This window comes from Salvelinus fontinalis, unplaced genomic scaffold, assembly GCF_029448725.1.
Source record: "Salvelinus fontinalis isolate EN_2023a unplaced genomic scaffold, ASM2944872v1 scaffold_0249, whole genome shotgun sequence".
Classification (NCBI taxonomy): Eukaryota; Metazoa; Chordata; class Actinopteri; order Salmoniformes; family Salmonidae; genus Salvelinus; species Salvelinus fontinalis.
Genome location: NW_026600458.1, coordinates 1 through 253,636, shown reverse-complemented (window position 1 = coordinate 253,636; position 253,636 = coordinate 1). Strand labels below are relative to the sequence as shown.

Here is a 253,636-nt window from a genome sequence, read left to right as displayed (position 1 = left end):
ACAAAAATACAAGTGTTATACATTGGTTTAAAGATGAACTTCTTGTTAATCCAGCCGCTTTGTCAGATTTCAAAAAGGCTTACTGCGTAAGCATACCATACGATTATCTGAGGACAGCGCCCCGCTTACAAAAGCATACAAACATATTCCAACCAAGTAGAGGAGTCACGAAAGTCAGAAATAGCGATAAAATGAATCACTACCTTTGAAGATCTTCATCTGGTTGCAGTCACAAGAGTCCCAGTTATACAATAAATGTTTGTTTGTTCGATAAAGTCCCTCTTTATTTCCCCAAAACTCAGTTTTTGTTGGCCGCGTTGTGTTCAGTAATACACTGGCTCAAAGGAGGTCAAAACATGCAGACGAATACATCCTAAAAGTATCAGAAAGTTTGTCGAAACATGTCAAAAGATGTTTATAATTAATCCTCATGTTGTCAATTGTCTAAATATTTGATAATATTTCAACCTGACAATAGCTTATTCAATAGAAAGGAAAAACAACGAAGGGCGCGCACATCTGTCACGCGCTCAAACCAGCACTGCATGCTTCAAAAGGACTCTGTGAAGATTAGAATTCTGGGCAAAAGGATTATGTGAGGATTATAAACTGGTCCATCATGGGCATATATTGCCTAAGTACTAGATTGAGATTTCAAGTTAGGATTGTGCTCATGCTGTATTTGGCATTGTCCATTGTGAAAAAATTCTCTGAACATATTGATAATATCAGATAAAAATTAGAATGACATTTTATAGCCGATACTTGACTGCCACAGTGATAGGTCTGATACTGTCTGATCAGCAGTGCAACAATATGAGACATGCTGAAGGTTAAAGTCACGGAGAATAGCTTTTAAGAACAGTTCAGTCCTATTGTCAATTATTGTAGTCTAGTCTCGTTACAGCCTTAGTAGCTGGTTTAGTTCTTGGTGCTGAGATTGTAGTCACACACCTACTGTATTCCATGGAAGCCACACAAGTGAAGGTGTAGCCAGGACAAAAGCTCCAAGATGGAAAGACAACATACGGAACAGGGTTCTCGAAAACCCCTGGATCACCTTTGGGCTGCAGTCTCCAATCTCCGGGCTTTGGAGAGTCAATTCTTCCATATCTTTGCTGCCAATATCTACAGTGACACATTGCAGAGTTACAACATTCTTGTGTGTGTGTGTGTAGTGTGTGTGTGTGGTGTGTGTGTGTGTGTGTGTGTGTGTGGTGTGTGTGTGTGTGTGTGTGGTGTGTGTGTGTGTGGTGTGTGTGTGTGCGTGTGCGTGTGTGTGTGCGTGTGTGTGGAACGATCGAGGTTGGATGGTGTTTTCCGACAACAATTGAAACATAGCTTTATACAGGCTGATTGGTGTAACCAACCTTATATGGATGTTTACGACTGACCTTTTTTGACCGGGTCTGTTTCTATTGATGCAATATGCCACCATTTTTCCGAGCCGTAATGCAAAGTGCTCCATCCTAGCGTGACCTGATTGTAGGTAACGACATGAGATGCTGTGTTTCCATTGATAACATCTGGTGAAAACACTGTGGAAATAACCTCTCCAGCTGTGCAATTCTGTCTGTCGCACACTGCCAAAATGGTTCTGTCTCAAACAAATTGGCTGGAATTAAGTGACATTTACGGCCAGGGTAATAGCATCAATATTCATGGGCCAGGGCAATAGCATTAATATTCATTGGCCAGGGCAATAGCATTAATATTCATGGGCCAGGGTAATAGGATCAATATTCATGGGGCTAGGGTAATAGCATCAATATTCATGGGCCAGGGTAATAGCATCAATTATTCATGGGCCAGGGTAATAGCTATCATATTCATGGGCCAGGTAATAGCATCATATTCATGGCCAGGGTATAGCATTCAATATTCATGGGCAAGGGTAATAGCTTCAATGATTCTAGGTCCAGGGTAGTACCAATCAATAGTTCATGGTTTTATTAGAAGAGCGCTTATTGGGAGCAGCAATTGGTGAGCAGACTTGCATCTCGAGCTTCTGGCCCGCTCGGGCTGATCCCGCCTCTCTTCGCTCGCCGCTCTCTCTGACGTTCTCTCGCTCTCATCTCGGCGCTCTCTCTCAGTCTCGCTCTCGCTCTGTATCTCGCTCTCTCTCTCTCTCTCTCTCTGTAGCACTCCCATCGCTCTCGGTATCACTCTCTCCCTCTCTCTCTCTCTCTCTCTCTCTCTGTAGCCTCTCTCTCTCTCTCTCTCTCTCTCTCTCTCTCTCTCTCTCTCTCTCTCTCTCTCTCTCTCTATCTCTCTCTCTCTCTCTCCCTCTCTCTCTCTGTTTCTCTCTCTGTAGCTCAATTCAATTCCATTTAAGGGCTTTCTTGGCATGGGAAACATATATTTACATTGCCAAAGCAAGTGAAATCTTGCTGCTGTGATGGCACACTGTGGTATTTCACCTGTTAGATATGGGAGTTCATCAAAAATTTGATTTGTTTTCGAATTCTTTGTGGTCATACATTTGGCAGAAGGTTATGATGTGCAGGTTGTGCAGCTCAGTTTCCACCTCATTTTGTGGGCAGTGTGCACATTGCCTGTCTTCTCTTGAGAGCCAGGTCTGCCTTCGACGGCCTTTCTCAATAGCAAGACTATGCTCACTGAGTCTGTACATAGTCAAAGCTTTCCTTAAGTTTGGGTCAGTCACAGTGGTCAGGTATTCTGCCACTGTGTACTCTCTGTTTAGGGACAAATAGCATTCTAGTTTGCTCTGTTTTTTTGTTAATTATTTAATTGTGTCAAGTATTATGTTTTGTTTTCTCATGATTTATTTGCTTCTAATTGGGTTACTGTCCTGGGGCTCTGTGGGGTCTATTTGTGTTTGTGAACAGAGCCCCAGCACCAGCTTGCTTAGGGAACTTATCTCCAGGTTCATTTCTCTGTAGGTGATGCTTTTGTTATGGAAGGTTTGGGAATCGCTTCCTTTTAGGTGGGTTGTAGAATTGAACTGCTCTTTTCTAGATGTTGGTAATTAGCGGGTATCGGACTAATTCTGCTCTGCATGCATTATTTGGGTGTTTTACGTTGTACACAGAGGATATTTTTGAGGAATTCTGCATGCAGATTCTCAATTTGGTGTTTGTCCCATTTGTGAATTATTGGTTGGTGAGTGGACCCCAGACCTCACAACCATAAAGGGCAATGGGTTCTATAACTGATTCAAGTATTTTAAGCCAGATCCGAATTGGTATGTCAAATTTTATGTTCCTGATGGCGTAGAAGGCCCTTCTTGTCTTGTCTCTCAGATTGTTCACAAGCTTTGTGGTTGTTACCTGTGGCGCTGATTTTTAGGCCAAGGTATATATTGTTTTTTGTGTGTACTAGGGCAACGGTGTCTAGATGGAATTTTGTATTCGTGGTCCTAGTCCATTATTTTTGTCTTACTGAGATTTACTGTCAGGGCCCAGGTCTGATAGAATCTGTGCAGAAGATCTAGGTGCTGCTGTAGGCCCTCCTTGGTTGGGGACAGAAGCACCAGATCATCATCAAACAGAGACATTTTACTTCAGATTCTAGTAGGTGAGGCCGGGTGCTGCAAACTGTTCTAGCGCCCTCACCAATTCTTTGATATATATGTTGAAGAGGGTGGGGCTTAAGCTGCATCCCTGTCTCACCCCACCCCGACCATGTGGAAAGAAATGTGTGTGTTTTTTGCCAATTTTAACCACACACTTGTTGTTTGTGTACATGGATTTTATAATGTATTATGTTTTTCCCCCCAACACCACTTTCCATCAGTTTGTATAGCAGACCCTCAGTGGTTTATCCATACATCTCTGGTTTTGGATAGATAACTCTTCGTGTTGTTGTTTGTTTAGAGGTTTCCAATTTTCCCAGAAGTGGTTAGATTCTATGGATTCTTCAATTACATTGATCTGATTTCTGATGTGCTGTTCCTTCTTTTTCCATATTGTAATTTCTGTATTGTTTTAATGATTCACCATAGTGAAGGCGTAGGCTCAGGTTTTCTGGTTCTGGGTCTCTATATTTTTGGTTTGGATAGGGTTTCTCAATTCTTTCTTAGGTTTTTGCATTCTTCATCAAACCATTTGTCATTGTTATTAATTTTCTTATGTTGTCTGCTTGACATTTTTAGATTGATAGGGAATCTGGAGAGGTCAAATATACGTTTAGGTTTTCTTCTGCCAAGTTTGCACCTTCAGTATTACAGTGAACAGTCCTGCTCTCTATCGCCTCACCTGTCTCCTCTCTCTTTCCTCTTCTGGCCTCTCTCCCTCTCCTCCTCTCCTTTCTCTCTCGCTCTCTCTCTCCTCTCCCTCTCTCTCTCCTCTCTCTCCTACTCTCTCTCCTCTCTCTCTCTCTCTGCTCTCTCTCTGTCTCTCTCTCATCTCTCTCTGCTCTGTCTGTCTGTCTGTCTGTCTGTCTCTCTCTCTCTCTCTCCTCTCCAGTTTCCTGCTCTCTTTCTCCAGTGTCCCTCTCTCTCTCTCTCTCTCTCTCTCTCTCTCTCTCTCTCTCTCTCTCTCTCTCTCTCTCTCTCTCTCTCTCTCTCTCTCTCCAGTTTCCTGCTCTCTCTCCAGTTTCCTTCCTTCTCTCTCTCTCTTTCTCTCTCTCTCTTTCTCTCCAGTTTCCTGCTCTCTCGTTCTCTCTCTCTCCCGTTTCCTGTTCTCTCGTTCTCTCTCTCCTGTGTCCTGCTCTCTCTCTCTCTCTCTCGCTCTCCAGTTTCCTGCTCTCTCTCTCCCGTGTCCTGCTCTCTCTCTCTCTCTCCCATGTCCTGCTTTCGCTCTCTCTCTCTCCTGTGTCATGCTCTCGCTCTCTCTCTCTCTCTCGTGTCATGCTCTCGCTCTCTCTCACTCCCGTTTCCTGCTCTCTCTTTCTCTCTCTCCCGTTTCCTGCTCTCTCTTTCTCTCTCTCTCTCTCTCTCTCTCTCTCATCCTCTCTCTCTCTCTCTCTCTCTCTCTCTCTCTCTCTCTCTCTCTCTCTCTCTCTCTCTCTCACTCTCTCTCTCTCTCCTCTCTCTCTCTCTCCAGTGTCCGGCTCTCTCTCTCTCTCCAGTGTCCTTCTCTCTCTCTCTCTCTCTCTCTCTCTCTCTCCTCTCTCTCTCTCTCTCTCTCTCTTCTCTCTCTCTCTCTCTCTCTCTCTCTCTCTCTCTCTCTCTCTCTCTCTCTCTCTCTCTCTCTCTCTCTCTCTCTCTCTCTAGTGTCATGCTCTCTCTCTCTCTCTCTCCAGCGGTGCAGACTATGGAGCTATTACAGGAATCCACATCGGTGAGATGTTACGTTTTCCCCATCCCTAACCCTGGAAAAGGTATCAACTCCTTACTCTCAATAAGATCCAGACACGGAATGAAAAGACCATGAAGGGTCTGAACCAGAAACGAACTGGAACCAGAAATCGACCCGGACATTTCTAACACATCGGCCCATTTTTAGACAGGCCCAAATATGTACCAGCCCGTCTGGCATTTGCCCGAACTTCCATATGGCAGCTCTATTTACAAATCAGATTATTCAATCAGTATGTGGCCCAAAGAGCTATAGAGGAAGCTGAGGAAAGCCAACAAGGTTTGAACAGCCAGATATCGTTTATCCCATTTCTCAAGATCCCTTCGATGTGTTTGATGTCGGTGTGTGTGTGTGTGTGTGTGTGTGTGTGTGTGTGTGTGTGTGTGTGTGTGTGTGTGTGTGTGTGTGTGTGTGTGTGTGTGTGTGTGTGTGTGTGTGTGACATAGATAGTTAATCCAAACTTAAAATGCATTTCCCAGAAGGACTAGTAGAAACCATGGGTGTCTGATCATTGTTCAGGGTCACAGGTGCATTATTAGGTTTCAAGCAGCAAGATCACGAGTAGAATAGGTACCCACATATTTGAATAGATACCCAGATATTTGAATAGATACCCACATATTTGAATAGATACCCACATATTTGAATAGATTTTTGAGGTCACTTTTATTGTAAATAACAATATAATATGTTTCAAAACACTTCTAATGTGGATGCTACCATGACTACGAATAATCCTGAATGAATCGTGAATAATGATGAGTAAGAAAGTTACAGAGGGTTAAAGATTATACGCCCAAGAGGAGCCAACCAGACCCTGACTTACCTGGAGGTAGCTCCATAACGCAGGGACCCCAAAGAGGGCCATCGCTATTCCTGCTGGTTGAGGAGTACACAGATAATTGGCCAGTGTTAACTAGTATTGTTTTTTTTTCAGTGTTAAATTAACTCTGTAAGTGGCAAATTAACACTCAGTGGTGTAAAATAACCCCAGTGTTGGTGTTAATAACCAGAGTTGGACCAAAACCACGCCCATCATTATCATATTTCCCAGCATGCTCTAATGCAGGTTGGTTTTCTGAATGGTTTGTTTCCATATCTATGTTTTTGTATGTAAATTATTGATTAATCTTAAACTACTCAAATATAAATAACAGAAATGTTTCTAAACTAATCCAAACTGTTAGTTGGACTTATTGCACCTGTTACTGCGATGTTCCAGTTTAAATGGTTTAGTTAATCTCATATATTATTATTTCCAAAACTGGCAGTCATTCTGAATGCAGATTGTGGGTGAATAAAAATTTATAATGTTGGATATTCCCACTCTGGCTGGATTCCAATATTAATTATACATCACTTCTGGCTTGCAGACCTGTGCCATGCAGACCTGATGTTGCCTGCAAACCATGAGTTTCAGGCCAGTGTTTTAGGGTAAAACTAGACCCTTCAAAATAAGGCCTTTTGAAACATGTATTCTGTTGTCTGAAATAACACATTTTTTTATGATAACATATTCACTTGTGATGTCACTTAGTGAAGGCCACAGGACTGAAGATTTTTGAATGCGACAACGCTTTCAACCCTTTCTCGGTCACTAACAAATACAGCCGTGGGTGGTAACTCTACAATTCACTCGAAAGGCAATGCACCCTGGGAAATACACTATATATACAAAAGTATGTGAACACCCCTTCAAATTTGTGGATTTTGCTACGTCTAAGAGCAACAACGGCTCAGCCGCAAAGTGGTGGGTCACACAGAACGAGACCGCCGAGTACTGAAGCGCTAAGCCCGTAAAAATCGTTTGTCCTTGGTTGCAACACTCACTACCGAGTTCCAATCTGCCTGTGGAATCAACATCAGCACAATAACTGTTCGTTGGGAGCTTCATGAAATGGGTTTCCATGGCTGAACAGCCTCACATAAGCCTAAAATCATGTAAAGCCCCCCCCCCCCCCGCCCATTGGACTCTGGAGCAGTGGAATTACATTCTCTGGAGTGATGAATCCCGCTCTACCATATGCCAGATACCAGAAGAACTTTACTTGCTCGAATGCATAGTGCCAACTGTAAAGTTTGGTGAAGTAGGAATAATGGTCTGGGGCTGTTTTTCATGGCTCGGGCTAGGCCTTAGTTTCAGTTAAGGGAAATCTTAACACTACAGCTAGGGCTGGGTGGTATACAGTATTTGACGATATACCGGTATTGATGCACGGACCGGTTTGTTTTTTTACTTTACCTTCTATAATGCTATTTTAATGTTTGGTTTGTTAAATGTGATACTCCGTGTGTAACGTCCATTTTTATAGTTTACTCCGCTACTTGAGTCATCCCTCTCCGCTCTCTCTCTCTCCATGCCGCTTTCCACACAGACCTAGTCCCGCCCCCTGTCACTCAAGGAGCGCATGTTGTTGTTGCTTGACCACGAGACACTTCCGTTCAGTCTGCAGGGTCAATGCAGCACATGCAACAATGTTGATGACAACGATGTTGTTTCCACTTTGATCTTAATATAAATCCACAAGCGTTCTATAATTACAATATTAGTTTGTGTTTCTTACATCTGCAAACAGCTAGTTTGTATTTTCGTAGCACGTTAAGCTAAATCGTGTTAGCCACTAATGCTAATCGCTAGTTAGCTAGCTAAAATAAAAGAACTGAGTAAACGTAGCTAACTAATACAGCCTGATACCATTACTGGTGGAGGCTTAAATCAGCATGTTGTTTGTGCAACAGTATCTTCTAAATCAAAGAGGAATAGGCGAAGCATGAATATGTGTCACGCCCTGACCATAGAGAGCCATTGTTTCTCTATGGTATAGTAGGTCAGGGCGTGACTGGGGTGTGTTCTAGTCTATTATTTCTATGTGGTGTTCTAGTTTGTGCTTGATATGGTTCCCAATTAGAGGCAGCTGGTAATCATTGTCTCTAATTGGCGATCATATTTAGGTAGCCTTTTTTCCACCTGTTTTTTTGTGGGATATTGAATTTTGTATTTTGAGTTAGTGTATGTAGCACCTCTGTAGTCACGGTTGTTTGTTTCTCTGGTTCCTACCTCTGTAGTCACGGTTGTTTGTTTCTCTGGTTCCTACCTCTGTAGTCACGGTTGTTTGTTTCTCTGGTTCCTACCTCTGTAGTCACGGTTGTTTGTTTCTCTGGTTCCTACCTCTGTAGTCATGGTTGTTTGTTTCTCTGGTTCCTACCTCTGTAGTCACGGTTGTTTGTTTCTCTGGTTCCTACCTCTGTAGTCACGGTTGTTTGTTTCTCTGGTTCCTACCTCTGTAGTCACGGTTGTTTGTTTCTCTGGTTCCTACCTCTGTAGTCACGGTTGTTTGTTTCTCTGGTTCCTACCTCTGTAGTCACGGTTGTTTGTTTCTTGTTTTGTTTTATAGTTTCACTTTATTAAATTATGTGGAACTCAACATCCGCTGAGCCTTGGTCCGTTTCTACAAACGAACGTGACAATATGTTGGCTATATGAATAAAGATTTAATGTAGCCAAAGATTATAGGGTCCCCTAAGAAACACTGAACATCACTCTGGTTCCTACCCTGTCACAATAACTCGTCCATGGCATCTTCATTCGTTGTCATGTCAAACAACACTGTAATCAAAGTGCCCACTATTATATAAATTCTAACTATAGAATTGTAATAAACATTCTATTTCCATGACTCCAAAAGTTCACCCAAGGGGTTTGATTTGGTTAAAAATAAGGCCTAGTATTTTTGCCCATATCGTGGCAGTGTGGAAATGATCTCAAATGAGTGCAGGAAATGCAGAAATTGATGGAAATGCAGGAAATTATTTTAGGTTGAAGTTGAATTGAACAGTATAAAACAATCTGAATGGAGAAAGACCCATTGAAATAATTTTTAATGTATGTATTGCCACCCTAAGGTCACTACTCATAAAGCAAATGCAGAACTTTTATGAATCAAAAACATAAAATACGATATTTTGGCCATATCGCCCAGCCCTAGCTACTGCATACAATGACATTCTAAACAATTCTGTGCTTCCAACTTTGTGGCAACAGTTTTGAGAAGGCCCTTTCCTGTTTCAGCATGACAATTCCGCCATGCACAAAGCGAGGTCCACACAGAAATGGTTTTGTCGAGCTCAGTGTGGAAGAACTTGACTGGCCTGCACAGAGCTCTGGCCTCAACCCCATCTAACACCTTTGGGATGAATTGGAACGCCAACTGCGAGCCAGGCCTAATCACCCAACATCTAGTGGAAAGCCTTCCTAGAAGAGTGAAGGCTGTTATAGCAGCAAATGGGGGGACCAACTCCATATTTTATTTTTTGCCCTTTTTTCTCTCCAATTTCGTGGTATCCTGTAGTAGTTACAGTCTTGTCTCATCGCTGCAATTCCCATATGGACTCGGGAGAGGCGAAGGTCGAGAGCCATGCGTCCTCCGAAACACAACCCAACCAAGCCACACTGCTTCTTGACACAATGCACATCCAGCCCGGAAGCCAGCTGCAGCAATGTGTCGGAGGAAACACCGTACACCTGGTGACCTGGTCAGCGTGCACTGCACCCGGACCGCCACAGGAGTCACTAGTGCGCGATGAGACAAGGATATCACTGCCGCCCAAACCCTCCCTAACCCGGAAGATGCTGGGCCAATTCTGCGTCGCCCCACGGACCTCCCGGTCGCGGCCGGCTGCGACAGATCCTGGGCTCAAACCCAGAATCTTTGGTGGCACAGCTAGCACTGCGATGCAGAGCCTTAGACCACTGCGCCACCCGGGAGGCTCGACCAACTCCATATTAATGCCCATGGTTTTGGAATGAGATGTTCGATGGGCAGGTGTCCACATGCTTTTGGTCATGTAGTATATGTAAATAAGATATTATACTAAGCAAATTGTTAATTTAACTATGAAAAGTGTGGACCCGTATAGACACTGGAACAGTGTTAAATTTAACACTCATAGTGTCGATTCAACACTGGAGAATTTGCTATGTAGGAAACAACCATATACAAAGAAAACAACCAAGACAGCCATATTGAAGCTTGGGTAAGTTTAGTAGGTGTAGCATGTTCATGCTTGGGCATCGCAGGCACAAATGTTTACAAAATGAATGAAATTGCAACGTGCTCAGTCCAAAGTACTTTATTTCTAAATAATGAGTTGCTGAATCTGTGAAAACAAACAAACAATTGAACCCTCCAAATGTGATGGTGTAGTGATCCAGTACATGTAAAACTGTATGGTTGTGCAAATAAATGTTTAGGAACGTTACTTGATGATTTCACTTATTTAGAATGCTTCGACGGTCATCTTTGGTGTTAAATCTTATCTCATTGGTCTTGTCATACTTTAGATGTTGATCACCTTTTCCTGTCCGATCCATGGCTGCCATCGTTCTTACATTACACTCTGACGTACACCGGGTGGACAAAACATTAAGAACACCTGCTCTTTCCATGACATATTCTGACCAACTTCTTGCTCCCGAGTGGCGCAGTGGTCTAGGGCACCGCATCGCAGTGCTAGCTGCGCCACCAGAGTCTCTGGGGTTGTGCCCAGGCTGGGCTAAGTTCGCGCCCAGGCTCTCTCGCAGCCGGCCGCAACCGGGAGGTCCGTGGGGCGACGCACAATTGGCATAGCGTCGTCCGGGTTAGGGAGGGTTTGGCCGGTTGGGATATCCTTGTCTCAGTATGTAAAAATGTAATAAAATGTATGCACTCTACTGTAAGTCGCTCTGGATAAGAGCGTCCGCTAAATGACTAAAATGTAAATGTAAAAATCTCAGTGCAAGAGGTGTCACTATAGTTCCTGGTTTTAATCCAGGCTGAATCACATCCGGCCGTGATTGGGAGTCCCATAGGGTGGCACACAATTGGCCCAGCCGTCATTGTAAATAAGAATCTGTTCTTAACTGACTTGCCTAGTTAAATAAAGTTTAAATAAATATTTAAAAAACATGTAAATACACTGAGTGGACAAAACATTAAGGACAACCTGCTATTTCCATGATACGGACTGACCAGGTGAATCCAGGTGAAAGCTATTATCCCTTATTGATGTCACTTAATACATGTACTTCAATCAGTGTAGATAAAGGGGAGGATACAGGTTAAATAAGTATTTTTAAGCCTAGAAACAATTTAGATATGGATTGGGTATGTGTGCAATTCAGAGGGTGAATGTGCAAGACAAGATTTTAGTGCCTTTGAACAGGGTATGGTAGTAGGTGCCAGGCGCACCGGTTTAAGTGTGTCAAGAACTGCAACGCTGCTGGGTTTTTCACGCTCAGCAGTTTCCCGTGTGCATCGACAATGGTCTACCACCCAAAAGACATCCAGCGAACTTGACACAACTGTGGGAAGCATTGGAGTCATCATGGGCCAGCATCCCTGTGGAACGCTTTTGACACCTTGTAGAGTCCATGCATGCCACAAAGAATTCAGGCTGTCCTGAGGTCAAAGGGGCATGCAACTCAATACTAGGAAGGTGTTCCTAATGTTTTGCACACTAGGTGTTTAGTTTTAGCTCTGGTCAGATCCAGTCGTCTAGTTAATTAACGATTCAGTCAATAAAATCCAAATGCAGAAAGCACTCGCTTTCTCTCCTTTCATACTAATGTAAATATTCTCAGACAGATGACATACTGTACTGAGGAGACCACCTTCAGAGTTTTCCTACGGCCAGAAGCTATTCTGGTCGATGTATCTTTTACTATGTCTCTCCTTCTGCGGTTCAGGCAACGGCTTTGCTATGTCATCTTCATTGGCCACGCCCGGTCGTAACTGGATAGAGGACAGGCGGTCTTTTGTGTCACATACAGACAGAATAATTTACTTTTGAGCCTGTCTGGGGGGACGCTAGATGGGCGGTGTTTGCACTTTTGGGACTATCCCGTTGGTTCCATTGTGCCAGGCAAGCTCAATCAAGTGCAGTTTCTGTAAGAAAACAATTACTATTTGAACCCAGGTCTGGGCTGGACTGTGAATAAGATTACAGATAATGACAGGCGAGCTATTCATCCAGACATAAGGGATGAAAAAAGAAAAAAGTTTGAATCCAGACTTCACCCTGTAATTGAGTTGGACTCCACTCTATCCGATGGTTTCTGTTTGAAGTCATGTCATGTAGACTCCATCCATAGCCAGAAGTCGTCAGTGGGGAGGGAGATGTATGAGCCATGTTTATCTGCTAAGAGTTTCATTTAGATATTTATTAGCGGATACAGACACACACGCACACTCTTTTCTCTCACTCTCTCTTCCAAAGTAAATTCTTGGTGCTATAATTTTCCAGAACAGACAATATCATTTTACTATGAATCAGATAGGGGAGTGAAGTGTATCTCGCTCTCGCTCTCGCTCTCTCCTTTATGTTTGTCATAGACAAATGCGAGCTCCTAACGAGTTCAGGAAGCCAAGCTAGAGCTCTGTGAGACGTTCACAGATTAATATGAGATGAAAGGTGAGTTCCTAACGAAGTCAGGAAGCCAAGCTAGAGCTCTGTGAGACGTTCACAGCGATGGGGGCAGACATTTTGATCAAGAGAGACCTTTAGCAAACATACAAATATGTAGGTGCAATCTTAGAGTTAATCGTTTTAAAATGTGATTATACTATATTTAGAAAGCATATAAGTAACTTCAAGCCTTATTCATACAGTTTTGTTTCAGCAATTTATAACTAACTACCAGAAAGGTGGGATTTTAACCTTTCTTAGAGTATGCAGCATTACTAGTTATTGTTTATGGCCCTCTCATGATAAATAATTACTTCCTGGGATTACATATATTACATTTTCAATCACATTTAACTGGTTTAACCAACAATGCATAATTGTATGCTAGGTGCAATGCTACCACGTGAAGGGAAATATTATTTGTTCCATTTCACAAAATCCTTGGATAAGACACATTGGGGCCTCCAGTTATTTAAAATTAAAACACGCAGGTGGTTCCCATTTAAAGTGCAACATGGGAGATTAGACGAAACGCTACCAGTCCAATATGTTTGGAACAGTCAGGCCTCTGCTGTGTGTTAGTCAAAGAGGACCAGTGATCCTGATATTCCAATGTTTTCATGGCATTACTATCCCTAATCCAGAACCAGGACAGGAAATCAACAAAGGAGGCGGAATGTGGTGTTCCCTGGGAAGGATTCCCGTTTTCCCATCCTCTTTTAGTTACAACTGGCACTGTAGCACGCAAGTATAAGGGTTGATAGTTCATTAAAACCAAAACTGGTAGCAAGCGTCAGGAAGCAAGAGATTTTCCTAATCAGGAATGACATGTTATTAAAACCTTAAAAGGTACATTAGGAAGTTAAAGGAATAGTTCAGCGATTTGACATATTTTGTTTCTTTATCTCGTGAAGCAGTCTATGGACGAGGAGAGACTGCAATCCACAGTTTGGTTCCTTCAAACTAGCCTCTTTTGAACATTATCTTTTTTGTCAATCAAGTCAATCTCACCCATTTAGCATAAAAGTATCCCTTCTAAGTTGATATTTGTTTGTCTCGATTTGAAACAGTGTGTCACGTCCTGACCATAGAAAACCTGTATTTTCTATGGTAGAGTAGGTCAGGGCGTAACTAGGGGTTTTAGTCTAGTTTATTATTTCTATGTGTGGTTCTAGGTTTAATTTTCTACGTTGGGGTTTGCGTATGATTCCCAATTAGAGGCAGCTGGTAATCGTTGTCTCTAATTGGGGATCATACTTAAGTTGAAATCTTTCCACCTGTGGGTTATGGGATATTGTTAATGTTTAGTTGCCTGTTCGCACTGCATTGTCGTCACGGTTTGTTTGTTCTTTATTTGCTTAAGTTTCACTTTATTCATTAAAAGTATGTGGAACTCGAAGTACGCCGCGCCTTGGTCCGACCACCATTATTACAAACAGTGTGATATAGTGTCCCATATTTAATGTATGTAGTTCTGTCCTTGAGCTGTTCTTGTCTAATGATGTTCTGTGTTATGTCGTTCTGTTTTATGGTTCATGTTTTGTGTGGACCCCAGGAAGAGTAGCTGCTGCTTTTGGCTTTTGCAACAGCTAATGGGGATTCTAATAAAATACCAAAATACCTATATCTCATGTTTCTAGAGTGTGGAGCACAGAGGGAACTACTACTAGACAAGTCTGGAGTCGGTGCACAAGCTTGTGGTGGGCAAGGTGTGCTACCGGACGTGCAGCGCCATGTGAGTGACAGGCCAGCAGGCCAATCACAATCCGAGACCAGTAAATGACAGGTCAAGGAGCTAATTCATTTGATAGAGATTTATTGGTCTTCTACATTGTGACATCGGGCCAAATTTGTGTGCTTCTGGGGCTTTATTTCAGATCTCTCTATCTTGATCCCTCTCTCATAGTTTTCTATACCACAGACAGCATTCAAACCGTATGTGGTTTTTGTGACGCCACCATCGATCGGGGAGCTATGTTTGAGCCAAAGGAAAGCTACATTCTTCTCCACCGAAGAGGGGACAAAATTGACAGTTTCATCCAGAGGCTGAGTGAAACAGTTTTAATTAGTACATTTTTGGGGTAACACTTTATAATAACGTGCAGTAATAAACTATTATACTAAGTAAAGTATTTTTGCGGTCCCTGATCTAAAGAGACTAGATCAGGAACAATGTGGGAGTAATGATTAATACATGGTGCGCAAACCATTTGTAAATCCCTTAGAAATGTTGTATTAGTGAACGTAATTAGAAAGTGTTAAAACATTGTAACCTGTGTTTTGAATGGACTACTTTCTTTATGTTTTTGCTGCAATGAAGTTACCGTACATTTCATCATTGAGGTGGAGGGGAACACTGAAAAAAGTTACCTGTTCTCACTTGAGGGGCACACACACACACACACACACACACACACACACACACACACACACACACACACACACACACACACACACACACACACACACACACACACAATCAAACATGTTTGTGTCCCAGGTCTTGTAACATTGCAGCATGAGGTGGTGAGGTCACTCACACCTTGGTTTATACATGGTTGACCCTCTGACTTCAAGTAAAATGGCTGCTGGGTGTGCTGCATGTATGTTCCAGAAGAAAATCCCTCTCTGTGTGTGTGTGTGTGTATATGTGTGTGTGTGTGTGTTGCCAGGTCACTCTCATAACTCTCATCTGCATTCTCATTCAGTTTGTAACCAAACTGCCCCTATTAAAACATAGGGTCACATCTGGGTTGGACCGGGGTCTGAGGTTGCCCAATGTCAAGCATCAGGGCCGAACAACCTTTAACTACATATTATATGCCTCCATTCTTAACACTTATGTGATTCCGGTATTTATTGGCCACTGAAGTGTGATGTTTCAACAGTGGCGGGTTTATTTCCCATAAACCCCTTTGCAGCAAACGGAAGGCTCACCTGGCAGTGATAAAAGTACCGTTTTTGGTTGGAAAGAACCATACTACCATTCTCCAAAGCATGAGCTACAACTGTTCCACAGGTGAGAATTCAGCTGTACACTCAGAAAAAAAGGGTTCCAAAGGGGTTAGGGGCCAACCCTTTTTGGTTCCAGGTAGAACTATTTCGGGTTCCATGTAGAACCCTCTGTAGAAAGGGCTCTACTTGGACTCAAAAAGGGTATTCAAAGGGTTCTCCTATGGGAACAGCCGAAGAAACCTTATTGGTTCTAGGTAGCACCTTTTTTTCTGAGAGTATAATTTATGAATTCAGAATTTCACACATGTACTTGTGTGAATTCTGTTTCTCATAGAAAGAGGACTTTGCCTGCAGCATACCACCCTGCATCCCACTGCTGGCTTGAGGGCCAGTAAGAGGCACTCTTTCCTCTGGTCTAAAAACATATCCCAATGCCCCAGGGCAGTGATTGGGGACATTGCCCTGTGTAATGTGCTGTCTTTTGGATGGGATGTTAAACGGGTGTCCTGACTATTTGTGGTCACCATAGATCCCATGGCACTTATCGTAAGAGTAGGGGTGTTAACCCTGGTGTCCCGGCTAAATACCATCATGGCCAACTAATCCTCCCCACCTTCCAATTGGCTCATTCATCCCCCCTCCACTCCCCTGTAACTATTCCCCAGGTCGTTAATGTAAATGAGAATGTGTTCTCAGTCAACATACCTGGTAAAATAAGGGTTAATAATTTGAAGATATGATAGGCTCGGCAGAAGAAGAAACCAGATGATTGGCTCAGCAGAAGCCATGGACAGCCAGTAAGGCCACCTATTGGAGAAGGTTGTCAACGGCGAGGACGCCATGGCAATTCAAAGAGCTGAGGGAGGAGCTGGATAAGCTTGCAATTGAGGAGCCTCAGTGGACTCCTGTGGAATGGACCAGTCAGTCTGGACAGAACACAGAGAGCTTGTGCTGAACCTGGACATACATGCCTGATTCACAATCTAGGATGGACCTGAACCGTACTGCAGCTGGCTCTGATATTTTTTATTTTCTTTCCAGCATGGTTCCAGCTACTTTGATGGATGCCTAACCAGGCCAGGTCAGTACAGCTACTAGGCTTGGCTTGGCCCTATAGTGGGAATCAGCCAACAGAGACTGATGAAATACAGGGAGAGTGCAATCCATTCTATCCTTCATAAGTTAAAAAAAAAAAAAAAATACGACTGATAAATTGTAGATGGCCTCCAACTGTTGTCAACATTGAGAGTGGTTACATTTATCCAGCCCCATTCCTCAGCTGTTTACCCCCCAAAAAGTGGCTGGGTGACCACTTTGTTGCTGTTTGAATCGTAGATTGCACCTTTAAACTGGACTAAGACTCTCCTGCCAAAACGAAGGACATGTCATGGAACACGGTCACACCCATGGAAGGAGTACAGAACTGTAAATGGAAACAGTCAAAGCAAAACAAATAATGCAGTACATTCTCTGATTCATTAGGCTAAAATGTAAAATAATAGTATGGTTATGTACTGTATATGTGCAGTGTGAAATAACTAGTCCAGCTTCAGGTTAGTCACAGAGCACGGCTCTTAATGAACTATAGGAATGCAGATCCCTACGCCTCCTGTCTGAACATAGTACTTACATAGCCATAAACATTGATATCGCGTCGCTATCGCCTGTGTGCCAGATGTTCTTTTCTTGAAGTTGGCATTTCTACATTGGCAACAAGGGTCGAAACATTACACATCTCCAAAAAGCTTGTGGCCACACAGATCTTCTCCCTGCCAAGTTACAAACATGAGCGTGTAATTACTTTGACAGCTGCACTACCTCAATTAAACTCGCAATGTATCCCAGAGCAAATATTACACAGACCCTCACCACATATAAAACGAGAAAACAGTGCACAGAAGTGTAGTCAACACTTAGCAAAAAATACACGAAGAAAATGTAGGTGAAACTAAATGAATTGAAGACATTATTTCGACAGGGAAACGTTAGCAAGGAAACATGGACGGATATGCATGAAGCAAATTCTTTGCATCTGTTAGGGTTAGTGTCACATGTTGTAATAACAATTGAATTGTAAGGACGTTGTGGTAGGAGTGGTTGAGTGTGAAAGGATTACATTGTAAGATTGCTGTAATTAGAAGGTGTCTGTTCATGTGTAAAATGAAGCAACCATATGATGTAAACGTTGCAAAAGTGTGGATTAAAAAGGTCCACGATTACTAATGGATGCATTCCTTTTACAGGGGGAATTTCCTTCCTCTTCTGGATCACACTGTCAATTGGGTGTGAAAGAGCGTAAATGCGTCCATCATGTCTTCAAGAGGAAACCGGGCGTGATGAAAAGTAGTTACTGTTTCCCGGGGATTCAGGCTCTAGAGAGTTATTAGAGAAAACACTAAGAGACGAGATGGCATTAGTCCGAGAAGACCAAAATCACGGACGTTACTTTACAAGCAAGGCTATCATTGGTCATACTCACTTGGGAGTTAGTCATTTAGTCATTTAGTATTTGATTGTTTGATGAAAATATGTCTGAATTGTCCAAAAGCATTAAAATAAAAAATATTATAAAACATTGAGTCTGTTTTCCACACTTTCAGTAACAATCACAGTTAATAAGCATTTATGCAAAATAGCATGGTCCAAGTTGTTCAACAGTATGGGTGGGTTCATTTTGGAGATGACAGGTAAGGTCTAAGGGTGCATGAGGGGAGTGCCTCTGTGTAGGTATAGTCACACAATGGGGAGAATTTGGAGTATAATTTTCAAAGAGAAATTAGAAGAGGAAGGCTTCATTCAAAGGTTATATCAATCTTGGAGCTTTAGGAGGGAAACATGGCAACTATTTCCATGGGCAATGATGTGTTAGCGTAAACTAGGGAAAGTTGTTACAGGCTTACTGTTGGACGTTTTCAACGGCTAACTGATTTGATTATGGTTTATTGTTCATGTTCTTGTCGACCGTCCGATTGATGTAGACTTTAGGACACTGTCTGTGGCAGCCTTGCTGCAAGACACCAGCCGTGGATCCATTCAGCGTGGCAATATCATTTTATAATCGCACTGAGCATCCACAGGCACCCTCTGACATCATAACAATCCTATTAAAAAGAGTGCAACGATTCAATGAAAATCCTTCTATTCTGTGTTTACAGTGGCTGGAAGTTCACGTATGGTCCATTTTAAAGAAGTACGATGAAGGAATGTCCAGGGTAACACTTTATTTAAAGCATTCAGGTATAATGCTTTATAACTTGTTATAAGCATGTATGAGCCTTATAAAGTACACTGATTATAATGACCATCGATTTGCACAATAAAATCGATTCACAACTTAAGTTAAATATACAATGAAATATACACTGACATGATTGATTCCTAATTTGTAAACTAACAATATTTCCCAAGATAAAAGTATACGACGTCATGTGGTTGTCCCAACTAACTATCTTAAGATGAATACACTAACTGTAAGTAGCTCTGGATAAGAGTGTCTGCTAAATTACTGAAATGTTAAATGTAAAAATGTTATTTTAAGGATACAAATCCTAAATATAGCTTTGAGCAGCCATGAACGGGGTTCACAGGATGACAGAAAGGACACAAGATCAGTTGGATAACAAAGTAAGAACTTCATCATGTAGGAACTATCATCCTTTATGTTCAATCAGACCATGACCATGTTTATCTCTCAATAACACAAGGAAGTGAGGTTTAGTCTAGTGCTGTAACTTGATTATGTTTGGATGCAGCAGGTAATCATTCTTAAAGTCATTACTTAATGTATTGAGTTTATATACCAATTCTGGGGGTCAATTTGACCAATGGTTTATGGTAAGACTTGTAAAAAAAAAATAAAAAAAATCAGGATTAGTGTATTAGACTTTATTTTGTTTAAATCTGTTTGTTTAAATAAATCACAGTTGGTAACCTCCACATTCGAGTTCCAAAATATGTCAATACACTCTCACAGCTGACTGTGCAAGTCTTCCGTTTTTAAATTTTCCCAAATAAAATATACATTTTTCACTATGCTATGCCGACTTTGAATGCAGCAACTAATCATTCTCAAATTAGATTTTTAGAAATTTTTGTAAATGTATACAAAACTCCCCCTGGAAAAATCACATTTACAGAAATATTCAACCCCTTTCCTCAGTACTTTGTTGAAGCACCTTTGGCAGCGATTACAGCCTCGAGTCTTCTTGGGTATGATGCTACAAGCTTGGCACACCTGTATTTGGGGAGTTTCTCGCATTCTTTTCTGCAGATCCTCTCAAGCTCTGTCAGGTTGGATGTGGAGCGTCGCTGCACAACTATTTTCAGGTCTCTCCAGAGATGTTTGATCGGGTTCAAGTCCGGGTTCTGGCTGGGCCAATCAAGGACGTTCAAAGACTTGTCCCAAAGCCACACCTGCGTTGTCTTGGCTGTGTACTTAGTGTGATTTTCCTGTTGGAAGGTGAACCTTTGACCCAGTCTGAGGTCCTTAGTGCTCTGGAGCAGGTTTTCATCAAGGATCACTCTGTACATTGCTCTGTTCATTTTTCCCTCGATCCTGACTAGTATCCCAGTCCCTGCCAATGATAAACATCCCCACAGCATGATCCTGCCACCACCATGTATCACCGTAGGGATGGTGCCAGGTTTCCTCCAGATGTGACGCTTGGCTTTCAGGCCAAAGAGTACAATCTTGGTTTCCTCAGACCAGAAAATCTTGTTTCTCATGGTCTAAGAGTCTTTAGGTGCCTTTTGGCAAACTCCAAGCGGGCTGTCATGTGCCTTTTACTGAGGAGTGACTTCCGTCTGGCCACTTTACCATAATGGCCTGATTGGTGGAGTACTATAGGAGATGGTTGTCCTTCTGGAAGGTTCTCCCATCTCCACAGAGGAACACTAGAGCTTTGTCAGAGTGACCATTTGGGTACTTGGTCACCTCCCTGACCAAGGGCCTTCTCCTCCAATTGCTCAGTTTGGCCAGGCAGCCAGCTCTAGGAAGAGTCTTGGTAGTTCCAAACTTCTTCCATTTAAGAATGATGGAGTCCACTGAGTTCTTGGGGACCTTCAATGCTGCAGAAATGTTTTGGTACCCATCCCCAGATCTGTGCCTTTGACACAATCTTGTCTCAGAGCTCTACGGACAATTCCTTTGACCTCATGGCTTGGTTTTTGCTCTGACAAGCACTGTCAACTGTGGGACCTTATATAGACAGGGGTGTGCCTTTCCAAATTATGTGCAATCAATTGAATTTACCAAAGATGGACTCCAATCAAGTTGTAGAAACATCTCAAGGATGATCAATGGAAGCTGAGCTCAATTTCGAGTCTCATAGCAAAGGGTCTGAATTCTTATGTAAATAAGGAATTTCTGTTTTTTTATGTTTATTTAATGTGCAAAAATGTCAAAACTCCTGTTTTTGCTTTGTCATTATGGGGTATTGTGTGTAGATTGATTAAATATGTTTTTTTTCTCATCAATTTTAAAGTGAGGCTGTAACGTAACAAAATGTGGAAAAGTCAAGGGGTAAGAATACTTTCCGAATGCTCTGTATATACCAAATCTGGAGTCAATCTGATTCATGGTTCATGAGCAGAAGATTTTTGTAAGTATTTTTAGCACTAGCACATGTGCTAACGTGTATTTATGGGTATAGTGCGGCCATATTCTAACACAGCATTAATGTTGGAGTGGATTTACATGTAAATAGACATTTAAATTTGGACCTATGGTTCTTGAGAAGATTAGATAAGTATTTGTAGCAAATTTTAGCATATTAGCATGTGTGCTAATATGCATCTACTGGTATAGTGTGACTATCTTTGAATGCATCTACGTTATTTTCTCAAACTCATTAGGGACTATTGTGATGAGTCCAAAGACCAAATTTGGAGTGAATCTGACTCAAAAGTTTGGGGGTGAAAGATTTTTTATGATCATTTTAAGCATTAACATTACGTAGTCAAACAAGTGAATTATTAGTAGTTTACTTATTTTTTAAGATATCAATGCCAAACTTAACATCTTTCATCATAGTAATGTCTGTGATGACCCTAAAAAGTTTCAAGTTGATAGACAATTGTGAAGTGTATTTACAAAGGATTTAAATGGACAAGTAAAATCTGATTTCCTGGTTTATAATAACTCAGCCATTTCTTAAACAATTTCTCAAACTAAGTTAAGAGGTAACATGGGCCTACATCCCAAATTTGGTATCCTTTGGCCATATGGTTCATGAGATGTTTTTCAAAGATTTTCCAAAATTTCCAAGATGGAGGAAAATCTATCCTGACGGACCTTATGGGTCCTTGAAGCAAATTTGTTCACCCTGAGGAAAGACACCTACATACAATGCTTCAAGTCTCTAGGTCAAACATGGCGGCGGATATGAGGGTTTAAGTGAGACTGTTTATAACAGCGCCACCTATAGGCCAATTGGTGCCATTATTTTTACCAAGTTACCAAGTGTGCCAAATTAGAAAAAAAGTTAATCTATGCTTGAGTTATTTGACCATGTCGAGGGAAAAAAATTCTAAGAACAGCAAGCTGTAAAATCTGACAACACCTCATGGTCTGGACTGTGATGGGACACATACACTAACACACACACACACACACACACACACACACACACACACACACACACACACACACACACACACACACACACACACACACACACACACATATATATACACACACACACTAACACATGCACTTTACACACACTAACACATGCCCTCTACACACACACTAAATGATGTGGTATTGTGTTATTGTAACGCATGTTCTCCTCCTCGTCTAAGGAGGAGCAAGGATCGGACCAAAATGCAGCGGGTGATGAATACATGTTGATTTATTAAACAAGACGAACACAAAGCAAACTTGAATAACTACAAAACAACAAAACGACGTAGACAGACCTGAACATGAGAACTTACATAAAACGAAAAACGCACGAACAGGAACAGACTAGACAAAACGAAACAGTCCCGTGTGGTACATAAACTGACACGGAAGACAATCACCCACAAACAAACAGTGAGAACAGCCTACCTGTCATAGCTGTCGCTTTCCTCATCCTCAGATGAGGTGAGGAGAGAAGGATCTTCTGACCAAAATGCGGAGTCTGGGAAATATGCCATCTTTATTTTATAACGAACACCGATGACAACGAAAACAAACACTTTCAAAACTTACAAAATAACAAACGACGTAGAACGAAACCTGAACATAAACTCACATAACAAACGTAAACTCACGGACAGGAACGTTACATCGAAACACACGAACAGCCAAACAGTCCCGTAAGTGAAACACATCGACAACGACGAAGACATCACAGGAGACAATCACCCACAAACACACAGTGATAATGCCCTACCTAAATATGACTCTTGATTAGAGGAAAATGCAAACCACCTGCCTCTAATCAAGAGCCATACCAGGCAAACCGAAACCAACATAGAAACAGGTAACATAGACTGCCCACCCAAAACACATGCCCTGACCAAAAACACATAAAAACTAACATAAATAGGTCAGGACTGTTACAGTACCCCCCCCCCCAAGGTGTGAACGCCGGGCGCACCAGCACAAAGTCCAGGGGAGGGTCCGGGTGGGCAGTTGACCACGGTGGTGGTTCCGGTTCCGGACGCTGTCCCCATACCACCATAGTCACTCCCCTCTTCTGTCTACCCCTACCACTGACCACCCAAACATTACCTTCCCCTAAATAATCAGCTAGCACCGGAACAAGGGGCAGCACCGGGACAAGGGGTAGCACCGGGACAAGGGGCAGCACAAAAACAAGGGGCAGCACCAGGATAAGGACCATCACTGGAATAAGGGGCAGCACCGGGACAAGGGGCAGCACCGGGACAAGGGGCAGCACCGGGACAAGGGGCAGCACCGGGACAAGGGGCAGCACCGGGACAAGGGGCAGCACCGGGACAAGGGGCAGCACCGGGACAAGGGGCAGCACCGGGACAAGGGGCAGCACCGGGACAAGGGGCAGCACCGGGACAAGGGGCAGCACCAGGACAAGGGGCAGCACCGGGACAAGGGGCAACACCGGGACAAGGGGCAGATCCCGGCTGAAGGACTCTGGCAGGTCCTGTTTGGACGGCTCTGGCAGGTCCATGCTGGCTGACGGCTCTCGACGCTCATGGCAGACTGACGGCTCTCTACGCTCATGGCAGGCTGACGGCTCTCGACGCTCATGGCAGGCTGACGGCTCTCGACGCTCATGGCAGGCTGACGGCTCTCGACGCTCATGGCAGGCTGACGGCTCTCGACGCTCATGGCAGGCTGACGGCTCTCGACGCTCATGGCAGGCTGACGGCTCACGACGCTCATGGCGCTCTGACGGCTCTGGCTGCTCATGGCTCTCTGACGGCTCTGGCTGCTCATGGCTCACTGACGGCTCTGGCTGCTCATGGCTCTTTGACGGCTCTGGCTGCTCATGGCTCACTGACGGCTCTGGCTGCTCATGGCTCACTGACGGCTCTGGCTGCTCATGGCTCACTGACGGCTCTGGCAGATCCTGTCTGGTTAGCGGCTCTGGCAGATCCTGTCTGGTTGGCGGCTCTGGCAGATCCTGTCTGGTTGGCGGCTCTGGCAGATCCTGTCTGGTTGGCGGCTCTGGCAGATCCTGTCTGGTTGGCGGCTCTGGCAGATCCTGTCTGGCTGACGGCTCTAGCGGCTCCTGTCTGGCTGATGGCTCTAGCGGCTCCTGTCTGGCTGACGGCTCTGTAGGCTCATGGCAGACGGGCGGCTTTGCAGGCTCATGGCAGACGGGCGGCTTTGCAGGCTCCTGGCAGACGGATGGCTCAGATGGCGCTGGGAAGACGGATGGCTCAGATGGCGCTGGGGAGACGGATGGCTCAGATGGCGCTGGGGAGACGGATGGCTCTGGCCGGATATGGCGCACTGTAGACCTGGTGCGTGGTGCCGGAACTGGAGGCACCGTGCTAATGATAAGCACCTTCCTACTAGTGCGGGGAGCAGAGACAGGGCACACTGAACTCTCAAAGCGTACTCTATACCTGGTGCGTGGTACCGGCACTGGTGGCACCTGGCTGAGGGCACGCACCTCAGGACTAGTACGGGGAGAAGTGACAGTGTGTACAGGACTTGGGAGACGCACAGGTGGCTTAGTGCGTGGGGCCGGAACTGGAGGCACCGAACTGGATACACGCACTATAAGGAGAGTGCGTGGAGGAGGAACAGGGCTCTGGAAATGCACTGGTAGCCTAGTGCGTAATATAGGCACTGTAGGTACTAGGCTGGGGCGGGGAGGTGGCGCCGGAAATACCGGACCGTGCAGGCGTACTGGCTCTCTTGAGCATTGAGCCTGCCCAACCTTACCTGGTTGAATGCTCCCGGTTGCCCTGCCAGTGCGGCGAGGTGGAATAGCCCGCACTGGGCTATGCAGGCGAACCGGGGAAACCATGCGTAAGGCAGGTGCCATGTATGCCGGCCCGAGGAGACGCACTGGAGACCAGACGCGTTGAGCCGGCCTCATGACACCTGGCTCAATGCCCAATCTAGCCCTACCAGTGCGGGGAGGTGGAATAACCCGCACTGGGCTATGCACACGTACAGGAGACACCGTGCGCTCTACTGCGTAACACGGTGTCTGCCCGTACTCCCGCTCTCCACGGTTAGCCTGGGAAGTGGGCGCAGGTCTCCTACCTGCCCTTGGCCCACAACCCCTTAGCCCCCCCCCAAGAAATTTTTGGGAGTTACTCACGGGCTTTTCGGGCTTCCGTGCAAGACGTGTCCCCTCATAATTCCGGTTACGAGCTTGAATCTCCGGCTTCCATCCACGTCTCCTAGCTGCCTCCTCATACCAGCGCTCCTGGGCTGTGGCTGCCTCACTCTTCTCACGAGAGCAGCGATTTCCTCCAGTTTGCGCCCAGGGTCCTCTACCAGACAGGATCTCCTCCCAAGTCCAAAAGTCCTTGTTGCTCCGTCGAGCATTTTTCCCATACCGCTTGGTCTCTGTATTTAGGTGGGTGCTTCTGTCATAGCTGTCGCTTTCCTCATCCTCAGATGAGGTGAGGAGAGAAGGATCTTCTGACCAAAATGCGGAGTCTGGGAAATATGCCATCTTTATTTTATAACGAACACCGATGACAACGAAAACAAACACTTTCAAAACTTACAAAATAACAAACGACGTAGAACGAAACCTGAACATAAACTCACATAACAAACGTAAACTCACGGACAGGAACGTTACATCGAAACACACGAACAGCCAAACAGTCCCGTAAGTGAAACACATCGACAACGACGAAGACATCACAGGAGACAATCACCCACAAACACACAGTGATAATGCCCTACCTAAATATGACTCTTGATTAGAGGAAAATGCAAACCACCTGCCTCTAATCAAGAGCCATACCAGGCAAACCGAAACCAACATAGAAACAGGTAACATAGACTGCCCACCCAAAACACATGCCCTGACCAAAAACACATAAAAACTAACATAAATAGGTCAGGACTGTTACACTACCTTAATATGGTTCTCAATCAGAGGAAACGTAAAACACCTGCCCCTGATTGAGAACCATATCAGGCAAATACAATTAACCCAACATAGAAACACATAACATAGAATGCCCACCCAGCTCACGTCCTGACCACTTAAACACATACTAAACAAAGGAAATAAGGTCAGGAAAGTGACAGTTATTGTGGATTTTATATTGTTCATTTGTAATGAGAGAGTAATAATGTAATTATGTCTTGTTTGATGCATTGTGTTATTTATGATGTAGTCTTTGTTGTGTTTTATTGTGATGTAATTGTTTTAACCCTGTTTGGACCCCTGGGAATCTAATATACACATCCTAAAGCAATATATTTCACAGCAAGAAAAGAGGGCAATTGGACATGTTACATCTCAATTCATTTTTAGAATTCCCATTCGACGCACTCTGACCCTGTTGACACAACAATGGAACAGGATAGGTCTGAAACGCACTCAGAACGGCGGGTCGAGAAAGTAGAGGAACCAACCTGATCCGTTTTTTTTATTGTGGAAGATAACATCTCCAAGCTAGCTAAATGAGACAAAGTCAGTTCCCACTGTTTTTTATTCTACAGGTCCCCCAAGCTACTGAATGAAGAAAGAGCAGTCTAATGCGTCACTGAGACACATAACTTTATGAGCTGTGATACCATGTGCTGTAATATTCTCGCACCACCGCTAAGGAAGGCATTTGTGGAATTCATGGTACCTGTTGGGAAAAGCTGCATGTGTTTTTCAGCTTTGAGACGTTTAAACCAAACCTCTTCTGTTGCTGCTGAATGTTGTGTGTGGTTGAGCGTCACGGGAAGAGTACATTAGTGTACCTATATTATGATGTGTGTTACCAAGCTGCCGTATCATGTCAGGTGTGTAGGACAAGTAGTACAGAGACAGTGACGTTGTAGTGTTTTGGTAATAAGATTTGACTGAGTTACAGTTCACATAAGGAAATCAGTCAATTGAAATGAATTCATTAGGCCCTAATCTATGGATTTCACATGGCTCAGAATACAGATACTTAAAAAAAAAAATGGGCCTCGGGATCTCATCACGGTATTGCTGTGCATTCAAATTGCCATCGATAAAATGCAATTGTGTTCATTGTTTGTAGCTTATGCCTGCCCATACCATAACCCCACCACCACAATGGGGCACTCTGTTCACAACGTGGCACTCTGTTCAGCAAACCACTCGCCCACACGACACCATACGTCTGCGGTTGTCAGGCCGGTTGAGTGTACTGCCAAATTGTCTAAAACAATATTGGAGGTGACTTATGGTAGAGAAATTAACATTCAATTCTCTGGCAACAGCTCTTGTGGACATTCCTGTAGTCAGCATGCCAAATGCACGCTCCCTCAAAACCTGAGACAGTGTTGCATCGTGTTGTGTGACAAAACTGCACGTTTCAGAGTGGCCTTTTATTGTCTCCAGCACAAGGTGCACCTGTGTAATGATCATGCTGTTTAATCAGCTTCTTGATATGCCACAACCGAACATGGGATCAACACTTTACATGTTGCGTTTATTTTTTTCGGTGTATATTATCGAAGTAAAACTGCAGTGGAATGTATGCACTGTCTGCAATATAGACTCGAGATATTTATTAGCAGATACAGACACACACGCACACTCTTTTCTCTCTCTCTCTCTTCCAAAGTAAATTCTTGGTGCTATAATTTTCCAGAACAGACAAGATCATTTTACTATGAATCAGATAGGGGAGTGAAGTGTAAGTATATATATATATATCTCTCTCTCTCTCTCTCTCTCTCTCTGGAGAGAGAGAGGTTGGGGTGCACTGATATTGTAAAAGTAAATATTATTTTTCAAGTGTCTGGTAACACTTTACATTTGAAGTTACTCTTTCCTGTGTAGTAGCACCGCTGTTAAATAGTACTTTAGTTACAAGTTGGAATTAGGAACAATCGCCTATTAGTCTTACAACAACCGCTCATCTCTGTTGCTATGTAATTACTGTGGGACTATGTCACATGTTACATGTTACTGTTAAGTTGTTTCGAGTGCATTTTTTGTTTGTTTTCTACTGTGTTCCTTTTGAATCCCTAACCTAACTAACTCACTCTTAGAATGATCTACGTTGACCTCTAGTTACAGACCCAGTAAGAGGTCATATAAAACACAGCGGTTTCAGCGGGCGTTAGAAACCATGTCATTAAACCTATACATTTCCAGAATCCCTTCGTAAAACACCCCTATATTATCTGCTGACATGGCAGTTGTGGAAACCACACGGTTTCATGGTCCTCACGAAGTAAATATCGGGTGCATGTGTCAGACAACCAGAGGCATTCTTGAATTCATTAGAGGCTAATTCATTAGAGGCTAATTCATTAGAAGCTAATTCATTAACTCCATATACCAAATCCGGAGTCAATCGGACTTATGGTTCATGAGAATGTATTTTTAGCATTAGCTCTAACGTGCATCTATAGGTACAGTACCGCCATATTTAAATGCAGCAAAATATATATATATAAATATATATAAATATATATAAATACATGAATATATAAATATATATAAATAATTATAAATATATATAAATATATATTGGGTGCATGTGTCAGACAACTAAAGCATCAGAATATTGGGATATCGAATAGCCTACATTAACTCTTACAAACGTAAAGAAAAAGCTCAAGAGTAAAGTGCCTAAAATGTGCTGATCCCCGTCACGGTCCCCATCACAATACAGCTCTTGTTACATGGTATTATTATATTATTATCTCTAGTCTTGGTACTACTGGAATACAGCTCTTGTTACATGGTATTCATCACTAGTCTTGGTACTACTGGAATACAGCTCTTGTTACATGGTATTCATCACTAGTCTTGGTACTACTGGAATACAGCTCTTGTTACATGGTATTCATCACTAGTCTTAGTACTACTGGAATACAGCTCTTGTTACATGGTATTATTATATTATTATCTCTAGTCTTGGTACTACTGGAATACAGCTCTTGTTACATGGTATTCATCACTAGTCTTGGTACTACTGGAATACAGCTCTTGTTACATGGTATTCATCACTAGTCTTGGTACTACTGGAATACAGCTCTTGTTACATGGTATTCATCACTAGTCTTGGTACTACTGGAATACAGCTCTTGTTACATGGTATTCATCACTAGTCTTGGTACTACTGGAATACAGCTCTTGTTACATGGTATTCATCACTAGGCTTGGTACTACTGGAATACAGCTCTTGTTACATGGTATTCATCACTAGTCTTGGTACTACTGGAATACAGCTCTTGTTACATGGTATTCATCACTAGTCTTGGTACTACTGGAATACAGCTCTTGTTACATGGTATTCATCACTAGTCTTGGTACTACTGGAATACAGCTCTTGTTACATGGTATTCATCACTAGTCTTGGTACTACTGGAATACAGCTCTTGTTACATGGTATTCATCACTAGGCTTGGTACTACTGGAATACAGCTCTTGTTACATGGTATTCATCACTAGTCTTGGTACTACTGGAATACAGCTCTTGTTACATGGTATTCATCACTAGTCTTGGTACTACTGGAATACAGCTCTTGTTACATGGTATTCATCACTAGTCTTGGTACTACTGGAATACAGCTCTTGTTACATGGTATTCATCACTAGTCTTGGTACTACTGGAATACAGCTCTTGTTACATGGTATTCATCACTAGTCTTGGTACTACTGGAATACAGCTCTTGTTACATGGTATTCATTACTAGTCTTGGTACTACTGGAATAAAATGAACAGCTCCCTCCACCGAGATCTCTTGACTTGTAACTGGATGCTGAAAAGAGCGAGAGACAGCCAGTTAGACGCAAGAAAGCAGGTTACTTGAACTCCTCAAAGAAGCCTAAGCAGCTTCACATGTTCATCCATCCTCCACTCTACAGACAACACCCTCTCATTGGTAAAGTCAAGACTGGCATCAGTGACTGGTTCCTAAAGGGCTGGTTCCAATGGGCTCCTCCAGATGGGCTGTCGTTTGGCTCGATGGCTTAAGTTCTGAGCGCACCGAGACTCTGGGTTACTTCCTCTGCTCATATACATCACAGTGTGGATGGGAAGTTACTGCATCTATTCGCATTTGAACTTCTGCAGTTACGCCTGATGTTGTTTGGATAAAACGAGCAATTCGAAAGATGAACAAGATTGTTGTCAAGAGGTCAAATCAATACAAGATTCTGGAGGAACACAGGAGTGAGGAGGAGAGATGCAGTGTGGACTGTCTGGTAACAGATGAACAGCATACAGACTTACTGTGCCAAGATGCAATAGAAGACAACGCTGTTGTAGACAGGAGCTACGGGTAAGCACCTTTTCTCTTATTTTTGTCAAATACAGCACAACTTACTAAAGGTAAAAGTAAAACCCACATTGATGAGATGCATTTTCAAACATCTTCAATGCAGTTCTATATTTGCATTTTTTTTTATACAAAAGACAGTGTTGATATTTTATTAAATATATATAAAATTGCCTGTAATATGTAACAATGCAAAAATAGTCATATGTAAAAACAAACTAAGATATGTAATAACATGACTTATTCAGATGGAGGGGAAATAGATATCATGATCAAACGATTGAATTGATTGGGAGAACCAGGTTATATCTGCAGGACAAGAATACTTCTTTAATTATTAATAAACCTGACCCACATATTCCCATCACTGAGAGACAACTTTCGGTAGCTTCCACAGCCCAACAGTGACACCTACGGATCATGTTACCAACTATACATACTCGTGCATGATTTATTACTGAAAGTGAAAACATTAACGATGACTGTATTACAGTAAAAGTTGCTCATGGTTTTATTGGTATAAAAGACTAATTAGGATTTCTATCATTTTGATGCCAGATGGGCTGGTCAATGTTTTTCCCAGTTTGCCTGTCTACAGAACATTGGGGGTTTTGTACAAAGCAATCATTATTTGGCTAATAATGTGGACCTCAAGAAAAAAAACGGCCGGTGTGGAGACCTGTATGGAGATTTTTGGGTTTGTTGCCAGTGTTAAAAATGCCCAGGTTGCATTCTGGTCCTAGTCCGTTCCTGAACTATCAGGTATAGCAACCCTATCCTTGCAATATGACAACTCATCTCCCATCAGAGAATTATACATTTTTATATCATATATCACCTCAAAACAGGTCTAGTCTGGGTGGGGTCAAAGTTCGCTACAAGCGGCAGGCACTTCAGGACATGGCGAGGCCGCTGAAGCAGTGGCTGTACCAACACAGGGACAACCCCTACCCCACCAAGACAGAGAAGGCCCTGCTCGCCCTGGGGTCCCAGATGACTTTAGTACAGGTGAGCAGAGACGTGACTTTAGTACAGGGGAACTGAGATGTGACTTTAGTACAGGGGAACTGAGATGTGACTTTAGTACAGGGGAACTGAGACGTGACTTTAGTACAGGGGAACTGAGACGTGACTTTAGTACAGGGGAACTGAGACGTGACTTTAGTACAGGAGAACTGAGATGTGACTTTAGTACAGGGGAACTGAGACGTGACTTTAGTACAGGGGAACTGAGACGTGACTTTAGTACAGGGGAACTGAGACGTGACTTTAGTACAGGGGAACTGAGACGTGACTTTAGTACAGGGGAGCTGAGATGGGACTTTAGTACAGGGGAACTGAGACGTGACTTTAGTACAGGGGAACTGAGACGTGACTTTAGTACAGGGGAACTGAGATGGGACTTTAGTACAGGGGAACTGAGACGGGACTTTAGTACAGGGGAACTGAGACGTGACTTTAGTACAGGGGAACTGAGACGTGACTTTAGTACAGGGGAACTGAGACGTGACTTTAGTACAGGGGAACTGAGACGTGACTTTAGTACAGGGGAACTGAGACGTGACTTTAGTACAGGGGAGCTGAGACGTGACTAGTACAGGGGAGCTGAGACGTGACTTTAGTACAGGGGAGCTGAGACGTGACTTTAGTACAGGGGAACTGAGACGTGATTTTAGTACAGGGGAGCTGAGACGGGACTTTAGTACAGGGGAACTGAGATGGGACTTTAGTACAGGGGAACTGAGACGTGACTTTAGTACAGGGGAACTGAGACGTGACTTTAGTACAGGGGAGCTGAGACGTGACTTTAGTACAGGGGAACTGAGACGTGATTTTAGTACAGGGGAACTGAGACGTGACTTTAGTACAGGGGAGCTGAGACGTGACTTTAGTACAGGGGAGCTGAGACGGGACTTTAGTACAGGGGAACTGAGACGTGACTTTAGTACAGGGGAGCTGAGATGGGACTTTAGCACAGGGGAACTGAGACGTGACTTTAGTACAGGGGAACTGAGACGTGACTTTAGTACAGGGGAGCTGAGACGTGACTTTAGTACAGGGGAGCTGAGACGTGACTTTAGTACAGGGGAGCTGAGACGGGACTTTAGTACAGGGGAACTGAGACGTGACTTTAGTACAGGGGAACTGAGACGTGACTTTAGTACAGGGGAACTGAGACGTGACTTTAGTACAGGGGAACTGAGATGGGACTTTAGTACAGGGGAACTGAGATGGGACTTTAGTACAGGGGAACTGAGACGTGACTTTAGTACAGGGGAACTGAGACGTGACTTTAGTACAGGGGAACTGAGACGTGACTTTAGTACAGGGGAACTGAGACGTGACTTTAGTACAGGGGAACTGAGACGTGACTTTAGTACAGGGGAGCTGAGACGTGACTAGTACAGGGGAGCTGAGACGTGACTTTAGTACAGGGGAGCTGAGACGTGACTTTAGTACAGGGGAACTGAGACGTGATTTTAGTACAGGGGAGCTGAGACGGGACTTTAGTACAGGGGAACTGAGATGGGACTTTAGTACAGGGGAACTGAGACGTGACTTTAGTACAGGGGAACTGAGACGTGACTTTAGTACAGGGGAGCTGAGACGTGACTTTAGTACAGGGGAACTGAGACGTGACTTTAGTACAGGGGAACTGAGACGTGACTTTAGTACAGGGGAACTGAGACGTGACTTTAGTACAGGGGAGCTGAGACGTGACTTTAGTACAGGGGAACTGAGACGTGACTTTAGTACAGGGGAACTGAGACGTGACTTTAGTACAGGGGAGCTGAGACGTGACTAGTACAGGGGAGCTGAGATGGGACTTTAGTACAGCGGAACTGCGGTATGTTAGTCATTCATGGATCATGTGGATGAATTCCTTTTTCTCTTTATGTTGCAGGTCTCAAACTGGTTTGCCAATGCCCGGCGGAGGCTGAAGAACACAGTGAGGCAGCCAGACCTGAGTTGGGCTCTACGGATCAAACTCTACAACAAATACATTCAGGGCAACGCTGAGAGACTTAGTATCAGCAGTGATGACACCAACTCTGAGGGTAAGAGGGGCTGTGGGTAGACTAAGCGAAATTAGAGCTGGGGATGTAATTCCAACAAATATGCATTACACATATCAACACTGCAAGTGTGAAATCAACTCTAAAAGTGTTCGTTGTAACACTCATAAACAAATGTCCCGTACCACACAGAGTTAATGTTTTACTTTAGAAAGTGTTAGGGTTTTGACACTTTTAAAGAGTTTCTGTAACTCTGTAAAAAGTTGAAAATTAACACTGGCCAATACTGTTATACAAAACAACTGTCTCTGAGTAATTTTTTAAAGTAATAGAGTTGATTACCTTTTAACAAATCAAATGTTATTTGTCACATGCTTCGTAGACAACAGCTGTAGGCTAACAGTGAAATGCTTACGTACAGGTCCTTTTCCAACAATGCAGAGTTAAAGAAAATTTACAAACTAAAATAAATAAAGACCAGTTTCTTTGTGTCTGCAGAGAGTAAACTTAAAAAGTTATGTGAGACTGAAAAAATGGAAGAGGCAAGTGGAAGGGGGGAAAAGTAAGGAACCTGCTTATTGGCCCTGGTTTTAAAGCCCGAAATTGGTTAAAGAAAATTGTGATAAATAAAAAAGTATACCAGGTTAATTTAAGGACCAAAAACTGACAGCTGTACCATATAGATTGCAAAACAGTTGGGAAGAGATTTTTCAATGTACCGATTGAAAAGTCATAGTCAGTCGATCAATCATATAATAATACTTAAAAAAAAAAAATTGTGCAAGTAGGTGCACTGCCAGAGCCCTGCAAAATGACAGGAGGCCACAAATGTGCATGTGTCAGCATATGGTCTCACAAGGGGTCTGAGGATCTCATCTCAGTACCTAATGGCAGTCAGGCTACCTCTGGCGAGCACATGGAGGGCTGTGCGGCCCCACAAAGAAATGCCACCCCACACCATGACTGACCCATCGCCAAACCGGTCATGCTGGAGGATGTTGCAGGCAGCAGAACGTTCTCCACGGCGTCTCCAGACTCTGTCACGTCTGTCACATGTGCTCATGTGCTCAGTGGGAACCTGCTTTCATCTGTGAAGAGCACAGGGCGCCAGTGGCGAATTTGCCAATCTTGGTGTTCTCTGGCAAATGCCAAACGTCCTGCACGGTGTTGGGCTGTAAGCACAACCCCCACCTGTGGACGTCGGGCCCTCATACCACCCTCATGGAGTCTGTTTCTGACCGTTTGAGCAGACACATGCACATTTGTGGCCTGCTGGAGGTCATTTTGCAGGGCTCTGGCAGTGCACCTCCTTGCACTAAGGCGGAGGTAGCGGTCCTGCTGCTGGGTTGTTGCCCTCCTACGGCCTCCTCCACGTCTCCTGATGTACTGGCCTGTCTCCTGGTAGCGCCTGCATGCTCTAGACACTACGCTGACAGACACAGCAAACCTTTTTGCCACAGTTCGCATTGATGTGCCATCCTGGATGAACTGCACTACCTGAGCCACTTGTGTGGGTTGTAGACTCCGTCTCATGCTACCACTAGAGTGAGAGCACCGCCAGCATTCAAAAGTGACCAAAACATCAGCCAGGAAGCATAGGAACTGAGAAGTGGTCTGTGCTCACCACCTGCAGAATCACTCCTGTTTTGGGGGGTGTCTTGCTAATTGCCTATAATTTCCACCTTTTGTCTATTCCATTTGCACAACAGCATGTGAAATTTATTGTCAATCAGTGTTGCTTCCTAAGTGGACAGTTTGATTTCACAGAAGTGTGATTGACTTGGAGTTACATTGTGTTGTTTAAGTGTTCCCTTTATTTTTCTGAGCAGTGTATTTACCAAAAAATTGATAAGGGAATTGGAAATTATGCAGACAATTACATTGATGGAATCTACAATCTACCTACAATAATAAACCTGATTTACCCCCCAAAAAAGAAAAAGATATTCAGGCTCTTTTGGAGACCAGTTGATGGAGGCCAATGTTTTTTTTGTTTACCCCCATGTTTCAGATGACGAATGTCCCTTACAAACTCCAGCAAGTCAATCAGAGCTCTCCAGGCCCTCCCTCAAGAGTGTCATCAAACTGGAGAAAAGGACTGATCCCGCCTACAGTGACGACTACATCTCTCCACCGCCCAAGTACAAGAGCAGCTTGCTGAAACGGTACCTTAACGACACCCTACGACACGTAATGGCGACAACTGATGACGTCACAAAGTCCCGCCGCAGGAACCACTCAGGGTCGTTCAGCTCCAACGAGTGTGACGATGACCTTGTCTCGCCCTCTTCCTCCGAGGCAGAGACGCGCTTTGTCTACCCTATGTGTAAGAGATCAAACATTCCTCATTACATTGTGACACTTTACATGAAACTCTGACCATAAAGTCTACAAAATACTGCCATAAGCACGACCTAAGACATGGCATATGCAGACATACCAGCTAATGTACAGTGGCAAGAAAAAGCATGTGAACCCTTTGGAAATACCTGGATTTCTGCATAAATTGGTCATAAAATTTGAGGGCAGGGCAACTCTAACCAGCATCTCCAATCTCGTCTCATTGATTGGACTCCAGGTTAGCTGACTCCTGACTCCAATTAGCTTTTGGAGAGGTCATTAGCATAGGGGTTCACATACTTTTCCCAACCTGCACTGTTAATGTTTAAATTACATATTCAGTATAAACAAGAAAAATACAATAATTTATATGTTATTAGTTTAAGCACACTGTGTTTGCTATTGTTGTGACTTAGATTAAGATCAGATCAAATTGTATGACCAATTTATGCAGAAATCCAGGTAATTCCAAATGGTTCACATATATTTTCTTGCCACTGGTATGTTTATATCGACTGGACACGGTCGTGAGTTCACTTGCTTGGCATAACGCTAACCAACTAGTTTATTTCTAGTCAAAGTTTATTGGTTGGGTGCACAGATTTGCAGAGCGAAAATGCTTGTCGGGTTAGCGTTTGCCAATTTAGGTTGGCCAAACTTCTGTTCCTTGAGTTGGTCTTATCTGTCAATGTCGAAAGCTTTAAAACGACACAAATAGGCACCTGTTTTAACACCTGTGTGCCCTTCAGGACCTGAAGTTATGAGAACTGCCCTTAATCAGGTTGACCTGAAGTTATGAGAACTGCCCTTAAATCAGGTTGACCTGAAGTTATGAGAACTGCCCTTAATCAGGTTGACCTGAAGTTAAAAGAACTGTCCTTAAATCAGGTTGACCTGAAGTTATGAGAACTGCCCTTAAATCAGGTTGACCTGAAGTTATGAGAACTGTCCTTAATCAGGTTGACCTGAAGTTATGAGAACTGCCCTTAATCAGGTTGACCTGAAGTTATGAGAACTGCCCTTAATCAGGTTGACCTGAAGTCATGAGAACTGTCCTTAATCAGGTTGACCTGAAGTCATGAGAACTGCCCTTAATCAGGTTGACAACTCTAAACTCCACAAAAGGTCCTGGAGCCAAAGCAACAGCTAATAGGAACTTATGCTGACATTTAAATCCCTTACTTAAAAAATCCCGGACTTGTTTTGCAAAAGACAGAGTAGTAGACTATTTTGTCAGTGAATTCCATTATCCATATTCTAGAATGCGTAGTTTCCTTGCCATGGTGGAAATGTCAAGTCTCACGGTCAATTACAGAATGTCTGAGATTTTATTGTCCCCAAGGTGAGACGTGAGGACCTTTGCATAAGTTTCTGGTACAGATGCCGTTTCAGAGTGTTTCTGCTTGGTCCCTGTCACTAAATCACCACAGACTTCTCCATGGAAGTTGGAACCCCTGTATTCACACTCAGAGTTGACAGTATAGTTTCTAATTGCTTATCTCAGAATTGTCACTTTAAATTGTTCAATAAAAACATAACAGTTTATATCTGTCACGCCCTGACCTTAGAGAGCCTTTTTATTTCTCTATTTGGTTAGGTCTGGGTGTGATTTGGGTGGAAATCTATGTGTTCTATTTCTATGTTGGCCGGGTATGGTTCCCAATCAGAGGCAGCTGTCTATCGTTGTCTCTGATTGGGGATCATACTTGGGCAGCCTGTTTTTCCCACCTTAGTTTGTGGGATCTTGTTTTTGCATAGTTGCTGTCTAGCCCTGCAGAACGTTACTTTCGGTTTTGTATTTTGTTGTTTTGTCAGAGTTCAGTATTAAAAATCATGAACACTTTCCACGCTGCGCTTTGGTCTCATTCATCTAACGACGGACGTAACAATATCACAGGAAGTTTTTACTTAATTAAGTCACAAAATACTTTAGTTTTAGGTTAGGCTTCCAACAGAAAATATAAAATACAGATAACAAGAAAGATTTCAGATGTCACAGGCACACTGTAACTGTTTGTGTCCCTGTAGTATTTAGGGGCTGCTTGGCGTGGGAGTGGAACGAGTAAACTAGTCAATATGCCTATGCTAATTAGTGCTGTTTCTGGGTTGTCCAATATGACATCAGGTCATCAAATTTATTTGCACTACAAAATAGTCATAATAAAGGAAAATCCTGGAATGAGTAGGTGTGTCCAAACTTTTGACTGGTACTGTAAATACAATATTGTCGGCGTCTCAACTTACTGTTGAGGTGTTAGAATAATAGAATACATAAGGTGCAATTTAGAAATGTGGTTGTGCATCAGCAGTCACTCAATTAGCCCATGTCAGCAAAAACATTTTAGATGAGCAAGTTATCTAAACTTGTAGTAAACATGGTCGAATTACCGACCAGGGTGGGGCCCATTGATCGTCAGTTATCATATTAAAAACTGCAAACAGTTGCGTCCACTCTATGGCAAAATGTGTAGAGTTGTAGGAAATTAGCTGTAAAACTGCAAATCTTTCTCTCTGCCACATGGCAAAATGAGTAGAATTGCAGCAAACTTTCTTTAAAACATAAACATTTTCTCTACGCTCCATGTCAAAATAGGCAGAATTGCAGGAAAGTAACTTTTGTTCAAAAAGTTCTAAATCTCGGTGGCTTGGTTTCCATCTGTCTCTCAATCAGCCACTGATTTAGATTTTTAGAACCAGGTGATTTTAGAACCAGGTGATTTTAGAACCAGGTGATTTTAGAACCAGGTGATTTTAGAACCAGGTGATTTTTCTATCGCCAATCACTGTCTGACTAACTTTTGAGGGGATGTGAAAACTAGCAGCTCCTGCATCTCCTTGAAGCCCAGGATTGTGTAAAACGACTTTACGAGTTCATGAACTAAGTGGACTTCCATGATCAGAAGTGACATTTTATTTTCAGTCAGCCAAGGTATTTTGTATTTGTTGTAGTCAGTTTCCCAGATCAGAATTGGTCTGTGAGACGCTAACATGCTTTTTACAGGTCTTTTTTTTTTTAAACACACAATTTCAGGAAAACAAATCAAGAATTATTGTAAAATATAAAGGACGCAGAGACAAACAAAGCACAGTTCAATTTGCCCATAATGATTTTACAGTTGAAGTCGGAAGTTAACATACACCTTAGCCAAATACATACATTTAAACTCAGTTTTTCACAATTCCTGACATTTAATCCCAGTAAAAATTCTCTGGCTTAGGTCAGTTAGGATCACCACTTTATTTTAAGAATGTTAAATGTCAGAATAATAGTAGAGAATGATTTATTTCAGCTTTTATTTATTTCATCACATACCGAGTGGGTCAGAAGTTTACATACACTCAATTAGTATTTGGTAGCATTGCCTTTAAATTGTTTAACTTCGGTCAAACGTTTCGGGTAGCATTCCACAAGCTTCCCACAATAAGTTGGGGGAATTTGTGCCCATTCCTCCTGACAGAGCCGGTGTAACTGAGTCAGGTTTGTAGGCCTTCTTGCTCGCACATGCGTTTTCAGTTCTGCCCACAAATTTTCTATAGGATTGAGGGCTTTGTGATGGCCACTCCAATACCTTGACTTTTGTTGTCCTTAAGCCATTTTGTCACAACTTTGGAAGTATGCTTGGGGTCATTGTCCATTTGGAAGACCCGTTTGCGACCAAGCTTTAACTTCCTGACTGATGTCTTGAGATGTTGCTTCAATATATCCACATAATTTTCCACCCTCATGATGCAATCTATTTTGTGAAGTGCACCAGTCCCAACTGCAGCAAAGCACCAAAGCACCCCCACAACATGATGCTGCCACCCCCGTGCTTCACTGTTGGGATGGTGTTCTTCGGCTTGCAAGCCTCCCCCTTTTTCCTCCAAACATTACAATGGTCATTTTGGCCAAACACTTCTATTTATGTTTCATCAGACCAGAGAACATTTCTCCAAAAAGTACGATCTTTGTCCCCATGTGCAGTTTCAAACCGTAGTCTGGCTTTTTTGTGGCGGTTTTGGAGCAGTGGCTTCTTCCTTGCTGAACGGCCTTTCAGGTTATGTCGATATAGGACTCGTTTTACTGTAGATATAGATACTTTTGTACCTGTTTCCTCCAGCTTCTTCACAAGGTCCTTTGCTGTTGTTCTGGGATTGATTTGCACTTTTCGCACCAAAGTACGTTCATCTCTAGGAGACAGAACGCGTCTCCTTCCTGAGCGGTATGATGGCTGCGTGGTCCCATGATGTTTATACTTGCATACTATTGTTTGTACAGATGAACGTGGTACCTTCAGGCGTTTGGAAATTGCTCCCAAGGATGAACCAGACTTGTGGAGGTCCACAATTTTTTTCTGAGGTCTTGGCTGATTTTCTTTTGATTTTCCCTTGATGTCAAGCAAAGAGGCACTGAGTTTTAATAAGGTAGGACTTGAAATACATCCACAGGTACACCTCCAATTTACTGAAATTATGTCAATTAGCCTATCAGAAGCTTCTAAAGCCATGACATCATTTTCTGTAATTTTCCAAGCTGTTTAAAGGCACAGTCAACTTAGTGTATGTAAACTTCTGACCCACTGGAATTGTGATACAGGGAATTATAAGTGAAATAATCTGTTTTGTAAACAATTGTTGGATAAATTACTTGTGTCATGCACAAAGTAGATGTCCTAACCGACTTGCCAAAACTATAGTTTGTTAACAAGACATTTGTGGAGTGGTTGAAAAACTAGTTTTAATGACTCCAACCTATATGTATGTAAATTTCCGACTTCAACTGTACATGTACATTTTGATTTAGTGCTGAGTTTTCCAGAATAATTACTATTTTCCTTGGTAAAATGAAAATGTCAGAACCACCAAAAAAGATTAGAGACATTCAGTAGCAAAATGTCATCAAGAGGCCAAACGATTTATTGTCTAGCTGTAGTTGCTCTTGGCCCGGACCTTGCTATAGAAATCGGAGTCTGAGATGTTTCAGGCAGTGAATTTTGAAAGCGGCATTTTGTGTGTTCGCAAATGGCCTCTAATTTTCTTGCTCATAGCTCACTGAAGAAACATAGCTCTCGACCCGCCTGACTCGACTCAACATAACAGAGAGCCCGTTCTGCTGTGTTCACATGAAAAATGTGTGGGCAAACATGCAAATTACACACTATTTCGTACCCATTTATAAACTAAATCATCAAAATGTATGATAACACCCAAACAGTACACAAAGTGTGTTTGGTAGATTGGAAATCCAACATTTGAGCTCATATTTTCCGTAAGATTTAAGTTTCAACCTGGGACGTATTCATTACACCAATTCTGTTGCAAAACGGAAACAAATGGAACGGGGAGTGATCTATGTACCTGAATTTGTCCAATAGAAACTCTTGTTTTGCTCTGTTTGCTTCCGTTTGGTTCTTAAACTGTAAAAGTTTCGTAATGAATACACCGCTGGCAACGACAGCGTTCTATCTGTTCAACGACACCGTTCCAAAAGCACTTCAAATCCAAAGAACCCAAGGTAAGATAGCCATCAATATACTGACTTAAAGTGATTCAATCAGTTTTGGGCATGACAGGAACCAAACACACCCAGAAGGAGAGATACTGCCACTAAAGAGCCTAGAGGGAGTATTACAGTACATGTCGCTTATTCACACAATACTCTAATGCACATTTCTATGATCTTGGATGTACTGCAGTTCAAACATAAAGGCAGAGGAAGGAATAAAAAAAACAGCCAAATAACAGTCAAGCGAACTCTGGAGACCTGGAAACAGAGCGTCTGTGTTCATGACACCGCACAGATATCGTATTTTTCCGTCTCAAAGGCACAGGAGAAACATAATTGCATTTGTTTTGGCCGGAGTGCCTAAGAGCAGCTAGACTAGAGTACTTCAGTGAGTTAAGGCCCTCTGGGGCAGTTAAAGTGCACAAACACACACACATGCAAATACTGTAAAGCAAACACACATACACATACACACACACACACACACACACACACACACACACACACACACACACACACACACACACACACACACACACACACACACACACACACACACACACACACATGCAAATACTGTAAAGCAAACACACATACACACACACACACACACACACACACACACACACACACACACACACACACACACACACACACACACACACACACACACATGCAAATAATGTAATGCACACACACACACACACACACACACACGCACACACGCAAATACTCTAATGCATACAAAAAACACACACACACGTAATCGTATTGGAAAACACAACGTAAACAGTCACACAGATATGAAAATACATATATGTGAAGTACAGGTCATGGAAAAGTCCCATCTCCAGTTTCCATACTTTTCTGCACAATACATTTAATTTTGTATTTTTTTGTCTCTCTATGTTTTTCAGACATGGTGGACTATGCATCAACTAGATGTGACAGGTATGTTTATTTGTTTATGGAACCCTTCTACTTCTGCATGTCTTTAAAGTGAGTAAAAGACTTCTAGCTGCACAAGAATCAAATCAAATTCAAATCAAATGTATTTATATAGCCCTTCTTACATGAGCTGATATCTCAAAGTGCTGTACAGAAACCCAGCCTAAAACCCCAAACAGCAAGCAATGCGGGGTTAGAAGCACGGTGGCTAGTAAACACTCCCTAGAAAGGCCAAAACCTAGGAAGAAACCTAGAGAGGAACCAGGCTATGAGGGGTGGACAGTCCTCTTCTGGCTGTGCCGGGTGGAGATTATAACAGAACATGGCCAAGATGTTCAAATGTTCATAAATGACCAGCATGGTCAAATAATAATAATCACAGTAGTTGTCGAGGGTGCAGCAAGTCAGCACCTCAGGAGTAAATATCAGTTGGCTTTTCATAGCCGATCATTAAGAGTATCTCTACCGCTCCTGCTGCCTCTAGAGAGTTGAAAACAGCAGGTCTGGGACAGGTAGCACGTCCGGTGAACAGGTCAGGGTTCCATAGCCGCAGGCAGAACAGTTGAAACTGGAGCAGCAGCACGGTCAGGTGGACTGGGGACAGCAAGGAGTCATCATGCCAGGTAGTCCTGAGGCATGGTCCTAGGGCTCAGGTCCTCCAAGAGAGAGAAAGAAAGAGAGAAAGAGAGAATTAGAGAGAGCATACTTAAATTCACACAGGACACCGGATAAAACAGGAGAAGTACTCCAGATATAACAAACTGACCCTAGCCCCCCGATACATAAACTACTGCAGCATAAATACTGGAGGCTGAGACAGGAGGGGTCAGGAGACACTGTGGCCCCATCCGATGATACCCCCGGACAGGGCCAAACAGGCAGGATATAACCCCACCCACTTTGCCAAAGCACAGCCCCCACACCACTAGAGGGATATCTTCAACCACCAACTTACCATCCTGAGACAAGGCCGAGTATAGCCCACAAAGATCTCCGCCACGGCACAACCCAAGGGGGGGCGGACATATTCACTTTTCATATCATTCAGTAACATGTAATAATGTGGCTTTCTCTTCTGGCACACACACATTGGGAGGAGCAAAAAATGGCAGTCTAGGCAGATGCATTTCTGTTGTCTGTAGGTTGAAAGTCTCCCTGTTGTGTATGACGATTTCATTTTGGGGACTGTACCATACAGTCTTTAAATCTCCCCCTGGGCTCTCCTTTATGTCGTTTGCAGTGATGGGAAGAGTGAAAGAGGCCAGCGGAGGGAGGTGACAGAGTGGAGGGAGATCCACGCTGCCATGGCTCTGTCTAACTTGGCCCAGGGACAGAGCTGCGCCACAGGGCCCACCACCACCAGCTGCGCCACAGGGCCCTCCACCACCAGCTGCGCCACAGGGCCCTCCACCACCAGCTGCGCCACAGGGCCCACCACCAGTTGCATCATCCAGAAGTCTTCCCACATCTCCGAGATAAAGACTGTCAATGTGGTCTAGACACTGATCACTCAATGTCTAGACACGATTTCCCTCTAGGTGCAGATCTAGGATCAGCTTCCCCTCCTCCAATCCTATCCTTAATAATTAGTGGGGAAAATGCAAAACTGAACCAAGATCAGCGTCTAGAGGTAACTTCAACCTACACCGTCTGGACCAGGGCCAAACTGGTCACTTGAATCAATTTGAATTACAAAAGGCAACCTGTCATTTATAGTATACGTTTTTACAACCTACAATGTTAAATTGTGGTACAAATTTCTTTTTTTAATGCGATTTTCAAGACTTCAACACAAGTGTAGAGGGAATGCAGTAATAAACAGTGTTGACCAACTTTGCAAAGTTACATACTCTGTCAAAGTATTTTAACATTTTTGATTTTGATGTGAGAGAAATCTGAAAGGACAAATTGCTACCTTGATGTAAATGTAAATATTTTTTATTTAACCTTTATTTTACTTGGCATGTCAGTTAAAACCTGTTGGGGATGGGGGCGCTGTTTAGACTATTTATGCTAATGTGGCTAATTTTTTAAACGGCTTCCCACAAAATCCTTGATCGTACAATATGCATATTATTATTATTATTGGATAGAAAACAGTCTATAGTTTCTATAGGAGTTGAAATTTTGTCTCTAAGTGGAACAGAGCCCATTCTACAGCAATTTCCCTGACATGGAGTCAGATTTGAGAAACGTTGGCCACTTTTCTGAAGTCATTTAAACGGGCACTGTCGTTGCTATGACTATACGGACACTTCTTACGTCTTCCCCTGGATGCCTTTACGTGATGACGATTCCAACGGGCTCGATTGCTCGTTCACAGGCACTACAAATGAAAAAAACCTTTAGCTAGCAAGTCTTTTCTTGCTGCGTAACGCGCGTGGAAGACACCGACCCTCTCCTGTTCCAAGCATTAGTTTAGCCTGTTATATTTCTCCGGTCATCTTTTCACTCGTTATAGGAGTTACAAACATCACAAAGTAGTTAATTTAAAGCGTTTTATAGCAATTTATATCCGTTTAGTGCGATTTTGGGACATTTATTTTTGCAACGATGTGAAAAGTTGGGAACGCTTTTCAGTTCATCCCGAACGTAGTTGACATTTCCACATGGCAAGAGGACAGCTTTCCACCAAAAGACGATTTCTCCCAAGAAAGGATCCTTTGCCCAAGATACTGATGGAAGAACAGCTCAAGGTAGGACATTTTTATTATGATAAATCGTGTTTCTGTCGAAACATTTTAGTGGCTTAGGACGCCATGTTTTTTGACGTAGCTTCGCTTGGCGCAAACTGTATTGAAAAGTAAGGATAAATTAAAAAATGTAATAACGCAATTGTATTAAGAATTAAATTGTCTATCAATCCCTGTCCACCCTATATTTTTTAGTCACGTTTATGAGTATTTATGTATAAGAGTAGATCACTGTCTAAGTGGCGCAAGGACGTTTTCTTTACCAGCTTGTCTACATTTCACATTGTCTAACCATGATTTTGGTGGCTAAATATAAACATTTTCGATCAAACTGTATATGCATGTTGTAATGTGATGTTACAGGAGTGTCATCGGAAGAATTCTGAGAAGGTTAGTGAAAAAATTAATATCTTTTGGCGATGTTGACTTTTATCGCTCACTTTGGCTAGAATCAATGCTGGGCTGCTATGTGCTATGTGCTACGCTAATATAACGATTTATTGTGTTTTCGCTGTAAGACACTTAGAAAATCTGAAATATTGTCTGTATTCACAGGATCTGTGTCTTTCGATTCGTGTATGCTGTGTATTTTTACGAAATGTTTGATGATTAGTAGTTAGGTAAACACGTTGCTCATTGTAATTATTCTAGTCCATTTGTGATGGTGGGTGCAATTGTAAACTATGCCATATACCTGAAATATGCACTTTTTTCTAACAAAACCTATCCCATACCATAAATATGTTATCAGACTGTCATCTAATGAGTTTTTTTGTTGGTTAGGGGCTATAAATATCTTAGTTTAGCCGAATTGGTGATGGCTACTGGTGTTGGTGGACAAATAAAAGATGGTGGAATATGCTAATGTGTTTTTAGGTAATAGATGTACATCTTTACATATTGTGTCTTCCCTGTAAAACATTTTAAAAATCGGAAATGTTGACTGGATTCATAAGATCTGTGTCTTTCATTAGCTGTATTGGACTTTAATGTGTGAAAGTTAAATATTTTAAAAAAATATTTTTTTTGAATTTCGCGGCACTGGTTTTTCAGTGGGGGGGGGGGGGGTGTGCCGCTAGCGCCACGCTGATCCTAGACAGGTTAAGAACAAATTGTTATTTACAATGACGGCCTACCAGAAAACAGTGGGTAAACTGCCTTGTTCAAGGGTAGAATGACAGATTTATTTTACCTTGTCAACTCGGGGATCCAATCTAGCAACCTTTTGGTTCCTGGCCCAAACGTTCTAACCACTAGGCTACCTGACGCCCCAAACATTAGATAAATAGCGTCGTAGCAGTATTATATAATAATGTAGCATCGAAGTCATGATAGAATATAGCAGCACATTTCAGAGTAAAAATAGAACTGAGGATTTTACAATACTAAAGACCAGTTTTCATCAGTTTTCACCATGAGGTGAACCCCCCCTTTGGTAATCTCACCTCATGGTCTGGGTATGGAGTAAAGGCGTCCGCATGCTTCCCAGACTAAACATTTTGAAAGAGTTTGTGCATATATTATACACCATTTTGTGACGTTTTTGTTTGTGTTGAACTCCAGTAAGGTTTTTTTTTAGATTTTCGGGCACATTTTTTATTATAGAGGCCAACCGAAGTCTGGGACCCAAAGTTTTCACACCTTCTTCCATGATTGGTCAACTGTAGGGATTCTTTAATAAAGTCTTTGTTGTCATTCAACGAGAGAGACGACTTGTTTTCATTGAGAAATACCGCACCAAACATCTTAGTAATTGCGTGACTACGATCTCCACGGCAAAAACGGCAAAATCAATGACAGATTTCTTGAGTTACTGTATCTTAGATTCATTCTGACTCTTTTTAGGAAGTGTATATTGGCTACAGCTTCTCAAAATGGCCAAACAGTACTATTGTCGCCTTTTTCTATTTTTTCAAGCGAAGGTCTTAAGTGAGTTTACGAGCACACTCGTTTGGTCAGCCTAGCCGACTTTGGCTAGCCGCCAGTCGAACTGAAACATGTCCAAGTAACCACATTACTTTAAATATGCTTAAACGTGGCGCAGAGACAATGTTGTGCCAACCTGATTCTTGCTTCTTTGGAATGCTGCTGGCTTCTTCTTCCAAGACGGAAAGTTCCACCTACCAGATAACCTACAGTTCCTTCAGAAAGTATTCATACCCATTGACTTATTCTACATTTTGTTGTGTTACAGCCTGAATTCAAAACGGATTAAATATGTTTTTCTCTCTCACCCATCTACACACAATACCCCATAATGACAAAGATAAAATAATTGTTTTGAAATGTCTACAAATGAAACACAGAAATCTAATTTACACAAGTATTCACACCCTTTGCTATGACACTTCAAATTGAGCTCAGGTGCATCCAATTTCCTTTGATAATCCTTGAGATCTCATTACAACTTGGGAGTCTACCTGTGGCCAATTTAACTGGTTAGACATGATTTAGAAAGAAACACACCTGTATATATAAGGTCTCACAGTTGAAAGCAGAAACTATATCATGAAGTCCAAGGAACTGTCCATAAATCTCCAAGATAGAATTGTGATGAGGCATATACTGTATCTGGGGAAGGGGTATAAAACAATTTCTAGAATGTCGAAAGTTTCCAAGAGCACAGTGGTGTCTATCATTGGGAAATTAAAAAAAATATGAAAGAACCCAGAATCTGCCTAGAGCTGGCTGAACAACCAAGCAAGAAGGACCTTGGTCAGGGAGGTGACCAAGAACCCAATGACCACTCTGACAGAACTACGGAGTTCCTTGCCTGAGATGGGAGAACCTGCCAGAAGGACAACAGTCTCTACAACACTTCAACAATCTAGGCTTTATGGGAAAGTGGCCAGATGGAAGCCAATATTGAGAAAAAGGCACACGACAGCACGCCTGGAGTTTGCAAAAAAGGCATGTGAAAGACTGAGATCATATGACAAAAGATTCTCTGGCCTGAAAGCAAAGTGCTGTGTCTGGAAAAGAACAGGCACAGCTCATCACCCCATCTAACCTCATCCCTACTGTGAAGCATGGTGGTGGTAGCATTATGCTATGGGGATGCTTTTCAGTGGCAGGGACATGGGAGACTGGTAAGAATAAAAAAATATATAAATGAATAGTGCCAAATACAGGCAAATCCTTGATGAGAACCTGCTTCAGACTGCAAATGACCTTAGACTGGGGTGAAAATGTACGTTCCAACAGGACAATGACATCAAACATACAGCCAAAGCAATGAAGCAATGCTGGAATGACTTCAGAACAAGAATGTGAAAGTCCTTGAGTGACCCAGCCAAAGCCCAGACTTCAATCCCATTGAAAATCTGTGGAAAGATTTGAAGATTACTGTTCACTGACACTTCCCATCTAATTTAACAGAGCTTGAGAAAAATCTCCAAGGAAGAATGGGAGAAAATCCCCAAATTCAGATGTGCAAAGTTGATACAGACATACCCCAGACGACTCAAAGTTGATACAGACATACCCCAGATGACTCAAAGCAGTAATCATAGCCAAAGGTGCTTCTAAAAAGTATTGACTCAGGGGTGTGAATACTTATGTAAATGTCATATCTTTATTTACATTTTCAAACATTTCTAAAAACATGTTTTCACTTTGTCATTATTGGCTATTGTGTGTAGATGGGTGAGAGAGAATTATTTTTATTTAATATATTTTGAATTCAGGCTGTAACATGACAACATGTGGAATAAGTCAAAGGGGTATGAATCCTTTCTGAAGGAGCTGTGGTTAACAAGTCTCATTCATTCACCACTTCATGCCTTATAGTATTTCTATCGGATTGTAATGTTTGAGCGATAAAAAATTAAATTGGGGGGGTGTCAATGTGTGTATTTTTTTATTGGAACCGTGAGATATATTTGATTACATGAGAACTGTGTATTTGACTATGACTATTTAAGAAAAATTCTCAATGACATTAAAAGACTGGATTTGGAGCCTAGGTACAAATATTATCACAACATAGCAGTGGCAATACTTTTGAATTAATAAATGTGAAACGTGTTCAACTTCTCTTGCTAATCCTATCCCACTAGGCTATACCTTACTAAAAAATGATGCTTTTTTTTTCTTCTTTTTCTCAGAAACCACTTGCCTTGGTCTTATTGAATGAGTTTTAAGGCTGCACAACCATACATCTGCTAGTCAAACTGGTTTAAAAAATCACTGTATTGGCCATCTGACAGAGTGGACTTATCATGATGCATTTTGGGGACAGACTCCTGACACTGAACATACGCACATAATCATACATTGGGCTCTGAGACAATACCCTAAAACATAGCTTAGTAGCATTTTCCACTGGTCCCTTTCTCATGCTTTGGTGACATCGTGAGTAGTGTGTTCAAAGTCTTGCATGTTGAGCTAGATCAGTAGAAGTTTATCAGGAAAGGTTCTCACGTCTATCCAATGAGTGGACAAAACATTATGAACACCTGCTCTTTCCATGACAGACTGACCAGGTGAAAGCTATGATCCCTTATTGGTGTCACTTGTTAAATCCGTGTAGATGAAGATGAGACATGTTAAAAAAGGATTTTTAAGCCTGGAGACATGGATTGTGTATGTGTGCCATTCAGGGTGTGAATGGGCAAGACAAAATATTTAAGTGCCTTTGAACAGGGTATGGAAGTAGGTGCCAGGTGCACCGGTTTGTGCCAAGAACTGTAATGCTGCTGGGTTTCTTGCTCAACAGTTTCAAATCAAATAACATTCTTAATTTTCCCGTGTGAATCAAGATTGGTCCACCACCCAAAGGACATCCAGCCAACTTGACACAACTGTGGGAAGTATTGGAGTCAACATGGGCCAGCATCCCTGTGGAACACTTTTGACACCTTGTAGAGTCCATGCCCTGATGAATTCAGGCTGTTCTGAGGGTAAAAGGGGGGGAGGGGTGCAACTCAATATCAGGAAGGTGTTCTTAATTTTATTGTACTCAATATAGATACTGTAGATAGTTTGGTTAGGTATAGCTAACATTGACATTCAATACAGTTCAACAAATAAGGACCTTTGAACTGTATTAAAGATATGATTGCCTTAAGAAAACAAATAGTTAAAGAATACCGGTATGCGCATTCCCCACAACAAACATTCAGCTCGTAAAAATAGCCTATTGCAGTAAAGTAATAGTGCTCTCGAGGCTACTCGAACAACAAACTCAAAACCAGAACATTCCTCTTCTTCCCATTGTCTTTTATTTCAGTTTGAAATAATACAAAATGTCCTTGTCATGACCGAGCACAACACCACTTACAAGTGTCATTTGAATGTTATGGTATAGATATTCATAAGGTGATTCATGGATGGAAAACAAGCCCACTTTAAAAAAAAAAAAAGGTCAGACAAAAACTGAAGATACAACAAATAAACAGGATAATTATTTAAAATTAAAATAGCAAAACATGCAACCAACATACTGTATATCTTCCTACAGATATACAGACTCATATCTGTCTTGACAATGAGTTTTTGCATGTACGTGTGGTGTGACATGACTGTGTGTAATATGTTATGGAGTGGATCATTTAACTGGACAGGCATGAGAAACCTGTTGGGCTGATCCATGTAAATTCATCCCTTTTCCAGACCGCAGGATCCACTGAACATCCATAAGCATGCTTGAACTAACGACCATTATGTAATAAGAAGGCTTGCTTGATTGAAGGGCCAGCTAGGTCAGAATGAAACCAAGCTGGGATTTTTTTTTGAGAGAAAAAATATATATCTTTATTTTGCAATAGCATTAATAATAAACATGCACATTTTCTTTCAACATTTGAGCCAGTAACAGCTATGGATAGGCACATCACTAGGCTATATCAACGCCACATGGACTGTGCTTGCCAAGACGTAAAACATTGCATGGATGTTCCCACATCAGGAAATATAAAGTGGAAGAAAATATAAATATTTAACAGCTTGGAATAGAGAAATTACCAAGTAAATAAAATGGAAGGGGATAAAAAAAAAAATATATATATATAATTGTTGTCAACCAGTGGGATAAATCGGTAAAACCAACTGTGAAGCATACACACTACTTCCATGTTAAATGGATGTCTGTCTATGACTAGGCGCACAATGTGTGGTGATGAATGCCTATGTCAGCTGTTACAAAGTGCTTATGGGGGGGGGGGTTATAGGCCTACAAACACTAGCTAGGACAAAGTGAAGGCGCGTCAAAGGATATGATGAAGGCGCGCCTTCATCTATTGGTCCTACGGTAACCATAGTTAAGGCATGCAGATCTACTCATCAAGTAGAAAATTTGACATAAATAGCGAAGGTGTTTGCGGTATAACTTGGTAGGTATTTGACATGATGATCATATTGATCATATTCATAATGTATTGCATAAACGTGTAGCAGAAGGTATTAAATATGATTTTGTACAGAAGACATTCCCCGTTTCACCATGACGTGTTCGACAAGACGTATATGTGACTTGGTGTAGTTAACAACAAACTTGATAAAACAAATGTACCTCCTTTAGCGTGATATTTTATACATGATGAATATCAACTGTGTTTTCAACACGATGTAATGCACTGTTACAACTGACTGGAGGTACAGGAAGAGTGCAAACCGCAAAGTCCCTTTGTACCGAGACCTCGGAAGGTGCAGATGAACCCTTGCCGTGACTCAGTATATAACACACACAGTATATTAACGGACTCTTAATATCCTTCTCAGGTTCTGGTTTCCAGTATGCCGTTTGGGTTGGTTCCAGGTTTACAGTACGGAGCAATATCCTCCACAGCCTCCAGCCCCGCGCTGCTCCTGGTCCCCCAGCTGGACGCCCCGGGGCTGGGCGTTGCTTTCCCAAAGCCCTGGAGTCTGGAGAATCTTCTCCACCAGCTCCTCGAAGGCACACTGGACACCATCCCGCGTTTTAGCACTGGCCTCTGCCAAAGTGGAAGGGCACATTAGTGAGATATTAGTGTTAGAGTGATGCAACAACAAAAACTCACTTCAAAACTATTTTACGTCCGTTTCGAATAAAATGGGAGGAAAAGTGACAGCGGGTATACGTTTTCAGACTATTTCAGTTTAAGTCCCAGTAGCTGATTTTTAACACGACAAAATATGTGCATGACAAGTGCCAGACTGGGCTGGATTTCTTCACCCCCAGAGTGATGTCTGATTCACCTAGTCCATACATTAAGGTCATTTTCTAAGGAGATATCTTTACTCTGTTGATTTTCTGACATATGATGTCAATCTAAATTACCCAAATCAAGATCATCATGTGTAGACATACACATTCAGCGTTCATAAAATATGAATGTTCGCATCAAGAAGTATATATATATATACACACACACTGGGCACTGTGTAGCCTACACGGCACATAGAAACAAAAACATTACCCTTTTCCATAAACCTTTTTCAAAACCTTTAATTTAGTCATTCTAAAATGGAAAGTCTTCAGAAATGCTATAACCTAATTTCAGGAGGCGATTGGAGCTGGGAAATAGAAACATATGTAGACATGAGGTTTTGATAGATGATTGACTGCAGATTTGCGATCGTAATGCAATTCTCCTGGAAGGGGCTGCATCCTTCAGTGTTGTGCTGACAGTGGAGATTAGGAATGTCAAAAGGAGAGTTACAGGATGACATCTGTGCTCGAATTCAAGAGTCTGCACACTGTTGTAAAAGCTAGTCTCCAACTGGATATTTACTCACCAAACGGTAAAAGAGATCTTTATGTAGTAGACCCCATTAACTTGAGTATCCGGGTTATTTTACTCAGACGCCCAGCTATTTTACAAAGACCAAAGAACTTACCAATAAAAAGCATGGAGTGTTTCCTTGCAAACTTAAGGCCTTCGTTTCGGTCAACTACACGGTTTTCCTGAAACAAAAAAACTGAACTGTCAAATTCAACAATGGGTTCACATAACAGGTGTTCGCCTGTGGAATGTGTAACAGCATCAGGTACAATACCAGCGACACAAAACATTGCTAAGTGATACGACTTTATTTGTTGCATCCAACACTGGAGACAATGGCAGCTAGGTGACAATATAATAGAAGCACAGCTGAAAAGACAGATTCATGCCAGACAGGTAGTGACCCACGATGCACTGGGACACCCACCTCCTTATCAATCTTGTTCCCAACCAGCATTTTGACGAGGTCGTTCCGTGTGCAGTACGTCTCCAGTTCGTTCAGCCAGTTCTCCAGCCTCGTGAAAGTGTCCCGTTTAGTGACATCGTACACTAACAGCAAAAGAGTGGAGATTAACAGTGTCTGTACCTCATCAATATCTACAATTAAAATGTGTTATACAAGCGCGGGGGGGGGGTACTGAAATCATACTGTGGAGGTCCAAAGGACTAGAGGTTCAGAATTGAGAATGTGGGTAGAATGGAGTATTTGAAATAGGCACCTCAAATTTGGGAGACCAGGGACTTCTCAGAGTATGACTGCTTTGTCATTTTACCTCATCATGTATAAGATCGTATGGACAGAAGGATCCTGATCCTAGATCAGCATACTTGGTACATATGGTTCCAGACGTGATAATATATGTTCACCACTGTTGGTCATGAGACAAACACTCACCCAGTATGACTCCCTGTGCACCACGGTAGTAGCTGGGCGTCAGGGTCCGGAACCTCTCCTGTCCTGCTGTGTCCTAACAGGCCCAACAACAACAACCAGGCGTCAATGAGAGAAAGCAGTGTGTCATTCTTCAGCACTGAACACAGGAACTATTACCCGTGCCATGCCAGCGTCGAGAGGAATTCACTTGGTAGAAAGTATCAGCACGCTGCATTATGGATAGGTGTTATAACCACAACCAATTATTTTTTGGATGACTCACAATTATCACATTTTGATGAGACTTTGAAGTGCTTCACATTTAGTAAATACTAAAACAAGTCAATCTTCCCAGGTCCTGCTAGAGTCGTGGATTTCACTTTGGGAGGCCAACCTTCCACTGTCATAGCTTCTCTATGCGACACATTACACAATAGCGCCATCACATGGTGCAATCCCATGGTGCGTGCAACTCTATCCTTGAACAAGCTGTTCTACAGTGCTTTCAGAAAGGAGGAGTCACACCCTTCTTCCACATTTTGTTGTGTTACAAGGTGAGAAATGGTGTGGTCAAATATCTACACATACACACTATTTTGGTGAGATAAGTATTCAACCCCCTGAGTCAATACATGTTAGAATCACCTTTGGCTGTGATTACTGCTGTGAGTCTTTCTGGGTAAATCTCTAAGCGCTTTCCACACCTGGATTGTACAATATTTGCACATTATTTAAAAAAATTTGACTTCTTTGCTCTGTCAAGTTTGTTGATGATTGCTAGACAGCAATTTTCAAGTCTTGCCATAGATTTAAGCCAAAAAGTGTAACTAGGCCACTCGGCAACATTAAATGTCGTCTTGTTTTTAAAAAATGTAAAAAATAAAATAAAAAGTTAACTGACTTGCCTAGTTAAATAAAGGTTAAGAACAAATGACGGCCTACCCCGGCCAAACCCAGACGACGCTTTGCCAATTGTGCGCCGCCCTATGGGACTCCCAATCACGGCCGGATGTGACACAGCCTGGATTCGAACCAGGGACTGTTGTGACGCCTCTTGCACCGAGATGCAGTGCCTTAAACCTCTGCGCCACTCGGGAGCAACTCCAGTGTATCTTTGACCTTTGATTTTAGGTTATTGTCCTGCTGAAAGGTGAATGTTTTCCAGTGTCTGCTGGAAAGCAGACAACTAGGTTTTCCTCTAGGATTTTGCTTTGTGCGTCGCTCGATTCCGTTTCCTTTAATAAAAATTATTTTAAAACTCCATAGTCTTTGCGATGACAAGCATACCCATAACATGATGCAGCCACCACCATTCTTGAAATATGAAGATTGGGGCAAATACATCACTGAGTACCAAACATAAGACTTTCTATTCAGGACATGAAGTAGATTTCTTTATTGCCTTGTTGCAAACAGAATGCATGTTTTGGAATATTTGTATTCTGTACAGGCTTTCTTTTCACCCTGTCAATTAGGTAAGAAGTGGAATAACTACAATGTTGTTGATCCATCCTCAGTTCTCTCCTATCACAGCCATTAAACTCTAACAGTTTTAAAAATCACCATTGGCCTCATGGTAATGAACCCTGAGCTGTTTCTTTCCTCTCCGGCAACTGAGTTAAGGAGGACACCTGTATCCTTGAAGTGACTGGGTGTATTGATACACCATCCAAAAAGTAATTAATAACTTCACCATGTTCAATAGGATATTCAATGTCTGCTTTTTATTTATTTTTTACCAATAGGTGCCCTTCTTTGCGAGGCATCGGAAAACCACCCTGGACTTTGGGGTTGAATCTGTGAAATTCACTGCTCGAATGAAGGACCTTACAAATAATTGTATGTGTGGGGTACAGAGATGAGGGATTCACTCAAAAAATCATTTTAAACACTGTTATTGCACACAGAGTGAGTCCATGCAAATTATTATGGGACTTGTTAAGAAAATGTTTATTCCTGAGCTTATTTAGGCTTGCATTAACAAATGGGTTGAATACTTAATGACTCACATAATTCCACTTTGACATTATTGGGTAATTTTTTGTAGGCCAGTGACACAAAGTCTCAATTTAAAACTCAGGCTGTAACACAAAATGTGTAAAAAGTCAAGGGGTGTGAATACTTTCTGAAGGCCCTGTATGTAGTTCTTCTGAAATAGAACATCTTGGGATGTGTTCAGGAGGCAGGAAAGGAACAAACGTTCTGAAACCTAGGAGGTAACCTATCTGAATGCACAATAACATGGACCCAAGGACAGTCGCGTTTGCATAAAATAATCTGAAATGACCATTTGCATTTCAGGTAAAATAACAACCCAATATCCAACCCCCAGGTCAAACTAGCTAGCAACATGTAGTTAGCCAAATGTCCATTAATGTTTCATATGTATTTCAAACCTGCACCCAAAAGAAACGGGTCAGTATCATATTTTAACCAGCATGTACTGTTCGCGTCTGGTTTGGACAGACTAAATCAAAATGCGCGTATCGACTCATTTCCAAAACGTTTTTTTTGTGCCTGCTGAAAACAACCCTAATGTTGGAGCCAAACAAACATATGTTTTTCAGTGTCTTTTAAAACACCTGTACAAAGTGGATGTTGTTAAACAATATAATTGTAAACTAAAAACACTGTTTAGCCTCAAAACTAATTTTGATTTCATAGATGGTCAGTCCATAGCTATGTCTATGATGTTGAGAGTGGTTTCATTTCTCCATGCCTGAACAAGTATCTGTGTGTTATAAAACACCCAGAAAGCTCTGATTCAACAAACTTCAAAATTTATGTTTGTTTATCACCAAATATGGAGTTTCGTTGAGCAACTATCTACATTTACTCCCGTTACGACTGGTATGTACTTCCAACAAAAGGTCTATATAAAAAAAACATACTTGCACCCGGACAAATAAATAAATAAGCCTCTTTAGCACCTCCAATCACTCATTACTGCCACACACAGGTCAGAAGTCTACAACAGGCATTTTTCAGTTGGTTGTACATTTTTATTTTGACCTTTGTTGGAAGTACATACCAGCTGTAACGGCGTAAATGAAAATCGCTGCTCAGTAAAACTCCTCACTGCTCAGTGAAACTTATTTTTACATTATAATGCTTGCAGAGCCAGTGAATGAGAGTTTGAGTCAGCTTTCTGGGCATTAGAGGTCTAAAACACACAGATACTGGTTCATACTGGCTCACCATCAGTTATTTACCAAAACAGTGGCAACTTTGTTTTTGTTTGCACTGCAGATTGTCCTTTTAAGAATGTGAATTTCCTGATGTTCACTTCACAGAGTACGTTGGCCACACCTTAGAAAATCAACCTAATTACAGTGGAAGAGCTTAGATTTGAATGATAATACATGACATTTTCATACACTTACCCAAATAGCAAGCTTGGCACTATTCCCATCCACTGCAATTGTTTTTACTTTGAAATCCACACCTGCATCAAAAAGAGGGAGGCAGGAGCAGACTCAACCCATAAATATGAATATCCTAATGTGTGACATAACAATATTCCATTGTCACATTGGCCTAGCAACGGTGTCAAAGCTGCTGTTAGTGGGGATTCTGTGTTTCCCCCTTCCCATTAACAGTGCACTGGGGCACACTCCTTTGATGGTGGAGATCCTTTAGGACGTACCTATGGTTGCTGCTAGCTCTGGGTCAAAAGTATCGTCTGTGAACCTCAGGAGAAGACTGTTTGGGGACAGAAGGGCAACACCATGTCTGAGAGCAGGCATTTAACACTGACACACGAGATATAGCCTACCTAGCCCACAACCTAGGAAAACTATTTAGTTAGCTAACTAACAAGGGCTGGAGTGGGTTTGCCACACACCACCAGTTCCACATAGCTAGCTAGTAGATCAACCAGTATCTGGGCAAACGAGAAGGATGTGACAAGATCTCCCCTGTGCCCAGAAAGCTAACGTTACTCGTCATCTCGTTTGCCCAGATACTGGTTCTGCTAGACAAAGATAAATAACTAACACGTAGCTAGCAATTTACCAGGAAATATTTAAATAATCATCAAGTAAGATGATAAAAAGCAAGTGTAGGAATGTGATTTTTATTCCCAATTCAAAGGACAAACGGATGCAGCTGGTTTACAGCTAACGTTAGCTAGTGTGTTAGCTAAGAAAAGTTACATACTGTAGCTAACGAAAAGGCAAAATAGCCTTCCTGTAATGAACAAAACTTCAAAACAAAGACTATCTTACCTTGACTTTCCGACACCACTCTCACCAATTATTAATATTTTCAAAGTTGTCAACACGTCGTCGTCCATATTTCTTACGTTTTTCTAAACAGTTTTTTAATCCGTTTTTGGGGTGTTTGTCTGACGTTGACAGTGCGATTTTCGGCTTGGTGCTATGACCGCTACAACAATAACGAAGCACTTCCGGCTCGTGTTTTTTTCTTCCTTCAAAATAAGAGTACTATCCTGTAAAATGAACACTGTTCATTAATTGTGAAGGCAAACATGATCGAAAATATGGAAACGTTTCAACATATATTATAGTATATTAACTTGTCTCACACCTTGGTTCCTAGTGAATACGCCCCTGGATTTTTCTTATGGAAAATACATATTGCTATAACAGTTTAGGAACCATAGTTTAGGTCCATATTTACCAGGGGACACATCTGTTTAACCAGTCTGATGAATATGTTCAGTATTGCCAGTAAAAGGGTGAAGCTAAATCACATGTGCTTATCAGTCAAAGTCTCACTGATATGCATATGAAACATTCTCAGAGTAAATTCAGAAAACTGGGCAGCTGTTTAGGCAGCAGCCCCTAATATTTAACCCTATTATCATTATAAATGCCCATATACAAGTCTATAGTTTAGTCTAAACTCCTCTTGCTGTTGCTTGGTACTCAGCATTTAGGAGATAGAAGGGGGGGGATATGGCCCTGTGATAGACTAACTTCTGTCTCAGGGGTGTACATCAAGCTGCCTCACACTACAGAAATAAGAGATAGACTAGCGTCCTGTCTAGGGGGTGTACTTGTACATCAAGCTGCCTCACACTACGGAAACAAGAGATAGACTAGCGTCCTGTCTAAGGGGTGTACTTGTACATCAAGCTGCCTCACACTACGGAAACAAGAGATTGACTAGCGTCCTGTCTAGTGGGTGTACTTGTACATCAAGCTGCCTCACACCACAGAAACAGGAGATAGACTCCTGCTCCTATGAGTCGTTCCGACTAGCACAAGCTTAGGCTACCTACTTACCTGTTGCTGTGCTTGTAAGATAAAAAGCGAAAGTGGTTAGAGATAATCATTCACCTTAACAATGTAGATCATGATATTATTTTTAAGTGGGACTAAATATGTAGTGGGACTAATATAATTTCATCCTGACAAGAATACTGAAAGAACAAGACTGTTATTCAATAAAGACTTTGTTCTCCATAGAGTCAGCTGGGGATGGAGACAAAATAGAGTCGCAATTCAACGGCTCAGACACGAGAGGTATGTAGCAGGGTCTACAGTCAATCACGGACTACAAAAAGAAAACCAGCCCCATCTCGGACCACGATGTCTTGCTCCCAGACGAACTAAACAACTTCTTTGCTCGCTTTGAGGATAATACAGTGCCACCGACACGGCCCGCTACCAAAACCAGCCGGCTCTCCTTCACTGCAGCCAACGTGAGTAAAACATTTAAACCTGTTAACCCTCGCAAGGCTGCCGGCCCAGACGGCATCCCTAGCCGCGTTCTCAGAGAATGCGCAGACCAGCTGGCTGGTGTGTTTACGGACATATTCAATCAATCCTTATCCCAGTCTGCTGTTCCCACATGCTTCAAGAGGGCCACCATTGTTCCTGTTCCCAAAAAAGCTAAGGTAACTGAGCTAAATGACTATCGCCCCGTAGCACTCACTTCCGTCATCATGAAGTGCTTTGAGAGACTAGTCAAGGACCATATCACCTCCACCCTATCTGACACCCTAGACCCACTCCAATTTTCTTACCACCCCAATAGGTCCACAGACGATGCAATCGCAATCACACTGCCCTAACTCATCTGGACAAGAGGAATACCTATGTAAGAATGCTGTTCATCGACCACAGGTCAGCATTTAACACCATAGTACCCTCCAAACTCGTCATTAAGCTCGAGACCCTGGGTCTCGACCCCGCCCTGTGCAACTGGGTCCTAGACTTCCTGACGGACCGCCCCCCAGGTGGTGAGGGTAGGAAACAAGGTGGTGAGGGTAGGAAACTCCCTGTTCACCCATGACTGCGTGGCCATGCACACCTCCAACTCAATCATCAAGTTTGCAGACGACACTACAGTGGTAGGTTTGATTACCAACAATGACGAGATGGCCTACAGGGAGGAGGTGAGGGCCCTCGGAGTGTGGTGTCAGGAAAATAACCTCACACTCAACGTCAACAAAACAAAGGAGATGATCGTGGACTTCAGGAAACAGCAGAGGGAGCAGCACCCTAGCCACATCGACGGGACAGTAGTGGAGAAGGTGGAAAGTTTTAAGTTCCTCGGTGTACACATCACGGACAAACTGAAATGGTCCACCCACACAGATAGTGTGGTAAAGAAGGCGCAGCAGCGCCTTTTCAAACTCAGGAGGCTGAAGAAATTCGGCTTGTCACCAAAAACACTCACAAACCTTTACAGATGCACAATCGAGAGCAACCTGTCGGGTTGTATCACCGCCTGGTACGGTAACTGCTCCGCCCACAACCGTAAGGCTCTCCAGAGGGTAGTGAGGTCTGCACAACGCATCACCGGGGGCAAACTACCTGCCCTCCAGGACACCTACACCACCCAATGTCACAGGAAGGCCAAAAAGATCATCAAGGACAACAACCACCCGAGCCACTGCCTGTTCACCCCACTATCATCCAGAATGCGAGGTCAGTACAGGTGCATCAAAGCAGGGACTGAGAGACTGAAAAACAGCTTCTATCTCAAGGCCATCAGACTGTTAAACAGCCATCTCTAACATTGAGTGGCTGCTGCCAACATAGTGACTCAATCTCTAGCTACTTTAATAATAAAAAATTGGATGTAATAAATGTATCACTCGCCACTTTAAACAATGCCACTTTATATAATGTTTACATACCCTACATTACTCATCTCATATGTATATACTGTACTCTATACCATCTACTGCATCTTGCCTATGCCGTTCGGCCATCGCTCATTCATATATTTTTATGTACATATTCTTATTCATTCCTTTACACTTGTGTATATAAGGTAGTTGTTGTGAAATTGTTAGATTACTTGTTAGATATTACTGCATGGTTGGAACTAGAAGCACAAGCATTTCGCTACACTCACATTAACATCTGCTAACCATGTGTATGTGACAAATACATTTTGATTTGATTTGATTTGGATGAGTCAGCTGGGGATGAGTCAGCAGGAAGTCGAGCAGAGAATCCAGGAGAGAGAGAAGGAGCAGAAGGAACTCCAACAGGCTGTGGAGTCTGTCAATGTGAGGACAGTATTATGACCAGAGGAGACGCATCATTTCCTTTTCCTGTCAGCCAGGCCTGGCAGCAGAACAAACACACCAGCTAGGCATTTGATTGTCATGAGAGACATGTCAGTGTTTAGTATTGAGAATACATGTTGAGTGTTTAGGTATACGCTCTGTGATATTGTGGTATCATATTGCCGAGGTGCTAGATACAAACAGACGTCTGTAGGGGATTGTCCTCAATAAATAATATGTGCCAATTATGTTAATTGTCATATTTGTAAGAATACATGTTATGAGGATATGATGATATAACTACTAAACTATGAATTGAGTTATGTATTTTAATATTCACAAGTTACCAATTTCAGTGGCAGTAGAGAATAATGAATATCTACTATCAATATTCTCTGAAGATAACTCATTATTTGTCACGTCCTGACCTTAGTTCCATTTTTATGTCTCTATTTTAGTTTGGTCAGGGCGTGAGTTGGGGTGGGCATTCTATGTTTTGTTCTGTGTGTTTATATTCTATGTTGTAGGTCTAGGTTTTCTGTTTCTATGTGTTTGGCCTGGTATGGTTCTCAATCAGAGGCAGCTGTCTATCGTTGTCTCCGAGCCATACTTAGGTTGCCTGTTTTCCCACTATGATTTGTGGGTAGTTGTTTTCTGTCTTTCTATTAGTTACCAAACGGAACTGTTTCGGTTGTTCTTTGTTAATTTTGTATTTTAGTGTTCAGTGCATTTTAATAAAATGACGAACACTTACCACGCTGCACATTGGTCCGATCCTTCCTACTCCTCCTCAGACGAAGAGGAGATCCGTTACATTATTATTTTGAATAATCCAGCCCACATATTAGAATATTAAGACAATGTTATTCATCAATACAATCAACATTTTATAATACTAATCAAAATATTGACCTTATTTACAGCGATGGTGGTGAGAGAGTGAGCACACTCTCCTATCCCACCGAGCCCCACTTTGGGGAACAGGTAGCCTGGGTATTACAAAATGTTTGTGCTAACATTCCACTGCTTGCCACTCCTTGTCATGCGAAACATGAATGTTAGCACAAAACAGGTTGTGGATTTCAGGCTATGGGCTCCAACTTAGAGGGAATGAACTGCTTAACATGGAGCCTTTCTCTTCTCTATCTCTGTCCTGACAGCACTCTGCACAGGCAGCAGTGGAGGACAATGAGAGGATCTTTACTGAGCTGATCTGCTCCCTTGACAGAAGGCGCTCTGAGCTGAAGGAGCTGGTCAGAAACAAGGAGAAGGCTGATGAAGTGAGTTGGGCTGAAAGACTCCTGGAGTAGGAGATAGCTGAGCTAATGAGTAGGAGGAGTGCTGAGCTGGAGCAGCTCTCACACACACATGATCACATCCATTTCCTTCAGCTAACTATACTGCCTTGTTAGAGGTGCTAGTGATATGTGAAATAATTCAGAATTGAAAATAAATATTTATTCTCTCAATCTGTTCTGTCTGTCTGTGTTCATGTGTCTGTCTCGCTATTTCTCTCCCTCTCCCTTTCTCTCTGTCTCTCTCCCCTTCTCTCCAGGGTTATCAGTCTCTCTCCAGTCACAGTGCACCTTTAGATGTACCCAGCCTCATTGACTATCCTCATCAGTCCTTTGAAGATGCGAGTGAGGCTGTGTTTTAGCTGAGAGAGAAACTAGAAAACTTCCTTACAGAAGAATGGACAATAATCTCCACTACAGGTGGGTGGAAATGTTAAAATGTTAAATAATACTAAAATACAAAAAATACTAAGGGGTGATTTTATGGAGTTCTCTATGGAGTTCTCTATAGAGTTCTCTATGGAGTTCTCTATGGAGTTCTTTATGGAGTTCTCTATGGAGTTCTCTATAGAGTTCTCTATGGAGTTCTATATGGAGTTCTCTATAGAGTTCTCTATGGAGTTCTCTATGGAGTTCTTTATGGAGTTCTCTATGGAGTTCTCTATAGAGTTCTATATGGAGTTCTATATGGAGTTCTCTATGGAGTTCTCTATGGAGTTCTCTATAGAGTTCTGTATGGAGTTCTTTATGGAGTTCTCTATGGAGTTCTCTATGGAGTTCTTTATGGAGTTCTCTACGGAGTTCTTTATGGAGTTCTCTATGGAGTTCTCTACGGAGTTCTTTATGGAGTTCTTTACGGAGTTCTTTATGGAGGTGTTTATGGAGTTCTTTATGGAGTTCTCTATGGAGTTCTTTATGGAGTTCTTTATGGAGTTCTCTATGGAGTTCTCTATGGAGTTCTCTATGGAGTTCTTTATGGAGTTCTCTATGGAGTTCTCTATGGAGTTCTGTATGGAGTTCTTTATGGAGTTCTTTATGGAGTTCTCTATGGAGTTCTCTACGGAGTTCTTTATGGAGTTCTCTATGGAGTTCTTTATGAAGTTCTTTATGGAGTTCTCTACGGAGTTCTTTATGGAGTTCTCTATGGAGTTCTTTATGGAGTTCTCTATGGAGTTCTTTAGGCAGTTCTCTATGGAGTTCTCTACTGAGTTCTTTATGGAGTTCTTTATGGAGTTCTTTATGCAGTTCTCTATGGAGTTCTCTACGGAGTTCTTTATGGAGTTCTCTATGGAGTTCTCTATGGAGTTCTCTATGAAGTCCTTTATGGAGTTTTGGTTTCCATAGCTGGATATCCTGTACAGAAGTGCAGTTGCCTAGAAAATGTCCAAATACACTAATCTGAATGAAACCTATAGGCCTAATATATGTCCAGGAAACCATTCCTACAGATGCAGTCTTTCTTTGGCGTGCGTCACACCAGAGCATGCCACACTCACGTGGATCAAAATCTAGCTATGTGTATGTGACCAATAAAATTTGATTTGATCATATAAAGATATCGGAAGAACAGGAAGGGATTTTGCCTCCAGATTTGGACACAATGACAAGTCCTGGAGTTTACGGTGCTTTAGTGGTGGTTATTGTTTCATACACAATAATGTTGAGACTAAAGTATCGTGTCCTCACTCCTCCAGAGTAGGAGTGTACCTGGATCACAAGTCAGGTACTCTGGCCTTCTACAGTGTGAAGGATACAATGACCCTGTCACTCTGTGCCAGTTCGTCTTGTATGTCCAAGCCTACCAGTGGGTTTTCCCGGTTTTCCTGCATTGCCTTTTCTCCTTTTTATAGTCCTCCTGGTTTTGACCCTTGCCTGTTCTGGAATCTGTTACCGCCACCCTGACCATTCTGCCTGCTCTGCCTGCCTGGCCTGCCACTCTGTACCACCTGGACTCTGATCTGGTTATGACATTTTGCCTGTCCACGACCATTCTCTTGCCTATTCCCTTTGGATTTAATTAACTTCTTAAACTCCAACCATCTGCCTCCTGTGTCTGCATTTGGGTCTCGCCTTGTGTCACGATACTTTCCTGCCAACATTACCAAGATCAGGGTGCTGGTTTCTCTTTTCTTATATGTAATCAAATGAATCCCACACACCTGCAACTCAGATGTGCAAGTGATTTATTTTTATTTTTATTATGTTATATTGACTGTTTACGAATGAAATGTCAATGTTTGGTTGTCAATAAATCAGATTTTTTTAAACCATAAAATCATAAAAGGGGCTTATTTAGTGCACATACAGGCTTAGGGTACAGTGGTGTCCATTAAGCTCACTTCTGACTTTTCACATATTCCGTGATTCGACCTATTTGAGCGTCGAGAAGAAGGCTTTTAATGAATGAATTTAAAATACTCATAGTAATAATGGAGTATGTATCAAACATTTAATTTCAACCTAAGCCACTGCAGTATCTCAACATCTGTGGCATTATTGATATCAGAACTATTATTTTGTGTTTTATAATTTAATAATATAAAATATAATTTCTGCCACTGAAATTAACTTTGTTAGACTACATTTTTATTTGAATAAAAAATATAAGTCAATCCTGAATGGCTTGATTCAGTTTTAAATTTCAAATGTGGACAGTTCAGGAATAATATATTTTTCACTCTTGGGAAGAAATGACCATAGTCCTATTTCATTAAGCCAAGTTGTAATGAATGGATTACATAACCTAAAAACTAAACATTTGTAGGTGATCACTAATGAGTTTTCAATGTTTAAAATGTGTAAGGTAAATTGCCAGAGTAGATTTGTCATGGTAAACCAATAAATAATTTATTTTAGTTGCATGGAAGGATTGTCAAACAGATGAATCTGCAATAGTCTGCTCAACTAGCAGGCTTTAAGTTAACATGACCTTGCTTAAGCAGGAGCGGTAATATGGTGGCCAATAATGATTGCAACTGAGACCCGCTGCGAGTGTGATCTTAGCCTGTATTGACGGTTTAATGAGAGATCACCTGGCGGTAAAACAGTGACCAATAATTATTGCAATTGGCCTAAAAAGTAACTCGGTTTAGCATGGCATTTACTACTACACGTTTGGTATGCATTTCAAACATTTGTATCATTTTGTACCAGTTTCATCGCAGGTCTTTTATTTTGAAAGCGAATCGCAGCGATCACAACCTTATTCTTGCTAGTTCATGCTTTTACTTGCTAAACTCAGTCAACTTCTGTTATGTTCCCAGAATGCATTGTGAACATCAACGGTCCAAAATAAAGTTGCTTACAAAACTTCTGGGCAGACATTGTGCCCTGCTGAAGAAAAAACACAACAGTGCATTAATAACGTAGAAAACAGTCTCAATAGTTGTGTCATATGCAAAACGGAGGAGACCCAGTTCAACTATGAGCAGAGTCACTATCCTGGCCTCCACAGCGCTTGTTTTCTCATGAAAGTCCAGATGAAAGGACGGAGACAATGACCAGCAGAGTGGTAGAGACTGAGGCAAGCTGTCGGCCATTATGCCTATAGTCTTGTTCACTTCTTCCTGTTAAAAGAGACAAGGTGTTTGCTATGTCTTTCAGCCTGGTCTCATAGACTACACGTAACATAATAAATGGCCATCCGGGACACTCAAATTAGTATGTTATGTTACGTTTGGGATGGTTACATAACACAGAAGGTTACTTAAGGCAAAAACAAAAGAGGGTGGTTGGTCGGGGTGGATGGGTAGGTGTATAACGTGAACATTTAGCAACCCAAAAGGTTGCATGTTTGAATCTCATCACATACAACTTTAGCATTTCAGGTAATTAGCAACTTTTCGACTACTTACTACTTTTAGCTACTTTGCAACTACTTAGCATGTTAGCTAACCTTGAACTTTTTTGCTAAACCTTCCCCTAACATTATCCCTTTATCCTGACTCCTAACCTTAAGCCTAACACCTAGCCTAGCTAATGTTAGCCAGCTAGCTAATATTAGCATTAGCCACCTAGCTAAATTGGAATTTGTAACATATATGTTTAGCAAATTCTTAACATATTTTACGTTTTGCCAATCCGTAACATTTTGTACATCATATGAAATGGATGATGGACATCCACAAATTAATACATACCATAGGAAATGTAACATCTCATACTAAATGGACCCTCTCGGATTGACGTACAGAACAATACGAAATGCTCTGAGACCAGGTTGTGACTTTGGGTATGAATGTGATATTGTGTTGAAAATAAAAACATCTGTTCGCAAAATCCACATTTCTACAAATTCTGTCTTACAGTGAAACAAAGCATTTATTACAAGAATATTGTTGTTGTATATTTAACCATTGGTGGTATAGGTATAGTATTGCGTGATTAATCTGTAAGGATCCTATAGGGTCAGTTTAGATAAAATAGTACTTTAATAATCCCTCAAAGGGAAAATGTTGTTGCACCAGCTAATACATACAGTACAACACCAATAAATACACAAACAAGACATCATCAATGGATATTTAAAAAATATATATATATGTTAAAAAGGCTCTCATAGCATAAGGATCTGCGGAATCTGTCTGCCATTGCACTGCGTTGCTCCAAACAGATACCGTGGCTGGTGTTGGTCTCTATGCTATTGAGCATCTTGAAGATCTGCTTATCCAGAATGGGCTCTAGATTGTCCTGGTGGTTGCAGATGATAGAACCAGCTTTCTTTGTGATTTTGTTCAACTTGTTAGCATCATCCGTTGTGATGTTACCCCCAGCAGATCACACTGTAGAACAGGACACTAGCAAAAACACTGTTTTGTAACATACGGAGGATTTTTAGGCAGATATCAAAGGATCTTAGCTTCCTTGAAGATAATACGTTTTTAAATTTTTTTAAATACTCATTTTTCGTGATATCCATATGGTAGTTAAAGTCTTGTCCCATCGCTGCAACTCCCGTACGGACTCGGGAGAGGCGAAAGGTCGAGAGCCATGCGTCCTCCGAAACACGACCCCGCCAAGCCACACTGCTTCTTGATATACTGCTCACTTAACCTGGAAGGCAGCCACACCAATGTGTTGGAGAAAACACCATACAGCTGGCAACTGAAGTCAGCATGCATGCGCCCGGTCCGCCACAAGGAGTCGCTAGAGCGCGATGGGACAAGGACATCCAAAAGGAGGACGGTCAAGGACAGTCAAACCCTCCCCTTACCCAGACAATGCTGAGCCAATTGTGTGCCGCCTCATGGGTCTCCCAGTTGCAGCCAGCTGCGACGTACCTTGGGATCGAACCTGGGTCTGTAGTGACGCCTCTAGCGCTTTAGACTGCTGCGCCACACGGGAGTCCGGAAAAACAATAACCTTTTCTGAGCCTTTTCAAAAAGTATGGCGGTGTTCTCCAGAATATGGTATATTGTAAACTAGAAGCATATCTTCATGATGCTTGCAACACTGTGGGGTTAATTTATAATGCTAAACAAAACATCGTTATGATGACTAGGGTTGCAAAAATCCAGGAACTTTAAACACATGTCCTGGTTTTTCAGAAATCCTGGTTGGATGATACGGCATTTCCTGCTTATTCCCTCCTGATTCCATGAATCCTCCAACCGGGATTTCAGGAAAACCAGTGAATTTATTGTAAGTTCAAGGAATTTTGCAACCCTTACGATGATCAGAAATACTTATTTGATTTTGACAATCAAACCTTTCAAATGGCAACACATGGAGAATGATAGTTGAGCCAGAATCACCACTAGAGAGCAGCAAACGCTTGACTGTTGCTCTGCAGGTTGTGGAGACTGGTAAATACTATTTAAACCTGTATAGAACACTGGTAAATACTATTTAAACCTGTATAGGACACTGGTAAATACTATTTAAACCTGTATAGAACACTGGTAAATACTATTTAAACCTGTATAGAACACTGGTAAATACTATTTAAACCTGTATAGAACACTGGTAAATACTATTTAAACCTGTATAGAACACTGGTAAATACTATTTAAACCTGTATAGGACACTGGTAAATACTATTTAAACCTGTATAGAACACTGGTAAATACTATTTAAACCTGTATAGGACACTGGTAAATACTATTTAAACCTGTATAGAACACTGGTAAATACTATTGAAACCTGTATAGGATACTGGTAAATACTATTTAAACCTACATCATATCAAAACTAATGACAGAGAAAGAGCAAGTGCGTGTGTGTGTATAAGCCTTTTGTGTGTGTGTGTGTGTGTGGGGAGGGGGGGGGGGTGAAGGTAATCTGTCACAGCTGTGGAAGGGGGTGGGTTGTGATGTTGTGCTAGCACTTCCAAGTTCTCAGGAGGCCTTTTCTCCTTCAACAAACTGTGATTTTATACCTGTCTGTTCACACTTTAGTCGCGCCAGACTGCTCACGTCACTACTGCATCTCTCAACACTCCATCACGTCCATCTGTGGGAAGACTGGCCGCTATTTTCAACTGACCTGTATTCTTCCTCTCATACTCCTCACAAAAATTACACATTTCTTGAGTCATTTGATTGACAGTGATATGAAAGGGATTCATTAAGAAAGGTGTTCCTGGAACATGTGGACCGATGAGCTTCGGTGTTTGTGTGTTTGTATGTCTGTGTGAGTGTGAGTGTGTGTTTGTGTCTGTGTGTGAGTGTTTGTGTCTGTGTGTGTCTGTTTGTGTCTGTTTGTGTCTGTGTGTGTCTGTTTGTGTCTGTTTGTGTCTGTTTGTGTCTGTGTGTGTCTGTCTGTGTCTGTTTGTGTCTGTGTGTGTCTGTTTGTGTTTGTGTCTGTGTGTGAGTGTTTGTGTCTGTTTGTGTCTGTGTCTGTGTGTGAGTGTTTGTGTCTGTTTGTGTCTGTGTGTGTTTGTGTCTGTGTGAGTCTGTGTGAGTCTGTGTCTGTGTGTGTCTGTGTGTGTCTGTGTGTGTCTGTGTGTGTGTGTGTGTGTGTGTGTGTGTGTGTGTGTGTGTGTGTGTGTGTGTGTGTGTGTGTGTGTGTGTGTGTGTGTGTTTCAGTGTGTGTATATGTATGTTTGTGTGTGTGTGTATAGACCCACAAAATTATACAGGTCATGAACAGTTGCTGACCAGCGATAAATAATGTTACATTTAGGTAAACATTGTCATCACCTTGCTCCAATCTTTGGTAATGAGAAGACTCTCTAAAGATGTGTGAGTCATGTAACGAAACAGGACACTTCGGCTCAATGTCAGGTACAAGACCCTGATGGTAACAGATCATCTGAAATGTATAGCGATGGCGAGAAACAAATGTAAAAAAATATATATAAAAAAATAATGGGCCTTTTGCACATGAAGCCATTCCTCATGAAATAGACTACAGTTCTGCATTATTATTGAGGGCCTAATAAGATACTGTATAACTGTAGTGAAGACTATGTTGTTATTGAGGGCCTAATACGATACTGTATAACTGTAGTGAAGCCTACATTATGTACCTGAACATCTACTCTGTGAAAGTGGAGCCTCAATTTAGTCCGGTAGGGGAGGTAGTGGGACAGTGGGTACCGGCTAATCCACCAATAACTCTGGGAAATTCTACAAAATAATGTCCATTGAGGTTATAAACATTTGACAATGGATACCACTGTTGATTTGTATAGGTTGGGGTAAGTTTACCTGCAATGCCATAAAACCCCTCTGATGGTTTGGACAGGCAAGTGGCCAGGGAATACGATGAACACATTCAGCAGTCGCTTTAAAGCAAGGTACACCTTGGAGGATAGCGTGACAGACAGATGGTGTTCTTGCTAAGGTTTTCTGCATCTCTGATGGTGTGGAGGAATTTTCCACTTGCGAAGAAGAACAAAGCAAGGCAAAACAAGAAAATTATCAGAAAATGTCAGTACCAGTCAAAGGTTTAGATGCACCTACTCATTCAAGGGTTTTTCTTGATTTTTTAACTATTTTCTACATTGTAGAGTGATAGTGAAGAAAACAAAACTATGAAATAACACATATGGAATCATGTAGTAACCAAAAAAGTGTTAAACAATTTTTTTATTTTAGATTCTTCAAAGTAGCCACCCTTTGCCTTGATGACAGCTTTGCACACTCTTGGTATTCTCTCAACCAGCTTCATGAGGAATGCTTTTCTGTAATGATGGGGGGGGGGGGGGGTGAGTCGGAAGCAGGTGAAACGTTTTAATAAAACAACAAAACCAAGAACACGACACTAACATAAGGCAGTACGCCGATACACAAGAACAATACCAACTGGTGAGTGAACCTGGGAGAGTGACATATAAATGGGAGGAAATTAAGGTAATGGAGTCCAGGTGTGAATCATAATTTATTTATATTTTTTATTTCACCTTTATTTAACCAGGTAGGCTAGTTGAGAACAAGTTCTCATTTGCAACTGCGACCTGGCCAAGATAAAGCATAGCAGTGTGAACAGACAACAACACAGAGTTACACATGGAGTAAACAATAAACAAGTCAGTAACATGGTAGAAAAAAGAGAATCTATATACAACGTGTGCAAAAGGCATGAGGAGGTAGGCAAACAATCGAATAATTACAATTTAGCAGATTAACACTGGAGTGATAAATCATCAGATGATCATGTGTAAGTAGAGATACTGGTGTGCAAAAGAGCAGAAAAGTAAATAAATAAAAGCAGTATGGGGGTGAGGTAGGTAAATTGGGTGGGCTATATACCGATGGACTATGTACAGCTGCAGCGATCGGTTAGCTGCTCGGATAGCAGATGTTTAAAGTTGTTGAGGGAGATAAAAGTCTCCAACTTCAGAGATTTTTGCAATTCGTTCCAGTCGCAGGCAGCAGAGAACTGGAAGGAAAGGCGTCCAAATGAGGTTTTGGCTTTAGGGATGATCAGTGAGATACACCTGCTGGAGCGCGTGCTACGGGTGGGTGTAGCCATCGTGAGCAGTGAACTGAGATAAGGCGGCACTTTACCTAGCATAGCCTTGTAGATGACCTGGTGGGTCTGACGACGAACATGTAGCGAGGGCCAGCCGACTAGGGCATACAGGTCGCAGTGGTGGGTCGTATAAGGTGCTTTAGTAACAAAACGTGATGATCATAATGAATACCGGTCTTGGTATTCATCATGAATACCAGGACCGGTGGTTAGTATTCTGGCGACGTCATACGCCGGTGGGGAGGAGCAGGAGTAGACGTGACATTTTCCAACAGTCTTGAAGGAGTTCCAACATATGCTGTGCATTTGTTGGCTACTTTTCATTCACTCTGCGGTCCAACTCATCCCAAACCATCTCATTTGGGCTGAGGTCGGGTGATTGTGGAGGCCAGGTCATCTGATGCAGCCCTCCATTACTCTCCTTCTTGGTCAAATAGCCCTTTCACAGCCTGGAGGTGTGTTGGGTCATTGTTCTGTTGAAAAACAAATGATAGTCCCACTAAGCACAAACCAGATGGGATGGTGTACACTGCAGAATGCTGTGGAAGCCATGCTGGTTAAGTGTGCCTTGAATTCTAAATAAATCACAGACAGTATCACTAGCAAAGCACCATCACACCTCCTCCTCCGTGCGTCATGGTGGGAACTACACATGCGGAGATCATCCGTTCACCTACTCTGCGTCTCACAAAGACACGGCGGTTGGTTGGAAGCAAAAATCTCAAATTCTGACTCATCAGACCCAAAGGACAGATTTCCACCGGTCTAATGTCCATTGCTCGTGTTTCTTGGCCCAAGCAAGTCTCTTCTTCTGATTGGTGTCCTTTAGTAGTGGTTTCATAGTTTTGATGTCTTCACTATTGTGTCCAAACGTTTGACTGGTACATTATACATATACATTTTCAGGAAGAACAAATGCTTTCAGTGTAAACTTAAATGACTGAAACCATACATAAAGTAGGTAGAAAGATAATGGACCTATATAATTTATATATATACCGTTTGAATATATATAAACTTCCAACTTCAACTGTATATATATATATAAATATATATATATATACAGTTGAAGTCGGAAGTTTACATACACTTAGGTTGGAGTCATTAAAACTCGTTTTTCAACCAATCCACAAATTACTTGTTAACAAACTATAATTTTGGCAAGTCAGTTAGGACGTCTACTTTGTGCATGACACTTTGTCATTTTTCCAACAATTGTTTACAGACAGATTATTTCACTTATAACTCAATGTATCACAATTCCAGTGGGTCAGAAGTTTACATACACTAAGTTCACTGTGGCTTTTAACAGCTTGGGAAATTACAGAAAATTATGTCATGGCTTTAGAAGCTTCTGATGGGCTAATCGACATCATTTGAGTCAATTGGAGGTGTACCTGTGGATGTATTTCAAGGCCTACCTTCAAACTCAGTGCCACTTTGCTTGACATGGGACAATCAAAAGAAATCAGCCAAGACCGCAGAAAATATTGTAGACCTCCACATGTCTGGTTCATCCTTGGGAGTAATTTCCAAACGCCTGAAGGTACCACGTTCATCTGTACAAACAATAGTATGCAAGTATTAACACCATGGCGGTCATACCGCTCAGGAAGGAGACGCGTTCTGTCTCCTAGAGATGAACGTACTTCTGTGCAAAAAGTGAAAATCAATCCCAGAACAACAGCAAAGGACCTTGTGAAGATGCTGGAGGAAACAGGTACAAAAGTATATATATCCACAGTAAAACGAGTCCTATATCGACATAACCTGAAAGGCCGCTCAGCAAGGAAGAAGCCACTGCTCCAAAACTTCCATAAAAAAGCCAGACTACCATTTGCAACTGCACATGGGGACAAAGATCGTACTTTTTGGAGAAATGTCCTCTAGTCTGATGAAACAAAAATAGAACTGTTTGGCCAAAATGACCATCATTATGTTTGGAGGAAAAAGGGGGACGCTTGCAAGCCGAAAAGGGGGAGGCTTGCAAGCCACGAGGGTGGCAGCATCATGTTGTGGGGGTGCTTTGCTGCAGGAGGGACTGGTGCACTTCCCAAAATAGATGGCATCATGAGGGAGAAAAATGATGTGGATATATTGAAACAACATCTCAAGACATCAGTCAGGAAGTTAAAGCTTGGTCACAAATGGGTCTTCCAAATGGACAATGACCCCAAGCAACCTTCCAAAGTTGTGGCAAAATGGCTTAAGGACAACAAGGTCAAGGTATTGGAGTGGCCGTCACAAAGCCCTGACCTCAATCCCATAGAACATTTGTGGGCAGAACTGAATAGTGTGTGTGAACAAGGAAGCCTACAAACCCAACCTATTGTGGGAAGCTTGTGGAAGGCTATCCAAAATGTTTTACCCAAGTTAAACAATTTAAAGGCAATGCTACAAAATACTAATTGAGTGTATGTAAACTTCTGACCCACTCGGAATGTGATGAAAGAAATAAAAGCTGAAGTAAATCATTCTCTCTACTATTATTCTGACATTTAACATTCTTAAAATAATGTGGTGATCCTAACTGGCCTAAAACAGGGAATTTTTACTGGGATTAAATGTCAGGAATTGTGCAAAAACTGACTTTAAATGTATTTGGCTAAGGTATATGTAACCTTCCGACTTCAACTGTATATATATTTTTATAATAGAAAATTTGGAAACTATCTAGCTTCTAATTGGCTCATTCATCCCCTGTAACTATTTCCCGGTCGTTGCTGTAAATGAGAATATTTTCTCAGTCAATTTACCTGGTAAAATAAGGGTAAAATAAATAAATAACAATCACCAAAATAAAAGCTTGGCAGGGAGATTAGAACATTCCAGAAACAATGAATTTAGCAGTATTGATTTTGTTATTATATTTGAGCATTAAAACACAGCATTAGCCATGGCAAAATGCATAGAATTTGCTTTAAACTGCAACCTTTTGTCTCAGTTTTTTAAAAATATATATTTAGTCTCAGTTTTAAATCTAATTTCCTGCATTTCTATGCATTTTGCTATGTAGAATCGCATGAAATTAGCTTTAAAACCGCAACCTTTTCTCTCGGCTCCACGGCAAAATGTGTAGAATTTCAGGAAATTAGCTATCAAACTGCAAAAATGTCTATCCATGGAGAAAATTGTGAAATTGTCTTAAAAACGCAAATATTCTGCTTCGCTGACAGCCCGACCGGGCCCATGCCACACCCCAGGCCATGTTCATCACCTAAGCCCCCTTTTGATCAAGAAAAAACCTGAATATATTATCATATTCATTCATTCATATTCATCTAATACATTAAATTAGCATCTGCTTGATTCCTTGATAGCGTATGACTCAAGTAAAAATGAATTGGGATGTGCCTCCTCTTAAAACGACATGTACAATCTCAATGAGATTAATGAATGTAAATAAAAATATACATTATTGTGAAGTAAATGTTCAGAAGTCCTACAGAGCAATGCTCCAATTCTGATCAAAACTCCTCTTGCTCTCTTGTCTAAATAACAGATGGAAAGGATTGTTGATACCCTCTATAGACATTTCTGTCAGTAAATAACATCGGCACACACACTTCCCAGCTCTTTTAATCAAGCCCCTGCAGTTGGACTGGACATAGTGATTGATCACTGTTGGGGGCCTGCTTTGACCGTACCCACCAAAATGAATGTTTGAGAATGTTTACTACAATACTTTGAATTTTATATTCCTGGCTATCTGTGTATGTCCCTTCCTACTTCACAAATGTGATATAGAGTACTTATGTATTTTGGTCAACTGGACTGTTGATAAAATAAAATATATATGCATGTATATGCGCTAGATAAAAAATATTCCTAATAAGTAGACCATCTAGACCAGGAATCATCAACTAGATTCAGCCACAGATCAAATGTTTCTTGAGCGGATGGTCAGGGGGGCTGGAACATACAGGGCCTTCGGAAAGTATTCAGACCCCTTGACTTTTTCCACTTTGTTACGTTACAGCCTTGTTCTAAAATGTATTGAATAAAAACAATCCTCTACACACAATTCCCCATAATGACATCACAATTCCCCATAACGACATCACAATTCCTCATAAGGACATCACAATTCCCCATAATGACATCACAATTCCCCATAATGACATCACAATTCCCCATAATGACAAAACGAAAACACATTTTTGCAAATGTATTAAAAATAAAAAACTTAAATACCTAATTTACATAAGCAATAAGACCCTTTGCTATAAGTCTCGAAATTGAGCTCAAGTAAATCCTGTTTCCATGGATCATCCTTGAGATGTTTCTACAACTTGATTGGAGACCACCTGTGGTAAATTCAATTGATTGGACATGATTTGGAAAGGCCCACACCTGTCTATATAAGATCCCACAGTTGACTGTGAATGTCAGAGCAAAAACTAAGCATTGACGTCGAAGGAATTGTCTGTAGAGCCCCAAGACAGGATTGTGTCAAGGCACAAAATATTTCTGCAGCATTGAAGGTCCCCAAGAACCAGTGGCCTCCATCATTCTTAAATGGAAGAAGTTTGGAACCACCACTACTCTTCCTAGAGCTGGCCGCCCGGCCAAACTGAGCAATCGGGGGAGAAGGGCCTTTGTCAGGGAGGTGACCAAGAACCCGATGGTCACTCTGATAGAGCTCTAGAATTCCCCTGTGGAGATGGGAGAACCTTCCAGAAGCACAACCATCTCTGCAGCACCCCACCAATCAGGCCTCTATGGTAGAGGGGCCAGACGGAAGCCACTCCTCAGTAAAAGGCACATGACAGCCCGCTTGGAGTTTGCCAAAAGAAGACTAAAGACTCTCAGACCACGAGAAACAAGATTCTCTGGTCTGATGAAACCAATATTCAACTCTTTGGCCTGAATGTCAAGCATCACGTCTGGAGGAAACCTGGCACCATCCCTACAGTGAAGCATGGGGGTGCCAGCATCATGCTGTGTTTTTTTTTTTCAGCGGCAGGGACTGGGAGACTAGTCAGGCTCGAGGCAAAGATCAACAGAGCAAAGTACAGAGAGATCCTTGATGAAAACCTGCTCCAGAGCACTCAGGACCTCAGACTGGGAGGAAGGTTCATCTTCCAACAGGACAACGACCCTATGCACACAGCCAAGACAATGCAGGAGTGGCTTTGGGACAAGTCTCTGAATGTCCTTGAGTGGCTAAGCCAGAGCCCGGACTTGAACCCGATCGAACATCTCAGGAGAGACCTGAAAATAGCTGTGCAGCGATGCTCCCCATCCAACCTGACAGAGCTTGAGAGGATCTGCAGAGAAGAATGGGAGAAACTCCCCAAATACAGGTGTGCCAAGCTTGTAGCGTCATACCCAAGAAGACTCGAGGCTGTAATTGCTGCCGAAGGTGCTTCAATAAAGTACTGAGTAAAGGGTCTGAATACTTACGTAAATGTGACATTTCAGTTTATTTTTTATTTTTATAAACTAGCATACATTTCTAAAATGCTGTTTTTGCTTTGTCATTTTGGGGTTTTGTGTGCAGACTAATGACAATAAGGCTGTAACGTAACAAAATGTGGAAAAAAGGAAGGGGTCTGAATACTTTCCGAAGGCACTGTAGATGTGCGTCATGTAGATGTGCGTCATTCTCAGTATGACGTTTCCTTTGCTGTAAAAGCTAGCTGTGCAATGTGTTTACAGCTCTACACCTTATCAATTCGAGGTTTATAATTAAAACAGTGTCTGTCTTTGACACCCAGTTGCTGCGGTGACGGTAATCCCCTCAAGTTAAAGAGGAATATCTCTATCTGCATAACCTCAACATTTTCTTCTCATAAGATCAAGTGATCGGGGCATATTTCCACTACTGAAAAGACTGACTTACTGAAGCCGTTTAAAACTGCTTTTGAAATGGTGTTTGACTTGAATATTTCAATGACATATATTAATTACATTCAAACTTTGTTGAAAATGACCTTTCGTAGAATACAGGTCAGAGGCAGGTAGCTCCAGTAAGTCCTGTTCTTTCCAATGTTATTTCTATCATAAAAGGGAGTGTCTCTTTAGTCTGGTGGTTTAGGGCTGAGGTTTGTCTTTATTATTCTTTGACATCAACATTGCAAAAGTATGTATTATGATTTATGAACACAGAACAGATATTAATTTCATACATTATGTAAAGATCCCATCTTCAGAGTTGCTCAGTGTATAATCAGGAGCACCCACTCCTTGGAGCGTAGGATTGCCTCACACTGCGTTGTGTAACTCACCCCAAATACTGCAGACCTAGCTGCCGCAATTACTTCTTCTAAAAACCAGCCGGGTCACAATCAGATGAAATCTGTTGTGAAGTTGTTTTTTTTGGGGGGGGGGGGGTCTAAAGAATCCTTTGGGAACATAGCGTCCCAAATGGAACCCTATTCCCTATATAGTGCACGTTTAAAAATATATATATTTAAAAAATGGGTTGGGGGGGTCAAAAGAAGTGCACTTTGTAGGGAATAGGGTGCCATTTGGGACGTAAGCCAGAGAGTGAAGGTGAACGCTTTACTAGTAGCGCTGCTACTGCTGCTGTCAGGAAGGCCCCAGTCGTAAGGCATGTAGAAGAGGTACAAGACGGCCATGAAATATTCATCAGGCCATAAGAGGTTGTAGTGCTTACAGGAGAGGAAGATTAAATGGAGGGGGAGTTTGTATGCACTGAGAAATACTGTCAGTATAGAAATGAAATGGATAGATATGATATCACTAGGGTACAGCATGGCTACAGTAATCTGTGATTATAGGAGGATTTGGATAAAGGTGGTGAGAAACAAGAACGCTGACTTGTAGTCTGTACTGCAGTCAGCAGCATAGAAATGGAATGAATAGAACCAAACAATCCCGACAAATTGGATGCTTTCTTTCAACAGTAATCTGAAATGATTACTGAAGTGATTCATTTTCAGTCTTTTGAAGATTTTTCTTTGCTCTGTGCTAATCATAACCAATTACCTTTATTAGTACATTGTTTTGCATTTCACTATGTTCTCCATTCTATCTGTCTCGGTGGAGCTGAACCTGGGACGAGTGCATTTGGGGCCTTTGCGGTCGTAACCTCTGTCACCATGGTAACAGCACGTAACCCCAGGTGGCAGGCAGCTCTCCTGGAACTGGCTCTTGATAAAGCCCACCATACAACGAGGCACAGCTGTATTTAGAAATACAGGCACACCCGTAGGGTACAGAGAAAGCATGACACTATAACATTTCAGTCATTTAGCAGACGCTGTCATCCAGACCGATTTACAGAAGTGAACGCATACATTTTCATACTAGTGGCCGTGGGAATAGAACCCACAACCCTGGTGTTGCGTACACCATGCTCTACCAAATGAGCTACACGCTCATGCATTTTTCTCATTATTAACTAAAGATGTGGGCTATGTTAAAACTGTGGGACATTAGGCTACTGGACAGTGACCATGGCAAATACAAAAATAATAGAGATTATTCCATCACCTACAAAAGCCCAATTAAAACCCTGCACGTTTCACTTTAGCAGTCATGCATAAATCTGTCACTGTTCTTTCCCCTCCTCACGCGCTACTTTCAGAACCGGACAGCTCCCGGCAGCTCGCTCCACCCATATTATCCCACCTCTCAAAGACGATTGGCAGCAATAGCAGTCACACACGCCTGCCTACGGCTGCATTCACACAGGCAGCCCAAGTCTGATCTTTTTTTCACATCTAATTGGTATTTTGACCAATTTCATCAGAAATTTTCACAGCAGATCTTTTTCAGAGCTGATCTGATTGGTCAAATTACCAATTAGTGGGAAAAATATCAGAATTGGGCTGCCTGTCTAAACGAAGCCAAAGACACCTCAGGTGCCCTATGCGATATTGGGAGGGATGGGATTTTGAAAGCAATTTGCTCCAGCCTCCCCTCTGTTTTCACTCTAATTCTACAGCCTGCACCAGGAGGGTTGATACTGGCGGCTTGAGTGTTAATTCGCCCATGTAAAGCGACCACCGGAGCTCACCGCTGCAATAACTAAACCTGTCTTGGCAGTAAGAGGATTGGCTGACGCTCGGTTGCAGAGCGTGAACGGCTGTTGAGGAAGCGTCTCTCTATCACGGACGAGCATGTGAGCAAGTAGCCTACAGCTTTTGATAGTATCGTTTAATGGCACCTTACGGTATTGAATTGGGATCATACTAATTCATATCCTAGTAGGTGTCCATTAGGCTATCAATTTAGTCACTGCGCGCAAGTGGTTGGTTTCGGTTATGCTCAATGGAGAGCAAACTGATTCTTCACTCTGTCGGTAAAAGCAGTCAAGGTATGGCTTTTTTTCTTATTCACCTGCTTCTGCAAATGGGATTCGTCTTCGGATCTAATTATGGGTATGTGGAATGGTCGGATAACGATAAAGACGCTGAAATACGATCGAAGAACCCCACTATGTACAGCACTCAAAATATCAACAAGGAATCGATGCACCATCCAACTTATTACCCAGGACCCTTCACGGAGCGCACCATTGTGGCGCACAAAATCGAAGAGGACCTGCCTAGGGTGGTAACAGCTTTCCTGCACACGGGAGACTCGTCGGCTCTTGAACAAGTCAACTGTTCTAGGAGGTATGAGTTGAGTAGCCTCCGCGGTGGAACCAATGTGGCCTCATACTATTTTCTCCATAGCGTGCTGGACACCATGGCGCACGCAACCAACTTTCTGAACATGATTTTACAAGCCAACAGGTCAAGAGAGCACAGCCTTCGGAGGGATATTCACTGGTACCACGCACTGGTTCGGAGTATTCTCGAGGGGGACCCCAAAATTCACAGGGCAGTGGTTACATTCCATACTGATGCTCCGACGCCGGGTCCCCATCTTTTCCTTCAAGCAACAAGAACTGAAGGGGAAGTGGTTCTCCAGGACCTTTCCAACTCCGCTCACCACCATCTCAAGAACAGGAGCCCGGATTCTGAGTGGTTTAACGAGTTCAGGGACCGAAAAAAAACGTACATGCAGAGAAGGGCGTCGAGCCGAGACCCTGTAGCCACTCAAAATGGCTACATTCTCGACAAAAGTCAAATCAAGTGGTCTGCGCCTTACCTGGAATGCGAGCATGGTAATTTCGTACCGCACTGGCTACTCACCTTGTCTGCAGGGTTCTATGGGCTGAAGACAAATTCCGCGCCCGAGTTCAGGTGAGTAGGCTATAGACTAAGGGACCTGGCTTTGACTCATGACTGTTTGTTTGAAAGGAACACTTTTGGTTTACATTTGACACGTTTATCGAATCAAACATGTTATTGTAGACCTGTCTCAGTTGTTGAAGTCCTGACAGTGCGCTTCCCGCGCTTTGAATCAGGCCATGTGCATGGAAAAGGGCCCAAATAAATCCCGTCAACACAAACAGTAGGATAAAGCTGCTTCGCCACAGCAAAGTTGTGTAGTTTACCGTACTGTATTTTGATATACATAAGTGACTTTAGAGCTATCCTCTAATCGGATGCGTATGGATAGTTTCCACAGACCTAGCTGTCTAAACTCAACTCCATTGTGAAGGAAGTTTCTGATGAACTTCACCAACGGAGAAGAGCAGAGACCAGACTTTGAGGAATTCAGCTCTGACTACATCGATTCGCATAAGGTCAATACTTTATTATGAAATGTTTACCTTGTAGACTACCTATTTTTGTCCTCTATAGTTGCGTGCCTTTCTTTGTTTGCTGAAATACATTACTTTTTTAATAAACGTTAATTTAATAGGTTACAGCCACCGACTGTTTGCTCATTGACATTGTAGTTGCTCTGGCAACTCTGCGCAAATGCGCATGGAGCCCACCAACAATGAAACAGTCGATGGTTGTATTTGTTTATTATTAAAAATACTGTCCGTGATTAACCAACACTACTGTCCATCGAAAACAGCTCATGTCTATTGTATTCACACTGTAGGCCTCTACACTTCATTTTTTACCAATGTGTTTGCTGTAAAAAAATATATATAAAAAAATAAAACCTTTCCCTGCATGGTTCAAAAAAGCTGTATTTGCTGCGTGAGTAGATCGGTGCATTAGGAAATACAACAAATATGTCACATTTCAAGGTGCAAGTGTGTACAAACATCTAGTTAGTCATGAATGAATTATAAAAGACCACTTTGAATTTCAAGTCCACTTTACTCCCACTTAAATGGGAGTGCTGTGTCTACACAATAATTCCAGCATGTTAGTTTGTCCCTGAGCTTTATTCATTTAGGCAAAACTACGTACTGTAAGTTTAGTCCGTTTTAGTCATGCCTTCAGCACACATGCAAGATCATCTCAAAGCTGGTGCCTGAGCTGATCCAAAAACAATTCTCAAGCCCATATCACTAAGCCAGGAGCTCTATTGTGGAGTGCTGCAGGTACAGCAACGTTTAGTTCTAAACAGGTGTACCGGATGTGAAATGGCTAGCTAGTTAGCGGTGGTGCGCGCTAATAGCCTTTCAATCGGTGACGTCACTTGCTCTGAGACCTTGAAGTAGTGGTTCCCATTGCTCTGCAAGGGCCGCGGCCTTTGTGAATATCAGTGATTGGCTAAATTGCACATACCTCCTCTCCCAGGTATTCCATGTCCAGGGTTACCCACCCTTTGCTTTAGTCTCTTGTTGAAACCTCTTAACCGATCTGAAAGGTTTTGATAGGTCTCTGCAATGGGGTAAGATCTTCCATGGTGCTTGATCACACTTACCCAGTCAAGTTAAGATCTGCGACGGAAGGGGATCAAACAGAGGCCCATCTGTAGGTCATTGGATTAGGGTTCAGCCTGAAAATACAAAAAGACCCCTGCTGTTGCAGACAGCTACTGTACGGTTCCGGTTTAGCAAAAAATCACAGCTATCAACCTTTTCTTTCTACTTGCGATTGGTATTTGATGTGTGTATTTCTGTAATTGCTGTAATTCAGTGCTCATCTGTAAAACAGACCGTAGTCTCAGTATGACTCCCTAATAAAATAAAGGTTTAATCACAAATAATCAAATCCAGGTCATGAACAGAGGGAAGCATTATCGACCTTGGAGTTGCTTTTGAAGACATCGGATTTCAAGCCCAATATACTTTATTTTGTAAAGTTCACTTTGCTCTCTGACACCCGTTTAATAGAGGACATTGGTATTAAAAGCCATCAGTGAGATGACCTTTAATTGGCTGCAAAATTAACTGCTTCCACTGGTTTTTAAAGAGCTGGTTCCTGTTCAGAATTTCAGAATGTCCCGAGGGCGCATTAAAACTCATTTGACATTCCCACAAATGGATGTGGCATAGTTGTCTAGTGATTAGCAGCAGCATGACTTTTAGAATAGGCCTGTGGATTCAGTTTCACAACTATAGTTCAGACGTGTCAAAGATCTAAGAGAATCCCTCTGCACGGTCTCTCTCTCTTCCTTTTTAGGAGAGTTTTGTAGGCCAAATCTTTGGATGTACATCCCAAGCAATCTATTCACCCCAAAGATTAAATAAACCAAGAGAGACCAGGTTTTTTGTAAACCGAATCAAAATGTAAATGATTCCAGTGTGCTTTTGTGGAGGATATGCAGAATGAGAGCATTGGCTTTGAGCCCATTATCATAAACAGTCTGTTAAGCCTATGACATATTGGATGAGAGATCATCTAGTATAATGGCTGTTTGGTAATGGATTTGTTTGAATTAGACTGGTTACATGAATTTCATCTATTACTTGCTTGTAACAGATGACGTTCATATTCTGACTATCTCTGAAACTCACTTAGATAACACCTTTGATGATACAGTGGTAGCAATGCATGATTATAACATCTACCGAAAAGACAGAAATGCCAACAGAGGCGGTGTTGTGGTCTATATTCAGAACCACATTCCTGTAAAACTTAGAGACGATCTAATGTTAAATACTGTTGAGGTAATATGGCTACAGGTTCATCTGCTTCACCTAAAGCCCATTCTTGTGGGAAGCTGCTATAGACCACCATGTGCTGACAGTCAGTATCTGGATAATATGTGTGAAATGCTTGATAATGTATGTGATATAAACAGAGAAGTATATTTTCTGGGTGATTTAAATATTGACTGGCTATCATCAAGCTGCCCACTCAGGCAAAATCTTCAAACTGTAACCAGTGTCTGCAACCTGTATCAGGTTGTCAGTGAACCTACCAGGGTATTTACAAACAGCACAGGAATTAAATAATCAACATGTATTGATCACATCTTTACTAACGCTGCAGATATTTGCTTTAAAGCAGTATCCAAATCCATAGGATGTAGTGATCACAATATAATAGCCATATCAAGGAAAACCAAAGTTCCAAATGCTGGGCCTAATATAGTGTATAAGAGGTCATACGATACGTTTTGTAGTGATTCATATGTACAGCACTTTGTGACATCAGCTGATGTAAGAAGGACTTTATAAATACATTTGATTGATTGATGATGTAAAGAATATTTGCTGGTCTGTGGTGTGTAATGAGGAGCAACCAGACACTGCACTTGATGCATTTATGAAACTACTTATTCCAGTTACTAATATGCACGCACACATTAAGAAAATGACTGTAAAAACTGTTAAATCCCCTTGGATTGATGAGGAATTGACAATTTAAGCAAAAGATAAGATAAAGATAAAGATAAGCAAACTTAGGGATGACATGCCAGCCACAAACGCGGACACTACACATCCAAGTATATCGGATCAAATTATGGAAGACAAGAATTGTACTTTTATATTCCGTAAAGCCAGTGTGGAAGAGGTGAAAAAAGTATTGTTGTCTATCAACAATGACAAGCCACCAGAGTCTGGCAATCTAGATGAAAAATTACAGAGGATAATAGCAGACGTTATTGCCACTCCTATTTGCTACATCTTCAATTTAAGCCAACTAGAGAGCATGTGCCCTCAGGCCTGGAGGGAAGCTAAAGTCATTCCGCTACCCAAGAATAGAAAAGCCCCCTTTACTGGCTCAAATAGCCAACCAATCAGCCTGTTACCAACCCTTATTAAACTTCTGACCAGATACAATGCTATTTTACAATAAACAAATTGACAACAGAATTTCAGCACGCTTATAGGTAAGGACACTCAACAAGTACAGCACTTACACAAATGACTGATGATTGGCTGAGAGAAATTGATGATAAAATTGTGGGGGCTGTCTTGTTAGACTTCAATGCAGCATCTGACATTATTGATCATAGTCTGCTGCTGGAAAAATGTATGTGTTATGGCTTTACAGCCCCTGCTATAATGTGGATAAAGAGTTACTTGTCTAACAGAACACAGAGGGTGTTCTTTAATGGAAGCCTATCAAATATAATCCAGTTAGAATCAGGAATTCCACAGGGTAGCTGTTTAGGCCCTTTGCTTTTTTTCAATTTTTAATTACATACCACTGACTTTGAGTAAAGCCAGAGTTTCTATGTATGCGGATGACTCAACACTATACACGTCACCTACTACAGCGACTGAAATTACTGCAACACTCAAGAAAGAGCTACAGTTAGTTTCAGATTGGGTGGCAAGGAATAAGTTAGTTCTAAATATTTCTAAAACTAAAAGCATTGTATTTGGAACAAAACACTCACTAAACCCTAAACCTCAACTAAATCTTGTAATAAATAATGTGGAAATTGAGCAAGTTGAGATGACTAAACTGCTTGGAGTAACACTAGATTGTAAACTGTCATGGTAAAAACATATTGATGCAGTAGTATCTAAGATGGGGAGAAGTCTGTCTATAATAAAGCGATGCTCTGCCTTCTTAACAACACTATCAACAAGGCAGGTCCTACAGGCCCTAGTTTTGTCGCACCTTGACTACTGTTCAGTCGCGTGGTCAGGTGTCACAAATAAAGGACTTAGGAAAATTGCAATTGGCTCAGAACAGGGCAGCACGGCTGGCCCTTGGATGTACAGAGAGCTAATATTAATAATATGCATGTCAATCTCTCCTGGCTGAAAGTGGAGGAGAGATTGACTTCATCACTACTTTTATTTATGAGAGGTATTGACATGTTGAATGCACCTTGCTGTCTGTCTAAACTACTGGCACACAGCTCAGACACCCATGCATATCCCACAAGACATGCCACAAGAGGTCTCTTCACAGTCCCCAAGTCCATAACAGACTATGGGAGGCACACATTACTACATAGAGCGATGACTACAAGGAACTCTATTCCACATCAAGTAACTGACGCAAGCAGTAAAATTTGATTTAAAAAACAGATTAAAAAACACCTTATGGAACAGCGGGGACTGTGAAGCAACACAAACATTGGCATAGACACATGCATACACACACACACACACACACACACACACACACACACACACACACACACACACACACACACACACACACACACACACACACGATAACATACGCACTATACATACACATGGATTTAGTAATGTAGTGGTGTAGTAGGGGCCTGAGGGCACACAGTGTGTTGTGAAGTCTGTGGAATGTTTGTAATGTTTTAAAATTGTATAAACTGTCTTAATTTTGCTGGACCCCAAGAAGAGTAGCTGTAGCTATAATAAATACAAATACAATGCTTAAGCTATTACGTTACGGCCACACCCACACCCACACCCACACCCACACCCACACCCACACACACACCCACCCACACACACACCCACACACACACACACACACACACACACACACACACACACACACACACACACACACACACACACACACACACACACACACACACACACACACACACACACACACACACACAGAGAGAGATTATTTAGTTTATCAACACTTTCTCTTCTTGCTCCTGGGAAAAGATGGCATGAGCCTCAGCCTTTTCTCTTCACTGGTGTTTGTTTCAGTCACATGCAGCTAATGGGTGTTAGGCTCCTCTGGAGAAGCAGCCCTGGGCCTGGGCATTATGAGAGAGGGAGACAGAGTGATGGGGAGTGGGGCAGGCAGCCAGACAGACAGACAGGCCGACTGTGTGAAAGTGGGAGATAGTGTTTGATCATGTAAGAAAGAGTGAAAGGTTGCCAGACACAGAAAACACAGAGATCAGGAGGATTAACGGCAAACTGAAATACAGAGATCGGGAGGATTAATGGCAAACTGAAATACAGAGATCAGGAGGATTAATGGCAAACTGAAATACAGAGATCAGGAGGATTAATGGCAAACTGAAATACAGAGATCAGGAGGATTAATGGCAAACTGAAATACAGAGATCAGGAGGATTAATGGCAAACTGAAATACAGAGATCAGGAGGATTAATGGCAAACTGAAATACAGAGATCAGGAGGATTAATGGCAAACTGAAATACAGAGATCAGGAGGATTAATGGCAAACTGAAATACAGAGATCAGGAGGATTAATGGCAAACTGAAATACAGAGATCAGGAGGATTAATGGCAAACTGAAATACAGAGATCAGGAGGATTAATGGCAAACTGAAATACAGAGATCAGGAGGATTAAAGGCAAACTGAAATACAGAGATCAGGAGGATTAATGGCAAACTGAAATACAGAGATCAGGAGGATTAATGGCAAACTGAAATACAGAGATCAGGAGGATTAATGGCAAACTGAAATACAGAGATCAGGAGGATTAATGGCAAACTGAAATACAGAGATCAGGAGGATTAACGCCAAACTGAAAAAAAGGTAAAGAAAGAAAGAGACAGAAAAGGGAATAGAAAGATGGAAAGACACTAACAGACAGTCTGAATAAAGATAGAGACTGACCTAAGGCCCATGGGTAGACACTAACAGACAGTCTGAATAAAGATAGAGACTGACCTGGGGCCCATGGGTAGATACTAACAGACAGTCTGAATAAAGATAGAGACTGACCTGGGGCCCATGGGTAGATACTAACAGACAGTCTGAATAAAGATAGAGACTGACCTGGGGCCCATGGGTAGATACTAACAGACAGTCTGTATAAAGATAGAGACTGACCTAGGGCCCATGGGTAGATACTAATAGACAGACTGAATAAAGATAGAGACTGACCTGGGGCCCATGGGTAGACACTAATAGACAATCTGTATAAAGATAGAGACTGACCTAGGGCCCATGGGTAGATACTAACAGACAATCTGTATAAAGATAGAGACTGACCTAAGGCCCATGGGTAGAGAATACCTGATGTCAGCCACGGACATAGATCTACATACTGATACCTTAGTAGACAAGGGATTTCAGCTTTGTTGGCTTATCTGGCATTCTGTTTTACTATCGTTGCATTCCTGGGACCGTGTTCATGAAATGTAATAGTGAACTGTACAGATCTAGGATCTGCCAGTCCAACTCTCCAGCTGTCTGAATGCCAACTGTGGATATGTGAAAGGTTCTTTGGATGCATTGCAATGGCTATTTCTATAAGCACAAGCACTGTTCATGACACAAACTGTTCACACCCCTTTTATTGGTGGAGAGAATGTTGCAGGTTTAAAGCTTATTTCCTGCAATTCTACACATTTTGTCATGGTGGTGCAAAGAAAATGTTGTAGTTTTAAAGAAAATTTTATTGCAGTGCTATAAAAAAAAAAATCATGTGATATTTAAGTGACAAAAAATAAACCAATGCAGTAGGCTAATGAACCAATGCAGTAGCCTAATGAACCAATGCAGTAGCCTAATGAACCAATGTAGTAGCCTAATGAACCAATGCAGTTGCCTAATGAACCAATGCAGTAGCCTAATGAACCAATGCAGTAGCCGAATGAACCAATGCAGTAGCCTAATGAACCAATGCAGTAGCCTAATGAACCAATGCAGTAGCCGGACGAACCAATGCAGTAGCCTGATGAACCAATGCAGTAGCCGAATGAACCAATGCAGTAGCCTAATGAACCAATGCAGTAGCCTACTGCACCAATGCAGTAGCCTAATGAACCAATGCAGTAGCCGCATGAACCAATGCAGTAGCCTAATGAACCAATGCAGTAGCCTAATGAACCAATACAGTAGCCTAATGAACCAATGCAGTAGCCTAATGAACCAATGCAGTAGCCTGATGAACCAATACAGTAGCCTGATGAACCAACGTAGTAGCCTAATGAACCAATGCAGTAGCCTAATGAACCAATGCAGTAGCCTAATGAACCAATGCAGTAGTCTAATGAACCAATTCAGTAGCCGAATGAACCAATGCAGTAGCCTGATGAACCAATGCAGTAGCCTAATCCACCAATGCAGTAGCCTAATGCACCAATGCGGTAGCCTAATGAACCAATGCAGTAGCCTAATGAACCAATGCAGTAGCCTAATGAACCAATGCAGTAGCCTAATGAATCAATGCAGTAGCCTAATGAATCAATGCAGTAGCCTAATGATCCAATGCAGTAGCCTAATGAACCAATGCAGGAGTCTAATGAACCAATGCAGGAGTCTAATGAACCAATGCAGTAGTTTAATTGAACCATTGCAGTAGCCTAATGAACCAATGCAGTAGCCTAATGAACCAATGCAGTAGCCTAATGAACCAATGCAGTAGCCTAATGAACCAATTCAGTAGCCGAATGAACCAATGCAGTAGCCTGATGAACCAATGCAGTAGCCTAATCCACCAATGCAGTAGCCTAATGCACCAATGTGGTAGCCTAATGAACCAATGCAGTAGCCTAATGAACCAATGCAGTAGCCTAATGAACCAATGCAGTAGCCTAATGAATCAATGCAGTAGCCTAATGAACCAATGCAGGAGTCTAATGAACCAATGCAGGAGTCTAATGAACCAATGCAGTAGTTTAATTGAACCATTGCAGTAGCCTAATGAACCAATGCAGTAGCCTAATGAACCAATGCAGTAGCCTAATGAACCAATGCAGTAGCCTAATGAACCAATGCAGTAGCCTAATGAACCAATGCAGTAGCCTAATGAACCAATGCAGTAGCCTAATGAACCAATATAGTAGCCTAATGAACCAATGCAGTAGCCTAATGAACCAATGCAGTAGCCTCATGAACCAATGCAGTAGCCTCATGAACCAATGCAGTAGCCTAATGAACCAATGCAGTAGCCTGATGAACCAATGCAGTAGCCTAATGAACCAATGCAGTAGCCGAATTAACCGATGTAGTAGCCTAATTAACCAATGTAGTAGTCTAATGAACCAATGCAGTAGCCTAATGAACCAATGCAGTAGCCTAATGAACCAATGTAGTAGCCTAATGAACCGATGTAGTAGCCTAATTAACCAATGTAGTAGTCTAATGAACCAATGCAGTAGCCTAATGAACCAATGCAGTAGCCTAATGAACCAATGTAGTAGCCTAATGAACCGATGTAGTAGCCTAATTAACCAATGTAGTAGTCTAATGAACCAATGCAGTAGCCTAATGAACCAATGCAGTAGCCTAATGAACCAATGCAGTAGCCTCATGAACCAATGCAGTAGCCTAATGAACCAATGCAGTAGCCTGATGAACCAATGCAGTAGCCTAATGAACCAATGCAGTAGCCGAATTAACCGATATAGTAGCCTAATTAACCAATGTAGTAGTCTAATGAACCAATGCAGTAGCCTAATGAACCAATGCAGTAGCCTAATGAACCAATGTAGTAGCCTAATGAACCAATGCAGTAGCCTAATGAACCAATGCAGTAGCCTAATGAACCAATGTAGTAGCCTAATGAACCATGTGCCAGTAGAAGTGCTGCATGTGTACACTGCAGGAGACTCTCCCAGAGGTAAACAGCATCAAGCAGCCTTTGGTCTATTGATTTACTGTAAGCGGATAAGCTATTCATGTTTTGGTTACAGTAAACATGATGTTCAGAGCTACATTCAACATGATTCAATTGGGTTATTTAGGCTTGACTGCATCTCTCATCAGGGCACATTAAAAAAAAAAAAAAAAAAAATGGATTCAACATAGCATGAACATATTAACGTTATACACAGGACATTGTTTTTTTGTTGCAATTGACATTAAATTGGAAGATATACCCTCATTGAGTGGTTTTTGATGCTCATGCCAGTTTTTGCCTGGATAATAGTTCATCTGTAGGAATTGGACCAAAGTGAGACCCTGTTATGATGAGGTCACAATGGAACCTCTGCCCTTTTTTCATTCTCTATCTGACACTAAAAGAGATGTCTGAGTTGAAGCTAACTGCTCTCTCTGACCTCTCTCTGACCTCTCTCTGACCTCTCTCCACCCTCTCTCTCTCTCTATCTCTCTAACCTCTCTCTTTCTCTCTGACCTCTCTCCACCCTCTCTCTCTCTCTCTATCTCTCTAACCTCTCTCTCTCTCTCTCTCTCTGACCTCTCTCCACCCTTTCTCTCTCTCTCCCTCTCTTTAACCACTCTCTCTATCTCCACCCTCTCTCCACCCTCTCTCTCTCTCTCTAACCTCTCTCCACCCACCCTCTCTCTGTCTCTGTCTCTCTGTGTCTCTCTGTGTCTGTCTCTCTGTCTCTCTGTCACTCTCTCTCTCTAACCTCTCTCCACCCACCCTCTCTCTGTCTCTGTCTCTCTGTGTCTCTCTGTGTCTGTCTCTCTGTCTCTCTGTCACTCTCTCTCCCTCACCTCTCTCCAACCACCCACTCTCTTAATATCTCTCTCTGTCTCTGTCTCTGTCTCTCTTTCTCTGTCTCTCCTATTACAGGGGTGTGGTTCGAGTGGACGTCAACCTCCAGGATGTGGACATTGACCAGTGCTCCAGCAGTGGATGGTTTGCTGGAACTCACCGCTGTAATCTGACCAGCATGGATGTGAGTCTACTTCTCTGATCCTTAAGTTCGTCCATTAATCCTTCCAACTTTCCATCCATCTCTCCGTTCATCCATCCATCCATTCATCCATTCCTCCCTCCATCCCTTTGTCCAGACATCCATACATCCATACATCCATGCATCCATCCATTCCTCCTTCCATACATTCATCTGTCCATCCATTCCTCCATTTCTCCATCCAACCATACAAAACAATCATACAGGACATAAAGCCCTTAGTTAGAATACAGGACATAAAGCCCTTAACAAGAATACAGGACATAAAGCCCTTAGTAAGAATACAGGACATAAAGCCCTTAGTTAGAATACAGGACATAAAGCCCTTAGTAAGAATACAGGACATAAAGCCCTTAGTTAGAATACAGGACATAAAGCCCTTAGTTAGAATACAGGACATAAAGCCCTTAGTTAGAATACAGGACATAAAGCCCTTAGTTAGAATACAGGACATAAAGCCCTTAGTTAGAATACAGGACATAAAGCCCTTAGTTAGAATACAGGACATAAAGCCCTTAGTTAGAATACAGGACATAAAGCCCTTAGTAAGAATACAGGACATAAAGCCCTTAGTTAGAATACAGGACATAAAGCCCTTAGTTAGAATACAGGACGTAAAGCCCTTAGTTAGAATACAGGACATAAAGCCCTTAGTTAGAATACAGGACATAAAGCCCTTAGTTAGAATACAGGACATAAAGCCCTTAGTTAGAATACAGGACATAAAGCCCTTAGTTAGAATACAGGACATAAAGCCCTTAGTTAGAATACAGGACATAAAGCCCTTAGTAAGAATACAGGACATAAAGCCCTTAGTTAGAATACAGGACATAAAGCCCTTAGTTAGAATACAGGACATAAAGCCCTTAGTTAGAATACAGGACATAAAGCCCTTAGTTAGAATACAGGACATAAAGCCCTTAGTAAGAATACAGGACATAAAGCCCTTAGTTAGAATACAGGACATAAAGCCCTTAGTTAGAATACAGGACATAAAGCCCTTAGTAAGAATACTGGACATAAAGCCCTTAGTTAGAATACAGGACATAAAGCCCTTAGTTAGAATACAGGACATAAAGCCCTTAGTTAGAATACAGGACATAAAGCCCTTAGTTAGAATACAGGACATAAAGCCCTTAGTAAGAATACAGGACATAAAGCCCTTAGTTAGAATACGGGACATAAAGCCCTTAGTTAGAATACAGGACATAAAGCCCTTAGTAAGAATACAGGACATAAAACCCTTAGTTAGAATACAGGACATAAAGCCCTTAGTTAGAATACAGGACATAAAGCCCTTAGTTAGAATACAGGACATAAAGCCCTTAGTTAGAATACAGGACATAAAGCCCTTAGTAAGAATACAGGACATAAAGCCCTTAGTTAGAATACAGGACATAAAGCCCTTAGTTAGAATACAGGATAAAAAGCCCTTAGTTAGAATACAGGACATAAAGCCCTTAGTTAGAATACAGGACATAAAGCCCTTAGTTAGAATACAGGACATAAAGCCCTTAGTTAGAATACAGGACATAAAGCCCTTAGTTAGAATACAGGACATAAAGCCCTTAGTAAGAATACAGGACATAAAGCCCTTAGTTAGAATACAGGACATAAAGCCCTTAGTTAGAATACAGGACATAAAGCCCTTAGTTAGAATACAGGACATAAAGCCCTTAGTTAGAATACAGGACATAAAGCCCTTAGTAAGAATACAGGACATAAAGCCCTTAGTTAGAATACAGGACATAAAGCCCTTAGTTAGAATACAGGACATAAAGCCCTTAGTTAGAATACAGGACATAAAGCCCTTAGTTAGAATACAGGACATAAAGCCCTTAGTTAGAATACAGGACATAAAGCCCTTAGTTAGAATACAGGACATAAAGCCCTTAGTTAGAATACAGGACATAAAGCCCTTAGTTAGAATACAGGACATAAAGCCCTTAGTTAGAATACAGGACATAAAGCCCTTAGTTAGAATACAGGACATAAAGCCCTTAGTAAGAATACAGGACATAAAGCCCTTAGTAAGAATACAGGACATAAAGCCCTTAGTTAGAATACAGGACATAAAGCCCTTAGTTAGAATACAGGACATAAAGCCCTAAGTAAGAATACAGGACATAAAGCCCTTAGTTAGAATACAGGACATAAAGCCCTTAGTTAGAATACAGGACATAAAGCCCTTAGTTAGAATACAGGACATAAAGCCCTTAGTAAGAATACAGGACATAAAGCCCTAAGTAAGAATACAGGACATAAAGCCCTTAGTTAGAATACAGGACATAAAGCCCTTAGTTAGAATACAGGACATAAAGCTCTTAGTAAGAATACAGGACATAAAGCCCTAAGTAAGAATACAGGACATAAAGCCCTTAGTTAGAATACAGGACATAAAGCCCTTAGTTAGAATACAGGACATAAAGCCCTTAGTTAGAATACAGGACATAAAGCCCTTAGTTAGAATACAGGACATAAAGCCCTTAGTTAGAATACAGGACATAAAGCCCTTAGTTAGAATACAGGACATAAAGCTCTTAGTAAGAATACAGGACATAAAGCCCTTAGTTAGAATACAGGACATAAAGCCCTTAGTAAGAATACAGGACATAAAGCCCTTAGTTAGAATACAGGACATAAAGCCCTTAGTTAGAATACAGGACATAAAGCCCTTAGTTAGAATACAGGACATAAAGCTCTTAGTAAGAATACAGGACATAAAGCCCTAAGTAAGAATACAGGACATAAAGCCCTTAGTTAGAATACAGGACATAAAGCCCTTAGTTAGAATACAGGACATAAAGCCCTTAGTTAGAATACAGGACATAAAGCCCTTAGTTAGAATACAGGACATAAAGCCCTTAGTTAGAATACAGGACATAAAGCTCTTAGTAAGAATACAGGACATAGCTTCTTTGCAAGCAATATGTATGTCCCTCTGAATGTTATTGCATATAAAACTGCAGAGTACTTGGCAAGATAACACACATCCAAGATGTGTACTGCTACTGGGAGAATCAAAGAAGGCACGAGAGAAAAAAAACACCAGTCCTGTTCTTAATAATAATGCTCCCCAAACGGAATCTATTGTCTCGTTGTCGAAGTTAACGGATGACATTTGGTTTGTCTCCATGTAGACAGTCAATCACTCTGTTGGAGCAGAGGACGGGTTTCATCTTTGTTCTCATGTAAAGAATAGCAAGATTAACAGAATTCTGGAGCTATACTTGCATTGAATATGGGATGCTGCAAATAATAGACCATTGCTTGAAGGTGCCTGTTGACCACAGCTTAATACGGTGTAACATACTCTGCAAGTGGAACAGGGAGGTTTTAACCAGTGTTTCTGGGCGGGGGGGGGGGGGGGGGGGGGGGGCGTCATATTTGATCACCCTCAAAGTGCAGGAGTTTTTGATGAAGTGAAGTGTGTGTGTGTGTGTGTGTGTGTGTGTGTGTGTGTGTGTGTGTGTGTGTGTGTGTGTGTGTGTGTGTGTGTGTGTGTGTGTGTGTGTGTGTGTGTATTGTGTTTGAAGTGTGTGTCAAATAGGTGTTGTGTAATGTGTTGAAGAAAAATTCAGTGGTGGGGTCGGGCTTGTTGTTCAGGCTTGTTGTTCAGGCTTGCTGTTCAGGCTTGCTGTTCAGGCTTGCTGTTCAGGCTTGTTGTTCAGGCTTGTTGTTCAGGCTTGCTGTTCAGGCTTGTTGATCAGGCTTGTTGTTCAGGCTTGTTGATCAGGCTTGCTGTTCAGGCTTGTTGATCAGGCTTGTTGTTCAGGCTTGCTGTTCAGGCTTGCTGTTCAGGCTTGCTGTTCAGGCTTGTTGATCAGGTTTGTTGTTCAGGCTTGTTGTTCAGGCTTGCTGTTCAGGCTTGCTGATCAGGCTTGTTGTTCAGGCTTGTTGTTCAGGCTTGTTGTTCAGGCTTGTTGTTCAGGCTTGTTGTTCAGGCTTGTTGTTCAGGCTTGCGTGGCATGGCCTTGGCTATATGATGTATTATAAATGCAGTGTAATGGATTGCAGCAAGAACACTGAATTATTGACCATACTCGTGGTCTGGGTGCTCCCCCTCCTAGGCTTTTCCCTCTTCTGGGAGTCCTACTGAAGGAACATACCAAGGTTCCATGTATCCCTGTCCTACTGAAGGAACATACCAAGGTTCCATGTATCCCTGTTTTACTGAAGGAACATACCAAGGTTCCATGTATCCCTGTCCTACTGAAGGAACATACCGAGGTTCCATGTATCCTAGTAACCTGCCAGGATGTGTTATATTGTTAGATTATCACTTGTTCTGAGAGCTAAATTGTGTGTGATGTGTGTAATAAAGAGGTGTGTGTGTGTGAGTGTGTGAGCGAGCGAGCAATTCTAATCTTGTCATGTCAGATGAGTAGTACAAAAACACTGTGACAGGGGTTGATATTTTCTAAACAACATTTCAAAGCACATTGGACTTACATTTACATTTACATTTAAGTCATTTAGCAGACGCTCTTATCCAGAGCGACTTACAAATTGGTGCATTCACCTTATGACATCCAGTGGAACAGCCACTTTACAATAGTGCATCTAGATCTTTTAAGGGGGGGGGGGGGGGGGGGGGGGGGGGGGGCAGAAGGATTGCTTTATCCTAGGTATTCCTTGAAGAGGTGGGGTTTCAGGTGTCTCCGGAAGGTGGTGATTGACTCCGCTGTCCTGGCGTCGTGAGGGAGTTTGTTCCACCATTGGGGTGCCAGAGCAGCGAACAGTTTTGACTGGGCTGAGCGGGAACTGTACTTCCTCAGTGGTAGGGAGGCGAGCAGGCCAGAGGTGGATGAACGCAGTGCCCTTGTTTGGGTGTAGGGCCTGATCAGAGCCTGAAGGTACTGAGGTGCCGTTCCCCTCACAGCTCCGTAGGCAAGCACCATGGTCTTGTAGCGGATGCGAGCTTCAACTGGAAGCCAGTGGAGAGAGCGGAGGAGCGGGGTGACGTGAGAGAACTTGGGAAGGTTGAACACCAGCCGGGCTGCGGCGTTCTGGATGAGTTGTAGGGGTTTAATGGCACAGGCAGGGAGCCCAGCCAACAGCGAGTTGCAGTAATCCAGACGGGAGATGACAAGTGCCTGGATTAGGACCTGCGCCGCTTCCTGTGTGAGGCAGGGTCGTACTCTGCGGATGTTGTAGAGCATGAACCTACAGGAACGGGCCACCGCCTTGATGTTGGTGGAGAACGACAGGGTGTTGTCCAGGATCACGCCAAGGTTCTTAGCGCTCTGGGAGGAGGACACAATGGAGTTGTCAACCGTGATGGCGAGATCATGGAACGGACAGTCCTTCCCCGGGAGGAAGAGCAGCTCCGTCTTGCCGAGGTTCAGCTTGAGGTGGTGATCCGTCATCCACACTGATATGTCTGCCAGACATGCAGAGATGCGATTCGCCACCTGGTCATCAGAAGGGGGAAAGGAGAAGATTAATTGTGTGTCGTCTGCATAGCAATGATAGGAGAGACCATGTGAGGTTATGACAGAGCCAAGTGACTTGGTGTATAGCGAGAATAGGAGAGGGCCTAGAACAGAGCCCTGGGGGACACCAGTGGTGAGAGCGCGTGGTGAGGAGACAGATTCTCGCCACGCCACCTGGTAGGAGCGACCTGTCAGGTAGGACGCAATCCAAGCGTGGGCCGCGCCGGAGATGCCCAACTCGGAGAGGGTGGAGAGGAGGATCTGATGGTTCACAGTATCGAAGGCAGCCGATAGGTCTAGAAGGATGAGAGCAGAGGAGAGAGAGTTAGCTTTAGCAGTGCGGAGCGCCTCCGTGATACAGAGAAGAGCAGTCTCAGTTGAGTGACTAGTCTTGAAACCTGACTGATTTGGATCAAGAAGGTCATTCTGAGAGAGATAGCAGGAGAGCTGGCCAAGGACGGCACGTTCAAGAGTTTTGGAGAGAAAAGAAAGAAGGGATACTGGTCTGTAGTTGTTGACATCGGAGGGATCGAGTGTAGGTTTTTTCAGAAGGGGTGCAACTCTCGCTCTCTTGAAGACGGAAGGGACGTAGCCAGCGGTCAAGGATGAGTTGATGAGCGAGGTGAGGTAAGGTAGAAGGTCTCCGGAAATGGTCTGGAGGAGAGAGGAGGGGATAGGGTCAAGCGGGCAGGTTGTTGGGCGGCCGGCCGTCACAAGACGCGAGATTTCATCTGGAGAGAGAGGGGAGAAAGAGGTCAAAGCACAGGGTTGGGCAGTGTGAGCAGAACCAGCGGTGTCGTTTGACTTAGCAAACGAGGATCGGATGTCGTCGACCTTCTTTTCAAAATGGTTGACGAAGTCGTCTGCAGAGAGGGAGGAGGGGGGGGGAGGGGGAGGAGGATTCAGGAGGGAGGAGAAGGTGGCAAAGAGCTTCCTAGGGTTAGAGGCAGATGCTTGGAATTTAGAGTGGTAGAAAGTGGCTTTAGCAGCAGAGACAGAAGAGGAAAATGTAGAGAGGAGGGAGTGAAAGGATGCCAGGTCCGCAGGGAGGCGAGTTTTCCTCCATTTCCGCTCGGCTGCCCGGAGCCCTGTTCTGTGAGCTCGCAATGAGTCGTCGAGCCACGGAGCGGGAGGGGAGGACCGAGCCGGCCTGGAGGATAGGGGACATAGAGAGTCAAAGGATGCAGAAAGGGAGGAGAGGAGGGTTGAGGAGGCAGAATCAGGAGATAGGTTGGAGAAGGTTTGGGCAGAGGGAAGAGATGATAGGATGGAAGAGGAGAGAGTAGCGGGGGAGAGAGAGCGGAGGTTGGGACGGCGCGATACCATCCGAGTAGGGGCAGTGTGGGAAGTGTTGGATGAGAGCGAGAGGGAAAAGGATACAAGGTAGTGGTCGGAGACTTGGAGGGGAGTTGCAATGAGGTTAGTGGAAGAACAGCATCTAGTAAAGATGAGGTCAAGCGTATTGCCAGCCTTGTGAGTAGGGGGGGAAGGTGAGAGGGTGAGGTCAAAAGAGGAGAGGAGTGGGAAGAAGGAGGCAGAGAGGAATGAGTCAAAGGTAGACATGGGGAGGTTAAAGTCACCCAGAACTGTGAGAGGTGAGCCGTCCTCAGGAAAGGAGCTTATCAAGGCATCAAGCTCATTGATGAACTCTCCAAGGGAACCTGGAGGGCGATAAATGATAAGGATGTTAAGCTTGAAAGGGCTGGTAACTGTGACAGCATGGAATTCAAAGGAGGCGATAGACAGATGGGTAAGGGGAGAAAGAGAGAATGACCACTTGGGAGAGATGAGGATCCCGGTGCCACCACCCCGCTGACCAGAAGGTCTCGGGGTGTGCGAGAACACATGGGCAGACGAAGAGAGAGCAGTAGGAGTAGCAGTGTTATCTGTGGTGAGCCATGTTTCCGTCAGTGCCAGGAAGTCGAGGGACTGGAGGGACGCATAGGCTGAGATGAGCTCTGCCTTGTTGGCCGCAGATCGGCAGTTCCAGAGGCCACCGGAGACCTGGAACTCCACGTGGGTCGTGCGGGCTGGGACCACCAGGTTAGGGTGGGCGCGGCCACGCGGTGTGAAGCGTTTGTATGGTCTGTGCAGAGAGGAGAGAACAGGGATAGACAGACACATGGTTGACAGGCTACAGAAGAGGCTACGCTAATGCAATGGAGATTAGAATGACAAGTGGGCTACACGTCTCGAATGTTCAGAAAGTTAAGCTTACGTTGCAAAAAGATAAAAATAAAATACAAGATCTTATTGACTAAAATGATATAGTACTGCTGGCTGGTGAAGTAGCCTGGCTAGCAGTGGCTACGTTGTTGAAAGTGAAGCTGGCTAGGTAACCTCGACAATTTCACTAAATTTCTCTAAACTACACAATTATCATGGATACAAGGACAGCAAAGACAACTAGCTAACACTACGCTAATCAAGTCGTCCCGTTGTAGTGTAAGTTTCTACAGTGCTGCTATTCGGTAGAAGTTGGCTAGCTAGCAGTGTTGGCTAGGTAGGAGGACGGCAGCGCGGCAGGCGAAAAATAGCTGGCTAGCTAACCGATAATTACTCAAAGCTACACAATTATCTTAGATAAAAAGATAGCAAAGAAAACTATGTAGCTAGCTAACACTACACAAGTCAAGTCGTTCCGTTGTAATGTAATCGTTTCTACCGTGCTGCTAATCGGTGGCTAGCTGGCTAGTTAGCAGGGTTGACTACGTTACGTTACGTTAGGGCGAGAATACCTGGCTAGCGAACCTCAGCGAACCTTGATAACTACACAAGTATCACCGATACAAAGACGGCTATGGAGCCAGCTAAGTAGCTAGCTAAGATCGAACAAATACAAATCAAAGATAGCAAAGACAACTGTGTAGTCAGCCAACACTACACTGATCAAGTCGTTCCGTTGTAATGCACTCGTTTCTACAATGCTGCTATTCGGTGGCAAGCTGGCTAGCTAGCAGTGTTTGCTACGTTGCGTTACGTTAGGGCGAAAATAGCTGGCTGGCGAACCTCAATAACTACACAATTATGTTTGATGCAAAGACGGCTATGTAGCTAGCTAAGATCAAACAAATCAAACCGTTGTACTGTAGTGAAAATGAAAATCAGACCGTTGTACTATAATGAAATGTAATGAAAAGTTTATACTACTATTCGGTGGACGTTTGCTAGCTGCTGGGCAGATAAGTGTGGACTACGATAGACGACGGAATACGATAATTACGCAATTATCTTTTATACACAGACGGCTAAGTAGCTAGCTAAGAAGAAATTGCTAAGGTTAGACAAATTAAACCGTTGTACTATAATGAAATGTAATGAAATGTAATGAAAATGAAATGAAAAGTTATACTACCTGCAGTGCGAATGCAAATGCGACCGCTCGCTCCAAACCGAAACCGAATACAAGACTGATGATATTACAGTGTTAGGCATTCACAGGGCAATTCAGAGAAACAGATTGTAATTTTGGTGTATATAGAAAGTCATGGGTGCATTCAGGTCCGTGTTCCGCAGTGAATTTTCTTCACAATAGACAGACGTTCTGTTCCCGAAAAACCCAGGGTATGTAGTCCCAGATAGCCTTTAGTCCCAGATAGCCTTTAGTCCCAGATAGCCTTTAGTCCCAGATAGCCTTTAGTCCCACCTAGCCTTTAGTCCCAGATAGCCTTTAGTACCAGATAGCCTTTAGTCCCACATAGCCTTTAGTCCCAGATAGCCTTTAGTCCCACATAGCCTTTAGTCCCAGATAGCCTTTAGTACCAGATAGCTGGCTGCACAATATCCTGTGCAGATTGACTCTACCAATCATATCATGCTTCTTTAAGACTTGATCTTTAACCCTTACTAGAGTTGACTTGAGGGACTGTTGCATCACCTTTACCAAATCCTTTGCTCTGTATATTTGGATCGATCGATCAATAAACCAATCAATCAATCAATTAATCAAATGTAGTTAGTGTTTTTAATAGATAGCTACATGTCACAAAGTGCACATACAGTATAGACACAAAGTGGACATATGAGGAACATACATGCATAGCTACACATCACAGTAAATTGGCACCGGCGACCCATTTGTCATGCACAGACTTTCCCTTTGCGGAGCACTGAAAAATACCCATATTGTAGCTATTCTGAATGCTCTGCCTCCTTCTCTTTGAAGTACATCGATGACTCACCACAGCGCTTGTCTTCAGTGGGCTGGAATCCATGGTTACGGAGCTCCAGGTGATTGTCATCTCACATCGAGTCAAGTCTTAATCATGCCTGGCGATCTCTTATGAGCTCCTTTTGAAAGAGGGAACAGGCTTTATAGTAGCGATCGATAGGGAGCCGTATGAATCAGTCAGATACCTGTAATTATAAGTCACATTAGTGTTTCCCTTGGCATTGTCTTGGCGGGGAACCCTACAACAAGGCCTTGCTGTTGGCACCTTACAACAAGGCCTTGCTGTTGGCACCTTATAACAGGGCCTTGCTGTTGGCACCTTACAACAAGGCCTTGCTGTTGGCACCTTATAACAGGGCCTTGCTGTTGGCACCTTACAACAAGGCCTTGCTGTTGGCACCTTATAACAGGGCCTTGCTGTTGGCACCTTACAACAAGGCCTTGCTGTTGGCACATTATAACAGGGCCTTGCTATTGGCACCTTACAACAAGGCCTTGCTGTTGGCACCCTACTTCAAGGCCTTGCTGTTGGCACCTTATAACAGGGCGTTGCTATTGGCACCTTACAACAAGGCCTTGCTGTTGGCACCTTATAACAGGGCCTTGCTGTTGGCACCCTACTTCAAGGCCTTGCTGTTGGCACCTTATAACAGGGCCTTGCTATTGGCACCTTACAACAAGGCCTTGGTGTTGGCACCTTACAACAAGGCCTTTCTGTTGGCACCTTACAACAAGGCCTGGTGTTGGCACCCTACAACAGTGCCTTGGTGTTGGCACCATACAACAAGGCCTTGCTGTTGGCACCTTACAACAAGGCCTTGCTTTTGGCACCTTACAACAGGGCCTTGGTGTTGGCACCCTACCACAAGGCCTTGCTGTTGGCCCCTTACAACCCTACAACAAGGCCTTGGTGTTGGCACCTTACAACAAGGCCTTGGTGTTGGCACCCTACCACAGCGCCTTGCTGTTGGCACCATACCGCAGGGCCTTGGTGTTGGCACCCTACCACAGGGCCTTGCTGTTGGCACCCTACCACAGGGCCTTGGTATTGGCACCCTACCACAAGGCGTTGGTGTTGGCACCCTACAACAGGGCCTTGCTGTTGGCACCCTACCACAGGGCCTTGCTGTTGGCACCCTACCGCAGGGCCTTGGTGTTGGCACCCTACCACAGGGCCTTGCTGTTGGCACCCTACCACAAGGCCTTGCTGTTGGCACCTTACAACAAGGCCTAGCTGTTGGCACCTTACAACCATGCCTGGTGTTGGCACCTTACAACAGGGCGTTATTGTTGGCACCTTACAACAAGGCCTTGGTGTTGGCACCGTACCACAGGGCTTTGGTATTGGCACCCTACCCCAGGGTCTTGGTGTTGGCACCCTACCACAGGGCCTTGTTGTTGGCACCCTACCACAGGGCCTTGCTGTTGGCACCCTACCACAGGGCCTTGCTGTTGGCACCCTACCACAGGGCCTTGCTGTTGGCACCCTACCACAGGGCCTTGCTGTTGATTTGGGGGTGTTTGTGCTTTAGCTGGAAACACAATCACATAGGTGATATCAATAAGCCTATGGCAAGGCCAAAACCTGAACTGGTTTAAATGTATTTGTTTTAGCTTCCTCCTTCCCTGTCCGCTTCACTTACTTGTTCTATCTTCTTCTCTACTTCCTATTCAGCATCTTAAAGTGTCACTCCCTAATCATCTCTACTTATTGACTCATTGTCCCAATTCCCACTCTTGTCTCTATTACCCTAGTGGCAACATGTGTAATTATCTGTTTGCAAACGGGCTTTTTGATTGAGAAGACATTATATAACCAGATTACGACCAATTGGTCTCTGTTATAACCAGATTACAACCAACTCATCTCTGTAACAACCAGGTAAAGATATATTTGTCATGACAAATCAAGACATAACAAAGCGTCCCTATACAGCCAGTATACAGCCTGGCCTCATGACGTTGTTGCAACCAGTTTTGACAATAGAATATTATTATCACACCAGCATGTTTGTTGAAAAGCTATAGAAAGTTTATGCAGGGCTCATCAAGTCCGCGAAGACTACAAAGACCTCCCCAAGACACCTCCCTTAGAAGACCCCCTCAAGCTCTCCCCAAGGCACCCTTAGAAGACCCCCTCAAATACTCCCTAAGATACCTCCCTTAGAAGAGCAATGTGCTGCTCTGTCCCAACGCAGGGGATCTGTCGCCCATCATCCTGGCCCGACAATAAGCAAAATCATCCCTGCACACAAGATACAACTTTGTGGCAACTATTTAATATATTAATAGATTTAAAAAAGCGGGTTTTTATTCGCCCTTTGTCCTTTTACTATTCTTAAAATCATGTTTAAGCTTTTAATTAAGAGGCGAAAGAAACACACACCTATTTAGGCGAGGTGCTGGCTAGCGGAGTAGAACACTTGAAAAAGAAAAGGAGAGTCGCACACTCTAGGAGCTCAGATGCAAAAATATTTATGTCCAACGTTTCGACAGACAAGCTGTCATTTATATAGTGTCAAAAGACACACAGGTGTCTGTAATTATGGTCAGTTGTGGCCTGATATCATTGGTTAATTCTCATATTAAAATAGCATACAAAAAACCATAAATGAATAGCATACGATCATAGATACAATTTGGCTACATAAGCCTACAAACATTTACAATGAATAGCAAAAGCACAATAATCACAAGAATGGCTTCAGAGCCAAGTCTACGTTGAGAAATTAAAGATCCAGGCAGCCTCTCGTTTTAACAATAAATTGTCGAGGTCACCCCCTCTCCTAGGGAGGGTGAAGTGTTCGATGCCGATATAACGTAGGGACGAAATCAAGTGGTTCACTTCCAAAAAGTGGGCCTCAACTGGATACGTCGAGTTTTTGCACCTAATGGTGGTACGATGCTCCGAGATTCATACTTTAATTTGCGCTTCGTTTTACCCACATCATTTTTACCACAATAATTTAGTAGTTTAGTTGCCTCAACTTCTTCAACAGCCACACCATTCATTACCAGATTCAGCTGAGGTCTAGCAGTTAAGGAATGATTTGTACCAAATACAATGCTCTTAATTTTAGAGATGTTCAGGACCAGTTTATTACTGGCCACCCATTCCAAAACAGACTGAAACTCTTTTTTAATGGTTTCAGTGACTTCATTAGCTGTGGTTGCTGATGCATATATAGTTGAATCATCCGCATACATGGACAACATGCTTTGTTTAATGCCAGTGGCTGGTCATTGGTAAAAATAGAAAAGAGTAGTGGGCCTAGAGAGCTGCCGTGCGGTACACCACACTTTACTTGTTTGACATTAGAGACACTTCCATTAAAGAAAACCCTTTGAGTTCTATTAGATAGATCTGAATCCACGATATGGCAGAGGTTGAAAGCCATGGCACAGTTTTTTCAACAACAGGTTATGGTCAATAATATCTAAGGCTGCACTGAAAGCTAACATTACAGCTTCCTCAATCTTCTTACTATCAATTTATTTCAACCAATCATCAGTCATTCGTGTCAGTGCAGTACATGTTGAGTGCCCTTCTCTATAAGCATGCTGAAAGTCTGTTGTTAATTTGTTTACCGAGAAATAGCATTGTATTTGGTCAAACACATTTTTTTTCAACAGTTTGCTAAGAGCTGGCAGCAAGCTGATAGGTCTGCTGTTAGAACCAGTAAAGGCTGATTTACCACTCTTGGGTAGCGGAATGACTTTGGCTTCCCTTCAGGTCTGAGGACCAAGACGTTCCTCTAAACTCAGATTAAAGATATGACAGATTGGAGTGGCTATAGAGTCAGCTACCATCCTCAGTAGCTTTCCATCTAAGTTGTCAATGCCAGGAGGTTTGACATTATTGATCAGATATAATTAGCCCAGATATAAGAAGCCTGCATGGGAAGCAAGGGTAGGAACCGGTTCAGGGAACAGAACCAGAAACGTGAAAATAACTAAATGATTTGAGGAACAGAAACCAAACAGAAAAATAAAGTGATTTAAAGCATGGGAACCCATTAATAAAGTTATTTTACATTCCAGGCATTTATTTCCAGTCCCACAAAAATCACAATAAAGCGTCTATGCAAAGCCTTCACTTTGTTATTCAGAAACTTATTCCAGCGTCTGCCTAACTGCCCCTCCCCCTCTGAAGCATAGATTACTGTGGCCCCTCCCCCTCTGAAGCATAGATTACTGTGGCCCCTCCCCCTCTGAAGCATAGATTAATGTAGCCCCTCCCCCTCTGAAACATAGAATAATGTAGCCCCTCCCCCTCTGAAGCATATATTACTGTAGCCCCTCCCCCTCTGAAGCATATATTACTGTAGCCCCTCCCCCCCGAAGCATATATTACTGTAGCCCCTCCCCCTCTGAAGCATAGATTAATGTAGCCCCTCCCCCTCCGAAGCATATATTACTGTAGCCCCTCCCCCTCTGAAGCATAGATTACTGTATACCCTCCCCCTCTGAAGTATATATTACTGTAGCCCCTCCCTCTCTGAAGCATATATTACCGTAGCCCCTCCCCCTCTGAAGCATATATTACTGTAGCCCCTCCCCCTCTGAAGCATATATTACTGTATCCCCTCCCCCTCTGAAGCATAGATTACTGTAACCTACTGACAAGATTACAAGCATGATTCAGAAATTTGGTAGAGATGTTTAATTAGAGAAAAAAGCAATGACTTTTTTTCAATGCTAGTTAAGGATACTATAGTTATCACGTTTCATATTGGATTAGCAACAAAAAATGTAAGACGTGTTTTTCATTCTAGTGCTGCTCTGCACACACAAGCTTGTTGGCTCTGGTCCAGCGTTAAACCAACTTGGAAGTTCAAAGACATTGAAAGTTCCTCCATAGAAGCCGCTCCTCCCTAGGTATAATACTGTGGGCCTAATTCAGATAATGCACGTCATAACAAGATGCCCAGCGCTTCAAGGCAAGCTTCCTCTATACTCTCTCTCTCTCTGTCTCTCTCTCTGTCTCTCTCTCTCTGTCTCTCTCTGTCTCTCTCTCTCTGTCTCTCTCTCTCTGTCTCTCTCTCTCTGTCTCTCTCTCTCTCTCTGTCTCTCTCTCTCTCCCCTCACCCTCAAAATGTCAGTTGTATCTTATGCCCCAAACACTGTGACTGGCAGCACAGTGTGTGTGTGTTTGTCTTTCATTATGATTAAACCATGCTGTTAACGGCAAAATTAAATGTGCCCCTAACGACTTTCCTATAGATTAAAAAGCTCCACAGCAAGCTGCTCTATCCGCACTGATTGGTGAGTCATTTAATGTTGAGCTAAATGTCAAATATATATATATTTCAGAGGTTAAAAAAGGAACTAAAAGGAGCGATATAAATCGGGGTTTGAACCAGTTCAGAACTTTATTTTGCTCGTCGGAACAGTGGAACGGAACCCCCCAAAAATGATAGTTCTGTTCAGAACGAAAACGATTAGAAAATCATTTAGGTTCCAACCCCTGATAGGAAGGGCCTGTGGTGAAATCACAGTGAATCAAAAACAAGCCTTCATGCATTATGGATCCTCCGCAGTACAGCGAGTATGTTACATAAGGACTGTAGCTTATGGAATTAGGGGGAGTGAGTCTGTATTAGGTGTGTGTGTGTGTGCACGTGCGTGTGTTGTAATTTCCCTGCCCATCCTCTGAAACGTGGCGATAGAGATAATCAGCTTCAAAGGGGGGTACTTTGCTAATGAGTGTTAGCTGCTGTGACAGCCAAGGAGGTTTGTCCTCCCTCGCCTCTCCTCCGTTCCTCCCTCCTTCCATTCATCTGCTCTTCCTTCTCTCCCTGTCTCTATCTTCACGGAGGCACTTTACACTTCAGAGAAGCCCAGAGACGGAACCTTCAAATCATTTCCACATCCACCAATACCTAATTATCTTATCTTCTCTCTTCCTCCTCCTTCTCCCGAGAGTCTCCCTCATTTAAAAATGCAAGCTGCAGACAAGCGCATAAAGTGGTCACGTCAGATGCCATGCCCATCATGACGTATAGCACTATGCATGAACTCAATATATCTCTATTTTCCTCCACTGTTTCCACTGAAATCAAGTCTTTGGTTAACTCAATTTACTATGTAACTTTGAGTACTGCGTGCCGTCTTTAGAATACACGTGGTATACACATGGTAGGCCTCATCTTAAGATCAGCTTTCACGTTTATTTGGGCATCGTCCAATGAACACCCATACACACTCCATCTCTGTAAGTACATGTATCTGCATACAGTACTATACCATTAACGATACACAGTGCATATGGCATATCTTTTGCATAAGCAAAACATACCAATAAAATATTTGCACAATGTAAAGGCCTACTTACATATTGAACTGTGTTATGTGGGCCGGTATCAGTTATTTTAGGCTTGAAGTCGATAGTGTGGCAGTGGCACATACACAGTAATGATCAGGCTGGTCCCTCCCATCTGAAAAAAAATCAACCTCATCTCAACCTCGGCTCAACCTCATCTCAACCTCGGCTCAGCCTCATCTCAACCTCGGCTCAACCTCATCTCAACCTCGGCTCATCCTCATCTCAACCTTGTCTCAACCTCATCTCAACCTCGGCTCATCCTCATCTCAACCTCGGCTCATCCTCATCTCAACCTCGTCTCATCCTCGGCTCAACCTCATCCCAACCTCGTCTCAACCTCATCTCAACCTCATCTCAACCTCGGCTCATCCTAATCTCAACCTCGGCTCAACCTCATCTCAACCTCGGCTCAACCTCATCTCAACCTCATCTCAACCTCGGCTCAACCTCATCTCAACCTCGGCTCAACCTCGGCTCATCCTCATCTCAACCTCGGCTCAACCTCGGCTCATCCTCATCTCAACCTCGGCTCAACCTCATCTCAACCTCGGCTCAACCTCATCTCAACCTCATCTCAACCTCGGCTCAACCTCATCTCAACCTCGGCTCATCCTCATCTCAACCTCGGCTCAACCTCATCTCAACCTCGGCTCAACCTCATCTCAACCTCGGCTCAACCTCATCTCAACCTCGGCTCATCCTCATCTCAACCTCGTCTCAACCTCATCTCAACCTCGGCTCATCCTCATCTCAACCTCGGCTCATCCTCATCTCAACCTCGTCTCAACCTCGGCTCAACCTCATCTCAACCTCGTCTCAACCTCATCTCAACCTCGGCTCATCCTCATCTCAACCTCGGCTAAACCTCATCTCAACCTCGGCTCAACCTCATCTCAACCTCATCTCAACCTCGGCTCATCCTCATCTCAACCTCGGCTCAACCTCGGCTCAACCTCGGCTCATCCTCATCTCAACCTCGGCTCAACCTCGGCTCATCCTCATCTCAACCTCGGCTCAACCTCATCTCAACCTCGGCTCAACCTCATCTCAACCTCATCTCAACCTCGGCTCAACCTCATCTCAACCTCATCTCAACCTCGGCTCATCCTCATCTCAACCTCGGCTCAACCTCATCTCAACCTCGGCTCAACCTCATCTCAACCTCATCTCAACCTCGGCTCAACCTCATCTCAACCTCGGCTCATCCTCATCTCAACCTCGGCTCAACCTCATCTCAACCTCGGCTCAATCTCATCTCAACCTCGGCTCAACCTCATCTCAACCTCGGCTCATCCTCATCTCAACCTTGTCTCAACCTCATCTCAACCTCGTCTCAACCTCGGCTCATCCTCATCTCAATCTCGGCTCAACCTCATCTCAACCTCGGCTCATCCTCATCTCAACCTCGTCTCAACCTCGGCTCAACCTCGTCTCAACCTCGGCTCAACCTCATCTCCACCTCGGCTCAACCTCGGCTCAACCTCATCTCAACCTCGTCTCAACCTCGGCTCAACCTTGTCTCAACCTCATCTCAACCTCGTCTCAAACATGTCTCAGCACCACGAGAGGAGAACATGAACAGCATAAATATTGTATGTTTTTTTTTTTACCTCACTGCCTCCTTCACTTCCCTTATCATCCCTCGCTCAAGATGTAGAGGAGAGTAGCGGCTTTTGGATTTTCTAAAGGCTTTTGGTTGGTTATCAACAGATATTGAAAAAAAATAAAACGATTGTGGAAAAGATATAAAGCAAACTTGTCTCTCTGTGACGTACATGCCTGTAGTGCAGGGATCATCAACTAGATTAAGCCGCGGACAGATTTGTTTTCTTGAGCGGATGGTCAGGGGACCGCAACATAATTACAAATCATTTGTAGACTGCAGCTTGACTGCAAGAAGCGGAAACATGTATAGACGATCACGTACTGTATATCTCTCTATTGTGCGTAGGAATATTTTGGAACAGATTTACAAAATGAAAATAATTTGGAGCTGATTTGCTAGTGTTTTTTCCAGTATTTTACATCTACCAATAACTTGGGGGCCAAATAAATTCACCCGCGGGCCAAATTTGGCGTGCGGGCCACCAGTTATAGTTCTATAGTATATCATTACTAACAAACCCATGTGTCACGCCCTGACTTTAGTTATATTTGTTTTCTTTATTTTTTTGGTTAGGTCAGGGTGTGACAAGGGTGGTTTGTTTAGTTTTTGTATTGTCTAGGGGTTTTACTTGTCTAGGGTTTTTGTTTATCTATGGGGATTTTGTATGGTCTAGGGGTTTGTAGGTTTATGGTGGCCTGAATTGGTTCCCAATCAGAGACAGCTGTTTCTCGTTGTCTCTGATTGGGGAGCCTATTTAGGTTGCCATTTTCCATGTTGGTATTGTGGGTAGTTGTTTTCTGTTTTGTGTGAGTGCCTGACAGAACTGTTGCGTTTTGTTCCACTTTTGTTTTTTGTTTCAGTGTTCAGGTTATATTAAAACATCATGAACACGTACCACGCTGCGCTTTGGTCTACTCCTTCTTCCTCAGACGAACATCGTTACACCATGTTTGTAATTGACATGAGAACTACTTCATTTCAAAAGTAGTAGCTGACTCTTGTCTGTTTCGTTTTTTTTACTTTTCACTTTAGCAACTCATAATCTTCAATTTTTGTCAAATTGAAATGCCAGATTTGAGTAGTCATCCTATTATATTGTATTATTGAGAATAAAATAAGAATCGGCTGCCTTGCTCTTTTCCAAGTGAATATTCACAAAGCGTAGGCTAGATGTTGCATTATTCTGTCAAAGATGTCATTAGGATTACTTAAAGTTATCGCTCAGAATTTAAAAAAATTATTATTCTATAAAACACAAAGACTGTACTCTATAACGTTGTGTCTTCTGAGTCTGACGACCACAAGGGTTGTGTTTTATTTATCACCACAGCAGAACGGCCCAGTGAAGGCAGTTCTGAAGCTATAAATCTCTGGAGGTGTGTTCTCCGGCGGACTCCCAACAGTGTAGAACGGTTCCATCCATCCCCAATTTATCTCCAATAGATAAAAATAAAACACTGTCAAACAGAGGAATAAGCAAAGAGAGGATAAATAGTTGTGTCAGAGCCCCCAGCTAGTATCTCATCCCTCCCGAGTTTCAGACTATAAAAAAAAATGTTATTTGTCCGCCGCTTTGTTTCGACAAACCGTCATTTGGGAATGAGGCTAATTTGTCCCGCTGGAATGTTAAAGTAAATTTAAAAATTAAAAAAGGCCTCCATATTCAGTATTCTGGCAGAAGTCTCTGTGGTCTCAAGCTGCCTGTCCATCAAACATAGTGAAGATGGTACAATCACAGACGCTCATTATGAAATGCCAAATTGCATTTCCAGTCGACTGTATGTGACAGAACGTAAGAGCTTGATGGTAGGGAAAGACCCAGCCATAGCCCATGGCTATACGAACCCTTCTGAAACACATGGAGCTGCCCTAAGAGAACGCTGCATTGACAGGACTCGGAGACTGAATTCAGTGAATTCACAGACTTGCCTCATCAACAAAGCTTTGTGTTATTCATTAATTCCACTCATCCTCGTACTCCATAGACGTCTTGAACGCTCCTCGAGGGACCAGGACTGGATGTGACACGATGGCTGCTGACAGGATGGAATGTCTTGATTAGCGAATGAGGTTAGACTGCTCTAGGAGATGGAGGGTATTGATAGGCTCAAAGCTCAGACTCGGCTCCAGGATGACATGCATGAGGGGGCATTTTAAATTCATCGGGGGGGGGGGGGGGGAGGGGGGCACAACTAGTATTGCTTTAGAGCGCTAGTAAAACAAGGTAGATTGGTCCAACTGCTGTTCAAATGTACAAAAAAGTATCTGAAATGTAGCCATACAACAAAAGTTATTTTTATAGAATAACACAAGGAAGATATGTCCCCCACTAAGACATACAGGTGTATCGGAAATGCATAATTTGCGCCTACCAACACACACAGATCAGCTGGACAGGTTGAGCACCGGTAGGCTATCAGAGATTCTTACAGGCTTCAACTTCAATAATTATAACTAAAGTCTACATTTCTGTCAGATTTGTGACACTACGCAATGAGCGCAACCTTATAGTAACCTTATAGTAGGCTATCAGAGATTCTTACAGGCTTCAACTTCAATAATTATAACGAAAGTCTACATTTCTGTCAGATTCGTGACACTACGCAATGAGCGCAACCTTATAGTAACCTTATAGTAGGCTATCAGAGATTCTTACAGGCTTCAACTTCAATAATTATAACTAAAGTCTACATTTCTGTCAGATTTATGACACTACGCAATGAGCGCAACCTTATAGTAAGCCAAGTCGCCACTTTTCCAGGTACGCAATATGTTTTTCATAGCTGATGTGAAATGTCCTACATGACAGTAGCCATTTTGAATCTGCCGTGAATAAGAGTAAATGCCAAATTCAGAGAGCAACAAACAGGTGCTATAGCAAGACAGCAGGGAGCGTAGGCTGTGTGTCGTTGTCATAGTAATGACTTCACTTTTACAGCAGCCTGTCACACAATGACTGTGCAATGCAAATGAATGATAGCAGACTGAACATTTGCCTACTTCTTCTAGTAGGCTACACATGGTATTGGTCATATACTACTGCGACATACAGAATTGAACTAAATGGAGACCTATCTGAACTGTAGCCACATACACAGCAACTGTCATTTTGCACACAAGAAAGCACTGGATGTTGAAGAGAAGCCTCACGAAGACTGGTAGCCCAAGAGGGACCATGGACAGAAGGCGTGATGAAGGGATGCACTGCCAATTTCAGCACCACCAAAGTGACAGCCAGGACAATAGCAGCACTGCGCCAGGGCTCACCTCAGAGCACAATCAATAGGCTACTTTGGTCATTGTCCCTATACCTATAAAATAACGCAAAGCCGTATATCTATCAATAGCAATTAGACCCACGAAAGCAAGCAATGACATTAAGAATCACAGATAAATCTAACATGCATTGTAGTAAAAAGCAAAGGCCTATTTGCCATCTCTTCAATCTAAGCCTACAGGAAAGGGTGTGCCCTCAGGCCTGAAGGGAAGCAAAAGTAATTCCGCAATCCAAGAATAGCCAAGCCCCCTTTACTGGCTCAAACAGATGATCAATTAGCCCGTTACCAACCCTTAGTAAACTTTTGGAATGTTTGACCAAATATAATGCTATTTCACAGTAAACAAATTAACAACATATTTTCAGCACACTTTTAGGGAAGGGCATTCAACATATTCGGCACTTACGCAAATGACGGATGATTGGCTGAGTGAAATTGATGATAAAAGATTATGGGAGCTTTGTTAGACTTCAGTGCAGCTTTTGACATCATCGATCATAATCTGCTGCTGGAAAAAAGGTATGTGTTATGACTTTACATCCCCTGCTATGTTGTGGATCAAGAGCTACCTGTCCAACAGAACACAGAGGGTGTTCTTTAATGGAAGCCTCTCCAACATAATACAGGTAGAGGCCCCTTACTTTTTTCAATCTTTACTAATGACCTGCCACTGGCTCTGAGTAAAGCCTGTGTGTCTATGTATGCTGATGACTCAACACTATACACGTCAGCTACTACAGCGATTGAAATGACTGCAACACTTAGCAAAGAGCTGCAGTCAGTTTCAGAATGGGTGGCAAGAAATAAGTTAGTCCTAAATATTTCAAAAACTAAAAGCATTGAATTTGGGACAAATCATTCACTAAACCCTGAACCTCAACTAAATCTTATAATGGGTAATGTGGAAATTGAGCAAGTTGAGAAGACTCAACTGCTTGGAGTAACCCTGGATTGTAAACTGTCATGGTCAAAACACATTGATGCAACAGTAGCTAAGATGGGGAGAGAAAGCACAGCTCTGCCTTTTTTAACAACGCAATCAACAAGGCAGGTCCTACAGGCTCTAGTTTTGTCACACCTGGGCTATTGTCCAGTCGTTTGGTCAGGTGTATAGGGCTGAAGTGTTCACGAAATTTCATAAGAGGTGATTGTCAAGAAAATAACTGCCGGTCTCACGGTAATTGACCGTTAATTAACATAAACACATTTAGCATCTCCTGGCTTCCACGCATAGCCTACAAGACATTTTTAAAAAGTCTAATAAATCCATGTAATACAGCCTACACCTTCACAATAAATCCATTATTTACAGTGGTGTAAAGTACTTAAGTAAAAATGCTTTCAAGTACTACTTAAGTAGCTTTTTTTGGGTATCTGTACTCTACTATTTATATCTTTTGACAACTTTAATTTTACTTCACTACATTCCTAAAGACTATAATGTACTTTTTACTCCCTACATTGTCCCTGACACCTAAAAGTACTCGTTACATTTTGAATGCTTAGCAGGATGGGAAAATTGTCCAATTCAAGCACTTATCAAGAGAACATCCCTGGTCATCCCTACTGCCTCTGATCTGGATGACTCACCAAACACAAATGTTTTGTTAGTAAATTATGTCTGAGTGTTGGAGTGTGCCCCTGGCTATCTATATAAAAAAATATATATTTAAAAAATGGTGCCGTCTGGTTTGCTTAAAATAAGGAATTTGAAATTATTTATACTTGTACTTTTACTTTTGATACTTAAATATATTTAAAACCAAATACTTTTAGACTTTTACTCAAGTAGTATTTTACTGGGTGACTTTCACATTTACTTGAGTCATTTTCTATTAAGGTATCTTTACTTTTACTCAAGTATAACAGTTGGGTTCTTTTTCCACCACTGATTATTTATTTTAGACAGGTTTAAAGAAGCATGATATAAAGAAAATGTAGTCTATTTCTGAAGAACAGAATAGCATACTCTGAGTTGTCCTTATATTAGGCCCTGATATGGCTATGCCATATGGCTGTGGGCGACACTAGTTCATTTAGGAGACAAGATTTTCTTATAATTCCGTGACATTATTTTATATTATTTGATAGTATAAAGAATACAATTGAACAAAGCTCAATAAATTAGATTTTTTTTCTCCAAACGATTTGAGGAAGTGCGCACATTCGGCTATTTTGGGTTTAGTGGTTAACAAATAAATAGGTACTCTTATATGCTTAATTTATAGTTATTAATGTAGCTTTAGTTGTTCTACAAACATTGGGCTATATGTTTTGATTTTTAATACATTGTAAGGCTGCATGATGAGACTCTAAAGATGATTTGAAATAAGTTGCTTGAAAGGAATGAGCTCTGCCACACTCCAATAGTCTCTCATTCACAATTTGACAAGCACTTGATAATGCCTCAAATTCCACGGAGGCATTCGCTTTGTGTAGGTAAGGCTCCCTAAAAAAAGTGCTGCGTTGTACCCTTCTCCCTGTGTGTGCGGCGCAATTCGAAGCGTCTCTCACTCACACCGCTCTCTGTCACGTTATCGGGTCTTTTTCACAGGCTAGTTACGAGAGACACATCGGGGACGCAACTGCGAGCATCTTTATCCAGTTCCGAGGTGCATATTGAAGATATTTTTTCATCAGCCAACAAGATGAGTAGGCCTGACAAACAACAAAAGCAATGGTCTATGTCAATCTATTATCCCCCACAGTACAAAGGTCGACCTATTCTATTCTGTGCAATAAATAAATATTCGAAACATAGTCTGGGACAGTTGTTGGATGCAAAAGATCCCAAAATATTACAAACCTGTTTTATGCAATGTGGCTGACGGTTAGCTTAACACCTCTACAGAATAGGTGTCCCCCCCGCGGGACGGTTAAGCTAACGTGCGCTAATGTGATTAGCATGAGATTGTAAGTAACAAGAACATTTCCCAGGACATTGACATATCTGATATGGGCAGAAAGCTTACAGTCTTGTTAATCTAACTGCACCGTCCAATTTACAGTAGCTATTACAGTGAAATAATACCATGCTATTGTTTGAGGAGAGTTTGCCCAGAAATGTTGAACAGTAATGCAATGGTTCATTGGATCAGTCTAAAACTTTGCATGTACACTGCTGCCATTTAGTAGCCAAAACTGCCTAAACTGGAATATTACATTGTCCTTTCTGTTGCATTTCGAAGATGATGGGAAAAAAACATGTTTTTTCTTTGTATTATCTTTTACCAGATCTAATGTGTTATAATCTCCAACATTAATTTCACATTTCCACAAACATCAAAGTGTTTCCTTTCAAATGGTATCAAGAATATGCATATCCTTGCTTCAGGTCCTGAGCTACAGGCAGTTAGATTTGGGTATGTCTTTTTAGGCGAAATTTTTTAAAATGGGTCCGAAAATTGAAAAGGGTCCGATCCGTTTTTAAATGTTGATAAACTATTAGGCTATTTCTTCACATTATAAGCGCAGCAATGCACACATGGTAGTAGGTGTCACGATCGTGTGGCGGATTGATGGACCAAAACGCAGCTTTTGGAAAATAAGCCATCTTCTTTTATTTTAAAAGATGACGAAAAATAAACACGACACGAAACACTTTAACAAAACGAACAAAACAACAAACGACCGTGAAGCTAAATAACGTTGTGCACTACACACACAGGCTACAAACGTTCTGACATAGACAATACTAGACACATGTACTCCACACAAACCCATATACTATACAACAACCCCTTTATCATAAAAACACCCAAAACCAACAAAACACAAACATTCCCCATGTCACACCCTGACCTAACTAAAATAATAAAGAAAACAAAGAATACTAAGGCCAGGGCGTGACATAACCCCCCCCTTAAGGTGCGAACTCCGGGCGCACCATTACACAGTCTAGGGGAGGGTCTGGGTGGGCTTCCATCCACGGTGGCGGCTCCGGCTCTGGTCGTGGTCCCCACGTCACCACAGTCCCTAACCACCTCCTTAGCTTCTTCAAAATGACCCCTCTCCACATTAACCCCATTGCATTAAGGGGCAGTTCCGGACTAAGGGACAGCTCCGGACTAAGGGCCAGTACCAGGGTAAGGGGCAGTACCAGGGTCAGGGGCAGTACCAGGGTAAGGGGCAGCACCAGGGTAAGGGGCAGCACCAGGGTAAGGGGCAGCACCAGGGTAAGGGGCAGCACCAGGGTAAGGGGCAGCTCCGGACTGAGGAATGGCAGCTCCGGACTGAGGAATGGCAGCTCCGGACTGAGGGACTGCAGCTCCGGACTGAGGGACTGCAGCTCCGGACTGAGGGACTGCAGCTCCGGACTGAGGGACGGCCCATGGCTGGCTGACAGATCTGGCTGCTCATGGCTGGCTAACGGATCTGGCTGCTCATGGCTGGCTGACTGATCTGGCTGCTCATGGCTGGCTGACGGATCTGGCTGCTCATGGCTGGCTGACGGATCTGACTGCTCATGGCTGGCTGACGGATCTGGCTGCTCATGGCTGGCTGACGGATCTGGCTGCTCATGGCTAGCTGACGGATCTGGCTGCTCATGGCTAGCTGACGGATCTGGCTGCTCATGGCTAGCTGACGGATCTGGCTGCTCATGGCTAGCTGACGGATCTGGCTGCTCATGGCTAGCTGACGGATCTGGCTGCTCATGGCTAGCTGACGGATCTGGCTGCTCATGGCTAGCTGACGGATCTGGCTGCTCATGGCTAGCTGACGGATCTGGCTGCTCATGGCTAGCTGACGGATCTGGCTGCTCATGGCTAGCTGACGGATCTGGCTGCTCATGGCTAGCTGACGGATCTGGCTGCTCATGGCTAGCTGACGGATCTGGCTGCTCATGGCTAGCTGACGGATCTGGCTGCTCATGGCTAGCTGACGGATCTGGCTGCTCATGGCTAGCTGACGGATCTGGCTGTTCATGGCTGGCTGACGGATCTGGCTGCTCATGGCTGGCTGACTGATCTGGCTGCTCCTGTCTGGTTGGCGGCTCTGGCAGATCCTGTCTGGTTGGCGGCTCTGGCAGATCCTGTCTGGTTGGCGGCTCTGGCAGATCCTGTCTGACGGACGGCTCTAGCGGCTCCTGTCTGGCTGGCGGCTCTAGCGGCTCCTGTCTGGCGGACGGCTCAGTGGGCTCATGGCAGACGGGCGGCTTTGCAGGCTCATGGCAGACGGGCGGCTTTGCAGGCTCATTGCAGACGGATGGCTCAGATGGCGCTGGGGAGACGGATGGCTCAGATGGCGCTGGGGAGACGGATGGCTCAGATGGCGCTTGGCAGACGGGCAGTTCAGTCATCGCTGTGCAGACGGCAGACTCCTGCCGGCTGAGGCGCACTGTAGGCCTGGTGCGTGGTGCCGGGACTGGTGGCACCGGGCTGGGGACACGCATCTCAGGGCTAGTGCGGGGAGCAGCAACAGGACTCACAGGACTCTGGGGACACACAGGAGGCTTGGTGCGTGGTTTAGACACTGGTGGTAAAGGGCTGGAGACACGCACCATATAGCTAGTGCGTGGAGGAGGCACTGGTGGTACTGGGTTGGGGCGGGGAGGTGGCGCCGGAAATACCGGACCGTGCAGGCGTACTGGCTCCCTTGAACGCCGAGCCTGCCCAACCTTACCTGGTTGTATGCTCCCCGTCGCCTGACCAGTGCGGGGAGGTGGAATAACCCGCACCGGCCTATGTAGGCGAACCGGGGACACCATGCGTAAGGCTGGTGCCATGTACGCCGGCCCGAGGAGACGCACTGGTGACCAGATGCGTTGGGCCGGCTTCATGACATACGGCTCAACGCTCAGTCTAGCCCGGCCGATACGTGGAGCTGAAATGTACCGAACCGGGCTATGCACACGTACAGGAGACACCGTGCGCTCTACTGCGTAACACGGTGTCTGCCCGTACTCCCGCTCTCCACGGTAAGTACAGGGAGTAGGCGCAGGTTTCCTACCTGACTTCGCCACACTCCCTTTAAGGCCCCCCCCAAGAAATTTTTGGGTTGTACTCACGGGTTTCCAGCCTTGTCTCCGTGCTGCCTCCTCATATCGCCTCCTCTCGGCTTTAGCTGCCTCCAGCTCTTCACGAGGAAGGCGATATTCTCCCGGTTGAGCCCACGGTCCCTTACCATCCAGTATCTCCTCCCATGTCCAGGAATCTTGTGTAGGTAGGTCCTGTTGCCGCTTTCCATGCCGCTTGGTCCGATGGTGGGTAATTCTGTCAAGATCGTGTGGCGGATTGATGGACCAAAACGCAGCTTTTGGAAAATAAGCCATCTTCTTTTATTTTAAAAGATGACGAAAAATAAACACGACACGAAACACTTTAACAAAACGAACAAAACAACAAACGACCGTGAAGCTAAATAACGTTGTGCACTACACACACAGGCTACAAACGTTCTGACATAGACAATACTAGACACATGTACTCCACACAAACCCATATACTATACAACAACCCCTTTACCATAAAAACACCCAAAACCAACAAAACACAAACATTCCCCATGTCACACCCTGACCTAACTAAAATAATAAAGAAAACAAAGAATACTAAGGCCAGGGCGTGACAGTAGGCTGTAAGCGTGAATGTTCCGTTAGCGTAAAACATCATTATCAAAAGTGACCTCAGATGCAATTATGCAAGTAATGCTTTTATTATAAAGGTGCATTTTTATGGTGTAAATTATCTTCCCCAAACTTGAAACTCACGGGCTGCGTATATACATACGCCAGTTAGGCTCTACACCACTTGTAAAGCAGATTAATGTGCTTAATTTTAACAAGTTATTTGTCCACATTAGATGCGATAATTCTTTTATTTTTTTATTTTTTTATTTAACCTTTATTGAAACTAGGCAAGTCAGTTAAGAACAAATTCTTAATTACAATGACAGCCTATACCAAAAGGCAAAAGGCCTCCTGCGGGGACAAGGGCTGTGATTTAAAAAAATATATAAAATATATATGAGGTTTAAACACGAGAGACAACACAACACTACATAAAGAGAGACCAAGGCAACAACATAGTAAGGCAGCAACACATGACAACACAGCATGGTAGCAACATGATAGCAACACATGACAACACAGCATGGTAGCAACACAACATGACAACAACATGGTAGCAACACATGACACCACAGCATGGTAGCAACACAATATGACAACAACAAGGCAGCAACACATGACAACACAGAATGATAGCAACACAACATGACCAAACAGCATGGTAGCAACACAACATGACAACACAGCATGGTAGCAACACAACATAACAACAACATGGTAGCAACACAAAATGGTAGCAGCACAAAATATTGTACAAACATTATTGGGCACAGACAACAGCACAAAGGGCAAGGAGGTAGAGACAACAATACATCACGCAAAGCAGCCACAACTGTCAGTAAGAGTGTCCGTGATTGAGTCTTTGAATGAAGAGATTGAGATTAAACTGTCCAGTTTGAGTGTTTGTTGCAGCTCGTTCCAGTCGCTAGCTGCAGCAAACTGAAAAGAGGAGCGACCCAGGGATGTGTGTGCTTTGGGGACCTTTAACAGAATGTTATTAGCGTAACGGGTGTTGTATGTGGAGGATGAGGGCTGCAGTAGATATCTTAGATGGGGGGAGTGAGGTCTAAGAGGGTTTTTATAAATAAGCATCAACCAGTGGGTCTTACGACGGGTATACAGAGATGACCAGTTTACAGAGGAGTACAGAGTGCAATGATGTGTCCTATAAGGAGCATTGGTGGCAAATCTGATGGCCGAATGGTAAAGAACATCTAACCCCTCGAGAGCACCCTTACCTTTACGATCTATAAATTATGTCTCCGTAATCTAGCATGGGTAGGATGGTCATCTGAATCAGGGTTAGTTTGGCAGCTGGGGTGAAAGAGGTGCGATTACGATAAAGGAAACCAAGTCTAGATGTAACTTTTGCCTGCAGCTTTGATATGCGCTGAGAGAAGGACAGTGCACCGTCTAGCCATACTCCCAAGTACTTCTAAACCCTCAGAGGTAGTAATCACACCTGTGGGAGGAGAGGCATTGTTCTTACCAAACCACATGACCTTTGTTTTGGAGGTGTTCAGAAGAAGGTTAAGGGTAGAGAAAGCTTGTTGGACACTAAGAAAGCTTTGTTGTAGAGCATTTAACACAAAATCCAGGGAGGGGCCAGCTGAGTATAAGACTGTGTCATCTGCATATAAATGGATGAGAGAGCTTCCTACTGCCTGAGCTATCTTGTTGATGTAAATTGAGAAGAACATGGGGCCTAGAATCGAGCCTTGGGGTACTCCCTTGGTGACAGGCAGTGGCTGAGACAGAAGATTTTCTGACTTTATACACTGATCTCTTTGAGAGAGGTAGTTAGCAAACCAGGCCAAAGACCCCTCAGAGACACCAATACTCCTTAGCTGGCCCACAAGAATGGAATAGTCTACCGTATCAAACGCTTTGGTCAAGTCAATAAAAAAAGCAGCACAACATTACTTAGAATCAAGGGAAATGGTGACATTATTGAGGACCTTTAAGGTTGCAGTGACACATCCATAACCTGAGCGGAAAACAGATTGCAAACCAGAGAGAATACTATACACATCAAGAAAGCCAGTCACTTGACTATTGAGTTTTTCCAACACTTTTGATTAACAGGGCAAAATAGAAATAGCCCTATAACAGTTAGGATCAGATTGATCTCCCCTTTAAATAAAGGACGAACTGTGGCTACCTTCCAAGCAATGAGAACCTCCCCAGAAAGGAGAGACAGGATAAAAAGGTCAGAGATAAGCTTGGCAATGAAACGGGCACCAACCTTAAAGAAGAAATAGTCTAAAACCATCTGACCCAGATGTTTTTTGGGGGTCAAGTTTCAGGAGCTCCTTTAGCACCTCGGACTCAGTGACTGCCTGCAGGGAGAAACTTTGTAGCGGGGGAAAGGAGGGAGAAGCGTCGGGGATAGTTGCATTAGAAGCAGTGGGAGATGAGGAAATGTTGGACGGGCAAGGAGGCATGGCTGAGTTAAATAGGAATCCTGACTTAATGAAGTGGTGATTTAAGAGCTCAGCCATGTGCTTCTTGTCAGTAACAACCACATCATCAACATTAACTTACTTGGGACAGGCGGGCAGCATTGAGTAGCTTGGATAAAAAGGTGCACAGAGTAAACTGCCTGCTTCTTAGTCCTAAAAGCTAGAATATGCATATAATTAGTGGATTTGGATAGAAAACACTCTGATGTTTCTAAAACTGTTTGAATGATGTCTGTGAGTATAACAGAACTCATATGGCATGCAAAAACCTGAGAAAAAATCCAACTAGGAAGTTGGAAATCTGAAGTTTGTAGTTTTTCAACTCTTTGCCTATCCAAGATACAGTGTACATTCTGTCCGATTGCAATTCCTAAGGCTTCCACTAGATGTCAACAGTCTTTAGAATCTTGTTTGATGCTTCTACTGTGAAGGAGGGGGAATTGGGAGCTGATTGAGTCAGGTGTCTGGCATGAGCTGATCACGCGTGCTCACGTGAGATTTAGCTGCGTTCCATCGCATTTCCACAGACAACGGAATTCTTCGTTTGAAACATTATTGAAGATTTATGTTAAAAACATCCTAAAGATTGATTCTATACTTCGTTTGACATGTTTCTACGAACTGTAATATGACTTTTCGTCTGAACTTTCGCCTGGACTTGCCCGCGCCTTGTGAGTTTGGATTGTGTACTAAACGCGCGAACAAAAAGGAGGTATTTGGACATAAATTATGGACTTTATCGAACAAATCAAACATTTATTGTGGAACTGGGATTCCTGGGAGTGCATTCTTATGAAGATCATCAAAGGTAAGTGAATATTTGTAATGCTATTTCTGACTTCTGTTGACTCCACAACATGGCGGCTATCTGTATGGCTTGTTTTGTTGTCTGAGCGCTGTACTCGGATTATTGTATGGTGTGCTTTTTCAGTAAAGCTTTTTTGAAATCTGACACAGCGGTTGCATTAAGGGGAAGTGGATCTAAAAGTCCATGCATAACACTTGTATCTTTTAGCAATGTTTATTATGAGTATTTCTTTAAATTGATGTGGCTCTCTGCAAAATCCCCAGATGTTTTGGAACTACTGAACATAACGCGCCAATGTAAACTGAGATTTTTGGATATAAATATGAACTTTATCGAACAAAACATACATGTATTGTGTAACACGAAGTGCTATGAGTGTCATCTGATGAAGATCATCAAAGGTTAGTGATAAAATGTATCTCTATTTCTGCTTTTTGTGACTCCTCTCTTTGGCTGGAAAAATGGCTGTGTTTTTCTGTGACTGACCTAACATAATTGTTTGGTGTGCTTTCGTCGTAAAGCCTTTTTGAAATCGGACACTGTGGCTGGATTTGCAACAAGTTTATCTTTAAAATGGTGTAAAATACTTGTATGTTTGAGGAATTTTAAGTATGGGATTTCTGTTGTTTTGAATTTGGCGCCCTGCAATTTCACTGGCTGTTGTTGAGGTGGGACGCTAGCATCCCGAATATCCCAGAGAGGTTTTAAGGGACATGGGCAGCTGTGAGGAGGAGGGTTTATTCTCCAGGTCTTTAACCATTTTCCAGAACTTCTTGGGGTTAGACCCATCAGACTAGTCTTGATTTAATCTTGTCTTTACATACACTAAATAATATATGTTTGACATTTGTTTTGATTTAGAATGGACCATTTTCATGCACCTGTATCGAAACAGGGGCAGCGGGATAAAATACATGGCATCTATGCACTTAAATAGCGAATGGAGGACGCTTTTCCCCGTGGTTTATTTTCATACCAGCCAGGTAGGCTATACTTCTGTTGTAAATATAAGTAATGTGCTTAATATTAGGAAAGTTGAGAAATAAATATAGTAGGTCTAGCCTATAGAAAACTGATGAGATCCTCCTCTTTCTATTAGCAGCCCTCACTCTGTTTTCTCACGCTATTGCATAGCCTATAGAAATGTGCAACACTCTCATGAAGTGTTTTATTAGATTTTTTATTACATTTGCATTGATGTCAGAGTGATTAGAGGGACAATAGAGTTCTGAGTACCAGGCAGTGAGCAAGTTTGGTAGGCTACTAATGACCAGCAGCAGCATCAGAGTTTGGAGAAGCTGGATTACCTGACTAAACGGTCATGTAGAATTTGACTGCCTTGATGACTCGTGACCAACTGTGTGGCGGTAATACGGTCATGCAGCAGCCCTTGTCAGGGGCCACAAAGAGGGACTTAGGAAAATTGCAATTGGCCCAGAACAGCTTGGAGCTGGTGTGCTCATGCTTTCTTTGCATTTCCAAGGTTTTTTGAATTCAGGATCACATGGCAGTTTTTCTACGTACTGCAGACAAGTTTGACACTGTTGTGCAGATCAATAGCTTCAGACTGCAGTAACTTGGATTTTGTGAGTCATCATGTTAGCAATAACCTTAAAACTTGTATATGTCACTGCTTTCAATAAGCCTGTGGCCTCAAGTCTCACATTTGTGCCATATGTACGAGTACATTCAATTTCACCAAGCGTCTCTGTGATGTTGTCACTTGATTTCAAAATGACTGACACCCTGGTGAGGTGGCCAGTCCATCTCTGATCAAGACATCTTTTCAGTTTTTCCCCAGTGTATTGTGCAGCCACCGTAGGTTTCCTAAATAAAATTGTACAGGGAGCTACACACTTTGAAAAATTCCTTTATCGCCTCCTCAAGACGACATAGCGTACACCACAACCAAATGCAGATCTTGAACAAGGAAATAGAGTGTGTCAATTGAATGTAAGCTTCACCCCCCAAAATGGGGGGTTTCTAGCCTGTCTACAGTATCTATGGGTGTTATGCTCGACCTGCTCAGTTTTCCACCACTAAACACCAGAAAATGGCCAAAAAGAGTAGAAGCAGCTCACCTGCTTTTACAATATGATTTGACTATTAAATGTTCAATGTTTCTTTTGATAACAGGAACAGTTTCACCATGTTAAAATAAGAGTTCAGTTCACGTAACAAAGTTGACCTTAAAATGAGGGTGAATCACTAATCACATTCATTAAATTATAATCTTCAGGAATTACTTTGTCAAAGCAACAAAACTACTAACTACGGCTTTACAATGATGGTGAAAACTTGGAGAAATGTTGCCGTTAAGTGGGTTGAAATCTTCCAGAAGTCACAGAGAGTGCAAGGTGTGACATGTCAAAAACACAGGTCTGTAATCATTGAGCATTAGATACAGATTGTCTCTCTCCACTTTACTTTTCTTTGGCAGTCCTCCCCTGACAACAGACATGCTGGCAGGGCGAGACGGATTCATCCTCACAGAAACATAATTTACTCCTAATCTAGTGTCTGCAGCTCGGCGGCTGCCACAGCAATATTAAAGAGGCTGTCAACAGAATACCAGATTGTCGTAATTGGCTTGGGCCTCCTGGACCTGACTGTGTGGGGCTCAGTGACCACCCACTGGATAACAGTCTTCCTTATGAAACACAAATGTCAACGTCTCTTTTCTTCTCTGTGTTCACTTTATAACCTCTTCCATTGGCTTTCTATCATGTCCTCTTCCATTTGAAGTGATTCACATGTAATGGGAAGGTCCCTTTTCTAGATGTACTGTACTCTCAGTGCTTGACGAGTTTATCATGGCATGTATAGCTAAAACACAACCAAACAAAATTCTTGCATCTATACAGAAAAAATATATAAACTCAACATGCAACAATGTCAAAGATTTTGCTGAGTTACAGTTCATATAAGGAAGTCAGTCAAATTAAATAAATAAATTAGGTTCTAAGTAGGTACTAAATCTATGGATTTCACATGACTGGGCAGGGGCGCAGCCATGGTTGGGCCTGAGAGGGCATAGGCCCACCCACTTGGGAGCCAGGCCCAGCCAATCAAAATTAGTTTTTCCCCACAAAAGGGCTTTATTACAGACAAAAATACTCCTCAGCACCTCTCCTGACTATCCTGGAGGATGTGGAGGTCCTGGGCTGGTGTGGTTACACGTGGTCTGTGGTTGTGAGGCCGATTGGACGTACTGCCAAATTGTCTAAAACAACGTTGGAGGCAGCTTATGGTAGAGAAATTAACATTCAATTATCTGGATGCAGCTCTGGTGGACATTCCTGCAGTCAGCATGCCAATTGCACGCTCCCTCAAAACTTGAGACATCTGTGGCATTGTGTTGCGTGACAAAATGGCACATTTTAGAGTGGCCTTTTATTGTCCCCCTGCACAAGGTGCACCTGTGTAATGATCATTCTGTTTAATCAGCTTCTTGATAGGCCACACCTTTCAGGTGGATGGATTATCTTGACAAAGGATAAAAATGTTCACTAGCAGGGATGTAAGCAAATTTGTGCAAGAAAATGTGAGAGAAATAAGCTTTTTGTACATATGGAACATTTTTGGGATATTTTATTTCAGCTCATGAAACATGGTACCAGCACTTTATATTTTTGTTCAGTGTAATTAAGCAGGTTATGGGGAAGAAAGAGTATGTACTCCCTTTAAGGCGTTCACCTTCTTGTCGCTGGTTAATTTTCCTTTACTCCACTTGATGGGATTTTCTTCAGGCTAGGGAAAAGTCTACTCCCAGAAAACCACTTACCACTCAGAGTGACCACAGTTTACTGGTCTACAGTAGGTGACCATCTAATTGCGCTTTAAATTCCCCCTTTGTCTCCCTTTGTCTCATAAATCGAATTTCCGGACAGTCTTCTTTCTTATTAGACATATTTCAGTCTGCAGACCCCTGGGGGAGAGAGATTGTAATGCTTTTAGGGGTTTAATGCTTTCAGGGATATTTATAGACCTTAGAGGAAAGGCTTGTGTTCTCTCCCCTTGCGTCCTGTTTACCGCTTCCTTGCCCAAAGTTGGATTCAGAGAAAACTCTGTAACATTAGGGCAGAGAGACGAGAGATTATTTCTCAGAAAGCCCACAATCCACAAAAAAACCTGCCTATTAGATTTAATGTCAAGAAACAGATAACCTTCAGAGAATCTCCCTCTGCAAAGTGGGGATATTCTTAACACTACAGGTTATGTACAACACTGCCACGCAGGGGCGTAGGATCGTATCTGGCATTGGTGGGGACACATTTTGCTACGGGGATCAGGATTTCTGTATTTTTATTTTTCAGGATTTTTTGTTGTTGTTGAAAAACAGTTTTTTTAATTCAAAATTTATAGTGACATTTGAGAAGAAGATACAGACAAATATGAATTAACAAACAAGCAAATTTACAAGGCTAAGGGGGCCTTGCAGTGGGGAACTTACTCTGGTACAGTCCAGTCAGTCTTTGGGCCATGGCTAGTCATACTGTTCTGAATACCAGTGTGACTGTTAATGAGGAAATATTAAATTTAACAACTATTTACTGCATGACTAGTATTTTTGTCACTTCCCCTCTGTTAGTACAGCAGCTCACATACTGTATGGTTTGAGATTCAATGTCATATTTTCAATTTATAATACAGTTGTGAGAAGGCTGTAATAATAACCAGCGACATACACAGTGAAAAACTGTTTAAATAGCCTCCCGGGTGACACAGCGGTCTAAGACACTGCATCGCAGTGCTAGAAGCATCACTACAGACCCGGGTTTGATTTTACCAGAGGCTCCATGATGCAACCTTTGACCCGAGCACGTTGGTGAGTTGCAGCGAGGAGACCAGATGGAAATTGAGGAGAATTTATATTTTTTTATTATTAAAAGGTTGTCATGAAAGGTCAAACTGAAATGATTTATAAAATAATCATGGCTGCCTCTCTCCTCTCTCCTGCATGAAGTTAACACATGCAATACAGTCTCTAGACTTAAGATGATATAATTTAATCAGAGATCCTGTATGATCATTCAGATTGATTCACACTATGGCAGATCATCAGTCTATGAACTTTATGAGATTGGAGAGGCACTTCTCATTATCTGATCTGTTTGTGTGGATCCACATCAATACCCAAACATTCAGTCAGATCCGTCCCAAGCCTTTTGAATGGCCCTAGTTAACTAAATGTTAACTATCTCCATATATACTTCCATTCATTTTTTAAACAGGTTTTGGGGACCTTCAGACTAGTCTTGTGAGGCTTGTGGGTGTCCTAGCAAAACGGAGAACACAATCGTGAGAGTCTCAGGTGTACACAGAGGGATGATATTAGTGTGTAGCCCAAACCATTCGGATTGTACAGATAGAAGTTGGCAGAAAAGGCTGTACCGACTTCAGACGAGAATTGTGTGGCTTGTGGTCAGACCATTCAGACACTACAGACGCTTTTTGTGAGAAGACTGCTTTTCGGACAGGATGTAGTTTTATAACCCAGCCCTAGCTTGTGGTTGACCAATTAGAAGTCCTTGCAAAAAAACTGGGCCAATGGCCAAATAACAAGTATCCTGCTCCAGACTCAATGTACAGACAATTCAGACCAATGAAAACATAGCACATGTAGCTATGAGTTCAGGACTGACATTCCTAACAGATTCTAAACAGATGTTGAACTGAAAAACAACTATTTCCATTGATCGTTAATTCTAGTAATCCCGTCCTCTGCGTTGTGCATTTATCTTTGACATATTCTTACAATAGTCAAAAGATAACCTTCATTTTGGGTCAGTTACAGTGGTCAGGTATTCTGCCACTGTGTACTTTCTGTTTAGGTACAAATAGCAAGTTGGTGAATTCTTTCTAATGTGTCAAGTAATTATCTTTTAGTTTTCTCATGATTTGGTTGGGTCTAATTGTGTTGCTGTCTTGGGGATCTGTGGGGTCTCTCTCTCTCTCTTTCTCTCTCTCTCTCCCTCTCTGCCTGTCTGTCTGTTGGTATCATCATGCCTGCATCTCTCCTGCATGAAGTTAACACATGCAAGAAACCCTCTTGATCAGGGATGGGCAACGTTGATCAGAACTCGAGGTCTGCGTGCCCTCATCAATACCCAAACATTCAGTCAGATCCGTCCCAAGCCTTTTGAACGGCCCTAAGTAACATTTTATTAATTATCTTCATATATACTTCCATTCATTTTTTAAACTGGTATCGGGGACCTTCAGAAGAGTCTTGTGAGGCTTGTGGGTGTCCTAGAAAAACAGAGAACACAATTGAGAGAGTCTCAGGTGTACACAGAGGGATGATATTAGTGTGTAGCCCAAACCATTCGGATTGTACAGATAGAAGTTGGCAGAAAAGGCTGTACCGACTTCAGACAAGTCTTGTGGCCAGAACCTTCAGACACTGAAGGTCCCCTGAACGTTCTTGGAACATTGTGTCATTGTCTATCAAGGCCCTGATTGGTGAACCACTGAACCACAGTCACAGCTCTTTTGTATGTTTGGCAATGCTAAGGACATAGTGTTTTCAATGTAGATATTTGACACACATTGACATGGTTTCCTGTAGGTTATTATTACATTGTGTATGTTTATTCATACAACCATTGTTATTTGATATGTCCTCACCTGGGATTTGAACTCTACACCACCATGTCTGCAGTGACTGATTTCACCTGTAGGCCTTTTCCTACACTTTTCACTTCTAAGTAAACCTCAGCTCTGTTAAAAAAATACAATGAGGAGGAAAACAAAGTATATTTTATCATAGTTATTCAGGAGTAACATTAAAACAGAATATTACGCCCATCAACATCAAACAACTATACTGAAAACCCAAACTCAAATAGCTGAAACAAGTCAAATGAAATCAATAAGAGGGAAGTCAGATTAACTGATAAATGTCAGTGCAGATATTTTGCTAAGTGCAGAGATGTATTAAAGGTAATGAATGTGTAGGGGACTTTTGAACTTCTACAGACATTGTGGCGCAGCAGAAAGATCAGCATATGCTTATTCCAGAGGTTGTGACTTCCAATCCCAGGTGGGGTCATATTGAATAGTCAATACTATATTGAAAAGTCAAGTGATTGTATGAAACATGGTCATTGATGAAGAATTTGACACTATTTTATCTGAACAGCATATCACCTACCTTACACCCCCACTACCATTTCTTTACTTTACTTATAATGTTTTGGGACACCTGGCACCATCACATGACAAAAACCTCCAGGGCGGCATGACACCATGTCCCAAGAACCTTCAGGGGACCATGTCACAACATCCCAAGAACGTCCTAAAAACGTCCCTGGGATAAACCAGGTACTAGACAAAACCTCCAGGGGACCACGACACAACGGCCAAAGAACGCCGTAAAATTATCCTCGGGGACGTCCCTGGAACAAACTGGGATTTAGACAAAACCTTGCGCCGTAACCCTGTTGGGTTCACCTTGGGGTCATGATAAGGGCTGTACCAAATGCATTCCAAATTGCATCACGCAAAAGGGCATCCCCTCTACTTTGCATACTGTCTGATTAGAACATTTTGTTGGCAGAACACCACAGGGATACAGTCAGAATCCCCTTTATTCACCAAATTCATTTGCATATACAGGAATTTGACTCGTTGCAATGGTGCTGCCACAATAAACAGAATATACAGACAATTAACAGAATACACAGACAATAAACAGAATACACTGTCACGATTGTTGAAATGAGTGGACCAAGGCGCAGCGTGCGTAGAGTTCCACATTATATTTAATAATGAAACTTACAACCAAAACAACAATGAAAATACCAAACGTGCAGTAATGCAGTGCTCAAGGCAACTAAACACAAAACAAGATCCCACAAACAACAGGTGGGAAAAGGGTGCCTAAATTTGATCCCCAATCAGAGACAACGATAGACAGCTGCCTCTGATTGGGAACCATACCAGGCCAACATAGAAAACGAAAAACTAGAATGCCCACCCTAATCACACCCTGACCTCACCAAATAGAGAGATAAAAAGGCTCTCTAAGGTCAGGGCGTGACATACACAGACAATAAACAGAATATACAGACAATAAACAGAATATATGGACAAACTATATAGACACAGAATTTAGACAATCCACATACAATATGTACACACTAAACACCAAACTAGAAATGACAGACTACACTAGAATCACTATAAGCTACATTATGAATTGTGCATGTATAGATGTATAAATAAAGAAATGTACATCATGATGTGCAATAACATTGTAAGATCCTAGTCTGATTTCAACCATTTTGACCACGAGGTGCTTTCACCGAGATTAATGTTCACTTCTCTTTTCTCCCTTGACGTATTATCATGGTTGAATTAAGATGTCACGGGTTGAGCTTTACTTGTCTGTTTCACAATAGCATCTGCAAACATGTTCCAAAAATAGCTTGGGCACAATCACATATTATTACTCTCTCCCTTTGGGTCTTTAAAAAGATGAAGGGGATATATCAAACTGTGGCATATCAAAAGGCTAATTCTCACATTTTCATAATTACAGAAGAAAAAACGGCAGGCCCTGGCACAATTTAACTCCAGCCTGGAGCAGAGTGTAGACCCTGGCACCATTTAATTCCAGCCTGGAGCAGAGTGTAGACCCTGGCACCATTTAACTCCAGCCTGGAGCAGAGTGTAGACCCTGGCACCATTTAACTCCAGCCTGGAGCAGAGTGTAGACCCTGGCACCATTTAACTCCAGCCTGGAGCAGAGTGTAGACCCTGGCACCATTTAACTCCAGCCTGGAGCAGAGTGTAGACCCTGGCACCATTTAACTCCAGCCTGGAGCAGAGTGTAGACCCTGGCACCATTTAACTCCAGCCTGGAGCAGAGTGTAGACCCTGGCACCATTTAACTCCAGCCTGGAGCAGAGTGTAGACCCTGGCACCATTTCACTCCAGCCTGGAGCAGAGTGTAGACCCTGGCACCATTTAACTCCAGCCTGGAGCAGAGTGTAGACCCTGGCACCATTTAACTCCAGCCTGGAGCAGAGTGTAGACCCTGGCACCATTTAACTCCAGCCTGGAGCAGAGTGTAGTGCCTGGCACCATTTAACTCCAGCCTGGTTCAGAGTGTAGTGCCTGTTACCATTTAACTCCAGCTTGGAGCAGAGTGTAGTGCCTGGCACCATTCAACTCCAGCCTGGTTCAGAGTGTAGACCCTGGCACCATTTAACTCCAGCCTGGAGCAGAGTGTAGACCCTGGCACCATTTAACTCCAGCCTGGAGCAGAGTGTAGACCCTGGCACCATTTAACTCCAGCCTGGAGCAGAGTGTAGTGCCTGGCACCATTTAACTCCAGCCTGGAGCAGAGTGTAGTGCCTGGCACCATTTAACTCCAGCCTGGAGCAGAGTGTAGACCCTGGCACCATTTAACTCCAGCCTGGAGCAGAGTGTAGACCCTGGCACCATTTAACACCAGCCTGGAGCAGAGTGTATGAAAGACGTCCCTGATTGTTGATGCATGGAGAGGCACGTGAAAATGCTCCTAGGTGGTTCCCTGCACCAGATGCACTAGGTTAAATTATTCACTGTTTAGAGCCCGGAGGCACATTTTTAGAGTCCCATTTATGACACACACGATACAGCCAGGTCCCACATCAATCATTTGAACACACTGCAGATGGCAAGAGAGATTCATGTGTTGTCTAGATGCACCCTGAAAAGAAGAATACCTCACGTCACTGAGCCCGTATCAACTCAAACAGTTCTTTCAGGTTGATATAAATGCAACTATTCTTCCATAGACTTCGATAATCCCACAATAACCATCATTCCTCGTCCTCCATGCGCTTGATGTTCCTTGGTGGGTGTTATCTTAATGATTTTCCCCTTCAGAGCTAATGTAAGGCTGGCACCATTTAACTCCAGCCTGGAGTCATAAGAACAAAATAAGTCCATAATGAAGCTGGTGGGTTTATTTACCCACACTTCCCTGCTCGGCGGTAGAGGATATCAACAGGCCGTCCTCGTGCGCTCTCTGCAGATGTTGGAATTTTGTGGAGTATGACTCTCGGAACCTCTTGGGAGACCAATTCTGCCACCTGCTCTAAAAGGAGTAGCAGCTTGGCCCTGAACTAGTTTCCCTTAGGTTTCAATACAAATCCGTGCCCTTTTCAAATCAACTGTTCCTTATTTTCTGACACCAATATGCAGCAAATACAGGTGTGAACTGTTATCCGGATAAATATATTTTTCAGAGAATGTAAGAAACAAAGTGATGATCAAGTTGTCGGGATATCTCAGACTGCTTCCTCAAAACATTGGTGATTAAACATTCATTATATTTTCCCCGAAACACAGTAGAGCTTAACATTTTATCTGTTTGTTTTCACCAGTAGAAAAAGCCTAGGGGTGAAGGGGAGTTCTCTAGGCTCAAAAATAATGAATCTAAATTCAAAGTAACATGTACAGTATAGGTTTTATTTCCCTTCCCCCAAGCCATACCCCAGTCCCTCTACATCACCAATGTCTCAAAGCCTACATAATGCAACCACACAGTATAATCCACTATTCATGAGCATTCATGTCAAATTCACTGCCAATCTATTGGGGACAGAGCTCCAAACTGCACATGTTTATTAAGGAAGTGTTTTACCCCAGTCGTTCCAGATGGTTCATGTTTAAGGAAGTGTCTTCTCCCAGTCGATCCAGATGGTTCATGTTTAAGGAAGTGTCTTCCCCCAGTCGATCCAGATGGTTCATGTTTAAGGAAGTGTCTTCTCCCAGTCGTTCCAGATGGTTCATGTTTAAGGAAGTGTCTTCTCCCAGTCGTTCCAGATGGTTCATGTTTAAGGAAGTATCTTCTCCCAGTCGATCCAGATGGTTCATGTTTAAGGAAGTGTCTTCCCCCAGTCGATCCAGATGGTTCATGTTTAAGGAAGTGTCTTCCCCCAGTCGATCCAGATGGTTCATGTTTAAGGAAGTGTCTTCCCCCAGTCGTTCCAGATGGTTCATGTTTAAGGAAGTGTCTTCCCCCAGTCGTTCCAGATGGTTCATGTTTAAGGAAGTGTCTTCCCCCAGTCGATCCAGATGGTTCATGTTTAAGGAAGTGTCTTCTCCCAGTCGTTCCAGATGGTTCATGTTTAAGGAAGTGTTTTCCCCCAGTCGATCCAGATGGTTCATGTTTAAGGAAGTGTCTTCCCCCAGATGATCCAGATGGTTCATGTTTAAGGAAGTGTCTTCTCCCAGTCGATCCAGATGGTTCGTGTTTAAGGAAGTGTCTTCCCCCAGATGATCCAGATGGTTCATGTTTAAGGAAGTGTCTTCTCCCAGTCGTTCCAGATGGTTCATGTTTAAGGAAGTGTCTTCTCCCAGTCGTTCCAGATGGTTCATGTTTAAGGAAGTGTCTTCTCCCAGATGATCCAGATGGTTCATGTTTAAGGAAGTGTCTTCTCCCAGTCGTTCCAGATGGTTCATGTTTAAGGAAGTGTCTTCCCCCAGTCGTTCCAGATGGTTCATGTTTAAGGAAGTGTCTTCTCCCAGTCGTTCCAGATGGTTCATGTTTAAGGAAGTGTCTTCCCCCAGTCGATCCAGATGGTTCATGTTTAAGGAAGTGTCTTCTCCCAGTCGATCCAGATGGTTCATGTTTAAGGAAGTGTCTTCTCCCAGTCGTTCCCGATGGTTCATGTTTAAGGAAGTGTCTTCCCCCAGTCGATCCAGATGGTTCATGTTTAAGGAAGTGTTTTCTCCCAGTCGTTCCAGATGGTTCATGTTTAAGGAAGTGTTTTCTCCCAGTTGATCCAGATGGTCCATGTTTAAGGAAGTGTCTTCCCCCAGTCGATCCAGATGGTTCATGTTTAAGGAAGTGTCTTCCCCCAGTCGATCCAGATGGTTCATGTTTAAGGAAGTGTCTTCCCCCAGTCGATCCAGATGGTTCATGTTTAAGGAAGTGTCTTCTCCCAGTCGATCCAGATGGTCCATATTTAAGGAAGTGTCTTCCCCCAGATGATCCAGATGGTTCATGTTTAAGGAAGTGTCTTCTCCCAGTCGTTCCAGATGGTTCATGTTTAAGGAAGTATCTTCTCCCAGTCGATCCAGATGGTTCATGTTTAAGGAAGTGTCTTCTCCCAGTCGATCCAGATGGTTCATGTTTAAGGAAGTGTCTTCCCCCAGTCGATCCAGATGGTCCATGTGCTTGTAGCCAGCTATCACTCTGTCTCCAAGCTGAAGTTATGCAGTGAATTTAAATTCTGCAAACAAGGTCTTAATTCTTAATTTAGATATTAATTAGATTCCTGCAACTTGGCAAAGTGTGTAATTTCCCCTGACGCTTTTCTCATGGTTGTTATCGGGGCGTTTGCTCGGGATCCGCTAGTTAGAAGAAAATACTTATTTAAAGTGGCACTCCAGTCTCCTTTTCACCTCATTGAACACCTGATGTACTTAACAAAAGGCACATCTCAATAGGTATCCCAGGTATCCTCATGACATCACATCCTCCTCTTTTGTTCTCTATTGCTCCTTTTTAGTTCCTCAAGCAATGAGGAGGCTGATGACATCACATCTGACAATCAGAATAACCCAGTGAATACCCTACTCCATATATAACTCTATTTTGCTCAAATTTCTGATTTTAATGTGTGTACTTGACAATATTTATACTTGGGATATCGCTTTTCAACAGCAAAAGTAACAAAACATGCTGCAGGACATCTTTAACAGGGTTAAGAGGAGTTCATTTAGACAAATCGCTCCCAGTGTCTGAATAATTATATTATGCGTGATGCAGAAATCAAGGGCTATTATTAGCTTTTTGAAAATGGCATACTGGAATATTGTTTACATTGTTTTTGGTAGTACCTCTTTGATATTAAACAAATCTGGCATTAACCCAGTTAGCACTACAGCTGCCAGTCAGAGACAAGAAACATTTTCCAGCGTCAAGCCAGCGCGTGACTCCTCCCTATCGTCACTTATTTTAATATCTTTACATATTTTTATTATTTAAGATATATTGGATGCCATTTGAAAAAGTTTTGTGCAAAAGGACTGTAAATGATTATGCGTGTAATATATCAGATAATGAGGTCACATGGATCCACTGGGGACCACAAATTAAATCCAATGTTATGGTCATGTACTGTATTTGCAAGCTTCTCACACAGTGCAATGGTGACAAAAGTGACATAGTCATCAAATAAGTAACATTGGAAATATATAACATATTAATAACAAGACTAATTAAACTAAAGAGGCATGCAGATAAAATGAAATAAGATATAAATGAAAATAATGTTATTTTTTTTAATCGCCTATAGGGATATAGTATGGCCATTGTTTTCTCATAGTGAGTGGAATAAGGTGCAGTCTGGCTTTAACCGTTTTCTCAAAGAACCATGCTGCCAGGGCCTCCCGAGTAGCGCAGCGGTCTAAGGCACTGCATCGTAGTGCTACAGGTGTTACTACAGACCTGGGTTCAATCCTGTATCACAACCGGCCATGATCGGGAATCCCATAGTGTGGCACACAATTGGCCCAGCGTCGTCCGGGTAAGAGGAGGGTTTGGCCGGTAGGGGCTTTACTTTGCTCATCGCACTCTAGCGACTCCTTGTGGCGGGCCGGGTACCTGCAGGCTGACCCTGGTCATCAGGTGAACGGTGTTTCCTCCGATAACATTGATGCGGCTGGCTTCTGGGTTAAGCGGGCGGTTGTTAAGAAGCGCGGTTTGGCGGGTCATATTTTGGAGGACTCATGACTTGACCTTCGCCCGTTGGGGAGTTGCAGCGATGAGACCAACATTTTTTTATAATAAAAAAAAAGCTGCCATTTCTCTTCAGGGAAAGTGGATTAAACTGAATGGAGTTCTATGTCAGATGCAGTGTGTCATGTGACAGTGTTGTAGAGACATTTTGTCAGGATGCTTTAAAGGTAGACTCAGCTAAATGACATTGCCACGAGCAGCACCGAAGATATTGAGATGAGCGAGATGCAACACTTTCACAATGTCGCACACAATATCTGTACATGTGCAGGGATTCGCTTCACGCTGTGTACAGCATGGTAACAGCAGGATCAAAACAGAGGAGAAGTTGAGCCTCGCCCTTCACCGCTCTTCGCTGTTGTGGAAATTGACCCACTATGTTATTTTCTTTCTGCATCTACGTCATATCACGGAGTCTACCTTTAAGTTTAACCTGATACTCTGTGTTGTCATGATTAATGTCGAGATCCGCTGTAGTGTTTGTCTTTCATTATGACAACACAACGTCAATGTTAACGTATAGATGAGAAAGGTAAATGTGCAAACAAGTTTTGTGTTTGAATAACTGAATTCCAGGGCTGTTGCTAACGGCCTGTCAGTCGAGTAGAGATTTAAATAGGAAGTGAGAGTGCCTTTTCAAAGAGCACAGAGCATAATAGGAGAAGAAAAGACTGTTCTGTCGTAGAGAGATGTTCAAACCTTACATAACCAACCCAAATATTTCAGTGTTTTTTGAAAGAATTTCACATTACAGCGCCACAGGGTATTTCACTTCGTTTTAGAAAAACACATAGCATGTTTTTTGGGGGAGTTTCAAAAAACACAAATAGAAGGCTGAGTCACCTTCCCTCCATTATTCCATCTATCCTGTTTACATGCCTTTTAGATAAACGCTCTCTTTCTTTCTCTCTCTCGTCTTTCCCTAGTGCAATCCCATTGTCGGACATGGATTCGTGCTAGACAACTACAAGTGCCAATGCCGGAGAGGCTTCTACCATCCTAGCAGAGTGGCACTCAACGGCTTTACAAGTACGTTTGCTGTTTCCCTGCCCAGTAACAGACTCCAAGGTTTGCTGTTTCCCTGCCCAGTAACAGACTCCAAGGTTTGCTGTTTCCCTGCCCAGTAACAGACTCCAGGGTTTGCTGTTTCCCTGCCCAGCAACAGACTCCAATGTCTGCTGTTTCCCTGCCCAGTAACAGACTCCAAGGTTTTCTGTTTCCCTGCCCAGTAACAGACTCCAAGGTTTGCTGTTTCCCTGCCCAGTGAAAGACTCAAAGGTTTGCAATTTTCCCTGCCCAGTAACAGACTCCAAGGTTTGCTGTTTCCCTGCCCAGCAACAGACTCCAAGGTCTGCTGTTTCCCTGCCCAGTAACAGACTCCAAGGTTTGCTGTTTCCCTGCCCAGTAACAGACTCCAAGGTCTGCTGTTTCCCTGCCCAGTAACAGACTCCAAGGTTTGCTGTTTCCCTGCCCAGTAACAGACTCCAAGGATTGCTGTTTCCCTGCCCAGTAACAGACTCCAAGGTTTTCTGTTTCCCTGCCCAGTAACAGACTCCAAGGTTTGCTGTTTCCCTGCCCAGTAACAGACTCCAAGGATTGCTGTTTCCCTGCCCAGTAACAGACTCCAAGGTTTGCTGTTTCCCTGCCAAATAACAGACTCCAAGGTCTGCTGTTTCCCTGCCCAGTAACAGACTCCAAGGTTTGCTGTTTCCCTGCCCAGTAACAGACTCCAAGGTTTGCTGTTTCCCTGCCCAGTAACAGACTCCAAGGTTTGCTGTTTCCCTGCCCAGCAACAGACTCCAAGGTTTGCTGTTTCCCTGCCCAGTAACAGACTCCAAGGTTTGCTGTTTCCCTGCCCAGTAACAGACTCCAAGGTTTGCTGTTTCCCTGCCCAGTAACAGACTCCAAGGTGTGCTGTTTCCCTGCCCAGTAACAGACTCCAAGGTTTGCTGTTTCCCTAACCAATAACAGACTCCAAGGTCTGCTGTTTCCCTGCCCAGTAACAGACTCCAAGGTTTGCTGTTTCCCTGCTCAGTAACAGACTCCAAGGTTTGCTGTTTCCCTGCCCAGTAACAGACTCCAAGGTTTGCTGTTTCCCTGCCCAGCAACAGACTCCAAGGTTTGCTGTTTCCCTGCCCAGTAACAGACTCCAAGGTTTTCTGTTTCCCTGCCCAGTAACAGACTCCAAGGATTGCTGTTTCCCTGCCCAGTAACAGACTCCAAGGTTTGCTGTTTCCCTGCCCAGTAACAGACTCCAAGGTTTGCTGTTTCCCTGCCCAGCAACAGACTCCAAGGTCTGCTGTTTCCCTGCCCAGTAACAGACTCCAAGGTTTGCTGTTTCCCTGCCCAGCAACAGACTCCAAGGTTTGCTGTTTCCCTGCCCAGTAACAGACTCCAAGGTTTGCTGTTTCCCTGCCCAGTAACAGACTCCAAGGTTTGCTGTTTCCCTGCCCAGTAACAGACTCCAAGGTGTGCTGTTTCCCTGCCCAGTAACAGACTCCAAGGTTTGCTGTTTCCCTAACCAATAACAGACTCCAAGGTCTGCTGTTTCCCTGCCCAGTAACAGACTCCAAGGTTTGCTGTTTCCCTGCTCAGTAACAGACTCCAAGGTTTGCTGTTTCCCTGCCCAGTAACAGACTCCAAGGTTTGCTGTTTCCCTGCCCAGCAACAGACTCCAAGGTTTGCTGTTTCCCTGCCCAGTAACAGACTCCAAGGTTTGCTGTTTCCCTGCCCAGTAACAGACTCCAAGGATTGCTGTTTTCCTGCCCAGTAACAGACTCCAAGGTTTGCTGTTTCCCTTCCCAGTAACAGACTCCAAGGTTTTCTGTTTCCCTGCCCAGTAACAGACTCCAAGGTTTGCTGTTTCCCTGCCCAGCAACAGACTCCAAGGTTTGCTGTTTCCCTGCCCAGTAACAGACTCCAAGGTTTTCTGTTTCCCTGCCCAGTAACAGACTCCAAGGATTGCTGTTTCCCTGCCCAGTAACAGACTCCAAGGTTTGCTGTTTCCCTGCCCAGTAACAGACTCCAAGGTTTGCTGTTTCCCTGCCCAGCAACAGACTCCAAGGTCTGCTGTTTCCCTGCCCAGTAACAGACTCCAAGGTTTGCTGTTTCCCTGCCCAGTAACAGACTCCAAGGTTTGCTGTTTCCCTGCCCAGTAACAGACTCCAAGGTTTGCTGTTTCCCTGCCCAGTAACAGACTCCAAGGTTTGCTGTTTCCCTGCCCAGTAACAGACTCCAAGGTTTGCTGTTTCCCTGCCCAATAACAGACTCCAAGGTCTGCTGTTTACCTGCCCAGTAACAGACTCCAAGGTTTGCTGTTTCCCTGCCCAGTAACAGACTCCAAGGTTTGCTGTTTCCCTGCCCAGTAACAGACTCCAAGGTTTGCTGTTTCCCTGCCCAGTAACAGACTCCAAGGTTTGCTGTTTCCCTGCCCAGTAACAGACTCCAAGGTTTGCTGTTTCCCTGCCCAGTAACAGACTCCAAGGTTTGCTGTTTCCCTGCCCAGTAACAGACTCCAAGGTTTGCTGTTTCCCTGCCCAATAACAGACTCCAAGGTCTGCTGTTTCCCTGCCCAGTAACAGACTCCAAGGTTTGCTGTTTCCCTGCCCAGTAACAGACTCCAAGGTTTGCTGTTTCCCTGCCCAGTAACAGACTCCAAGGTTTGCTGTTTCCCTGCCCAGTAACAGACTCCAAGGTTTGCTGTTTCCCTGCCCAGTAACAGACTCCAAGGTTTGCTGTTTCCCTGCCCAGTAACAGACTCCAAGGTTTGCTGTTTCCCTGCCCAGTAACAGACTCCAAGGTTTGCTGTTTCCCTGCCCAGCAACAGACTCCAAGGTCTGCTGTTTCCCTGCCCAGTAACAGACTCCAAGGTTTGCTGTTTCCCTGCCCAGTAACAGACTCCAAGGTTTGCTGTTTCCCTGCCCAGTAACAGACTCCAAGGTTTGCTGTTTCCCTGCCCAGTAACAGACTCCAATGTTTGCTGTTTCCCTGCCCAGTAACAGACTCCAAGGTTTTCTGTTTCCCTGCCCAGTAACAGACTCCAAGGTTTGCTGTTTCCCTGCCCAGCAACAAGTGGCATCTTTCTCCTCCACTCTGATTTCAATCACTTTAAAAAAGATATATTTTTTAAATTAAGGGGTAGATCAGCTTTAATATTGCAGATAGATTGGCTTCCATCAATGTAATTGTCCACATAATTTACAATCACCCATCTATTTAAAAAAAAATATGTACAGTATCAGTCAAAAGTTTGGACTCACCTACTCATTCCTGGGTTTTTCTTTATTTTTTACTATTTTCTACATTGTAGAATAATAGTGAAGACTTCAAAACTATTAAATAACACATATGGAATCATGTAGTAACCAAAAAGTGTTAAACAAATCAAAATATGTTTTATATTTGAGATTCTTCAAAGTAGCCACCCTTTGCCTTGATGACAGCTTTGCACACTCTTGGCATTCTCTCAACCAACTTTATGAGGTAGTCACCTGGAATGCTTTTCAATTAACAGGTGTGCCTTGTTTAAAGTTAATTTGTGAAATTTATTTCCTTCTTAATGCGTTTGAGCCAATCAGTTCTGTTGTGACAAGGTAGGAGTATACAGAAGATAGCTCTATTTGGTAAAAGACCAAGTCCATATTATGGCAAGAACAGCTCAAATAAGCAAAGAGAATCAACAGTCCATCATTACTTTAAGATGTGAAGGTCAGTCAATAAAGAACATTTCAAGAACTTTGAAAGTTTCTTCAAGTGCAGTCGCAAAAACCATCAAGCGCTATGATGAAACTGGCTCTCATGAGGACCACCACAGGAAAGGAAGACCCAGAGTTACCTCTGCTGCAGAGGGTAAGTTCATTAGAGTTACCAGCCTCAGAAATTGCTTCACAGAGTTCAAGTAACAGACACATGGTTGAATTTCTGCAGAGAAACCACTACTAAAGGACACCAATAATAATAAGAGACTTGCTTGGGCCAAGAAACTTGAGCAAGGGACATTAGACCGGTGGACATCTGTCTCTTTGTTCTGATGAGTCCAAATTTGAGATTTTTGGTTCTAACCGCGTTTGTGAGATGTGGAGTAGGTGAACGGATGATCTCCGCATGTGTGGTTCCCACCATGAAACAGGGAGGAGGAGGTGTGATGGTGTGGTGGTGCTTTGCTGGTGACACTGTCAGTGATTTATTTAGAATTCAAGGCACACTTAACCAGTATGGCTACCACATCATTCTGCAGCGATACACCATCCCATCTGGTTTAGTGGGACCAACATTTGTTTTTCAACAGGACAATGACCCAACACACCTCCAGGCTGTGTAATTGCTATTTTACCAAGAAGGAGAGTGATGAAGTGCTTCATCAGATGACCTGGCCTCCACAATCAACTGACCTCAACCCAGGTTAGATGGTTTGGAATGAGTTGGACTGCAGAGTGAAGGAACATTTTCCATCATGTTCTCATTATATGTGGGAACTCCTTCAAGACTGTTGGTACCAAGCATTCCAGGTTAAGCTGGTTGAGAGAATGCCAAGTGTGCAAAGCAGTCATCAAGGCAAAGGGTGGCTACTCTGAGGAATCTAACATCTAAAATATATTTTGATTTGTTTAACACTATTTTGGTTACTACATGATTCCATATGTGTTGTTTCATAGTGTTGATGTCTTCACTATTATTCTACAATGTAGACAATAGTAAAAAATTAAGAAAAACCCTTGAATGAATAGGTGTGTCCAAACTTTTGACTGGTACTGTATATAACATATATATTTTTAAACATATTTTACTTTATTATTTTCCCGTAATTGGAGTAAACTAAGGATCAACAACAGTTAGGCTTCTACTTCCAGCTTATACATTTTACGGACACAGTATATTTTACATTTATTGGCCATATTGGCCATGCCTGTCCTGTGTTTGAGCTGAGCATCAAGGGGCATCTGTTTTCATTGATATTGGTTTGGCATCATGTATAATGTTTTCATATAGTTTTTATAAGTGCGTATAACATGAAAGGAGTTTGTATTTTCGAAACCTCTGTACAATTACTTTGGATGAATGCACAGCACAGGCTTAGGTTAGCACCAGGGCACGAGGAGGAAGTTATTAGTGTGTATACAATCCTTTTCATAACGTATTTTTTGATGCCACCCCTGGTGTTGCCACTGTCTTATTGGAATGTAATGGGATGCTTGAAGGTAGCATCGAGGAGAGAAAGTAATCTTCAAAAGCCCACAACCACATCATTAAAAAATATTCAAATGCTTCTCCTCGGCTTAGATTGGATTGTAGGAGCGATACTCATTTCCACTTCTGAATTGACCTGCCACTATTATTCCTCACTACCTGATTGAATTTATTGTTGTTTCCTAGCAACAAACAAAGCAATAAAGATATTAAGGGCCTCCCGGGCGGCGCAGTGGTCTAGGGCACTGCATCGCAGCGCTAGCTGTGCCACCAGAGACTCTGGGTTCGCAGCCGGTCGCAACCAGGAGGTCCGTGGGGCGACGCACAATTGGCCTAGCGTCGTCCGGGTTAGGGAGGGTTTGGCCGGTAGAGATATCCTTGTCTCATCGCGCACCAGCAACTCCTGTGGAGGCCCGGGTGCAGTGCACGCTAACCACGGTCTCCAGGTGCACAGTGTTTCCTCCGACAGGAGTCGCTGGTGTGGCTGGCTTCCGGGTTGGATGCGCGCTGTGTTAAGAAGCAGTGCAGGTTGGTTGGGTTGTGTTTCGGAGGACACATGGCTTTCGACCTTCGTCTCTCCCGAGCCCGTACGGGAGTTGTAGCAATGAGACAAGATAGTAACTACTAACAATTGGATACCATGAAATTGGGGAGAAAAGGGGGTAAAAATGTAAATTATTAAAAACAAAAGATATAAAGCATTAAGGAAAAACAGGTGCTGAGAGGGTCTCATCTTCCAAGTCATGGCAAACTCCATGAAATTAGATGCTGATAAAAAATCTATGAAATTTATTTGATTAGTCATTGATTATTTTCCTCATGAGACGGTGTCCATCCATTACTGGTTAATCAACTCAGATTAACTCAGACAGAACTCTGTGTGTATATGTGGACGGTCAAATGTCCAGTTTCTCGGACATCACAAAAGGAGTTCCACAAGGCTCCATTTTAGGGCCTGTTTTGTTCACCATTTATATAATGAAATTGGCAAAGCTGTGGAAAAACATATACAGTACTTCATCTACAGTTGAAGTCGGAAGTTTACATACACTTAGGTTGGAGTCATTAAAACTAATTTTTCAACCACTCCATAAATTTCTTGTTAACAAACTATAGTTCTGGCAAGTCGGTTAGGACTTTGTGCATGACACAAGTAATTTCCCCAACAATTTATTACAGACAGATAATTTCACTTATAATTCACTGTATCACAATTCCATTAGATCAGAAGTTTACATACACTAAGTTGACTGTGCCTATAAACAGCTTGGAAAATTCTAGAAAATTATGTCACGGCTTTATAAGCTTCTGATAGGCTAATTGACATCATTTGAGTCAATTGGAGGTGTACCTGTGAATGTATTTCAAGGCCTACTTTCACACGTAGTGCCTCTTTGCTTGACATCATGGGAAATTCTAAAGAAATCAGCCAAGACCTCAGAAAAAAAAATTGTAGACCTCCACAAGTCTGGTTCATCCTTGGGAGCAATTTCCAAATGCCCGAATGTACCACGTTCATCTGTACAAACAATAGTACGCAAGTATAAACACCATGGGACCACGCTGCTGTCATACCGCTTAGGAAGGAGATGCGTTCTGTCTCCTAGAGATGAACGTACTTTTGTGCGAAAAGTGCGACTCAAACCCAGAACAACAGCAAAGGACCTTGTGAAGATGCTGGGGGAAACAGGTACAAAAGTATCTATATCCACATAACCTGAAAGGTTGCTCAGCAAGGAAGAAGCCACTGCTCCAAAACCATCATAAAAAAGCCAGACTACGGTTTGCAACTGCACATGGGGACAAAGATCGTACTTTTTGCAGAAATGTCCTCTGGTCTGATGAAACGGTTTGGCCATAATGACCATTGTTATGTTTGGAGGAAAAATTGTGAGGCTTGCTTGCCAAAGAACACCATCCCAACCGTGAAGCAAGGGGGTGGCAGCATCATGTTGTGGGGGTGCTTTGCTGCAGGAGGGACTGGTGAACTTCACAAAATAGATGGCATTATGAGGATGGAAAATGATGTGGATATATAGAAGCAACATCTCAAGACATCAGTCAGGAAGTTAAAGCTTAGTCGCAAATGGGTCTTCCAAATGGACAATGACCCCAAGCATACTTCCAAAGTTGTGGCAAAATGGCTTAAGGGCAACAAAGTCACGGTATTGGAGTGGCCATCACAAAGCCCTGACCTCCGTCCTATAGAAAATGTATGGGCAGAACTGAAAATGCACACCTTGCTGGCTAGTGGGGTAGAACACCTGGTTTGGAGAGGTGCTGGCTAGCAGAGTAGAACACCTGTTTTATAGAGGTGCTGGCAAGCAGAGTAGAACACCTTGTTAAGAGAGGTGCTGGCTAGCGGAGTAGAACACCTGGTTAGGAGAGGTGCTGGCTAGCAGAGTAGAACACCTGGTTAGGAGAGGTGCTGGCTAGCAGAGTAGAACACCTGGTTAGGAGAGGTGCTGGCTAGCAGAGTAGAACACCTGGTTATGAGAGGTGCTGGCTAGCAGAGTAGAACACCTGGTTAGGAGAGGTGCTGGCTAGCGGAGTAGAACACCTGGTTAGGAGAGGTGCTGGCTAGCAGAGTAGAACACCTGGTTAGGAGAGGTGCTGGCTAGTGGAGTAGAACACCTGGTTAGGAGAGGGGCTGGCTAACAGAGTAGAACACCTGTTTAGGCGGGGTGCTGGCTAGCGGAGTAGAACACCTGTTTAGGCAAGGTGCTGGCTAGTGGAGTAGAACACCTGGTTAGGAGAGGTGCTGGCTAGCAGAGTAGAACACCTGGTTAGGAGAGGTGCTGGCTAGCGGAGAAGAACACCTGGTTAGGCGAGGTGCTGGCTAGCGGAGTAGAACACCTGTTTAGGCGGGGTGCTGGCTAGCGGAGTAGAACACCTGTTTAGGCAAGGTGCTGGCTAGTGGAGTAGAACACCTGGTTAGGAGAGGTGCTGGCTAGCGGAGTAGAACACCTGTTTAGGCGGGGTGCTGGCTAGTGGAGTGGAACACCTGTTTAGGCAAGGTGCTGGCTAGTGGAGTAGAACACCTGGTTAGGAGAGGTGCTGGCTAGCGGAGTAGAACACCTGATTAGGGGAGGTGCTGGCTAACAGAGTAAAACACCTGGTTAGGAGAGGTGCTGGCTAGCGGAGTAGAACACCTGTTTAGTCAAGGTGCTGGCTAGTGGAGTAGAACACCTGGTTAGGAGAGGTGCTGGCTAGCAGAGTAGAACACCTGGTTAGGAGAGGTGCTAGCTAGTGGAGTAGAACACCTGGTTAGGAGAGGTGCTGGCTAACAGAGTAGAACACCTGGTTAGGAGAGGTGTTAGCTAGCGGAGTAGAACACCTGGCTTTGGAGAGGTGCTGGCTAACAGAGTAGAACACCTGGTTAAGAGAGGTGCCGGCTAGTGGAGTAGAACACCTGGTTAGGAGAGGTGCTGGCTAACAGAGTAGAACACCTGGTTAAGAGAGGTGCCGGCTAGTGGAGTAGAACACCTGGTTAGGAGAGGTGCTGGCTAGCAGAGTAGAACACCTGGTTAGGAGAGGTGCTGGCTAAAAGAGTAGAATACCTGGTTAGTAGAGGTGCTGGCTAGCGGAGTAGAACACCTATTTAGGCGAGGTGCTGGCTAGCGGAGTAGAACACCTATTTAGGCGAGGTGTTGGCTAACAGAGTAGAGCACTTGAAAAAGAAAATCCTCACACTCTAGGAGCTCAGATGTAATCATTTAATAACCAACGTTTGGACAGGCAAGCTGTCCTCATCAGGGTATAACAATGTATTTGGTACCATTCCACTGATTCCGCTCCAGCCATTACCACAAGCCTGTCCTCCCCAATTAAGGTGCCACCAACCTCCTGTGACTGCATTGTATTCTCTGTCTGCGCTGGTTCACTGTGTTCTTAACAGACGCTATGCCTTGGGGGATTTCTGTGTGTTTGTTTGTTTGCAAATACTCTGCAGCACTTTACTTCACTAAATCCAAACACTGTTTTACTGTGACTGAGTGTTTAGTGGTTTGTTCGCTCATTGTGCTGTGTACATTATGCTTTCACCTGTCGGGTTTATTCCTAGGGGAGTGGAGAGCACTGAGTCCACGTCATTCACTTGTATGGTTTATTCTTAGGGGAGTGGAGAGCACTGAGTCCACGTCATTCACTTGTAGGGTTTATTCCTAGGGGAGTGGAGAGCACTGAGTCCACGTCATTCACCTGTAGGGTTTATTCTTAGGGGAGTGGAGAGCACTGAGTCCACGTCATTCACTTGTAGGGTTTATTCCTAGGGGAGTGGAGAGCACTGAGTCCACGTCATTCACCTGTAGGGTTTATTCCTAGGGGAGTGGAGAGCACTGAGTCCACGTCATTCACCTGTAGGGTTTATTCCTAGGGGAGTGGAGAGCACTGAGTCCACGTCATTCACCTGTAGGGGTTATTCCTAGGGGAGTGGAGAGCACTGAGTCCACGTCATTCACCTGTAGGGTTTATTCTTAGGGGAGTGGAGAGCACTGAGTCCACGTCATTCACCTGTAGGGTTTATTCCTAGGGGAGTGGAGAGCACTGAGTCCACGTCATTCACCTGTAGGGTTTATTCTTAGGGGAGTGGAGAGCACTGAGTCCACGTCATTCACCTGTAGGGTTTATTCTTAGGGGAGTGGAGAGCACTGAGTCCACGTCATTCACCTGTAGGGTTTATTCCTAGGGGAGTGGAGAGCACTGAGTCCACGTCATTCACCTGTAGGGTTTATTCCTAGGGGAGTGGAGAGCACTGAGTCCACGTCATTCACCTGTAGGGTTTATTCCTAGGGGAGTGGAGAGCACTGAGTCCACGTCATTCACCTGTAGGGTTTATTCCTAGGGGAGTGGAGAGCACTGAGTCCACGTCATTCACCTGTAGGGGTTATTCCTAGGGGAGTGGAGAGCACTGAGTCCACGTCATTCACCTGTAGGGTTTATTCCTAGGGGAGTGGAGAGCACTGAGTCCACGTCATTTGGTGTTGTTAAAGACAGGGAACCAATTGTTTAAGCTTGCAGGTATGATGCATTATGATGCAGGTATAATGCATTATGATGCAGGTATGATGCATTATGATGCAGGTATAATGCATTATGATGCAGGTTTAATGTATTATCTAATCAAAGTTTATCAAATCAAAGGTAATTTGTCACGTGCACCGAATACAACAGGTGTGGAACTTACAGTGAAATGCTTACTTACAGGCTCTAACCAACAGTGCAAAAAAGGTATTAGGTGAACAATAGGTAAGTAAAGAAATAAAAGCAACAGTAAAAAGGCAGTGAAAAATAACAGTAGCGAGGCTATGACAGTAGCGAGGCTATATACAGGCACCGGTTAGTTGGGCTGATTGAGGTAGTATGTACATGTAGATATGGTTAAAGTGACTATGCATATATGATAAACAGAGAGTAGAAGCAGCGTAAAAGAGGGGTTGGCGGGGGGGGGGGGGGGGGGGGGGGACAATGCAAATAGTCCGGGTAGCCATTTCATTACCTGTTCAGGAGTCTTATGGCTCGTGGGTAAAACCTGCTGAGAAGCCTTTTTGTCCTAGACTTGGCACTCCAATACCGCTTGCCGTGCGGTAGTAGAGAGAACAGTCTATGACTGGGGTAGCTGGAGTCTTTGACAATTTTTAGGTTCTTCCTCTGACACCACCTTGTATAGAGGTCCTGGGTGGCAGGCAGTTTATCCCCAGTGATGTACTGGGCCGTACGCACTACTCTCTGAAGTACCTTGCAGTCGGAGGCCAAGCAATTGCCGTACCAGGCAGTGATGCAACCAGTCAGAATGCTCTCGATGTTGCAGCTGTAGAACCTTTTGAGGATCTCAGAACCCATGCCAAATCTTTTTCGTTTCCTGAGGGGTATAAAGGCTTTGCCGTGCCCTCCTCACGACTGTCTTGGTGTGTTTGGACCATTCTAGTTTGTTGGTGATGTGGACACCAAGGAACTTGAAGCTCTCAACCTGCTCCACTACAGCCCCGTCGATGGGAATGGGAGCGTGCTCGGTCCTCCTTTTCCTGTAGTCCACAATCATCTCCTTAGTCTTGGTTACGTTGAGGAATAGGTTGTTATTCTGGCACCTTATTATGTTATTCAGGCCTTCCACTGTTGTGTCGTCTGCAAACTTAATGATGGTGTTGGAGTCGTACCTGGCCATGTAGTCGTGGGTGAACAGGGAGTACAGGAGGGGACTGAGCACCCACCCCTGAGGGGCTCCAGTTTTGAGGATCAGCATGGCAGATGTGTTGCTACCTACCCTCACCACCTGGGGGCGGCCCATCAGGAAGTCCAGGATCCAGTTGCAGAGGGAGGTGTTTAGTCCCAGGATCCTTAGCTTAGTGATGAGCTTTGAGGGTACTATGGTGTTGAACAACATGTAGTAGTCAATGAATAGCATTCTCACATAGGTGTTCCTTTTGTCCAGGTGGGAAAGGGCAGTGTGGAGTGCAATAGAGATTGCATCATCTGTGGATCTGTTTGGGCGGCATACAAATTGGAGTGGGTCTAGGGTTTCTGGGATAATGGTGTTGATGTGAGCCTTTGCCAGGCTTTCAAAGCACTTCATGGCTATGGACGTGAGTGCTACGATCTGTAGTCATTTAGGCAGGTTGCCTTCGTGTTCTTGGGCACAGGAACTATGATGGTCTGCTTGAAACATGTTGTTATTACAGACTCAATCAGGGACATGTTGAAAATGTCAGTGAAGACACCTGCCAGTTGGTCAGCACATGCAGACGTCCTGGTAATCCGTCTGTTCCCGCAGTCTTGTGAAGGTCTTACTCACGTTGGCTACGCAGAGCGTGATCACACAGTCGTCCAGAACAGCTGATGCTCTCATGCATGCCTCAGTGTTGCTTGTCTCGAAGTGAGCATAGAAGTGATTTAGCTCGTCTGGTAGGCTTGTGTCACTGAGCAGCTTGCGGCTGTGCTTTCCTTTGTAGTCTGTAATAGTTTGCAAGCCCTGCCACATAAGACGAGCGTCGGAGCCGGTGTAGTACGATTTAATCTTAGCCCTGTATTGACGCTTTGCCTGTTTGATGGTTCGTCGGAGGGCATAGCAGGATTTCTTATAAGCTTCCGGGTTAGAGTCCCGCACCTTGAAAGCGGCAGCTCTACCCTTTAGCTCAGTGCGAATGTTGCCTGTAATCCATGGCTTCTGGTTGGGGTATGTACGTACAGTCACTGTGGGGACGACGTCCTCGATGCACTTATTGATAAAGCCAGTGACTGATGTGGTGTACTCCTCAATGCCATCGGAAGAATCCTGGAACATGTTCCAGTCTGTGATAGCAAAACAGTCCTGTAGTTTAGCATCTGCTTCATCTGACCACTTTTTTTTTTGACCGAGTCACTGGTGCTTCCTGCTTTAATTTTTGCTTGTAAGCAGGACTCAGGGGGATAGAATTGTGGTCGGATTTACCAAATGGAGGGCGAGGGAGAGCTTTATACGCGTCTCTGTGTATGGAATACAGGTGATCTAAAAATGTTTTCCTTCTGGTTGCACATTTAACATGTTGGTAGAAATTAGGTAGACCTGATTTAAGGTTCCCTTCATTAAAGTCTCCGGCCATTATGAGCGCCGCCTCTGAGTCCGCCTCTAGGCGAGCGGTTTCCTGTTTGCTTATTTCTTTATACAGCTGATTGAGTGCGGTCTTAGTGCCAGCATCCGTCTGTGATGGTAAATAAACAGCCACGAAAAGTATAGCTGAAAACTCTCTAGGCAAATAGTGTGGTCTGTATTTTATCACAAGATACTCTACTTCAGGGATGAAAATCTAGAGACTTCCTAAGATTTTGTGTACCAGCTGTTGTTTACAAATATGCACAGACCGCCTCCTCATCTAACCGGAGTGTGCTAGCTGAATATCCATGTGATCATTCAGCCACAATTCGGTGAAACATAAGATGTTACAGTTTCTGATGTCCTGTTGGTGGAATATTCGTGATCGTACCTCGTCTAATTTATTGTCCAATGATTGCACGTTGGCGAGTAATATTGACGGTAACAGCAGCTTTCCCACTTGCCTTCTGCGGATCCTTACGAGGCACCCCGCTCTGTGTCCTCTGTACCTGCATGTCTTCCTCTTGCAAATAACTGGGATGTTGGCCTTATCGGGTGTTTGGAGAATGTCCTGTGCGTCCTGCTTGTTGAAGAAAAATCTTAGTCTAGTCCGACTTTTTTTTGCCGTAAGATACGGTTGCAGAAACATTATGTACAAAATAAGTTACAAATAACGCGAAAACCCCCCCACAAAATAGCACAATTGGTTGGTCGTCCGTAAAACTGCTGCCATTTCTTCCGCCGCCATTTAGTATGATGCACGATTATTATTATTATTTTTTTTATTTTTTTTTTTTTCACCTTTATTTAACCAGGTAGGCTAGTTGAGAACAAGTTCTCATTTGCAACTGCGACCTGGCCAAGATAAAGCATAGCAGTGTGAACAGACAACAACACAGAGTTACACATGGAGTAGACAATAAACAAGTCAATAACATGGTAGAAAAAAGAGAATCTATATACAATGTGTGCAAAAGGCATGAGGTAGGCAATAAATCTAATAATTACAATTTAGCAGATTAACGCTGGAGTGATAAATCATCAGATGATCATGTGCAAGAAGAGATACTGGTGAGCAAAAGAGCAGAAAAGTAAATAAATAAAAGCAGTATGGGGGGTGAGGTAGGTAAATTGGGTGGGTAGTTTACAGATGGACTATGTACAGCTGCAGCAATCGGTTAGCTGCTCGGATAGCAGATTTTTAAAGTTGTTGAGGGAGATAAAAGTCTCCAACTTCAGAGATTTTTGCAATTCGTTCCAGTCTTGCATTATGATGCAAGATTAATGCATTATGATGCAGGTATAATGCATTATGATGCAGGATTAATGCATTATGATGCATGATTAATGCATTATGATGCAGGTATAATACATTATGATGCAGGATTAATGCATTATGATGCAGGTATAATACATTATGATGCAGGATTAATGCATTATGATGCAGGATTAATGCATTGTGATGTAGGAATAATACATTATGATGCAGGATTAATGCATTATGATGCATGATTATAGCATTATGATGCAGGTATAATACATTATGATACAGGATTAATGCATTATGATGCAGGTATAATACATTATGATGCAGGTATAATACATTATGATGCAGGTATAATACATTATGATGCAGGATTAATGCATTATGATGCAGGATTAATGCATTATGATGCAGGATTAATGTATTATGATGCAGGATTAATGCATTATGATGCAGGTATAATGCATTATGATGCAGGTATAATACATTATGATGCAGGTATAATGCATTATGATACAGGTATAATGCATTATGATGCAGGTATAATACATTATGATGCAGGTATAATGCATTATGATGCAGGTATAATACATTATGATGCAGGTATAATACATTATGATGCAGGTATAATGCATTATGATGCAGGTATAATACATTATGATGCAGTTATAATGCATTATGATGCAGGTATGATGCATTATGATGAAGGTATAATGCATTATGATTCAGGTATAATGCATTATGATGCAGGTATAATGCATTATGATGCAGGTATGATGCATTATGATGAAGGTATAATGCATTATGATTCAGTTATAATGCGTTGTAAGACTTGTCCTGTGCGAGCCCCCTAAATGTCTTGATATCATCTCATAATGGTCATTACTAAATTACTAACTTTTCTGCACTATGGGGTCTAAATGAAACATGTTTGTTTTTGCATTTTTTCCTCTTTTTCGACAGTATTCTCATTTTGATACCTACGCACCTGGAACCGACACCTTTATTTAAGGTTTTATAAGACATTATAAACGCTTAAATCTTACATGCTTATAACAAGATATAAATAATAGTACCTTTAGGACAGGCTTTAAGTAAAGTGTTTTGTAAACAGGTTTTGCTTCAGAGTGCCCCACTCATCATGACCCTGGTTCTTCTTCAAACATGACTCAGAACAACAAATTGCGAGAAGACACATAACGCACTGAGAAGACAAATAACCCACTGAGAAGACACATAATCCACTGAGAAGACACATACCCCACTGAGAAGACAAATAAACCATTGAAAAGACACATAACCCACTGAGAAGACACATAACCCACTGAGAAGACACATAAGCCACTGAGAAGACACATAACCCACTGAGAAGACACATAACGCACTGAGAAGACAAATAAACCACTGAGAAGACACATAATCCACTGAGAAGACACATAATCCACTAAGAAGACACATAACCCACTGAGAAGACAAATAACCCACTGAGAAGACACATAATCCACTGAGAAGGCAAATAACCCACTGAGAAGACACATAACCCACGGAGAAGACAAATAAACCACTGAGAAGACAAATAAACCACTGAGAAGACACATAACCCACTGAGAAGACAAATAACCCACTGAGAAGACACATAATCCACTGAGAAGACAAATAACCCACTGAGAAGACACATAATCAACTGAGAAGACAAATAACCCACTGAGAAGACTCATAACCCACGGAGAAGACACATAATCCACTGAGAAGACAAATAACCCACTGAGAAGACAAATAAACCACTGAGAAGACACATAACCCACTGAGAAGACAAATAACCCACTGAGAAGACACATAACCCACTGAGAAGACACATAACCCACTGAGAAGACACATAATCCACTGAGAAGACACATAACCCACTGAGAAGACACATAACCCACTGAGAAGACACATCACCCACTGTCTGCCAGAGCTCTACCACTTCATGAGGCTGTCTGCCAGAGCTCTACCACTTCACGAGACAGTCTGCTAGAGCTCTACCACTTCATGAGACAGTCTGCTAGAGCTCTACCACTTCATGAGACAGTCTGCTAGAGCTCTACCACTTCATGAGACAGTCTGCTAGAGCTCTACCACTTCATGAGACAGTCTGCTAGAGCTCTACCACTTCATGAGGCTGTCTGCCAGAGCTCTACCACTTCATGAGACAGTCTGCTAGAGCTCTACCACTTCATGAGACAGTCTGCTAGAGCTCTACCACTTCATGAGACAGTCTGCTAGAGCTCTACCACTTCATGAGGCTGTCTGCCAGAGCTCTACCACTCCATGAGACAGTCTGCTAGAGCTCTACCACTTCATGAGGCTGTCTGCCAGAGCTCTACCACTTCATGAGACAGTCTGCTAGAGCTCTACCACTTCATGAGACAGTCTGCTAGAGCTCTACCACTTCATGAGACAGTCTGCCAGAGCTCGACCACTTCATGAGGCTGTCTGCCAGAGCTCTACCACTTCACACGGCTCTGCTTTAGGGCTCTGGTCAACAGTAGTGCACTATGAAGTACTATGAAGTACATACTATGAAGTATGTACATTTGAGATGTATAGAGTATGGGCATATTGCGACCGATGGAGTAATTACAGGCTTGTTAGACACTTTTTACTGGGGGGATGAATAACATCTGTGTGACTGTGATACTAAGTATTTACATACCTCACAATAACTCAACACATCTAGCTACAGCCCTATAGTGGACCACAATAACTCAACACATCTAGCTACAGCCCTATAGTGGACCACAATAACTCAACACATCTAGTAGCTACAGAGCTAGTGGACCTAGCCTGTACTGTAGCTTTTGCTACCCGCACGTCGGAGTTATTTGAAGTTTTATGACAATGTGTTGTGAAACGGTTGCACCCTGACACCCTGCTAATTGCCAATCCATCTGCCGCCACATGGCCAATTTCCAAAATGCTGTTCTAAACTACTTGACTGGAATGTTTCACTGTAGATCAAATGGAAGGCTAGTTGTTACCAGCTGTTTACATTGACAGTTTGTTTATTTCGGTCCTTATTAGCATTTACTTCAGCAACAGCTACTCTTACTGGGCTCAGTAGAACTTATACACAGAAACAACTGCATTAAGACAAATAGGGTTTTTTGGGGGTACATTGTAATTGCCTCCCCATTGATGTCACGACACGTCATCCTCTATCTTCTCTGTGTTCCTTCCGTCTGTCCTTTCCCGGGAAAGAGAGCGGTGGTCACGCTCACGGCGAGGACCCCTCGGAGGGGTCCAGTAGGTGTCTGCCGTGCCGTGAGGGCTGCCCCTACTGCCGGGATGACACGCCCTGCCTGGCTCAGGATGACGGAGCCCTCCGGCTTTCCGTAGCCTCCTTCCAGGGCCTCTGTATGCTGCTGGACTTAGTGGCCATGTTGCTGGTCTACCACTTCCGCAGGAACAAGGTAAGGGCTCATTGGGGGGAGGCAGGGGTTAGGAGTCAAGCAGGTCATTATAGGGGAACTACATCCAGATTTTGGAGTGTAATGTCCCTTTAAAGCTAAACATACCTGTAAATTGTGTTCCAAAATATGAGCTAAGTGTCTGTACTTGTGGTGTGAAACTGACTAGTTATGTTGTTTCCTATAAGAATCTTCCAGAAATCACAGTTCAGAGGAGATGTCCCCCGAGGAGTGTGAATTTACATATTTACATAAAAGACATTACCTTCTAGGCAATAATGAGTAATTAAATTTGTCCCAGAAATGTCCCGCCGTCCTCTCTTGTTTTCACTAACATCATTGGTAGCAGAGCAGCTCAACTAAGAGACCATCTTGGTAATTCATAGTCATCGTGTTGTGACATTGAGTTAAATTCTTTGAATTGCTGACAATTTCCCTCAGTAGATAATATGATTGTGTAGATATCATCCTAATAACTCTGTGTTAAATCAATGTTATGTTATCTCTCTCTCTCTCTCTCTCTCTCTCTCTCTCTCTCTCTCTCTCTCTCTCTCTCTCTCTCTCTCTCTCTTGTAGAGGATCCGAGCGTCTGGTCTCGTCCTCCTGGAGGCCATCTTGTTTGGAGCCTTGCTTCTCTACTTTCCCGTAAGTCTCCAGACGTGTGTGTGTTTCTGTGTCTGTGCATGTATGCATGCATTTGTGTTTGTCTGTCTGTCTGCCTGCCTGTATGCCTCTCTGTCCGTCGTCCATCTGTCCCTCAATTGCTTGTGTCAACCCTTCCAAATTGATATATCACAGCTATTTATTAAAAAACGGCCCCCAAAAAAAGCCACAGAAATTCTGGATGACAACACAGCTGGTATGTGTGAGTAATGCCTCCAAGTGTGTGGTACAGTCCAACCTGGAGCGCCACAGAGTTGGAACAGACGGGGGGGGGGGGGGGCTTATAGCCAACATTACATGGCATTCTTATGGAGCTACAGAGATTTCAAATTCACTCACTTCAAGTACCTCCAATGGCGCCCAACATCAATACACACAGAAAGAAAGAGTGGAAACAAAGCCAAAGAAATCAACCACTCAGGAGGGACTATTTAGAAGTCCTTGTTGCCAAGGACGAGGTTGGGTGATCTAAAGTGGTCCAACTCTAGAGTTGGAACAATGTCACTGTAGATTGGGCTTTTCCTCTGAGTCTAGAGTTGGAATAATGTCACTGTAACATTTTTACTCAAAGTCAATGAACAGTCGTAATTACTTAAAATCTTTATGTTGTACTATCTCAAACTACATGAGAACTCACACCAACTCAACGTTTTAAAGACATGGTAACAAATTAACTTTTTTTTCCCAGCATGCTCTACTGCAGGTAGATTTTTTGGAGTAGTTTTTAATATCTGTTGTTTTTGCATGTATATTGAATGATTAAATGTAATGCTACAGAAAGATACATATTTTTTTCTAAACTAATCCAATCATTGAATTTTTGCAGCCGTTACTGAAATGGTTGTTCCAGTTTCAACAGCTTAGGCAGTTTCCTCCCACTGTTCTTAACTCTGGCAGTCATTAAGAATACAGGTTGCGGGTGAATACACATTTAAAATGCTGGATTGCCTAACTCTGGCTAGATTCCAATAGGAGTTATACATGACTTTGCAAGCCAGCATAATGTGATTTATAGTTAGGGTTGCAAAATTCTTGTATATTTTTCAGGTTTTCCAGAAATCCTAGTTGGAAGATAACTGGAAAAAATGTTGAGGAAGTTAGTGGACGTTTGCTACCCGACTTGCAGGCCTGATGTGGCATGTAAACTACGGGTTTCAGGCCACTGTATAAGGCCTCATGACATATGTCATGGTTAAATTAGAATGATCATATTTGCCTAGGAACTCACTTGGTGAAGGCCACAGGACTGAAAATAAATAAATTCAACAACCATGTCTCTGTCACTTACAAATACAGTCATGCATGGGTGGAAACAATTCAATCGAAAAGGCAAGGAACACTGGTAAATTATTTGAGAAGTGGCTTAGTAGGGGCGTTATCATTAAAGTATACCTTACTCAAAAAAACTGCATTTGTATTACTCATATGAAGGTAGTTCAGCTCACGTCAGTTATTTCAGTTTCTTAATTCTTTTAGGTAATCCTCATAATGTTGAAGTATCCAGAATGTATCCGGTTTTACAGTGCACATTGCAACAGCGTAGCGTAGGAACAATGTTACATACTAATAACATTACATGGTACCAACATTACGTAGTAACAACATGACATGGTAACAACATGACATAGTAACAACATGACATGACATAGTAACAACATTACATAGTAACAGCATAACATGGTAAAAACGTTCAATGGTAACAATGTTACATAGTAACAATGTAACATAGGCACAGTGTTACATAGTAACAGCGTTACATAGTAACAACATGACATGGTAACAACATGACATAGTAACAACATGACATAGTAACAACGTGACATAGTAACAACATTACATAGTAACAACATGACATGGTAACAACATGACATGGTAACAACATTACATAGTAACAACATGACATGGTATCAACATTACATAGTAACAACATTACATAGTAACAACATTACATGGTAAAAACGTTCAATGGTAACAATGTTACATAGTAACAATGTAACGTAGGCACAGTGTTACATAGTAACATCATTACATAGTAATAACATTACATGGTAATAACATGACATAGTAACAACATGACATAGTAACAACGTGACATAGTAACAACAATATATGGTAACATCGTTCTATGGTAACAATGTTACATAGTAACAATGTAACGTAGGAACAATGTTAAGTAGTAACAACATTACATGGCAACAATGTTACATAGTAACAACGTTACATAGTAACAACATGACATAGTAACAACATGACACATAGTAACAACATGACATAGTAACAACATGACATCGTAACAACATGACATAGTAACAACATGACATCGTAACAACATGACATAGTAACAACATGACATGACATAGTAACAACATTACATAGTAACAGCATAACATGGTAACAACATAACATAGTAACAACATGACATAGTACAAAATAACATGGTAAAAACATGAAATAGTAACAGCATGACATAGTAACAACAAACATAGTAACACCATAACATAGTAACAACATTACATAGTAACACCATGACATAGTAACAACATGACATAGTAACAAAATAACATGGTAAAAACATGACAAAGTAACAACATGACATAGTAACAACATAACATAGTAACAACATAACATCAACATAACATAGTAACAACATGACATAGTAACAGCATGATATGGTAACAATATAACATAGCAACAACATGAGATAGTAACAACATTACGTAGAAACAACATGACGTGGTAACAAAGTTACATGGTGACAACATTACATGGTGACAACATAACATGTTAACAACATTACATGGTAACAACAATACATAGTTACAACAATACATAGTTACAACATTACATGGTAACAGCATTACATAGTAACAGCATTGCATGGTCACAGAATTACATGGTAACAATGTTACATGGTAACAACATTACATTGTAACACGATGCCATGGTAACAACATTACATGATGGTAACGGCATTACATGGTAACACCGTTACATAGTAACAACATTACATAGTAACAACATTACATGATAATAACGTTACATAGTAACATCATTACATAGTTACACCATTACATGGTAATAACATTATATAGTAACACCATTACATGGTAATAACATTACATAATAACACCATTACATGGTAATAACATTATATAGTAACAGCAATACATGGTAACAGCATTACATAGTAACACCATTACATGGTAATAATGTTATATATTAACACCATTACATGGTAACAACGTTACATGGTAACAACATTACATGGTAACACTGTTACATAGTAACAACATTACATAGTAACATCATTACATAGTAACACCATTACATGGTAATAACATTACATAGTAACACCATTACATGGTAATAACATTATATAGTAACAGCAGTACATGGTAACAACATTACATAGTAACACCATTACATGGTAATACTGTTATATATTAACACCATTACATGGTAACAACGTTACATGGTAACAACATTACATGGTAACACTGTTACATAGTAACAACATTACATAGTAACAACATTACATGGTAACAATGTTACATAGTAACAACTTTACATAGTAACATCATTACATGGTGACAACATTATATGGTAACAAAATTACATGGTAACACCATTACATGGTAATAACATTACATAGTAACAACATTACATGGTAACACTGTTACATAGTAACAACATTACATAGTAACACCATTACATGGTAATAACATTACATGGTAATAACATTACATGGTAACACCATTACATGGTAATAACATTGCATGGTAACACCATTACATGGTAATAACATTGCATGGTAACACCATTACATGGTAATAACATTGCATGGTAACACCATTACATGGTAATAACATTACATGGTAACAACGTTACATAATAACAACATTACATGGTAACAATGTGACATAGTAACAACATTACATGGGAACAATGTTATGCTCTGGGAGAACTCACCATGTTTTTTACTGGATGTCATTTCGGTGCATTACACACAAATGGGTAAATAAACCTAAGCCTATCAACTATGGTTTGGGTGCCATCATACTGTTGAGATATATACTTTTAGACCAGGGGTGGCCAGCTCATTAAGACCAGGGGTGGCCAGCTCAATATGACCAGGGGTGGCCTACTCTTTTAGACCAGGGGTGGCCTATTATTTTAGACCAGGGGTGGCCTATTATTTTAGACCAGGGGTGGCCCACTCTTTTAGACCAGGGGTGGCCAGCTCTTTTAGACCAGGGGTGGCCCTCTCTTTTGGACCAGGAGTGGCCAGCTCTTTTAGACCAGGGGTGACCCACTCTTTCAATCCAGGGCTGGCCTATTCTTTTAGACCAGGGGTGGCCTATTATTTTAGACCAGGGGTGGCCAGCGCTTTTAGACCAGGGGTAGCCTATTCTTTTAAACCAGGGGTGGCCAGCTCTTTTAGTCCAGGGGTGGCCTACTCTTTTAGACCAGGGGTGGCCTATTCTTTTAGACCAGGGGTGGCCAGCTCTTTTAGACCAGGGGTGGCATATTATTTTAGACCAGGGGTGGCCTACTCTTTTTAGATCTGGGGTGGCCTACTCTTTTAGACCAGGGGTGGCCAGCTCTTTTAGACCAGGGGTGGCCAGCTCATTAAGACCAGCGGTGGCCTATTCTTTTAGAACAGCGGTGGCCTACTCTTTTAGACCAGTGGTGGCCTATTCTTTTAGACCAGGGGTGGCCTATTATTTTAGACCAGGGGTAGCCAGCTCTTTTAGACCTGGGGTGGCCTGCTCTTTTAGACCTGGGGTGGCCTACTCTTTTAGACCAGGGGTGGCCCACTCTTTTAGACCAGGGATAGCCTATTCTTTTAGACCAGGGGTGGCCTACTCTTTTAGACCTGGGGTGGCCTACTCTTTTAGACCTGGGGTGGCCAGCTCTTTTAGACCAGGGGTGGCCTATTCTTTTAGAACAGCGGTGGCCTACTCTTTTAGACCATCGGTGGCCTACTCTTTTAGACCTGGGGTGGCCTACTCTTTTAGACCAAGGGTGGCCTACTCCTTTAGACCTGGGGTGGCCTACTCTTTTAGACCAGGGGTGGCCTACTCTTTTAGACCAGGGGTGGCCTACTCTTTTAGACCAGGGGTGGCCTACTCTTTTAGACCAGGGATGGCCTATTCTTTTAGACCAGGGGTGGCCTACTCTTTTAGACCGGGGGTGGCCTATTCTTTTAGACCAGGGGTGTCCTACTCTTTTAGACCAAGGGTGACCTACTCTTTTAGACAAGGGGTGGCCAGCTCTTTTAGACCAGGGGTGGCCCACTCTTTTAGACCAGGGGTGGCCCACTCTTTTAGACCAGGGGTGGCCAGCTCATTAAGACCAGCGGTGGCCTACTCTTTTAGACCAGGGGTGGCCTATTCTTTTAGACCAGGGGTGGCCTATTCTTTTAGACCAGGGGTGGCCTACTCTTTTAGACCAAGGGTGGCCTATTCTTTTAGACCAGGGGTGGCCTATTCTTTTAGACCAGGGGTGGCCTATTCTTTTAGACCAGGGGTGGCCTACTCTTTTAGACCAGGGGTGGCCTACTCTTTTAGACCAGGGGTGGCCTACTCTTTTAGACCAGGGGTGGCCTATTCTTTTAGACCAGGGGTGGCCTACTCTTTTAGACCGGGGGTGGCCTATTCTTTTAGACCAGGGATGTCCTACTCTTTTAGACCAAGGGTGACCTACTCTTTTAGACAAGGGGTGGCCAGCTCTTTTAGACCAGGGGTGGCCCGCTCTTTTAGACCAGGGGTGGCCCACTCTTTTAGACCAGGGGTGGCCTACTCTTTTAGACCAGGGGTGGCCCACTCTTTTAGACCAGGGGTGGTCTATTCTTTTAGAGCAGGGGTGGCCTATTCTTTTAGACCAGGGGTGGCCTATTCTTTTAGACCAGGGGTGGCCTACTCTTTTAGACCAGGGGTGGCCTATTCTTTTAGACCAGGGGTGGCCTACTCTTTTAGACCAGGGGTGGCCTATTCTTTTAGACCAGGGGTGGCCTACTCTTTTAGACCAGGGGTGGCCTATTATTTTAGACCAGGGGTGGCCCACTCTTTTAGACCAGGGGTGGCCTATTATTTTAGACCAGGGGTGGCCCACTCTTTTAGACCAGGGATGGCCAGCTCTTTTAGACCAGGGGTGGCCTACTCTTTTAGACCAGGGGTGGCCTACTCTTTTAGACCAGGGGTGGCCTACTCTTTTAGACCTGGGGTGGCCTATTCTTTTAGACCAGGGGTGGTCTACTCTTTTAGACCAGGGGTGGCCTACTCTTTTAGACCAGGGGTGGCCAGCTCTTTTAGACCAGGGGTGGCCAGCTCATTAAGACCAGCGGTGGCCTATTCTTTTAGAACAGCGGTGGCCTACTCTTTTAGACCAGTGGTGGCCTATTCTTTTAGACCAGGGGTGGCCTATTATTTTAGACCAGGCGTAGCCTACTCTTTTAGACCTGGGGTGGCCTACTCTTTTAGACCTGGGGTGGCCTACTCTTTTAGACCAGGGGTGGCCCACTCTTTTAGACCAGGGGTGGCCAGCTCTTTTAGACCAGGGGTGGCCTATTCTTTTAGACCAGGGGTGGCCAGCTCTTTTAGACCAGGGGTGGCATATTATTTTAGACCAGGGGTGGCCTATTATTTTAGAACAGGGGTGGCTAGCTATTTTAGACCAGGGGTGGCCTATTCTTTTAGACCAGGGGTGGCCTACTCTTTTAGACCAGGGGTGGCCTACTCTTTTAGACCAGGGGTGGCCAATTCTTTTTGAACAGGGTTCCAACACTCTTTTAGACCAGGGGTGGCCAGCTCTTTTAGACCAGGGGTGGCAAGTTCTTTTAGACCAGGGGTGGCCAGCTCTTTTAGACCAGGGGTGGCATATTCTTTTAGACCAGGGGTGGCCTATTATTTTAGACCAGGGGTGGCTAGCTCTTTTAGACCAGGGGTGGCCTATTCTTTTAGACCAGGGGTGGTCTACTCTTTTAGACCAGGGGTGGCCCTCTCTTTTAGACCAGGAGTAGCTAGCTCTTTTAGACCAGTGGTGGCCCACTCTTTTATACCTGGGGTGGCCTAATTTTTTAGGCCGGCATGGCCAGCTCATTAAGACCAGGGATGGCCCACTCTTTTAGTCCAGGGGTGGCCTACTCTTTTAGACCAGGGGTGGCCTATTATTTTAGACCAGGGGTGGCCTATTATTTTAGACCAGGGGTGGCTAGCTCTTTTAGACCAGGGGTGGCCAGCTCTTTTAGACCAGTGGTGGCCTACTCTTTTAGACCAGGGGTGGCCAGCTCTTTTAGACCAGGGGTGGCCTACTCTTTTAGACCAGGGGTGGCCTACTCTTTTAGACCAGGGGTGGCCTACTCTTTTAGACCTGGGGTGGCCTACTCTTTTAGACCAGGGGTGGCCAGCTCTTTTAGACCAGGGGTGGCCCACTCTTTTAGACCAGGGGTGGCCTACTCTTTTAGACCAGGGGTGGCCTACTCTTTTAGACCAGGGGTGGCCCACTCTTTTAGACCAGGGGTGGCCAGCTCATTAAGACCAGCGGTGGCCTATTCTTTTAGAACAGCGGTGGCCTACTCTTTTAGACCAGTGGTGGCCTATTCTTTTAGACCAGGGGTGGCCTATTATTTTAGACCAGGGGTAGCCTACTCTTTTAGACCTGGGGTGGCCTACTCTTTTAGACCTGGGGTGGCCTACTCTTTTAGACCAGGGGTGGCCTACTCTTTTAGACCAGGGGTGTCCCACTCTTTTAGACCAGGGGTGGCCAGCTCTTTTAGACCAGGGGTGGCCTATTCTTTTAGAACAGCGGTGGCCTACTCTTTTAGACCATCGGTGGCCTACTCTTTTAGACCTGGGGTGGCCTACTCTTTTAGACCTGGGGTGGCCTACTCTTTTAGACCAGGGGTGGCCTACTCTTTTAGACCAGGGGTGGCCTACTCTTTTAGACCTGGGGTGGCCTACTCTTTTAGACCTGGGGTGGCCAGCTCATTAAGACCAGCGGTGGCCCACTGTTTTAGACCTGGGGTGGCCTACTCTTTTAGACCAGGGGCGGCCTACTCTTTTAGACCTGGGGCGGCCTACTCTTTTAGACCTGGGGTGGCCAGCTCTTTTAGACCAACGGTGGCCTACTCATTTAGACCTGGGGTGGCCTACTCATTTAGACCAGCGGTGGCCCACTCTTTTAGACCAGGGGTGGTCTACTCTTTTAGACCAGGGGTGGCCTACTCATTTAGACCAGCGGTGGCCCACTCTTTTTGACCAGGGGTGGCCAGCTCTTTTAGACCAGCGGTGGCCTACTCATTTAGACCTGGGGTGGCCTACTCATTTAGACCAGCGGTGGCCCACTCTTTTAGACCAGGGGTGGCCTATTTTTTTAGACCAGGGGTGGCCTACTCATTTAGACCAGCGGTGGCCCACTCTTTTAGACCAGGGGTGGCCTACTCTTTTAGACCTGGGGTGGCCTACTCTTTTAGACCAGGGGTGGCCTACTCTTTTAGACCAGCGGTGGCCTACTCTTTTAGACCAGCGGTGGCCCACTCTTTTAGACCAGGGGTGGCCTACTCTTTTAGACCAGGGGTGGCCTACTCTTTTAGACCAGGGGTGGCCCACTCTTTTAGACCAGGGGTGGCCCACTCTTTTAGACCAGGGGTGGCCTACTCTTTTAGACCAGCGGTGGCCTACTCTTTTAGACCAGCGGTGGCCCACTCTTTTAGACCAGGGGTGGCCTACTCTTTTAGACCAGGGGTGGCCTACTCTTTTAGACCAGGGGTGGCCTACTCTTTTAGACCAGGGGTGGCCTACTCTTTTAGACCAGCGGTGGCCAACTAATTTAGACCAGGGGTGGCCTACTCATTTAGACCAGCGGTGGCCAACTAATTTAGACCAGGGGTGTCCTACTCTTTTAGACCAGGGGTGGCCTACTCTTTTAGACCAGCGGTGGCCAACTAATTTAGACCAGGGGTGGCCTACTCTTTTAGACCAGCGGTGGCCAACTAATTTAGACCAGGGGTGGCCTACTCTTTTAGACCAGCAGTGGCCAACTAATTTAGACCAGGGGTGGCCTACTCTTTTAGACCAGCGGTGGCCAACTAATTTAGACCAGGGGTGGCCTACTCTTTTAGACCAGCGGTGGCCACTTAATTTAGACCAGGGGTGGCCTACTCTTTTAGACCAGCGGTGGCCAACTAATTTAGACCAGGGGTGGCCTACTCTTTTAGACCAGGGGTGGCCTACTCTTTTAGACCAGGGGTGGCCAGCTCCAGTTCTCAATGTTTCTGCACCCCCGAAAAACATCACAACGATGACGGCCCTATCTTGGCTATTCCTGCAATGAAGTGGCGTGACTATCCCCCCTAAAATATCCCATTCCCCTTTTCACCTCTTCTGCTACAGGTCCCAGGATCTTCTCACTCTAATGTCCTCATTGCACCCTGGGTATCTCTGTCTCTCTCTCTGTCTTGCTCTCTCTATGTTCAATTCAATTCAAAGGGCTTTATTGGCACGGGGAAAGTATGTTCACATTGCCAAAGCAAGTGAAATAGATAATAAGAAAACGTTAAATAAACAATATAAAATACAAAAGGGAAAATAAATAAACATAAATATGGGTTGTATTTACAATGGTGTTTGTTCTTCACTGGTTGCCCTTTTCTTGTGGCAACAGGTCACTACTATTGCTGCAGTGATGTACCTCTCTCTGTGGTATTTCATCCAGTAGATATGGGAGTTTATCAAAATTGGATTTGTTTTCAAATCCTTTGTGGGTCTGTGTAATCTAAGGGAAATATGTGTCTCTAATATGGTTATACATTTGGCAGGAGTTTAGGAAGTACATCTCAGTTTCCAACTCATTTTGTGGGCAGTGTGCACATAGCCTTCTCTTGAGAGTCAAATCTGCCTACGGCGGCATTTCTCAATATTAAGGTTATGCTCACTGAGTCTGTACATAGTCAAAGCTTTCATTGCTGTTGGGTCAGTCACAGTGGTCAGGTATTCTGCCACTGTTCAGGGCTAAATACCATTCTAGTTTTCTCAATTTCTTTGTTAATTCTTTCCAATGTGTCAAGTAATTATCTTTTTGTTTGCTCATGATTTGGTTTGGTCTAATTGTATTGCTGTTCTGGGGCTCTGTGGGATCTGTTTGTGAACAGAGCCCCAGGACCAGCTTGCTTAGGGGACTCTTTTCGAGGTTCATTTCTCTGTAGGTGATGGCTTTGTTATGGAAGGTTTGTGAATCGCTTCCTTTTAGGTGGTTGTAGAATTTGTGGAATTTAACGTCTCTTTTCTGGATTTTGAAAATGAGCGGGTATCGGCCTAATTCTGCTCTGCATGCATTATTGGTGTTTTACATTGTACATAGAGGATATTTTTGCATGCAGAGTCTCAATTTGGTGTTTGTCCCATTTTGTGAATTCTTGGTTGGTGAGGTGACCCCAGACCTCACAACCATAAAGGGCAATGGGTTCTATAACTGATTCAAGTAATTTTAGCCAGATCCTAATTGGTATGCCTTTTGTTGGCATAGAAGGCCCTTCTTGCCTTGTCCCTCAGATCGTTCACAGCTTTGTGGAAGTTACCTGTGGCGCTGATGTTTAGTCCGAGGTATGTATCGTTTTTTGTGTGATCTTGGGCAACGGTGTCGAGATGGAATTTGTATTTAGTGGTCCTGGCAACTGGACTTTTTTTGGAAGACCATTATTTTTGTCTTACTGAGACTTCATGTCAGGGCCCAGGTCTGGCAGAATCTGTGCAGAAGATCTAGGTACTGCTGTAGGCCGTCCTTGGTTGGGGACAGAAGCACCAGATCATAAGCAAACAATAGACATTTGACTTCAGATTCTAGTAGGGTGAGGCCGTCTAGACTGTTCTAGACTGTTCTAGTGCCCTCGACAATTTGTTGATATACAGTGCCTTTGGAAAGTATTCAGACCCTTTGACTTTTTATATATTTTCTGTTTTATGTTATAGCCTTTTTCTAAAATGTATTAAATACTAAAAAATACTAATACTAATACTAAAAATCCGTAGCAATCTACACACAATACCCCATACTGACGAAGCGAAAACAGGTTTTTATACATTTTTGCAAATGTTTTTAAAATAAAAAACAGAAATACCTTTTTTACATAACTATTCAGACCCTTTGCTATGAGACTTCAAATTGAGCTCAGGTGCATCCGGTTTCCATTGATCATCCTTGAGATGTTTCTACAACTTGATTGGAGTCCACCTGTGGTAAATTAAATTGATTGGACATTATTTGGAAAGGCACACACTTGTCTATGTAAGGTCCCACAGTTGACAGTGCATGTCAGAGCAAAAACTAAGCCATGAGGTAGAAGAAATTGTCTGTAGAGCTCCGAGACAGGATTGTGTCGAGGCACAGATCTGGGGAAGGGTACCAACAAATTTCTGCAGCATTGAAGGTCACCAAGAACACAGTGTCCTCCATCATTCTTAAATGGAAAAAGTTTGGAACCACCAAGACTCTTTCTAGAGCTGGCCGTCCGACTAAACTGAGCAATCGGGGGAGAAGGGCCTTGGTCAGGGATGTGACCAAGAACCTGATGGTCACTCTGACAGAGCTCCAGAGTTCCTCTGTGGAGATGAGAGAACCTTCCAGAAGGACACCATCTCTGCAGCCCTCCACCAATCAGGCCTTTATGGTAGAGTGGCCAGACGGAAGCCACTCCTCAGTAAAAAGCACATGACAGCCTGCTTGGAGTTTGCCAAAAGGCACTTAAGACTCTCACCATGAGAAACAAGATTCTCTGATCTGATGAAACCAAGATTGAACTCTTTGGCCTGAATGCCAAGCGTCACATCTGGAGGAAACCTGGCACTATCCCTACGGTGAAGCATGGTGGTGGCAGCATCATGCTGTGGGGGTGTTTTTCAGCGGCAGGTTCGAGACAAAGATGAACGGAGCAAAGTACAGAGAGATCCTTGATGAAAACCTGCTCCATAGTGCACAGGACCTCAGACTGGGGGCAAAGGTTCACCTCCCAACAGGACAACGACCCTAAGCACACAGCCAAGACAACGCAGGAGTGGATTCGGGACAAGTCTCTGAATGTCCTTGAGTGGCCCAGCCAGAGCCCAGAGTGGAACCCGATCTAACATCTCAGGAGAGACCTGAAAATAGCTCTGCAGCAACGCTCCACATCCAACCTGACAGCTTGAGAGGATCTGCAGACAAGAATGGGAGAAACTCCCTAGATACAGGTGTGCCAAGCTTGTAGCGTCATACCCAAGAAGACTCAAGGCTGTCATTGCTGCCGAAGGTGCTTCAACAAAATACTGAGTAAAGGGTCTGAATACTTACGGAAATTACATTTTGTTCATTTTATTAATTAGCAAACATTTCTAAAAACCTGTTTTTGCTTCGTCATTATGGGGTTTTGTGAGCAGATTGATGAGGGGAAAAAAACAATTGAATCATTTTTAGAATAAGGCTGTAGCGTAACAAAATGTGTAAATAGTCGAAGGGTTTGAATACTTTCCGAAGGCACTGTAGATGTATGTTGAAGAGTTTGTATCCCTTTCTCGCCCTGTGGAAAGAAATCTGTGTTTCTTTGCCAATTTTAACTGCACACTTGTTGTTTGTGTATATGGACTTCATAATTTGGTATGTTTTTCCCCCAAAACCTATTTCCATCAATTTGTATATCAGACCCTTTTTTGAAATCAACAAAGCATGTGTAAACTTGTTTTGGTTTGTTTGTTTGTTTGTCAATTAGGGTGTGCAGGGTGAATACATGGTCTGTTGTACGGTAATTTGGTAAAAAGCCACATTGACATTTGCTCAGTACATTGTTTTCACTGAGGAAATGTACGAGTCTTATGTTAATGATATTGCAGAGGATTTTCCCACGGTTGCTGTTGACACATATCCAATGGTAGTTATTGGGTTCAAATTTGTCTCCACTTTTGTGGATTGTGGTGATCGGTCCTTGGTTCCGAATATTGGAGAAGATGCCAGAGCTGAGGATGATATCTCTCTCTCTCTCTCTCTCTCTCTCTCTCTCTCTCTCTCTCTCTCTCTCTCTCTCTCTCTCTCTCTCTCTTTCTTTTTCTCTCTTTCTCTATCTCTCTCTCCACCTCCTCTCTCTCTTTCTTCCCATCCCTCCCTCCCTCCCTCTCCATTTTTCTCTTTTTCTCTATCTACTTATTTCTCTCCCTTTCTCTTCCTCCTCTTCCCTCTCTCTCTTTCTCTCTCTTTCTCTTCCTCCCTCTCTGTTTCTCTTTTTCACTTCCCCCCCTCTTTCTCTCTTTCACTTCCCCTCGCTCTTTCTCTCTATTTATTTTTCTCTTCCTCCCCCTCCCTCTCTCTTTCTTTCTTTCTCTCTCTCACTCCCCTTCCCTCTTTCTCTCTCTTTCTCTCACTCCCCCATCTCTCTTTCTCTCGCTCTTCCACTCTCTATCTCTCTTCCTCACTCTCTCTCTCTCTCTTCCACAGTGATGTACTCTCCTCCTGCTGCTGCTGTTACTCCAGCCTCAGCTTGGTGCAGCTGCTCCACTGTGGCGCTCAATGCATTTTTAAAGAGTCCATCAAGTTCTAGCGCAACTTGTTTTAAAAATAAATCTGCTGATTAATTTATTGGGCGGAGTTGGGGGTATATGGGAGGGGAAAGAAGAGGGATTCACCTTAGCTGGGTGATGCAGGAAACAAACATGAAGCCCCCTTCTGTTCTCTCCTTTCAGGATCCCTCTTTCCGTTCGCTCCTTTCAGGATCCCCCCTTCCGTTCGCTCCTTTCAGGATCCCCCTTCCGTTCGCTCCTTTCAGGATCCCTCCTTCCGTTCGCTCCTTTCAGGATCCCCCCTTCCGTTCGCTCCCTTCAGGATCACTCCTTCCGTTCGCTCCTTTCAGGATCACTCCTTCCGTTCGCTCCTTTCAGGATCACTCCTTCCGTTCGCTCCTTTCAGGATCACTCCTTCCGTTCGCTCCTTTCAGGATCACTCCTTCCGTTCGCTCCTTTCAGGATCCCTCCTTCCGTTCGCTCCTTTCAGGATCACTCCTTCCGTTCGCTCCTTTCAGGATCACTCCTTCCGTTCGCTCCTTTCAGGATCCCTCCTTCCATTCGCTCCTTTCAGGATCACTCCTTCCGTTCGCTCCTTTCAGGAACACTCCTTCTGTTCGCTCCTTTCAGGATCCCCCCTTCCCTTCGCTCCTTTCAGGATCCCTCCTTCCGTTCGCTCCTTTCAGGATCCCCCCTTCCGTTCGCTCCTTTCAGGATCACTCCTTCCGTTCGCTACTTTCAGGATCCCCTCCTTCCGTTCGCTCCTTTCAGGATCACTCCTTCCGTTCGCTACTTTCAGGATCCCCTCCTTCCGTTCGCTCCATTCAGGATCCCCTCCTTCCGTTCGCTCCATTCAGGATCCCCCCTTCCGTTCGCTCCCTTCAGGATCCCATGTCAGTTAGTCTCCACTGGATATTGTGTGTGTGTGTGTGTGTGCGTGTGCGTGTGTGTTTGTCCTAGTTTTACCTCTTGTTTGGGACATGGTGTATTTTGGCCTGTCATGGAGGACTGTGGGACGTGCTGTTCTGTGTCGACAGGGCTTGTTTTTTTAACACATACAACTAAGACTAGTCAGCGGTCATCAGTACAGTGAGAGGGCCAGTCTATGGAGAAGAGGTTGTGATGTGATGTTGTGTGCTCCTTAGTAGTCAGTGGACAGTGGCATAGGTAGCACTTTACATTCTCAATCACACAGAGCTACCAACTGTAGCATAGAGTTCTCTCCACTCTCTTCTGGAAATGACTTGGCTTTCTTTCATGTTGGCCTTTTTACATTTCGCAGACACAGCAGCAAAACAACTCAATCTGATCAAGTGTGTGTAAGAAATTGCGTGTGTGTGTGTGTGTGTGTGTGTGTGTGTGTGTGTGTGTGTGTGTGTGTGTGTGTGTGTGTGTGTGTGTGTGTGTGTGTGTGTGTGTGTGTGTGTGTGTGTGCTCGTGTGTGTGTTCGTGTGTGTGCTCGTGTGTGTGCTCGTGTGTGTGTATGTGTATGTGTGCTCGTGTGTGTGCTCGTGTGTGTGTGCGTGTGTGCATGGTACACTTAGGACACTTCCCAAATGTTTCGCTCCTCAATCAAAATCAAAACGTTCACCTCTCTAGCCCCCAGATACTACATGATGGAAAATACATGTATGTTACTTTGAAGGACACCAAAATGGCAGTATGATATACAGGAGTTAGACTCATACCCTTTTCCTGTCACATCCACAGTCCAACACATCTACAGTCATGATGCATGATGAACGGGAACCTTGTTTTTCATGGGAGGAAAACGGACAGTCCATTCTGAAAATATATGCATAGTATTACATGAAAATGCATCTTTGACAATTAGGGTTTACTTACCATACTTACTTACTTCTTGGTTCCTGGAGGAAAATCAACTAACTAAATGTCTCCAAAGCTGCCGGTCTTGGGCTGCTTTCTTTGCTTCTGGCCATGAGCCATGACAAGTGGCTGCAGTTAGGTCATACTAGTCGTAACTGTGGATCTCTCATACACTGCGTATTTAAATCCCTAGACTGTGGGTGTACCTATTCGGCTATCACACCTGACTCTGCGAGATGAGAGACGCGTGATCTGTCTCTGCGAGATGAGAAACGAGTGACTCAAAGCTTTGCGCACATTTCCTATTAACCGTGTTTGATCTAACACACTTTGGGTAGAGGATTAAGAATGCAGGCAACTTCTGTTGTTGCATCTATGAAAAGCCTGTGCTGCTAATGAATGGCCTATGTATGGCTTATGAATTTCCTATGGTTGGCTTATAAATGGCTTATGTATGGCTTATGAATGGCCTATGTACTGCTTATGAATGGCCTAGGTATGGCTCATGAATGGCCCATGTATGGCTTATGAATAGCCTATGTATGGCTTATGAATGGCCTATGTACTGCTTATGAATGGCCTGGGTATGGCTTATTAATGTGATATGAAGTCCTTATGCAGGTACCCTTCAAGTTAAGTTTTACCAAGCTTTTCCAACCTCCCACCATTAAAAAAACTGTCTCTCTCATATCATCATGAAAGTGTGTTCATGTACAGCTTATGAATGTGGTATGTATGGGGTACTAATGTGTTATGAAGTCCTTACGCAGGCACCCTTCAGCAAAAGTATCACCAACATTTTCTCCCAGTGAATTCTGAATTCCTCCTCTCATATCAATGGAAGTGTGATATGTGCTTCATGCATTGCTTGGCACTGAGCCATTGTTTCATCCCATCCAGGGAGAGACATTTCCCCTGTTTGCGATTTTAACGGGGCTGGTTGCCGATCAGCGACAGATGTTCTGTCGTCTCGCCACATGGGATAGGTGTCTGTCGCTCTGCTTAATTATAGAGGATACTTGCCATCTCTCAAACTGCCACAGTGCACCATGGGACTTGGAAGTGGTTATAAATTGCAAGGTATACCGTAGATCAGGGTTCCCCAACTGGCGGCTAGCAGGACGAATTTGGCCCACGGGTGGTTTTATTTGGCCCCCCAAGTTTTGGAAAGGCCATCACATTTTTTTTCAAGGATAGGTTGTGAGTATCGTAGAATAGTCCAAATCCATTTTTTTGTTTTGTTATTTTGCTGAAAGCAAAGCAGTTTAGTCTGTGGAGCTTGGACAACAGCTCAACTTGAGGATTCTCGAATATGTAGATTAGCCCTGGCATGGTTGGCATACAAGTTACATGGTTGACATACTAGTTACATGGTCGACATACTAGTTACATGGTCGACATACTAGTTACATGGTTAACATACTAGTTGAATGGTTGACATACTAGTTGAATGGTTGACAAACTAGTTGAATGGTTGACATACTAGTTACATGGTCGACATACTAGTTGCCTGGTTGAATATATTAGGTACATGGTTGACATACTAGTTGAATGGTTGACATACTAGTTGTGTGGTTGACATACTAGTTACATGGTTGACATACTAGTTTCCTGGTTGACATACTAGTTACATGGTTGACATACTAGTTGAATGGTTGACATACTAGTTGCGTGGTTGACATACTAGTTACATGGTTGACATACTAGTTGAATGGTTGACATACTAGTTACGTGGTTGACATACTAGTTGAATGGTTGACATACTAGTTACATGGTTGACATACTAGTTGCCTGGTTGACATACTAGTTGAATGGTTGACATACTAGTTGAATGGTTGACATACTAGTTGAATGGTTGACATACTAGTTACATGGTTGACATACTAGTTACATGGTTGACATACTAGTTGAATGGTTGACATACTAGTTGCGTGGTTGACATACTAGTTGAATGGTTGACATACTAGTTGCCTGGTTGACATACTAGTTGAATGGTTAACATACTAGTTACATGGTTGACATACTAGTTGAATGGTTGACATACTAGTTGAATGGTTGACATACTAGTTGAATGGTTGACATACTAGTTACATGGTTGACATACTAGTTACATGGTTGACATACTAGTTGAATGGTTGACATACTAGTTGCGTGGTTGACATACTAGTTACATGGTTGACATACTAGTTGAATGGTTGACATACTAGTTACATGGTTGACATACTAGTTGAATGGTTGACATACTAGTTGAATGGTTGATATACTAGTTGAATGGTTGACATACTAGTTGAATGGTTGACATACTAGTTACATGGTTGACATACTAGTTACATGGTTGACATACTAGTTGAATGGTTGACATACTAGTTGCGTGGTTGACATACTAGTTACATGGTTGACATACTAGTTGAATGGTTGACATACTAGTTGCGTGGTTGACATACTAGGTACATGGTTGACATACTAGTTGCCTGGTTGTCATACTAGTTACATGGTTGACATACTAGTTGCCTGGTTGTCATACTAGTTACATGGTTGACATAGTAGTTACATGATTTACATACTAGTTGAATGGTTGACATACTAGTTGCCTGGTTTACATAGTAGTTACATGGTTGACATACTAGTTACATGGTTGACATACTAGTTGAATAGTTGACATACTAGTTGGATGGTTGACAAACTAGTTAATGGTCGACATACTAGTTGCCTGGTTGACATACTAGTTGATTGGTTAACATACTAGTTGAATGGTTGACATACTAGTTGAATGGTTGACATACTAGTTGCGTGGTTGACATACTAGTTACATGGTTGACATACTAGTTGCATGGTTGACATACTAGTTGCATGGTTGACAAACTAGTTGAATGGTTGACATACTAGTTGAATGGTTGACAAACTAGTTGAATAGTTGACATACTAGTTGGATGGTTGACAAACGAGTTAATGGTCGACATACTAGTTGCCTGGTTGACATACTGGTTGAATGGTTAACATACTAGTTACATGGTTGACATACTAGTTGAATGGTTGACATACTAGTTGAATGGTTGACATACTAGTTGAATGGTTGACATACTAGTTGCCTGGTTGACATACTAGTTACATGGTTAACATACTAGTTGAATGGTTGACATACTAGTTGCATGGTTAACATACTAGTTGCATGGTTGACATACTAGGTACATGGTTGACATACTAGTTGCCTGGTTGTCATACTAGTTACCTGGTTGACATAGTAGTTGCCTGGTTGACATACTAGTTACATGGTTAACATACTAGTTGAATGGTTGACATACTAGTTACATGGTTGACATACTAGGTACATGGTTGACATACTAGTTACATGGTTGACATACTAGTTGAATGGTTGATATACTAGTTACATGGTTGACATACTAGTTGAATGGTTGACATACTAGTTGAATGGTTGACATACTAGTTGAATGGTTGACAAACTAGTTGAATGGTTGACATACTAGTTGAATGGTTGACAAACTTGTTGAATGGTTGACATACTAGTTACATGGTTGACATACTAGTTACATGGTTGACATACTAGTTACATGGTTGACATACTAGTTGAATGGTTGACATACTAGTTACATGGTTCATATTTCATAGCGGTTGAATTCACAATACAAGGTTCTCCGTCGTGAGGGTTAAACCCAAACAGTTCAAATTGTCACAATACATTGCATATTCAGTATGGGGTTTATAACACAAATCTATTTTAGTCATGTGAGATGTGATATTTGTGATTCTGCAGCTGCTGGAATATATAATGAAATAAGTATGTAAACATACAGAAGCTGAAAGCAAATACGTGTTACCCTTGGTTCAGTTCACCATGCATGCCCTGGTGCCTCCATCCAACTATTAACAAAAGCTGAAGTTTTGTCAGCAAGGCAGAAAGAGAAATGGCCCGATGCCTCAGTGATGTTTAGTTCTATCTGCCTAGGGAGAGACTACAGTTGAAAATTAGCTGTCTGGCACAAAATCTGGCACCTTCACAAAAAAACTTGATTAATGTGCGTGTTCCCTGTCACATAAACCTACGGTTATAATGTAGTGGCCTAGGGTGGTCCAGCCTCTGGATCCCATTTACTATACACCGCTGTGAGCATGGGTTTGAACCCACTGCTCTAGTGTTTACATTTTAGACATTTAGCAGACTCTTTTATCTAATAGTGAGTACATACATTTTAATACTTTTCTACTGTTCCCCCATGGAATCAAACCCACAACCCTTGCCTTGCAATTGGCATGCTCTACCAACTGAGCTACACGGGACTACACTCTCTCCTGTTTCACTACCCTGTCTAATAAACAGCTCCTGTTTCACTACCCTGTCTAATAAACAGCACCTGTTTCACTACCCTGTCTAATAAACAGCTCCTGTTTCACTACCCTGTCTAATAAACAGCACCTGTTTCACTACTCTGTCTAATAAACAGCACCTGTTTCACTACCCTGTCTAATAAACAGCTCCTGTTTCACTACCCTGTCTAATAAACAGCTGCTGTTTCACTACCCTGTCTAATAAACAGCACCTGTTTCACTACCCTGTCTAATAAACAGCTCCTGTTTCACTACCCTGTCTAATAAACAGCACCTGTTTCACTACCCTGTCTAATAGACAGGAACATTACTAAAGAAGTAGAGTATACTGAGAGTAATGTGGATCTCCCCTTCTGTTTAGGTGGTGATACTGTACTTCAGCCCCAGCGTGTTGCGCTGTATCCTCCTGAGATGGGTGCGTCTCCTGGGCTTTGCCACTGCCTACGGAACAGTGATCCTGAAGCTTTACAGGTTTGCTACAGGTCTACTTTCTTGTACAGGTCTTTCACATGGGGTGTATTCATTAGTGCATGCCGTATGCAAAATGTTTTGCGCCATGGTAAACGTTTTGAAGCTGCATATTCGGGTAGGTTCCTCTCTGTTTCGGCCTGTTTGGTTCCTAGTGAATATACCCAAGCTGTATCATGCAGAAATCAATCCCATAATATGGTACTGGTACTCCCTGTATATAGCTCTACATTGTTCTGGTACTGGTACTGCATGTATATACAGTAGTTTGGATTTTCTATATTTTAGAATAATAGTGAAGATGTCAAAACTATGAAATAACACATTTGGAATCATGTAGTAACCAAAAAAAAGTGGTGTTTGGTAGGCCATTATTGTAAGAATTTGTTCTTAACTGGCTTACCTAGTTAATAAAGGTTAAATAAAAATTATATAAAAAATAAACAAATCAAAATATATTTTATATTTGAGATTCTTCAAAGTAGCCACCCTTTGCCTTGATGACACCTTCGCACACTCTTGGCATTCTCTCAACCGGCTTCAAGAGGTAGTCACCTGGAATGCTTATCGATCAGTCTTGAAGGAGTTCCCACATATGCTGAACACTTTTTGGCTTCTTTTCCTTCACTCTGCGGTCCAACTCATCCCAAACCATCTCAGTTGGGTTGAGGTCAGGTGATTGTGGAGGCCAGGTCATCTGATGCAGCGCTCCATCACTCTCCTTTGTGGTCAAATAGGCCTTACACAGCCTGGAGGTGTGTTTTGGGTCATTGTCCTGTTGAAAAACAAATGATAGTCCCACTAAGCACAAACTAGATGGGATGGCGAATCGCTGCAGAATGCTGTGGTAGCCATGCTGGTTAAGTGTGCCTTTATAGACAGTGTCACCAGCAAAGCACCCCCACACCTACTCCTCCATGCTTCACGGTGGGAACCACACATGCTGATGTAACAGTTGTTAAAATACATTGTGAATTTCACCAGGTTCATATATTAATATAGACTGTTGATGTGTAATTATGCATCCCTGCATCCTGGGAATAGAGTAGTGTTTACTTACGTTTTACCCTGCATCCTGGGAATAGAGTAGTGTTTACTTACGTTTTGCCCTGTAACCTGGAAATAGAGTAGTGTTTACTTACGTTTTACCCTGCATCCTGGGAATAAAGTAGTGTTTACTTACGTTTTGCCCTGCAACCTGGGAATAGAGTAGTGTTTACTTACGTTTTGCCCTGCAACCTGGGAATAGAGTAGTGTTTACTTACGTTTTGCCCTGCATCCTGGGAATAGAGTAGTGTTTACTTACGTTTTGCCCTGCAACCTGGTAGTAGGGGAGTGTGTACTTACGTTTTGCCCTGCGTGCTCGTGCTCAAATAATTTTGATGCACTATGAGAGGTAGGCACGCTTTTTCTGTTGTTTTCAGAAAAGTTTGATTCCTGTAAGCACAAAGTCCTACCCACAATGTTTTGTTCATGAATAATGTTGTATATTTAGAGGTTACTCATAAGTGGATTGTATTGTTAAGATGCAATTGTATTCGTACTTTTTAGGATGATATTAACATTTTGAATTCAACATGTGGTTACTAGCTAGCTAAGATACTGTATGTGTGAACGATGCCTTGCTCCACGACTGATCCCAGTCCACTGTTATGTGCGTCTGTTGTAGAAAGAGGCGACGATTCGCAGAACATACTTGTGCTCAACAAATGTTTTGTCTTTTCTTTTGGATGCAGAGGGTGAATTCTGATTCATTATTACAACCTGATCTCCGAAGTCTCAATCATTCACAACGCAGAGCTACGTCGGTGCAGTACAGTGCCGGTTACTTGGACATCATCCATTCACCTACTCTGCATCTCACAAGGACACAGCGGTTGGAACCAAAAATGTCACATTTGGACTCATCAGACCAAAGGACAGATGTCCACTGGTCTAATGTCCATTGGTTGTGTTTCTTGGCCTATGCAAGTCTCGTCTTATTATTGGTGTCCTTTGGTAGTTGTTTCTTTGCAGAAATTCGACTATGAAGGCCTGATTCACACAGTCTCATCTGAACAGTTAATGTTGAGATGTGTCTGTTACTTGATCTCTGTCAAGCGTTTATTTGGGCTACAATCTGAGGTGCAGTTAACCTGTCTAGGATGAGGGTGCCGCTAGCGGCACTCCCCCCCCCCCCCCCCACTGAAAAACCAGTGCCGCGAAATTAAAAAAAAATATTTTTTTAAAATATTTAACTTTCACACATTAAAGTCCAATACAGCTAATGAAAGACACAGATCTTGTGAATCCAGCCAACATGTCCGATTTTTAAAATGTTTTACAGGGAAGACACAATATGTAAAGATGTACATCTATTACCTAAAAACACATTAGCATAATCCACCATCTTTTATTTGTCCACCAACACCAGTAGCTATCACCAATTCGGCTAAACTAAGATATTTATAGCCCCTAACCAAGAAAAAAACTCATCAGATGACAGTCTGATAACATATTTATGGTATGGGATAGGTTTTGTTAGAAAAAAGTGCATATTTCAGGTAGATGGCATAGGTTACAATTGCACCCAACGTCACAAATGGACTAGAAAAACTAAATAGAGCAACGTGTTTACCTACTTACTAATCATCAAACATTTCGTAAAAATACACAGCATACACTAATCGAAAGACACAGATCCTGTGAATACAGACAATATTTCAGATTTTCTAAGTGTCTTACAGCGAAAACACAATAAATCGTTATATTAGCATAGCACATAGCACATAGCAGCCCAGCATTGATTCTAGCCAAAGTGAGAGCGATAACGTCAACATCGCCAAAATAAATACATTTTTTCACTAACCTTCTCAGAATTCTTCAGATGACACTCCTGTAACATCATATTACACAATCCATATAGAGTTTGATCGAAAATGTTTATATTTAGCCACCAAAATCATGGTTAGACAATGTGAAATGTAGCCCAGCTGGTGAGAAAATGTCCGTGCGCCACTTAGACAGTGATCTACTCTTATACATAAATACTCATAAACGTGACTAAAAAATATAGGGTGGACAGGGATTGATAGACAATTTAATTCTTAATACAATCGCGGAATTACATTTTTTAAATTATCCTTACTTTTCAATACAGTTTGCGCCAAGCGAAGCTACGTCAAAAAACATGGCGTCCTAAGCCACTAACATTTTTCGACAGAAACACGATTTATCATAATAAAAATGTCCTACTTTGAGCTGTTCTTCCATCAGTATCTTGGGCAAAGGATCCTTTCTTGGGAGTAATCGTCTTTTGGTGGAAAGCTGTCCTCTTGCCATGTGGAAATGCCAACTGCGTTCGGGATGAACTGGAAGCGTGCCCAGCAATTCACAGCGTTTCAGAAATAAATGTCCCAAAATCGCACTAAACGGATATAAATTGCTATAAAACGCTTTAAATTAACTACCTTATGATGTTTTTAACTCCCATAACGAGTAGAAACATGACCAGAGTAATATTACTCCCTCCACTAATGCTTGGAACAAGTGCGGGTCGATGTCCTCCAGGCGCATTACGCAGCAAGAAAAGAGTTCCTAGCTACAGGTTATTTTAATTTGTAGTGCCTGTGAACGAGCAATCGACGCCATTCAAATCGTCATCACGTAAAGGCATCCAGGGGAAGACGTAAGCAGTGTCCGTATACTCATAGCAATAACTGTGCCCTTTTAACTGACTCCAGATCAGGGGCCAAAATTTCTGAAATCTGACTCCATGTCAGGGAAATTGCTGTAGAATGACTTCTGTTCCACTTAGAGACAAAATTTCAACTCCTATAGAAACTATAGACTGTTTTCTATCCAATAATAATAATAATATGCATATTGTACGATCAAGAGTTTTGTAGGAAGCCGTTTAAAAAAATTACAAGATTACCATAAATAGTGACAACAGCGCCCCCATCCTCAACAGGTTAATTGCCCATTTCTGAGGCTGGTAACTCTAATGAATTTATCCTCTGCAGCAGTGGTAACTCTGGGTCTTCCTTTCCTGTGGCGGTCCTCATGAGAGCCAGTTTCATCATAGCGCTTGATGGTTTTTGCGACTGCACTTAAATAAACTAATTTTCCGCATTGACTGACATTCATGTCTTAAAGTAATGATGGACTGTCATTTATCTTTGCTTATTTGAGCTGTTCTTGCCATAATATGGACTTGGTATTTTACCAAATAGGGCTATCTTCTATATACCACCCCTACCTTGTCACAACACAACTGATTGGCTCAAACGCATTAAGAAAGAAAGAAATTCCACAAATTAACTTTTAACAAGGCACACCTGTTAATTGAAATGCATTCCAGGTGACTACCTGAGAATGCCAAGAGTGTGCAAAGCTGTCATCAAGGTGTGTCTGTTACTTGATCTGGCTACTTTGAATAATCTCAAATATCAAATATATTTTGATTTGTTTAACACTTTTTTGGTTACTACATGATTCCATATGTGTTATTTCATAGTTCTGGTGTCTTAACTATTATTCTACAATGTAGACAATAGTACAAATAAAGAAAAACCCTTGAATGAGTAGGTGTGTCTAAACTTTTGACTGGTACTGTATATAGCCCCACATTGATCTGGTACTCCCTGTATATAGCCCCACATTGATCTGGTACTCCCTGTATATAGCTCCACATTGATATGGTACTGGTACTCCCTGTATATAGCTCCACATTGATCTGGTACTGGTACTCCCTGGATATAGCTCCACATTGATCTGGTACTGGTATTCCCTGTATATAACTCCACATTGATCTGGTATTCCCTGTATATAGCTCCACATTGATCTGGTACTGGTATTCCCTGTATATAGCTACACATTGATCTGGTACTCCCTGTATATAGCTCCACATTGATCTGGTACTCCCTGTATATAGCTCCACATTGATCTGGTACTCCCTGTATATAGCTCCACATTGATCTGGTACTCCCTGTATATAGCTCCACATTGATCTGGTACTGGTACTCCCTGTATATAGCTCCACATTGATCTGGTACTCCCTGTATATAGCTCCACATTGATCTGGTACTGGTACTCCCTGTATATAGCTCCACATTGATCTGGTACTCCCTGTATATAGCTCCAACTATACTGTAGTTCCATTCTTCTGTATTCCATATGTCTGTATTATTACTCTTGTGTTACTGTTTTATTTTTATTGTTGGGAAGGGCTCGTATAAAACAAGAATTTCACGGTAAAGTCTACACCAGTTGTTTTCAGGGCATGTGACAAATAAAATGTGATTTGGCCGAATGAGAACTTCTGCAGTGCTCTGCCTAGAACTTTCTGTCTTTTCTCCCAACGATATTTCCCAATGATGCTCCTTAATGAGTTTGCCCTGTAGAGTGTCCTCCAATAAACAGGTTCCTCTCAGAATTGGGCCTGGTTTGCCATTGTTCTATTTTGCTCCTTAGTAGTCAGTGGACAGTGGCATAGGTAGCACTTTACATTCTCAATCACACAGAGCTACCAACTGTAGCATAGAGTTCTCTCCACTCTCTTCTGGAAATGACTTGGCTTTCTTTCATGTTGGCCTTTTTACATTTCGCAGACACAGCAGCAAAACAGCTCAATCTGATCGTGTGTGTGTGTGTGTGTGTGTGTGCGTGCGTGCGTGCGTGCGTGCGTGCGTGCGTGCGTGCGTGTATTGTCCACTCCCACTTCAGTTAATATAGTTTTGTGAGTGCAGAAAATAAGGGGCCAAAGGGCAGCCTTGCTACTTCCCCTGACAAAATTACAATTTAAGTTCCTCATGGTGTGATGGGCTTGAAACCTAACCTTAGTGTCAGTTCAATATAGGAGAATCCCACACAGATATCAAAAATGAGGCAGGATCAATCATGGTCTATCCCTCAGAGACCCCAGAGGTTGAAATAGCTCCTTATATCTATGCTAATCTAGCCCACACTTCAGAGGACACACTGTTGCTGGCTCTTGCAAGGGTCTTTCAGCAGTAGTATAGGATAAGTATTAACGGAGCCGTAACACTGACGAATGCAGTGATAGAAGGAAGAATGCAGTGTAATGAATGATAGCAGTGGTAGAAGTAATAATGCAGTGTAATGAATGAAAGCAGTGGTAGAAGGAATATTGCAGTGTAATGAATGGAATGATAGCAGTGGTAGAAGGAATAATGCAGTGTAATGAATGATAGCAGTGGTAGAAGGAATAATGCAGTGTAATGAATGATAGCAGTGGTAGAAGGAATAATGCAGTGTAATGAATGATAACAGTGGTAGAAGGAATAATGCAGTGTAATGAAAGCTAACAGTGGTAGAAGGAATAATGCAGTGTAATGAATTATATCAGGGGTAAAAGGAATAATGCAGTGTAATGAATGATAACAGTGGTAGAAGGAATAATGCAGTGTAATGAATGATAGCAGTGGTAGAAGGAATAATGCAGTGTAATGAATGATAACAGTGGTAGAAGGAATAATGCAGTGTAATGAATAATAGCAGTGGTAGAAGGAACAATGCAGTGTAATGAATGATAACAGTGGTAGAAGGAATAATGCAGTGTAATGAATTGTAGAAGGAATAATGCAGTGTAATGAATTATAGCAGTGGTAGAAGGAATAATGCAGTGTAAAGAATGATAGCAGTGGTAGAAGGAATAATGCAGTGTAATGAATTGTAGAAGGAATAATGCAGTGTAAAGAATGATAGCAGTGGTAGAAGGAATAATGCAGTGTAATGAATGATAACAGTGGTAGAAGGAATAATGCAGTGTAATGAATGATAACAGTGGTAGAAGGAATAATGCAGTGTTATGAATTCTAACAGTGGTAGAAGGAATAATGCAGTGTAATGAATTCTAACAGTGGTAGAAGGAATAATGCAGTGTAATGAATTCTAACAGTGGTAGAAGGAATAATGCAGTGTAATGAATGATAGCAGTGGTAGAAGGAATAATGCAGTGCAATGAATCATAGCCGTGGTAGAAGGAATAATGCAGTGTAATGAATTCTAACAGTGGTAGAAGGAATAATGGAGTGTAATGAATGATAGCAGTGGTAGAAGGAATAATGCAGTGTAATGAATGATAACAGTGGCAGAAGGAATAATGCAGTGTAATGAAAGCTAACAGTGGTAGAAGGAATAATGCAGTGTAATGAATTATATCAGGGGTAGAAGGAATAATGCAGTGTAATGAATGATAACAGTGGTAGAAGGAATAATGCAGTGTAATGAATGATATCAGGGGTAGAAGGAATAATGCAGTGTAATGAATGGTAGCAGTGGTAGAAGGAATAATGCAGTGTAATGAATGATAGCAGTGGTAGAAGGAATAATGCAGTGTAATGAATGATAACAGTGGTAGAAGGAATAATGCAGTGTAATGAATGATAGCAGTGGTAGAAGGAATAATGCAGTGTAATGAATGATAACAGTGGTAGAAGGAATAATGCAGTGTAATGAATTCTAACAGTGGTAGAAGGAATAATGGAGTGTAATGAATGATAGCAGTGGTAGAAGGAATAATGCAGTGTAATGAATGATAACAGTGGCAGAAGGAATAATGCAGTGTAATGAAAGCTAACAGTGGTAGAAGGAATAATGCAGTGTAATGAATTATATCAGGGGTAGAAGGAATAATGCAGTGTAATGAATGATAACAGTGGTAGAAGGAATAATGCAGTGTAATGAATGATATCAGGGGTAGAAGGAATAATGCAGTGTAATGCATGATAGCAGTGGTAGAAGGAATAATGCAGTGTAATGAATGATAGCAGTGGTAGAAGGAATAATGCAGTGTAATGAATTCTAACAGTGGTAGAAGGAATAATGCAGTGTAATGAATTCTAACAGTGGTAGAAGGAATAATGCAGTGTAATGAATGATAGCAGTGGTAGAAGGAATAATGCAGTGTAATGAATCATATTAGTGGTAGAAGGAATAATGCAGTGTAATGAATGATAGCAGTGGTAGAAGGAATAATGCAGTGTAATGAATCATATTAGTGGTAGAAGATAAAAAGTGGTTGCAGTAAAAGTAGTGTTGCTTCTGTCAATCACATAATCAGTAGAATAAATAATGATAGGGATGAATAGCAGTAGTTTCCCAATGATGTCTTGATCATTTCATGAAAAATATATCTTTACCTTGATGGGTTCGGATTTCTAAACTTTAAATATTGTTAATCATAAGTTATAATAGAGACATGAGCGGTGCCATAGTCTAGGGTCTACACCAGAAGTTAATGGGTATCTGTAGGAGGAAGGTATATGGTGGAGGCAATTAAGCTTGGAATGTACCGAGTGGAGGGAAAGACGATGACATGTTGGCAGGCACTGATAATGGTGGAGAGATGTGGTTTAGTGAGGAAGGTTGTCGAGGTCAGGTCACATTAAGGGAGAAGGAACAGTTTGTCACTTAACTTCCTGGCTAGTAAAGATGTCATGTTTAGATAGAAGGAGGAGACTCCACCCAAATTGGGGTATGTATAGGAACCACGTCTTTGTTTTATGCCGCTGTGTTTTAAAAAATGTATCTATATTTAACCAGGCAAGTCAGTTAAGAACAAATTCTTATTTTCAATAACAACCTAGGAACAGTGTGTTAACTGCCTTGTTCAGGGGCAGAATGACATATTTTTACCTTGTTAGCTCGGGGATTCGATCTTGCAACCTTTCGGTTACAAGTCCAACGCTCTAACCAGTAGGCTACCTGCCACCCCAAGGGGTGAATAAACTTGGTCTAAACTTTACTAATCGTCCGTGATATTTACTAGGTTCATTTAGAGCCTAACAACCTGTTTGTAACAGAGACCAGTTGGTTGTAATCTGGTTATAACAGACACCAGTTGGTTGTAATCTGGTTATAACAGACACCAGTTGGTTGTAATCTGGTTATAACAGACACCAGTTGGTTGTAATCTGGTTATAACAGACACCAGTTGGTTGTAATCTAGTTAGAACAGACACCAGTTGGTTGTAATCTGGTTATAACAGACACCAGTTGGTTGTAATCTAGTTAGAACAGAGACCAGTTGGTTGTAATCTGGTTATAACAGACACCAGTTGGTTGTAATCTAGTTAGAACAGAGACCAGTTGGTTGTAATCTGGTTATAACAGACACCAGTTGGTTGTAATCTGGTTATAACAGACACCAGTTGGTTGTAATCTGGTTAGAACAGAGACCAGTTGGTTATAATCTGGTTATATGACGTCTTCTCTAAAATGACACTATTAGACTTCAAGTGCCACATATTGCCTGCTGGGATGTGGGACCAGAAACAACCTGCTGGGATGTGGGACCAGAAATAACCTGCTGGGATGTGGGAACAGAAATAACCTGCTGGGATGTGGGAACAGAAATAACCTGCTGGGATGTGGGAACAGAAATAACCTGCTGGGATGTGGAACCAGAAACAACCTGCTGGGATGTGGGAACAGAAATAACCTGATGGGATGTGGGACCAGAAATAACCTGCTGGGATGTGGGAACAGAAACAACCTGCTGGGATGTGGGACCAGAAATAACCTGCTGGGATGTGGGAACAGAAATAACCTGCTGGGATGTGGGAACAGAAATAACCTGCTGGGATGTGGGAACAGAAATAACTCTTCTCTCTCTTCTCTCCTCCAGGGTGCTGAAGGTGTTCCTGTCCCGTACGGCACAGCGGACGCCCTACATCACCAGCTGGCGGGTGCTGCGTCTGCTAGGGGTCATCCTGCTGGTGGTGCTGTGGTTCCTGGTGGCCTGGACCTCGGCCGTGTGTCAGACACCTGACCGGACGTCGGCCCTCATCGATGTGGGCCTCACCCCCGACGGGCTGCAGTTCAGCATGTGCCTGCTGGACCGCTGGGACTACATGATGGCAGTCGGTGAGTTGTGACGGAAGTGTGGACCTCTTGTTAATACCCCTAGTCAATAACCAAGTGGGCAAACTGGTTGAAATGACATTGTTAAAGCCAAAAAATGATTGAAATTATCAAATAAAATCAAGCTTTATTTATACAGCACATTTCACAAACAGCACAACACAATGTGCTTCACAGAAAATAAATGATAAAAAACGATGAAAATGAAAACTGAAATATTTACTACACAACAAACTGAGGAGGATAAAAAACTAAAGAATAACAATAAGAACTGAACGACTAAAAAGTACCCTAAGGAAAAGCAAAGCTAAAGAGGTGTGTTTTAAGATCTCTTTTAATTATGTCCACAGTTTCAGCCCCCCTCAGGTTCTCTGGCAGGCTATTCCAGAGGCTGGGAGCATAGTAACTAAAGGCTGCCTCTCCATGCCTCTTGGTCCTAGGCTATGGGAAAGTTAAAAGACCAGTGCCAGAGAATCTGAGGGTGTAGTGGACAGTCATTGTTATCATATATGAAATTATAAATACCTCACGTCTCTCGTAATAAGACTAAGCAATTAGCCTATTAAAATGCTTATCTGGCTTCATAAAGATAATTAAAATATACAAGCAAGCATTAGGCAATGAGATGACGTTGACTAGCAAGAATTGGTCTCGGAATTGTCTATATCAAAGACAAATATTTAATTAACATTGTGCAATTAATAATGGATTCACATGCTAGGCATAAATTATGTTAAAAGAATTAACAAGCATTAACAAGTCATTATTCCAAGCAGGACAAAGCATGAATAAAGAGATGCTTACTAGGCCAGAGTCCTAGACGCCTAGTAAATTCCTACAAGCATTTCGCTACAAGCAATAACATCTGCTAAATATGTGTATGTGACCAATAACATTTTATTTTATTTTGATTTGATGAGAATTGATCATACAACCTTCCTCCATGGCTAGAAACAGGATAATAAAAAGAACAAAGGCATGTAATTCCATTTATAACATCTGAAGGTGAAACCTTTCAACCCAAAACCAACCACCATTAACCAATCAAACAATACCAAGTTTACAGTAACCTCAACACTTCCAGGCCCAATCTCCACAGGGTGTCACAGCATCTAAAGGCTTGTGTGGGGGATGAGACCAATGTAAATAAGCCAGAATTCCTGGACCATAAAAACGCTTTGCATAGAAATCATGCATCCATATACAGTGCCTTTGGAAAGTAATCAGACCCTATGACTTTTTCCACATGTTGTTACGTTACAGCCTTATTCTAAAATGTATTAAATAAAAAAATATCCTCATCAATCTACACACAATACATCAGAATGACAAAGTGAAAACAGGTTTTTAGACATTTTTGCAAATGTACCAAACCCTAAACTGAAATACCTTATTTACATAAGATTTCAGACCCTTTGCTATGAGACTCGAAGTTCTCGAAGCTCAGATTCGAAGCTCAGGTGCATCCTGTTTCCATTGATCATCCTTAAGATGTTTTCTACAACTTGATTGGAGTCCACCTGTGGTAAATTCCATTGATTGGACATGATTTGGAAAGGCACACATCTGTCTATATAAGGTCCCACAGTTGACAATACATGTCACAGCAAAAACCAAGCCATGACGTCGAAGGAATTGTCCATAGAGCTCCGAGACGGGATTGTGTCGAAGGACCGATCTGGGGAAGGGTACCAAAACATTTCTGCAGCATTGAAGCTCCCCAAGAACACAGTGGCCTCCATCATTATTAAATAGAAGAAGTTTGGAACCACCAAGACTCTTCCTAGAGCTGGCCGCCCGGCAAAACTGAGCAAACGGGGGAGAAGGGCCTTGGTCAGGGAGGTGATCAAGAACCTGATGGTCACTGACAGAGCTCAAGAGTTCCTCTGTGGAGATGGGAGAACCTTCCAGAAGGACAATGATCTCTGCAGCACTCCACCAATCAGGCCTTTATGGTACAGTGGCCAGACAGAAATAACTCCTCAGTAAAAGGCACATGACAGCCCTCTTGGAGTTTGCCAAAAGGCACCTGAAGGACTCTCAGACCATGAGGAACAAGATTCTCTGGTCTGATGAAACCAAGATTGAACACTTTGGCCTGAATGCCAAGCGTCACGTCTGGAGGAAATCTGGCACCATCCCTACAGTGAAGCATGGTGGTGGCAGCATCATGTTGTGTGGATGTTTTTCAGCAGCAGGAACTGGGAGACTAGTCAGGACCGAGGGAAAGATAAACAGAGCAAAGTACAGAGAGATCCTTGATGAAAACCTGCTCCACAGGACCTCAGACTGGGATGAAGGTTCACCTTCCAACAGGACAACGACCCAAAGCACACAGCCAAGACAAAGCAGGAGAGGATTCGGGATAAGTCTCTGAATATCCTTGAGTGTCCCGGCCAGAGCCCGGCCTTGAACCCGATCGAACATCTCTGGAGAGACCTGAAAACAGCTGTGCAGCAACGCTCCCCAACCAATCAGACAGAGCTTGAGAGGATCTGTAGAGAAGAATGGGAGAAACTCCCCAAATACAGGTGTGCCAAGCTTGTAGCATCATACCCAAGAAGCCTTGAGGCTGTAATCGCTCCCAAAGGTGCTTCAACAAAATACTGAGTAAAGGGCCTGAATACTTGTGTAAATGTGCAAAGAAATATATATACATATATACATTTGCAAAAATGTCTAAAAAAAATTGTTTCTTTGTCATTATGGGGTCTTGTGTGTAGATTGATGAGGAAAATATATTTTAAATCCATTTTAGAATAAGGCTGTAATGTAACAAAATGTGTAAAAAAGTCAAGTGGTCTGAATACTTTCCGAATGCACTGTACTGTAGCATCAGAGTTATCCTCAGGGAACAAGTTTCAGATAGAAACCAGGATAATATAGTATTATTCTATCATATAGTATTATTCTATCATATAGTATTATTCTATCATATATTAGTATTCTATCATATAGTATTATTCTATCATATAGTATTATTCTATCATATAGTATTATTCTATCATATAGTATTATTCTATCATATAGTATTATTCTATCATATAGTATTATTCTATTATTCTATCATATAGTATTATTCTATCATATAGTATTATTATATCATATAGTATTATTCTATTATTCTATCATATAGTATTATTCTATCATATAGTATTATTATATCATATAGTATTATTCTATTATTCTATCATATAGTATTATTCTATCATATAGTATTATTCTATCATATATTAGTATTCTATCATATAGTATTATTCTATCATATAGTATTATTCTATCATATAGTATTATTCTATCATATAGTATTATTCTATCATATAGTATTATTCTATCATATAGTATTATTCTATTATTCTATCATATAGTATTATTCTATCATATAGTATTATTATATCATATAGTATTATTCTATTATTCTATCATATAGTATTATTCTATCATATAGTATTATTATATCATATAGTATTATTCTATTATTCTATCATATAGTATTATTCTATCATATAGTATTATTATATCATATAGTATTATTCTATTATTCTATCATATAGTATTATTCTAGTATATAGTATTATTCTGTCATATGGTATTATTCTATAATATAGTATTATTACATAATATAGTATTATTATATAATATAGTATTATTCTATCACTCCTTCTATAGTCAGTCCTCTGGATACTATAGCAGAGATACGTTTTAGCCCCTAAGAGAGGGAAGGGCTGATTTGTCCTTTGGCATTGTCCTGTTCCTGGACCATTTGCCATGCAACTCCAGCTCAACTTCAGAGCACATCAATTAGGCCGAGCATAGAAGGGTACTGGGTACATAACTTAAAAACATGTCTGAGATGTATTGGGGTGCACAATCGCGGACTGATTTAAAAACCAATAGAAGAATCTTAAAATGTATTCTAAAACTCACAGGCAATCAGTGCAGAGACCTTAAAACCGATGTAATGTGTGCTCTCCGTCTGGTCTTGGTCAGTACCCGTGCTGCAGCATTCTGTATGTTTTGCAGTTGACCAATAGCTTTCTTGGGTAGACCAGACAGGAGAGCATTACAGTAGTCAAGCCTGCTTGTAATAAAAGCATGGATGAGACTCTCTGTATCAGCCTGAGAGAGAAACGGACGCACCGTGGCAATGTTCCTCAGGTGGTAAAAAGCTATTTGTCACATTCCTAATGTGTGATTTGAAATTGAATTCAGAATAAAAAATGACAGGTTTTTTTACCTGGTGTTTTATCTTTATTGATGTGAATTAAAATGTGCGGCCAGATTCTCTCTCTGTGTTTTGGCTCCAACAATAAGTACCTCTGTCTTGTCTTGATTTAGAGGAAGGTGTGAGCCATCCATGTATTTAAATCACGAATACAGTATAATAATTTATCCATGGAGCTTAAATCCTCTGGTGACACAGAAATGTAAAGTTGTGTATCGTCTACGTAGCAGTGAAAACCAATGCTGTGCTTTCTGATAACGCTGCCAAGTAGTAACATATATAACATGAACAGTATCGGACCCAAAATCGAACCTTGTGGAACGCCACATGTGATATGTATTTCTTCTGAGTTAAAACTTTTGACCGGTTAAATAGGTACTAAACCAATTTAGAACTGGAACAGAGAGGCCAACCCATCTCTCCAGTCTGCCCAGAAGGACATCATGATCAACAGTGTCGAATGCAGCACTTAAATCCAAGAGTACAAGGACAGAAAGCTGTTTGGCGTCTGTGTTGGCTCAGATAATTTACCACTTTAACGAAGTCTACTGTGGTGGACACGAAAACCAGATTGGAATTTTTCTAAAATACAGTTGGTACTTAAAAATCATTTAGCTGTTTGAAAACCAATTTCTCCAGGATTTTGCTTAAGAATGGGGAGGTTGGAGATTGTTCGAAAATTGCTAAAATCTGTAGAATCTAAATGACTTTTCTTCAGAAGGGGTTTCACCATAGCAGGTTTTAGTGCAGTGGGGAAAGTGCCTGAGAACAGGGAGTGATTAACAATAGCTTGCACTTCTTCAGATATGCAATTAAAAACTGGTTTGAAGAAGGTGTTGAGGATAGGATCGAGAAGGCTTAAGTTGTGATATCACTTTCCTATCACTTTCTGGCAGGCAGGGTCAGGACAGGTAGAAAGGTCAGAACTGGGAAGACTAGGAGACACTAGAGCACAGGAAACATGTGAACACGCTGGTAGGACTTGACGGGACAAGACGAACTGGCAACAGACAAACAGAAAACGCAAGAATATAATGAGGGAAGATTGGAGACACCTGGTGGGGGGTGGAGACAGGTGAAACAGATCAGGGTGTGACACTAACAGAAAAATGGGTCTGTTCCTTATTTTGTGATGGCAGCCTGCCGAAATATAGATAGAAGCCTTCCACAAGTTCTCATCTAACTAAGCAAGTATTGGTTTATTCCAAGTTTCATTGTTTGTTTTACCTTAATTTAACTGGGCAAGTGAGTTAAGAACAAATTCTTATTTTCAACGACGGCCGAGGAACAGTGTTCAGGGGCCTTGTTCAGGGGCCCTGCCTTGTTCAGGGGCAGAACGACAGATTTTAACCTCGTCAGTAACCTTTCGGTTACCAGTCCAACGCTCTTACCACTAGGCTACCCGCCGACACTTGAATAGTGTTGGTTTAAACAGAGCTACACCCCACACCTCTATTGATTTCAGCGTGGTGTACATGGAAGTGATTAACAAAACAACGTGTTGCGTTACACTTACCTCATTGACGATCCACGTAAATCAAAATGCAACATTCCAAAATGTACAGCAGCTGACGGTTTTCAGCAGATTGTCCTCTAACCAGGGATGTAAAAACATATCCAGTTTCCATGTGGTTTTTCAGTTGTGGTAGTTTCAACAACGTGTATCCCGCCCTAATCGATGAGGGATTTAATGCCTCTTGACAAAACAACAGTGTGTATCCCGCCCTAATCGATGAGGGATTTAATGCCTCTTGACAAAACAACAGTGTGTATCCCGCCCTAATCGATGAGGGATTTAATGCCTCTTGACAAAACAACAGTGTGTATCCCGCCCTAATCGATGAGGGATTTAATGCCTCTTGACAAAACAACAGTGTGTATCCCGCCCTAATCGATGAGGGATTTAATGCCTCTTGACAAAACAACAGTGTGTATCCCGCCCTAATCGATGAGGGATTTAATGCCTCTTGACAAAACAACAGTGTTTAAAATGTTTATAAGGTTTTACAAAAATAAGATAAGATACTTGTTTAAAAAAAATACAAGTAATATGATGTGTAGATAGCAAATGTTTTGGTTTTCAATATATCACAAAACAGTTTCTGTATATTGGTTATTGATTTGGACACTTTAAAACTGAGTTTTGACATTGGGCTATTTATCAATGTCTTGCATTGATAGCAGCGACAGCATAATTTTCAACTTAATTTTAGCAATAATTTCCAATGGTATCATACTTGATCAGGTACAAACTGCTGAATAAGTCAAAAAATGTGCTGTGATTTGATTTATTTTGATCAAATACCAGGAATCACCGAGACGGGTTTGCCCTGTACTCTTCAGACTAGGCCATAATTTGTTATGTGTATATATATGGATATTTTGTGTATAATGTGTATATTTTGTATTGTGCAGGGCACATTTCAAAAAGAGACCTAGGTCTAAATATGTCTTCCCTGGTAAAACAAACGTAAAATAAAAATAATATCATCGCCACTGCTGCTGCTATTGTTGTTGTTTGTTTCATCATTCCTGATGTCAGATTATCGGTGGAAACTCAAATGGACTCTAATCAGTCTAAATAACCAGTTAAAATAGGAGAAATGCCGAGCCTCTTCTAGAGTGGAATGTGACAGGCGGCTGAGGATCAGGACCTATCACCTAATCCCCAGGAGAGAGGAGGACAGCTCAGGTAAAGGGGGGAGGAGAGCTCAGGTAAAGGAGGAGGGAGGACAGCTCAAGTAATGGAGAGAGGAGGACAGTTCAGGTAAAGAGGAGAGGAGGACAGTTCAGGTAAAGGAGAGAGGAGGACAGCTCAGGTAAAGGAGAGAGGAGGACAGTTCAGGTAAAGGAGGGGGAGGACAGCTCAGGTAAAGGAGGGGGGAGGACAGCTCAGGTAAAGGAGGGGGGAGGACAGCTCAAGTAAAGGAGGAGGGAGGACAGCTCAGGTAAAGGAGGAGGGAGGACAGCTCATGTAAAGGAGGAGGGAGGACAGCTCATGTAAAGGAGAGAGGAGGACAGCTCAGGTAAAGGAGAGAGGAGGACAGCTCAGGTAAAGGAGGGGGGAGGACCGCTCAGGTAAAGGAGGGGGGAGGACCGCTCAGGTAAAGGAGGGGGGAGGACAGCTCAGGTAAAGGAGGGGGGAGGACAGCTCAGGTAAAGGAGGGAGGAGGACAGCTCAGGTAAAGGAAGAGGGAGGACAGCTCAGGTAAAGGAGGGGGAGGACAGCTCAGGTAAAGGAGGAGGGAGGACAGCTCAGGTAAAGGAGGGGGGAGGACAGCTCAGGTAAAGGAGGGGGAGGACAGCTCAGGTAAAGGAGGGGGGAGGACAGCTCAGGTAAAGGAGGGAGGAGGACAGCTCAGGTAAAGGAGGGGGAGGACAGCTCAGGTAAAGGAGGGGGAGGAGAGCTCAGGTAAAGGAGGAGGGAGGAGAGCTCAGGTAAAGGAGGAGGGAGGACAGCTCATGTAAAGGAGGAGGGAGGACAGCTCAAGTAAAGGAGAGGGGAGGACAGCTCAGGTAAAGGAGGGGGGAGGACCGCTCAGGTAAAGGAGGGGGGAGGACAGCTCAGGTAAAGGAGGGGGGAGGACAGCTCAGGTAAAGGAGGGGGGAGGACAGCTCAGGTAAAGGAGGAGGGAGGACAGCTCAGGTAAAGGAGGAGGGAGGACAGATCAGGTAAAGGAGGGGGGAGGACAGCTCAGGTAAAGGAGGAGGGAGGACAGCTCAGGTAAAGGAGGAGGGAGGACAGATCAGGTAAAGGAGGGGGGAGGACAGCTCAGGTAAAGGAGGAGGGAGGACAGCTCATGTAAAGGAGAGAGGAGGACAGCTCAGGTAAAGGAGGGGGGAGGACAGCTCAGGTAAAGGAGGGGGGAGGACAGCTCAGGTAAAGGAGGGGGGAGGACAGCTCAGGTAAAGGAGGGGGGAGGACAGCTCAGGTAAAGGAGGGGGGAGGACAGCTCAGGTAAAGGAGGAGGGAGGACAGCTCAGGTAAAGGAGGGGGAGGACAGCTCAGGTAAAGGAGGAGGGAGGACAGCTCAGGTAAAGGAGGGGGGAGGACAGCTCAGGTAAAGGAGGAGGGAGGACAGCTCAAGTAAAGGAGAGAGGAGGACAGTTCAGGTAAAGGAGAGAGGAGGACAGCTCAGGTAAAGGAGAGAGGAGGACAGTTCAGGTAAAGGAGGGGGAGGACAGCTCAGGTAAAGGAGGGGGGAGGACAGCTCAGGTAAAGGAGGGGGGAGGACAGCTCAGGTAAAGGAGGGGGGAGGACAGCTCAGGTAAAGGAGGGGGGAGGACAGCTCAGGTAAAGGAGGAGGGAGGACAGCTCATGTAAAGGAGGAGGGAGGACAGCTCATGTAAAGGAGAGGGGAGGACAGCTCAGGTAAAGGAGGGGGGAGGACCGCTCAGGTAAAGGGGGGGGAGGACAGCTCAGGTAAAGGAGGGGGGAGGACAGCTCAGGTAAAGGAGGGGGGAGGACAGCTCAGGTAAAGGAGGGAGGAGGACAGCTCAGGTAAAGGAGGGAGGAGGACAGCTCAGGTAAAGGAGGGGGAGGACAGCACAGGTAAAGGAGGGGGGGGACAGCTCAGGTAAAGGAGGGGGGAGGACAGCTCAGGTAAAGGAGGGGGAGGACAGCTCAGGTAAAGGAGGGGGGAGGACAGCTCAGGTAAAGGAGGGAGGAGGACAGCTCAGGTAAAGGAGGAGGGAGGACAGCTCAGGTAAAGGAGGGGGAGGACAGCTCAGGTAAAGGAGGGGGAAGGACAGCTCAGGTAAAGGAGGGGGGAGGACAGCTCAGGTAAAGGAGGGGGGAGGACAGCTCAGGTAAAGGAGGAGGGAGGACAGCTCAGGTAAAGGAGGGGGAGGACAGCTCAGGTAAAGGAGGAGGGAGGACAGCTCAGGTAAAGGAGGGGGGAGGACAGCTCAGGTAAAGGAGGAGGGAGGACAGCTCAAGTAAAGGAGAGAGGAGGACAGCTCAGGTAAAGGAGGAGGGAGGACAGCTCAGGTAAAGGAGGGGGAGGACAGCTCAGGTAAAGGAGGAGGGAGGACAGCTCAGGTAAAGGAGGGGGGAGGACAGCTCAGGTAAAGGAGGGGGGAGGACAGCTCAGGTAAAGGAGGGGGGAGGACAGCTCAGGTAAAGGAGGGGGGAGGACAGCTCAGGTAAAGGAGGGGGGAGGACAGCTCAGGTAAAGGAGGAGGGAGGACAGCTCAGGTAAAGGAGGGGGAGGACAGCTCAGGTAAAGGAGGAGGGAGGACAGCTCAGGTAAAGGAGGGGGGAGGACAGCTCAGGTAAAGGAGGAGGGAGGACAGCTCAAGTAAAGGAGAGAGGAGGACAGTTCAGGTAAAGGAGAGAGGAGGACAGCTCAGGTAAAGGAGAGAGGAGGACAGTTCAGGTAAAGGAGGGGGAGGACAGCTCAGGTAAAGGAGGGGGGAGGACAGCTCAGGTAAAGGAGGGGGGAGGACAGCTCAGGTAAAGGAGGGGGGAGGACAGCTCAGGTAAAGGAGGGGGGAGGACAGCTCAGGTAAAGGAGGAGGGAGGACAGCTCATGTAAAGGAGGAGGGAGGACAGCTCATGTAAAGGAGAGGGGAGGACAGCTCAGGTAAAGGAGGGGGGAGGACCGCTCAGGTAAAGGGGGGGAGGACAGCTCAGGTAAAGGAGGGGGGAGGACAGCTCAGGTAAAGGAGGGGGGAGGACAGCTCAGGTAAAGGAGGGAGGAGGACAGCTCAGGTAAAGGAGGGAGGAGGACAGCTCAGGTAAAGGAGGGGGAGGACAGCACAAGTAAAGGAGGGGGGGGACAGCTCAGGTAAAGGAGGGGGGAGGACAGCTCAGGTAAAGGAGGGGGAGGACAGCTCAGGTAAAGGAGGGGGGAGGACAGCTCAGGTAAAGGAGGGAGGAGGACAGCTCAGGTAAAGGAGGAGGGAGGACAGCTCAGGTAAAGGAGGGGGAGGACAGCTCAGGTAAAGGAGGGGGAAGGACAGCTCAGGTAAAGGAGGGGGGAGGACAGCTCAGGTAAAGGAGGGGGGAGGACAGCTCAGGTAAAGGAGGAGGGAGGACAGCTCAGGTAAAGGAGGGGGAGGACAGCTCAGGTAAAGGAGGAGGGAGGACAGCTCAGGTAAAGGAGGGGGGAGGACAGCTCAGGTAAAGGAGGAGGGAGGACAGCTCAAGTAAAGGAGAGAGGAGGACAGTTCAGGTAAAGGAGGGGGAGGACAGCTCAGGTAAAGGAGGGGGGAGGACAGCTCAGGTAAAGGAGGGGGGAGGACAGCTCAGGTAAAGGAGGGGGGAGGACAGCTCAGGTAAAGGAGGAGGGAGGACAGCTCATGTAAAGGAGGAGGGAGGACAGCTCATGTAAAGGAGAGGGGAGGACAGCTCAGGTAAAGGAGGGGGGAGGACCGCTCAGGTAAAGGGGGGGGAGGACAGCTCAGGTAAAGGAGGGGGGAGGACAGCTCAGGTAAAGGAGGGGGGAGGACAGCTCAGGTAAAGGAGGGAGGAGGACAGCTCAGGTAAAGGAGGGAGGAGGACAGCTCAGGTAAAGGAGGGGGAGGACAGCACAGGTAAAGGAGGGGGGGGACAGCTCAGGTAAAGGAGGGGGGAGGACAGCTCAGGTAAAGGAGGGGGAGGACAGCTCAGGTAAAGGAGGGGGGAGGACAGCTCAGGTAAAGGAGGGAGGAGGACAGCTCAGGTAAAGGAGGAGGGAGGACAGCTCAGGTAAAGGAGGGGGAGGACAGCTCAGGTAAAGGAGGGGGAAGGACAGCTCAGGTAAAGGAGGAGGGAGGACAGCTCAGGTAAAGGAGAGAGGAGGACAGCTCAGGTAAAGGAGGAGGGAGGACAGCTCAGGTAAAGGAGGGGGGAGGACAGCTCAGGTAAAGGGGGGAGGAGGACAGCTCAGGTAAAGGAGGGAGGGGGACAGCTCAGGTAAAGGAGGGGGAAGGACAGCTCAGGTAAAGGAGGAGGGAGGACAGCTCAGGTAAAGGAGAGAGGAGGACAGCTCAGGTAAAGGAGGAGGGAGGACAGCTCAGGTAAAGGAGGGGGGAGGACAGCTCAGGTAAAGGAGGGGGGAGGACAGCTCAGGTAAAGGGGGGAGGAGGACAGCTCAGGTAAAGGGGGGAGGACAGCTCAGGTAAAGGAGGGGGGAGAACAGCTCAGGTAAAGGGGGGAGGAGGACAGCTCAGGTAAAGGGGGGAGGAGGACAGCTCAGGTAAAGGAGGGGGGAGGACAGCTCAGGTAAAGGAGAAGGGAGGACAGCTCAGGTAAAGGAGAAGGGAGGACAGCTCAGGTAAAGGAGGGGGGAGGACAGCTCAGGTAAAGGAGGGGGAAGGACAGCTCAGGTAAAGGAGGAGGGAGGACAGCTCAGGTAAAGGAGAGAGGAGGACAGCTCAGGTAAAGGAGAGAGGAGGACAGTTCAGGGAAAGGAGAGAGCAGGACAGCTCAGGTAAAGGAGAGAGGAGGAAAGTTCAGGTAAAGGAGGGGGGAGGACAGCTCAGGTAAAAGAGGGAGGAGGACAGCTCAGGTAAAGGAGGGGGGAGGACAGCTCAGGTAAAGGAGGGGGGAGGACAGCTCAGGTAAAGGAGGAGGGAGGACAGCTCAGGTAAAGGAGGAGGGAGGACAGCTCAGGTAAAGGAGGAGGGAGGACAGCTCAGGTAAAGGAGGAGGGAGGACAGCTCATGTAAAGGAGGGGGGAGGACAGCTCAGATAAAGGAGGGGGGAGGACAGCTCAGGTAAAGGAGGGGGACAGCTCAGGTAAAGGAGGGGGGAGGACAGCTCAGGTAAAGAAGGGAGGAGGACAGCTCAGGTAAAGGAGGAGGGAGGACAGCTCAGGTAAAGGAGGGGGAGGACAGCTCAGGTAAAGGAGGAGGGAGGACAGCTCAGGTAAAGGAGGGGGGAGGACAGCTCAGGTAAAGGAGGAGGGAGGACAGCTCAAGTAAAGGAGAGAGGAGGACAGTTCAGGTAAAGGAGAGAGGAGGACAGCTCAGGTAAAGGAGGAGGGAGGACAGCTCAGGTAAAGGAGGGGGGAGGACAGCTCAGGTAAAGGAGGGGGAGGACAGCTCAGGTAAAGGAGGAGGGAGGACAGCTCAGGTAAAGGAGGGAGGAGGACAGCTCAGGTAAAGGAGGAGGGAGGACAGCTCAGGTAAAGGAGGGGGAGTCAGGTAAAGGAGAGAGGAGGACAGTTCAGGGAAAGGAGAGAGGAGGACAGCTCAGGTAAAGGAGAGAGGAGGAAAGTTCAGGTAAAGGAGGGGGGAGGACAGCTCAGGTAAAAGAGGGGGGAGGACAGCTCAGGTAAAGGAGGGGGGAGGACAGCTCAGGTAAAGGAGGGGGGAGGACAGCTCAGGTAAAGGAGGAGGGAGGACAGCTCAGGTAAAGGAGGAGGGAGGACAGCTCAGGTAAAAGAGGAGGGAGGACAGCTCATGTAAAGGAGAGAGGAGGTAAGCTCAGGTAAAGGAGGGGGGAGGACAGCTCAGGTAAAGGAGGGGGAGGACAGCTCAGGTAAAGGAGACAGGAGGACAGCTCAGGTAAAGGAGAGAGGAGGACAGTTCAGGGAAAGGAGAGAGGAGGACAGCTCAGGTAAAGGAGAGAGGAGGAAAGTTCAGGTAAAGGAGGGGGGAGGACAGCTCAGGTAAAGGAGGAGGGAGGACAGCTCAGGTAAAGGAGAGAGGAGGACAGCTCAGGTAAAGGAGGAGGGAGGACAGCTCAGGTAAAGGAGGGGGGAGGACAGCTCAGGTAAAGGGGGGAGGAGGACAGCTCAGGTAAAGGAGGGAGGGGGACAGCTCAGGTAAAGGAGGGGGAAGGACAGCTCAGGTAAAGGAGGAGGGAGGACAGCTCAGGTAAAGGAGAGAGGAGGACAGCTCAGGTAAAGGAGGAGGGAGGACAGCTCAGGTAAAGGAGGGGGGAGGACAGCTCAGGTAAAGGAGGGGGGAGGACAGCTCAGGTAAAGGGGGGAGGAGGACAGCTCAGGTAAAGGGGGGAGGACAGCTCAGGTAAAGGAGGGGGGAGAACAGCTCAGGTAAAGGGGGGAGGAGGACAGCTCAGGTAAAGGGGGGAGGAGGACAGCTCAGGTAAAGGAGGGGGGAGGACAGCTCAGGTAAAGGAGAAGGGAGGACAGCTCAGGTAAAGGAGAAGGGAGGACAGCTCAGGTAAAGGAGGGGGGAGGACAGCTCAGGTAAAGGAGGGGGAAGGACAGCTCAGGTAAAGGAGGAGGGAGGACAGCTCAGGTAAAGGAGAGAGGAGGACAGCTCAGGTAAAGGAGAGAGGAGGACAGTTCAGGGAAAGGAGAGAGCAGGACAGCTCAGGTAAAGGAGAGAGGAGGAAAGTTCAGGTAAAGGAGGGGGGAGGACAGCTCAGGTAAAAGAGGGAGGAGGACAGCTCAGGTAAAGGAGGGGGGAGGACAGCTCAGGTAAAGGAGGGGGGAGGACAGCTCAGGTAAAGGAGGAGGGAGGACAGCTCAGGTAAAGGAGGAGGGAGGACAGCTCAGGTAAAGGAGGAGGGAGGACAGCTCAGGTAAAGGAGGAGGGAGGACAGCTCATGTAAAGGAGGGGGGAGGACAGCTCAGATAAAGGAGGGGGGAGGACAGCTCAGGTAAAGGAGGGGGACAGCTCAGGTAAAGGAGGGGGGAGGACAGCTCAGGTAAAGAAGGGAGGAGGACAGCTCAGGTAAAGGAGGAGGGAGGACAGCTCAGGTAAAGGAGGGGGAGGACAGCTCAGGTAAAGGAGGAGGGAGGACAGCTCAGGTAAAGGAGGGGGGAGGACAGCTCAGGTAAAGGAGGAGGGAGGACAGCTCAAGTAAAGGAGAGAGGAGGACAGTTCAGGTAAAGGAGAGAGGAGGACAGCTCAGGTAAAGGAGGAGGGAGGACAGCTCAGGTAAAGGAGGGGGGAGGACAGCTCAGGTAAAGGAGGGGGAGGACAGCTCAGGTAAAGGAGGAGGGAGGACAGCTCAGGTAAAGGAGGGAGGAGGACAGCTCAGGTAAAGGAGGAGGGAGGACAGCTCAGGTAAAGGAGGGGGAGTCAGGTAAAGGAGAGAGGAGGACAGTTCAGGGAAAGGAGAGAGGAGGACAGCTCAGGTAAAGGAGAGAGGAGGAAAGTTCAGGTAAAGGAGGGGGGAGGACAGCTCAGGTAAAAGAGGGGGGAGGACAGCTCAGGTAAAGGAGGGGGGAGGACAGCTCAGGTAAAGGAGGGGGGAGGACAGCTCAGGTAAAGGAGGAGGGAGGACAGCTCAGGTAAAGGAGGAGGGAGGACAGCTCAGGTAAAAGAGGAGGGAGGACAGCTCATGTAAAGGAGAGAGGAGGACAGCTCAGGTAAAGGAGGGGGGAGGACAGCTCAGGTAAAGGAGGGGGAGGACAGCTCAGGTAAAGGAGACAGGAGGACAGCTCAGGTAAAGGAGAGGGGAGGACAGTTCAGGGAAAGGAGAGAGGAGGACAGCTCAGGTAAAGGAGAGAGGAGGAAAGTTCAGGTAAAGGAGGGGGGAGGACAGCTCAGGTAAAAGAGGGGGGAGGACAGCTCAGGTAAAGGAGGGGGGAGGACAGCTCAGGTAAAGGAGGGGGGATTACAGCTCAGGTAAAGGAGGAGGGAGGACAGCTCAGGTAAAGGAGGAGGGAGGACAGCTCAGGTAAAGGAGGAGGGAGGACAGCTCATGTAAAGGCGAGGGGAGGACAGCTCAGGTAAAGGAGGGGGGAGGACAGCTCAGGTAAAGGAGGGGGAGGACAGCTCAGGTAAAGGAGGGGGGAGGACAGCTCAGGTAAAGGAGGGGGAGGACAGCTCAGGTAAAGGAGGGGGGAGCAGGACAGCTCAGGTAAAGGAGGGAGGAGGACAGCTCAGGTAAAGGAGGAGGGAGGACAGCTCAGGTAAAGGAGGGGGAGGACAGCTCAGGTAAAGGAGGGGGAAGGACAGCTCAGGTAAAGGAGGAGGGAGGACAGCTCAGGTAAAGGAGAGAGGAGGACAGCTCAGGTAAAGGAGGAGGGAGGACAGCTCAGGTAAAGGAGGGGGGAGGACAGCTCAGGTAAAGGAGGGGGGATTACAGCTCAGGTAAAGGAGGAGGGAGGACAGCTCAGGTAAAGGAGGAGGGAGGACAGCTCAGGTAAAGGAGGAGGGAGGACAGCTCATGTAAAGGCGAGGGGAGGACAGCTCAGGTAAAGGAGGGGGGAGGACAGCTCAGGTAAAGGAGGGGGAGGACAGCTCAGGTAAAGGAGGGGGGAGGACAGCTCAGGTAAAGGAGGGGGAGGACAGCTCAGGTAAAGGAGGGGGGAGCAGGACAGCTCAGGTAAAGGAGGGAGGAGGACAGCTCAGGTAAAGGAGGAGGGAGGACAGCTCAGGTAAAGGAGGGGGAGGACAGCTCAGGTAAAGGAGGGGGAAGGACAGCTCAGGTAAAGGAGGAGGGAGGACAGCTCAGGTAAAGGAGAGAGGAGGACAGCTCAGGTAAAGGAGGAGGGAGGACAGCTCAGGTAAAGGAGGGGGGAGGACAGCTCAGGTAAAGGGGGGAGGAGGACAGCTCAGGTAAAGGAGAGAGGGGGACAGCTCAGGTAAAGGAGGGGAAGGACAGCTCAGGTAAAGGAGGAGGGAGGACAGCTCAGGTAAAGGAGAGAGGAGGACAGCTCAGGTAAAGGAGGAGGGAGGACAGCTCAGGTAAAGGAGGGGGGAGGACAGCTCAGGTAAAGGAGGGGGGAGGACAGCTCAGGTAAAGGGGGGAGGAGGACAGCTCAGGTAAAGGGGGAAGGACAGCTCAGGTAAAGGAGGGGGGAGGACAGCTCAGGTAAAGGGGGGAGGAGGACAGCTCAGGTAAAGGGGGGAGGAGGACAGCTCAGGTAAAGGAGGGGGGAGGACAGCTCAGGTAAAGGAGAAGGGAGGACAGCTCAGGTAAAGGAGAAGGGAGGACAGCTCAGGTAAAGGAGGGGGGAGGACAGCTCAGGTAAAGGAGGGGGAAGGACAGCTCAGGTAAAGGAGGAGGGAGGACAGCTCAGGTAAAGGAGAGAGGAGGACAGCTCAGGTAAAGGAGAGAGGAGGACAGTTCAGGGAAAGGAGAGAGCAGGACAGCTCAGGTAAAGGAGAGAGGAGGAAAGTTCAGGTAAAGGAGGGGGGAGGACAGCTCAGGTAAAAGAGGGAGGAGGACAGCTCAGGTAAAGGAGGGGGGAGGACAGCTCAGGTAAAGGAGGGGGGCGGACAGCTCAGGTAAAGGAGGAGGGAGGACAGCTCAGGTAAAGGAGGAGGGAGGACAGCTCAGGTAAAGGAGGAGGGAGGACAGCTCAGGTAAAGGAGGAGGGAGGACAGCTCATGTAAAGGAGGGGGGAGGACAGCTCAGGTAAAGGAGGGGGGAGGACAGCTCAGGTAAAGGAGGGGGACAGCTCAGGTAAAGGAGGGGGGAGGACAGCTCAGGTAAAGAAGGGAGGAGGACAGCTCAGGTAAAGGAGGAGGGAGGACAGCTCAGGTAAAGGAGGGGGAGGACAGCTCAGGTAAATGAGGAGGGAGGACAGCTCAGATAAAGGAGGGGGGAGGACAGCTCAGGTAAAGGAGGAGGGAGGACAGCTCAAGTAAAGGAGAGAGGAGGACAGTTCAGGTAAAGGAGAGAGGAGGACAGCTCAGGTAAAGGAGAGAGGAGGACAGTTCAGGTAAAGGAGGGGGAGGACAGCTCAGGTAAAGGAGGAGGGAGGACAGCTCAGGTAAAGGAGGGGGGAGGACAGCTCAGGTAAAGGAGGGGGAGGACAGCTCAGGTAAAGGAGGAGGGAGGACAGCTCAGGTAAAGGAGGGAGGAGGACAGCTCAGGTAAAGGAGGAGGGAGGACAGCTCAGGTAAAGGAGGGGGAGTCAGGTAAAGGAGAGAGGAGGACAGTTCAGGGAAAGGAGAGAAGAGGACAGCTCAGGTAAAGGAGAGAGGAGGAAAGTTCAGGTAAAGGAGGGGGGAGGACAGCTCAGGTAAAAGAGGGGGGAGGACAGCTCAGGTAAAGGAGGGGGAGGACAGCTCAGGTAAAGGAGGGGGGAGGACAGCTCAGGTAAAGGAGGAGGGAGGACAGCTCAGGTAAAGGAGGAGGGAGGACAGCTCAGGTAAAGGAGGAGGGAGGACAGCTCATGTAAAGGAGAGAGGAGGACAGCTCAGGTAAAGGAGGGGGGAGGACAGCTCAGGTAAAGGAGGGGGAGGACAGCTCAGGTAAAGGAGAGAGGAGGACAGCTCAGGTAAAGGAGAGAGGAGGACAGTTCAGGGAAAGGAGAGAGGAGGACAGCTCAGGTAAAGGAGAGAGGAGGAAAGTTCAGGTAAAGGAGGGGGAGGACAGCTCTGGTAAAAGAGGGGGGAGGACAGCTCAGGTAAAGGAGGGGGGAGGACAGCTCAGGTAAAGGAGGGGGGAGGACAGCTCAGGTAAAGAGGGGGGAGGACAGCTCAGGTAAAGCAGGGAGGAGGACAGCTCAGGTAAAGGAGGAGGGAGGATAGCTCAGGTAAAGGAGGGGGGAGGACAGCTCAGGTAAAGGAGGGAGGAGGACAGCTCAGGTAAAGGAGGAGGGAGGACAGCTCAGGTAAAGGAGTTGGGAGGACAGCTCAGGTAAAGGAGAAGGGAGGACAGCTCAGGTAAAGGAGGGGGGAGGACAGCTCAGGTAAAGGAGGGGGAAGGACAGCTCAGGTAAAGGAGGAGGGAGGACAGCTCAGGTAAAGGAGGAGGGAGGACAGCCCATGTAAAGGAGGAGGGAGGACAGCTCATGTAAAGGAGAGGGGAGGACAGCTCAGGTAAAGGAGGGGGGAGGACCGCTCAGGTAAAGGGGGGGGAGGACAGCTCAGGTAAAGGAGGGGGGAGGACAGCTCAGGTAAAGGAGGGGGGAGGACAGCTCAGGTAAAGGAGGGAGGAGGACAGCTCAGGTAAAGGAGGGAGGAGGACAGCTCAGGTAAAGGAGGGGGAGGACAGCTCAGGTAAAGGATTGGGAGGACAGCTCAGGTAAAGGAGAAGAGAGGACAGCTCAGGTAAAGGAGGGGGGAGGACAGCTCAGGTAAAGGAGGGGGAAGGACAGCTCAGGTAAAGGAGGAGGGAGGACAGCTCAGGTAAAGGAGAGAGGAGGACAGCTCAGGTAAAGGAGGGGGGAGGATAGCTCAGGTAAAGGAGGGAGGAGGACAGCTCAGGTAAAGGAAGAGGGAGGACAGCTCAGGTAAAGGAGGGGGAGGACAGCTCAGGTAAAGGAGGAGGGAGGACAGCTCAGGTAAAGGAGGGGGGAGGACAGCTCAGGTAAAGGAGGGGGAGGACAGCTCAGGTAAAGGAGGGGGGAGGACAGCTCAGGTAAAGGAGGGAGGAGGACAGCTCAGGTAAAGGAGGGGGAGGACAGCTCAGGTAAAGGAGGGGGAGGAGAGCTCAGGTAAAGGAGGAGGGAGGAGAGCTCAGGTAAAGGAGGAGGGAGGACAGCTCATGTAAAGGAGGAGGGAGGACAGCTCAAGTAAAGGAGAGGGGAGGACAGCTCAGGTAAAGGAGGGGGGAGGACCGCTCAGGTAAAGGAGGGGGGAGGACAGCTCAGGTAAAGGAGGGGGGAGGACAGCTCAGGTAAAGGAGGAGGGAGGACAGCTCAGGTAAAGGAGGAGGGAGGACAGCTCAGGTAAAGGAGGAGGGAGGACAGCTCAGGTAAAGGAGGAGGGAGGACAGCTCATGTAAAGGAGAGAGGAGGACAGCTCAGGTAAAGGAGGGGGGAGGACAGCTCAGGTAAAGGAGGGGGGAGGACAGCTCAGGTAAAGGAGGAGGGAGGACAGCTCAGGTAAAGGAGGAGGGAGGACAGCTCAGGTAAAGGAGGAGGGAGGACAGCTCAGGTAAAGGAGGAGGGAGGACAGCTCATGTAAAGGAGAGAGGAGGACAGCTCAGGTAAAGGAGGGGGGAGGACAGCTCAGGTAAAGGAGGGGGGAGGACAGCTCAGGTAAAGGAGGGGGGAGGACAGCTCAGGTAAAGGAGGGGGGAGGACAGCTCAGGTAAAGGAGGGGGGAGGACAGCTCAGGTAAAGGAGGAGGGAGGACAGCTCAGGTAAAGGAGGGGGAGGACAGCTCAGGTAAAGGAGGAGGGAGGACAGCTCAGGTAAAGGAGGGGGGAGGACAGCTCAGGTAAAGGAGGAGGGAGGACAGCTCAAGTAAAGGAGAGAGGAGGACAGTTCAGGTAAAGGAGAGAGGAGGACAGCTCAGGTAAAGGAGAGAGGAGGACAGTTCAGGTAAAGGAGGGGGAGGACAGCTCAGGTAAAGGAGGGGGGAGGACAGCTCAGGTAAAGGAGGGGGGAGGACAGCTCAGGTAAAGGAGGGGGGAGGACAGCTCAGGTAAAGGAGGGGGGAGGACAGCTCAGGTAAAGGAGGAGGGAGGACAGCTCATGTAAAGGAGGAGGGAGGACAGCTCATGTAAAGGAGAGGGGAGGACAGCTCAGGTAAAGGAGGGGGGAGGACCGCTCAGGTAAAGGGGGGGAGGACAGCTCAGGTAAAGGAGGGGGGAGGACAGCTCAGGTAAAGGAGGGGGGAGGACAGCTCAGGTAAAGGAGGGAGGAGGACAGCTCAGGTAAAGGAGGGAGGAGGACAGCTCAGGTAAAGGAGGGGGAGGACAGCACAGGTAAAGGAGGGGGGGGACAGCTCAGGTAAAGGAGGGGGGAGGACAGCTCAGGTAAAGGAGGGGGAGGACAGCTCAGGTAAAGGAGGGGGGAGGACAGCTCAGGTAAAGGAGGGAGGAGGACAGCTCAGGTAAAGGAGGAGGGAGGACAGCTCAGGTAAAGGAGGGGGAGGACAGCTCAGGTAAAGGAGGGGGAAGGACAGCTCAGGTAAAGGAGGGGGGAGGACAGCTCAGGTAAAGGAGGGGGGAGGACAGCTCAGGTAAAGGAGGAGGGAGGACAGCTCAGGTAAAGGAGGGGGAGGACAGCTCAGGTAAAGGAGGAGGGAGGACAGCTCAGGTAAAGGAGGGGGGAGGACAGCTCAGGTAAAGGAGGAGGGAGGACAGCTCAAGTAAAGGAGAGAGGAATACAGTTCAGGTAAAGGAGGGGGAGGACAGCTCAGGTAAAGGAGGGGGGAGGACAGCTCAGGTAAAGGAGGGGGGAGGACAGCTCAGGTAAAGGAGGGGGGAGGACAGCTCAGGTAAAGGAGGAGGGAGGACAGCTCATGTAAAGGAGGAGGGAGGACAGCTCATGTAAAGGAGAGGGGAGGACAGCTCAGGTAAAGGAGAAGGGAGGACAGCTCAGGTAAAGGAGGGGGGAGGACAGCTCAGGTAAAGGAGGGGGAAGGACAGCTCAGGTAAAGGAGGAGGGAGGACAGCTCAGGTAAAGGAGGAGGGAGGACAGCTCAGGTAAAGGAGTTGGGAGGACAGCTCAGGTAAAGGAGAAGGGAGGACAGCTCAGGTAAAGGAGGGGGGAGGACAGCTCAGGTAAAGGAGGGGGAAGGACAGCTCAGGTAAAGGAGGAGGGAGGACAGCTCAGGTAAAGGAGGAGGGAGGACAGCCCATGTAAAGGAGGAGGGAGGACAGCTCATGTAAAGGAGAGGGGAGGACAGCTCAGGTAAAGGAGGGGGGAGGACCGCTCAGGTAAAGGGGGGGGAGGACAGCTCAGGTAAAGGAGGGGGGAGGACAGCTCAGGTAAAGGAGGGGGGAGGACAGCTCAGGTAAAGGAGGGAGGAGGACAGCTCAGGTAAAGGAGGGAGGAGGACAGCTCAGGTAAAGGAGGGGGAGGACAGCACAGGTAAAGGAGGGGGGAGGACAGCTCAGGTAAAGGAGGGGGGAGGACAGCTCAGGTAAAGGAGTGGGAGGACAGCTCAGGTAAAGGAGAAGAGAGGACAGCTCAGGTAAAGGAGGGGGGAGGACAGCTCAGGTAAAGGAGGGGGAAGGACAGCTCAGGTAAAGGAGGAGGGAGGACAGCTCAGGTAAAGGAGAGAGGAGGACAGCTCAGGTAAAGGAGGGGGGAGGACAGCTCAGGTAAAGGAGGGAGGAGGACAGCTCAGGTAAAGGAAGAGGGAGGACAGCTCAGGTAAAGGAGGGGGAGGACAGCTCAGGTAAAGGAGGAGGGAGGACAGCTCAGGTAAAGGAGGGGGGAGGACAGCTCAGGTAAAGGAGGGGGAGGACAGCTCAGGTAAAGGAGGGGGGAGGACAGCTCAGGTAAAGGAGGGAGGAGGACAGCTCAGGTAAAGGAGGGGGAGGACAGCTCAGGTAAAGGAGGGGGAGGAGAGCTCAGGTAAAGGAGGAGGGAGGAGAGCTCAGGTAAAGGAGGAGGGAGGACAGCTCATGTAAAGGAGGAGGGAGGACAGCTCAAGTAAAGGAGAGGGGAGGACAGCTCAGGTCAAGGAGGGGGGAGGACCGCTCAGGTAAAGGAGGGGGGAGGACAGCTCAGGTAAAGGAGGGGGGAGGACAGCTCAGGTAAAGGAGGAGGGAGGACAGCTCAGGTAAAGGAGGAGGGAGGACAGCTCAGGTAAAGGAGGAGGGAGGACAGCTCAGGTAAAGGAGGAGGGAGGACAGCTCATGTAAAGGAGAGAGGAGGACAGCTCAGGTAAAGGAGGGGGGAGGACAGCTCAGGTAAAGGAGGGGGGAGGACAGCTCAGGTAAAGGAGGAGGGAGGACAGCTCAGGTAAAGGAGGAGGGAGGACAGCTCAGGTAAAGGAGGAGGGAGGACAGCTCAGGTAAAGGAGGAGGGAGGACAGCTCATGTAAAGGAGAGAGGAGGACAGCTCAGGTAAAGGAGGGGGGAGGACAGCTCAGGTAAAGGAGGGGGGAGGACAGCTCAGGTAAAGGAGGGGGGAGGACAGCTCAGGTAAAGGAGGGGGGAGGACAGCTCAGGTAAAGGAGGGGGGAGGACAGCTCAGGTAAAGGAGGAGGGAGGACAGCTCAGGTAAAGGAGGGGGAGGACAGCTCAGGTAAAGGAGGAGGGAGGACAGCTCAGGTAAAGGAGGGGGGAGGACAGCTCAGGTAAAGGAGGAGGGAGGACAGCTCAAGTAAAGGAGAGAGGAGGACAGTTCAGGTAAAGGAGAGAGGAGGACAGCTCAGGTAAAGGAGAGAGGAGGACAGTTCAGGTAAAGGAGGGGGAGGACAGCTCAGGTAAAGGAGGGGGGAGGACAGCTCAGGTAAAGGAGGGGGGAGGACAGCTCAGGTAAAGGAGGGGGGAGGACAGCTCAGGTAAAGGAGGGGGGAGGACAGCTCAGGTAAAGGAGGAGGGAGGACAGCTCATGTAAAGGAGGAGGGAGGACAGCTCATGTAAAGGAGAGGGGAGGACAGCTCAGGTAAAGGAGGGGGGAGGACCGCTCAGGTAAAGGGGGGGAGGACAGCTCAGGTAAAGGAGGGGGGACAGCTCAGGTAAAGGAGGGGGGAGGACAGCGCAGGTAAAGGAGGGAGGAGGACAGCTCAGGTAAAGGAGGGAGGAGGACAGCTCAGGTAAAGGAGGGGGAGGACAGCACAGGTAAAGGAGGGGGGAGGACAGCTCAGGTAAAGGAGGGAGGAGGACAGCTCAGGTAAAGGAGGAGGGAGGACAGCTCAGGTAAAGGAGGGGGAGGACAGCTCAGGTAAAGGAGGGGGAAGGACAGCTCAGGTAAAGGAGGGGGGAGGACAGCTCAGGTAAAGGAGGGGGGAGGACAGCTCAGGTAAAGGAGGAGGGAGGACAGCTCAGGTAAAGGAGGGGGAGGACAGCTCAGGTAAAGGAGGAGGGAGGACAGCTCAGGTAAAGGAGGGGGGAGGACAGCTCAGGTAAAGGAGGAGGGAGGACAGCTCAAGTAAAGGAGAGAGGAATACAGTTCAGGTAAAGGAGGGGAGGACAGCTCAGGTAAAGGAGGGGGGAGGACAGCTCAGGTAAAGGAGGGGGGAGGACAGCTCAGGTAAAGGAGGGGGGAGGACAGCTCAGGTAAAGGAGGAGGGAGGACAGCTCATGTAAAGGAGGAGGGAGGACAGCTCATGTAAAGGAGAGGGGAGGACAGCTCAGGTAAAGGAGGGGGGAGGACCGCTCAGGTAAAGGGGGGGAGGACAGCTCAGGTAAAGGAGGGGGGAGGACAGCTCAGGTAAAGGAGGGGGGAGGACAGCTCAGGTAAAGGAGGGAGGAGGACAGCTCAGGTAAAGGAGGGAGGAGGACAGCTCAGGTAAAGGAGGGGGAGGACAGCACAGGTAAAGGAGGGGGGGGACAGCTCAGGTAAAGGAGGGGGGAGGACAGCTCAGGTAAAGGAGGGGGAGGACAGCTCAGGTAAAGGAGGGGGGAGGACAGCTCAGGTAAAGGAGGGAGGAGGACAGCTCAGGTAAAGGAGGAGGGAGGACAGCTCAGGTAAAGGAGGGGGAGGACAGCTCAGGTAAAGGAGGGGGAAGGACAGCTCAGGTAAAGGAGGAGGGAGGACAGCTCAGGTAAAGGAGAGAGGAGGACAGCTCAGGTAAAGGAGGAGGGAGGACAGCTCAGGTAAAGGAGGGGGAAGGACAGCTCAGGTAAAGGAGGAGGGAGGACAGCTCAGGTAAAGGAGAGAGGAGGACAGCTCAGGTAAAGGAGAGAGGAGGACAGTTCAGGGAAAGGAGAGAGCAGGACAGCTCAGGTAAAGGAGAGAGGAGGAAAGTTCAGGTAAAGGAGGGGGGAGGACAGCTCAGGTAAAAGAGGGAGGAGGACAGCTCAGGTAAAGGAGGGGGGAGGACAGCTCAGGTAAAGGAGGGGGGAGGACAGCTCAGGTAAAGGAGGAGGGAGGACAGCTCAGGTAAAGGAGGAGGGAGGACAGCTCAGGTAAAGGAGGAGGGAGGACAGCTCAGGTAAAGGAGGAGGGAGGACAGTTCAGGGAAAGGAGAGAGGAGGACAGCTCAGGTAAAGGAGAGAGGAGGAAAGTTCAGGTAAAGGAGGGGGGAGGACAGCTCAGGTAAAAGAGGGGGGAGGACAGCTCAGGTAAAGGAGGGGGGAGGACAGCTCAGGTAAAGGAGGGGGGATTACAGCTCATGTAAAGGAGGAGGGAGGACAGCTCAGGTAAAGGAGGGGGAGGACAGCTCAGGTAAAGGAGGGGGAAGGACAGCTCAGGTAAAGGAGGGGGGAGGACAGCTCAGGTAAAGGAGGGGGGAGGACAGCTCAGGTAAAGGAGGAGGGAGGACAGCTCAGGTAAAGGAGGGGGAGGACAGCTCAGGTAAAGGAGGAGGGAGGACAGCTCAGGTAAAGGAGGGGGGAGGACAGCTCAGGTAAAGGAGGAGGGAGGACAGCTCAAGTAAAGGAGAGAGGAATACAGTTCAGGTAAAGGAGGGGGAGGACAGCTCAGGTAAAGGAGGGGGGAGGACAGCTCAGGTAAAGGAGGGGGGAGGACAGCTCAGGTAAAGGAGGGGGGAGGACAGCTCAGGTAAAGGAGGAGGGAGGACAGCTCATGTAAAGGAGGAGGGAGGACAGCTCATGTAAAGGAGAGGGGAGGACAGCTCAGGTAAAGGAGGGGGGAGGACCGCTCAGGTAAAGGGGGGGAGGACAGCTCAGGTAAAGGAGGGGGGAGGACAGCTCAGGTAAAGGAGGGGGGAGGACAGCTCAGGTAAAGGAGGGAGGAGGACAGCTCAGGTAAAGGAGGGAGGAGGACAGCTCAGGTAAAGGAGGGGGAGGACAGCACAGGTAAAGGAGGGGGGGGACAGCTCAGGTAAAGGAGGGGGGAGGACAGCTCAGGTAAAGGAGGGGGAGGACAGCTCAGGTAAAGGAGGGGGGAGGACAGCTCAGGTAAAGGAGGGAGGAGGACAGCTCAGGTAAAGGAGGAGGGAGGACAGCTCAGGTAAAGGAGGGGGAGGACAGCTCAGGTAAAGGAGGGGGAAGGACAGCTCAGGTAAAGGAGGAGGGAGGACAGCTCAGGTAAAGGAGAGAGGAGGACAGCTCAGGTAAAGGAGGAGGGAGGACAGCTCAGGTAAAGGAGGGGGAAGGACAGCTCAGGTAAAGGAGGAGGGAGGACAGCTCAGGTAAAGGAGAGAGGAGGACAGCTCAGGTAAAGGAGAGAGGAGGACAGTTCAGGGAAAGGAGAGAGCAGGACAGCTCAGGTAAAGGAGAGAGGAGGAAAGTTCAGGTAAAGGAGGGGGGAGGACAGCTCAGGTAAAAGAGGGAGGAGGACAGCTCAGGTAAAGGAGGGGGGAGGACAGCTCAGGTAAAGGAGGGGGGAGGACAGCTCAGGTAAAGGAGGAGGGAGGACAGCTCAGGTAAAGGAGGAGGGAGGACAGCTCAGGTAAAGGAGGAGGGAGGACAGCTCAGGTAAAGGAGGAGGGAGGACAGTTCAGGGAAAGGAGAGAGGAGGACAGCTCAGGTAAAGGAGAGAGGAGGAAAGTTCAGGTAAAGGAGGGGGGAGGACAGCTCAGGTAAAAGAGGGGGGAGGACAGCTCAGGTAAAGGAGGGGGGAGGACAGCTCAGGTAAAGGAGGGGGGATTACAGCTCATGTAAAGGAGGAGGGAGGACAGCTCAGGTAAAGGAGGAGGGAGGACAGCTCAGGTAAAGGAGGAGGGAGGACAGCTCATCTAAAGGCGAGGGGAGGACAGCTCAGGTAAAGGAGGGGGGAGGACAGCTCAGGTAAAGGAGGGGGAGGACAGCTCAGGTAAAGGAGGGGGGAGGACAGCTCAGGTAAAGGAGGGGGAGGACAGCTCAGGTAAAGGAGGGGGGAGCAGGACAGCTCAGGTAAAGGAGGGAGGAGGACAGCTCAGGTAAAGGAGGAGGGAGGACAGCTCAGGTAAAGGAGGGGGAGGACAGCTCAGGTAAAGGAGGGGGAAGGACAGCTCAGGTAAAGGAGGAGGGAGGACAGCTCAGGTAAAGGAGAGAGGAGGACAGCTCAGGTAAAGGAGGAGGGAGGACAGCTCAGGTAAAGGAGGGGGGAGGACAGCTCAGGTAAAGGGGGGAGGAGGACAGCTCAGGTAAAGGAGGGAGGGGGACAGCTCAGGTAAAGGAGGGGGAAGGACAGCTCAGGTAAAGGAGGAGGGAGGACAGCTCAGGTAAAGGAGAGAGGAGGACAGCTCAGGTAAAGGAGGAGGGAGGACAGCTCAGGTAAAGGAGGGGGGAGGACAGCTCAGGTAAAGGAGGGGGGAGGACAGCTCAGGTAATGGGGGGAGGAGGACAGCTCAGGTAAAGGGGGAAGGACAGCTCAGGTAAAGGAGGGGGGAGGACAGCTCAGGTAAAGGGGGGAGGAGGACAGCTCAGGTAAAGGGGGGAGGAGGACAGCTCAGGTAAAGGAGGGGGGAGGACAGCTCAGGTAAAGGAGAAGGGAGGACAGCTCAGGTAAAGGAGAAGGGAGGACAGCTCAGGTAAAGGAGGGGGGAGGACAGCTCAGGTAAAGGAGGGGGAAGGACAGCTCAGGTAAAGGAGGAGGGAGGACAGCTCAGGTAAAGGAGAGAGGAGGACAGCTCAGGTAAAGGAGAGAGGAGGACAGTTCAGGGAAAGGAGAGAGCAGGACAGCTCAGGTAAAGGAGAGAGGAGGAAAGTTCAGGTAAAGGAGGGGGGAGGACAGCTCAGGTAAAAGAGGGAGGAGGACAGCTCAGGTAAAGGAGGGGGGAGGACAGCTCAGGTAAAGGAGGGGGGCGGACAGCTCAGGTAAAGGAGGAGGGAGGACAGCTCAGGTAAAGGAGGAGGGAGGACAGCTCAGGTAAAGGAGGAGGGAGGACAACTCAGGTAAAGGAGGAGGGAGGACAGCTCATGTAAAGGAGGGGGGAGGACAGCTCAGGTAAAGGAGGGGGGAGGACAGCTCAGGTAAAGGAGGGGGACAGCTCAGGTAAAGGAGGGGGGAGGACAGCTCAGGTAAAGAAGGGAGGAGGACAGCTCAGGTAAAGGAGGAGGGAGGACAGCTCAGGTAAAGGAGGGGGAGGACAGCTCAGGTAAATGAGGAGGGAGGACAGCTCAGGTAAAGGAGGGGGGAGGACAGCTCAGGTAAAGGAGGAGGGAGGACAGCTCAAGTAAAGGAGAGAGGAGGACAGTTCAGGTAAAGGAGAGAGGAGGACAGCTCAGGTAAAGGAGAGAGGAGGACAGTTCAGGTAAAGGAGGGGGAGGACAGCTCAGGTAAAGGAGGGAGGACAGCTCAGGTAAAGGAGGGGGGAGGACAGCTCAGGTAAAGGAGGGGGAGGACAGCTCAGGTAAAGGAGGAGGGAGGACAGCTCAGGTAAAGGAGGGAGGAGGACAGCTCAGGTAAAGGAGGAGGGAGGACAGCTCAGGTAAAGGAGGGGGAGTCAGGTAAAGGAGAGAGGAGGACAGTTCAGGGAAAGGAGAGAGGAGGACAGCTCAGGTAAAGGAGAGAGGAGGAAAGTTCAGGTAAAGGAGGGGGGAGGACAGCTCAGGTAAAAGAGGGGGGAGGACAGCTCAGGTAAAGGAGGGGGGAGGACAGCTCAGGTAAAGGAGGGGGGAGGACAGCTCAGGTAAAGGAGGAGGGAGGACAGCTAAGGTAAAGGAGGAGGGAGGACAGCTCAGGTAAAGGAGGAGGGAGGACAGCTCATGTAAAGGAGAGAGGAGGACAGCTCAGGTAAAGGAGGGGGGAGGACAGCTCAGGTAAAGGAGGGGGAGGACAGCTCAGGTAAAGGAGAGAGGAGGACAGCTCAGGTAAAGGAGAGAGGAGGACAGTTCAGGGAAAGGAGAGAGGAGGACAGCTCAGGTAAAGGAGAGAGGAGGAAAGTTCAGGTAAAGGAGGGGGAGGACAGCTCAGGTAAAAGAGGGGGGAGGACAGCTCAGGTAAAGGAGGAGGGAGGACAGCTCATGTAAAGGAGAGGGGAGGACAGCTCAGGTAAAGGAGGGGGGAGGACCGCTCAGGTAAAGGGGGGGGAGGACAGCTCAGGTAAAGGAGGGGGGAGGACAGCTCAGGTAAAGGAGGGGGGAGGACAGCTCAGGTAAAGGAGGGAGGAGGACAGCTCAGGTAAAGGAGGGAGGAGGACAGCTCAGGTAAAGGAGGGGGAGGACAGCACAGGTAAAGGAGGGGGGAGGACAGCTCAGGTAAAGGAGGGGGGAGGACAGCTCAGGTAAAGGAGTGGGAGGACAGCTCAGGTAAAGGAGAAGAGAGGACAGCTCAGGTAAAGGAGGGGGGAGGACAGCTCAGGTAAAGGAGGGGGAAGGACAGCTCAGGTAAAGGAGGAGGGAGGACAGCTCAGGTAAAGGAGAGAGGAGGACAGCTCAGGTAAAGGAGAGAGGAGGACAGTTCAGGGAAAGGAGAGAGCAGGACAGCTCAGGTAAAGGAGGGAGGAGGAAAGTTCAGGTAAAGGAGGGGGGAGGACAGCTCAGGTAAAAGAGGGGGGATTACAGCTCAGGTAAAGGAGGAGGGAGGACAGCTCAGGTAAAGGAGGAGGGAGGACAGCTCAGGTAAAGGAGGAGGGAGGACAGCTCATGTAAAGGCGAGGGGAGGACAGCTCAGGTAAAGGAGGGGGGAGGACAGCTCAGGTAAAGGAGGGGGAGGACAGCTCAGGTAAAGGAGGGGGGAGGACAGCTCAGGTAAAGGAGGAGGGAGGACAGCTCAGGTAAAGGAGGGGGGAGGACAGCTCAGGTAAAGGAGGGGGGAGGACAGCTCAGGTAAAGGGGGGAGGAGGACAGCTCAGGTAAAGGGGGAAGGACAGCTCAGGTAAAGGAGGGGGGAGGACAGCTCAGGTAAAAGGGGGAGGAGGACAGCTCAGGTAAAGGGGGGAGGAGGACAGCTCAGGTAAAGGAGGGGGGAGGACAGCTCAGGTAAAGGAGGAGGGAGGACAGCTCAGGTAAAGGAGAAGGGAGGACAGCTCAGGTAAAGGAGGGGGGAGGACAGCTCAGGTAAAGGAGGGGGAAGGACAGCTCAGGTAAAGGAGGAGGGAGGACAGCTCAGGTAAAGGAGAGAGGAGGACAGCTCAGGTAAAGGAGAGAGGAGGACAGTTCAGGGAAAGGAGAGAGCAGGACAGCTCAGGTAAAGGAGAGAGGAGGAAAGTTCAGGTAAAGGAGGGGGAGGACAGCTCAGGTAAAAGAGGGAGGAGGACAGCTCAGGTAAAGGAGGGGGGAGGACAGCTCAGGTAAAGGAGGGGGGAGGACAGCTCAGGTAAAGGAGGAGGGAGGACAGCTCAGGTAAAGGAGGAGGGAGGACAGCTCAGGTAAAGGAGGAGGGAGGACAGCTCATGTAAAGGAGGGGGGAGGACAGCTCAGGTAAAGGAGGGGGAGGACAGCTCAGGTAAAGGAGGGGGACAGCTCAGGTAAAGGAGGGGGGAGGACAGCTCAGGTAAAGAAGGGAGGAGGACAGCTCAGGTAAAGGAGGAGGGAGGACAGCTCAGGTAAAGGAGGGGGAGGACAGCTCAGGTAAAGGAGGAGGGAGGACAGCTCAAGTAAAGGAGAGAGGAGGACAGTTCAGGTAAAGGTGAGAGGAGGACAGTTCAGGTAAAAGTGGGGGAGGACAGCTCAGGTAAAGGAGGAGGGAGGACAGCTCAGGTAAAGGAGGGGGGAGGACAGCTCAGGTAAAGGAGGGGGAGGACAGCTCAGGTAAAGGAGGAGGGAGGACAGCTCAGGTAAAGGAGGGAGGAGGACAGCTCAGGTAAAGGAGGAGGGAGGACAGCTCAGGTAAAGGAGGGGGAGTCAGGTAAATGAGAGAGGAGGACAGTTCAGGGAAAGGAGAGAGGAGGACAGCTCAGGTAAAGGAGAGAGGAGGAAAGTTCAGGTAAAGGAGGGGGGAGGACAGCTCAGGTAAAAGAGGGGGGAGGACAGCTCAGGTAAAGGAGGGGGGAGGACAGCTCAGGTAAAGGAGGGGGGAGGACAGCTCAGGTAAAGGAGGAGGGAGGACAGCTCAGGTAAAGGAGGAGGGAGGACAGCTCAGGTAAAGGAGGAGGGAGGACAGCTCATGTAAAGGAGAGAGGAGGACAGCTCAGGTAAAGGAGGGGGGAGGACAGCTCAGGTAAAGGAGGGGGAGGACAGCTCAGGTAAAGGAGAGAGGAGGACAGCTCAGGTAAAGGAGAGAGGAGGACAGTTCAGGGAAAGGAGAGAGGAGGACAGCTCAGGTAAAGGAGAGAGGAGGAAAGTTCAGGTAAAGGAGGGGGGAGGACAGCTCAGGTAAAAGAGGGGGGAGGACAGCTCAGGTAAAGGAGGGGGGAGGACAGCTCAGGTAAAGGAGGGGGGAGGACAGCTCAGGTAAAGGAGGAGGGAGGACAGCTCAGGTAAAGGAGGAGGGAGGACAGCTCATGTAAAGGAGAGGGGAGGACAGCTCAGGTAAAGGAGGGGGGAGGACAGCTCAGGTAAAGGAGGGGGAGGACAGCTCAGGTAAAGGAGGGGGGAGGACAGCTCAGGTAAAGGAGGGGGGAGGACAGCTCAGGTAAAGGAGAAGGGAGGACAGCTCAGGTAAAGAAGGGAGGAGTCCAGCTCAGGTAAAGGAGGGGGGAGGACAGCTCAGGTAAAGGAGGAGGGAGGACAGCTCATGTAAAGGCGAGGGGAGGACAGCTCAGGTAAAGGAGGGGGGAGGACAGCTCAGGTAAAGGAGGGAGGAGGACAGCTCAGGTAAAGGAGGAGGGAGGATAGCTCAGGTAAAGGAGGGGGGAGGACAGCTCAGGTAAAGGAGGGAGGAGGACAGCTCAGGTAAAGGAGGAGGGAGGACAGCTCAGGTAAAGGAGGGGGGAGGACAGCTCAGGTAAAGGAGGGGGAGGACAGCTCAGATAAAGGAGGAGGGAGGACAGCTCAGGTAAAGGAGGGAGGAGGACAGCTCAGGTAAAGGAGGAGGGAGGACAGCTCAGGTAAAGGAGGGTGGAGTCAGGTAAAGGAGAGAGGAGGACAGTTCAGGTAAAGGAGAGAGGAGGAAAGTTCAGGTAAAGGAGGGGGGAGGACAGCTCAGGTAAAGAAGGGGGGAGGACAGCTCAGGTAAAGAAGGGGGGAGGACAGCTCAGGTAAAGGAGGGGGGAGGACAGCTCAGGTAAAGGAGGAGGGAGGACAGCTCAGGTAAAGGAGGAGGGAGGACAGCTCAGGTAAAGGAGGAGGGAGGACAGCTCATGTAAAGGAGAGAGGAGGACAGCTCAGGTAAAGGAGGGGGGAGGACAGCTCAGGTAAAGGAGGGGGAGGACAGCTCAGGTAAAGGAGAGAGGAGGACAGCTCAGGTAAAGGAGAGAGGAGGACAGTTCAGGGAAAGGAGAGAGGAGGACAGCTCAGGTAAAGGAGAGAGGAGGAAAGTTCAGGTAAAGGAGGGGGGAGGACAGCTCAGGTAAAAGAGGGGGGAGGACAGCTCAGGTAAAGGAGGGGGGAGGACAGCTCAGGTAAAGGAGGGGGGAGGACAGCTCAGGTAAAGGAGGAGGGAGGACAGCTCAGGTAAAGGAGGAGGGAGGACAGCTCATGTAAAGGAGAGGGGAGGACAGCTCAGGTAAAGGAGGGGGGAGGACAGCTCAGGTAAAGGAGGGGGAGGACAGCTCAGGTAAAGGAGGGGGGAGGACAGCTCAGGTAAAGGAGGGGGGAGGACAGCTCAGGTAAAGGAGAACGGAGGACAGCTCAGGTAAAGAAGGGAGGAGTCCAGCTCAGGTAAAGGAGGGGGGAGGACAGCTCAGGTAAAGGAGGGGGAGGACAGCTCAGGTAAAGGAGGGGGGAGGACAGCTCAGGTAAAGGAGGGGGGAGGACAGCTCAGGTAAAGGAGGGAGGAGAACAGCTCAGGTAAAGGAGGAGGGAGGATAGCTCAGGTAAAGGAGGGGGGAGGACAGCTCAGGTAAAGGAGGGAGGAGGACAGCTCAGGTAAATGAGGAGGGAGGACAGCTCAGGTAAAGGAGTTGGGAGGACAGCTCAGGTAAAGGAGGGGGGAGGACAGCTCAGGTAAAGGAGGAGGGAGGACAGCTCAGGTAAAGGAGGAGGGAGGACAGCTCATGTAAAGGCGAGGGGAGGACAGCTCAGGTAAAGGAGGGGGGAGGACAGCTCAGGTAAAGGAGGGGGAGGACAGCTCAGGTAAAGGAGGGGGGAGGACAGCTCAGGTAAAGGAGGAGGGAGGACAGCTCAGGTAAAGGAGGGGGGAGGACAGCTCAGGTAAAGGAGGGGGGAGGACAGCTCAGGTAAAGGGGGGAGGAGGACAGCTCAGGTAAAGGGGGAAGGACAGCTCAGGTAAAGGAGGGGGGAGGACAGCTCAGGTAAAGGGGGGAGGAGGACAGCTCAGGTAAAGGGGGGAGGAGGACAGCTCAGGTAAAGGAGGGGGGAGGACAGCTCAGGTAAAGGAGGAGGGAGGACAGCTCAGGTAAAGGAGAAGGGAGGACAGCTCAGGTAAAGGAGGGGGGAGGACAGCTCAGGTAAAGGAGGGGGAAGGACAGCTCAGGTAAAGGAGGAGGGAGGACAGCTCAGGTAAAGGAGAGAGGAGGACAGCTCAGGTAAAGGAGAGAGGAGGACAGTTCAGGGAAAGGAGAGAGCAGGACAGCTCAGGTAAAGGAGAGAGGAGGAAAGTTCAGGTAAAGGAGGGGGGAGGACAGCTCAGGTAAAAGAGGGAGGAGGACAGCTCAGGTAAAGGAGGGGGGAGGACAGCTCAGGTAAAGGAGGGGGGAGGACAGCTCAGGTAAAGGAGGAGGGAGGACAGCTCAGGTAAAGGAGGAGGGAGGACAGCTCAGGTAAAGGAGGAGGGAGGACAGCTCATGTAAAGGAGGGGGGAGGACAGCTCAGGTAAAGGAGGGGGGAGGACAGCTCAGGTAAAGGAGGGGGACAGCTCAGGTAAAGGAGGGGGGAGGACAGCTCAGGTAAAGAAGGGAGGAGGACAGCTCAGGTAAAGGAGGAGGGAGGACAGCTCAGGTAAAGGAGGGGGAGGACAGCTCAGGTAAATGAGGAGGGAGGACAGCTCAGGTAGGGGAGGGGGGAGGACAGCTCAGGTAAAGGAGGAGGGAGGACAGCTCAAGTAAAGGAGAGAGGAGGACAGTTCAGGTAAAGGAGAGAGGAGGACAGTTCAGGTAAAGGAGGGGGAGGACAGCTCAGGTAAAGGAGGAGGGAGGACAGCTCAGGTAAAGGAGGGGGGAGGACAGCTCAGGTAAAGGAGGGGGAGGACAGCTCAGGTAAAGGAGGAGGGAGGACAGCTCAGGTAAAGGAGGGAGGAGGACAGCTCAGGTAAAGGAGGAGGGAGGACAGCTCAGGTAAAGGAGGGGGAGTCAGGTAAAGGAGAGAGGAGGACAGTTCAGGGAAAGGAGAGAGGAGGACAGCTCAGGTAAAGGAGAGAGGAGGAAAGTTCAGGTAAAGGAGGGGGGAGGACAGCTCAGGTAAAAGAGGGGGGAGGACAGCTCAGGTAAAGGAGGGGGGAGGACAGCTCAGGTAAAGGAGGGGGGAGGACAGCTCAGGTAAAGGAGGAGGGAGGACAGCTCAGGTAAAGGAGGAGGGAGAACAGCTCAGGTAAAGGAGGAGGGAGGACAGCTCATGTAAAGGAGAGAGGATGACAGCTCAGGTAAAGGAGGGGGGAGGACAGCTCAGGTAAAGGAGGGGGAGGACAGCTCAGGTAAAGGAGAGAGGAGGACAGCTCAGTTAAAGGAGAGAGGAGGACAGTTCAGGGAAAGGAGAGAGGAGGACAGCTCAGGTAAAGGAGAGAGGAGGAAAGTTCAGGTAAAGGAGGGGGGAGGACAGCTCAGGTAAAAGAGGGGGGAGGACAGCTCAGGTAAAGGAGGGGGGAGGACAGCTCAGGTAAAGGAGGAGGGAGGACAGCTCAGGTAAAGGAGGAGGGAGGACAGCTCAGGTAAAGGAGGAGGGAGGACAGCTCATGTAAAGGAGAGGGGAGGACAGCTCAGGTAAAGGAGGGGGGAGGACAGCTCAGGTAAAGGAGGGGGAGGACAGCTCAGGTAAAGGAGGGGGGAGGACAGCTCAGGTAAAGGAGGGGGGAGGACAGCTCAGGTAAAGGAGAAGGGAGGACAGCTCAGGTAAAGAAGGGAGGAGTCCAGCTCAGGTAAAGGAGGGGGGAGGACAGCTCAGGTAAAGGAGGGGGAGGACAGCTCAGGTAAAGGAGGGGGGAGGACAGCTCAGGTAAAGGAGGGGGGAGGACAGCTCAGGTAAAGGAGGGAGGAGGACAGCTCAGGTAAAGGAGGAGGGAGGATAGCTCAGGTAAAGGAGGGGGGAGGACAGCTCAGGTAAAGGAGGGAGGAGGACAGCTCAGGTAAAGGAGGAGGGAGGACAGCTCAGGTAAAGGAGTTGGGAGGACAGCTCAGGTAAAGGAGGGGGGAGGACAGCTCAGCTAAAGGAGGAGGGAGGACAGCTCAGGTAAAGGAGGGGGGAGGACAGCTCAGGTAAAGGAGGGGGGAGGACAGCTCAGGTAAAGGAGGGGGGAGGACAGCTCAGGTAAAGGAGGGGGGAGGACAGCTCAGGTAAAGGAGGGGGAAGGACAGCTCAGGTAAAGGAGGAGGGAGGACAGCTCAGGTAAAGGAGAGAGGAGGACAGCTCATGTAAAGGAGAGAGGAGGACAGCTCAGGTAAAGGAGGAGGGAGGACAGCTCAGGTAAAGGAGGGGGGAGGACAGCTCAGGTAAAGGGGGGAGGAGGACAGCTCAGGTAAAGGATGGAGGGGGACAGCTCAGGTAAAGGAGGGGGGAGGACAGCTCAGGTAAAGGAGGGGGGAGGACAGCTCAGGTAAAGGAGGGGGGAGGACAGCTCAGGTAAAGGAGGGGGGAGGACAGCTCAGGTAAAGGAGAAGGGAGGACAGCTCAGGTAAAGGAGAGAGGAGGACAGCTCAGGTAAAGGAGAGAGGAGGACAGTTCAGGGAAAGGAGAGAGCAGGACAGCTCAGGTAAAGGAGAGAAGAGGAAAGTTCAGGTAAAGGAGGGGGGAGGACAGCTCAGGTAAAAGAGGGAGGAGGACAGCTCAGGTAAAGGAGGGGGGAGGACAGCTCAGGTAAAGGAGGGGGAGGACAGCTCAGGTAAATGAGGAGGGAGGACAGCTCAGGTAGGGGAGGGGGGAGGACAGCTCAGGTAAAGGAGGAGGGAGGACAGCTCAGGTAAAGGAGGAGGGAGGACAGCTCAAGTAAAGGAGAGAGGAGGACAGTTCAGGTAAAGGAGAGAGGAGGACAGTTCAGGTAAAGGAGGGGGAGGACAGCTCAGGTAAAGGAGGAGGGAGGACAGCTCAGGTAAAGGAGGGGGGAGGACAGCTCAGGTAAAGGAGGGGGAGGACAGCTCAGGTAAAGGAGGAGGGAGGACAGCTCAGGTAAAGGAGGGAGGAGGACAGCTCAGGTAAAGGAGGAGGGAGGACAGCTCAGGTAAAGGAGGGGGAGTCAGGTAAAGGAGAGAGGAGGACAATTCAGGGAAAGGAGAGAGGAGGACAGCTCAGGTAAAGGAGAGAGGAGGAAAGTTCAGGTAAAGGAGGGGGGAGGACAGCTCAGGTAAAAGAGGGGGGAGGACAGCTCAGGTAAAGGAGGGGGGAGGACAGCTCAGGTAAAGGAGGGGGGAGGACAGCTCAGGTAAAGGAGGAGGGAGGACAGCTCAGGTAAAGGAGGAGGGAGGACAGCTCAGGTAAAGGAGGAGGGAGGACAGCTCATGTAAAGGAGAGAGGAGGACAGCTCAGGTAAAGGAGGGGGGAGGACAGCTCAGGTAAAGGAGGGGGAGGACAGCTCAGGTAAAGGAGAGAGGAGGACAGCTCAGGTAAAGGAGAGAGGAGGACAGTTCAGGGAAAGGAGAGAGGAGGACAGCTCAGGTAAAGGAGAGAGGAGGAAAGTTCAGGTAAAGGAGGGGGGAGGACAGCTCAGGTAAAAGAGGGGGGAGGACAGCTCAGGTAAAGGAGGGGGGAGGACAGCTCAGGTAAAGGAGGGGGGAGGACAGCTCAGGTAAAGGAGGGAGGACAGCTCAGGTAAAGGAGGAGGGAGGACAGCTCATGTAAAGGAGAGGGGAGGACAGCTCAGGTAAAGGAGGGGGGAGGACAGCTCAGGTAAAGGAGGGGGAGGACAGCTCAGGTAAAGGAGGGGGGAGAACAGCTCAGGTAAAGGAGGGGGGAGGACAGCTCAGGTAAAGGAGAAGGGAGGACAGCTCAGGTAAAGAAGGGAGGAGTCCAGCTCAGGTAAAGGAGGGGGGAGGACAGCTCAGGTAAAGGAGGGGGAGGACAGCTCAGGTAAAGGAGGGGGGAGGACAGCTCAGGTAAAGGAGGGGGGAGGACAGCTCAGGTAAAGGAGGGAGGAGGACAGCTCAGGTAAAGGAGGAGGGAGGATAGCTCAGGTAAAGGAGGGGGGAGGACAGCTCAGGTAAAGGAGGGAGGAGGACAGCTCAGGTAAAGGAGGAGGGAGGACAGCTCAGGTAAAGGAGTTGGGAGGACAGCTCAGGTAAAGGAGGGGGGAGGACAGCTCAGCTAAAGGAGGAGGGAGGACAGCTCAGGTAAAGGAGGGGGGAGGACAGCTCAGGTAAAGGAGGGGGGAGGACAGCTCAGGTAAAGGAGGGGGGAGGACAGCTCAGGTAAAGGAGGGGGGAGGACAGCTCAGGTAAAGGAGGGGGAGGACAGCTCAGGTAAAGAAGGAGGGAGGACAGCTCAGGTAAAGGAGAGAGGAGGACAGCTCATGTAAAGGAGAGAGGAGGACAGCTCAGGTAAAGGAGGAGGGAGGACAGCTCAGGTAAAGGAGGGGGGAGGACAGCTCAGGTAAAGGGGGGAGGAGGACAGCTCAGGTAAAGGATGGAGGGGGACAGCTCAGGTAAAGGAGGGGGGAGGACAGCTCAGGTAAAGGAGGGGGGAGGACAGCTCAGGTAAAGGAGGGGGGAGGACAGCTCAGGTAAAGGAGGGGGGAGGACAGCTCAGGTAAAGGAGAAGGGAGGACAGCTCAGGTAAAGGAGAGAGGAGGACAGCTCAGGTAAAGGAGAGAGGAGGACAGTTCAGGGAAAGGAGAGAGCAGGACAGCTCAGGTAAAGGAGAGAGGAGGAAAGTTCAGGTAAAGGAGGGGGGAGGACAGCTCAGGTAAAAGAGGGAGGAGGACAGCTCAGGTAAAGGAGGGGGGAGGACAGCTCAGGTAAAGGAGGGGGGAGGACAGCTCAGGTAAAGGAGGAGGGAGGACAGCTCAGGTAAAGGAGGGGGGAGGACAGCTCAGGTAAAGGAGGAGGGAGGACAGCTCATGTAAAGGAGGGGGGAGGACAGCTCAGGTAAAGGAGGGGGGAGGACAGCTCAGGTAAAGGAGGGGGACAGCTCAGGTAAAGGAGGGGGGAGGACAGCTCAGGTAAAGAAGGGAGGAGGACAGCTCAGGTAAAGGAGGGAGGACAGCTCAGGTAAAGGAGGGGGAGGACAGCTCAGGTAAATGAGGAGGGAGGACAGCTCAGGTAAAGGAGGGGGGAGGACAGCTCAGGTAAAGGAGGAGGGAGGACAGCTCAAGTAAAGGAGAGAGGAGGACAGTTCAGGTAAAGGAGAGAGGAGGACAGTTCAGGTAAAGGAGGGGGAGGACAGCTCAGGTAAAGGAGGAGGGAGGACAGCTCAGGTAAAGGAGGGGGGAGGACAGCTCAGGTAAAGGAGGGGGAGGACAGCTCAGGTAAAGGAGGAGGGAGGACAGCTCAGGTAAAGGAGGGAGGAGGACAGCTCAGGTAAAGGAGGAGGGAGGACAGCTCAGGTAAAGGAGGGGGAGTCAGGTAAAGGAGAGAGGAGGACAGTTCAGGGAAAGGAGAGAGGAGGACAGCTCAGGTAAAGGAGAGAGGAGGAAAGTTCAGGTAAAGGAGGGGGGAGGACAGCTCAGGTAAAAGAGGGGGGAGGACAGCTCAGGTAAAGGAGGGGGGAGGACAGCTCAGGTAAAAGAGGGAGGAGGACAGCTCAGGTAAAGGAGGGGGGAGGACAGCTCAGGTAAAGGAGGGGGGAGGACAGCTCAGGTAAAGGAGGAGGGAGGACAGCTCAGGTAAAGGAGGAGGGAGGACAGCTCAGGTAAAGGAGGAGGGAGGACAGCTCATGTAAAGGAGGGGGGAGGACAGCTCAGGTAAAGGAGGGGGGAGGACAGCTCAGGTAAAGGAGGGGGACAGCTCAGGTAAAGGAGGGGGGAGGACAGCTCAGGTAAAGAAGGGAGGAGGACAGCTCAGGTAAAGGAGGAGGGAGGACAGCTCAGGTAAAGGAGGGGGAGGACAGCTCAGGTAAATGAGGAGGGAGGACAGCTCAGGTAGGGGAGGGGGGAGGACAGCTCAGGTAAAGGAGGGGGAGTCAGGTAAAGGAGAGAGGAGGACAGTTCAGGGAAAGGAGAGAGGAGGACAGCTCAGGTAAAGGAGAGAGGAGGAAAGTTCAGGTAAAGGAGGGGGGAGGACAGCTCAGGTAAAAGAGGGGGGAGGACAGCTCAGGTAAAGGAGGGGGGAGGACAGCTCAGGTAAAAGAGGGAGGAGGACAGCTCAGGTAAAGGAGGGGGGAGGACAGCTCAGGTAAAGGAGGGGGGGGGACAGCTCAGGTAAAGGAGGAGGGAGGACAGCTCAGGTAAAGGAGGAGGGAGGACAGCTCAGGTAAAGGAGGAGGGAGGACAGCTCATGTAAAGGAGGGGGGAGGACAGCTCAGGTAAAGGAGGGGGGAGGACAGCTCAGGTAAAGGAGGGGGACAGCTCAGGTAAAGGAGGGGGGAGGACAGCTCAGGTAAAGAAGGGAGAAGGACAGCTCAGGTAAAGGAGGAGGGAGGACAGCTCAGGTAAAGGAGGGGGAGGACAGCTCAGGTAAATGAGGAGGGAGGACAGCTCAGGTAGGGGAGGGGGGAGGACAGCTCAGGTAAAGGAGGAGGGAGGACAGCTCAAGTAAAGGAGAGAGGAGGACAGTTCAGGTAAAGGAGAGAGGAGGACAGTTCAGGTAAAGGAGGGGGAGGACAGCTCAGGTAAAGGAGGAGGGAGGACAGCTCAGGTAAAGGAGGGGGGAGGACAGCTCAGGTAAAGGAGGGGGAGGACAGCTCAGGTAAAGGAGGGGGGAGGACAGCTCAGGTAAAGGAGGGGGGAGGACAGCTCAGGTAAAGGAGGGGGGAGGACAGCTCAGGTAAAGGAGGGGGGAGGACAGCTCAGGTAAAGGAGAAGGGAGGACAGCTCAGGTAAAGGAGAGAGGAGGACAGCTCAGGTAAAGGAGAGAGGAGGACAGTTCAGGGAAAGGAGAGAGCAGGACAGCTCAGGTAAAGGAGAGAGGAGGAAAGTTCAGGTAAAGGAGGGGGGAGGACAGCTCAGGTAAAATAGGGAGGAGGACAGCTCAGGTAAAGGAGGGGGGAGGACAGCTCAGGTAAAGGAGGGGGGAGGACAGCTCAGGTAAAGGAGGAGGGAGGACAGCTCAGGTAAAGGAGGGGGGAGGACAGCTCAGGTAAAGGAGGAGGGAGGACAGCTCATGTAAAGGAGGGGGGAGGACAGCTCAGGTAAAGGAGGGGGGAGGACAGCTCAGGTAAAGGAGGGGGACAGCTCAGGTAAAGGAGGGGGGAGGACAGCTCAGGTAAAGAAGGGAGGAGGACAGCTCAGGTAAAGGAGGAGGGAGGACAGCTCAGGTAAAGGAGGGGGAGGACAGCTCAGGTAAATGAGGAGGGAGGACAGCTCAGGTAAAGGAGGGGGGAGGACAGCTCAGGTAAAGGAAGAGGGAGGACAGCTCAAGTAAAGGAGAGAGGAGGACAGTTCAGGTAAAGGAGAGAGGAGGACAGTTCAGGTAAAGGAGGGGGAGGACAGCTCAGGTAAAGGAGGAGGGAGGACAGCTCAGGTAAAGGAGGGGGGAGGACAGCTCAGGTAAAGGAGGGGGAGGACAGCTCAGGTAAAGGAGGAGGGAGGACAGCTCAGGTAAAGGAGGGAGGAGGACAGCTCAGGTAAAGGAGGAGGGAGGACAGCTCAGGTAAAGGAGGGGGAGTCAGGTAAAGGAGAGAGGAGGACAGTTCAGGGAAAGGAGAGAGGAGGACAGCTCAGGTAAAGGAGAGAGGAGGAAAGTTCAGGTAAAGGAGGGGGGAGGACAGCTCAGGTAAAAGAGGGGGGAGGACAGCTCAGGTAAAGGAGGGGGGAGGACAGCTCAGGTAAAAGAGGGAGGAGGACAGCTCAGGTAAAGGAGGGGGGAGGACAGCTCAGGTAAAGGAGGGGGGAGGACAGCTCAGGTAAAGGAGGAGGGAGGACAGCTCAGGTAAAGGAGGAGGGAGGACAGCTCAGGTAAAGGAGGAGGGAGGACAGCTCATGTAAAGGAGGGGGGAGGACAGCTAAGGTAAAGGAGGGGGGAGGACAGCTCAGGTAAAGGAGGGGGACAGCTCAGGTAAAGGAGGGGGGAGGACAGCTCAGGTAAAGAAGGGAGGAGGACAGCTCAGGTAAAGGAGGAGGGAGGACAGCTCAGGTAAAGGAGGGGGAGGACAGCTCAGGTAAATGAGGAGGGAGGACAGCTCAGGTAGGGGAGGGGGGAGGACAGCTCAGGTAAAGGAGGGGGAGTCAGGTAAAGGAGAGAGGAGGACAGTTCAGGGAAAGGAGAGAGGAGGACAGCTCAGGTAAAGGAGAGAGGAGGAAAGTTCAGGTAAAGGAGGGGGGAGGACAGCTCAGGTAAAAGAGGGGGGAGGACAGCTCAGGTAAAGGAGGGGGGAGGACAGCTCAGGTAAAAGAGGGAGGAGGACAGCTCAGGTAAAGGAGGGGGGAGGACAGCTCAGGTAAAGGAGGGGGGAGGACAGCTCAGGTAAAGGAGGAGGGAGGACAGCTCAGGTAAAGGAGGAGGGAGGACAGCTCAGGTAAAGGAGGAGGGAGGACAGCTCATGTAAAGGAGGGGGGAGGACAGCTCAGGTAAAGGAGGGGGGAGGACAGCTCAGGTAAAGGAGGGGGACAGCTCAGGTAAAGGAGGGGGGAGGACAGCTCAGGTAAAGAAGGGAGGAGGACAGCTCAGGTAAAGGAGGAGGGAGGACAGCTCAGGTAAAGGAGGGGGAGGACAGCTCAGGTAAATGAGGAGGGAGGACAGCTCAGGTAGGGGAGGGGGGAGGACAGCTCAGGTAAAGGAGGAGGGAGGACAGCTCAAGTAAAGGAGAGAGGAGGACAGTTCAGGTAAAGGAGAGAGGAGGACAGTTCAGGTAAAGGAGGGGGAGGACAGCTCAGGTAAAGGAGGGGGGAGGACAGCTCAGGTAAAGGAGGGGGAGGACAGCTCAGGTAAAGGAGGAGGGAGGACAGCTCAGGTAAAGGAGGGAGGAGGACAGCTCAGGTAAAGGAGGAGGGAGGACAGCTCAGGTAAAGGAGGGGGAGTCAGGTAAAGGAGAGAGGAGGACAGTTCAGGGAAAGGAGAGAGGAGGACAGCTCAGGTAAAGGAGAGAGGAGGAAAGTTCAGGTAAAGGAGGGGGGAGGACAGCTCAGGTAAAAGAGGGGGGAGGACAGCTCAGGGAAAGGAGAGAGCAGGACAGCTCAGGTAAAGGAGAGAGGAGGAAAGTTCAGGTAAAGGAGGGGGGAGGACAGCTCAGGTAAAGGAGAGAGGAGGACAGCTCAGGTAAAGGAGAGAGGAGGACAGTTCAGGGAAAGGAGAGAGCAGGACAGCTCAGGTAAAGGAGAGAGGAGGAAAGTTCAGGTAAAGGAGGGGGGAGGACAGCTCAGGTAAAAGAGGGAGGAGGACAGCTCAGGTAAAGGAGGGGGGAGGACAGCTCAGGTAAAGGAGGGGGGAGGACAGCTCAGGTAAAGGAGGAGGGAGGACAGCTCAGGTAAAGGAGGGGGGAGGACAGCTCAGGTAAAGGAGGAGGGAGGACAGCTCATGTAAAGGAGGGGGGAGGACAGCTCAGGTAAAGGAGGGGGGAGGACAGCTCAGGTAAAGGAGGGGGACAGCTCAGGTAAAGGAGGGGGGAGGACAGCTCAGGTAAAGAAGGGAGGAGGACAGCTCAGGTAAAGGAGGAGGGAGGACAGCTCAGGTAAAGGAGGGGGAGGACAGCTCAGGTAAATGAGGAGGGAGGACAGCTCAGGTAAAGGAGGGGGGAGGACAGCTCAGGTAAAGGAGGAGGGAGGACAGCTCAAGTAAAGGAGAGAGGAGGACAGTTCAGGTAAAGGAGAGAGGAGGACAGTTCAGGTAAAGGAGGGGGAGGACAGCTCAGGTAAAGGAGGAGGGAGGACAGCTCAGGTAAAGGAGGGGGGAGGACAGCTCAGGTAAAGGAGGGGGAGGACAGCTCAGGTAAAGGAGGAGGGAGGACAGCTCAGGTAAAGGAGGGGGGAGGACAGCTCAGCTAAAGGAGGAGGGAGGACAGCTCAGGTAAAGGAGGGGGGAGGACAGCTCAGGTAAAGGAGGGGGGAGGACAGCTCAGGTAAAGGAGGGGGGAGGACAGCTCAGGTAAAGGAGGGGGGAGGACAGCTCAGGTAAAGGAGGGGGAAGGACAGCTCAGGTAAAGGAGGAGGGAGGACAGCTCAGGTAAAGGAGAGAGGAGGACAGCTCATGTAAAGGAGAGAGGAGGACAGCTCAGGTAAAGGAGGAGGGAGGACAGCTCAGGTAAAGGAGGGGGGAGGACAGCTCAGGTAAAGGGGGGAGGAGGACAGCTCAGGTAAAGGATGGAGGGGGACAGCTCAGGTAAAGGAGGGGGGAGGACAGCTCAGGTAAAGGAGGGGGGAGGACAGCTCAGGTAAAGGAGGGGGGAGGACAGCTCAGGTAAAGGAGGGGGGAGGACAGCTCAGGTAAAGGAGAAGGGAGGACAGCTCAGGTAAAGGAGAGAGGAGGACAGCTCAGGTAAAGGAGAGAGGAGGACAGTTCAGGGAAAGGAGAGAGCAGGACAGCTCAGGTAAAGGAGAGAGGAGGAAAGTTCAGGTAAAGGAGGGGGGAGGACAGCTCAGGTAAAAGAGGGAGGAGGACAGCTCAGGTAAAGGAGGGGGGAGGACAGCTCAGGTAAAGGAGGGGGGAGGACAGCTCAGGTAAAGGAGGAGGGAGGACAGCTCAGGTAAAGGAGGGGGGAGGACAGCTCAGGTAAAGGAGGAGGGAGGACAGCTCATGTAAAGGAGGGGGGAGGACAGCTCAGGTAAAGGAGGGGGGAGGACAGCTCAGGTAAAGGAGGGGGACAGCTCAGGTAAAGGAGGGGGGAGGACAGCTCAGGTAAAGAAGGGAGGAGGACAGCTCAGGTAAAGGAGGAGGGAGGACAGCTCAGGTAAAGGAGGGGGAGGACAGCTCAGGTAAATGAGGAGGGAGGACAGCTCAGGTAAAGGAGGGGGGAGGACAGCTCAGGTAAAGGAGGAGGGAGGACAGCTCAAGTAAAGGAGAGAGGAGGACAGTTCAGGTAAAGGAGAGAGGAGGACAGTTCAGGTAAAGGAGGGGGAGGACAGCTCAGGTAAAGGAGGAGGGAGGACAGCTCAGGTAAAGGAGGGGGGAGGACAGCTCAGGTAAAGGAGGGGGAGGACAGCTCAGGTAAAGGAGGAGGGAGGACAGCTCAGGTAAAGGAGGGAGGAGGACAGCTCAGGTAAAGGAGGAGGGAGGACAGCTCAGGTAAAGGAGGGGGAGTCAGGTAAAGGAGAGAGGAGGACAGTTCAGGGAAAGGAGAGAGGAGGACAGCTCAGGTAAAGGAGAGAGGAGGAAAGTTCAGGTAAAGGAGGGGGGAGGACAGCTCAGGTAAAGGAGGGGGGAGGACAGCTCAGGTAAAGGAGGAGGGAGGACAGCTCATGTAAAGGAGGGGGGAGGACAGCTCAGGTAAAGGAGGGGGGAGGACAGCTCAGGTAAAGGAGGGGGACAGCTCAGGTAAAGGAGGGGGGAGGACAGCTCAGGTAAAGAAGGGAGGAGGACAGCTCAGGTAAAGGAGGAGGGAGGACAGCTCAGGTAAAGGAGGGGGAGGACAGCTCAGGTAAATGAGGAGGGAGGACAGCTCAGGTAAAGGAGGGGGGAGGACAGCTCAGGTAAAGGAGGAGGGAGGACAGCTCAAGTAAAGGAGAGAGGAGGACAGTTCAGGTAAAGGAGAGAGGAGGACAGTTCAGGTAAAGGAGGGGGAGGACAGCTCAGGTAAAGGAGGAGGGAGGACAGCTCAGGTAAAGGAGGGGGGAGGACAGCTCAGGTAAAGGAGGGGGAGGACAGCTCAGGTAAAGGAGGAGGGAGGACAGCTCAGGTAAAGGAGGGAGGAGGACAGCTCAGGTAAAGGAGGAGGGAGGACAGCTCAGGTAAAGGAGGGGGAGTCAGGTAAAGGAGAGAGGAGGACAGTTCAGGGAAAGGAGAGAGGAGGACAGCTCAGGTAAAGGAGAGAGGAGGAAAGTTCAGGTAAAGGAGGGGGGAGGACAGCTCAGGTAAAAGAGGGGGGAGGACAGCTCAGGTAAAAGAGGGGGGAGGACAGCTCAGGTAAAAGAGGGAGGAGGACAGCTCAGGTAAAGGAGGGGGGAGGACAGCTCAGGTAAAGGAGGGGGGAGGACAGCTCAGGTAAAGGAGGAGGGAGGACAGCTCAGGTAAAGGAGGAGGGAGGACAGCTCAGGTAAAGGAGGAGGGAGGACAGCTCATGTAAAGGAGGGGGGAGGACAGCTCAGGTAAAGGAGGGTGGAGGACAGCTCAGGTAAAGGAGGGGGACAGCTCAGGTAAAGGAGGGGGGAGGACAGCTCAGGTAAAGGGAGGAGGACAGCTCAGGTAAAGGAGGAGGGAGGACAGCTCAGGTAAAGGAGGGGGAGGACAGCTCAGGTAAATGAGGAGGGAGGACAGCTCAGGTAGGGGAGGGGGGAGGACAGCTCAGGTAAAGGAGGGGGAGTCAGGTAAAGGAGAGAGGAGGACAGTTCAGGGAAAGGAGAGAGGAGGACAGCTCAGGTAAAGGAGAGAGGAGGAAAGTTCAGGTAAAGGAGGGGGGAGGACAGCTCAGGTAAAAGAGGGGGGAGGACAGCTCAGGTAAAGGAGGGGGGGGACAGCTCAGGTAAAAGAGGGAGGAGGACAGCTCAGGTAAAGGAGGGGGGAGGACAGCTCAGGTAAAGGAGGGGGGAGGACAGCTCAGGTAAAGGAGGAGGGAGGACAGCTCAGGTAAAGGAGGAGGGAGGACAGCTCAGGTAAAGGAGGAGGGAGGACAGCTCATGTAAAGGAGGGGGGAGGACAGCTCAGGTAAAGGAGGGGGGAGGACAGCTCAGGTAAAGGAGGGGGACAGCTCAGGTAAAGGAGGGGGGAGGACAGCTCAGGTAAAGAAGGGAGGAGGACAGCTCAGGTAAAGGAGGAGGGAGGACAGCTCAGGTAAAGGAGGGGGAGGACAGCTCAGGTAAATGAGGAGGGAGGACAGCTCAGGTAGGGGAGGGGGGAGGACAGCTCAGGTAAAGGGGGGAGGAGGACAGCTCAGGTAAAGGATGGAGGGGGACAGCTCAGGTAAAGGAGGGGGGAGGACAGCTCAGGTAAAGGAGGGGGGAGGACAGCTCAGGTAAAGGAGGGGGGAGGACAGCTCAGGTAAAGGAGGGGGGAGGACAGCTCAGGTAAAGGAGAAGGGAGGACAGCTCAGGTAAAGGAGGGGGGAGGACAGCTCAGGTAAAGGAGGGGGGAGGACAGCTCAGGTAAAGGAGGAGGGAGTACAGCTCAGGTAAAGGAGAGAGGAGGACAGCTCAGGTAAAGGAGAGAGGAGGAAAGTTCAGGTAAAGGAGGGGGGAGGACAGCTCAGGTAAAAGAGGGGGGAGGACAGCTCAGGTAAAGGAGGGGGGAGGACAGCTCAGGTAAAGGAGGGGGGAGGACAGCTCAGGTAAAGGAGGAGGGAGGACAGCTCAGGTAAAGGAGGAGGGAGGACAGCTCAGGTAAAGGAGGAGGGAGGACAGCTCATGTAAAGGAGAGAGGAGGACAGCTCAGGTAAAGGAGGGGGGAGGACAGCTCAGGTAAAGGAGGGGGAGGACAGCTCAGGTAAAGGAGGGGGGAGGACAGCTCAGGTAAAGGAGGAGGGAGGACAGCTCAGGTAAAGGAGGAGGGAGGACAGCTCAGGTAAAGGAGGGGGAAGGACAGCTCAGGTAAAGGAGGAGGGAGGACAGCTCAGGTAAAGGAGAGAGGAGGACAGCTCAGGTAAAGGAGGAGGGAGGACAGCTCAGGTAAAGGAGGGGGGAGGACAGCTCAGGTAAAGGAGGGGGGAGGACAGCTCAGGTAAAGGGGGGAGGAGGACGGCTCAGGTAAAAAGGGGAGGACAGCTCAGGTAAAGGAGGGGGGAGGACAGCTCAGGTAAAGGGGGGAGGAGGACAGCTCAGGTAAAGGGGGGAGGAGGACAGCTCAGGTAAAGGAGGGGGGAGGACAGCTCAGATAAAGGAGAAGGGAGGACAGCTCATGTAAAGGAGAGAGGAGGACAGCTCAGGTAAAGGAGGGGGGAGGACAGCTCAGGTAAAGGAGGGGGAGGACAGCTCGGGTAAAGGAGAGAGGAGGACAGCTCAGGTAAAGGAGAGAGGAGGACAGTTCAGGGAAAGGAGAGAGGAGGACAGCTCAGGTAAAGGAGAGAGGAGGAAAGTTCAGGTAAAGGAGGGGGGAGGACAGCTCAGGTAAAAGAGGGGGGAGGACAGCTCAGGTAAAGGAGGGGGGAGGACAGCTCAGGTAAAGGAGGGGGGAGGACAGCTCAGGTAAAGGAGGAGGGAGGACAGCTCAGGTAAAGGAGGAGGGAGGACAGCTCATGTAAAGGAGAGGGGAGGACAGCTCAGGTAAAGGAGGGGGGAGGACAGCTCAGGTAAAGGAGGGGGAGGACAGCTCAGGTAAAGGAGGGGGGAGGACAGCTCAGGTAAAGGAGGGGGGAGGACAGCTCAGGTAAAGGAGGGGGGAGGACAGCTCAGGTAAAGAAGGGAGGAGTCCAGCTCAGGTAAAGGAGGGGGGAGGACAGCTCAGGTAAAGGAGGGGGAGGACAGCTCAGGTAAAGGAGGGGGGAGGACAGCTCAGGTAAAGGAGGGGGGAGGACAGCTCAGGTAAAGGAGGGAGGAGGACAGCTCAGGTAAAGGAGGAGGGAGGATAGCTCAGGTAAAGGAGGGGGGAGGAAAGCTCAGGTAAAGGAGGGAGGAGGACAGCTCAGGTAAAGGAGGAGGGAGGACAGCTCAGGTAAAGGAGTTGGGAGGACAGCTCAGGTAAAGGAGGGGGGAGGACAGCTCAGCTAAAGGAGGAGGGAGTACAGCTCAGGTAAAGGAGGGGGGAGGACAGCTCAGGTAAAGGAGGGGGGAGGACAGCTCAGGTAAAGGAGGGGGGAGGACAGCTCATTTAAAGGAGGGGGAAGGACAGCTCAGGTAAAGGAGGAGGGAGGACAGCTCAGGTAAAGGAGAGAGGAGGACAGCTCAGGTAAAGGAGAGAGGAGGACAGCTCAGGTAAAGGAGGAGGGAGGACAGCTCAGGTAAAGGAGGGGGGAGGACAGCTCAGGTAAAGGGGGGAGGAGGACAGCTCAGGTAAAGGATGGAGGGGGACAGCTCAGGTAAAGGAGGGGGGAGGACAGCTCAGGTAAAGGAGGGGGGAGGACAGCTCAGGTAAAGGAGGGGGGAGGACAGCTCAGGTAAAGGAGGGGGGAGGACAGCTCAGGTAAAGGAGAAGGGAGGACAGCTCAGGTAAAGGAGGGGGGAGGACAGCTCAGGTAAAGGAGGGGGGAGGACAGCTCAGGTAAAGGAGGAGGGAGTACAGCTCAGGTAAAGGAGAGAGGAGGACAGCTCAGGTAAAGGAGAGAGGAGGAAAGTTCAGGTAAAGGAGGGGGGAGGACAGCTCAGGTAAAAGAGGGGGGAGGACAGCTCAGGTAAAGGAGGGGGGAGGACAGCTCAGGTAAAGGAGGGGGGAGGACAGCTCAGGTAAAGGAGGAGGGAGGACAGCTCAGGTAAAGGAGGAGGGAGGACAGCTCAGGTAAAGGAGGAGGGAGGACAGCTCATGTAAAGGAGAGAGGAGGACAGCTCAGGTAAAGGAGGGGGGAGGACAGCTCAGGTAAAGGAGGGGGAGGACAGCTCAGGTAAAGGAGGGGGTAGGACAGCTCAGGTAAAGGAGGAGGGAGGACAGCTCAGGTAAAGGAGGAGGGAGGACAGCTCAGGTAAAGGAGAGAGGAGGACAGCTCAGGTAAAGGAGGAGGGAGGACAGCTCAGGTAAAGGAGGGGGGAGGACAGCTCAGGTAAAGGAGGGGGGAGGACAGCTCAGGTAAAGGGGGGAGGAGGACAGCTCAGGTAAAGGGGGGAGGACAGCTCAGGTAAAGGAGGGGGGAGGACAGCTCAGGTAAAGGGGGGAGGAGGACAGCTCAGGTAAAGGAGGAGGGAGGACAGCTCAGGTAAAGGAGGGGGAGGACAGCTCAGATAAAGGAGAAGGGAGGACAGCTCAGGTAAAGGAGAAGGGAGGACAGCTCAGGTAAAGGAGAAGGGAGGACAGCTCAGGTAAAGGAGGGGGGAGGACAGCTCAGGTAAAGGAGGGGGAAGGACAGCTCAGGTAAAGGAGGAGGGAGGACAGCTCAGGTAAAGGAGAGAGGAGGCAGCTCAGGTAAAGGAGAGAAGAGGACAGTTCAGGGAAAGGAGAGAGCAGGACAGCTCAGGTAAAGGAGAGAGGAGGAAAGTTCAGGTAAAGGAGGGGGGAGGACAGCTCAGGTAAAAGAGGGAGGAGGACAGCTCAGGTAAAGGAGGGGGGAGGACAGCTCAGGTAAAGGAGGGGGGAGGACAGCTCAGGTAAAGGAGGAGGGAGGACAGCTCAGGTAAAGGAGGAGGGAGGACAGCTCAGGTAAAGGAGGAGGGAGGACAGCTCAGGTAAAGGAGGGGGGAGGACAGCTCAGGTAAAGGAGGGGGACAGTTCAGGTAAAGGAGGGGGGAGGACAGCTCAGGTAAAGAAGGGAGGAGGACAGCTCAGGTAAAGGAGGAGGGAGGACAGCTCAGGTAAAGGAGGGGGAGGACAGCTCAGGTAAATGAGGAGGGAGGACAGCTCAGGTAAAAGAGGGGGGAGGACATCTCAGGTAAAGGAGGGGGGAGGACAGCTCAGGTAAAGGAGGGGGGAGGACAGCTCAGGTAAAGGAGGAGGGAGGACAGCTCAGGTAAAGGAGGAGGGAGGACAGCTCAGGTAAAGGAGGGGGAAGGACAGCTCAGGTAAAGGAGGAGGGAGGACAGCTCAGGTAAAGGAGAGAGGAGGACAGCTCAGGTAAAGGAGGAGGGAGGACAGCTCAGGTAAAGGAGGGGGGAGGACAGCTCAGGTAAAGGAGGGGGGAGGACAGCTCAGGTAAAGGAGGGGGAGGACAGCTCAGGTAAAGGAGGGGGGAGGACAGCTCAGGTAAAAGAGGGGGGAGGACAGCTCAGGTAAAGGAGGTGGGAGGACAGCTCAGGTAAAGGAGGGGGGAGGACAGCTCAGTTAAAGGAGGAGGGAGGACAGCTCAGGTAAAGGAGGAGGGAGGACAGCTCAGGTAAAGGAGGGGGAAGGACAGCTCAGGTAAAGGAGGAGGGAGGACAGCTCAGGTAAAGGAGAGAGGAGGACAGCTCAGGTAAAGGAGGAGGGAGGACAGCTCAGGTAAAGGAGGGGGGAGGACAGCTCAGGGAAAGGAGGGGGGAGGACAGCTCAGGTAAAGGGGGGAGGAGGACAGCTCAGGTAAAGGGGGGAGGACAGCTCAGGTAAAGGAGGGGGAGGACAGCTCAGGTAAAGGGGGGAGGAGGACAGCTCAGGTAAAGGGGGGAGGAGGACAGCTCAGGTAAAGGAGGGGGGAGGACAGCTCAGGTAAAGGAGAAGGGAGGACAGCTCAGGTAAAGGAGAAGGGAGGACAGCTCAGGTAAAGGAGGGGGGAGGACAGCTCAGGTAAAGGAGGGGGAAGGACAGCTCAGGTAAAGGAGGAGGGAGGACAGCTCAGGTAAAGGAGGGGGAGGACAGCTCAGGTAAAGGAGGAGGGAGGACAGCTCAGGTAAAAGAGGGGGGAGGACATCTCAGGTAAAGGAGGGGGGAGGACAGCTCAGGTAAAGGAGGGGGGAGGACAGCTCAGGTAAAGGAGGAGGGAGGACAGCTCAGGTAAAGGAGGAGGGAGGACAGCTCAGGTAAAGGAGGGGGAAGGACAGCTCAGGTAAAGGAGGAGGGAGGACAGCTCAGGTAAAGGAGAGAGGAGGACAGCTCAGGTAAAGGAGGAGGGAGGACAGCTCAGGTAAAGGAGGGGGGAGGACAGCTCAGGTAAAGGAGGGGGGAGGACAGCTCAGGTAAAGGAGGGGGAGGACAGCTCAGGTAAAGGAGGGGGGAGGACAGCTCAGGTAAAAGAGGGGGGAGGACAGCTCAGGTAAAGGAGGGGGGAGGACAGCTCAGGTAAAGGAGGGGGGAGGACAGCTCAGGTAAAGGAGGAGGGAGGACAGCTCAGGTAAAGGAGGGGGAGGACAGCTCAGGTAAAGGAGGGGGACAGCTCAGGTAAAGGAGGAGGGAGGACAGCTCAGGTAAAGGAGGGGGGAGGACAGCTCAGGTAAAGGAGGAGGGAGGACAGCTCAAGTAAAGGAGAGAGGAGGACAGTTCAGGTAAAGGAGAGAGGAGGACAGCTCAGGTAAAGGAGGGAGGAGGACAGCTCAGGTAAAGGAGGGGGGAGGACAGCTCAGGTAAAGGAGGGGGGAGGACAGCTCAGGTAAAGGAGGAGGGAGGACAGCTCAGGTAAAGGAGGAGGGAGGACAGCTCAGGTAAAGGAGGAGGGAGGACAGCTCAGGTAAAGGAGGAGGGAGGACAGCTCATGTAAAGGAGGGGGGAGGACAGCTCAGGTAAAGGAGGGGGGAGGACAGCTCAGGTAAAGAAGGGAGGAGGACAGCTCAGGTAAAGGAGGAGGGAGGACAGCTCAGGTAAAGGAGGGGGAGGACAGCTCAGGTAAAGGAGGGGGACAGCTCAGGTAAAGGAGGAGGGAGGACAGCTCAGGTAAAGGAGGGGGGAGGACAGCTCAGGTAAAGGAGGAGGGAGGACAGCTCAAGTAAAGGAGAGAGGAGGACAGTTCAGGTAAAGGAGAGAGGAGGACAGCTCAGGTAAAGGAGGGAGGAGGACAGCTCAGGTAAAGGAGGGGGGAGGACAGCTCAGGTAAAGGAGGGGGGAGGACAGCTCAGGTAAAGGAGGAGGGAGGACAGCTCAGGTAAAGGAGGAGGGAGGACAGCTCAGGTAAAGGAGGAGGGAGGACAGCTCAGGTAAAGGAGGAGGGAGGACAGCTCATGTAAAGGAGGGGGGAGGACAGCTCAGGTAAAGGAGGGGGGAGGACAGCTCAGGTAAAGAAGGGAGGAGGACAGCTCAGGTAAAGGAGGAGGGAGGACAGCTCAGGTAAAGGAGGGGGAGGACAGCTCAGGTAAAGGAGGGGGACAGCTCAGGTAAAGGAGGAGGGAGGACAGCTCAGGTAAAGGAGGGGGGAGGACAGCTCAGGTAAAGGAGGAGGGAGGACAGCTCAAGTAAAGGAGAGAGGAGGACAGTTCAGGTAAAGGAGAGAGGAGGACAGCTCAGGTAAAGGAGGAGGGAGGACAGCTCAGGTAAAGGAGGGGGGAGGACAGCTCAGGTAAAGGAGGGGGAGGACAGCTCAGGTAAAGGAGGAGGGAGGACAGCTCAGGTAAAGGAGGGAGGAGGACAGCTCAGGTAAAGGAGGAGGGAGGACAGCTCAGGAAAAGGAGGGGGAGTCAGGTAAAGGAGAGAGGAGGACAGTTCAGGGAAAGGAGAGAGGAGGACAGCTCAGGTAAAGGAGAGAGGAGGAAAGTTCAGGTAAAGGAGGGGGGAGGACAGCTCAGGTAAAAGAGGGGGGAGGATAGCTCAGGTAAAGGAGGGGGGAGGACAGCTCAGGTAAAGGAGGGGGGAGGACAGCTCAGGTAAAGGAGGAGGGAGGACAGCTCAGGTAAAGGAGGAGGGAGGACAGCTCAGGTAAAGGAGGAGGGAGGACAGCTCATGTAAAGGAGAGAGGAGGACAGCTCAGGTAAAGGAGGGGGGAGGACAGCTCAGGTAAAGGATTGGGAGGACAGCTCAGGTAATTAGAGAGGAGGACAGCTCAGGTAAAGGAGAGAGGAGGACAGTTCAGGGAAAGGAGAGAGGAGGACAGCTCAGGTAAAGGAGAGAGGAGGAAAGTTCAGGTAAAGGAGGGGGAGGACAGCTCAGGTAAAAGAAGGGGGAGGACAGCTCAGGTAAAGGAGGGGGGAGGACAGCTCAGGTAAAGGAGGGGGGATTACAGCTCAGGTAAAGGAGGAGGGAGGACAGCTCAGGTAAAGGAGGGGGGAGCAGGACAGCTCAGGTAAAGGAGGGAGGAGGACAGCTCAGGTAAAGGAGGAGGGAGGACAGCTCAGGTAAAGGAGGGGGAGGACAGCTCAGGTAAAGGAGGGGGAAGGACAGCTCAGGTAAAGGAGGAGGGAGGACAGCTCAGGTAAAGGAGAGAGGAGGACAGCTCAGGTAAAGGAGGAGGGAGGACAGCTCAGGTAAAGGAGGGGGGAGGACAGCTCAGGTAAAGGGGGGAGGAGGACAGCTCAGGTAAAGAAGGGAGGGGGACAGCTCAGGTAAAGGAGAGAGGAGGACAGCTCAGGTAAAGGAAGAGGGAGGACAGCTCAGGTAAAGGAGGGGGGAGGACAGCTCAGGTAAAGGAGGAGGGAGGACAGCTCAGGTAAAGGAGAGAGGAGGACAGCTCAGGTAAAGGAGGAGGGAGGACAGCTCAGGTAAAGGAGGGGGGAGGACAGCTCAGGTAAAGGAGGGGGGAGGACAGCTCAGGTAAAGGGGGGAGGAGGACAGCTCAGGTAAAGGGGGAAGGACAGCTCAGGTAAAGGAGGGGGGAGGACAGCTCAGGTAAAGGGGGGAGGAGGACAGCTCAGGTAAAGGGGGGAGGAGGACAGCTCAGGTAAAGGAGGGGGGAGGACAGCTCAGGTAAAGGAGAAGGGAGGACAGCTCAGGTAAAGGAGAAGGGAGGACAGCTCAGGTAAAGGAGGGGGGAGGACAGCTCAGGTAAAGGAGGGGGAAGGACAGCTCAGGTAAAGGAGGAGGGAGGACAGCTCAGGTAAAGGAGAGAGGAGGACAGCTCAGGTAAAGGAGAGAGGAGCACAGTTCAGGGAAAGGAGAGAGCAGGACAGCTCAGGTAAAGGAGAGAGGAGGAAAGTTCAGGTAAAGGAGGGGGGAGGACAGCTCAGGTAAAAGAGGGAGGAGGACAGCTCAGGTAAAGGAGGGGGGAGGACAGCTCAGGTAAAGGAGGGGGGAGGACAGCTCAGGTAAAGGAGGAGGGAGGACAGCTCAGGTAAAGGAGGAGGGAGGACAGCTCAGGTAAAGGAGGAGGGAGGACAGCTCAGGTAAAGGAGGAGGGAGGACAGCTCATGTAAAGGAGGGGGGAGGACAGCTCAGGTAAAGGAGGGGGGAGGACAGCTCAGGTAAAGGAGGGGGACAGCTCAGGTAAAGGAGGGGGGAGGACAGCTCAGGTAAAGAAGGGAGGAGGACAGCTCAGGTAAAGGAGGGGGAGGACAGCTCAGGTAAATGAGGAGGGAGGACAGCTCAGGTAAAGGAGGGGGGAGGACAGCTCAGGTAAAGGAGGAGGGAGGACAGCTCAAGTAAAGGAGAGAGGAGGACAGTTCAGGTAAAGGAGAGAGGAGGACAGCTCAGGTAAAGGAGAGAGGAGGACAGTTCAGGTAAAGGAGGGGGAGGACAGCTCAGGTAAAGGAGGAGGGAGGACAGCTCAGGTAAAGGAGGGGGAGGACAGCTCAGGTAAAGGAGGGGGAGGACAGCTCAGGTAAAGGAGGAGGGAGGACAGCTCAGGTAAAGGAGGGAGGAGGACAGCTCAGGTAAAGGAGGAGGGAGGACAGCTCAGGTAAAGGAGGGGGAGTCAGGTAAAGGAGAGAGGAGGGCAGTTCAGGGAAAGGAGAGAGGAGGACAGTTCAGGGAAAGGAGAGAGGAGGACAGCTCAGGTAAAGGAGAGAGGAGGAAAGTTCAGGTAAAGGAGGGGGGAGGACAGCTCAGGTAAAAGAGGGGGGAGGACAGCTCAGGTAAAGGAGGGGGGAGGACAGCTCAGGTAAAGGAGGGGGGAGGACAGCTCAGGTAAAGGAGGAGGGAGGACAGCTCAGGTAAAGGAGGAGGGAGGACAGCTCATGTAAAGGAGAGGGGAGGACAGCTCAGGTAAAGGAGGGGGGAGGACAGCTCAGGTAAAGGAGGGGGAGGACAGCTCAGGTAAAGGAGGGGGGAGGACAGCTCAGGTAAAGGAGGGGGGAGGACAGCTCAGGTAAAGGAGGGGGGAGGACAGCTCAGGTAAAGAAGGGAGGAGTCCAGCTCAGGTAAAGGAGGAGGGAGGACAGCTCAGGTAAAGGAGAGGGAGGACAGCTCAGGTAAAGGAGAGAGGAGGAAAGTTCAGGTAAAGGAGGGGTGGGACAGCTCAGGTAAAAGAGGGAGGAGGACAGCTCAGGTAAAGGAGGGGGGAGGACAGCTCAGGTAAAGGAGGGGGGAGGACAGCTCAGGTAAAGGAGGAGGGAGGACAGCTCAGGTAAAGGAGGAGGGAGGACAGCTCAGGTAAAGGAGGAGGGAGGACAGCTCAGGTAAAGGAGGAGGGAGGACAGCTCATGTAAAGGAGGGGGGAGGACAGCTCAGGTAAAGGAGGGGGGAGGACAGCTCAGGTAAAGGAGGGGGACAGCTCAGGTAAAGGAGGGGGGAGGACAGCTCAGGTAAAGAAGGGAGGAGGACAGCTCAGGTAAAGGAGGGGGAGGACAGCTCAGGTAAATGAGGAGGGAGGACAGCTCAGGTAAAGGAGGGGGGAGGACAGCTCAGGTAAAGGAGGGGGGAGGACAGCTCAGGTAAAGGAGGAGGGAGGACAGCTCATGTAAAGGAGAGGGGAGGACAGCTCAGGTAAAGGAGGGGGGAGGACAGCTCAGGTAAAGGAGGGGGAGGACAGCTCAGGTAAAGGAGGGGGGAGGACAGCTCAGGTAAAGGAGGAGGGAGGACAGCTCAGGTAAAGGAGGAGGGAGGACAGCTCAGGTAAAGGAGGAGGGAGGACAGCTCAGGTAAAGGAGGAGGGAGGACAGCTCATGTAAAGGAGGGGGGAGGACAGCTCAGGTAAAGGAGGGGGGAGGACAGCTCAGGTAAAGGAGGGGGACAGCTCAGGTAAAGGAGGGGGGAGGACAGCTCAGGTAAAGAAGGGAGGAGGACAGCTCAGGTAAAGGAGGGGGAGGACAGCTCAGGTAAAGGAGGGGGGAGGACAGCTCAGGTAAAGGAGGAGGGAGGACAGCTCAAGTAAAGGAGAGAGGAGGACAGTTCAGGTAAAGGAGAGAGGAGGACAGCTCAGGTAAAGGAGAGAGGAGGAAAGTTCAGGTAAAGAGGGGGAGGACAGCTCAGGTAAAGGAGGAGGGAGGACAGCTCAGGTAAAGGAGGGGGGAGGACAGCTCAGGTAAAGGAGGGGGAGGACAGCTCAGGTAAAGGAGGAGGGAGGACAGCTCAGGTAAAGGAGGGAGGAGGACAGCTCAGGTAAAGGAGGAGGGAGGACAGCTCAGGTAAAGGAGGGGGAGTCAGGTAAAGGAGAGAGGAGGGCAGTTCAGGGAAAGGAGAGAGGAGGACAGTTCAGGGAAAGGAGAGAGGAGGACAGCTCAGGTAAAGGAGAGAGGAGGAAAGTTCAGGTAAAGGAGGGGGGAGGACAGCTCAGGTAAAAGAGGGGGGAGGACAGCTCAGGTAAAGGAGGGGGGAGGACAGCTCAGGTAAAGGAGGGGGGAGGACAGCTCAGGTAAAGGAGGAGGGAGGACAGCTCAGGTAAAGGAGGAGGGAGGACAGCTCATGTAAAGGAGAGGGGAGGACAGCTCAGGTAAAGGAGGGGGGAGGACAGCTCAGGTAAAGGAGGGGGAGGACAGCTCAGGTAAAGGAGGGGGGAGGACAGCTCAGGTAAAGGAGGGGGGAGGACAGCTCAGGTAAAGGAGGGGGGAGGACAGCTCAGGTAAAGAAGGGAGGAGTCCAGCTCAGGTAAAGGAGGAGGGAGGACAGCTCAGGTAAAGGAGAGGGAGGACAGCTCAGGTAAAGGAGGAGGGAGGACAGCTCAGGTAAAGGAGGGGGGAGGACAGCTCAGGTAAAGGAGGGGGAGGACAGCTCAGGTAAAGGAGGGGGGAGGACAGCTCAGGTAAAGGAGGGGGGAGGACAGCTCGGGTAAAGGAGGGAGGAGGACAGCTCAGGTAAAGGAGGAGGGAGGATAGCTCAGGTAAAGGAGGGGGGAGGACAGCTCAGGTAAAGGAGGGAGGAGGACAGCTCAGGTAAAGGAGGAGGGAGGACAGCTCAGGTAAAGGAGTTAGGAGGACAGCTCAGGTAAAGGAGGGAGGACAGCTCAGGTAAAGGAGGGGGGAGGACAGCTCAGGTAAAGGAGGGGGGAGGACAGCTCAGGTAAAGGAGGAGGGAGGACAGCTCAGGTAAAGGAGGGGGGAGGACAGCTCAGGTAAAGGAGGGGGGAGGACAGCTCAGGTAAAGGAGGGGGGAGGACAGCTCAGGTAAAGGAGGGGGGAGGACAGCTCAGGTAAAGGAGGGGGAAGGACAGCTCAGGTAAAGGAGGAGGGAGGACAGCTCAGGTAAAGGAGAGAGGAGGACAGCTCAGGTAAAGGAGAGAGGAGGACAGCTCAGGTAAAGGAGGAGGGAGGACAGCTCAGGTAAAGGAGGGGGGAGGACAGCTCAGGTAAAGGGGGGAGGAGGACAGCTCAGGTAAAGGATGGAGGGGGACATCTCAGGTAAAGGAGGGGGGAGGACAGCTCAGGTAAAGGAGGGGGGAGGACAGCTCAGGTAAAGGAGGGGGGAGGACAGCTCAGGTAAAGGAGGGGGGAGGACAGCTCAGGTAAAGGAGAAGGGAGGACAGCTCAGGTAAAGGAGGGGGGAGGACAGCTCAGGTAAAGGAGGGGGGAGGACAGCTCAGGTAAAGGAGGAGGGAGTACAGCTCAGGTAAAGGAGAGAGGAGGACAGCTCAGGTAAAGGAGAGAGGAGGAAAGTTCAGGTAAAGGAGGGGGGAGGACAGCTCAGGTAAAAGAGGGGGGAGGACAGCTCAGGTAAAGGAGGGGGGAGGACAGCTCAGGTAAAGGAGGGGGGAGGACAGCTCAGGTAAAGGAGGAGGGAGGACAGCTCAGGTAAAGGAGGAGGGAGGACAGCTCAGGTAAAGGAGGAGGGAGGACAGCTCATGTAAAGGAGAGAGGAGGACAGCTCAGGTAAAGGAGGGGGGAGGACAGCTCAGGTAAAGGAGGGGGAGGACAGCTCAGGTAAAGGAGAGAGGAGGACAGCTCAGGTAAAGGAGAGAGGAGGACAGTTCAGGGAAAGGAGAGAGGAGGACAGCTCAGGTAAAGGAGAGAGGAGGAAAGTTCAGGTAAAGGAGGGGGGAGGACAGCTCAGGTAAAAGAGGGGGGAGGACAGCTCAGGTAAAGGAGGGGGGAGGACAGCTCAGGTAAAGGAGGGGGGAGGACAGCTCAGGTAAAGGAGGAGGGAGGACAGCTCAGGTAAAGGAGGAGGGAGGACAGCTCAGGTAAAGGAGGAGGGAGGACAGCTCATGTAAAGGAGAGGGGAGGACAGCTCAGGTAAAGGAGGGGGGAGGACAGCTCAGGTAAAGGAGGGGGAGGACAGCTCAGGTAAAGGAGGGGGGAGGACAGCTCAGGTAAAGGAGGGGGGAGGACAGCTCAGGTAAAGGAGGGGGGAGGACAGCTCAGGTAAAAGAGGGGGGAGGACAGCTCAGGTAAAGGAGGGGGGAGGACAGCTCAGGTAAAGGAGGGGGGAGGACAGCTCAGGTAAAGGAGGAGGGAGGACAGCTCAGGTAAAGGAGGAGGGAGGACAGCTCAGGTAAAGGAGGAGGGAGGACAGCTCATGTAAAGGAGAGGGGAGGACAGCTCAGGTAAAGGAGGGGGGAGGACAGCTCAGGTAAAGGAGGGGGAGGACAGCTCAGGTAAAGGAGGGGGGAGGACAGCTCAGGTAAAGGAGGGGGGAGGACAGCTCAGGTAAAGGAGGGGGGAGGACAGCTCAGGTAAAGAAGGGAGGAGGACAGCTCAGGTAAAGGAGGGGGAGGACAGCTCGGGTAAAGGAGGGAGGAGGACAGCTCGGGTAAAGGAGGAGGGAGGACAGCTCGGGTAAAGGAGGGGGGAGGACAGCTCGGGTAAAGGAGGAGGGAGGACAGCTCGGGTAAAGGAGGAGGGAGGACAACTCGGGTAAAGGAGGAGGGAGGACAGCTCGGGTAAAGGAGGAGGGGGGACAGCTCGGGTAAAGGAGGAGGGGGGACAGCTCAGGTAAAGGGGAAGGAGGACAGCTCAGGTAAAGGAGGGGGGAGGACAGTTCAGGTAAAGGAGGGGGGAGGACAGCTCAGGTAAAGGAGGGAGGAGGACAGCTCAGGTAAAGGAGGGGGAAGGACAGCTCAGGTAAAGGAGGAGGGAGGACAGCTCGGGTAAAGGAGGAGGGAGGACAGCTCAGGTAAAGGAGGAGGGAGGACAGCTCAGGTAAAGGAGGAGGGAGGACAGCTCAGGTAAAGGAGGAGGGAGGACAGCTCAGGTAAAGGAGGGGGAGGACAGCTCAGGTAAATGAGGAGGGAGGACAGCTCAGGTAAAGGAGGAGGGAGGACAGCTCAGGTAAAAGAGAGAGGAGGACAGCTCAGGTAAAGGAGGAGGGAGGACAGCTCAGGTAAAGGAGGAGGGAGGACAGCTCAGGTAAAGGAGGGGGGAGGACAGCTCAGGTAAAGGAGGGGGGAGGACAGCTCAGAAAAAGGAGGGGGGAGGACAGCTCAGAAAAAGGAGGGGGAGGACAGCTCAGGTAAAGGAGGAGGGAGGACAGCTCAGGTAAAGGAGGGGGGAGGACAGCTCAGGTAAAGGAGAGGGGAGGACAGCTCAGGTAAAAGGGGGAGGACAGCTCAGGCAAAGGAGGGGGGAGGACAGCTCAGGTAAAAGGGGGAGGACAGCTCAGGCAAAGGAGGGGGGAGGACAGCTCAGGTAAAGGACGGTGGAGGACAGCTCAGGTAAAGGAGGGGGGAGGACAGCTCAGGTAAAGGAGAGAGGAGGACAGCTCAGGTAAAGGAGGGGGGAGGACAGCTCAGGTAAAAGAGAGGGGAGGACAGCTCAGGTAAAAGAGAGAGGAGGACAGCTCAGGTAAAGGAGCAGGGAGGACAGCTCAGGTAAAGGAGGGAGGAGGACAGCTCAGGTAAAGGAGGGGGAGGACAGCTCGGGTAAAGGAGGGAGGAGGACAGCTCGGGAAAAGGAGGAGGGAGGACAGCTCGGGTAAAGGAGGGGGGAGGACAGCTCGGGTAAAGGAGGAGGGAGGACAGCTCGGGTAAAGGAGGAGGGAGGACAACTCGGGTAAAGGAGGAGGGAGGACAGCTCGGGTAAAGGAGGAGGGGGGACAGCTCGGGTAAAGGAGGAGGGGGGACAGCTCAGGTAAAGGGGAAGGAGGACAGCTCAGGTAAAGGAGGGGGGAGGACAGTTCAGGTAAAGGAGGGGGGAGGACAGCTCAGGTAAAGGAGGGAGGAGGACAGCTCAGGTAAAGGAGGGGGAAGGACAGCTCAGGTAAAGGAGGAGGGAGGACAGCTCGGGTAAAGGAGGAGGGAGGACAACTCGGGTAAAGGAGGAGGGAGGACAGCTCGGGTAAAGGAGGAGGGGGGACAGCTCAGGTAAAGGAGAGAGGAGGACAGCTCAGGTAAAGGAGGAGGGAGGACAGCTCAGGTAAAGGAGGGGGGAGGACAGCTCAGGTAAAGGAGGGGGGGGGACAGCTCAGGTAAAGGGGGAAGGAGGACAGCTCAGGTAAAGGATGGAGGGGGACAGCTCAGGTAAAGGAGGGGGGAGGACAGCTCAGGTAAAGGAGGGGGGAGGACAGCTCAGGTAAAGGAGGGGGGAGGACAGCTCAGGTAAAGGAGGGGGGAGGACAGCTCAGGTAAAGGAGAAGGGAGTACAGCTCAGGTAAAGGAGGGGGGAGGACAGCTCAGGTAATGGAGGGGGGAGGACAGCTCAGGTAAAGGAGGAGGGAGTACAGCTCAGGTAAAGGAGAGAGGAGGACAGCTCAGGTAAAGGAGAGAGGAGGACAGCTCAGGTAAAGGAGGAGGGAGGACAGCTCAGGTAAAGGAGGGGGAGGACAGCTCAGGTAAAGGAGGAGGGAGGACAGCTCAGGTAAAGGAGGGAGGAGGACAGCTCAGGTAAAGGAGGGGGAGGACAGCTCAGGTAAAGGAGGGGGGAGGACAGCTCAGGTAAAGTAGGGGGGAGGACAGCTCAGGTAAAGGAGGGAGGAGGACAGCTCAGGTAAAGGAGGAGGGAGGATAGCTCAGGTAAAGGAGGGGGGAGGACAGCTCAGGTAAAGGAGGGAGGAGGACAGCTCAGGTAAAGGAGGAGGGAGGACAGCTCAGGTAAAGGAGGAGGGAGGACAGCTCGGGTAAAGGAGGGGGGAGGACAGCTCGGGTAAAGGAGGAGGGAGGACAGCTCGGGTAAAGGAGGAGGGAGGACAACTCGGGTAAAGGAGGAGGGAGGACAGCTCGGGTAAAGGAGGAGGGGGGACAGCTCGGGTAAAGGAGGAGGGGGGACAGCTCAGGTAAAGGGGAAGGAGGACAGCTCAGGTAAAGGAGGGGGGAGGACAGTTCAGGTAAAGGAGGGGGGAGGACAGCTCAGGTAAAGGAGGGAGGAGGACAGCTCAGGTAAAGGAGGGGGAAGGACAGCTCAGGTAAAGGAGAGAGGAGGACAGCTCGGGTAAAGGAGGAGGGAGGACAGCTCGGGTAAAGGAGGAGGGGGGACAGCTCGGGTAAAGGAGGAGGGGGGACAGCTCAGGTAAAGGGGAAGGAGGACAGCTCAGGTAAAGGAGGGGGGAGGACAGTTCAGGTAAAGGAGGGGGGAGGACAGCTCAGGTAAAGGAGGGAGGAGGACAGCTCAGGTAAAGGAGGGGGAAGGACAGCTCAGGTAAAGGAGGAGGGAGGACAGCTCGGGTAAAGGAGGAGGGAGGACAACTCGGGTAAAGGAGGAGGGAGGACAGCTCGGGTAAAGGAGGAGGGGGGACAGCTCAGGTAAAGGAGAGAGGAGGACAGCTCAGGTAAAGGAGGAGGGAGGACAGCTCAGGTAAAGGAGGGGGGAGGACAGCTCAGGTAAAGGAGGGGGGGGGACAGCTCAGGTAAAGGGGGGAGGAGGACAGCTCAGGTAAAGGATGGAGGGGGACAGCTCAGGTAAAGGAGGGGGGAGGACAGCTCAGGTAAAGGAGGGGGGAGGACAGCTCAGGTAAAGGAGGGGGGAGGACAGCTCAGGTAAAGGAGGGGGGAGGACAGCTCAGGTAAAGGAGAAGGGAGTACAGCTCAGGTAAAGGAGGGGGGAGGACAGCTCAGGTAATGGAGGGGGGAGGACAGCTCAGGTAAAGGAGGAGGGAGTACAGCTCAGGTAAAGGAGAGAGGAGGACAGCTCAGGTAAAGGAGAGAGGAGGACAGCTCAGGTAAAGGAGGAGGGAGGACAGCTCAGGTAAAGGAGGGGGAGGACAGCTCAGGTAAAGGAGGAGGGAGGACAGCTCAGGTAAAGGAGGGAGGAGGACAGCTCAGGTAAAGGAGGGGGAGGACAGCTCAGGTAAAGGAGGGGGGAGGACAGCTCAGGTAAAGTAGGGGGGAGGACAGCTCAGGTAAAGGAGGGAGGAGGACAGCTCAGGTAAAGGAGGAGGGAGGATAGCTCAGGTAAAGGAGGGGGGAGGACAGCTCAGGTAAAGGAGGGAGGAGGACAGCTCAGGTAAAGGAGGAGGGAGGACAGCTCAGGTAAAGGAGGAGGGAGGACAGCTCGGGTAAAGGAGGGGGGAGGACAGCTCGGGTAAAGGAGGAGGGAGGACAGCTCGGGTAAAGGAGGAGGGAGGACAACTCGGGTAAAGGAGGAGGGAGGACAGCTCGGGTAAAGGAGGAGGGGGGACAGCTCGGGTAAAGGAGGAGGGGGGACAGCTCAGGTAAAGGGGAAGGAGGACAGCTCAGGTAAAGGAGGGGGGAGGACAGTTCAGGTAAAGGAGGGGGGAGGACAGCTCAGGTAAAGGAGGGAGGAGGACAGCTCAGGTAAAGGAGGGGGAAGGACAGCTCAGGTAAAGGAGAGAGGAGGACAGCTCAGGTAAAGGAGGAGGGAGGACAGCTCAGGTAAAGGAGGGGGGAGGACAGCTCAGGTAAAGGAGGGGGGAGGACAGCTCAGGTAAAGGGGGGAGGAGGACAGCTCAGGTAAAGGAGGAGGGAGGACAGCTCAGGTAAAGGAGGGGGGAGGACAGCTCAGGTAAAGGAGGGGTGGGGACAGCTCAGGTAAAGGGGGGAGGAGGACAGCTCAGGTAAAGGAGGGGGGAGGACAGCTCAGGTAAAGGAGAAGGGAGTACAGCTCAGGTAAAGGAGGGGGGAGGACAGCTCAGGTAAAGGAGGGGGGAGGACAGCTCAGGTAAAGGAGGAGGGAGTACAGCTCAGGTAAAGGAGAGAGGAGGACAGCTCAGGTAAAGGAGAGAGGAGGACAGCTCAGGTAAAGGAGGAGGGAGGACAGCTCAGGTAAAGGAGGGGGGAGGACAGCTCAGAGAAAGGAGGGGGAGGACAGCTCAGAAAAAGGAGGGGGAGGACAGCTCAGGTAAAGGAGGAGGGAGGACAGCTCAGGTAAAGGAGAGAGGAGGACAGCTCAGGTAAAGGAGAGAGGAGGACAGCTCAGGTAAAGGGGGGAGGACAGCTCAGGCAAAGGAGGGGGGAGGACAGCTCAGGTAAAGGAGAGGGGAGGACAGCTCAGGTAAAAGAGAGAGGAGGACAGCTCAGGTAAAGGAGAGAGGAGGACAGCTCAGGTAAAGGAGGAGGGAGGACAGCTCAGGTAATGGAGGAGGGAGGACAGCTCAGGTAAAGGAGGAGGGAGGACAGCTCAGGTAAAGGAGGAGGGAGGACAGCTCAGGTAAAGGAGGGGGGAGGACAGCTCAGAAAAAGGAGGGGGAGGACAGCTCAGAAAAAGGAGGGGGAGGACAGCTCAGGTAAAGGAGGAGGGAGGACAGCTCAGGTAAAGGAGGGGGGAGGACAGCTCAGGTAAAGGAGAGAGGAGGACAGCTCAGGTAAAGGGGGGAGGACAGCTCAGGCAAAGGAGGGGGGAGGACAGCTCAGGTAAAGGAGAGGGGAGGACAGCTCAGGTAATTGAGGGGGAGGACAGCTCAGGTAAATGAGGAGGGAGGACAGCTCAGGTAAAGGAGGAGGGAGGACAGCTCAGGTAAAAGAGAGAGGAGGACAGCTCAGGTAAAGGAGGAGGGAGGACAGCTCAGGTAAAGGAGGAGGGAGGACAGCTCAGGTAAAGGAGGGGGGAGGACAGCTCAGGTAAAGGAGGGGGAAGGACAGCTCAGGTAAAGGAGGAGGTAGGACAGCTCAGGTAAAGGAGGGGGGAGGACAGCTCAGGTAAAGGAGGGGGGAGGACAGCTCAGAAAAAGGAGGGGGGAGGACAGCTCAGAAAAAGGAGGGGGAGGACAGCTCAGGTAAAGGAGGAGGGAGGACAGCTCAGGTAAAAGGGGGAGGACAGCTCAGGCAAAGGAGGGGGGAGGACAGCTCAGGTAAAGGACGGTGGAGGACAGCTCAGGTAAAGGAGGGGGGAGGACAGCTCAGGTAAAGGAGAGAGGAGGACAGCTCAGGTAAAGGAGGGGGGAGGACAGCTCAGGTAAAAGAGAGGGGAGGACAGCTCAGGTAAAAGAGAGAGGAGGACAGCTCAGGTAAAGGAGCAGGGAGGACAACTCAGGTAAAGGAGGGAGGAGGACAGCTCAGGTAAAGGAGGGAGGAGGACAGCTCGGGTAAAGGAGGGAGGAGGACAGCTCGGGTAAAGGAGGAGGGAGGACAGCTCGGGTAAAGGAGGGGGGAGGACAGCTCGGGTAAAGGAGGAGGGAGGACAGCTCGGGTAAAGGAGGAGGGAGGACAACTCGGGTAAAGGAGGAGGGAGGACAGCTCGGGTAAAGGAGGAGGGGGGACAGCTCGGGTAAAGGAGGAGGGGGGACAGCTCAGGTAAAGGGGAAGGAGGACAGCTCAGGTAAAGGAGGGGGGAGGACAGTTCAGGTAAAGGAGGGGGGAGGACAGCTCAGGTAAAGGAGGGAGGAGGACAGCTCAGGTAAAGGAGGGGGAAGGACAGCTCAGGTAAAGGAGGAGGGAGGACAGCTCGGGTAAAGGAGGAGGGAGGACAGCTCAGGTAAAGGAGGAGGGAGGACAGCTCAGGTAAAGGAGGAGGGAGGACAGCTCAGGTAAAGGAGGAGGGAGGACAGCTCAGGTAAAGGAGGGGGAGGACAGCTCAGGTAAATGAGGAGGGAGGACAGCTCAGGTAAAGGAGGAGGGAGGACAGCTCAGGTAAAAGAGAGAGGAGGACAGCTCAGGTAAAGGAGGAGGGAGGACAGCTCAGGTAAAGGAGGAGGGAGGACAGCTCAGGTAAAGGAGGGGGGAGGACAGCTCAGGTAAAGGAGGGGGAAGGACAGCTCAGGTAAAGGAGGAGGTAGGACAGCTCAGGTAAAGGAGGGGGGAGGACAGCTCAGGTAAAGGAGGGGGGAGGACAGCTCAGAAAAAGGAGGGGGGAGGACAGCTCAGAAAAAGGAGCAGGGAGGACAGCTCAGGTAAAGGAGGGAGGAGGACAGCTCAGGTAAAGGAGGGGGAGGACAGCTCGGGTAAAGGAGGGAGGAGGACAGCTCGGGTAAAGGAGGAGGGAGGACAGCTCGGGTAAAGGAGGGGGGAGGACAGCTCGGGTAAAGGAGGAGGGAGGACAGCTCGGGTAAAGGAGGAGGGAGGACAACTCGGGTAAAGGAGGAGGGAGGACAGCTCGGGTAAAGGAGGAGGGGGGACAGCTCGGGTAAAGGAGGAGGGGGGACAGCTCAGGTAAAGGGGAAGGAGGACAGCTCAGGTAAAGGAGGGGGGAGGACAGTTCAGGTAAAGGAGGGGGGAGGACAGCTCAGGTAAAGGAGGGAGGAGGACAGCTCAGGTAAAGGAGGGGGAAGGACAGCTCAGGTAAAGGAGGAGGGAGGACAGCTCGGGTAAAGGAGGAGGGAGGACAGCTCAGGTAAAGGAGGAGGGAGGACAGCTCAGGTAAAGGAGGAGGGAGGACAGCTCAGGTAAAGGAGAGAGGAGGACAGCTCAGGTAAAGGAGGAGGGAGGACAGCTCAGGTAAAGGAGGGGGGAGGACAGCTCAGGTAAAGGAGGGGGGAGGACAGCTCAGAGAAAGGAGGGGGAGGACAGCTCAGAAAAAGGAGGGGGAGGACAGCTCAGGTAAAGGAGGAGGGAGGACAGCTCAGGTAAAGGAGAGAGGAGGACAGCTCAGGTAAAGGAGAGAGGAGGACAGCTCAGGTAAAGGGGGGAGGACAGCTCAGGCAAAGGAGGGGGGAGGACAGCTCAGGTAAAGGAGAGGGGAGGACAGCTCAGGTAAAGGAGAGAGGAGGACAGCTCAGGTAAAGGAGAGAGGAGGACAGCTCAGGTAAAGGAGGAGGGAGGACAGCTCAGGTAATGGAGGAGGGAGGACAGCTCAGGTAAAGGAGGAGGGAGGACAGCTCAGGTAAAGGAGGAGGGAGGACAGCTCAGGTAAAGGAGGGGGGAGGACAGCTCAGAAAAAGGAGGGGGAGGACAGCTCAGAAAAAGGAGGGGGAGGACAGCTCAGGTAAAGGAGGAGGGAGGACAGCTCAGGTAAAGGAGGGGGGAGGACAGCTCAGGTAAAGGAGAGAGGAGGACAGCTCAGGTAAAGGGGGGAGGACAGCTCAGGCAAAGGAGGGGGGAGGACAGCTCAGGTAAAGGAGAGGGGAGGACAGCTCAGGTAAAGGAGGGGGAGGACAGCTCAGGTAAATGAGGAGGGAGGACAGCTCAGGTAAAGGAGGAGGGAGGACAGCTCAGGTAAAAGAGAGAGGAGGACAGCTCAGGTAAAGGAGGAGGGAGGACAGCTCAGGTAAAGGAGGAGGGAGGACAGCTCAGGTAAAGGAGGGGGGAGGACAGCTCAGGTAAAGGAGGGGGAAGGACAGCTCAGGTAAAGGAGGAGGTAGGACAGCTCAGGTAAAGGAGGGGGGAGGACAGCTCAGGTAAAGGAGGGGGGAGGACAGCTCAGAAAAAGGAGGGGGGAGGACAGCTCAGAAAAAGGAGGGGGAGGACAGCTCAGGTAAAGGAGGAGGGAGGACAGCTCAGGTAAAAGGGGGAGGACAGCTCAGGCAAAGGAGGGGGGAGGACAGCTCAGGTAAAGGACGGTGGAGGACAGCTCAGGTAAAGGAGGGGGGAGGACAGCTCAGGTAAAGGAGAGAGGAGGACAGCTCAGGTAAAGGAGGGGGGAGGACAGCTCAGGTAAAAGAGAGGGGAGGACAGCTCAGGTAAAAGAGAGAGGAGGACAGCTCAGGTAAAGGAGCAGGGAGGACAACTCAGGTAAAGGAGGGAGGAGGACAGCTCAGGTAAAGGAGGGAGGAGGACAGCTCGGGTAAAGGAGGGAGAAGGACAGCTCGGGTAAAGGAGGAGGGAGGACAGCTCGGGTAAAGGAGGGGGGAGGACAGCTCGGGTAAAGGAGGAGGGAGGACAGCTCGGGTAAAGGAGGAGGGAGGACAACTCGGGTAAAGGAGGAGGGAGGACAGCTCGGGTAAAGGAGGAGGGGGGACAGCTCGGGTAAAGGAGGAGGGGGGACAGCTCAGGTAAAGGGGAAGGAGGACAGCTCAGGTAAAGGAGGGGGGAGGACAGTTCAGGTAAAGGAGGGGGGAGGACAGCTCAGGTAAAGGAGGGAGGAGGACAGCTCAGGTAAAGGAGGGGGAAGGACAGCTCAGGTAAAGGAGGAGGGAGGACAGCTCGGGTAAAGGAGGAGGGAGGACAGCTCAGGTAAAGGAGGAGGGAGGACAGCTCAGGTAAAGGAGGAGGGAGGACAGCTCAGGTAAAGGAGGAGGGAGGACAGCTCAGGTAAAGGAGGGGGAGGACAGCTCAGGTAAATGAGGAGGGAGGACAGCTCAGGTAAAGGAGGAGGGAGGACAGCTCAGGTAAAAGAGAGAGGAGGACAGCTCAGGTAAAGGAGGAGGGAGGACAGCTCAGGTAAAGGAGGAGGGAGGACAGCTCAGGTAAAGGAGGGGGGAGGACAGCTCAGGTAAAGGAGGGGGAAGGACAGCTCAGGTAAAGGAGGAGGTAGGACAGCTCAGGTAAAGGAGGGGGGAGGACAGCTCAGGTAAAGGAGGGGGGAGGACAGCTCAGAAAAAGGAGGGGGGAGGACAGCTCAGAAAAAGGAGCAGGGAGGACAGCTCAGGTAAAGGAGGGAGGAGGACAGCTCAGGTAAAGGAGGGGGAGGACAGCTCGGGTAAAGGAGGGAGGAGGACAGCTCGGGTAAAGGAGGAGGGAGGACAGCTCGGGTAAAGGAGGGGGGAGGACAGCTCGGGTAAAGGAGGAGGGAGGACAGCTCGGGTAAAGGAGGAGGGAGGACAACTCGGGTAAAGGAGGAGGGAGGACAGCTCGGGTAAAGGAGGAGGGGGGACAGCTCGGGTAAAGGAGGAGGGGGGACAGCTCAGGTAAAGGGGAAGGAGGACAGCTCAGGTAAAGGAGGGGGGAGGACAGTTCAGGTAAAGGAGGGGGGAGGACAGCTCAGGTAAAGGAGGGAGGAGGACAGCTCAGGTAAAGGAGGGGGAAGGACAGCTCAGGTAAAGGAGGAGGGAGGACAGCTCGGGTAAAGGAGGAGGGAGGACAGCTCAGGTAAAGGAGGAGGGAGGACAGCTCAGGTAAAGGAGGAGGGAGGACAGCTCAGGTAAAGGAGGAGGGAGGACAGCTCAGGTAAAGGAGGGGGAGGACAGCTCAGGTAAATGAGGAGGGAGGACAGCTCAGGTAAAGGAGGAGGGAGGACAGCTCAGGTAAAGGAGGAGGGAGGACAGCTCAGGTAAAGGAGGGGGAGGACAGCTCAGGTAAATGAGGAGGGAGGACAGCTCAGGTAAAGGAGGAGGGAGGACAGCTCAGGTAAAAGAGAGAGGAGGACAGCTCAGGTAAAGGAGGAGGGAGGACAGCTCAGGTAAAGGAGGAGGGAGGACAGCTCAGGTAAAGGAGGGGGGAGGACAGCTCAGGTAAAGGAGGGGGAAGGACAGCTCAGGTAAAGGAGGAGGTAGGACAGCTCAGGTAAAGGAGGGGGGAGGACAGCTCAGGTAAAGGAGGGGGGAGGACAGCTCAGAAAAAGGAGGGGGGAGGACAGCTCAGATAAAGGAGGGGGAGGACAGCTCAGGTAAAGGAGGAGGGAGGACAGCTCAGGTAAAGGAGGGGGGAGGACAGCTCAGGTAAAGGAGAGGGGAGGACAGCTCAGGTAAAAGGGGGAGGACAGCTCAGGCAAAGGAGGGGGGAGGACAGCTCAGGTAAAGGACGGTGGAGGACAGCTCAGGTAAAGGAGGGGGGAGGACAGCTCAGGTAAAGGAGAGAGGAGGACAGCTCAGGTAAAGGAGGGGGGAGGACAGCTCAGGTAAAAGAGAGGGGAGGACAGCTCAGGTAAAAGAGAGAGGAGGACAGCTCAGGTAAAGGAGCAGGGAGGACAGCTCAGGTAAAGGAGGGAGGAGGACAGCTCAGGTAAAGGAGGGGGAGGACAGCTCGGGTGAAGGAGGGAGGAGGACAGCTCGGGTAAAGGAGGAGGGAGGACAGCTCGGGTAAAGGAGGGGGGAGGACAGCTCGGGTAAAAGAGGAGGGAGGACAGCTCGGGTAAAGGAGGAGGGAGGACAACTCGGGTAAAGGAGGAGGGAGGACAGCTCGGGTAAAGGAGGAGGGGGGACAGCTCGGGTAAAGGAGGAGGGGGGACAGCTCAGGTAAAGGGGAAGGAGTACAGCTCAGGTAAAGGAGGGGGGAGGACAGTTCAGGTAAAGGAGGGGGGAGGACAGCTCAGGTAATGGAGGGAGGAGGACAGCTCAGGTAAAGGAGGGGGAAGGACAGCTCAGGTAAAGGAGGAGGGAGGACAGCTCGGGTAAAGGAGGAGGGAGGACAACTCGGGTAAAGGAGGAGGGAGGACAGCTCGGGTAAAGGAGGAGGGGGGACAGCTCAGGTAAAGGAGAGAGGAGGACAGCTCAGGTAAAGGAGGAGGGAGGACAGCTCAGGTAAAGGAGGGGGGAGGACAGCTCAGGTAAAGGAGGGGGAGGACAGCTCAGGTAAAGGGGGGAGGAGGACAGCTCAGGTAAAGGATGGAGGGGGACAGCTCAGGTAAAGGAGGGGGGAGGACAGCTCAGGTAAAGGAGGGGGGAGGACAGCTCAGGTAAAGGAGGGGGGAGGACAGCTCAGGTAAAGGAGGGGGGAGGACAGCTCAGGTAAAGGAGAAGGGAGTACAGCTCAGGTAAAGGAGGGGGGAGGACAGCTCAGGTAAAGGAGGGGGGAGGACAGCTCAGGTAAAGGAGGAGGGAGTACAGCTCAGGTAAAGGAGAGAGGAGGACAGCTCAGGTAAAGGAGAGAGGAGGACAGCTCAGGTAAAGGAGGAGGGAGGACAGCTCAGGTAAAGGAGGGGGGAGGACAGCTCAGGTAAAGGAGGAGGGAGGACAGCTCAGGTAAAGGAGGGGGGAGGACAGCTCAGAAAAAGGAGGGGGAGGACAGCTCAGAAAAAGGAG

The 253,636-nt window shown here is 46.5% G+C and overlaps 3 protein-coding genes across 3 annotated transcripts; 2 read left to right on the top strand and 1 right to left on the bottom strand.

The window, feature by feature from the left end:
• The first annotated feature begins 30,014 nt into the window (after positions 1-30,014).
• On the top strand, positions 30,015-46,675 carry LOC129844915 (homeobox protein Mohawk-like). The gene is made up of 7 exons (XM_055913075.1): positions 30,015-30,534; positions 31,380-31,539; positions 33,437-33,590; positions 35,560-35,874; positions 42,291-42,324; positions 43,562-44,290; positions 46,115-46,675. The coding sequence occupies exons 1-6, from the start codon at positions 30,368-30,370 to the stop codon at positions 43,818-43,820; spliced, it is 1,089 nt and encodes a 362-aa protein (XP_055769050.1). The 5' UTR covers positions 30,015-30,367; the 3' UTR covers positions 43,821-44,290; positions 46,115-46,675.
• Positions 46,676-50,217: 3,542 nt separating this feature from the next.
• LOC129844914 (ras-related protein Rab-18-B) lies at positions 50,218-57,993 on the bottom strand. The gene is made up of 7 exons (XM_055913074.1): positions 57,818-57,993; positions 57,238-57,293; positions 56,975-57,036; positions 53,613-53,685; positions 53,145-53,266; positions 52,833-52,899; positions 50,218-51,946 (listed from the first exon to the last, which is right to left on the bottom strand). The coding sequence occupies exons 1-7, from the start codon at positions 57,883-57,885 to the stop codon at positions 51,774-51,776; spliced, it is 621 nt and encodes a 206-aa protein (XP_055769049.1). The 5' UTR covers positions 57,886-57,993; the 3' UTR covers positions 50,218-51,773.
• A 20,912-nt stretch (positions 57,994-78,905) lies between these two features.
• Positions 78,906-184,610, top strand: LOC129844913 (probable G-protein coupled receptor 158). Its single transcript, XM_055913072.1, has 7 exons — positions 78,906-80,452; positions 90,882-90,987; positions 136,329-136,431; positions 153,660-153,871; positions 154,445-154,513; positions 174,584-174,693; positions 184,322-184,610. The coding sequence occupies exons 1-7, from the start codon at positions 79,533-79,535 to the stop codon at positions 184,569-184,571; spliced, it is 1,770 nt and encodes a 589-aa protein (XP_055769047.1). The 5' UTR covers positions 78,906-79,532; the 3' UTR covers positions 184,572-184,610.
• Positions 184,611-253,636: the final 69,026 nt, after the last annotated feature.

What these genes read in the sequence shown, in the direction of transcription:
- LOC129844915 (XM_055913075.1), top strand. Translation starts at nt 30,368, where the DNA reads ATGAACAAGATTGTTGTCAAGAGGTCAAATCAATACAAGATTCTGGAG. An exon ending in TGATGACACCAACTCTGAGG is followed by an intron (nt 33,591 to 35,559) that starts GTAAGAGGGGCT and finishes CCCATGTTTCAG; the next exon opens with ATGACGAATGTCCCTTACAA. An exon ending in GCGCTTTGTCTACCCTATGT is followed by an intron (nt 35,875 to 42,290) that starts GTAAGAGATCAA and finishes TATGTTTTTCAG; the next exon opens with ACATGGTGGACTATGCATCA.
- LOC129844914 (XM_055913074.1), bottom strand. Translation starts at nt 57,885, where the DNA reads ATGGACGACGACGTGTTGACAACTTTGAAAATATTAATAATTGGTGAG. An exon ending in AGAGCTAGCAGCAACCATAG is followed by an intron (nt 57,037 to 57,237) that starts GTACGTCCTAAA and finishes TTTTTGATGCAG; the next exon opens with GTGTGGATTTCAAAGTAAAA. An exon ending in TGCACAGGGAGTCATACTGG is followed by an intron (nt 53,267 to 53,612) that starts GTGAGTGTTTGT and finishes TTTTGCTGTTAG; the next exon opens with TGTACGATGTCACTAAACGG.
- LOC129844913 (XM_055913072.1), top strand. Translation starts at nt 79,533, where the DNA reads ATGGAGAGCAAACTGATTCTTCACTCTGTCGGTAAAAGCAGTCAAGGT. An exon ending in ACCACTTCCGCAGGAACAAG is followed by an intron (nt 153,872 to 154,444) that starts GTAAGGGCTCAT and finishes TCTCTCTTGTAG; the next exon opens with AGGATCCGAGCGTCTGGTCT. An exon ending in CCTTGCTTCTCTACTTTCCC is followed by an intron (nt 154,514 to 174,583) that starts GTAAGTCTCCAG and finishes CCTTCTGTTTAG; the next exon opens with GTGGTGATACTGTACTTCAG.